This window comes from Ahaetulla prasina, chromosome 1 (assembly GCF_028640845.1).
Source record: "Ahaetulla prasina isolate Xishuangbanna chromosome 1, ASM2864084v1, whole genome shotgun sequence".
NCBI classification, from domain to species: Eukaryota; Metazoa; Chordata; class Lepidosauria; order Squamata; family Colubridae; genus Ahaetulla; species Ahaetulla prasina.
Genome location: NC_080539.1, coordinates 129,099,026 through 129,387,383, shown reverse-complemented (window position 1 = coordinate 129,387,383; position 288,358 = coordinate 129,099,026). Strand labels below are relative to the sequence as shown.

Genomic DNA, 288,358 nt, shown 5'->3' with positions numbered 1-288,358 from the left:
AGACAAGCAAGTATTTGCACTATAAAGGACAAAATAGTTATTCCTTTTTTCCTTGACATTTTTTTCCGTAGTATATTTATAATTAATGGATTAGTATTAATTAATTCCTATTCTTTTTCTGCTAAGAATGCATCCATTCATGTAATTGTTACTACCAGCAATAGCCTGATCCTCTGCTCTATGCTTGACTGTTGGATTTATATAGGATTGTCACTCCAGCATTAATTACTGAAGTTATTAATTATGGAATTAATAGAATTAATTACTGAAATAAATATAAACCTAACAAATATTGTTCAGTGGGCTTTTGAGGATATGGGAACAATAAGGACATGTCATCTACAGCAGGCCCAAGTTGAACTATATCATTAGAGGCATTGCTTGACCTCTGTCTCAAATATCAAAGTATAGCTAATAGATTGAAAGAAATTAGTAGAAATGACTGTGGCAGAATTAAACATTACGGTATGTAACTCTGAACATTTACTGTATATAATGTAGTTGAGATCGGGATACGTTTCTTATTTTTATTTGATCTTTGTCATGTACACCTAAAGTGATTTTAGACAAGCCATTCTCCCCAATCCTCCATCGGATCTGTAATACAAGTGATAATAGTGATTTATTTTACACTTTCTAGGAATGTTTGGAAGTTCTGTACAAACAATTTTGAAGATGTACTATAGCCCAGAGCAAAGTAGACTTCTTTCATAAAGAAGTATGTCTAGTTTAATGAAAAGAAGGACTAGGGGTGACATGATAGCTGTGTTCCAATATTGAAGGGACTTCCATAAAGAAAAGGGAGTCAACCTACTCGGCAAAGTATCTAAAGGCAGGACCAGAAACAATGGATGGAAACTAATCCAGGACAGAAACAAGGACTAATCAAGGATTAGAAATAAGAAATTTCCCGATAGAACAATTAATCAGTAGAACAAGGTGCCTCCAGAAGTTGTGGGTGTTACAACACTGGAGTTTTTAAAGAACAGCTTGGACAACCTTTTGTCTGAAATGGCATTGGGTCTCCTGCCTGAGCAAGGAGTTGGACTAGAAGACTTCCAAGGTCTCTTCCAACCCTGCTATTCCATTAATAAGTGAAAGTGAAATAAAGTGAAATGAAGTGCTAGTACCACTTTATAATGCCTTGGTAAGGCCACACTTGGAATATTGCATCCAGTTTTGGTCGCCACGATGTAAAAAAGATGTTGAGACTCTAGAAAGAGTGCAGAGAAGAGCAACAAAGATGATTAGGGGACTGGAGGCTAAAACATATGAAGAATGGTTGCAGGAACTGGGTATGTCTAGTTTAACAAAAAGAAGGACTAGGGGAGACATGATAGCTGTGTTCCAATATCTCAGGGGTTGCCACAGAGAAGAGGGAGTCGGGCTGTTCTCCAAAGCACCTGAGGGTAGAACAAGAAGCAATGGGTGGAAACTGATCAAAGAAAGAAGCAACTTAGAACTAAGGAGAAATTTCCTGACAGTTAGAACAATTAATCAGTGGAACGACTTGCCTGCAGAAGTTGTGAATGCTCCAACACTGGAAATTTTTAAGAAAATGTTGGATAACCATCTGACTGAGATGGTGTAGGGTTTCCTGCCTGGGCAGGGGGTTGGACTAGAAGGCCTCCAAGGTCCCTTCCAACTCTGATGTTATGTTATGTTAAATGGAATTTTGGATGATAAGTAGTCGGGGTGAAGTGATATAGAGTTCTTACGAATATACATGGAAAGAAAACACACTAAACTGGATATTTTATGAAGAAGGGAGCTTGCATGTACTGAACCCGTTTACATCAGATGATATCCTATTCAACGCATAACCTTATGAAATGGAATTGTAATGTTATTGATAAACATACTCAGCTGTAACCCAATAAATAATATAGCAGATATAAACCTAAACTTATAACAGTGGTTGCATTTACCACTGGTGTAATAACAGAACATACTAAGGAAATCTATAGCAAATTGAAAGCAATGCTAAATGTAACATCTTGAAAGAACATAGTATTGCTCATGGGGGATCTGAATGCAAAAGTTGGGAATGTGAGAAAAACTTCTGATAGTGATAAAAAGTCTAGAGCAGTTACTGATGCAATAAATGGATGCAGAGTGTCCTTCCTTCACAAATGAGACATGTTTTGTCCATTTTGCACTGAAAACGTGAGAGACTGGAGTAAACCTATAAATAGGTTTATTTGAAAGTAGAATATTTACTGGGATATTTATGCTGTAACTTATTACTAATATTATTAATTGGACAAATATCTTCCATGGATTGCTAGAAGGGAAATCTGACAAAGAAATTGGGAGACCTAGAATTTCAGGATTTGTTTGGATAAACCAGAACCAACTGGTCCAAGAAGAAATCCCTGGAGAAGCTGTTTGTGATGCTCGTGTTCGGCGGGGGGGCGGGGGGGGGGGGGCGGAGAGGGGGAGAATGGGAGGGAGAGGAGATTAAGCCAAGGAAAGATGCTTGGACTTCATTTCCCAGAATTCCCTAGGGCAGTGGTGGTTAACCTTTTTGGTGCCAAGTGCCCAAAGTGCATGCCCGAACCCCCAAAATGCAATGCAAGTGCCCCCCCATGCATGCGTCCTGCCTCGTGCATGTGCGCGCACCCACACACATGCGTACCCCCACGCATGTGCATCCTGTGCATGCACCCTGCCCCCCCGCACATGCACCCTGGGGCCCCAGCGCCCTGTTTTGGCTTCCAGGTTGGTGCAGGCGGCTTTCCAGGCCCAAAACGGACTCCGTGCATGCTCCTTGCCCTTCGCGAATGCACACACATGTCCCCCACATGTGCCCCACCCCCTGCTCGTGCCCGGCAAGGACCCGAAGACCAGCTGGCCAGTGGGAGGTGTGCACACATGCATGTAGTGCTGGGCAGGTGCGACGGCTGGCATGTCCTCAGAGAGGGCTCTGCGTGCCACCTGTGGCACGCATGCCATAGGTTCACCATCAGGAGGTGAACACAGGAGGTGACACGAGGCTGGCTCCAGGGGATTACTAATGCTTCTTTTTTGGAGGGGGTCTTCCCTGCTGCCTTGAAAGAGGCAGTGGTGAGACCTCTCCTCAAGAAGCCTTCCCTGGACCCAGCTGTTTTAGGTAACTATCATCTGGTCTCCAACCTTCGCTTTGTGGCGAAGGTTGTAGAGAGTGTGGTGGCACGTCAATTACCCCAGTACCTGGATGAAACTGTCTATCTAGACCCGTTCCAGTCCGGTTTTCAGCCCGGATACAGCACGGAGACGGCTTTGGTCGCGTTGGTTGATGATCTCTGGAGGGCCAGGGATAGGGGTTATTCCTCTGCCTTGGTCCTATTAGACCTCTCAGCAGCTTTTGATACCATTGACCATGGTATCTTGCTGCACCGGTTGGAGGGATTGGGAGTGGGAGGCACCGTTTATCGGTGGTTCTCCTCCTATCTCTCTGACCGGTCGCAGACGGTGCTGACGGGAGCGCAGAGGTCGACCCCGAGGCACCTCACTTGTGGGGTGCCGCAGGGGTCGATTCTCTCGCCCCTCCTGTTCAACATCTATATGAAGCTGCTGGGTGAGATCATCAGTGGTTTCGGTGTGAGGTACCAACTGTACGCTGATGATACTCAGCTGTACTTTTCCACACCGGGCCACCCCAACGAAGCTATCGAAGTGCTGTCCCGGTGTCTGGAGGCCGTATGGGTCTGGATGGGGAGAAACAGGCTCAAGCTCAATCCCTCCAAGACAGAGTGGCTGTGGATGCCGGCACCCCGGTATAGTCAGCTGCAGCTGCGGCTGACTGTTGGGGGCGAGTCATTGGCCCCAATGGAAAGGGTGCGCAACTTGGGCGTTCTCCTGGATGGACAGCTGTCTTTCGAAGACCATTTGACAGCCGTCTCCAGGAGAGCTTTTTACCGGGTTCGCCTGGTCCGCCAGTTGCGCCCCTTCCTAGACCGGAATGCCCTATGCACAGTCACTCATGCTCTCGTGACATCTCGCCTGGATTACTGCAATGCTCTCTACATGGGGCTTCCCTTGAGGAGCACCCGGAGGCTCCAGTTAGTCCAGAATGCGGCTGCGCGGGTGATAGAGGGAGCCCCTCGTGGCTCCCATGTGACACCACTCCTGTGCAGACTGCACTGGCTACCTGTGGCCTTCCGGGTGCGCTTCAAGGTTTTGGTAACCATCTTCAAAGCGCTCCATGGCTTAGGGCCGGGTTACCTACGGGACCGTCTGCTGCCACCAATTGCCTCCCACCGACCCATGCGCTCTCACAGGGAGAGACTCCTTAGGGTGCCGTCCGCCAGGCAGTGCCGACTGGCGACACCCAGCAGAAGGGCCTTCTCTGTGGGGGCTCCCACCCTCTGGAATGAACTTCCCCCAGGACTTTGTCAACTTTCCGACCTTCGAACCTTTCGCCGTGAGCTTAAGACACATCTATTTATTTGCGCAGGACTGGACTAGAATCTTAATTTTAAATTTAGTTTTTAACGGGGTTTTATTATTTTAATTATAATTTTAAAATTCGGCCTTATTCAATAATTTTTTTAATTAGTGTTTTATCTTGTATTTATATTTGTGTTTTTAATAGGCTGTAAACCGCCCTGAGTCCCTCGGGAGATAGGGCGGTATAAAAATGTGATTAAATAAATAAATAAAATAAATAAATAAATCATGGCCCTAGGGAGTTGAAATCCACCCATCTTAAAGGGGCTGAGACTGAGAAGCGCTGCTCTAGAAGCTAAACTTCTAGACATTAATGTAGACTATGATTTTCCTGAGGGCCTTTAGCAAGTGACCATGCACCATCAAACGGGATTGGATATAACTTTGTGGTTGATTTATGTAAATAAATTGTATCCCGTTCTTTTACCATGGATATTTTAACTGTGCATTATGTTGTAATAAGCCCCCATGAATCTTTTGGAAGCAGACAAACGTAATAAATATATTTATATAACAAATGCAGTAACTGTACAACTGGATATCATTGGAAGTAAATACATTGCAGAATGAGAAACATAATATGCACAATATCAACATCCTCCAGGTCTCTTCAAACTGCAGATTGGTGAACAGAATATGAATTATTTGTATCAAATAAGCATTTTAAGGTTAGAAAATTAAAAGAGCATAAATAAGTATGCCAGCAAGATTTGACCTGAAAGACAATCTAAGGAACAGATTTGTTATACATAATTTGTATGAGAAAAACCTAAGGAGGAGAATAGGACATAATATGAAAATGTGAAGAAAAATTTTACAACTTTAACCTTCTATGGCTTTTAAAACAAACTATTATTGCCAGCTAGGGAATGTTTTAAACAATAAAAAGTCTGCACAATGTCTGAATTAAGATTTTAAATACCAAACAAGAAAAGGATCTCAGTATGTTAACAGACAGTGGAAAAGACTAGAGAAGTTACAAAAAAATTATCACTTAAGGTGAAAGATTATATAAATATAACCCTGAAGTAATTTTTATGGAAACCAGTGAGGGGAAAGAAGATTTTAAAAACTATATCAAAATCTAAACAGAATTATAAAATGACAAAAATATTTGCAAAGAGAGACTATATGACAAACACAAAGATCTGCGAATTAGAAAGTACCAGATTCAGATGGTCAGTGATGTTTATAGCTTCAAGAGAGAAAGTGTTAACAGTTCTATGTCAACAAATAGAGAACAAGAGTGTCCTAGAAATTGGAAAAGATCAGTATAATGAGATGAGAAGTGCAAACAAAACATGTAAATTATTCTAGCTTAGCATTTTTTCCACATGCTAGCAGTTTTAAACTCTTACAAATAAGAATAGAGCCATATGTAAAAAGGAATGCCAAATGCCAGGCAGATTTCAGAAAAGATAATGGGACTTGAGATCTGAAAGCCAATAACAACAAAAACGGGCTAATCAAAAAAGCAAGAAAATTGGAAGGAAGTTTGGTTACCTTTGTTGATTATAGCAAGGCCTTTGCTTGTGTAAATCATGCCTAAGTATGTTCCACATTAAGACTAATGGGTACATGTCTGATTATTCTAATGAGAAACCTTTATTAGGAAGGAATCCATGGTGGTGCAGTGTAGTATTGCAGGCTGACTCTGCCCATAATCTGGAGTTTGATCCTGACCAGCTCAAAGTTGATTCAGCCTTCCAAGACCTAGATTGGTGGGGGCAATATGCTGACTCTGTAAACTGCTTAGAGAGGGCTGTGAAAAGCACTATGAAGCAGTATATAAGTCTATATAGCAGAAATAGAATAGAATAGAATTCTTTATTGGCCAAGTGTGATTGGACTAAGTCTAATGCTACTGCTATTATTATGAACAAAACATTGTAAGAATTTAATTGAAGAAATTGAGTGGTTCAGAGTATAAATGGGAGTAAAACAATGACACATATCATTTCTAATTTATACAGTAAATATTTTAAAAGACAATCTTGAAAGGGTGAAAGCTGTTGATATGTTGATCTCCATACTAGAGATCAACATATTTTAAAAAAGAGAGATCTGCAGACAATAATACTTTACTTGCTAAAAACGAAGAATAGAAAAGTTCATTATGAGAATAAAGTCATTATGAAAGTAAAATGAAATGTGCGTGTGACAAATGTCACAGCCCAGGGCTGTCTGACATCCTATCACATACTCATCCAGATATACATGCTGTTTTTTTAGTTAGTACATGTAGAGATAACACTTTTTTTTTCCACAGCCACTACTTTTCTCATAAGAAAGGAGGAGCTGTTACAGTGTAAGCAAGGAACAGGAAAAGTTGATGATGACACTTAAAGGACTTACATAAGAGGAAGGCAAAAATAAGGGTGGAAATCTTGAGATGCAGTAGGCAGTTTTGCAGTGCTACAGATTTGTGTGATCTGGGAGTGGGTCCAGAAAAAGACCACTGAAGTAGTCTAGAAGGGTCTCAAGATTCCTTCCACAGGTATTTCTTTCTCATGCAAATGGCTTTCATGGGAAATTGAAGACCAACAAGCTTGCGAGAAACTACCAGCCAAACACCCTTTACTTAGCCCTAAGTATAAAGGAATAGCAGTCCACATATTTCATTAACATTAGGGTTCTGTGTAAATCCTAAAGAGTGATATGTACCTTTAAAAAGCTTGGACGGATGCATATAAATAAAGCTTTTGTTTTTGAAAGAAAGGAATACAGTATGGCTTGTTTAGCTGTTGTAAGGAAGTGCTGCTTAATTTTTTGAAAAATGAAACATGAAACTGAAAAATGAAACAAGCAACTGAGTAGAGAAACCAATAACTTCCTTTATTTTACTAAAAAGAAGAGAAGAAAAAACAATTACAGGAACATATTGCGTACTGTCGATTGGATGGATTCCATGAATCAGTGAAGGCTTCATGACACTGGGTTAATGTTAAATATTAGAAAAACAAGATACTGTCAATCTGCATGCTTAGTGTACTTGTAATTGATAGTGAAGATATTAATTTTGTCGGGGAAAAAAATTAACTGTTTTTTTTTTTACCCAGAATGGATAGGCATTTTCTGCCATTTAAAATGAACCTATTGGTGCAGGCCACCATTCTTTTGGTGGAATAATGTTAAATTAATATAGTTCATTATTATTATAAGTAATGATTAATATTAATCATTAATATTTTGTGTATTTGTATCCAGGGGTGTGTGTGTGTGTTTGTGTGTGTGTATCTCTGTATGTATATCTCTCTGTGTGTACTGTATTGTGTAGGGAAGTGATATCAAAATCCTGATTTCAACTGCAACGTCTCTTTGATAAAATTTGGCTCATGCTTCAATGTTAAATTACAGATAAATATGTTAAAGTTCAGTGTATTCAACCATTTTGAGTTACAAGTGATACAAAGACAGCTTGAATTATTTACTTTCCCAGTTGAGTGGAAAGACAAGCAGTAACATCACTGCAATGTTCTAGCAAGCCCACCTGTCAGCTCAAAATACTTTCTCACTCATCTGTCATTTCTTTAAACAACCAGTTTTCATACTAGAACATACAATTATTAAACCACTAACCAGCAAGATAATACATTTCAGTCTTGTTATATATACTGAATGACAAATACTCTTTTATACTTTATTTGGGGGAAGGGCTTTTTCTCTTCTAAATCTAAATATGTTGCTTGCAGATCTTATAATGCTTGCTTGTGGAAAGGATGTTATGTTTCTTTAAATTTATGTTGATATTGATTATATCCCACCTGAGATTAGATATTAGCATTAGAAATATGAACCTAAACATCTAAGCAAAAAAAAAGCTTACATATCCATGGATTGGATTGTAAAATGAATGAAGCTATAGACTGAAAACAGAGCAGTTTGTTCAAAAAAAAAAAAAGGGGGGGGAGAAAAGTTCTGGTATGTTTTCTGTACACCAGACCTTTAATAAATGTGGTATAATAATTAACTTGCACATTGCTACAAATCAAACATTGCTTAAGAAATAGTTCAAAGCTCATATTTTTTTTAAATAATTGAGTTTTCATGATTTCTCAAATTGGAATGTAGCTTATATGTAAGGGAAAAAAATATTACCCAATTTCCAATGTAAGTGGGAACTATTTTGTTAAAGTTTGTAAAAATTGTTAAATTGCTCAGCTGAGGATTTGGTTTTGTCAGGGAAAAATATGAGTCTGGGGAAGGGAATCTAAGGGATTATCTGCACTATCCCTTTCAGCTCTGCTTGTCCTGTACTCATGCCAGCTGGACCGCAAGCAAACTTAAAGAGGGCCCCTTTGGAGTGAGATGCTCTGACCACAGCTTCCGAAGTATTCATTTAGGACTGTAGACTACTACATCCTCCCATTGCTCAACTCCCCTGCTGTTGCAGTCTCCCAACCAATTGCTTTCGATGGACAGACTTCTCTCTCTCTCTCTCTCTCTCTCTCTCTCTCTCTCTCTCTGTGTACATTTTTTCTTTTTTCATTCATGTTTACTTCTCATAGACTACCTGGACAATTCCTTGAAGTTTTTTTGACAATGTTTTTCAGAAGTGGTTTGCCACCTTCTTCCTAGGGCTGAGAGAAAGTGCCTGGTTCAAGGCTACCCAACTGGTTTTATGCCCAAGGATGTACTCATATTCATACACATAAAATGCATGTATATCTACAAAGCTACCTACCTTATATGTGGACTACCACAATATACTCTACATGGGCCTGATTTCAGAAGCGACAGCTGGTCGAGAACGTGCATTGCATGAGCAATTCAGAGTTGAACTCATTATGCCTATACTTAGCACTTCTGCCAAGCAAGCTACACTGGTTACTAGTGAGCTTCTGGCCACAATTCATGGCACTGGTTGCCACCTATAAAGCCCTTCAAGGCATAAAGCTTGGCATCCTGAAGCTCTCAGATAGACTGAGGGCTTACCCATTTGGCGTGTGGTCTGTTTTGCTTGCGGTCTACAGTTTCCCCAATTACGTTTAGTTTTATGTCATGCTATTGTGTCTTTTTTTAGGTATTGTGTTAGTTTTGTGCAGCTTCCACAGTCCATGCTGATCGATCAATTAAATAAATAAAAACAAACAAATAAGCAAATTAAAGAACCAAATGAACAACTACTACTTTTGAAATGAAAATTACGTTTTGTATTTTCCATGCTTTTCCTGAGTAACACCGGTTCAGCTTTTGCTACAGCAGGTGTCAAATTTGCGACCTGCAGGCCGAATGCATCACACACTAGCCACGCCCACCCCTGGTTTAGCGAAGGGGAAAAAGTAGCAATACATGAAGTGACAACAACATGATGCCACGAGTTTGACACCCCTGTGCTACAACAAGTCTTTCTCATGAATGTAATTACAACATCTGCATTGTTCTGACCATTCAGTAACCATTTGAATCTATAGTGGCACTGAACAAATGGTATTTATGATTGGTCCCAGAAATTATGGTTGTTGCAACACTCCTGTAGTCATCTGATCGAAAATTGGATGCTTGGCAGCTCACCTGCACTTTGACCACACGGGTGCATCAGATCAACTCCTGCCACACACCTTTCTTCCCTGTCCTCTCTGCTTTTTTGGTCACCCTGCACTTCTCTCATCATGCTGTCCTGCAGCCCTCCCATTCTGTTCTTGCTAAGCCTGCCACCCTGTCAGCCCTATTGGCTCCAAACTCAAACCTCTTTGTTCATTCCATTCAGAAAATAAAGACATAGTTTCCCCACCCACATCCATATTCTTCCTTCATTTGTTTTCTTTGTAAAAAAATAACAACAAATCCAATTATGGGAGCAAATTGTGCTAATCACTCTCAGGGAGTGGCTTCTCTATTGAAGCTGCTATTATTGATGGCCAATGCATGAATTCAGGTTATTACTGTTGCTCAGACTTCTAAACATTGTGAGACTCCATGGAATTCAAATCCAGCAGCTTCTCCCCAAAACTGATCAATGCCTTACGTGTTAACCTACTACAAATACAATTAAATCACGTTTCACTTTCTGGTTGTGAAAAATACAGTGATGGTGTGAGAGGATGCCAACGGAAACATATTATTGTTTCTGAATAATAACCATTAATGTTGTTGTTGTTTAAACCATTTAGTTGTGTGTCCAACTCTTGGCAACTTTATAGGCATATGTTCTCCATGCTACCCTGTCAAGCACGGCGTCTTTCAATTGTTGGATGTTCAGCTTTGTACCAGATTTGAAGTTATCAAGCCAGCGTGTTCTTTGCTTGCCCCTTCTTCTTGTTCCACTAACCATTCCTAGCATCGCCTTCTCTAATGAATTTGCCTGCATGACATGGCCAAAGTAAATCAGACATAATTTAAGCAAAGTAAACCAGACATGATTTTAGCTTCTAGTGCTGTGTCTAGTTTTATCTATTAATGTAGCATAGTTACATAATTATCATGCAAAGGAAGAGATTTATCATGATGATTATTTCTGAAGTCAGAACCATTCTGCCATTCTACCATATCGGAACACATTTTTGTAGCCTTTCTCATTACAATGCATTTGTAATAAGTAACTTTGCGTCCAATATACAGTCACTGCCAGCTTTATAAATCTGCTGATGCAAAATAAATCCAACACTATACCCTTCCGTTACAGAAAAAGAGGGGAAACTAACATAAAGAATTGCATCGTTTATTATTTGATTTAGAAGATGCTTGACAGCCAGTGTGGGAATGCTAAAGGAGAATATCATTAACAGTGAAGGCAAAGAAGACTAATACACTAGGTAACTTGACGGTGATGCATCTTTGCCAGGGGAAAGGGCAGATTCTCCTGTTTCAGCAAAGTTGCCTATCGCTTTAAATTCAAATATTGGCATACTTATACAGCTGCATTTGGATGCTTTCCCAGCAGAAAAGTTGCTGCTATGGATGAGTTTCAAGTTCAAACACTATAGAATTGTAAATATATGTCTGGGGTTTTTTTTTGAATTAAAAAATTTAGATTTCACAAAAGCATTTTTAAGTAACTTCTAGAGGCTTGAGCGTTTTGTCACTGAAAGTCACAATGCATACTTATAAAATATACACATACTGAATGACAATCCATACAAAGCAGTTATTGAAAAGATATTTATTTATTTATATAGTTTATATCCTGTTTGATCCCACAAATTCTGGGTGTCTTTATTAAGTTAAGAATACCAAAGTGTTCCCAAGATTTCAATTTCTTCATACAATAATTATTTTTCAATCAGAACAGTGTTCATAATTTATGCTAACATGGTTAGTCCTAATAAAAGTATCCTATTATTATTCTGTAGCTATTGCTATTACTGTAGCCACATACATAGCAGCCTAGATGTCTTCAATGGATATTGTATGCAGACCAATAATTGACTTTACTCATTGGCTTACCTACCTCCTTTCTCACCATATCAGTTCCCATCTGGCTGCCCAGTTCATCCCAGAGTACATTCCGTGAACTACTTGCAATTTAATTTTATTAAATGTTCCCACTGAGAAGTCAGTTTCCTTCTGCCAATGTTGCCTTTAAAGTGATTTTAAACTGTGGATTGTGACCATCTGGATTGACCCAAGCAATTTAGAAAGGAGGTCACAGTATTTTTAAGATAATCAACTTTGGTAGGCAAAATGCGAGTAAGTTTTTTCAGTGTTCCCACTTTGCCTCAGTTTTAGTCATAATTTTTATTCACTGGAGAATTGCAGAAATTCATATATGGATACTCTGCCCTAAAATAACTATTCACTGATTTAGTAGTTGTATTGTACCTTGCTTGCATTATATAGTGTTTATGGAGTTTCTAAGTGGTCTATTATGGAGATACTGTCCAGTTCCAAATATTTTTAAATTCAAGGTGCCCTTCCTTCATAAATTTCACTCCTACCTTTTTCTGTAACTCATTTGCCTCTTGATCCTCTTCCCTATACTTTGAAAAGCTCTAATCTTGTAGATATAGGAGATAGTTTTATTTAGTCAATAGATGGCGCTAAATATCCATCTAGGAAACCAGTAGAATTGAATAGTTTAAAATAAAAACATATGTTTTGATCAAATGTTACCATCATTTACAAATACAGCACAATAGTTTTCTCCTGTTGGAATGCAGTTGGAATGGTCCAGTCTGGAATAAGTTATTTACTTTAGGTTATTATTTTAATGTCTTCATATTTATTAGACTCTATTATGCATTTGGCATGCAGTAGCTCAGTGGCTAAGACACTGAACTTGTCAATTGAAAGGTCAGCAGTTTGGCGGTTCGAATCCCTAGTGCCATGTAACGGGGTGAGCTCCGTTACTTGTCCCAGCTACTGCCAACCAAGCAGTTCGAAAGCACGTAAAAAATGCAAGTTGAAAAATAGGGACCACCTTTGGTGGGAAGGTAACAGTGTTCCGTGCGCCTTTGGCATTTAGTCATGCCGGCCACATGACCACGGAGACGTCTTCGGACAGTGCTGGCTCTTTGGCTTTGAAACAGAGATGCGTGTTTCAAGAAGTTTAATTGAAAAGCCCTGATAAGCCATCATTACAAGTAAATATGACAGGAACCAGAAATATTTCACAGGAGTAGCTGACGGCAACTCCTGAAGAGGCAGGAAATGCATCTCAGACTAATCCTGCCAACAAAGCAGACATAACCACTGTAACATCTTCCCTTTTCATATTAACCCAACTAACACATATTAAGACATTATAAAACATTATGCATTGTAAAAGTTCAGATGAAAACAACTGTAACATCTTCCCCTTTTCATATTAACACAACTACCACATACTGTATTAAAACATTATAAACCTTATAAAACCTTATAAAACATTGTAAAAGTTCAGATTATAAAAGAGAACAATATCAACACTTTCTACAGATTAAGTTTGTCAGGTGGTCGTGAACATCTGCTGCTAAGGGTGATGAGTGGCCCACTTGCGCCGACTGGCTCTCTTTGGACTTCAGGGTTTTCTGACCTCACTGAGACTGCTCAGCTCTTGTTGTGACTCCAGCCCCCGAACCTGGCTCCATGCCCAAAAGTGACTCTGAAAGTGAGAGGGAAGGGCCGGTAAGGCTTACCTTGGGAGCACTGATTCATAACATAACATAACATAACATAAAAATAACATAACATCAGAGTTGGAAGGGACCTTGGAGGCCTTCTAGTCCAACCCCCTGCCCAGGCAGGAAACCCTACACCATCTCAGTCAGATGGTTATCCAACATTTTCTTAAAAATTTCCAGTGTTGGAGCATTCACAACTTCTGAAGGCAAGTCGTTCCACTTATTAATTGTTCTAACTGTCAGGAAATTTCTCCTTAGTTCTAAGTTGCTTCTTTCTTTGACCAGTTTCCACCCATTGCTTCTTGTTCTACCCTCAGGTGCTTTGGTGAACAGCCTGACTCCCTCTTCTTTGTGGCAGCCCCTAAGATATTGGAACACAGCTATCATGTCTCCCTAGTCCTTCTTTTGTTAAACTAGACATACCCAGTTCCTGCAACCGTTCTTCATATGTTTTATCCTCCAGTCCCTAATCATCTTTGTTGCTCTTCTCTGCACTCTTTCTAGAGTCTCAACATCTTTTTACATCGTGGCAACCAAAACTGGATGCAATATTCCAAGTGTGGCCTTACCAAGGCATTATAAAGTGGTACTAACACTTCACGTGATCTTGATTCTATCCTCTGTTTATGCAGCCCAGAACTGTGTTGGCTTTTTAACAGCTGCTGCACACTGCTGGCTCATATCTAAATGGTTATCCACTAGGACTCCAAGATCCCTCTCACAGGTACTACTATTGAGCAAGGTACCACATATACGGTACTGGTGCATTTTGTTTTTGGCCTAAATGTAGAACCTTACTTTTTCACTGTTGAATTTCATTTTGTTAGATAGCGCCCAATGTTCAAGTCTGTCAAGATCTTTCTGTAACTTGAGCCTATCTTCTGGAGTGTTGGCTATTCCTGCCAGCTTGGTGTCATCTGCAAATTTGATGAGTTCCCCATCTATCCCCTCGTCCAAGTCATTGATGAAGATGTTGAAGAGTACTGGGCCTAAAACAGAGCCTTGGGGTACTCCACTGCATACTTCCCTCCATGTGGATGTAGTTCCGTTGAGGACTACACGTTGAGTGCGGTTGGTCAGCCAGTTACGAATCCATCTGGTGGTGGTGCTGTCTAACCCACATTTTTCTACTTTATCTAGTAGTAGGTTATGGTCTACTTTATCAAATGCTTTACTGAAGTCCAAGTAAATTATATCGACAGCATTCCTCTGGTCTACTAATTTTGTCATTTTGTCAAAGAATGCGATAAGATTAGTCTGGCATGATCTGTTTTTGACAAACCCATGTTGGCTTTTGGTTATTACTTTGCTTGCTTCTAGGTGTTCGGTGATTCGTTGCTTGATTATCTATTGATTCCTTTGGCTCAGCTCCAGGAGCCAGAACCAGACCAGTCAGAGGACGTAATGAGGCCGTCATCCCCTGATTCCTCCCTTCCCCAGGCTATGCCTTCAGACCCAGCTGATAATAATAAGCAAGCTTGGCTTGACCCGTGCTTCAGAAGATTAGAGGCAGCTCCTGCCCCACCCCACAGGATATATAAGGAGCTTTGGGACTGCTCTCACTCCACGGGAAGCAAAAGTTTAGCTGAACCGTTTCAAAAAGAGCTGAAAGTCTTGCTACGTAAGTCATTTGTTTGAACTTTGGCAGGCAGCTGCGATTTCTCTGCCAGGACTGATAAGAGCCGTGAATCCACTGGCTGAAGGCCAGCTCGTGGGTCTGAAGTGGGGAAGGAGACAGAACAGCTCTTTTCGCCACTTACTAGGGTGTTCAACTGTTATTGGATATGCCCGCTTGCTCCAAGCTCTCATCAACATTAATTATTATTATTTATTTTTGTCACAACAATATACATAAGCATCACACAAAATGGTTATATAGTATATAAACATATATATGAGGAAATATGAGGAAGTATAAGCACATATATCTCAAGTAATTGTGTTCTCTTTGCTGACAATGTCAAACTATTTAACACCACTGATAATACATCTATCATTCAAAAAGACCTTGATCATCTAACCGCTTGGTCTAAAACTTGGCAACTCCAAATCTCAACCAGCAAATGCTCAGTCTTACATATAGGAAAAAAGAACCCTAAAACTAAGTACATACTAGATGGACATTACCTTACAGACGACCCCCATCCCGTTAAAGACCTTGGAGTTTTCATGTCAAATGATCTAAGTGCCAAAGCCCACTGCAAATACATAGCAAAAAAGGCTCTAAGAGTTGTAAACCTAATCTTGTGTAGCTTCTTTTCCAAAAACACTATACTACTAACCAGAGCATATAAAACATTTGCTAGACCAATTCTAGAATACAGCTCACCTGTTTGGAACCCTCACCATATCTCTGACATCAATACAATTGAACGTGTCCAGAAATATTTTACAAGAAGAGTTCTCCATTCCTCTGTAAACAACAAAATACCTTATCCCACTAGACTTGAAATCCTGGGCTTGGAAAACTTGGAACTCCGTCGCCTTCGACAAGACCTAAGCTTAACTCACAGAATCATCTATTGTAATGTCCTTCCTGTCAAAGACTACTTCAGCTTTAATTGCAATAATACAAGAGCAACCAATAGATTTAAACTTAATGTCAACCGCTTTAATCTAGATTGCAGAAAATATGACTTCTGTAACAGAATCATCAGTGCTTGGAATACTTTACCTGACTCTGTGGTCTCTTCTCATAATCCTAAAAGCTTTAACCAAAAACTTTTTACTATTGACCTCACCCCATTCCTAAGAGGACCATAAGGGGCGTGCATATGCGCACAAACGTGCCTACCGTTCCTATCCTATTGTTTTTCTTTTCTTCTTTCTATATATATGCTTATACCTCCTTATATTTACCCATATATGTTTATATACTATATAATCTTTTGTATGATTCCTACATATATTGTTGTGACAAAATAAATAAATAAAATAAAATAAATAAAATAAAAACTTTCTACTATTGACCTCACCCCATTCCTAAGAGGACCATAAGGGGCGTGCATAAGCGCACAAACGTGCCTACCGTTCCTGTCCTATTGTTTTTCTTTTCTTCTATACCTTTATATACTATATAACCTTTCTGTATGATAGTTACATATATTGTTGTGACAAAATAAATAAATAAAAACTAAATAAATATGTATAAGAATAAAAAACAATAGGACAGGAACGGTAGGCATGCTTGTGTTCTTATGCACGCCCCTTATAGTCCTCTTAGGAATGAGGTGAGGTCAATAGTAGAAAGTTTTTGTTAAAGCTTTTGGGATTATGAGAAGAGACCACAGAGTCAGGTAATGTATCCACAGTCAGTTAATCTGAGGCCCCATCCCTGTGCATTCCTTATTGTCAATGGGTAAGTGCGGCATGGTGCCGCAATGGGTAAGATGCATCTGGCCTGTCCACAGGATATGTAAAATCTGGCTGCTCAGCTACATGCAAAACTACCCGATTGCGACGATATAGAGTTCCTTCAACATCCACTAAATAGGAGCGTAGAGCCATTTGTTGTAAGCAACTACCCATTTTCCAGCGGCCTGTTCAGTCTCCAGGCAGCGGTCTCATCCGAATCCGTTCCCCAATCTTCAATTCTGGCAGATCTCTAGCTGATTTGTCATATCTTGCCTTGACCGCTTGTCTCTTCAGCCGTAACTTTTCTGGAACCCCTTGTATCACAAAGGGCTCAAGCAGCTTATCTGCCACTGGTAAGGATGTCTTTAGTCTCCTTGATATCAGTCTCTGTGCCGGACTTCTGTCCATGCCCCCAGTTGGGGTATTTCTCCAATGTAGGATGGCTTTCCATGGGTCTTTACCTTCACTGTGAGCTTTCCTACATAGATTCTTAGCGATCCTCACAGCTGATTCAGCTTTGCTGTAAACTTGTGGATGATGCAGTGAAGAGGTCACATGCTCGAACTCCCACTCAGCGACAAATATCCTAAATTGTAAGCTCATAAACTAAGGACCATTATCCGAGATCACTTTGTCTGGTGGCCATAACGTGCAAACTGAGTCTTGCACCTCTTAATGGTAGTTTCAGCAGAACAGTCTGGAAGGGGTTCAATTTCCCAAAAGTCAGAGTAATTACCAACTAATATTAGATACTCTTTTCCTGCATAGTTGAACAAGTCCATACTAACAATCTGCCAAGGAGGTTTCTCATGTGACATCATGGTTTCTTTTTGTCGCGAATATGCATATTCATTGCAGGTGGAACAACTGCTAACAAAGTCCTTGATTTTGTCTTGCATGTTGGGTCAGTAAAACGTGTCATGGGCTTGTCTATAGCATGCCTCTCTGCCAATATGGCTCGACTGTATGCACAATAGCATCTCTGCTCTCAGTGACCTTGGCACGATGACTCTTGGGCCCTTGTTCAAGATCCCATTTTGTACGGCGATCTCGTCTCTAAAAGGCCAATATTCCCTCACTATTGCAGGAACTGCCTCCTTCTCATCTGGCCATCCACTCAGAACAATAGCCTTCAGTGCCTGTAAAACTACATCAGTACCTGTGTGCTGCCTAAGCTGACATAGCCACTGATTTGTGACATTAAGATAGTCTGCTTGATTAATTTCAGCGAAGAAAGTTTGTTCCTGTTGCAACCAGCAGACTGTCTGATGCTCATGTTCTCCTCCAAGTGTCACCTGATCTAACGTAGCCCTACTCAGGGCATCACTGATATACCATGTCCCATGTACCATTTCATGTCCTGGCTTGTAGACAACATTGAGGTTGTAATTCTGTAAGCTAAGCCTCATGCTCTGCAGCCGTTCGGGAGCGCACAAAAGGGGCTTCTTGAATATGGCTATTAGTGGCTTGTGATCAGTTTCAGTTGTGATTGTATCCCGGCCATAAAGATAATGATGGAAACGCTGGCAGGCAAATACAATACTTAAGCATTCCTTTTCAATTTGAGCATAATTCAACTTGGCAGAAGAGAGCGCTCTGGATGCATATGCAATCGGCTGACCTTCTTGCAATAGGCAACATCCTAGGCCATTTTTGCTTGAGTCACTTTGAATAGTAATGGTCTTTGTAACATCATAATATTTTAACACTGGAGCGATGGTAACCAAGCGTTTTATCTCTTGTACTGCCTGGTCATGTTTGGGAAGCCAGTGCCAAACTGCATCTTTGTCCAGAAGGTGTCTCAATGGCTGACACACCTCCGACAGGTACGGCAGAAATTTTGCTAAATAGGTAACAAAACTGATAAATCTCTGCACTGATTTAGCATCAGCAGGCAGTGGCATCTCCACAATGGCTCTAATCTTATCTGGATCAGCTTTTAAACCTCGTGAAGACAAGATATGCCCATGGAAGCAGTCTTCGTGCACCTTAAACTGCAACTTCTTCACACTAAGCCTTAACCTCACCTGCCTATACCGATCTAGTAGTGCTATTAGCTTCTCATCATGGTCATGCTCAGCTTCGTCATCTGTTTCACCACAGCCAACTATAAGAATGTCATCAGCTATTGGCTCAATTCCACTGAGCCCATTTAGTAGTTTGTGCTGCTTTCGTTGATACACCTCTGGTGCTACAGAAACTCCAAAGGGTAATTTAAGCCATCTCTTTCTACCCCATGGAGTCCAGAACGTAGTCATGTAGCTACTCGTTTCATCCAGTTTACACTGTAAGAAGGCATCTCTGGCGTCAACAAGCGTGAAAACCCATGCTTTGGGTAGCTTGTGCAAAACGTCATCAACTGTTGGCATTCAATAGTGTGACCGTTTCAGGGCCATATTCAGAAACTTAGGATCAATACAGATTCTAATCTTCTCCGGCCTCCTAATAACAACCATGTTGCTTATCCAATCAGTGGGCTCAGATACTGACATAATATGTCCTTCCACCTCGTACTTATCCAGTTGTGCTTTAACCTGCAGCTTAATAGCTAGAGGCACATTATGTGGAGCACTTTGTACTGGAGAAATGGTAGGGTCAAGTTCAGAATGAACCTTTCCTGGAACAGATACTATGGGGCCCTCAAACATCTCCTTGTAAACTTGGAGGATTTGCTCTTTTGTCAATGGCCCCACCAGAGATTTGGGGAGTAACTCACATCATTGTGTAACTCGGCTGGAATGGTGAACTGCATCGACCCCAAGCACTCACATGTTGATCCTGACAATAGTGGTTTCTGATCAGCTTTCACAATCTCAAACTTAAGTTTATAAATATCCCCACATATGCTGCATTTTGTTTGAAATAGGCCCAGTGAGTCCATTAGTTCCCTGAATTATTATCCAGGGCAATAATGTTTATGTAATGGCTGTTTCATATTTAGTCACTTTCAAATAAAACCTAATTCTACTTCTTCTTTACTACTTCTCTGTGTTACAAATTCCTAGTTTTAGTAAGGTGCAATACTAATGAATCTGAAGCTTTTACGCACCTCTCGCAAATCCTCCCCCTCGCATAATGTCATTTAGAAAAGGCAAAACTTGAGAAACCAGACTGTGCCTTAATTATTCCAAGGACTTTAGAAAAGTGAGCTGACTCTGAGATAATGTCTGATTTGCTGGCTGGACCCCAAAATCCAGAAATGGAGCATTATCCTTGATTCAGCAAAGCAGCAGTCAGTATTCTGAAAACGGCTGCTTTTCACTTATATTGCACGTTCTGTAAAAAGAAAGGAAATTGTGATGGACAAAAATGCAAAGATTTCAAAAGAGAGTAATAAGTAACATGTGCATCTAGGTGACTGTACTAATTTTATTTGGAAACTTGAGCGTTTAATTGTTACTTCCCTTTCCCAAAATAGTCTTTTTTTAATCCAGAGATTTGGCTTCACTGGTTTTAGAAGGAAGTTTATTAAAAACCTTTTCCTGCATGGGTACAACACTATCTTCAATGTTTCAAGATTTAACAAGGTTTGTTAATACTTGTATTTTGGGGCTTTGGGGCAGATAGATTCAAAGCACCTTCCGTTCTAACTTTCCTAGAATTGGGCTGAAGGGAAGAGGTTCTGTCGGAAAGGCTGAAGCCTGGGAAGCTCTTGGAAGGAGAGGTTTCAAACAATCCTTCTGTTTTGTAACACTTTCCCTGTCTAAAACAACTGTTTGCTTAAGCCTAACCTTTCTCAGGACAATAAAATTCAAACTTTGATGGATTTATTTCCCTTCGAGACAGCACTGGGGTCTCTGCCATTTTTTATTCAGTGACATGACAAGGATCAATGTAAAGGTGATTTCATCTCAAGGTCAACTCCTGTAGGCTTCATTTACAAAATAAAAAATGATGGAAGTGAATTGCCACGCTATTCTTCTGGGATGATTTTGTTTACACCCCCCACCCCACCCCACCCCCACCCCGCATTTCCCTAATAATCTTTTATCCAGTTTACTAGCCAATCCTGAGCATGTGTGATTTTTGACATCAGTGAGGTCCTGTCAGTTGCTGAACTCTCCTCCTGGAAATTCTTATTTTCATCTAATATGTAATTAATATAATATCAAAAATAATTCAGTGTCCTTGCCCTGATCTTTTACCTCTTTCCTCCCTTCTCCTTCTCCCCAGTAATTGTAAAACTTGTACAGGAAAAAAAAAGATAAATTCTTTGAATCACATTCTGTATCACTGGAAAAAAAAGGCTTATGGAAAAATGTATTTGTTTATTTTTCAAGAGACACACAAGTCTTCATTTTTAAATTCTTTATCAGATTTTTTTTTAAAAAATGGCCAACATCAACTTGATGGCCTTCTCAGATTAATAAAAAGCTAGCTGGTTGTAGTTGCCCTAATCATTTTATAAAGAGATTATTTTTTTGAATGGGGGGAAGAAAAGAGAAAAGGGACATGTTTTCCCAATAATCTATGGGTCAATACTGAGCTACTTTAGAAGACAATCCCAAAGAGAGGTAATTGTGTTAATTTTTTATAGCAAACACATTAGAATCTCATGAATCTTAAATCCCAAGCAGTTTATTATTTCACAAATCAATGAAGACAGAAAAATATTGGAATCCAGATACAACCATGGTGGCTGCATGTTTTATCCTTGTACTTCTGATACATTTTCAGAAGTGTGAAATGTGGTCCATGTAAAATTTGCAACGGAACCTTATCAAGATGTGCTCAAAATAATCCCATCAGAGCCCGAGATGCTTCACTTTCACTTTCTCATCCTCCACCAGTGAGTAATTCATACCTTTCCTCCTTTGGCATCCTTTTTCTCCACCTTTGTTTCTTCTCCCTGGATTTGCCCTCCTTTTTCTGAGCTTTTCTTGGGTCTGCCTGTTTTGAAATCAGAGATCTCAGTAGCAGACAGCTGCTTTTCTATCTTTGTCACACACACACACACACACACACACACACACACACACACACACTGCATTAATATAGCTCAATTAAGCCACATTCATCAGCACAATTATAGTACAGATTGCACAGCTTTTCACCATGGTTCATATTCAGAAGTTGGTCAAAAATATCTACATAACTGTTACAGATGTGTGTTTTTGTGTATGCATACAATTAGATACATCCACACCACTTAATACTGCACACATAGACACATCCTTTAAGGTAAAGGTAAAGGTTCCCCCCGCACATATGTGCTAGTCATTCCCGACTCTAGGGGGCAGTGCTCATCTCCGTTTCAAAGCCGAAGAGCCAGTGCTGTCTGAAGACATCTCCGAGGTCATGTGGCCGGTATGACTAAATGCCAAAGGCGCATGGAACGCTGTTACCTTCCCACCAAAGGTGGTTCCTATTTCTCTACTTGCATTTTTTACGTGCTTTCGAACTGCTAGGTTGGCAGAAGCTGGGACAAGTAACGGGAGTTCACTCCGTTACCCGGCACTAGGGATTTGAACCGCTGAACTGCTGACCTTTTTGATCGACAAGCTCAGCATCTTAGCCTCTGAGCCACCGAATCCCTTAGACACATCCTTTAGTGTCCCGTTATTGCAAAATTATCTTTCTTCTTTTCTGCAGCACCAGTCTTCCTTCATTTGGTATGTACTTACAGTAGGGAACATTTAGGAATAAGAATATGTAACCTTAACTTTCCTGGATTATGGTCACATAATAATTAAACAAAGCAGAACTACTTTGTATGCTAATTTCTCTGTAGAAGCTTAGCTATCACTTATCAGAGTTACAAAATACAAGTCATTTTCCCCTGGAGATGAAGAGAGACACATTTATCTCATGCTATTGGCCATGGAGGTTCAGTAGACAGTCGCCATTAATTACCAGCCTTTCTCCCTTTTTATTTACAGGCCCTAAACTAGATTTATTGGGATGGACTCTCTGAAGATCTAAATGGCATAGTCAGCTACGATCAGGCAATGTCACTAATTTATTTTTCTGGAAGGAATAGCTCCTTGATGCTTATATCTACATATTAGTCATAAGAGATAATTTGATTCTCTGTCTTTCAGAATTTTCTAGGTTTTTTTGCCCTTGAGTTGTACCTTTTCCCTGTTTGTTTTCCCACAAACAAAGGCACAGTTTCTCTGTAACCCTTGAAGACTAAATGGAAGATAAGGGACGTGCTGAAAATCCTTCTTGCTCTGTAGGGCAACGGGGTGTTCAGAATAACTGAGGCGAGTCAGGGTCATAAGCTAACAAGCCTTTATTGGCTTAACAGGAGTCAAAAAGGAATAGAGCAACTCAAAACGGCAACAGAACAATTTGTTCGTCTGACAGCTTTTTATACTGTAGCTGTCAGACGTGCTTAACCAGTAACAGGGCTTCATTTTCCCGCCGCGAAGGCAGCGTGCCTTAGCCAATCAGAAGCTTCCTCAACGTCACATCGTAAGTCTGAGGACTTAACACCCGTTCCCTCCTGGATGGCATATGTGTAGTCATCCAGATATCCAGGGCACCAGTGCTTTCGCGCAGACCTACACACTTCGGGAGTGGCTTCTGATGGAGTAGGAGGTGTTTGCTCGGCCTGTGGAACTCCCTGCGACTCTTCTGGAACTTCAGCGTTGGAGACCATTTCGGGTGGAAAACCTGGTTTTCCAAGTAAGTTGGGCGCTGGCTGTACAACGATGTCAGGGGTGGAGGGCTCAATGCTTGGGCTTGGGTCAGTGTTTATCATCTCATTGTTGGGAGTTTCTCATTGTGTGATGGTAGGCCGGCCACGTATTTGGTTGATATGTCATCACCAGATTCTCTCGTTGAGTAGTTCAATCCTGTATGAATAGGAGCCCATAATTTGAATTATGAGTCAGGGAAGCCATCTTGGTTCACCCCCATAATTCTGGGCATAGACCTGATCCCTCACATTAAAGTTACGGTACAGCTGTTTGAGTCTGGGGGGGTTGTCCGGTGAACAATTGGGTTGCAGGCGGTCAAGGTCAGTCCAGAGGCATTGGCCCATTAACAGTTCAGCCGGGCTTCTGTTGGTGGAAGGGCATGGTGTTACGTGTTGTGCCAGGAGGTATCGTGCCACTTTCTCCTGCCAGTCTCCTGGGCCAAACCTTGCCAGGACTCTTTGGCTGACCTCACAGCCCATTCGGCCATCCCATTACAAGTTGGGCAAAACGGGGCTACCTGGGCATGGTATATTCTATGCCCAATCAGAAACATTTGGAATGGTGCCTATGTCAACACATCGGGCAATCCGTGTATAGCAAATAGTCTCTGTAAGGCTTGAATGACCTCACTGGAGGTGGTGGATGCCATTAACACTATCTCTACCAACTTCGAATATGCATCCACCATCACCATGAAGGTATGCCCATGGAAGGTCCTGCAAAATCCACATGGATCCTGAACCATGGGGTCTTGGGGCTTTCCCACTCCCTGATAGGAGCAATTGGGGCAGCTGAATGGGACAGTTGGCATGACTGGCACCCAGCAACCCATTCTGCGATGGCCTGGTCAAACTTTGGCCACCATACATAGATGCGCCCTAAAGCCATCATCCTGACAATGCCAGCATGTCCCTCATGCAGGCTTTCCACGACCTGCTGCTGCAGCTTAGGGGGAGCCACCACCCACAGCAGGCATCCTTGTAGGACAGACAGCTAGTGCTGTCTTGTGCGGCAGGGCTTGAATTCAGGGAGTATTTGCACTAATGGCCAGCCCCTTTGTACCCAGTCTAAAACCTGGAGGAGAATGTGGTCCTTGGCAGAGTAAGCTGCAATTTTGGCTGCCGTGATGGGCAGATTAAGAAATTCCACAAAAAGGACTGAAGGGGCGCGGGAGGGATCAACTGTGCCTGGGAGTGGGCATCGACTAAGGGCATCAGCGTTAGATAGAAGTTTACCAGGGTGGTAAATGAGTTGGTAGGAATAGGCTGCTAGGAATTCAATCCACCTAGACATGCGAGGGGACAAGACCTGGGGTGTTTGTTTGCCGCCGGCCAGAAACCCCAAGAGAGGCTTATGGTCAGTGATGAGGTTAAAGGAATGGCAATATAGGTAATCGGGGAAGTGTTAATGGCTGCCAGCGCCTCCTTATCAATTTGGCTATAATTGCATTCAGTGGAAGAGAGAGTTCTGGAGTAGAAGGCTATAGGGGCTTCAGTCCCGTTAGGCAGCTTATGGCTGAGGATTGCCCCATGCCAAAAGGTGAGGCGTCAGCCACTAGCATGAGGGAGAGGCTGTCATTGTATTGCACTAAGACAGCCTCAGATGTTAATAGGTTTTTTTCAGTTGCGAATGCCATGGCTTCATGTTTGCCCCAAAACCAAGGGGTCTTCTTGTCCAAAAGCCTATGGAGTGGCTTTGCCACTGAGGCTTTCTGCAGCAAGAAGACGCTGTAGAAGTTCAATAGACCTAGGAAAGCCTGTAGCTTGGTCTTATTGGTTGGCATTGGCACCTTTTTTTATGGCAGCCACTTTGGATGGTGTTGGGTGGATGCCTGAGGAGTCAATGTGGTATCCCAGAAACTCTACTCTAGGCACCCCTATTTTACATTTTCGTTGTTTCAATTTGAGGTCAGTCTGTTTAAATCGAAGTAAAACGTCCCTCAATCTCTGTGTTAGTTCAGACTGGCAGGTGGCTGAAATTAACACATCGTCAAAGTATGGAATGACGCCAGGCAAACTGTGCAGCAGTCGTTCCATTAGCCCCTGGAAAATGCCGGGGTGCGACACTTATACCAAATTGAAGGCACCGGCATTTAAAAGCTCCCCGGTGGGTGACAATGGTTTGCGCCTCAGCTGTGGCATCGTCCACCGGGAGCTGTTGGTAAGCTTGCACCATGTCAAGCTTGGCAAATATTTTGCCATGGCCAAGGGAGTGCAGCAGATGCTGCACAACTGGCACTGGGTATAGATTTGCTTGAAAGGCCCGATTCAGTGTAAACATTTGTAATCCGTGCAGATGCAAATTGACCCACCTGGCTTTATTGGGATCACAATAGGGGTTTCCCACCTAGCATGATCGATGGGCTCTAAGATGCCCTGAGCGATCAGCTTGTCTAGTTCTTTGTCAACTTTAGGGCTCAGGGCAAAGGGGATGCGCCTTGGTTTTGATCAAATTGGGGCAATTTTGGGGTGTAAACTAAGGGAGATATGGGAACCATTATAATTACCTAGGGCATCATCGAAGACCTCAGCGAATTCAGCTAACATGTCCCTGTAGTTGTTAGAAGTGGTGGAGTGGATGCCAGTGATGCCAAGCCCTAACGAATCAAACCAGTCCAGGCCAAGCAAACTGGGAAGGTGGCCCTGGATAATGATTAAGGGAAGCCGTCCTGTGAAGCTCTTGAACTCCACCAAGAGCTGGCTGCGACCTAATATAGGGGCGGAATTCGCCTGGTAGTCATGGAGCTGTACGTGACAGGGTTTTAAAACCTTTTTTGTGATCGTGGGGACTAGCTTTTTTAGGGTATCCCAGGAGATCAGAGATTTCAAGGACCCTATGTCCACCTCCATTCTGCAAGAGGCACCTTCTGTTAGGATTGTGAGGTAAATGTTGCAGCTGGCCAGGGAGGAAGAGTGACGGATGGCAACTTCAGGGAATCTCTGGTCACGTGAGATGGTGAAACAATCTCCACTGGGCTTCGTTGGTTTGCCAACCTGTCGTCTTGTGGAAGGATATTGGTTATTTGGGATGTTGGCTCGACAAATGCGCGCCAAATGTCCTTTCTTCCCACATCTGTAGCAGATGGCATTTTTAAACGGCATGTCAACCTGAGGTGATTTTCGCCACAAGTAAGGCAAAGTGGGCATAGGGCATTCTTGTAGGAGGGGCTTTTCTTTGCCTGTAGTGTTCTGAGGTGGCTGACCTCGTCATCCTCTTCGGTAGCTTCTTTTGGTTCCATGTCTTCATAATGGACAGCTGCTGGCCGGCTGGCAGGCATTGTAACTTGTGATTTCCTAATCTCTGCTGTTGACTTGTTTGACAGCTCACATGCTTATGCTTCTTTGATTGCGGACTGAAGCGTGATCTCTTTCCTTTCTAGCAGGTGTCTTTGCACCTTCAGGTCCCTCACTCTGTAAACGAATTTTTCCAGGAATGATTCCTTGAGTCTCTGAACTCGCAATTTAAAGCGGTGGTTCGGAGGGAGGCCATGTAATGATTGATGGTCTCCCCTTCCTCCTGGACTCGTTGGCAGAAATTGAAGCTTTGGGCTATGCGGGACAGTGTTGGAGCATCATGATTCTTGAGCTTGTCCCTCAGAATGTCCTACGGCACCGTGTGGACTGCTTGTGGTGCCATTAGTGCTAGGGCAGTCACAAACATCTCGGGACCGCAGGAATTTAGAAAAAGCACACATTTCCTACTGCTTATCAGGTCCATGTAGTCGATGGCTATGAGGAAGCATTCAAATCTTACCTCATACTAATTCTAGGTTTTGGTTGCCGGGTTAAATGGCGCAAAAGTTGGAGGTGCCATTCTTACAAAGATGGTAATGTGATATCATGAGGAAAATTGCTCTTAACGCGACGTATCGTCGCTCGTGACTTAGGAGGCACTTGGCTTTGTGCGCCCAGCTCTCAGTGACTTCTCTGACCTGTCACCTCAACCCCGAATCCCACCCTCATCGCCAGTGCTCTGTAGGGCAATGGGGTGTTCAGAATAACTGAGGTGAATCAGGGTCATAAACTAACAAGTCTTTATTGGCTTAACAGGACTCAAACAGGAACAGAGCAACTCAGAATTGCAACAGAACAATTTGTCTGAAGCTTTTTATACTGTAGCTGTCAGATGTGTTTAACCAATAATAGGGCTTCATTCTCCCACCGCGAGGGCTGTGCGCCTTAGCTAATCAGAAGCTTCCTCGATGTTGCATTGTAAATCTGAGGACTTAGCACTTCTTGTTCGACAAAACTATACTGTGCTTTCTAAAGAGAGAATTTTAAAGGCCAGATTCTCTAATTATTGAAAAGAATGACAAGAAACAGAAACAGCGTATGTTATTTACTTGGTTCTGTATGTTTTTTAGAACTTCTATTAATTCCACATGTGAGATGCTTAAATACTGTAGTTAAGCTTTCCATTTATAGTCTATAAGGATTGGAGACATGCGCCAGAAAATTTTGTGTGGGGTTAGCATTGCATATGGGGGGAAGAAACTGCATACTGTGGTATAGACATCATATGTGGCTGCAAAAAATAAAAGGGAAGTATTTCCTGCCATATGTAGGAAGTAGATATTTAAAGATTTTAATGCCTGCATTTATAAAAAGTAACTGAGAACGATACCCAAAAATAGAAAAAGTAGAAGAAATATTAATTCGAGAAAGCTAGTTTTTGGAAGACGGAATCATAGTGATTCTGCATATTCGCCAGTCCAGTTTTTGTCATAATATAGCCTTCCAATAGCAATTAGAGTTTAGCCAATTTCTCTATTTATGAATGTCATAAATAGCACAGAATTCACCAGATATATTGAACCAATTGGGCAATTTGTTCTATATCATGATCCAAGGGTCAAAATCAGTGTGGGACTAAGGACATTGAGATTAGATATGACTATACACACAGAAATTAGTTCCAGAAGCATTGATCCTGCTATATTGCGGTCCAAATGAACACTTATACCTGAACAGGTCATGGCCTAAAATAATAATCTGGTTTCTATCCAATAATCTTAGAACCTTTAAAAGTTCAGGAGGACCCCACTCTTCACCCACACTAATAGAACAAGAGAGAGCCCTATTTTCTTGGAACCAGTGTACTACAACACTAAAAGAGAAATCAGGGGATACAAAGCTAAACATACTTTATTTGTGCACATAAATCACAAGAGTTGGGTTGCCACACAGTCCCTAATCGATTGACGATGGTTTGCAAAACACTTGCTCAGATTTACACATCATATTAAGCCACAAACAAATCGTATTGTGACTTGAGTGTGTTGTGAAAATCCAAAACTTATTGTCATGTCCCACTCCTCCGCTGATGGCCGGGTCAGGGAAATCCGAATCAGGCATGCCTCTGCAGCTCTACCAAAGTCCTAGCAAAGTCCTCAGGGCAGGCAGGAGACCAGCAAGATATGTTTAGACTTTGCCTAACTCAGAGAATGCCAGAAAGCAGGTCCTTTATATAGGCCATGGGGTGTGGCTCTATGACTCAGCACTTATCCAGGCCTGCCCCTCCCTTCCTTCTGTTGCCTCCGTCTATCAAGTCTTCTGACGCGAGGGTCACACCAGTTTGCAGCTGTTGGCAATTGACCTCCCTCAGGCTCACATGCTGTGGAGGAGGGGGAGGGGTCTAGTTGCTCTGTTTGCCTGGGCATGGAGCCAGAGCTGGGGGCTGGAGATACTTCCTCCTCTTCAGCCTGTCTGGGCATGGAGCCAGGGCTGGGGCCGGGAGGCATACTAGGACATTCCTCCGTGTTCGGAAGCAGGTAAGAAGGCCCCGGCTGTGGTGAGATCGGACGAGACACAACACTTATACTGTAATTCTGCAAAAGTTTGTTTTGAGTTTCATGGCTTTATTAGTGATTCCACCCTCAAATAAGAATGAGGGTACAAGTCAAGGAAGATTGTAATAGTGCAGGGCTGTCAAACTCCCGACCCACGGGCCAGATGCATCACATGCTGGCCACGCCAATGCCTGGTTTAGTGAAGGGGACGTCACATGACGCCACCATGATGATGTGAGTTTGACACCTCTGTTATAATGGTTTTGTTTGTATTGTTTAAATTATAGGACATAATCCAACTCAATTATTCTTGTTTGTTTTATTCAGGGCAGAAAATATAGCAAGTGGTTAAGTCCAAAACCTTGAAATCTATTCCCATAATAAAGAATGAATTATTTGATTCAGAAAATAATAATGTTTGAATCTTATAAACAAAACAAGAACATAACTTTTCTATGGCAGATCCTTCTTGAAGGCCCAGAAACAGAAGATAGGTTATCATTTGTCAGGCTAAGCCTTCTGACACCCATGTTTTCTAGCTTGTGTTCCCTTCCCTATTAGATTGATCATTCTGCATAGCACTTCATTTATATTTGAAGTTTAGCATTTGTAGAAAAAAACTACAGCAACTGTCCTACTGTGTCTAACACAACGGACATACTTAAATAGCACTATGAGTGTTATTTGATAAGCATGAACACACCATTTTAGACATTTTAAATCCTATTACACGAGTATCTTTAGGTTGTCTGAACTATCCAGCAATTCTCGTCCTGTGCCAGAATCACATAAGAACTGTTTGCTTTTTATATATAAGGGCAATATTGCTAAGGGCAGTATATTGTACATTGAATAAATAAAGAATAGAATTAAGACACTTCCATTGAAGGGCTGTACCAATTTAGAAGAACCTCTTTACTCCCTGTATTCAAAAGCTGGGCTGATTTATTTTTGGTGAAACAAGGGTAAAACTATTTTCATTAAAGTTCTGCAGTCTAGAACAGGGGTCTCCAACCTTGGCAACTTTAAGACTTGTGGACTTCAACTCCCAGAGTTCCTCAGCCAGCTTTGCTGACTCAGGAACTCTGGGAGTTGAAGTCCACAAGTCTTGAAGTTGCCACGGTTGGAGACCCCTGGCCAAGAACCTGTGGACCACCCACCTGTCCATTTGCATAAATTCATACCTCCACAATGGCAATCTCCTAGGTTTTAGATTTTCATAAGGAAAGGTGGTCAGATGCATTTTGGTGCCCCAGTCCCAGTTAAATTCCACCCACTAACCCACTGGTTTACACAAAACCAAACAAATGCACACAATGTAAAATAAGAACATGGATAGTGCTTGTAAGTATTTGTCTCACACACCTTTTTTTTTTTTGCAGGCTCTACCACCATTTCAGGAAATTTCTGTTCGTTGTTCCTTTGGAGAACTGTGTGTGAAAGACCTTTATCTTGTGGGGATGTTCATTCTCATTTGGTTATTCAGAGGTTCACAGAATTCACAGAATCCAGTTCCCACTTTGCTAATTATGCAGTAATGGTAAGGTACCGAGCATCAGGAACATGCTTGTTTTTCCCAGATTAACACTTTATTAATCTGCATTATTTAGCATGAAACAGAACTGATTGGCAATCACAGCTCTCCTTCAATATGTCTTGCTGACTTCCAAACCTATCTACAGGTCTATATAGGCCCATCTAGTTTAGTTTAGTTTAGTTTAGTTTAGTTTAGTTTAGTTTATTGTCACTGCACCTTGTACAACGAAATTAAATGCCATCTTCAGTGTACATTAGAACTATAAAAATAAAAACAAACACACATCCTTCATATTCTATACAATTGATTGACAACCCCTGATATTGCATTAATATTGCAGTATACAGTAGAATTCAATATAGTTACTGCCACTTTGCATCTAAGTATATCATATCTAAGCATAAAGTAGGCTTTTATGCTAAGTAGCAGTTATGGACAGCTAGATGTTGCTGCATACACCCCTTTGCTCATTTTCCTGCAATTATATTTTCTAAAGTAATGCCAATGTATAAGTGCCATCGGGGTATCCAAGGATTTAAACAGAAGAGAACACTGTTTCATATGAATGTAAATAGGTAAGAGTTGTTTAGGTGAGATGGGCGGTATATATATTTGATAAATAAAATAGCTCATCACATTCTGATTCTGCTTATTTATCTATCATTTTACTTATGAATAATATTATTTGGCAAAAGTGTGGTCATTCCTGGAATTAACACCTGTCAACTGATCTTAAAAATATTATTTAATTTGTACCATTATTAAAAAAAACATTTTCTACTAATGTCAGACTTATTTTGATAAGAATTAGCAAACTAAAATCTCTAGAATATTCTGCCAATGTCACTAATTTCTGTCAAATTTTGCTCAAAAAAGATATTTTGCAGGTTTATTAAAATTCAGACATCATTAGAAATATCTCCCGTGGCCTCTTCTAGCTAGCAGGTTTCCTGACCAAGAACGTGTATTTAAGCTCAGTATATGCAGTGAGAGACAAATCAATGCCAGACTTATACCCTAATTAACAAACTGGTAAATCCCGGATATTTTATTTGAAAGTAACACAAAATTCAGTCTTAACACAGAATTAAGGCTGCGATTACTAAACTCATCTGAAACTAAGGTCTGTAATTATCTAATGTGTTGACACTTGTGGATCAAACTGAATCCACATAATCCAACTTTACAGTATGTAGATCAGATTCTCCATTTAGGTGACTAGCACTTAATAATAATGTCCTGCTTTGTAGTTGTGAGTCATCAAAAGTTAAGCCATTGCATGAGAAATCAAGCAAGATTTGTAGGTGGGAAAGTGTGAAGGAATGTGAATCATCATTGTTTCTGACTGAAACTAGATGTTTCAAGCCTTAGTTTTAAAAATATACCCAATGTAGACAAATATGCTGAAAATATCTATATTAGCTTTGCAAAATATTGTGCGTTTCCGGGCTCAATATAAAGACCATTAAATAAGGAACTTCGAGGTGTAGAAAATCAGATTAGAGTCATAGCTGATTGATTCTGTAGCATTGTTTGGCTTTCAAATGAATAAATTGAGCTTTCAGTTTAGCAACTTCCTTGGGCATGGTAGGAGAACAATTAGAGGAAATAATGATTACTTTCCATATGATCATATTTTTCATCATACTGCTCATTAAACATTGTTCTCAGTTACAACAGGAAATTAATTGGAGTTGCTGGACTCTGTCCTTAGCACTGTCTATTAAAATATCATTGCAACTAGATCCCTTGTGACAGAAGTTGGCCATGATTTCCCCATATACTGTACTACATCTATAGCCAGATTAAGGTTAATCAAGAAGATTAAGCCACACCCACAGAACCAGTAGGAAAATTTTTAGATTTCAGCCCTGCATATTTTGCTGGTTGCCCATTCAGAGAATGAATTTGCTCAATGTCCACATGATTCATGTAACTTTTTTAATGACCAATGTAAAAACAGTTGTAAAATCACACAGGATCACATATTTATACATTTAACAACAGCAATGATTTCTGATCAAAATTCTGAACTCATTTGTGGTCGTTAGCCCATTTGTGGGCTACCTGTAATTAAGCATTATTACCACAATTAATTTAATTTTTTTTTAAAAAGAGGTTAGCCTAGGATAGGAAAATTGAAAATCTAAAAGGTCTGTAGTCCATTAAAAAAGTTAACTTTTTAAATTTTTAATCATTCAGTATTAATAAATGGCATCATTTGTTTTTGTTCATTTAACATTTAGTAGAGCACCAGGCCAGAAACTAGGAAATTTTGAGTTCTTCTAGTCCTGCCTTAGGCACGAAGCCATTGAGGTGACTTTGGATCACTCAATCTCTCTCAGCCCTAGGAAGCAGGCAAGAGAAAACCACTTCCAAAAAGGGGCTGCCAAGAAAACTACACAGGTCAATTGCCAGGAGTCAAAGCTAACCTGGAAGTACTCTGAACTATTCAGGCTGACAAGTAACACTCTTCAGGGGTGAAATGCTCCCGGTTCGGAACGGATCGGCTGATTTGGTAGCAATGGTGGTGGGTGGTTCGGAGAACCCGTACCAAAAATCCCTGCCTCCCCCCATGCCCAGCTGAGCCACACGATCATCAGAGCCTTTTTTAACTTTTAAAAGCATTTTTTAAAAGCTAAAAAAGCTGAAGCCTGCTAAGCAAAAAATAAGGGTATAGGCAAAAAATGGGGGTGGGGGGTTTGTTTGAGAGGGAGGGAGGGAGGGAGGGAGGGAGGGAGGGAGGGAAAAGGAGAGGAAGGAAGAACTAGCTTCAGAGGATAATCCAGGGCTGGAAGGAACCTGGAAATCATCTAGTCCAACCCTGCTCCAGCAGGACATTGTTAGTGAGTTTCTGTCTTTTGATCCCCTAGTCACCTAGCCACGCCTACCCAGTCACATTACCCTCCACCAAACCACACCCACCAAGCCACGCGCACAGAACCGGTAGGAAAGCCATTTAGATTTCACCACTGCTACTCTTGGACTTAACTCATTTAATACCCAAACAATACTCATTTCCTTTACTGTGATACTTACTTTTACTTACGTTTACTTTTCTGGCCATTTGTATGTGAGTGAGGAAAGAAATTTTACTTTTGTAATGGCAAGGTTGTTTTGATTAACATTATTAAGCTTTTATCTGGAATGAAGTTAGAACTGTATTTATTCAGCATTAAATGAAACATGTTTGTTTGGTGTATTGGGTTGCTTCCTCAGGCGGTTGGTTTTTGCTTTTTTTGCCTCACACCACCTCATACTGAGGCTGCAGTCCTAAGCAGGTACATTTACCAGAATTGTGCCCCACTGTACTCATTGGTTAATCTAGTTAGCCAACCAGCCAGCCAGCCATTATAAATATACTGCACTTATTCATTAAAATACAGCCCAAGATAGTTTAACATCTGACCAAATTTTTTTTAATGATCAAATAATAATAGAGAAAAAAATAGCAAATAAAACACTTCAAATAACAAGATCAAATGACTGCTGAGAAATACAAATACTGCGTTTTCCCGAAAATATGACATGTCCTGAAAATAAGGCCAAGCCTGATTTTTTGGGGTGGGCATAAATATACACCCTTCCTCGAAAATAAGCCCTAGTGAAGGGTTGGGAGTGGGCAGCAGAGAAGGCAGCCCTTCCCTTCCCTGGCCAGCTAATGGCAGCTGGTCTCCCTAATGGCAACCCGCAGATCAGCTGAGCTGATCAGAAGCTGCCTCTCGTTCTCTCTCTCCCCAGTGTTCTTGGTGCTCGTCTGCCTCCCATTCATCCATTCATCCCCCTTGCCTGAAAACTCCTGCCTCGCTCGCAAGAGAGCAGCCGCCCAGCACCTCTTGCCACTTGGTGCCCATCCAGCGAACACCCCGCCTCCAACCAGGCAGAGCGCCACTCACCGACCGAGCGGTATCTCAGGATCACGATATGGGCAAAGCCAGTGAGCACCGGGTCCTTGAGGAGTCTGCGCCGCCGCCATCCCAGCACTGAGGATGGCTTCCTCTGTGGCTTCCAAACCCCGGCTGGAAGCGGAGAAGAGGCCGATTGGGCCAGCCGCCTGCTGCCAAGTCTTCTGGGAGCCGGGGCAGCCGCATGGACCTGGAACCATAGAGCGGGAAGTGCCGCAGCAGCGCAACACAGCAGCAACCATGAGCACCCCCAAAATAATAAGATCTCCCAATAATAAGGCCAAGCCTTTATTTCAGGGTTCAAAAGAAAATAAGACCCTGTCTTATTTTTAACATAACATAACATCAGAGTTGGAAGGGACCTTGGAGGCCTTCTAGTCCAACCCCCTGCCCAGGCAGGAAACCCTACACCATCTCAGTCAGATGGTTATCCAACATTTTCTTAAAAATTTCCAGTGTTGGAGGGAATTGTTGGAGTTATTTTCAGGGAAACACGGTATTTAGGAAGTAAGTGCTGTCCAAGAAAGAATGAAGGATATAGCAAAGGTTACTCCACAACTACAGTTGTAGGTTCCAAAATCTGGCCACTAACACAGGAAATGTTTGCCCCGCATTCCACCAAGTTTAACTCACTTGCACAAAATATACTACCTACGTAAATTTTAAGGATATTTTAAGTAGACACTCATTTTCAATTCAGCATTTCCTTCTAGCAATTGGATGCATGATAATTGAAGTATAGACCTGATATATTAGCAATTGAATGATGCATAGAAAATAATTGTATTAAATTATTTTGAGATCATTACTAAATTGAGGATTCTTGAATTGTTTTTCAAAATATCTTCAAGGTAAGGAACATAAACTGCAATGTTATTATTTTATTATTTGCAGCAAGATTTCAATGACAGGGCCAGAATTCCATATGTAGAGAACAGGCAGACTGTAACTGCATCTGTGTTTTTCAGGCCGCTTGTGATAAGTCATTTCACAGATGCAACTGATCAGCATATAATTAGAGACCTATAATTCCTAATGCTATGGCAAAATGGATCTCTGATCATAGTTATTTCTGCAGCAATCCCCATAATTTTAGCAGCATTTTTGCTTCCAACGAATTGGCTTTATACAATCACACTTACATGTTAAATTCACACACTGATGTAATTTTTTTTTAACAAAGAAAAGGTTTAATATTAGGGTTTTTTTTGCCACCCTTGTAAGTGGTCTGAATAAATATCCTGATCTTAACTCATCAATACACTATCAATACACTAATGCATATACTGTAGATTCAAACTGACTTCCATCTGAACAGTGTTAATGAGTGAGAGAAGACGGTTCTGAGTTAAAAATCACCAGTCATACAGACCGTGGAACCTTTGGTAGTAAAAGGTTCTCAACCGCGCAGTGTCAGCTGTGATAAAGAGGCGACAAACTAATTACCTTGAATGTTTTTCTCCCATCCCTGGTGAAGCAAAGCAGAGGTCTGGCTGAACAAGTAGAAGTGTTCACACATCCAGCCTTACATTACATATATATAAAACAGATACAGAATTCTATTTGTTATACACAACTGAAACAGACAATGCTTTCCAGCAAGAATAATGCTTAAATCACCTTCACCCAGAAGTAGATATTAAAAGAGTATGGAATGTTTTCCATCTAGATATTCCCATGTAAAAGTGCCATTAGCACCATCATGTTAAATCTCACCCTGAGCCATCTGTGAGCACACTCCTTGTTTAGAATAACACACTCCAATCTACCAGGATCTCACTGTATACTCTCGTGTGTTTTTATTAAATGGCATGGCATATTAAATGTTGACATGTAAAACATTTATCTAAACAAACTCAGTTCCAATTCAGGGTGACTTGAATTATAATGTTTCCTAGAGTAGATAACTCAAAGAAGATAAATCCCTCTTCTGAATGTTGGAAATATTAGAGCTATACTAATGAGCACTAAAAGCAAAGGTTCAAAAAGTGAAGAAGTACTGGTTATTTCTTTGGCACCAGGCATTACCGCTGTTCCTTTCCTGCTCTTCCTCCTTCTGTCTTCTAGCCATTTTTATAATTTCTGAGTTTTTAAAAAGTAGTTCATATTAAAGTAAACAATGTCTATTAAATATTTTACTATAATTTAGTTTTTCTTTTGGTATTCATTAATCCATTTTAAAAACTATTCATATTGATTTTATTTAAGAACTGGTTATTTAGTAGATAAAAGTATGTTTTGTTGAAGGGAAGGCAGGATATAAATCCAACAAATAATAATAACAACAACAAAGCAAACACATAATAAACTTATATTTGAGAATGAGATGTATCTTTTGATATTTTACACAATGTATTTCAAATTAATAGCATTGATATAATAGAACTCCAGAGCACATTGAAGTTTGGGCAAGCATATACATAAAATATGGAAATATTAGCTCTCCCACTATTCTTCAAAATTCTCATTTTTTACAATGCATGCCTCTATAGTTCCCTTATTTATCTATATTCTCTTATTTATCTATATACTATTAAAACTCTCATCATGACCTTTAACTGAGTGAAATGGTGCGTCATAGGGCAACAGTTTTTTAACCCAAGATATCTCAAATGGACTAACTTATAGAATGTATCCAAAATATTGGACCCAGGACTCCCAAGGGAATAAAATTTGGGAAAGTTGTGCCTGCTTCAGCGCTACTGGCTACTGTTGGGCTACTGACCTGCTGCTGTGGTGATCTTCACTTTCAAGTTCCATGACAGTTTCCCAGTCAGTCTCGCAATCCCCCACTTTCTCCCCCCCAGCAGTCGCCATTTACCTGTCAGCTGGAAGGAAAGGAGAGGGGGGAGGATGGGAGGGTTGGAGAAAGAGAAGAAGGAACTCCTTGTACATCACCTTTTGTGCACTCCTAAGCACTCCCAGGCATCCTTCTCAAACCATGCCACCACCATCCCCACATGTCCTGCCTGCCTGGCACAGCAGAAAGCTAAGCTGTTGAAGGAAGTAAGTGGGGGAGGGAGATTTTTGATCCTCTCTGCCCAATTCCTACAAGAAAGCTCAATCAGGAAATCAGCAAGTCTTTATTGCTCCTACTGCTTTCTGTTTCTCTGTTCAGGTAAAGAAATGTGTCTGAAACGATGACCCCAATGAGGCACAAGTTATCTTGTAGCATTTAAAATATTATATTTATTCTTCTAATCTGTTTAAAAACTGCTTGACAATCAGCATGTCTGATACAAATACAGGAAGGCAGAGCTTCTGCAGGAATCATATACTACGTTTTACATAATCCGTCCACTAGTAATGCCTGAATCAGAAAAAAAGAACATATAGTTTATTGGTAAGAAATTGTGCATTGCAATCTCCTGCATGCTTACTGAAGAGATAAATCCTTCACTGTTCGTTGGACTTATTCCCAGATGATAGTAGATGGGAGTCTGAATATGATTCTGAATCTAATTAAGAATTTAAGTTGTTAATTAGAACTCCACAGTATTCTTGGGAGGTCTTTCCAAAATTTCTTATTCTATCTGGATTTTATCTTTTCATCTGTACAATATAGACGCAGAATACTAATGTTTCTATTAGGTTGGCAAGTTACCATTTATTTCAGCGGAAACCCATCCATAACTAAAAATGCTGCTCCTTGTCTCTCTCCATAAAAATAACCATGATATTTAGTTAAATTATATAAAGTTGAAATAAAAATGTATTATTAAAAGGTTTTTCCACAATAACCCATTGGAATTTACGTTCACTCAAATGTATCCATGCTATTACTTCTAATTAATTAAAAACAGTAGCTATTAGAGTAAAATGAATAATATTGTTAAATTTAAATTTATTAGACATTTTAACATGGTAATTTCTATATGACATTGCTGTGCGGATATTGATTGTACAATACATCATCATATACATTACAACATTTCTTTTAAATAACAGATTTTGTCATATAGTATGGGTAGTCCTCGACTTACGGCCACAATTGAGCCTAAAATTTCTGTTTTTAAGTGAGATATTTGTTAAGTGAGTTTTGTCCCCTTGCCACAGTTATTAAGTGAATCACTGCAGCTGATAAGTTAGTAACCCGGTTGTTAAGTGAATCTGGCTTTCCCATTACTTTACTTGTCAGAAGGTCACAAAAGGGGATCACATAACCAGCAACGGTCATAAATATGAATCAGTTGGCAAGCATCTGAATTTTGATCACATGATCATGGGAATGCTGCAAAGGTTGTAACTGTGAAAAACCATCATAAGTCACATTCTTCACTGCTGTTATAATTTTGAATGGCCACTGTTGTAAGTGGAGGACTACCTATAATACCACTAAGATTGATAATTCAGAGTAAGATAGGTAAAACCAGGGTTGGCAAAGCAAGGAGAAACTTTTTCTCCATTAGCTGATTTTTTTTCCTATCTCTTTATGTAATTTGTTTATTTAAGAGACTTAGCTATCTACCTACCATATGTGATATAACTCTGGGCAGTTCACTGTCCAGTGGTGAAATCTATTTTTTTTTTTTTTACTACAGGTTCTGTGGGCATGGCGTGGCAGCCGTGGCTTGGTGGGCATGGCAGGGGAAGTATACTGCAAAATCCCCATTCCCACCTCACTCCAGGGAAAGGATACTGAAAAATCTCCATTCCCACCCCACTCTGGGGCCAGCCAGAGGTGGTATTTGCCGGTTCTCTGAACTGCTCAAAATTTCCGCTACTGGTTCTCCAGAACCTGTCAGAACCTGCTGGATTTCACCCCTAGTTCACACCAACAATAAGTAGATAAAAGAAACAATAAAAACTAATTCCAAATCCAACTCCCAGCATCTTACAGTAATAATTCCTGATATTTACTTATGTAATCTATTTGTATTGCTGCCCACATCAGACTGAGAGCTTGATGACTATCAGGGGGAGGGTATTCCACAGAACAGATGTCCTATGTCCTTCAAGATGGCAACATTTCAGAATAGGAACTTGAAATTTGGCCCATCCTATCTGACCTAGTAGATTGGGCAGATACTTAGAGAGGCAGCTCCATAGAGCTTAGTTTTTTGTGATGTGAGACTTTAAAGATAATAACCTTTAGGTGAGATGGGAGGCATCTAAGATAGATAGATAGATAGATAGATAGATAGATAGATAGATAGATAGATAGATAGATAGATAGATAGATAGATAGATAGATAGATAGATTCTACCAGGTTTGATTATACCTGGAAAGAAACTGGAAACTATATGCACTGCTGTATTTCAGACCAAGAAAATGACCAAGGCATGAGTGATGGTCCCCCTGGTCCAGTTACATGTCAGATTAGCTCACAAGATGAATTTGTACAAAGTTTACCTTTGTCCACAGCTGCCACTTGCTCCTCAAGTGACCCACCTGTGAGTCCAGCAGGCCCACCAAACTGCTCATCATTTCTTTCTGCTGGAGTGCTACTCCGTTGAGAGCCAAAGATAATTCCTCTTTGGATCCAGGAGGGTCAAAATCCCACGATTATCACCTACTCCCTATAAATAGCAAAGTTATCATGTTGTATCTCCCCTTTGGTGAAATGTGTATGTGTGTGGGGTGGGGGGGGGGGAGGAAAACATTCTATTAGAGAATGCTACAACAGGGATCTTAGAATTTTTAACCGGTCTAATTTTAGATGCTCACACACATTTAGTATGCAATATGCAGACAAGGCTCATAGGCCTGCCCTAATAGCTTTCATTTGGCCCTTTTGCTAATGGATAGTAGCTAGCTAACTATGGCTCTTCATATTTTTTGATTGAACTGCATCTTTAAAAAAAAATAAAGCAAGCTTCAATCAGTGAATATCATAGGAAAAAAATATTCTTTCTTCTCTGATGAATTATTTCTTCTCTGATGGTTTTTCCATCCATATAATTTGGGTCTCCCTGATTTACCAGTTTGGTCTTGCAAATACTGATGGTGATAACAAAGGACATTTATTGGGAGGTAGGAAATCATCAGGAATGGAAGTTAAGTTACCTTTTGCCTTGGAAACTGTAACTTGGATAGCTGCTTTGCTTTTGACAAAGCAAGCACATGAGGCTGCTAATATGCATAGAGTGATAGTCTTAACCGCTCCTCTTCCTTTGTCCCCTCTAGCAGCAAAGTAATTAGATTCAGACTGCAGTCTACTATCATCTGGATGGGGCTGGCCTCGAAACCAGAAAGTTGCTGTGGGTGTTGAGAATAAGAATACTGTAGAATAGAGCTGGAAGGGACCTTAAAGGTCTTCTAGTCCAACCTTCTGCTCAAGCAGGAGACCATTTCAGACAAGTGGCTTTCCAGTTTTTTCTTAAAAGCCTCCAGTGATGAAGCACCCACAACTTCTGGAGGCAAGTTCAACTTCACTGTTAGGAAGTTTCTCCTTAATTCTAGGTTGCTTCTCTCCTTGATTAGTTTCCATTCATTGTTTCTTGTCCTGCCCTCTGGTGCTTTGGAAAATAGGTTGACCACCTCTTCTTTGTGGCAGTCCCTCAAATACTGGAATACAGCTATCATGTGTGACTCCCTAGTCCTTTTTTTCCCTCTAGACTAGCCAAACCCAAATCCTGCAACCGTTCTTTTTAGTCTCCAGGGCTTTAAACATCTTAGTTGGTCATCTCTGTACTTTTCCAAAATCTGAACATCTTTTTTGTAATGTGGTGACCAAAAGTGGATGCAGTATTCCAGGTATGGTCTTACTAAGGATTTATAAAGTGGTACTGATACTTCACGTGATTTTGATTCTATGCCTCTGTTTATAACAACCAAGGATTGTATTAGCTTTTTTGTTGTTGGACTCTAGATTGATAAAACTTTTATATACTTTTTTTCTTTTGGGGGCTGCTTGTTATCACATCATTCAAATTGAGCCTTAGGCTTTAAAGATCATCTCCAGTCTTTTTCACCTATATTTTCCTTGCTGCTATTCACTGGATTTCCCACTGTGCAGGTCATTTTCTCCACAGCAGTCAGTAAGAAAGCCGATGTTCTATCAGTCCTGCATCCAGGTACAAACCTTCTTAGTTTGCCCTTTTGTATTTGGTCAACTGTAGGTGGACACTGCATCTCAATCTGATGGTATCATTGAGATGGACATGCCGGGATATTCTCCAGATAGATCCTATGTTTTTAAAAAGCATCGAAGTTTAATTAGGTTTGCTTTTAATAGTGTCCACATCTCAGACTCATATAGCAAGAGTGGCAGAGCAGAAGATTTAATTTTTTTTTTCATGAAAAGGTTTTGTTTTTTCCCCGGGTACCAGTTTAACTATCCAAATAGCAGTGCTGGCAAATTCTGGATTATATTTCTGCTTTTGATGTTTTCTTCTACCAGTGATTTGAGATATTTAAACTGGTTAACCTGCTCTATCTAGACTAGATTATCTTGAGGAAGACAGCAGACTGTAAAACTGTTGTTGGGTTGGCATTAACTTTTATTGTGTCATAGGATCAGAGGTGGGTTTCAGCAGGTTCTGATCAGTTCTGGAGAACCAGTAGTAGAAATTTTGAGTAGTTCGGAAAACCAGTAGTAAAAATTCTGACTGGCCCTGCCCCATCTATTCTCCGCCTCCCAAGTCCCAGCTGATTGGGAGAAAATGGCAATTTTGCAATAACCGTCCACTGGATTGGGGAGGGAATGGAGATTTTACAGTATCCTTCCCCTGCCACTCCCACCAAGCCATGCCCACTAAGCCATGCCCACCGAGCCACACCACGCCCATCAAGCCACATCCACAGAACCGGTAGTAAAAAATATTTGAAACCCACCACAGCATAGGATATATGTGTGGGCAGTATTCGTGGTATCGTACAAGATGTCTGTGACTCCTAGGTCACTGTCTGCAACTATGGCATTGTCACTGGTGAACATGAAGTCAGTTAAGTAAGTGGGTCTCATTGTGTGGCCCTTTGCCTGCCTTTCCTTTCCTCCTTATAACACCAGCTATGACTCTGAACAACAGGAAATGATTTACATAGGTCTGACTAACACCAACTGGGCTCAGGAATCCCTCTGAAAAAGGTTTCTTACATCACACCAAATAAATAATCTATTTTATAAAAGGAAGAAATCATGTCTTTCAAGAAATTGCATTTACACAGACCCTCTCATTTACTATGCCTGAAAATCACCAGCCTAGCTTTCATCAATAAGCATCTCATTAGGGTAGTGTGCTTACACATTATGGACATTTGTACAATTGACACGGTGGCTCAGTGGCTAAGACACTGAGCTTGTCAATCGAAAGGTCAGCAGTTCAGCGGTTCAAATCCCTAGTACCGCTTAATGGGGTGAGCTCCCATTACTTGTCCCAGCTTCTGCCAACCTAACAGTTTGAAAGGACGTAAAAAATGCAAGGAGAAAAATAGGGACCACCTTTGGTGGGAAGGTAACAGCGTTCCGTGCGCCTTTGGCATTTAGTCATGCCGGCCACATGACCACGGAGACGTCTTCAGACAGTGCTGGCTCTTCAGCTTTGAAACAGAGATGAGCACTGCCCTCTAGAGTCGGGAACGAGTAGCCCATATGTGCGAGGGGAACCTTTACCTTTAAATTTTGGCATCAGTTTGGGCCAAGACATTAAGAAAAACTGGAACTGATTACTACTTTGAATGGGAAATTACCAGGGCTGTATGCTCAATTGGGAAGTCAAAAACACCCCACCTACTGCAAAAAAACCCCAATGTCAAATCACTTTCGTACTGTTGCATGGCTGTTAGTTAACAAGGAGATTTTGTCTTTCATTTACAGTATTTTTATTTATTTAAATCAATTTAGGTATTGCCAAGTTCTGAATAACACTGGGAAGCTCACAATGTAATGCCATTAAAAAAAAACCTAATACAAACCAAACCAAGATGGGATCTGGTCATTGTAAACAGACAAAAACAACAAACATCCACTCAGTAAGGGGTCCCATCCATCTCAGCCCAAGGCCTGGGAGAGCAACCAAGTCTTCCAGGCTTAACTATTTACAGAATGTCATTGATATTTATTACCATGAAGCTTCTGCTGGTGAAGGCTTAACCGGTGGACATACTAACAAGATTCATTGCTCCGACTCCTATGTAAAAATGGGGAGGGTGCTCTTTACTTAGATTATGCAAAGATACACAACTTTTCATTGTATACAGGCAGTCCTAAACTTACAACAGTTCATTTAGTGACCATTCAAAGTTACAATGGAATTGAAAAAAGTGAATGACCGTTTTCAGTTATGACCTCATGGTCACATGATCAAAATTCATATGGTTGGCAACCGACTCATACCCTTGCAATATCCTGGGGTTATGTGATTACCTTCTGTGACCTTTTGATATGCAAAGTTAATGGGGAAGCCAGATTCACTGAACCGCCGTGTTACTAACTTAACAACTGCAGTGATTCACTTAACAACTGTGGCAAGAAAGGTCATAAAATGGGGCAAAATCACTTAACAAATGTCTCACTTAAAAACAGAATTTTTAGGCTTAACTGTGGTCGTAAGTGGAGGACTATCTGTACTATGTGACAAATCTGTTATATTTTTTAAAATATTGTAGTTTTATAATAGTACAATCAAAATCTGTATAGCACTGTCATACAGAAATTACCATATTGAAATATCTAGTAAGCATTAATTTGTTCTATTATATTACATTTACCAATATTATTCATTTTTCTCTAATAGCTACTGTTTTTAATTAATTAGAAATAATAGCATAGATACATTTGAGTGAAAGTAAATTCCAATGGATTATTGTGAAAAAAAAACTTTTAATAATACATTTTTATTTCAACTTTATATATTTTAACTAGATATCAGGGAGAACTTAACACTTAACCACAGAAATGTTGGGCTCAGTTGTGATGGTAAGTCAAGGACTATCTGCATTCTTAGTTTTTCATGCAATTCAAAGAGGTTTCAGCAGGTTCTTTTTTTGGTCACAACATTAAATACAAGCACATATAATGAAAGAGAAACAATAGGACAGGAACGGCAGGCACTTTTGTGCACTTATGCACGCCCCTTATAGTCCTCTTAGGAATGGGGTGAGGTCAATGGTAGACAGTTTTTGGTTAAACATTTTGGGAGTTTGAGAAGAGACCACAGAGTCAGGTAGTGTGTTCCAAGCGTTAACAACTCTTACAGAAGTCATATTTTCTGCAGTCAAGTTTGAAGCGGTTAACATTGTTTGAATCTATTGTTTGCTCTTGTGTTATTGCGATTGAAGCTGAAGTAGTCTTTAACAGGAAGGACTTTGCAATAGATGATTTTGTGTGTTAAACACAGGTCATGTCGGAGTCGGTGGAGTTCTAAGTTTTCTAATCCCAAGATTTCAAGTCTGGTGATATAAGGTATTTTGTTGTTTATAAAGGAGCGGAGAACTCTTCTTGTAAAATATTTCTGGACTCGTTCAATTGTATTAATGTCAGAGATGTGGTATGGGTTCCAGACAGGTGAGCTGTATTTAAGAATGGAGTTCTGGAGAACCGGTAGCGGAAATTTTGAGTAGTTCAGAGAACCAGTAGTAAAAATTCTGACTGGCCCCGCCCCCATATATTCTCTGCCTCCCGAGTCCCAGCTGATCGGGAGGAAATGGGGATTTTGCAGTAACTTTCCCCTGGAGTGGGGTGGGAATGGAGATTTTACAGTATCCTTCTCTGCCACACCCACCAATCCATGCCATGCCCACCAAGCCACAGAACCGGTAAAAAATTTTTTGAAACCCACCACTGATGCAATTCCTTTATTAGCTCACTCCTTGATACCAACTACAGTGATAACTATCATTCCAATATCATTACTTTTTAATGGAGTATTCTTATTAAAATGGTGATTTTTGTACATTATTTGTACAAAATATTTACCTAGTTGTAAATAGGTAAATAGATTTAAAGATCCTTAGTATTTTATTCATGTGGATCCTCCTCCTTGTGTAGAGTATTATGTTGTTTTAAGCAGGGGTGGGCTTCTGGGGGTTCGGGAGAACCTTTAGCTAAGATTCTGTGCAGTTCGGAGAATCCCCAAATCCCACTCCCAGCTGGCCCTGCCCATCCTGCCCTGCCCTCCCAGGAGTCCCCACGTGGCCCATTTTGGATGCTGATAATTGCATGGAGTGCGCAGAGGGTGACAAATGGGCCTACCAGAAGTTCGGGAAGGCTGGAAATGGGCCTGTTTCTGGCCTCCAGATGGCCTCCGGAGCCTGAAGAGGCCGTTTTTGCCTGCCCAGAGGCTCAAGGAAAGCCTCTGGAGCCCGGGGAAGGCAAAAACACCCACACCCACACCCGCTGTGGTGCAGGAGGCTAACTAGGCCACGCCCATCATAGCCACACCAACCCAGCAACCGGCCAGAGAACCCCTTGCTAAAATTTTTGAAGCCCACCCTTGGTTTTAAGGTGTCCTTAACTCATAAAATCTTCAAAGTAAATCCGCACTTCACATCAAAAACCAGCATGAAAAACCTTCCTAAACAATAGCATATTTCTAGTCATTTCTCTGCAATTATTTATTCCTTTGAAATTATTCCTCTGCAGATATGTAAGCTCTTGACTACAGCCATGTGTTTTAATTCAACAAATATGTTCCAGGAGCCATGCATGGTAAATCCGATACAGAAACAGTCTTGTTCAGACTGAACAATGGTCTGTATGGAAGAGGGGCAGGAAGCCCTGTTAGTTAGGATCCTTAGGGGCAGGGGTGAAATTCAGCAGGTTCTGACAGATTCTGGAGAACCAGTAGCGGAAATTTTGAGTAGTTCGGAGAACCGGCAAATACCACCTCTGGCTGGCCCCAGAGTGGGGTGGGAATGGAGATTTTGCAATATCCTTCTCCCAGGAGTGGGAAGGGAATGGAGATTTTGCAGTATCCTTCCCCTGCCACACCCACCAAGCCACACCATGCCCACCAAGACACGCCCACAGAACTTTTTTGGATTTCACGACCGCTTAGGGGTTTGCACAAAAGGGGAAATGCTGGTGTGAATCCCATAATAACCCATCATATTATGGAAGTTCTGCTGATTTGGGGGGAATCAGCTCTGTTTCAGTAGAACCCAAAGTTGGAAAGCTTTGGCTCTTCCAAGTTTCATACAAAACAAAATCTTACCAGGCAAATAGTGTAATATTGGTGTGTGTTATGCCATATACCTCTCCCTGTTCCTAGAATAGCACACCTAGCTGTCCTCCAATCCTCCTGGTATTTTCTATCACCTTTCTTTATTCTATTATTCTGCCCTGATTTTCCAAGGACCTTCCTCCCCTCTCTCCCTTTCAGCCACCAATGCTGATGATCCAGCTTTTCCATATCTTCCTAGCACTTTCTTTTCCTTGCTTTCCTTCCTGTCTCTCCTCAGCCATCAATGTCCTTAGCTTTTCCTTAGTTCCTGCCAACTACTTTTCCCGTAACCAAACAATTCTTTTAATTCCAGAGCAAAATAAATCTGTTTTGATTCATGCATGAACCAAAGTATCCAAAACAGGTGTGTTTGGGTTTGGAAACAGATCGTCTGAAACCAGCTGTTCCATGCATGGAACTGTTTGTGCATGGAATGTTTTTCACATTCCTACTTTCAGTCACAGATGGTATCTAGGTAGGGCACTTTTCTGGGTTGGCAGGACAAAGCTTTGGTGATTCATAAGCCCAAAGTTGCTTCACAGAGTGATGGATAGCATGTAAATTAAACAAACAAACAAACATTGTAATATTTAGCTCTGCTCCTTGGAATTTATGCATCGTTTTTTAAACCTATATAAAACCATTAATTAAAGTAATTCAGGGAATTGGAATTAAGTATTATCAGAGTGGGTTCTATAACAATTTGCCATGGCCAACTCGCTGTGGAATAACTCGCCACAGCCATCCCACCTCAGGACAACTCACTGCAGGACAAGAGTTATACTAATATCAAAGAAATAGTGGAACAGAATAATTAAAGAAAGGATGCAAAGGGAGGGACAGAGTGAAATGTGAATGGCCAAAATTCACATTTCACATTCATCATAAAAAACAAATATTTTTTATTTATTTTAAATAAATAAGTAGAATTGTTAAACTGTCCCACGGCAAGTTGGCCATGGTGAGTTGGCTGCAGCAATTTGGCCATGGCGACAGTGGTGGGATTCAAATAATTTAACAACCGGTTCTCTGCCCTAATGACCAGCTGGATAGGCAGGGCTCAGTGGTCATGTGACTGTGTGGACGTGGCCAACTCAATGGGCGCTTCACCTTACCTGTTACAATGTAATAAGGGTTAACCAGAGAGGCAGTTTCTATAAGCAGGGCAATAAAAATTAGGCTAGAAACAACAGAATGTTTCCTTCCTGCCTTCCTTACAAGATTAGCCCTGTAAAGTGAAAAAAAACAAAATAAGATTTCTTCCAGCAACTGGTTCTCCGAACTGCTTAGAAAGTTAACAACCGGTTCTCCCGAATAGGTGTGAACTGGGTGAATCCTACCACTGCATGGTGAATTGGCTATGGCGAGCTGTCCCATTCTGTATTAGTTATTTGTCCTTGCTACTGTATATTAGCCAGACAGTTTAGTGTATATATTGAATCAGTGTCTAGAACCTGCAGTATTGTAGTACAGCTGTCCCCAACCTTTCTGGCTGCATGGACGGGTGGTGGTGGTGGAGGCAGAGGGGATGTTTTCGCACATACAACCAGGGTTGAAATCTAAATTTTTTTTGCTACCTATTCTGTGGGTGTGGCTTGGTGAGTGGGTGTGTCCTGTGACTGAGTGGGCGTGGCCAACTCAATGTCACTCACAGCCATGCCCACTCAGTCACAACCCCCCCCAAGCCACGCCCACAGAACCAGTAGGGAAAAAAATTCTTTTCCCTTTCCCTCGCCACCTGTTCTCCCTTCACCTAGGCCCCGGAGCCGCCATCTGCCTCAACGGGGTCGGGGAATGTACCATTCCCCAACTCCGGCTTTTCTCCAGAGCTGCCGCCCACTCACCGCCCGCTCACCACCTGCTCGCCCTTCACCTTTGGTCAGGGGCCGGGGTCCAGGGACGCCCCATTCCCTCAGGCCCCGGAGTCGCCCCCTGCTCGCCGCTTCCTCAACCGGGTCGGGGAATGCACCATTCCCCGACACCAGCCTTGTCCCGGAGCCGCCGCCCGCTCTTCCTTTGCCACACGGCATATACTTACTTTCTTCCAGCGGCTGGCTGCCGGGAAAGGCAAGCATCCAAAAGTTACCGGAGTTCCTCTCCTTGAATATGCTACCTTGTTCTATGCGCTGGCTGTGCAAGCGCACACCTAACCTGCCGCTGATAAATAAATGAAATAAACAGGTGTGCGCTTGCGCAGTTGGTGCATGAAAAACGCAGCATTGGCGGCGGCAGATTCAAGGAGAGGGACTCTAACTTTTGGACTCTTGCCTTTCCCGGCAGCCAGCCACTGGAAGAAAGTAAGTATATGCCGCGTGGCGAAGGAAGAGCGGGCGGCGGCTCCGGGACAAGGCTGGTGTCGGGGAATGCACCATTCCCCGACCCGGTTGAGGAAGCGGCGAGCAGGGGGCGACTCCGGGGCCTGAGGGAATGGGGCGTCCCGACCCGGTTGAGGCAGGCGGCAAGCAGGGGGTGGTTCCGGGGCCTCAGGGGAATGAGGTATCCCTGGGCCCTGACCAAAGGCGAAGGGGAAACAGGTGGCGAGCGGCCAGCAAGTGGGCGAAGGAAGAGCGGGCGGCGGCTCCGAGGAAAGGCCAGAGTTGGGGAATGGTGCATTCCCTGACCCGGTTGGGGAAGGTGGTGGCTCCGGGGCCTCGGGGAATGGGCCCCGTCCCCTGACCCGAGTGCGAGCAGGTGTCGAGCTGCCTTCCCAGTGTTCCAGTGTTGCGAAGGCTGGACTGCGGGCCGTAGACTGGTTCGGGGGCATGGCCAGCCAGTGATTGCTACCGGATCGGCGAACCAGAACCAAACTCCGCTACCTACTCGCCCGATCCGGTCCGATCCGGTAGCATTTCACCCCTGCATACAACCTAATCCTGCACATGTGCAAATGAAACTTTGCACATTCTGCTGCTTGCATGGCCCAGTTCCCAAAAGGCTGTGGTACAGATCCATAGACTGGGGATTGGGGACCCTGCTGAAGAATAATTAATAAAATGTAATTATCTAAATCTTTATCTTAATTAATCTACATCAGACAGAAGTAGTATTCACTCCGTTCTGTTTCAAGACTCTTCCTTTTGCAGGATTATTTCTGTAAAGTCAAAGCTCTTTTTTTCAGAGATCTCCACAGTCTTAGTCTGACATGAATAATTTTATTATACTTTTCTCTGAAAAGACAGATTTGAAGTTTCAAAAGTAATTTTAAAACCAGCACCAAGTGGATTCTATGACTTAATGTACTTTTTATCAAATTTGATAGGAGGACTGCAATTTTTCTTCAACAGGAATGACCTTACAGAATGCACAAGTTCTAGTTACACAAAAATTAAATTACTACAACAGAGAAAAAGTCATGTTTGTTCATTAGAAACATTTCAGAATCTAATAAGTAAGGTATTTTTTTTTACTGAGCTCTTATCAAAAGAATTACAAAATGGAATTCCGATATATGAAATGGAATGGCCTCTGTATGATACTGCTTAAAGACATTCTGAAAATTTCCATTGTTTCAAAGAAGTTGCAAATTTGTTGATCGAGCCACTTCCAAAGTAAAAGATTCTATATTACTATATTTTTATTGGCTGCAGATACACATTATTCTTAAAAATTATTCATGGTGATATCAATCTTTTAAAAAAGTAAGAGCCTTGGGCCTAGGAAGTTTCAAAAATCAGATTCCTAATGTCAAATATTACTTATTCTTACAAAGGTCTAACACAAACCTTTTTCTGTGGACTATACCAAATGCCAGACAAGTGAATTGCCCTATAGATCTTTGACCCATCTTTTCTAGCTGGCATGGCCAATGGCAAGGGATTAAAGGAGTAGTTGTCCAAAATATTTTATTAGATTTTTATCTCACCTTTGTTACTTTATAGATAACTCAGGGCAGAGAACAAACATAACATTTCTTCCTCCTCCTATTTTTCTCAGTAACAACCCTGTACAGTAGGTTGGGCAGAGAAAAAATGACTGGCTCAGTCATCCAGCTGGTTTTTATGCCAAGGCAGAACTAGAACTCACAGTCTTCTGGTTTATAGGCCAGTTACCTTAGCCACTTCACTAAATATCTGGCAGGGACTACTTATTTATAATGTATAATAATATATTACATAACGATATCCTAATATAAGTTATGTAAGGAATTTATGTTATTTTTGGATGCCAGCATAGATTTCATTTTTAGCTGTTCTGTCTTGCCTCCTTTCTCTTCTTGCTGGCACAATTTAAATTATTAAGTACCATTTCTGTTGTTTAATTCTATTGTGTGGATTGCTGGGACTATTTGGATTTCCACATGTGGAAGACCAAAATACACCCATAAATGAATGGATAGCAATATTGCAACAGCGTGTGGAACAGAAAGGGTGGAAGCGCCAACTCTGGGTATTCTCTGGCTTTCTCACCCAGGACCCTGCGGACGAGAGCCCAAGCGTGAGCATCCCCTCTTCAGGACAACAGCCATGTGTCTGCTCAAGTGTGATTAACACTCACTTGCCAAATCTCTCCCTGGGCCATTTGGAGCTTGCACGCGTCCACGCTCCTTGTTTACCCCGCTGCGGCTTTCACGCGCAGCCTTTTTGTTTACCTCTCCGGCAAATGAGATAAGGTGGCTGGGACTGGGAGGCTGCTCAGCGATCGTTATAAAAACCCCTCGGGCGGCAGCCGATCCACACAGCCCAGCGCGGGGGAGGAGAGGAAACGAGAGGCTGCTCGCGTTTTACCGGTGGGTTGGCTGGGGCTGAGAGCGGCCACAATCAGAGCATGGAGACTTCGCCGCTCTGCCTCCACAATTCTCCGCCGCTTGGAACCGCGAACTCCCGGATCTGCGGCTCCAAAGACACTTCAGGGTAGCCGAGCTCAATCACCACGAGAGCCCGTCACGGGCAACCTGCGCTTAAGAGCAAGCCTTGGAGCGGGGCGGTGGGTGGGTGGAAATCCCCATCTTGTCCAGCTGCTTCTTGATCGCGCGGGAAAAATGGAGCCAGCCCCGCCCGTGGTCCCGGGAGTTTGCAGAAACTGATATTCCGCGCACACACACACTCCACCACTTTATTGCGTCTTATTGCCACATCGCGGCTAACGCAGGGTGTCTAATATATTTGCAGGTCCGAAGGATTCTGGAGACCTTGGATCCCGACCCCAAAAGATGCGGAAAGACAGCGTGTGAAAAACGTTGAGGTGAGTGTCTCCCGTAGCCACAATTATGACAGCCCCTTCCACGTGGGATTAGGTTGCAAGGAGCCGGTCTTTCTTTAGTTGACTAATTCATGATTATTATTATTTTTTTACTTATGACAATGTTTGTGTATACTGTTGTGACAAAATAAAATAAAATAAAAATAATAATTCAGTGTTCTTTCACTTCGGAGTAGAATAGAATAGAATAGAATAGAATAGAATTTTTATTGGCCAAGTGTGATTGGACACACAAGGAATTTGTCTTGGTGCATATGCTCTCAGAGTACATAAAAGAAAAGATACGTTCATCAAGGTACAACATTTACAACACAATTGATGGTCAATATATCAATATATAGTACGGTGTATTATATTGGTATTAACGATTGCTACTACTTCTAGGCTAGAGATATTGGCCCATTAACAGTAATACAGATCTCACTGCATTCCACGAAGGGCCTTTTTTAAAAACAACTAAAAGGATGGTTTTCATTACTAAATTAAGTTTGCATGTGTGACTGAAATGTAATTCCGAAATTGGTTTTGCCTTTTGCAATTTAATATAGCAGTTTGTGCTAGGCACTATGGAAGGCAGCAATGTATTAATTCGAATTTTAAGATTTATGATGATTGCACAATCAGGAGAGGGGAAAATAATCATGCATTTGTGTTAAATCCGGTGCACTGACTAAAATGAAATCCAATATTTACTTTGATAATCACTGGATGACTCTGGGTCAGTCATGCTCTTTCAGCCCAGCCCACCTCACAGGGTTGCTGTTGAAGAAAAAAATGGAAAAGGGAGTGCCTCATATACTTCCTGAACAAAAGGCAGGAAACAAACATAATATTTAATAATAACATTATGTATTCTTTTATTACATGCCACCCAGAATCATTTTCCTGAAATGGATAGCTTTGATTTGATAAAAAATGTATGAATATTAAATAATCAATTTCATATTTCTTCTTTCTCAAAGTATCATAAGTTTCAACCATTCTGTTGATCTTTATTTCCTGTTCCAGTTGCACAGCCCATCTGAGACTACAGAAGACTCTGTAAAACTTGCACAATATACCCATCCAGTGAGGTAAAATAAAACAATTTCATTTTTTCCTAAAACATAGTATTACTGAGACTCTCAGGATTAATTTTTTCTATTTTTCCCAGCAGGGCTCCTGTGCCCTAAAAAGTTATCTATTTGTGGGGGGGGGGGGGGGAGAATCCAATAGGTAAAGCCCTTAATTGGATATATTTTCAGGTAGTAGTTAATCATACAGAAAGGTGTCGAGAAAAATGATAGGATTGTATGTAAGGTTTATTTCAAATAGCATCTGAAATCACACAAAATGTATCAGGACTTAAACTAGTAGCTACTGGTAGAAGTTCTCTGAATGGCTTTGGGTCTCTCTCTCTCACTCTCTCTCTCTCTTTCTCTCTCTCTCTCCCTCCCCCCCTCGTTCCCTCTCTCTCTCTCTCATTTTCTCGCTCATTCTCTCTCTTGTTCTCTCATTCTCTCTTGTTTTCTCTCTCATGTTCTCTTTCTTGTTTTATCTTTTTTCTCATTCTCTTTTCTCGTTCTCTTGTTTTCTCTCACTTTCTCATTCTCTCTTTCATTTTCTCTCATTCTCATTCTCGTTTTCTCTCTCGCTTTCTCATTCTCTTTTATTTTCTCTCATTCTCATTTCTTGCTTTCATTCTCTCATTTTCTCTCTTTCCCTTGTTCTCTCTCTCTCTTCTCTTTCTCTCATGTTCTCTCTCTCTCTTTTGTTCCCTTTCTCTCTCATTCTCTCTCTCTCAGCCCAATCTATTTTACAGCGTTGTGTGTGTAAAAATAGGAGTACTGCTTCTGTATGAAAGGCAGACTATAAATAGAACAAAACATAACATCAGTAAATAATTAATACAGCTTTTTACAACATGCTTTCTCAATATTTCAGCTTCTCTAATTATTAGCCTAGCGGTTAAGACACTGGGCTTGTTGATCGGAAGGTTGGCAGGTTAAGACCTAAGCACAGCAACACAGAGTGAGCTCCCATTCTTGCCCTAGGGTCCTGTCAATTTAGCTGTTTGAAAGCATGCAAATGCAAGTACATAAATAGGTACTACTTTTGTGGGAAGATAACAGCATTCTGTGTGCAATGTATAGTTATGCTGGCCACATGCCCACAGAAATGTCATTGGACAATGCTGGCTCCCTCAGCTAGAAAACGGAGATCAGTACCACTTGTAGAGTTGGACACAAGTGGTCAGAGAAAACCTTTACCTTTTTTAAAAAGCTATAGTTAGCCCTCGATTTAAAATCATTTGTTTAGTGACCATTTGAAGTTACAACTGAATGATTTATGACCACTTTTCACACTTATGACCATTGCAGCATCCCTATGGTCATGTGATCAGAATATGGGTGCTTGGCTATTGGCACGTACTTACGACAGTTCCAATGTCCCTGGGTCATGGATCACCTTTTGTGACCTGACAAGCAAAGTCAATGTGGAAGTCAGACTTGCTTAACAGCCATGTTACTAATTTAACAACTATAATGATACACTTAGCAATTGTGGCAAGAAAAGTCATAAAAGAGGGCAAAACTCAATTAACAATATCTTGCTTAACAAATAAATTTTGGGCTCAGTTGCAGTCATTAGTCAAGGACCATCTGTATTCCGAAGCCTTAAGAAGATTTTCTTTCAGTGTCTTCCACATTTACAGTATATATTGTTTTAATTTTGTGGTTTTAGTGATGTTCTTTTATGTCTTTATTCTTTTTAGCATGTACAATACAATAGATGACTTTTTATATGATCTGGAGCTGACCATGTTAATTAGCAGAGTATCTTTTGAACTAATCAGAAGACAGAAAAATACTATTTTCTTGTTATTTTTATACATTTATTGCCTGTGAAAAGAGCCAATTCAAATACATTTATTTTTGAAATAATGTTTTTAATTTAGTATTAATCAGATATTAAATTTATGTGCCTCCCTTCTTGCTATCCCAAGCACTCTTCTTATTTCAGAACAGATTTGAAGGATTTGTCTCAAGTGCCAGAAAATGTTAACCTTCTGTTGGGATTTTGAATATTGAGTGGGAGAGTTGTTGTTTTCTGCACACCTAAATATCTTAGGTCGTTGTTCTACCAAAACTGCCCTGATAATATCTTTTTCTGCCATGTTCCTTGGATGTTCCTTGCCATGTTCCTTCATCTTCACCCCAGCCTCTGAGTGAGACAGCCCAACTTCTTCCATAGCTTGGCTTGTATTAAGATAGCATTTAGTCTGGCTCTCTCCAAGGACCATCTCATTTTCAGTGTGACTCCATCATGCCACCGACTCTGCCTCCTTTTGCGCATATCCGAAAGGGGAGAGCTGGAGATGTGACAATGTCATATGGCTTTCACTATTTCAATGGAAATGTTGGCTCCTACAAAGGCTTCTGACTGAAGTGGCATAAAATCTGTTGTTTTATCATCATGACCTTGGAGGAAAATGAAGGGACATGAGTGACTGGCAAGCGAAGCAGCCGAGTATGTAGGGTTTGCCAGCAGTTTTTGTGAACTCAAAATTGTTGCATGTTAAGCACTTCGACTCAATAATGGGGAAAGACCTTAAGAATGACTCTAACGTGGTCACCCGTTTTGTACTATTTTATTTATTTATTAAATTTATATTATTTATTTATTTATTTGTTTGTTTATATTTCTATACCACCCTTCTCCCGAAGGACTCAGGGCGGTTTACAGCCATGTTAAAACAATTTTTACAAACACTAAAATAATTTAAAATAAAAAATTTAAATTTAGGCTGACTCCTTAAAACTCATTTAAAATTCCCAATTAAAACTATCAGGCCAGTCCTGCATAATGAAACAGCCATGTTTTCAGCTCGCGTCGGAAAGTCCGGAAATCAGGGAGTTGGCGAATACCTGGTGGTAATTCGTTCCAGAGGGTTGGGGCCCCCACAGAGAAGACCCTCCCCCTGGGGGTCGCCAGCCGACATTGTCTAGCTGAGGAGGCCCACTCTTATATGCTATTTATCATGCTGAAAGGCTTACAACTTTATTGTTTTCCTGGTCTTTCTCTTGCCATGTTGTAGCATTTATATCAATTTTTTAATTTATATGAAATCTATATTCTGCGCTTCTCATGTTTATGTACCACAGTCAAGAATAAGATCCCTAGAGCTGTTATTGGGTTGAATTTCGCTGACTGATCCAAGGCCACATATTTCAGCAAAGTTTTCTTTGGAACTGATCACTACTTTCCAATCATGGGACGTGATTTTCAAAGCAGTTGATAAGGAAGTTGGCATGGATCCCTGCAGCAGATGTGTCCAAATGCAGTCAATATTTTTGTGATAGCTACAGCTGCATATTGGTTACACTGTGGATCCTTACTAGATGCAGGCTGAGGACCTCAAGATCCAAAGCCACTCATATCATTTCTGTATGGTTTCTCTCCTCCTTTATAGACTCAGTCACCCTCTGTGAAAACAGCATAGGATGAATTAGAAAGCTGCCATGGTATATTTACTCAAAAAATGGTTTTTTCCCCTCAATAATGGAATATTATCGTATATGTCACTTGCAGTAAGTGACAAAACTGAATTTTTGTGCAGTGCTAAACTTTCTTCATTGAATATAAATAATAACTTCTATGGAATTATTAAGTGCCCCAAATTATTAAAAACTGCAGCCATAAAAGTCTATACCAGATATCTTTGAATTCAATTTAATTTATGAATAAGACACAGTTTGAATTGTGAAGTTGCATTTGACTGGTTACCAATTTTTTCAATATTTGCTTATTTGATTATACAGGGTGATTATAAATGTGAAATGATTTAAGTCTAATAAAATCTGAACTTCTCATTAAACATTTATTGTATGCTTTAATACGATTGGTGTAATCAAGCAAAATTTCAATGTCTTAAATCATTGCTTTTTATTGTAAGAATATAAACTGGGATATTGATTGGGAAAATTAAAGATTCCCTTTCAATCTGTGATTTTTCCCATAAGCATTCCTGGTTATTGTACTACTTCTGCAGATGTGTGTTGAAGAGGTCATACTTGTTGTAATTAATTGTAGTGTGACCTTAAATGAACTTACCATGTTTTCTTGCCTATGTGCACTTACGGTTATTTTAAAATCCTTCCACTTTTAAAAAGCATTTTCTGTTCTTAAGCTCCTCTTGAGAAACGTTAGAATAGTCCTGTTGAATGTTCTTGAATATGCTCAATAAAGTGGCAGTCAAAAATGAATAGTGTAAATCTCAGAAGATACTTTTGAGTGTCCAGTGCTACTTATTCTGCCTAGATATTGACTTTACCATTTGTTGGAAAGGTATAGATGTAAAAATCTCAGCATTAGCAAATTGATCTGCACAGAAGAATAGCAGATATGTGTTTAAAGATAAATTTAGAAAATAAATTTCTCCATCTTATCACAGTATATTTTATGAAAGATTTATGACAGATTTTGAGGTAGAATGTTAATGCAAATTTGACTTTCATGCTTTTACAAATTAAACTGCATTTAGCCCTCCTGAGAGCATAAAGGCAATCTTTGAACAAACTTATGCATTAATTAATTCAGCAGCAAGTACTTGACCTAAAAAGAAACGGATATATCTAATTGTGTATAATTCCATTTTGTTATCAACTACTGCTAATATTAAAGAAATGATTATTTATTTTAAGCTACTAAGCTATTTTAAGCTACCATATTTTTCGGTGTATAAGACGCACCTTTTTACCCCCAAAAAGAGGGTGAAAATCTGGGTGCATCTTATACACTGAATGTAGCCCCACCCACCTGCTGCCCCCCACCCTTCGGAGGTTGTCGGCCTCTGTGCGTTGCACAGCTGCATGTCCTTATGAAAACGGTCTTGCATCTGCCGCAGTGCTTCAAAGGGCTGTGCTACAGCTAATCAGTGCTGTAGGCGGCTAGTAGACCAGTGCCTCTATTTTTAAAGAAGGTAGACCGGTGCACTCCAAAAAAAGGCAAGTGGACTGATATGGCTCTGCTAAACAGAATTCTTATTTTCTTGTTTTCCTCTCCCAAAAGTAAGGTGCATCTTATACTCCGGTGTGTCTTATACACCGAAAAATATGGTAGGTAGGTTAGTAGAATGAGATGAAGTGATTTTAATTATTCTTTACATATTAAATTACAAACTTGTCTGTTTGTTTTAGGCTATTCTGGCCCAAATCCAAGTGTTTTGACTACATGTATCATGAAGCTGAAGCACTTCTGAGGAACTTTCCTGTCCAAGCCACAATTTTCTTTTATGACGAATCAGAGAATGAGGAAGATAGCGATAGCACAGACCATGAGTCTGGAGCAGAAATGGATAATTAACTGCACTGTTTCCAAATGACCCTGTTTATATTCCTGTATTTAATATTAATATCAAAATGCAATCATAATATTTTATGCTAATTTATATGTAAGTTATTGTGAAATTAAAATTATTTTTATAGTACTGGTATGTATGGGTTTTATGTCTTCTGCATAATCTTTCCTCCCTTCTCCTTCTGAAATCAATAATTTAGTTATGCCAAGAATTAAACCGTTGTTGTTAGTTGCGAAGTCGTGTCCAACCCATCGCGACCCCATGGACAACGTTCCTCCAGGCCTTCCTGTCCTCTACCATCCTCTGGAGTCCATTTAAACTCATAACTACTGCTTCAGTGACTCCATCCAGCCACCACAGTCTCTGTCGACACTGAGCTTGTTGATCGAAAGGTCGGAAGTTCAGTGGTTCGAATCCCTAGTGCCACATAACGGGGTGAGCTCCTGTTACTTGTCCCAGCTTCTGCCAAACTAGCAGTTCAAAAACACATAAAAAAACGCAAGAAGAAAAATAGGGAACACCTTTGGTGGGAAGGTAACAGCGTTCCGTGCACCTTTGGTGTTTAGTCATGCTGGCCACATGACCACAGAGACGTCTTCAGACAGCGCTGGCTCTTCGGCTTTGAAATGCAGATGAGCACCGCCCCCTAGAGTTGGGAACGACTAGCACATATGTGCAAGGGGAACCTTTACCTTTACCTAATATATTAATTCATAAAATGAAAAGATATAAAACTACAGGAGTGGCTAGATTGAGTGAGATGGTAGAAAAGATTGGTTGAGAGGTTCTATATTGGGATTCAATAGTGTGTTTTTTTTAGAAAAAACAGTGATTTTTTAAAATGTATTTTTAATTATTTTTTTTATTATGCAAAGCTCAGAACCCTCAGCCTTGTGGTTTTTAGTTATAGTTGTAACATATGAAAAGAAGAAACACAAATTTCCATGTTTTACAACCAATATAGGTAGTCCTTGACTTACTTTTGAGCCGAAAAGTTTTGTTGCTAAGCAACAAAATACTTAGCAATAGATGTAAAATCTCAGCATTAGAAAATTCATATGCACGAAAGAATAGCAGACACACATTTAAAGATGAATTTAGAAAATACATTTCTTCTATCATAGCACAGCATATTTTATGAAAGATTTGCAACAGATTTTGAGGTAGAATGTTAACTCATTGTGAAATGAGTTTTGTCCCATTTTATGAGATGTCTTGCCACATCTCATAAAATGTCACATTGTCCAGTGAATCACTGCAGTTGTTAAATTAGTAACATGGTTGTTCAGTGAATCTGGCTTCCCTGTTGACTGCTTGTCGGAAGGTTGCAAAAGAGGATCATATGACCCTGTGAAACCAACCATCAAAAGTACATGCCAGTTGCCAAGTATCCGGGTTTTCATCACATGGCCACAGGAATGCTGCCACAGTCTTAACTGAAAAACCACCATAAATCACCTTTTTTCCACTGCCGTTGTAACTTTGAACAGTCACCAAATGGTTGTAAGTTGAGGACTATCTGTATACTCACTCTACAAACTACCCTTTAAGTCGTCTGATTTTTAATCTATTAAACTTAATGTTGCAATCCTGCAAGTTCCTAAATCCACTTCAACTCAAACATGGGCATAGGACATTATACCAAATTAGTAACTTTTAAATTCAATGAGGCCTAATTTTCTTCAGTGCTGTGGAAATTTTTTAATGATGTCATCTTTATTAATTTGGGTACAATATTAGTTCCACATGATGACATTTCGGAGAGAGCACATTGGATTGTGTGGGTATTTCCCTTGCATAGACATGCATAAATATATAGTTCTATCCAATATAAGAGCTGGGAGTGTTTCTGATAGGAAGGGAAAATAGTGTTTGAGGAGTGTGTGAGGTCATGAACTTAACACCTGCCTGCAGTTCCTTAGAGCAGATGCAGCTTTTCCCACGATCATGTGGCTGCCCTCCACAGGTGAAACATGATCCTGGAAGAGATATACTGTGTTAAATTTAAAGACTTGCAGGCAAATGCTATAGAGACACTGACACTTTCCAGAACTTCTATTCTGCCTTCAAATCTGAAGTGCTGCAAAGTACAGTATTGTTTCCTTCCTTTAGCAGTGAGATTAATAGGACAATTGAATGCATTCTACCTGGAAGTAAATGTCAGTATTCCAAGATATCAATTATTTTTATTTTTATACTTTAACATACAGAAAAAAGAAAATAAAGAATACACCACACGTAAGAGAAACCAGTCAGGTCAGTTTTAACATATCAGGCTGTGATCATGCAGAGTAATATTCATCAGTCTTTCTGCTATACTTATAGGCAGTCCCTTAAAAGACAGCAGTGGATATTGTACATATAATTGATCCAGGAATAACAAATAGGTAGTCCTCAACTTACAATAGTTCATTTAGTGACCGAAGTTACAACAGCACTGAAAAATGTGATTTATGACCATTTTTCAACAGGACCATTGCAGCATTCCCAGGTCATGTGATCAAAATTCAGACACTTAGCAATTGACTCATATTTATGTTGGTTGCAATGTCCCAGGGTCATATAATCACCTTTTGCAATCTGACAAGCAAAGCCAATCAGGAAGCCAGATTCACTTAAATGTGTTATTAACTAGTATTGTGTTATTCATTAAACAATTGTGGCAAGAAAACTCATTAAATGGGGCAAAACTCACTCAACAAATGTCTCGCTTAGCAACAGAAATTTTGGACTCAATTGTGGTCGTCAGTTGAAGACTACGTATACTGGTCTCACCTTGTATTTCCAATATTGAAAAATTAATCTTTTTTGCTTGATAACTGTCCGTTATAAAAGGATACATTTAACTTTTGTTCAAATGAATATGCACATTCTTTAAATGTTATTGATCTATACATCATCATGTATTGTCTGCTGCCCTGCTCCTGTCACGTTTTGCTAACACTAAAGACTGAAACTCAGTGTAAAAAGACTTTATTTTAGCCATTGATCCTTTGCAGCAAAAATAAAGAGACCATTCTTGGTTTATGTCATCCTGAAATGACAAATTAATGGATCAAATATATTTGAAAGGGTTCTTTCAATTCTCATGTAGGAAGAAAAATCAGGTTCGGTTCCAAGCAGGGAGAAAGGTACTGGAAATAAAATGGAGGCTGATTGGAAAGAAGGACTCTTGTTTATTGATGAGCAGAACCAACAACAACATGTTCTTCTGGGACAGCTGACAAAATGGGGTTGGGATAGGTGGGCTTTTGGGCTTTTGTGTTTGAAATACACAATAAGGGAGTTGTGCAACAAAGTGAGTTTCCTGTCTTTTGCTGTTCTAATGGTGGTGGGTTAATCCTGTTATGTCCTAAAAGTCATGTCCTGTTCTTAATCCCATCAGCTGGAGTTGAAGATGTTTTGTATGTGAATATTGGCCCAGTCTTAATGGGCACAAAATATTCATCTCTAAAGACTTCAGGCATCTACTGGAGACTGCTGGGGCTGATTTCTGCCTTTGTTAAGATTTTTTCCTCCATTTCTCCTTTGGGGAAAGATAATATTCTGCCTCTTTTAATATTTCCTAAAATATTTCATTCTCTTGGGGACGGGGGGCGGCTTCCTACACTCGTAGTTGTTGCTGCTCGGAAAACAATATGGAACATTTATACGGTGTCACTGCTTTGATAATAATATGTAACATTTATACAGTAGCCCAAATTCTGGTTTTTTTAATATTTCTCTCAGTTTATTTATTAAATTTAAATCTATAACTAGACACAAAGACAGTTTTCCCCCATGCCATCACTCTGCTAAACAAATAATTGCTTATTGATTGCTTATTTGTACCTTATGATTCTTGACAAATGTATCTTTTGTGACACGACACAACAGTGATTGGTCTCATTTGAGACTGATGAATCCGCATATAGACAAGAGGTCGAATGACTAGCCTTGTGGTGCAACCAGAACAATCTGGAACTGAATACATTCAAAACCGTAGAAATGGTGGTAGACTTTAGGAGAAACCCTTCCATACTTCCACCTCTTACAATACTAGACAACACAGTATCAACAATAGAGACCTTCAAATTTCTAGGTCCTACCATATCGCAAGATCTAAAATGGACAGCTAACATCAAAACCGTCATCAAAAAAGCACAACAAAAAATGTTCTTTCTGCGCCAACTCAGAAAGCTCCAACTGCCCAAGGAGCTGCTGATCCAGTTCTACAGAGGAATTATTATCTGCACCTCTATAACTGTCTGGTTTGGTTCTGCTATCCAACAAGACAGACACAGACTTCAGAGGGTCATTAGAACTGCAGAAAAAATAATTGCTACCAACCTGCCTTCCATTGAGGACCTGTATACTGCACAAGTGAAAAAGAGAGCTGTGAAAATATTTACAGATCTCTCACATCCTGGACATAAACTGTTTCAACTCCCACCCTCAAAACAATGCTACAGAGAACTGCACACCAGAACAACTAGACACAAGAACAGTTTATTCCTGAATGCCATCACTCTGCTAAACAAAGAATACCCTCCACACTATCAAACTATTTATCTGGACTACAAACTGCCCAAGGAGCTGCTGATTCAGTTCTACAGAGGAATTATTGAGTCTGTCATTTGCACCTCTATAACTGTCTGGTTCAGTTCTGCAACCCAACAAGAAAAACACAGACTTCAGAGGATAATTAGAACTGCAGAAAAAATAATTGCTACCAACCTGCCTTCCATTGAGGACCTGTATACTGCACGAATCAAGAAGAGGGCCGTGAAAATATTTACAGACCCCGCACATCCTGGACATAAACTGTTTCAACTCCTACCCTCAAAACGACGCTATAGAGCACTGCACACCAGAACAACTAGACACAAGAACAGTTTTTTCCCGAAGGCCATCACTCTGCTAAACAAATAATTCCATCAACACTGTCAAACTATTTACTGAATCTGCACTACTATTAATCTTCTCATAGTTCCCATCACCAATCTCTTTCCATTTATGACTGTATGACTATAACTTGTTGCTGGCAATCCTTATGATTTATATTGATATATTGACCATCAATTGTGTTGTAAATGTTGTACCTTGATGAACGTATCTTTTCTTTTATGTACACTGAGAGCATATGCACCAAGACAAATTCCTTGTGTGTCCAATCACACTTGGCCAATAAAAATTCTATTCTATTCTATTCTATTCTATTCTATTCTATTCTATTCTATTCTATTCTATTCTATTCTATTCTATTAATCTTCTCATGGTTCTCATCACCCATCTCCTCCCACTCATGACTGTATGACTAACTCTGTTGCTGGTCTGCTTACGATTTATATTGATATTGTTTCCTGATTGCTTATTTGTTCCCAATGACTATCATTAAGTGTTGTACCTTAGAATTTTTGATGAACATATCTTTTGTGTACACCAAGAGCGTATGCACCAAGACAAATTCCTTTTGTGTCCAATCACACTTGGCCAATAAAAAATTCTATTCTATTCTATTCTATTCTATTCTATTCTATTCTATTCTATTCTTTATAACTCAATAAAAAATGTTAATGACAAAAAGCAGAAGCGCTTAGGGCGCGCGGCCGCGCAGCAAGTACGCAACAGAGTGGGGCGAGAAGGTGAACTAAACGGAGGTGCGGGGGGGGGGGGACTTTCCTCCGTAACAGCGAACGCCGCCGACACTTCTTCTCCGCGTCAATCAAAACGACCAAACTTAAGCGCGAGCGGCTGCCACCAGTAATAGCTCGCTCGCGCGTGCTCTCCCGGCCCGCGCCTGCGCACTCTCCCACCCCCGCCTCTCCACCCAGGGCTGCTTTCACAGCAGGCCGAACCCGGAAGCGGTTTAAAACTCTCTCCGGCTCCGTTGTGGTCCTCCCCCCTCCACACTTTCTATTCAGGGAAGCGGAGGATTTTGTGGACCTCCCGTCTGATTGCAGCGGGAAGATGCTGAACGTGCCTTCTCAGTCTTTTCCTGCCCCCGACTCACAGCAGCGGGTGGCCCTCGCGGGACGCAGCAAGGTGCGGGGCTGGGTAGCTGCTTTGGACTTCCCCCCTACCTGGTGGGGCTGCTCTGTTTCACGCCCCACGAGAGACTCGAGGGTGGGTGGGTGGGTGAGTGGGTGTCGGGTGGATTTGCGGAGCAAGTGACGTGGGGAAGGAGGGCTGTTTGGATAGTAAATCGCCAGATGGCGCGATTTGTAGCGGGAGACGTCGCACCTGTTTAATTTCTGCCTGTCTTGGAGAAATGGTCCAACGGGAAAATCGCTTTGGCCAATTAAACAGAAAAGTTTTATATAGTCATATAAATGGCTTCTTAATGGTGTGTGCTTTTTGTGGGTCAGAGAGATCTCAAATATTCACTCTTGCTAATCCGTCATTTGCAAAACAGAAGAAAGTTCTTGTATTTAGGCTTGTTTTGGAACACAATTTATACTGTGTAGGGCAGGGATCTCCAACCTTGGCAACTTTAAGACTTGTGGACTTCAACTCCCAGAGTTTTACAGTTAGTTTTGCTGGCTGAGGAACTCTGGGAGTTGAAGTTCACAAGTCTTAAAGTTGCCAAGGTTGGAGACCCCTGGTGTAGGGTGTTCTGCCAATCCCGATTTACAAGAACAATATCTGGTGGTCTTTCTTAGATGCTTGTAATTAATCCCCCCCCCACGTGTCTGGATTTGATATTCTTGGATCAAATTAAAAGTGAGATGGGGAAGAGGAAAAGCAGAGTTTGGAAGTGGTGGAGAAGCAATATGATTATGCGCCATCAAATTTTTTTTTGTATGTGAGAAGATGAGCTTTAAAGATGCTGTTTATTAATATGGACTATGGACTTTGTGATTGTGAAACTGGGAAGTCAAGTCGTTGATCTGATTTGCCTGTAAAAGTCTGGCAAGTGGAATACTAGAGAACAGAAGGTTTCTTTAAGTAGTTTGATAACTGTATCAATTTGTCAGCTGCTTCCGTTCCTCAGAAACCATGGAGGTGCTCATGGCACATCTAGTTAGGATGCAGTTGTGACAGAGAAGGCCACATTGCAGAAAGTTCATGAAATGTGTGAAGCTTCTTTCTGGGAAAATTGAGTCAAATAACAATTTCCTTTTTTTTAACATTGTGCTTTAACATTATGCTCTGGCCTACTCTTTCTTACACAATTTCTGCTCCTTGTGTAATATATTTACCTTGAAAAATTGAATTGATGTAGCAATTTCCTTTGCGTGTCAGTTACTAGATGAATATCTGTGATGTGGGCTTTGGAAGATTGCAATAATTTCACAGTTGCTTCATATAAGAACTGAAATTTATATGCTGAGAACAAATAGAATAGATAGAATAGAATAGAATTATTTTTATTGGCCAAGTGTGATTGGACACACAAGGAATTTGTCTTTGGTGCATTTGCTCTCAGTGTACCTAAAAAGAAAAGATACATTCATCAAGAATCATAAGGTACAACACTTAATGATAGTCATAGGGTACAAATAAACAATTGAATCATACTAGGAAACAATCAATATAAATCTTAAAGATAGAGCAACAAGTTATAAGTGGGCGGAGATGGGTGATAGGAACGATGGGAAGATTAATAGTATCATAATAGTAATGCAGACTTAGTGAATAGTTTGACAGTGTTGAGGGAATTGTTTGTTTAGCAGAGTGATGGCGTTCCGGAAAAAAACTGTTCTTGTGTCTAGTTGTTCTGGTACGCAGTGCTCTATAGCGTGGTTTTGAGGGTAGGAATTTATGTTCAGGATGCGAGGGATCTGTAAATATTTTCACAGTCTTCTTTTTGACTGGTGCAGTATACAGGTCCTCAATGGAAGGAAGATTGGTAGTAATTGTTTTTTCTGCAAAAAAACCAGACCAAAAGTATCTTTTAAGGCAATTATGCAGTGACCCTTGTATATTCTGAAAAGAGCACTTTTAGACGATCCCTCAATTTACCTAAATTTTACCTCATTTACTATTTCACTGTCTTTCCAGTGTTGGAAGGCTATTGAGTTTCTATATGTAGCAGAGCAGTAGCTCTACCTGTCATGGCTAGTTGTGTTAGATGCTATAGTTCAGCTTTATGGAAAGCCCTAAGTATGTTGATTGATGTGTTGATTGATTAGAGTTTTATTGCAGTCTTTGTATAGGAACTCAAGGTAGTGTATGGAGTGCTTAGATTCAATAACTTCCAATTTTGTTAGAAAAAACTAGATTGTCATATGTAAATAAATGATATGGAATATATACTTTATAAATAACTACTTCATCTTTTCACCATAGCTTAGATGTCATTCTGAAATCTACTCTGTGCTATTGTGTATAGCTTTGGATTCATTCTTTGGATTAATTAGAAATTTGTATTTTCTGTATAAATAGAATAGAATAGAATAGAATTTTTATTGGCCAAGTGTGATTGGACACACAAGGAATTTGTCTTGGTGCATATGCTCTCAGTGTACATAAAAGAAAAGTAATGTAAAGAAAATGTAGAGTGGAAAGGGCTGTACTGATATTTAATAAATAATGGTGAATCACAAAGGAATACCTGATATGCTAATCAGCAATGGAGTAGCGACATTGGTGAGGCAATAGAGGGCATGGCACCATGTTCTTCAGGATGGAAGTAGCTGTGAAAATCTGGCAGCAAATCTTTACTTGTGGTGACATTTAGTGGCAGTGGATTTAAAAAACAACAACAAGCTGTACAAGGCTGCCTGATCTGCCATATGTTGCCCAAGTATGCTATGTCTGTTTCATTTATTCTGTTAATGTTCTTTATTTCGGTCTTTTCTCTTTTTAGGTACCTTTGAAATCAGGTCGAAGTCTTATGGACTGGATACGGTTAACCAAAAGTGGAAAAGATCTAACTGGTCTAAAAGGAAGATTGTTAGAAGTTACTGAAGAAGAGCTTATGAAACATAATAAAAGGGATGACTGTTGGATATGTATTAGAGGTGGGTTGTTCTGTTGCCAATTCTTATACTGTTTGTTTTTCACTATATCTTATAGGAAACTGTTATAGGATAATAAATCTTAGGGGCAGGTAATTTGAAAAAAATATGAGGAATAGAAGCTTTTAAAGCAGGTACAATATCCTGTGTTTTATGCATAGCTAATAAAATATCCTAGCAGTTGCTGCTCAATCCTCTTAGATACCTTTGCAAGACTTATTTCTGTGTTTAGAAGTATTCACACGATCTATTTTGTAGGGTTGTGCATACTTTTCAAATGATTTCCGAAATGATTCAATCCTTTATGAATGTGGAGCCCTAAACAGCCTCAATTTGGGACAGATCTGCAGTAGCCTGCCAACACAGATAATGTTGCTTTAAGAACTGTCTTTTTAATAAATTGATTCTTTAAAGAAACTTTTTTCCAAGCTCTTGCAGAAGCTTTAAAAAAAGGGGAACCGTTTTGATGAAAACATTGTGGTCTGCTCAATTCATGGACATCCTGTTTTTTTTTTGTTTTTTTAACTAACCATAGTTTTTTCTGTTCCTTGTCTGAGAATTCCCGGTCTGAAAAACTGAATTTAGTATATGTATTGTTGGTTTTGGTGCTTGAATGAAGAGAAGATCTTTTTTTATTATTAGATTGAGACCTTACCTTTCATTCGGAAACAATAGATGACACACATAATGTTTCCTTTTGTATTTTCCCCATAATAACTGTGAGATAGGACGGTTTCAAAGTACCCAGGGAGCTTTTGTGCAGAATATGCAATCAAAATAATCTCTGAATTACAGGCTCAATTGCAGTACTGATAACAATATAATTAAGATCACAGAGAAGGCTACACCTAGTGTATTGTCATGATGAAAAAGCTGTTGATGAAGCTGTATGATTGTGAAGTATTGTATCCTAGATAAATATCAACATATATTGAACATTTCTTGGCTTTTCATGAATTCTTCAAACATTTATTTAAATAGTTAGAATATTCTCTATGAAATCCTTGGTGGTCTCTAAGTTTGGTTGTTTGGTGGCAGATATTTCATTACCTGGATAGGTAACATCATCGCTGCTAGTAAGTGTGGAGTTTGCTCACAGCTCCATTCAGGCATTTGCCAGAATCTGTTAAGTTCAAAATAGGAAGAAAACAGGAGTGTACATAGCTGTCAGCTGCCTTTACTGCTTGTGGATCATGTGGAGAATTGTGCTGGTGATCTAATTGTCACAAAATCTTTTCAGCCCTCTGATTTACATTATATTCCATATACAGATTGCAGCCTTCAGGCAAAAACATGAAAAGGCTTGCAATGGATATTGTTCGGATGAGGTCAGCTGAAATGAGTTTCAGCTTTTAAAACTTTTAAAGTGTGGAAATTCCTTGATTTTTGTTTGCCAGAAAAGAAGCCAAGCTGAAGAAGAAAGGACATAGGACACTATTTGTACAAATAAGCAGCCAATACTATTCACCTTTATTTTCTTTTATTATCTATCAGTAATCTATATTTTGATCTTTAACCAACATAAAATAAAAATGTACTAAAACTATTATTTATTATAATAAATAACATTATTTATTATTTATTAAACTTGTATGCTGCCCATCTCTCCAAAGGCGAATCTACAGTATTAGCTGTACGGTTAATGACTATTATTTAAGAATGACCTCTATTTGTAAATTAATTATATATATATATATATATATATATATATATACACACCAGCTATGAGGTTGTGCAATAGTTTTTATATTCTCTGTCATTATGAAATTATTATTGAACTGAAATCTGTAAAGATATAAAACTTTATAAGATTAAAATTATGAAATTCAAATTAAGCCTATGTCAGGTATATTTATCATAATATAGGCAGTCTTGTATATTAGGAATTATTAGTATTATTACTAATTAGTATTAGTATATTAGTATTATTTCTCTTTGGTAGAGAAATGTCTGCATAGGATTATCTAGTGAAGATGCTTTGCCTGTCCTCATATATGTATGTGACAATTTGTTTTTTTCTTGAACAGGCAGGGACATAAGGTACATTAATATGTTCTGATGCTTTATGATGATAAAATTCATTTGTCATCATAGAAAGTAAATGAAGCTGACCTTAGAGATAATGTCTAATATAAGCCGTTTTATATGCAATATAAATATTTTACACTAGATGGCATTCCTAGAACAAATAACAAAAATGCAAATAATTTATCACCATAATCTATAATATTTATGTCAGCCTAGGAAACAGGAATATTTTGCCTATTTATCTTCCACTGTTGGTTTTCAACTCAGTTCATTAGAAGGTCATTCTAATTTTTTTTTCTTTCGTGTCTTGTATTACATTGTTCCATTTTCTGTGTGCTTTACACAGAGCCCAGAGATCACTTGGAAATGAAGCGTGGCTTAACATGTTAAAAAATAAATAAATACTAATTTATACAGGATTATGGTTATGTACTTGCTTGAGGTCCATTGTCATAGATGAAATGTTTTGACAACTATTTTTAGAATAAGTGTTTTTTATGCCACTTAATTCAGCTAACACAACCAGCAAAGCATAGCCAGCTTTATTGTTTCAGTCTATATTCAAAATAAACTTGACATTTTATACCATCTTTACTTTATACTTCCTCCTTTAACTGATATTTTTAATCATTGTTCTTTGCTTTCTAGGGCTTGTATATAATGTAACACCATATATGGAATATCACCCGGGTGGAGAAGATGAGTTAATGAAAGCTGCAGGAACTGATGGGACAGATTTATTTGATCAGGTAGCAACAGAGTGTAGTTGGTGTTCAATTTCTAAAAATGTTGTTGTCACGTTCCTTAGTTCAGCATCAAAAAACCTCAGAAAACACAGTTCAGCTTGAAGCGTTTATCCTTGAAAGTGTGAAACCTGGCACGAAGTGACGAACAAGCAAAGAAGCAAAACAAAATCAGCGTTAACTGTAGTTTAACCCTTCATCCTTAAGTATGTGTGTTTATCCCACGCCCTGGCATCCCTACCCCTGGTGTCTGCCCACCATTAGCCCAGCAGAAGCTTCATGTGCGTACCCGCCCCACCTCACAGCTTCTAGATGCCGACATTCAGTTGTTTTGGCCAGTCTCCGCTTCCCAGTTGATTGTAGGTCTGGAGGCATTCCTGGCAACTCATAGCCGAATGGAGCAGCCGTTCCGCCTCTTAGCTGACGGCTTACTTGGCAGTGGTGGATCCTCCCTTCCCCGAATGGCAGCCCCGGGACGGCTCACCCCACAGCTAGTAGTTTTGGGGGTGACAATTGTGCTGCACACTAAGGGGTCTTGTTCCCGGAAGAAAAAGCCGCTGCTTTGTAATGTATCTCATTAAAACATTACATTTTAAGGGATAAACTTAAACCTAGACTAACTTTATTATCAATTTATATGTACACTAATAGGCATACATTAAAATGAAATTTCCTTGCATACAGCTCTCAAAGGGTCACCACCTCCAATATGCTAATATAATTATTATAATAATAACTAGTTATTAATAACTAGTTTACAGTATTAACTCAAAGCATTCCAAAGGAAGTGAACCAATGAGGTTCACTATTTTTCTTTCTCTAACTCCACATATACAGACACACAGATACAAAGATAAACTTATCTACCTTACCTAGGAGAAATTCATCTCAGATGAATGTTGTGAACTGAAGTTCTCGTAAAAAAAAACAATAAAATGCACATCATAGTTACGGTTAGTTTTGAAAGAATGGATTACATATTTAGAGTTCATCTGTAGAGGAAAGGCGTAATTCCTTTCCTCACCTATTCCTGCTATGAATTAATGAGTAGAATAGGAAATGTTATATATAGCTCAGTAGTTTCGGCTAATTCTTGACTTACATTGATTGCTTGGTGATTGTTCAAAATTACAGCGGACCCTTCAAAAGCTATCTATGATTCAGTTTCAAAGTTATGACGGCCATAAGCCATCTTGCCCATTCTCAGTCACATGATCACATTTTGGGTGCTTGGCAATTGGCTCAATTGGCTTTTACATCCATTTGTAGCATCCTGCACTCATGTATCTGCAATTTTTGATGGGTTTGGGGTTTTTTTGCCAGTTTCTGGAAAAACACAATCAATGGGTATAATGGATTTGCTTAACAACCATAGTGTCACTTAACCACTTTGGGGAAAAAAAAGTTATAAATTTATGTCTGGTCCTGCGGTAACCCGCTTAAATAACCACAATGAGTTATGACCATAATCTTTGGTTCAGTTACAATTGTAAGTTGAAGACTGTCTGTATGTTTTTGTTCACTTAGCAACTTGGTTATTGGTGTTGCTTAATTTATGAGATTTGGAATATTTTCATGATTATTTAGAAGAAATGTTATCAAGAATGTTAGATGAACAGATGTCAAATATAAGCTTACATTTTTCCTTGCAGGTTCATCGCTGGGTCAATTATGAATCGATGCTGAAAGAATGCTTGGTTGGAAGAATAGCCCTGAAACCTGCAGCTTTTCTAAAAGGTATACGCTCTTTATTCCATAAAGTGTGCTCAATTTCAGTGACCTGAGTCAAGAATTATTGGAGTGGTCTTGTACAACATGTCTTAACAGCAGTAGCACCTGGCTGACTTTACCTGGGCTTAGAAACTTAAGTTTGCTATTAGGGAGTTTCAAATATATAGAATAGATGGTAAGTGGAAACAATATTCTGAAAATAGACAATGGTAAGCCGCCTTCTCTGCTGTTGCCAGGAAAATAGTATAGATTTGTTTACGCAGTTATTAAGAGGTGAACCTGAAGGTAATTTTATCCTTAGAATATATAAAGGGTATCTCTATGACAAAGATTAAACATGTTAACTTTAAATACAAGACTCAACATCAAAAACTCTCCAATATGTTATTTAGTAGGTATGTAGTTTTCTACTTTATAGTGGATTTAAAAAAAAAAATGCTGGCCAGGAATATATGGTGATTTGTGTTCAAAGTATTGCTGCTACTACTCACAAGGTAATCAAGTAATTGGCAGAAATTTGCCAATGCTTCATTGAGAGAAATACTGCGACTAAAAAACTAGGTGTACGTTAACCTCAATTCTGCAGCGTATTACTATTTTGCTGTATTTCATATTTTAATATTCCCAAGAAAGCTATTCAGAATATTTCATGTTTATAATCTGATTTGTTTCTGATAATCGATTAGTGTATGCTAATTATGCATTCCACCAGGATTTACATTTTTTATATGAGAAAACACTAAATAATAATGGATAATCTAACATGTATTTTAAAATAGAAAAACAACAGTAAAAGTGCAATTAAACATGTCAAAGATTTTGAAAGGTTTTTTTTTTCTGTTTAGAATAGACAAAGGTGGTGGACATTGCTAGGGATAAAATACTGCGGTATGACCATAATTTTTGGAAAAGTATCCGTTTCTTCAATCATAATTTATCTTTACACAATATATATACATGGGTTCATTATATGTATGTATGTATATATGTATGTATGTATATTGGGAAATACGACTTAATGATTCCTAGGGAGAATGTGGAAAGCCAATAAATCTCCATGTTTGTGACTTTTTTGTGCAGTAGCTATGAAATGACCTTTGCAGAAATACATCATACTTACTAATGGTATTCAGCTGGTTTGGACCAGTTCTGGTGAACTGGTAGTAGCAGCCTGCCCGCCCCCCTGCCCCAGCACTATACCGTTCTATTTAGCCATGTTTTCTAAGATGGTTGCTATAGGTTAGCAAAGAGAAACAAAAGACAGATTCCACAATCTGTTGCATACCTCCACATACGTATGGGTACTTGCTTCCAAGGTGCCTTGTGCAACAAAATCAAATTTCTGAGCAATCCTGTACAGTTTCATAGAGCTTAAGCGTAAATTCATGTGTGTTGCTGCCAATTCAATGTTTCACTAACAATTGACTTCAAATTAATTCCTTAACCCCTGATTTTGTTGAAGAGTGGATGGTTCTGTAATACTTCTTCCTGCAGATGTGTATGAACACCTGTTTAATCTGCAGCATTTGAACATCATGGAAGAGGGGTTTGCTGGCTTAGAGATATTTAATGTTTCATAATTATGTAGCATCTTGAAATTTCATGATGTGAAATTATGAACATTTCCCCCCCTCCCAGGCTCAGTAATCAGAAAAAACACGTGTTTGAAGTTGATGCTTCTTATCCTGTGATCATACTGTTGACATCTTTGTCCTCTTCTTTAAAACTGATTATCTAATTAATTTAGAGAAATCTCTCAAACACAGAATTTTGCTGTTGCTGCGTAGCTTACGCTCTCTGGATAATGTAGAATCGATATTTGACCTAGCAGAATAGTGACTTAATTGCATCAGAATCATAATTGTGTGTTGGTAAACATTAACAACAGCACAAACAGCTTAAGAAACAAGCCAATTTAGCCCACCTTTACACGATTAAAATAAGATTCAGGGACTAGGTTTCCTAGACAATTCTTAGAGTTGTGAGTGATTATGGTTTGTTTTCCCTTCAGCTGTTGGCTGCTTTTCCCTTCCATTGTTTTGCTCTGCATCTGGTCCTTGTTCCAAAGCAGTTCTGTGCAATCTTGCCCTTGTGCCTTCTCGCCTGTGTTTGGAATGGTGCAGTAGCTTTAAGAATAAATAAATTAAATTACATAAATCTGTCTTTGGATGCTAATACTATCATTACGTGGAATTATAGTGCATTTGCATTCCACACTAGTCAGCTGCACACTAGTGTTATCAAAACACTAGTGTGTTTTAAAAGGGGTTGAGGGTAGATAGCTTCTGACTCTCATGGGTTCTACTGGAAAGGGCCGCGGTGTGGCTCAGGCTGTAAGAAGCCTGTTATTAAAACACAGCTGCCTGCAATTACTGCAGGTTCTAGTCCCACCAGGTCCAAGGTTGACTCAGCCTTCCATCCTTTATAAGGTAGGTAAAATGAGGACCCAGATTGTTGGAGGGGCAATAAGTTGACTTTGTAAATATACAAATAGAATGAGACTATTGCCTTACACACTGTAAGCCGCCCTGAGTCTTCGGAGAAGGGCGGGATATAAATGTAAACAAAAAAAATAAAATAAAGTTGTAGAGCGTGTATTCAACCCAGTTTAACAGACTACTTTTTAATTTTTCTTAGTTTTTTAATAATATTTTTCTTTATTTACTTATTGGTAATAGAAAGTATAAAAAGCTGCAATTTTAAAAAATATCACAGGATTCTGGTGACACAGGACACTTTTTTCATGTTACAGCTCCCTCTGTTGATATAAAAGACTGCATTCCATTTTATTCAAGAGATGGAAGATCTCTATGAAAAATAACATCATCAGAGTCGATACGGTTGAACATTTTTATTCTAATTTTGCATTTTTGGGGAGGAGATATTAAAGAATTAAATTGGTGTCATTAGCCTTGAGGAGTTTTGATTTTGTTTGAGGATAATTCAAGTAACAAGGCTTTGTAAGGCCCCCTCAGAGCCACCAATCCCCCATATGTTGAAAAGTCCATGTATTTTGACTTCATCTTCTTTGATGATGATGATGATGATGATGTAGGGTTTTCTGCCTGGGCAGGGGGTTGGACTAGAAGGCCTCCAAGGTCCCTTCCAACTCTGTTGTTGTTACTTTGTAACTTTGAAAGGGTCTCATTCCATGGCTCATTTTTGTACCTCTGTCCTATTGATGCTTTTTGTGATATTGTCACAATGCGACAAACTGTCTATGTGCTATCATCTTAGCCACTACTAGACAGTGTTTCTGTACCTTCATAGATACCATCTAAGGGCATAGAGCAAATCATTTTCCATTACTGAAACATAAAATGTTTGTGCAGTTTGGCTATCATGATTTTGTATCCTCCAGTAGATGCCAAGTGTGTTATCATTCACTATATGACATCCTACACATTAGAGCATAATGCTAGTATACCTTTTATGGACACAAACACTACTTACATTTCATGCACTTAAAATAATTGCATTTGTGAAGGAAATATCTTCATGTAGTTGGAAGTAGCTTTCTCTTCTGTTTAGTGCTCACATTTCTTAGAACTGATATTTTGCGTGGTTAATATTAAACTCTTGCTTATTTTTTCTTGAAAAAAGCTTTTGACGCTTTTTTTTTTGCCCAGAATGTTTGCACATAGTATCATAATGGGAGAGGTTTTCTCTATTGCGATCACTACAGTATTTTTTTGCATACTTTACAGAAATTTGTCTCCCTGTAACTGAAGAAAACAGAACCTTGAATGGTAAGTATGACAACATCCACCATTTTTTTTTCATACAATAGAGAAAAGGAAAATATGTATTCATCCATGGAGCAGCAACATCTTGTACTGTGCTGGATTTCCTACTGAAATATCGTATCATCTGTCTCCAGTTCACTATTATAATCCTTTCTACCAACTGAGACACAATGTTTCATAGGTATGGCAATGAATAACAAAAAGGGACTTGAAGTACATTTAAAAGCATCAGACAACTGAAAGGAAGGAAGGAAGCCTCATGCTTCATAGGAAGTAAATGCTTTGCATTGGTAGTCAGGTTGTAATTATATTTTAACCCCCTGTCTAAAAATAATAGTGTTATTAAAAAGAGAGAGAATGAGAATATACTGTTCTGAATTCTTTTTTGGCCTTTTTACAGAAAGTCTGTTCCAATGGCTCTACTCTTGATTTTCTCCCTTGTTTTTACTTCCAACTCTTATACTATCTTGTTTGAATATCGTATAGCAGAGTTTATATAAAGCTCAGCTTTCTTCTTCTCCACCTCTCCTAAAAATGGGGGGAAACTAATACATAGAAACATGCTTATTTACAAATGTGAGAGTGTGGTGGATTCTGTTTGACAAAGTTTTGCATCATTGTGCAGGTAGTCCTTGACTTACAACAATTGAGCCCAAAATTTCTGTTGTTAAGTAAGACATTGTTAAGTGAGTTTTGCACCGTTTTAGGGGTGTTCTTGCCATAGCTGTTAGGTGAATCACTGCAATAGATAAGTTAGTAACCCAGTTGTTAAGTGAATGTGGATTGTCAGAAAGTCGCAAAAGGGGATCACATGACCCCAGGACACGGCAATGGTCATAAATATGGACCAGTTGCCAAGCATCTGAATTTTGATCACATGATCACAGCGATTCTGTAAAGGTCATAATTGAAAAGCGGTCATAAGTCACATTTGTCAGTGCTGTTGTAACTTTGAACAGTCACTAAATGAACTGTTGTAAGTTGAGGACTACCTGTAGAAGAATCTTCAAGTGTGGGCTTTCTTTGGAATTCTGGTTGGCTTGGTGATAAATTGGTACTAGTTCTTTCCCAGGTAAGAGTTTATCTGGTAAGCAGAAAACCATTTTTGTCTCTCTTCTTTTATAATGCTGCTTTGTGGTGATAAATTGTGGGTCTGAGGTCGAGAAGATAAAACAAGGATCACTTCCCTCCTGAGGGAAAACCCATTTCTTGAGCAAACTGAGCTTTAGCTTTGAAAGTATTCCTGACTAGAAAAGACAACTGAGAAAACTTGGTGGGACTGCTTCACTTCTGAAACACTTTCCCATCAATTACAGCCTTCTGGAAAAAAACTGATTTTTTTAAAAAAATCACTGCATTATGTGAAACACTGCTTTTTAGAGATGTAGTATTAGGTTTTTAGGTCAGAAAATGGTAGCACTAAATCCCTTAATTATTGATTCACACAAAACAAGGATGACTCAGCTTGAAATATATAAAGGAACGAGAAACAATTTTTAAAAAGATAGACATTCAGGAGGCTGTTACAGGGCCCAGGTTATGGAAATTTATGATTTTTAAACATTCCTTATAATGCTGAGCAAAATTAGTTTGTAACTGCAAGAAACATGTCGATTTTTAAAACTGAAGCAGGAACAAATATAAGCCAGAAATTGAAAGTGAGGGTGAGATTTATCTAAATAAATCAAGAAAATAAAAAGTGCTTATTGTACAGACATCTGCTTCTATTCAGTATTAAACTCCCAATCCTATTTTGTGAGATTTCTGAGAGCTATAATATGGGTTTATATATATTTATCTTCCTAAGTGGGGTCTTAGCAAGTGGAACTTTGTTAAGAGATATTAAAAAAAGATGATTTTTTTCAAAACTGCCTACACAGATGGTTTAGAAGCAGAAGTTATTCAGTAAAATTCATTTAGCAACAAAACAAAAATAGAGTGATTTATTTTCTTTTTCCAAAGATTCCTATGGCTTATTAAGTTGGACAGAAGCTTATTGTTTTAAAATCATCTGAAGAAAATAAATGGTAGTGTTGAAATATTTAGTATTTTTCTAGAGGGAGATGGGCTACTTTGGCTTGGGATAAGTGAGGAGTAAATCCCCACAGTACAGTTTTTTGAATTTTTTTTGGTTTGTTTTTTTCAGTTTCCTTTTTTCATTGTATTTTCCTTTGGTTTTAAAAATCTTTTAGTTTTTAGTTTTTTTGTTTTTTCCCTTTCTGATTGTTTATGCTTCATTTTCAGTTATTTTAAACATTTATCACGAGTAACAAGTAATTATTTTTGCCCTTGACCTATGACTATAATAACTGCTTAATGTGCATTTTTGACATATTTTAATCATTTTCTGGAATGTAAAAGGTCTTAGATGTCCTTCTAAGAGGAAACAGATGTTCTCTAAATTAGGCAATTTAATACCTAACATTGTATTTCTTTTACAAGAAACTCATTCTTTCCCAAGAGAAAGATCTTTTATCTAAGATATATATTCATATTTATAGAAATTCAAAATTTGGTTAAGGCATCAGCATTTCTAAAGAAACAAGGAATAAGTGATCTCAAAGATTTTTTTAAAAAAATGTTTATTAAATAGGTTATAATTATATTTATTTGTTTATACTGGTCTATCATAGACCATCCAGTTGTTTTACACAGGTATTTTAAATATCTTTTACATTAACCCGGGGGTTAGATAATTAGTGGCTGGAAATTCAAAGCATGTTTTCGATCCTTTGCTAGACCATACTGCTGTTCTAGCTAAATTATATTCCTGAGCATAGAAAGGGCTGCAGACATGCATATCAAAGTTTAATTTGATGATTCTGTGAGCAGAAAAGAACTGCAGTGAATCAGAGAAACGAAGCTCAGATCCCAAGTTTCATTTCTCTGGTCTACTGCTCTTTCTTCCATGTACAGAAGAGAACAGCATTGGGCCCGAGAAGGGAAACTTTGGATCTCCCCCCACCCCAGGAGTTTCTCTCTGTATACTAGTCTTTCTACCATTCAGAAACATTTCTGGCTAGAAGCCTAGCAAACATGATATTTTTGAACTGGTAGAAAGGCTGGAAAGAAACTTAGATAATATGGGAGGCGAGCTTCTCTTCTCCAAGCCAGTGTTTTTTGTTTTTTGTTTGAAAAAAGTTGTTTATTTTTCCCCCCTCATAAACATATCTTAAATGTACAGTTTCTTATCTAACATATGTATTTTCTTTTAACTTTTGTACTAATACAATCTTCATCCTAAACAATTTAAGTATATTTGGGGTTGCTCTTCTACCATTTTATCTCCCTTGTTTTACAACAATCCTTCTTTTGCCTCTCCTCTCTTTCCTTTCTCTCCCTTCTTCAATCCACTCTTCTACTTTCTTCTTTCCTCCTCTTTCTCCTTCTCTCCTTCCCCTTCCTTTTTGCCACACCTCCCTTCTAACTTCTCCCCTACTCTTGTTTCCGCTTTTTCTTCCTCTCCTTTTCCCTTCTTTCCCTCTCTCTCCTTCCTCTCCTCTATCCCTCTCCATTCTCTCTCTATTGTTGTATTCATTTTCAATTTAGTATTTTCCAAAGTGGTATTCAAGCAATCCTGATTTTTACTTTCTTTTCAATTACTTTTTCATTTTACTAAATTCACATATTTCATCATAAATGTACATTTATATAATAACATTTTATTTCTTCCTGCCCCTTTCCCCTTTTCCATTTACACTGGTGTCTTCTGGGTTTCTATTTCCTTCTCTACAATCTTTTATTCATATTTCTTTTCTAACCATGCATGAAATCATCCCCATGTCTTGAAATACAGCGATTCCTCTTTATCTTTTATTCTCAAGGTTAACCTATTCATTTCTGCCCATTGTAAAATCTTCTTTATTACCTCTCCTTCTGATGGGATAAACTGTATGGTTTTCATTTGGTAAAATTAGAATTGGATGAAATATTGATTGGGACAAATGAAAAAATGATTAAGAAATTGTATAATTACTTATTGCAAATCAGATTAGAAGAGGTAGAAGTAAAAGAGACAATGATAGCATTGGGCAAAAAAACTTTGCTTATATGATAGAACTAGAGAAATGGCAACAACTATGGGAAAGGAATTATAAATTAACAATGGCAACTGCATATAAAGAAAATTTATGTAAAATGTTTTATAGATGGCATATGTCACCAGAAAGATTAGCCAAAATGTTTAAGGATAAATCAGCTAAATGTTGGGAATGTTTTCAACTGCCGGGATCATATTATCGTATGTGATGGACATGTACGGAAGCAAAAAATTATTGGGTTAATAATATAGGCATGGTTAGAGGAAATGTTGCACCAATGTATAGAGTTAAAACCAGAGGCATTTTTATTGGGTATATTACCGGAGAAATACAGCAAAGAAGATACATATTTGATTATTCATATAATAACAGCAGCAAGAATTGTATTTGCACAAAAATGGAAGACAGAAAAAATTATCTGGGCCAGTGTTGGAGTTCCCTTCTGTGCATGGAGGAGAGGAGTGAAGAAACGGCAGTGTTGGGCTGAAGAAAAAAGTTTGCATCCTGAAAATCAAGGCTACTTTTCTGTAGCCCAGTGCTATAGTTTCGTTCTGTGCATGGAGGGTGGGTGGAAACTCTCATGCTGGACTGGTGAAAAGAAATTCTCGGATCTGCATAATCCAGGTTTTGTTTCTCTAAACCACTGCATGAATCCCCTCCCCCAATCCACAGAGTGGAGGCAAATCTTTTACCAGGCAACAGCAGTTTGAAAACTTCCCTGCCAGCTTCCCCATTGACTTTCTGGGGAAGCCAGCAGAGAAATTGCATATGAGGATCACAAGGATGCTTGGCAACTGGTTGTAAGTGTGAACAGGTGCCAGTGGTCCAAAATGCCATCACGTGAGGAGTAGTGCGGCAGTCCTGAGGATGGGTTGGAAGTAACTTTTCCTGCGTTTGTCATACTTTTGAATGGTTGTTAAGCACCTGGTTGTAAGTCGAGGATTATGTGTAATGAAAAGGGACGCCATGTATCATCTGATTTTGCATCTCAATAGTCAGAGGGGCTGTCTTGTTAATAGAGTAGCTCTGAAACACATTGGTTTGTTTAGTGTAGCAGTGAATTGATAATTCAGCATAAGCATCCATTGAAGTATCCTATATTTTTAGTATTACAGTAATTCATACAGAGAGAGTCAGAAATACAAATTTTTAATCTGATACAATAATATTGTAAATATCTGGTTAGTTTCCAGAGATAGCCAGGTAATTGAATTTATTTCTAAACCTATTTTAGTGTGGCTAAATCACCAGATGACCTTTTGGTCTCTTCTATTTTTCTATGACCATTTTCCTATTCTTTTGCAAAATTTCAAAAAACAACAATAAAGTAGAATCCCAAAATTAATCAAATCCGATGCTAAATTTTGTAGAAACTTTTGTTCCTATACAGCTTTTTCTCCTTTCTTCCAATATAATATAGAAAATGCAACGCAACGCAACGCAATGCAATGCAACACAACACAACACAACAGTATTTATAGATTTCTGTTTCAGCTGAACTGGATAGTAGAAATTATTTAATAACTTCAGAAATCAACTTCAGATTTATTTTAGAATTCTGATATATTCCAAAGTTGGTGAACTTAGAGTTCACTAAACTTGATTTTAGTGAAATTAGAGAGTAATTAGAGATGTATGACTAAATTTTGACCCATAAGAGAGAACTATCATGGAGTGAAAGTATCGTTTATATTCAGCTAACTGAGCTAAAATTATTAAGATATCAAAGATATTTGAGATGTGATTTTCTAAAATAACACTGCAAAAGATAAAAGATGATAAAATTTTTTTCCAAAGTTCTAATAATTTAATATTTTTTCTGTATTACAGTAGGAAATTAACCTTTTCAATAAGCTTTGCATCATACTTTCTGAAGGGGCATGGTTTGACAAGATTCTGCTGGACTAGTTCCACTAATAAAAGTGGGATGTTTTTCAGAAATAAAAGAACACCAGTTTCCATAAATAATAAAGCAAGTCATACTAAACGGGGAAAAAACCTACAGTAGTTCATAAGTTCAAAAATCTAAATAATAATAATAATAATAATAAATAGGGTATCTTTTACTGTGAATGAGGATGTACAGTATTGTGACATATTTTGTTATTTTACTATGGTGGTGACTTTGTTTTCTTTCCTTCAGCAAGAATGAACAATTTTTATGTTGTTGTTACTTTTTTCTGCAACCAACATGGCAATTGTATTCCTTTATTCCTTTGACTATTTTCTAAATGCGTTTATTTTGGATTTGTACTTATGTTTGGATTTATTCTGGGCTAAATCACAGACTTAAATTATGGGCTGCACATTTTCTGGAGAGGAAGGAAGAAGTTTCCCTTTTAGCTTCCTTCTAGAAACAAAAGAAAAAGAAATGGTGTCAAGGATCAAGACCAGAAACTAGGTGTTCTTCAGTTGTTTTTTACTAACAATTGATAGCATCTTCCTGAGCCATTTAGACTTAAATATTATGCCAAAATAGCAATAACAAGGACAAGAACAGCAGCTGTATGATGATTTGAAGACATTGTAAGAAGCTGAGAAATGGCTTATGTTAGTATCAGAAGTTGTTTCATTTTTATGATGTACAATATTTGATTTAATTCATTAAAATTTGTTAATAATAACAATAATATTAATAACATGTCAAAATGAAGGTAAAAGGTTACCTTTATTATCTTTCATCTATATAATAATTAAAACTTATGTTTGTTTGTCTGTTGGTAATTTTCCATTGGATGAAATGGTGCATCATAGGGCATCAGTTTTTGAACCAAGGTACTTCAAACTGTTTTATAGAATATATTCAAAATCCCATTCTCCGATTACTTCTGTTGGATTGAAATTTGGAAAAGTTGTGGCCACTTCAGTGAGCTGGGCTGCTGTGGTCAGCCACAGTCACATGGTTGTTATTTCCAGTGCTCCCCTGACAGATTCCCACAAATCAGTGAGGAAGCTGTTATCAATCCCATTGATAACAATCATTTTTTATTGTAATAGTTTTTCTGCTTTGTTATTTCTTATCCAGGGTTGTTGCTTTAAACCAGCAGTTTCAACAACACGTTTTTGTTTATTAGAGCTTGATAATTTCTCTTTGCTGCCAGTTTATGGTTGTTTGGCTTTTTATAATCTAGATCTGATAGTCTTATTAAAAGAAAAATATGCAAATGTAATTTTTAAGATTCAGAGAAGCTTAAGAATGAATCTTTATTTGACACACACAACCCCAATACACCATGATAATGTCGGCTTTTTTTCTCACTCCTATTAGAGTCAAGCCAGACTGAATAGGTTTATGTAAGGAAATCCAAGATGTTGAAATAAGTTTTGAAAGTTATATTTAGCTAATTATCATAGAATCATTACCAAGTTTTGAGGGTTGTACTGTGTCCCTTTGTGTGTATTGGAGCTAGTGCTCTTTTTGCCCCTCCACTCAAGAAAGTTTGTGCAAGCACAAATAAGTGCTGTTATATAGTCAAAGCTACTTTTTATGTGTATACAGGTGCCTAAGTTCTTTTACGGGTTAGGGAGAGTTGCTTGGCAACCTTGTAAGTGATTCCTTCTGATGTTTCTGAATATGCACTTGCTGTACATATTGAAGGTTTTATTTACAAATTGAAATGATAGCATACGACATAGACTGGGTGAAACTAGGCTTAATAGCAGTAACTGTGAGAGGGATCTTGGAATCTTAATGGACAACCAGCTAAATATATTTTTTTATTTTTTATTTTTATTTGCATTTATATCCCGCCCTTCTCCGAAGACTCAGGGCGGCTTACACTATGTCAGGCAATAGTCTTCATCCATTTGTATACTATATACAAAGTCAACTTATTGCCCCCTAACAATTTGGGTCCTCATTTTACCTACCTTATAAAGGATGGAAGGCTGAGTCAACCTTGGGCCTGGTGGGACTTGAACCTGCAATATTGCAGGCAGTTGCTGTTAATAACAGGCTGCATTAGCCTGTTGAGCCACCAGAGGCCCAATATGAAATATGAGCCAGCAATGTGCAGTGGCAGCCAAAAAGTCAGTGCAATCTTAAATTGCATTAACAGAGGGATTCAATCAAGATCAAGTGAGGTACTAATACCACTCTATAAAGCCTTAGTAAGACCACACCTAGAATACTGCATCCAGTTTTGGTCACCACATCATAAAAAAGATGTTGAGACTCTAGAAAAAAGTGCAGAGGAGAGCAACAAAGTTGATTAGGGGACGGGAGACTAAAATATATGAAGAATGGTTACAGGAACTGGCATGGCTAGTCTAGTGAAGAGAAGGACCAGGGGAGACATGATAGCAGTGTTCCAATATCTGAGGGGCTGCCACAGAGGGGAAGGGGTCAAGCTACTTTCCAAAGCACCTGAAGGCCAGACAAGGAATAATGGATGGAAACTGATCAAGGAGAGACTCAACCTAGAAAGAAGGAGAAATTTTCGGACAATGAGAACAATCAACCAATGGAACAGAAGTTGCCTTCGGAAGTTGTGAGTGCTTCATCACCAGAGGCTTTCAAGAAGAGATTGGACTGCCATTTGTCAAAAATGGTGTAGGGTCTCCTGCTTGGGCGAGGGGTTGGACTAGATGGCCTACAAGGCCCCTTCCAACTCTGTAAATCTGTAAACATCTGTAAACATAATTGATATGCAAATACTCATGATTTATCTGATATAGAAATAAATTACATGCCAAGGTTTTTCCATTTCATGTGGCTTTTTAAAAAAGTGACCTGCAAGTCAATATTTTCCTCATTTCTGTAGTTCTGGATATTTCTGTGTCTGAAAAGGACAAGACATCTGAATAGGCAGTCATAATAAATTTAAATAATAATAGTTTAGTGTAAAATGGTCTGTCATGTTCCTCCTGCTTCTTATGCTAGGATTGTGTAACCAAATATTTATCTTAAACAAACAAATTTGAAACTGGAGGTTCTGAATTATTTCTAGTAGCCATCTCCATCAGCTTTTATGATTATTTGAAGGAAATGATAAGTAACAAAATTAATAGTATTTTTCATCTAAGCCTTTGTTCATGAAAATCAGGAACATATTCTCCCCATCAAGACCTTCTTTTTTCACCAAGCGGGGCTGGCCTGATTGATTTTAATACTGTGGGTTTTTAGTGGGCTTTTAAATAGGGTTTTTATTCTATTTTTGTAATTTTCTTACTTAATATTTTTAACATACAGCGATCGAATTAGATTTTTAAACTGGATATTGTATTTTAAAATTTTTGGATTATTGGTGTTTTATTTGCTGTACACCGCCCTGAGTCTTTGGAGAAGGGCGGTATAAAAATTTGAAAAATAAATAAATAAATAAATAAATTATTTTTACTGCTATCCTGAGGAGTAGATTAGGCTGATAAATCCTTAATGCTAGAATAATGTTAACCATTGTGCATTGCTGTACTTCTTATATTTTGTAGGTATACTTCCGAAAAAAAAAGTTTTGAATGACGGTTCCAAAGAAATAGTTCCCAGGTATTGTCATATTTTAGCATTAAGTGGAATTCTATTTAAGGAAGAACTAAATGAAAATATATTAGAAGTATTTTATGTAATGTATGGAATAATTGGAATAAATCAGCCATACTGTAGAGACTAATTTTTCCGCATTTTAACATAACTTTGTCCTGAAAGTCTGATCTGCTAGTGCTTGGGTGGGAGGTTGGTCAGGGCTATAGAATAGATTAAGAGGTCAAAGAAAACAAGGCATCAAGAAACTATTTTGCATTTTGCATGAGTATTTCTATGAAGTCTCTTGGAGCTGATTTCAACTGGAAAGATAATTATTATTATTTTTTTTTAGAAAAATAGAGTTGTGAATGTTCATATTGTTGTAGGTAGCTCAGGATGGCAAAAATCTATTATTATGTGCTAGAACACAGAAGCATTCTACTGCCTTGTGGTTATGTCTCAGAAAAAGGAATAGATAAATATTTGGTTCTTCTGACTAGAGCTATTTGGAAGAGTTCTTGTCAAAGCCAATGTGTCTGATAAATTAGTCTAAGGATAAGTACTGAGCAATAGTAGGTCATTGTTTCAGATGCTGGAGAATAATTCTGATATAGTAACATGTTCAAGGTTTGCTGGTCATATAGTTTTAATGACACCAGTATTGCTTTTAGCACTTAGCTAGAACAATTAAACTGAATATGGATAGTTTCAAGCCATTGTCCAGGTCTGGGGTTAAGTCTCACAATTTATAGATTGGCTCTAATGCAAGTAACATTTTTGAGTTTGGTTCTCTGACACAAAGTGTCAGAGTTCTACTGGCTCAGAGTCATCAAGATAGATCTACCAGTCAGGACAAGTCACATAATAAGGGTGAAGGTTCATTCTCTGAGCTTGAGAGTTGGTTTCTGAATTTTCATTACCAGGCTAAGTAGCATCTTCAGTGAAGTTTAGGGGGTGTGATGTTCTTTTTATAAGAGCTTTAGGTGTAGGTGTGTCAAGTGTGATGGATCAGCTGTGAGTCACCAGCAAGTCAGTGAGTCTTGTGATGGGTCTTGTGATAAGGAGATTACATCAGGTCAGGACCATTGGGAGGTAAACTGGTGGGAGTGGAGTTGTGTAAGTTGGTTGAGAGTCGGTGCTGTCTCTGGTTATTGGTTGTGTGATTGATTTGGATTCCGAGGGGGTTGTAGGTCAATGTGTCTGTTGATGAAATTGCTTGTGGAGTGTTAGGTTTTGATGAACTCATGAGTATGGAAGGTGGTAGCGTGGCCGATGATTTTTGTGTGGCTCCAACTGAACTGGTGTCGTTTGGTGTGGGTGTGGGTGTCGGTAGACATTAAGGATTTGGGAGCATGGTGTTTGACTGCTAGCTGGTGTTCGATGTTACCTAGCCTGGTAATGAAACATTCGGAAAAAAGAGGCACATCTTTTTTTAAAAAACAAAAATGTACAGTTTTATCAATTTATTTCAGTTATGACTGGTTCCAGACAGAAGATTCAGTCACTGTGGTAATATACACTAAACAAAAGGTAAATGAATTCATTTGCTAAAAAAGATTTGCAATCTTGTCTTTTTTCAGTATAGGCTTCGCCTTTGTTTCTTTTCTAGCTGTTATTTTAAAATGTTTAAATGTATCTTACTTCATTTCTTGAGAACTTTTTCTTTCTTTCTTTCTTTCTTTCTTTCTTTCTTTCTTTCTTTCTTTCTTTCTTTCTTTTTCTTTTATTCATTTAATTTATTAATCATATTTATTAACCACCCATCTCGCTCATACATCTTTTTTGCTGTCTCGCATGTTTAAAGTTTACTTCTAGACTATTAGTATAATCCTTCTCCCACTACTGTAAAAATCATCTTTCTGTGATTTTTAATCACCTTCTGAATCTAAACGTAAATAGTTAAATGAATCAGATGTGTATTCTTCACTTACTTCCCTCATCTTTACTTTCTTCTTGTTGTTTCTTGTTACTTGGTAAAATGCCATTGATTGTGCCTGGTGATCATAATGTAGAACAATGTTGTAACAGCTGTCTGTACCCCATCCCCGTTTTCCTTCCCTCTGAAAGGATATGAACTCTGAATTGGTGATAGCAGATATTCAAGAACGTACATTCAGAGGAGAAATAATTGTGAAAGATTTCTCGTACCTTATTCATGTTGGTAAGCTCATCATTGGCATATTAATTTAGTTCATTTTATCAATAAATAAATGGATTAGACTGCATTAACATAATACAAGTTCGGCTGATGCCAATATTATGTGCATTTGTCAGCTTTTGTATATGGTGAAGGCTGCATTTATATCATAAGACTAGGATCCAATGATGTAAAATGTGCTATACCGTGTGACAGAAGAAAAAGTGTTTATTCTTGGAGCTTTTTTCCTTTGCACTTGTTCCTGCTCTTGAGCAAGATGTTTAAAAAGCACCTAAACCTGTGATGGCAAACCTATGGCATGTGTGCCGGAAGTGGCACGCAGAGCCATCTCTCTGAGCATGCTCTTCCGGGTTACGGCGTGCCGGCCAGTTGATCTTCACGCACGCGCGGGAGTGCCGGAAACCGGAAGAGCAACCGTCCGGTACGTATGCGTGTGCCAGGAAGATGATCTTCTGGTTTCTGGCACGCACTGGTGCACTAGCCAGCTGGTCTTTGTGTGCCCATGCATTCCAGAAACCAGAAGACCAGCTGGCCAGTGCGCATGCGCACACCGGAAACCAGAAAAGCAGCCACCCGGCACGAACATGCTGTTCTTGTTTCCGGCACGCATGCGCATGTTGGAAAAGTTTGCCAACACTGACCTAAACCAAGTGAAAAGTGAGATTATTACAAAATTTCAGATTCTTCAATACTGAATTTCAATAACTGGGAGCAAATGGAAAATGCATGTCTGTGTTTTTTGCATTAGGCACATGTAATGAATAGAAATCTAGGAAGCATCAAAATACTAAGATGTATTGTTTGAAGTAGGTCAGAAATGTCTTCTGTAAGAAGCAGCAATTCTCTGAATTTTATGTTCAAGTGTTTCCAAGTCCATCTTAAAGAAACCATGGATTTAACTATGAATACAGCATATCTAATCTGCCACTAGGTTATCCGTTCCTTTTCCCAGGAAAATTAGAGTTCCAGATATGCTCACTTCTTGCTTGGTTCAGTGATTTGATGATACATGAAAACCTCTGGTTTGCATATATTTTATCAAAGCTCTTTATTACACATGAGTGGTTGGTCCAAATTTGTTTTTTCCAGGTTAGTGCAAGCCTGTTTTACATGCAAAAACAGTTTTGGAACTATTACATACCATGGAAAGAGAGGAAAACTCCACAAATCTAAGGCTCATTCATGTAGTAATGGAATTGTGCCAAATAGCTCGTTGTGTAAGTTTTCATTGTACAGACTTTCATAAACTGAATTACACCATGATCCATGTTTTAAACAGTTTCACATTTTCTTTTTATCTTAGTGCTTAACAGACTTTATAACTAATAATCTTATGTAAATTAAATACTTTATTTAACCAAATTATATGGATTGTTTCAGAACTGAGTTATGAAGTTTATGAAGATATGATAGGTAAGTAAGTCCATTATTTTGTGGTTCAAACTTGATTTTTTTTTGCTTTATCTTATTAATATAATCAGGAGCTGATAGAATAGGAATATTCCATTTTGATTTTTTTTCCTGGTATTTTTAATTTTTTAAAAAACAATCAGGGAGTGGAAAGAGGAAAAAAACAATAGAAGGAAAGCAGGAACAAAGAATTTATTAAAAGCTTTCAAAGCATAAAACTAAAGGAATTTGCAAAATGTTAAAGCAAAAAGAAATTTCATTATTCTTATAAGTTATATTATATTGGAATAAATATAATTGTACAACAATTCCACATTCCAAAACCAGTTGTTAGGGTTCCAAGTAACACCTCCAACGAAAGAAGACTCCGAGGCTAATAATTCCTCAAAGATCCATTTTATTAGAGATGTCATATTGGCACATCTGGGAAAACCCAAGTCTGAAAGTTCCCAGGTTTTCCCACCCAAAAGCAAGTCAAAGACCCATCCCCTGCGCCCACATGTCCAATCAATCAATCCACCATCCAAATTGGAGACAGCCCCCAGTCACTCCTATGCAGGTGCAGGCTGAACGTCCTTGACTCTCAGAGAAAAGAATGTTGTTATGGCTATATATCTTCACCAACTCCTTGCAAATCCCCCCTCCCATTTTCCCAGGCACTTAAATGTGGCAGCCCTGAAGATCCAAAGAAAAGATGGCCTCCGGGGCTGACACTAGTGCTAGAATCAGATCAGAAGGATTTTTTTCAATCTTTCTTCTTTAGTTCACAAAGATCACAAAAAGTAGTGCCAGAATACACAAGAATTACAACATGATCAGGCATTGATGATATTACCTAGTTTGGTAATGAAAGATCTGCAAGAAAACCGTCAAGCTCAAGAGAGCACCAAGGACCCCAAAATAACAAAATTTAACCTAAGCTAAACCAACTGGATGACCCTCAGTCAGTCATTCTAGGTTGTAAGAAGGAGACAAAGGCAAACCACTCTGAAAAACCTTGTAGGGATTAATCCAGGTAATCACCAGGAGTCAACACTGACTCAAAGGTGTGCACATCTCCCTGCCTCCAAGATTCTGGCTTTATATTAATATATATATACTTTTTGTATTCGTTCCCATGCAAGGGGATCTAATCCAAACACTGCTTAACTGTAAAAATGTGCTTTCCGACTGTGGCATACAAATATTTTGAAATTTTATGTAAGTATAAAAAAAGTTTCATTCAGTAATACAGATAGCCCTTGACTTACAACAGTTCACTTAGTGACCGTTCAAAGTTACAACATCACTGAAAAAAATAACTTTATGACCATGTTTCATTCTTATGACCGTTGCAGCATCCCCATGGTCAGGTGAACAGAGTTCAGACAGTTAGCAACTGACTCGCATTTGTGACCTTTGTAGTATCCTGGGATCATGTGATTGATCCCCTTTTGTGACCTTCTGACAAGCAAAGTCAATGGGGAAATCCAGGTTCACTTAACAACTGTGTTACTAATTTAACAACTGCAGTGATTCACTTAAAAACTGTAGCAAGAAAAGTTGTAAAATGGGGCAAAACTCACTTAACAAATGTCTCACTTAACAGAAATGTTGGATCCATTTGTGGTCATAATTTGAGGGCTACCTGTATGTTCTGTTTTAAGAAATTGAATGAAATTGCCCTCCAGCAGCATCTGATGGATAGGGATTTGTAAAATTATATTACCTGTGCAAAATATTGTAGGTGTATTGCTATAGAACAATACTATGTATATTTTTAGTACAGATTTCTGAAAAAGTGGGAAAAGTGGAATTTGTCTTGAAGAAGAAAGAAAATTTGTCCTGGAAAAAACTTGGGCAGCCTCTAAAGAGCCATAATTCTTTTGTCAAATGTACAGATAGAGGTAATACATTTTATTGTTCTACTCAAAGTTCATTTCTACCCATCTCCTCTTAATTTTAGGGTATAACAGAAATTCCTGTTCCCATTCTATACATCTGTGAAGGAATATAGAGCTGACCCAGTAGTGGCTTTCAGTTTAGTTTGCTACAGTTCGCTCGTGTGCGTGCATGTGTGAAGCTTCTGTGCATGTGCAGAAGCGTCTGGGTGGGTGGGCGGAGCCTCCCACCGCTGCCAACCCACCATTGAACTGACCTTCAGGAAAGCTGGGGCAAGCCTTTAAGGAGGGACACGCAGAAAAGATTACACAGTCCTGAGAAAGAGGAGGCCATGAGAAAAGAACTCAAAACAACCCCACCTTAAGTGTGTTTATTATTATTATTATTTATTATTATTTATTCAATTTTTATACCGCCCTTCTCCCGAAGGACTCAGGGCGGTGTACAGCCAAGATAAAAAACAAACAGTACAAAATATACAGTTTAAAATACTAATTAAAAAACTTATTATAAATGGCCACATATAACTAAAAACCCCATTAAAATTAATAATAAATTTAAAACCAATAAAAATAAAATTTTAACCCAATAAAATTTTAAGCCAGTCCCGCTTGAATAAATAAGTGCGTTTTCAGCTCACGGCGAAAGGTCCGAAGGTCAGGTATTTGGCGAAACCCGGGAAGTACGTTCCAGAGGGAGGGAGCCCCCCCAGAGAAAGATCTCCCCCGGGGGGCCGCCAGCCGACATTGCTTGGCGGACGGCACCCTGAGAAGTCCCTCTCTGTGAGAGCGCACGGGTCGGTGGGAGGCATAAGGTAACAGCAGGCGGTCCCATAAGTACCCAGGCCCTAAGCCATGGAGCGCTTTAAAGGTTGTAACCAAAACCTTAAAGTGCACCCGAAAGGCCACAGGCAGCCAGTGCAGTCTGCGCAGGAGCGGTGTTACACGGGAGCTACGCGGAGCTCCCTCTATCACCCGCGCAGCTGCATTCTGGACCAACTGCAGTCTCCGGGTGCACCTCAAGGGGAGCCCCATGTAGAGAGCATTACAATAATCCAAGCGAGAGGTAACGAGCACATGAGTGACTGTGCACAAGGCATCCTGATCAAGGAAGGGGTGCAACTGCCGAACCAGGCAAACCTGGTGGAAGGCCCTCCTGGAGACGGCCATCAAATGATCTTCAAATGACAGCCGTTCATCCAGGAGAACACCTAAGTTGCGCGCCCTATCCTTTGGGGCCAGTAACTCGCCTCCAACAGTCAGCCGTGGCTGCAGCTGACTGAATCGGGGTGCCGGCATCCACAGCCACTCCGTCTTGGAGGGATTAAGCTTGAGCCTGTTTCTCCCCATCCAGACCCGTACGGCTTCCAAACACCGGGACAGCACTTCAACAGCTTCGTTGGGGTGGCCCGGGGTGGAAAAGTACAGCTGAGTATCATCAGCGTACAGCTGGTATCTCACCCCAAAGCCACTGATGATCTCACCCAACGGCTTCATGTAGATGTTGAACAGAAGGGGCGAGAGAATCGACCCCTGCGGCACCCCACAAGTGAGGCACCTCGCGGCCGACCTCTACCCCCCCTCTAGTATTAGATGGGACAGAATAAGTCTTGGGCAGGCTTTTCAGGTTCTATTACTGCATCTTAATTACAATTTATTTATTTATTTATTTATTTTATTCAATTTCTATACCGCCCTTCTCCCGAAGGACTCAGGGCGGTGTACAGCCAAGTAAAAAATCACAATATCAATATTAAAAGAAATTAAAACAAGCATATTATAAAATGGCCAAATTTAAAACGAATTAAAATATTAAAATATAAATAACCCAATAAAATTTTAACCCAATAAAATTTTAAGCCAGTCCCGCTTGAATAAATAAGTGCGTTTTCAGCTCACGGCGAAAGGTCCGAAGATCAGGTACTTGACGTAAACCAGGGGGAAGCTCATTCCAGAGCGTGGGAGCTCCCACAGAGAAGGCCCTACTCCTGGGGGCCACCAGCCGACATTGTTTGGCGGACGGCACCCTGAGAAGGCCCTCTCTGTGAGAGCGTACGGGTCGGCGGGAGGCAAACGGTAACAGCAGGCGGTCCCGTAAGTACCCGGGTCCTAAGCCATGGAGCGCTTTAAAGGTGGTGACCAAAATCTTAAAGCGCACCCGGAAGACCACAGGAAGCCAGTGCAGACTGCGCAGGAGTGGTGTTACATGGGAGCAACGAGTTGCTCCCACTATTACCCGCGCAGCTGCATTAAGATCATCCCCTGATATCCTTCCATATTTGGCTTTGACCTAGCCTCTGTCTGCAGAATCTGAATCAATACATACGATATTGCAGTTTTGGAAGATGTTCTTTGGTGGAATTGTACAATTTGTGTACACTGTGTACAGAACCTCAGTGCCTTGTGTACACCGTGTAGCTGAGAACCTCAGTGCCTCCAAGCAACTGTAGGCCGTTTAGATAATAACAGGTCCATTAATAAAGCAGGATGTCTGTTGAACTTGTGGTTTTGCTTTGGCCAGAAGCAGAATGATAGAATTAGGAAAGAGAGAGTGTCTTTGATATTGACGAATAGTCTTAACTCTGAGGATATAAACAAGTGCTTCTAAAACAAAATGAATAGTGATAGTCCCCTGATTGTGCTTGAATTTCTGTTTATCTTCTGTTCATCCTTGCTTTTATTGAAGCATTGATTGATTATCAGTAGCTTGATACATATATTTCCGAATAAATTTTCAGGAGAGGCTGGATGAAAAAGCAACATAAATGAGGATTAGACCATTGTGTGTCTCATTGTGACAGTTTTGTTTGTCACTCGGAGAAAAAGTGGCTCTTATTTGCTATACTAGCATAACATCAGTTTGTAATGATGTATATTTGCATCATTGTGTCTGTAATTAATAATAATAACAATAATAATAATAGATTTGTTTTAACTATAAGACTTGAATATGTGGACCAGACTTTTTGGCTAGAAATGTACTTTGAATATATATTTCAAGAATTTGAATATATTTAAATATATTCAATATATATAATAAACATATACATACATACATACATACATACATACATACATACATACATACATACATACATACATATAGTAAATATAAATGTTAATATTTTGAAATTAACATTTGAATATTTTAATATTTGAAAGCTTGTAAAGAGTGTTCAGGTCACTGAGAAATTTCTTTCTGAAATTCCTGAACAGAACAAAGATTTTAAATGTATTTGAAGCATAAACATTAACAGTGTTAATACTTGAGCAAAGTGAATATAGTTAATTCTTTGGTTTCTGTGTTTCTAAGGTTTGTATTACAGGAAATGCAAGCTATTGTCAAAGACAAATGTTAGTCATGATACTAGACTGTTCTGTGTAGAGTTACCACCAGGAACTCATCTCCAAGTGCCAGTGGGACACCATCTTTACCTCAAACAAACAATTACAGGTAATGGGGGTGAAAATCTTACCTTGCTTCTAGAATTTATTGGTCTTAATTCTGATTTTCAAGGAAAAAGGGCCTCTGGTGGTGCAACAGGCTAATGCAGCCTATTATTAACAGCAACTGCTTGCAATATTGCAGGTTCAAGTCCCACCAGGCCCAAGGTTGACTCAGCCTTCCATCCTTTATAAGGTAGGTAAAATGAGGACCCAGATTGTTGGGGGGCAATAAGTTGACTTTGTATATAGTATACAAATGGATGAAGACTATTGCTTGACATAGTGTAAGCCGCCCTGAGTCTTCGGAGAAGGGCAGGATATAAATGCAAAAAAAAAAAAAAAAAGGAATGCAGTTCATTCTTTTACTAAGGGAAAAACATATATCTATACATTATATCATACAACAGGGGTTATTTTCTCTTCTATTTGATAATAATGCAGTATTTATAAGGTATGTTCTGCAATCTGATGATTTGGACACATTTAATATATATATTTTAGATACTTGGTGTTGATCTTCGGCATGGTATAAATGGGTCTCCTATGGGACCCCACTACTGACACTCCTTGGCCAAAAGTAATAACATGGATTGGATAGGAAGAGTAGAGACAAATGATATCCAAACAGATTGACAGTAAATGTGATAGAAGAAATATTCTAATGAAACAAAACAATATAACATTTAGGAGATAATTTGTAGCATGATCATGCATTGATGTTTGGCTTATTTAGAAATAAATTATTCATGAGTGCCATACTTAGTATATGTTTTTCATTATTCACCCAGATATTAATATATTTGTTCCAGTGGCGGAATTCAAATTTTTAAACTACCGGTTCTGTGGGGGTGGCTTGGTGGGCGTGGTGTGGCTTGGTGGGAATCCCCATTCCCTCCCCACTCCTAGGGGAAGGATATTGCAAAATCTCCATTCCGACCCCACTCTGGGGCCAGCCAGAGGTGGTATTTGCTGTTTCTCTAAACTACTCAAAATTTCTGCTACCGGTTCTCCAGAAACTGTCAGGACCTGCTGAATAGCACCTCTGGTTTGTTCTTAATATTTATACCTTCTTGCCCTAAAGCTGTTTGTAATATTTAATGCTTATTATTATGGATTTTTTTTTTGCACTGTTTTTCTTTAGGTACAGAGATAGTCAAGCCTTACACACCAGTATTATCTTGCTTGGTATCACCATTCAAAATCCCCTCTTCCAATTACAAGGCACAAATATTTTTTATGATTAAAATTTATCCTGGAGGACTTTTTACACCGGTGCTTGACACTTTGCAAATAGGTAAGACACACGTTTTTCTTCCTCTTTCGGAGCATCTTAAAAATCTATTATTGTTTTCTTTTTAAAATATTTTCAAAATATATTATGCGTTTTTTAAAAGAATGGTATTGTGCAGACTGCAAATTGCCCAATTTCATTTGTTCCATTATTTTCTGTAGAATTACCTGCAATGATGCTAACTTGTATCTATCACAGATACAACTATCATGATTTTCTAATCCTTTAACATTTTATTGTACTATATTTGTCCTATTGCATTTTTTAACAGGAGACTATATTTCTTTGAGTAATCCTGAAGGTATTTTTAAAAAATCACAACTGGAAGATGTAGAAGATTTGATTTTATTGGCAGGAGGCACCGGATTCACACCAATGGTTAAAGTGCTCAATTATGCTTTGAGTAATAGTGCTACCCTCAGGTATCTTTCTGTTCTAAGACCTACCATAAAAGTTTCCTCTTCATTTGGGGCATTCAATGCTTTTTCTTTTTATTGCTTCAAATAAACGACACTGTTCAGATAACTGCTGAGTGACCAACTTCATAATAATAATTGCCAGCATATACTTTTACCGTGTTTCCCCCAAAATAAGCCCTCCCCAAAAAATAAGCCCTCCCCCGAAAATAAGCCCTCCACGAAAATATTAAACTGCATGCGCAGCCGGTCCCCATCATTTCCTGTGGACAGGGTTAGGGAAACAGAGCTGGAAATCAGGTAAGATAGCAAGAGGAGCCCTGTCTTGCTCCAGGTGTCCCAAAATAATAAGACCTCCCCGAAAATAAGGCCAAGCGCTTATTTCAGGGTTCAAAAAAATATAAGACAGGGTATTATTTTCGGGGAAACATGGTACATGCCAATTGTTTGATCTGTAGCTAGTCCTCCTGTTTCCCAAGGTCATTGCCACATATCATTACAACAGCATTACAACAGCATTAGCTGCCTCTCCAACAAGATCTTTTAAATTCCTTGTAAAGACAAAATCCTTTACACGGAATGCAAAGTGTAACTTCAGCCTATTACAACCTATTGTGTTTTTATTTTACTATTTGTGTGCCTGAACCACCATGTTTAGCCATTGCATGCAATAAATAGCGAGTGGCACAGCATGACACAGACTGTATCTGGGAATGCACATACGGATAATGCCAGATGCTGAGCCACTGAAAAGCTAATAGGCAAGGCATTTTGCTAATAAAGTGTCAACTTATCACTCAACTTGTTTTATGGTTATAAAACTCCACAAACCAGTGCCTTGGCAGGGCTGTGCCTTGGCAGAAGTCAACATACTTTCCTGTTGTTTGTCATAGGGAACATTGCCTATATGGCCTGACTAGGTGGCTCAGTGGCTAAGACACTGAGCTTGTCTATCAGAAAGGTTAGCAGTTTGAATCCCTAGTACAGGTCTCCTTCATGAGCAGGGGGTTGGATTAGATGACCTCCAAGGTGTTGTGGTCCGCCAACAGCCTGTGGAGCTGGTAACAGAGTCGGACAATGAAGGTGAGGTGGGGCCAGGGCCATCAGGGAATGTGGTGCGGACTCCAGAGCCTCCAGAGACTGACAGTAGTGAGGCAGAGGAACAGGAGGAGCCTGTTCCTAATGCACGCATGAGAAGAGCTGCCAGAAGGCAAGAGCAGCTCAAGAGGACGACTCGGGAGTAGGGCCAAGAGATGATTGGGCCCTCTCATAAGGCTTAAAACAGCCAGCAGCGGGGTTTGGGCTTTTCCGGAAAACAACATTGGTAGCTTCGTCTTCTTGTACTTATGACTTCTGAACATTTGCCAAGAAAGGCCTTTGCCAGTTTGTCTAATTGGACCGAGGTTTGCTATAGGGCTGAGGAATTTGTGTTGGGAGGAATTTGCTTTAATTTAGTTGAACTACACTGGGAATAAAGTAATTATTAGTTGTTCGAATAAAGTTCGTTTGTTTTTTCACTGACTGAGTTTCCTACTACCTACTTGGGCCTGGGTCACAAAACAAGATCCCTTCCAACTCTGTTACTATTACTATTGCTAAATGCTTCCCTTTAATAAATCTTGTGCTGATCACATTGACTTTCACATACTTTTTCTTGGGAATCTAATACTTTATCTAGCAGTGCCCCCTTGAGGGCATCTGGGAAAAATGCCCTTCCTTCCTTCCTTCCTTCCTTCCTTCCTTCCTTCCTTCCTTCCTTCCTTCCTTCCTTCCTTCCTTCCTTCCTTCCTTCCTTCCTTCCTTCCTCCCTCCCTCCCTTCCTTCCTTCCTTCCTTCCTTCCTTCCTTCCTTCCTTCCTTCCCTCTTAGTGACACAATGATTGTAGTCTAAAGAAATTATTTTTGTATCTATGCCATCTCTAATGTTGTTTGGCTAGAATAGCAACTTTCCTGGCATAGCTGAAAATCACATCAAAAACGTCATAAAAGCATATTAGCCCTTGGCCTAGAGGCCATGAGATTCCTGTTCTTTAAGGCAATAAAATTGCTGAAATAAAAACATGAAATGACTTTCACCTAATTTCATTGCCTTTGTTGACTCCTTATAACTCTGGACTAAATCTGGCCCCTACTTTCTTAAATATGGGCTTCCCATATTTAACAATATTGGATGAATAATGAAAAATGATAGTTACTTCTATTTTTAAAAGGCTATATAATATGTAGTTACAAACCCCATGAAATAAGAAAACAGTTGAGAAGGATTAATATGTTCTCTCTCCCTTCAAGAAAGAGTGGGATGGGAAGGATTATCCCAATGGATAGATGGGGGGTCCCTTTTTCTCAGTAAGTTTATAAGGGACTCAGTTGTTCTCCCAAAGTACCATTTATACAGGGTGTTGTATTGTTCAAATGGGCATAAGGGCTAAGAAGAGGCAAGCAGAAAGCTGGAACCATCACACCTTGCTATTTTTGTGTGTTTCAGACCTCCTTCTAGAGTTGAATAAGTAGATTAGCTAAAGGCATGTTGGGAATTCTTACTAAGGTTTTCAGGCTTGTGTTTTTCAAAGAATACTGTTTGTTTTTAAAAACGGAATGTTAAATATTGAAATATCCTCTTAAGGGCAGTAAAAATGATGTTCTTCAACAAAACAGAAGATGATATACTTTGGAAAAGTCAGCTGGAGCAGTTAGCCCTTAAGGACACGAGGTAATTTATAGTTTCCAGAAACTGATGTATACATTGATTTTGTATTTTTTTTAAAAAATCCTGATACATTGAAGCTCTATCTGCTGTTCACAATATAAGAATGTGCCCAACATTTAAGCAGGGACTTCTTTTGGGGAAGAATCAGTGGAGTTGGAAGGGGACCACTTAGATTTCCAAATCTGAGCTCCTGCCCCATTCAGAAATCCAATTAAAGCATTCATGTTAAATGGCCATCCACCTTGGACAATGATGGGAGGATTCTGCCTCTCTTGGTATTTTGTTCTACTATCAAAATTTATTGTTCCATGCCCTGCGCTCTAGATATGGAGGCACAATCGTAATTGTTTTTATTGTTCCTGAACTTTGTGACCACATTCTATGTCTTTTTGATATCTCTTAACATACAATATTTTTATTCATTTATTAAATTTGTTTGCCACCCATCTCACCACAAGGTTATTTTATATATGCTGATATGTATATAAGCCTAGATACAATATAACACATATGCTAGCTAATAGCTATGGTATTCTGGGATTGTCTATATATACACTGAGCTAAATAAGTGAATTGCCAATGTTGGGTGAGGGTAAGGCTAATAAGAGCGGATGATTACCCTCTCAGGTATGCAAAAGTACCAGGTTCTACTTTATGCTCCTAAGAACTGAATGTCTATATAAAACTTAACAGTAGAACCTGTTACTTGAGAGCAAAGTTCATTACTTCCATAGTATATTCTAAAAGTAGACTGCTAGAATATTTGAAAATGGTTAATACTTCAAATAAATGGCTGTCCTAGCCATTATTTTAATAATCAACTTTTCAATGGGCATCCTGACCTTTTGTGACAAGTCAGTCACTCTGATTAGCTCAAGGAAGAGAATAAATGTCTATGGAGATTCTCAGTCATCCAGGTCATGGTTGTCCCAAAGGTGCTTTTTCAAGAGGCAACTGGACTTTCTTGTTTTTCTTTGAAGATGTTTTGCTTCTCATCCAAGAAGCTTCTTTTCCTCTTGAAAAAACACTTTTGGGACAAGGAAGAGAATAGGATGTAATTTCCTCCTGTTCATTAGTCTTTTTGATGTCCCTAAAAATCTCCTTCAAATTACAGACTCTGTAGAACAATGTAGCAGTGTGAGAAGAAAAACTATTTGCCTTTTAGTAGTGATCTCAGCCCCTTAGGCCGATGGAAGGTCAACTCTGGATCCAACTTGTTGCATTATTGTGCCAGTAGTGTAGAATATAAAGCAGAACTTTATATTAAGGATATAAAGGATAAGTATGCTGATTCACTCTCTTACTGGAAGTAGAGCTAATCCTCATTTAGCAACCACAATTGGTACTGGCAACTTGGTCATTAAAGTTGCTCTAAGTGCTTATGGTCTTACTTCAGCATTTATTTGGCTTTATGGACCTGTGAAAGTCCTAAATATGAGGATTGGTAGTACTTTTTCATCGCCATCTTAATTGCTGATGGTCACTGTGCAAGGCAATTGCTAATGGAGAACTACCTGTTTGTTCTGCATGAATTGGCATAGGGATTTCTAAGCATTTGAAATGTGAATTTTAAGCATTGGTGTCTTTAATTACTGTTTCTCAGGTTTGACATTCAGTTTGTTCTCTCGGAGCCAAAGAAAGAATGGCCAGGCAAACAAGGAAAAATCTCCCTCTCTCTACTTTCTGAATTTGTGAAAAGAAGTAAACATGAGTCTAAAATACTTATATGCATTTGTGGCCCATTGCCATTTATGGAACAAGGAATACAGTAAGTGAAATGGGAACAGGATATAAATAAATGCTGTTCAACTGCATATTTTGTACATTGCATATTTTAAACACTTGAAACATTCACTCTCATGCTTTATGTGAAATGTTTTGAGCATAAGTAGGGAAGAGTACATTAAATAAATGGACAAATTTATGCCACCATTTGCTTAAGCTCCTGTTTGACTCATTGTGGGTTCAATTGTATTTTATGGGTATTTTAACTCGGGTTTTGTAAGTATGTAACATCCATACCAGAGTACTTTTGTTAATTGCTGTTGCTTAAGCCATGGTTCATTGGACAAGCCATCTTTTGCCACATAAAACCCTTGCTTTGATTGGCCAGATTGATTTATATTTACATTTATCAGTATGAATCAGTAATTAAGGCTAATATTCAAGGGATCTATTTTGAACCAATTTTCAATAATACTTGGCACCACTAAATTAATATATGACTCAGAATAGAGTTCTAGTCAAAGACTGTGTTTTTAAAAGAACTACATTTATAGTTCCTATTGAATTTTGATTTAGTTTTCAATTGTGAAACAGGTCAAATAAAAACTTTAAACAAAATTATTATAGTAAATGTGACAAATGAATTTTCTCTTCCTCATTCCATACCTTAAGAATTGGCATGGCTGCCAGAGTATACTTTTAATAATCTTACAGCTTGTAAAGAAATAAAAACAGACTTTTACATTACTTTTTTCACACAAACTAGATTGGGGTTAATTTTCCATTTAATACATTTCGTTTCAGGTTTTTGCAAACTCTTGGACATTCGGGTAACGACATACATTGTTTTACCACATAACAAAAAGAGAATATTGGAACTCCTGTACATGTATTTCATCATCCTATTTATTACTTTCATTCGAAGTTCAGCAAGAAGATATTATGCATGAATAATATTCATTTTAATATAAGTACTTGAATTCTGTATTCTTGGTCAAGAAATAATTTTATATTCTGCTTATTTGTAATTATATTTATCTTTGCTACAATGTGAACTGAAATATTTTAGATAAATTAGCTCATTTTATATGCAAGGAGCAGAATGAACTCTAACCTCCATCGAGGAAGGTTTAGTAGCATTCCTTTGCACTGATAAGCACCAGATACCTTTTCTTAAGTTATAATTTTGTTACTGTAAAACTCCTTACTGGCAATATATTAGAAAAGTACATATAAAGTGGTTAACTCAGGAAAAAGATTGATTACAATATAATCCTATTAATATGAAGCTCTAGCGTTACAAATGTTAGCTTTGTGTTCTTATTCACAATACATAAATTTTATATAATGAATTACTTTTTGTATAAGACTAATAAAGCGAGGAAATGTTACATTAAAAAGAAATATTTGTATTATTTCAGTCTTCTGTATTGACTTTAGGAGATTAAGAATTGTTTGACATCCCATATTCTGGAAGGATGACTTTCTGACACTAGGTAGTCTTCAATCTTCTAGAGAAAAATTGAAGAACTTATTTTAAAATAGTTCGCTCTGGAAATCATGATCAGGAAACTCTATTATTGTTTGTTTGTTAGATTTATATCCTCCTTTTCTCTAGGAGCTTAAGGCAATGTGTACAATATTTCCCTCTTCGATTTTTCCACAACCACCACTCTGCAAATGACTGAAATTGGACACGAACCTACAATATCTTGCTTCTAATTTAACATCTGGATGACATTGGCCTTCTTTTCTGAAATATATTTAAGATTGCTTTGTATCAAAGTATGGAAAAATGTATAACAGGGTCAATAAAATATCGATTCTAATGCTATAATTAAAAAATTGAAAATATCTAGTAATAAAACTTAGCAACAGTAAGATTGGCAAATGTATGCCTGTACCACAATGAATCTGTAGCTATATTTCTCAGAGGGAACCAGTTTTTACTGAATTCCATATCAAGGTTCTTCTTTCCCCTTGAGATCCCACTTCCTCCAAATTGTTCCCTTCCTCTCTGGTGGGAGAAACCTGGAATATGTTTCAAGTCGCTGTAGCTTCCTTGACTGAAAAAGGAAGAAAATTCAAAGTTTTTTCAGATTATACTAAAATATTTGGTGTCTTTTCTATTGTCAGAGAAAATATATTAATATGAAAAGGCTCTTACAAGATTAAGAGTGCTGAACAAATTACAAAATAAAGAATTAGCTTCATATAAGGTAAAGGTTCCCCTTGCAGATAGGTGCTTTCAGACTTAGGGGGCGGTGCTCATATCCATTTCAAAGCCGAAGAGCCAGTGCTGTCCGAAGACGTCTCAGTGGTCATGTGGCTGGCATGACTAAACGCCAAAGGCGCAAGGAACGCTGTTACCTTCCCACCAAAGGTGGTCTCTATTTTTCTACTTGCATTTTTTTACGTGCTTTCGAACTGCTAGGTTGGCAGAAGCTGGGACAAGTAACAGGAGCTCACCCTGTTACGCGGCACTAGGGATTCAAACCACTGAACTGCCGACCTTCCGATCGACAAGCTCAGAGTCTTAGCCACTGAGCCACCGCGTCCCTCTAGCTTCATATATAGGTTATCAAAGTCCAATCGTATTTTCTAACCATTGTTGCAGTTCAGTATGAGGTTAACCCCAGCTATAATGTCCAAGGTTTCCCAAACTTTGAGGTGAACCTCGCTTGGGGAGGTGCAAACAGAATCCAGAGAAAGTGTGAAGCACCTTTTAGCTGCATTGTTATAATAAATTCAGCTTTCTCAAAGGTTCAGTGTATCGTGCTCATTTTTCATTTGTATTCATTTGGGAGTTTGGATTTCTAGAGAAGTTGTGGCCCTTTGGATACCCGTCTGGACCACATGAGGTCAATTGGAAGTAAGATAAAATGTAAATAAGCATGCCACGGGAGGCAGGAGAAGCAGCTGAGTGCGCTGTTCAGTCAGCTGGTGAGAGACATTTTTTTCTTCATCTGCGACAGAAGAGCAGCAGCTGGGTTAAAATGAGGCCACGATCCCTCGTCCCTCAGTACATGGGCATTGACAGCAGAATTAATTTCAGGCTATTTGTTCGGCCCTCCACAACTGCCCCAGTTTCTCAGGTGTCTCTTTGGGAAAATTAATTGCCCAGCCCTGCACTAAAGGGTGGTGTGATGGCAAAAAGTTTAGGAACCTCTCTCCTCAACTAGCAATGAGTGTAACAAAATGGTCCCCACAATATCATTTTTTAAAAATTATATACAATACAAAGAAGAAAAGAAAATAGGAAATTAAGGGAGGGAAAAAGGAAAGGGAGTGTGAGATACAAGGGGGAAAAGAAAAAGAAAGAAAAGGGGGCAAAAATGGTCCCCACAATATCTCACCCTTATCACTGATAGAAAATGGTAATAGTTAAACACATTAATACTCTTTGACTTGAGAGAAACAAAGACACGTTTTAAGAAACTTAACGGTTTGCTCCAGATGGGAAAAAACATTACAGTCAAACAGGATGTATACACAAAAATGTAATAGAAAATTAAGGGAAAAAATTGCTATGTATTTTCAAGTTAGGAGAGGTTGAGTGCAAAAAAGATTAGCAATATCTTTAAAACGTGTGTGGCCCCATTAACTTAAAATGGAGCTCTCCTTATCTAAAAGGGGAATTCTTAGACCTTATTTTTGAGAAAACTGTAATTGGATACAAAGGTTTGGGATACAAAAAACGGGACATCCAGGGATAGTTGTAGAATTTTACTCATTCACAGTAATACTTACATTAAAGCAAATGCAAAAAAAAAGGTTTGTGTTATTACTTGACAATTTAAAATAGCAATGCGGTGGGCATCAATGACTAGGACATTTTTTATTGTAATATTATAAACAGTTTAGAGAATATAGCTAAATTTAATACAGAAGGTATTTAATGAAGATATACTTTTTATACATCTTAACTGTTGAATTTAACTGCCACACAATATTGTGATAACACACAAAAGCTGTAGAAAGGCATTAGATAAGTTCATGAACATGAGTGTGGTTGCCTGAAATAATAACCAAAATAACCCTTTACATTCAGGAACAACCTGTCTTAGGTTGATTCTGAGAATTAGGAACAAGATGAGAATAATAACTTTGTGTTTGTGCCTTGCTGACAGTATTTCCAAATAGCTGGAATCTTGCATTTCATCCCCAGCATCAACTTATATTATCACTGTATCATTCCCAACATAAACCTTTTTTCTCCTTTGAAGAGTATAAGCGCAAACTTGCTCTGGAGTCTCCTGTTGTCATAGTAACATAGACAAGTGAAGCAAACCACTGGAAAATTACTTGCTTATTCCAGAATTATAAAGAATGCGGATACAATTTCTCCTTCAGTGGAATAGAAAAGTCAACGTGATAGCATTACTTAAGAAAAAAGAAAAAGATGTCCACAGTGCTGTGCAGCAAAGGGGGAACATACACTTTTTTAGTAATATAGTTTCCAAGATTGCATTTCCTTTTTCCTCCATCTTAAATAGTTGAGGAAGTATGTCTTGCAGCTGCACAAGGGTGTTGAAATCTGCAAAATTCCACGAGACATTCAAAAGACAAGAAAATTGAATTTGGATCAGTTCTGGTTGTCTCATATGCTAACCATGTTAGCCAAAGCAACAATACTGGAGCTATCACTATCACTTAATGTTTCTGTAACTCTCCCCTTATTTATTCAGTTTATATGCTGAATATATATTGAGGGAAGCGTGGCTGGAATAAGTTGAGTGTGGTTTTAAAACTGGAGGAAGAAAGATCAGTAACCTGTACTATGTTGATGTCACTACTTGATAGCTGAGAATGCAAATGGCCTACAAGCACTAATAATGAAAATCAAACATTGGAGAAAAAAAAGATTTAAGCTTAAAAAGAAAGAAGCCCAAAATAATGACAATAAATATGACGACCAGCCTTTGAAATGAGACCGCGGGTTACTGAAGTGACAGATAGCTTTGGCCTGTTAGAATTGGCAGGCAAGAAATAAGTCATAGACTGGCACCGAGGCTGTGATATATCTACACCTAGGAAGATTAGAATTGTGTGGACAATGTTTATTTCTGTGACACCACAGTAGCAAAAATGGGACTTTGAAAAAGCATGATAGAGAACGAGGCTTTCTTCCTGGTGTTGGAAAAAACTCCAGAAACCGACAAGAAAACAAATGGATCACAGAATAAAGCAATCCAGAATTTTCCCTTGAGGCAAAAAAACCGACAAGGCTCAAAGTATTATCTTTTGGGCGCATTATGAGAAGACAAGGCTGCTTTGAGAAGTCCATAACTCCGGGAAAGGTGGAAGGGGGAAAAAAAAAAAGCAAAGTGAATGGACTCTATCTACCATTTCATTATCTTAAGTGCCAAGTCTAAGGCCGATTGCTGGACTTCTTGTCCACACTTGGGTTACAACTTCTACAGCTTCTTCTGTTGTTTGGCCGCTGCAATATCCGGACCTCCGCTAGAGGGCAACTGAGAAATGCCGCAGGAAACTCTACCCGGCTCGGAGGCGCCGGCGTTGCTGCGCGGCGGAAGGCGCCAAGGCTGCAGCCGCCTCCCTCCAGCAAGTTAGGCTCTGCGGCGCGGCGTGTCTTATGAATGAAAGCCGTCTGGAGAGTGGGCGGCAGACGGTGGAGAAGATCGCGGGAGCGCGCCTGGCGAGTGGAGGGAAAGGAGGGAAAAACGTGGGAGGGTAAGTGCAATCTTCTCTTACGCGTAAAAGAGCAGGAGAACGCGCAGCCTTCGTGCCAAATTGCAAGGGACAAACTGTGATTGCAATAGTAGTTCGCTGGGAGACGTGAGAAGAAGGCGAGATGCTCAGGTCATGTCATCTCAGCGAACTTGGGATCTCTTTAAGAGTCGCCAGAGGTGATCTTTGAAGGGGTGGCAGCATGATTTGGATACTTCCACCTTCCTTCCTCCCCACCCGCCCTCGTCTGATCGCTGGTTGATTGCCAAATAATTTTGTTTATACCTTTATTAGGGGGAGGCGGCTCTGTTTTGAAAAGGCTCCCGAGAGGTTACACAGATGTCGCCCTGGGTGGAAGGCGGCGGTAGGGCAGCGTACTAGTCTCTTAGAGGGAGGTTTTGTGTGTGGACAGTTCTGCGGGGTGGCTTTATGCTTATTGTTCCGGTGTTACAGTAGATGCTCGTTTGGGAATTCCGAGATGTGAAGAGGAAGGAAGAAATATCTCCTCATCCCTCCTGTGGTTGATCTTATCCACTCGGGCGGTGTGTTAGGGAAGGGGTGACGTCTCTGTGCCACTTGGTTTATAAGCTGAAGCTGCTGCTGATTGAATTATGACACATTTATTTAGAATATCTTCCCGTTCTTCTGATTCTTCAAACAGATTGTCATAGATTCATACAAAAAAAAGTATTAAAATGATGGCAGACAGTTTTGAAAAGTACATAATGTGTAAGATTAAACAACCAGATAAAATGGGAATAATAGCAAAAAGCGAACCTAGGAAGTGTTGGAGATAAAAAGCAACGGGCCATAGTTTTAAAAGACTCAAGGCAACCGAAAAGGTCTTACTTAGCTTTGCAGCAGGAGTCTTTTCTGGGAACTGCCACATCTTGTCCTCCCTTTAGAGTGAAGTGGACTTTGAGAAGAACTCTGAAGATCCTAACAGGTAGGCTGGTATGTGGAGAACAACAACAACAACAGAAAAACAACACCACCACCACAACATTTCAAGGATTTAAAGCTGTTGAGGGGATTGAACTGTGTGGTATTCAGGAGCAGGTTGGTAGACAGGGTTCTTGTTTTTGTTTTTTTTATTGGTTTATAATAGAAAAATAGAAAATTCAAACACAGATAGTAGGAAAAATAAGGGAGGAAAAAAGGAAGAGAGAAGTGTGGAGAAGAAGGGAAAAAAGGAAAAAAAGCATTGACTTCCAACTCCCTCTGGTGCAGTAGAATAAGACAATAAGATTAAGCCTGAACTTTTTACTTTTACAAAATAGTGTAAACTAACCATTTCTATAAATGGTTATTCTATACAAACTTATCTAATCAGTAAAACCTAAAATCAAAGTTTCATTTTTCTCACATCAAGCACAAAGTCCAGAAACAGTTTCCAAGTAGAAACAAACATACTAATTCCTAAAAATTGGTAATAGTAGATGCATAAAGGAAGAGGGAAATATCCAAGATCTGGTAAAAGATATGCTGTTGCAGTAATTATTATAATGTATTTTGTGTTGCACAGCTCTTTGTCCATCCTTTCTTTTTGGACAGCATTTTCCTTGTTTCCTTTCATGTTTTGCCCTAAACCAAGACTGAACAATCCCAAGGGTCTTGCTTCATGTGCTTTGCTAAAGCATAAATCATAATGGCCAGACAAACTATATTACAGGATGAAGTGGGAACTCGGCAAGAGTTCAAAAAGCCACATCACTTTTCAAGAAGTTAAAAGACAAAATGATTTAGATCCATTTTCAGAAAATTCAACCAGTTCTAGTTATCGTCAAACAATTTTCTTGGCATAATACTATTTGTATTTAGTCCCTTCAAAAGAAGATAGAACAGATCAAGTGAAAACATTGAATATATCTTCAAAATGATTCTGGAAAATATACAACAATATATAGTAGTGGCCAAAATTGTGGAAACCTTTTGGGAAAAGTGTATTTTTGAGGTTTGATGGCTAATAACACCACTTTTTTTTTAGAGTTTCAAGATAATCATATTCCACTGCTGGAATGGCCCAGACCTTAATCTAATTGAAAATCTTTGGATCCAACTAAAGCCGACTAAAGAAACTTGTTAGTCAGAAGCAACCCAGCAATAAAACCCAGTTAATAGAAGCAATCATTCAATCTTGGTTTCCCATTATAACAGCTGCAGAACTAAAAGACTTGATTCACTCCATGGGAAGACATTGTAAGGCTGTAATTCATACTCTAAAAGTTACCCAACTAAGTATTAACTGACGTGATAATTTTTGTATATCTCGTTTTTTCTATCTGTTTCACTTTTCTTCTTTATAATGTAACTGCTATTCTAATAGCAAATCCTTCATAAAAGTTATTGCATTACATTCTTGATTAAATTATCTTTCTATTGATATATAATTTTATGGTACTACTCAAAAAAAGTGGTGTTATTAGCTAGTTTTAGAAAATACACTTTTCCCAAAAGGTTTCTACAATTTTGACCACTACTGTAGTTGTACGCTATGCAATCACTTATTAAAATGGGCAGCTGTATAAATGGGACTAATAAATAAAGAGTTTTCCTCCTCTTTTCTGGTTTATCTGAACTCAGATGGCCAGAGTGCAAAATCTGGGATGCAGTGAAATTTCAAGAAATTTTAAAATCCATCTAGAGATTGTAACACATTAATTTAGTGTCAAATTATGTTGGTTTCTTAGAGAAAAAAATTAGAAAGCCACAAAACAGGTAATACTAGGAGCAAACCAAAATGTCAAAGAAAAGTATTGGAGAGAAGGAGAAAACAGTAGGCCTGTAAAATATTTATCAGATGTGTCTAGACGACAAATCTGATGATCCTAGGGAGTAACACATCATATCTAGAGATCACACAATCTGAGGAAGGCTGATGAACAAGATAGTGCTCCATCTGCAAAATGCAATTTAGATAGCGTTTGAACAGCTTTATTGAATTATTTGTTGCTAGGCTCTAAACAAATTTCTTATGCCTTCAAGCCGTGTTAAAATTTATGTCCTGTTCTTTTCAGCCTCTTAAATATGGAAAAAAATTGAGGAACAATGCTTTTAAAACCTTGATTTTCTTTTTTTCCTCTCCTGGATACTTCCCTATAATGAGTTTATTCTGCAATGTTTGTTCCTTGACTATTTGATTGCTATGCTTTAGGTTTAGAAAGCTTCTTCCTCAGGGCTTAATTAACTCGTATTGCCAGAATATTTTTTTTTTCTACAGTGGCCTTTCAGATAACACAGAGAACTTCACGTTAATGTATCAATTTATTGCTCCTGTAACCAATATTTTCAGTTCAGTTTCACTTTCTTTCTTCTTGCTCGGTATTTGTGATGCCATTCTCAGCGATGTAACACAGTATGGGTTCCTAGTTTAATTCCTCCTTAGATAGGTGGCATAGCCTAATTCAGCCATGTCATTTGGGAATGTGTGAATCATAAAAAATTAAACTAGAGGAGACTAGTGGAAATGAATTTGAGAGGCGCCTTCCTCTCTTCCAGAAAGAGCTAAGCCTGAGTATTTTATGTCAGCCAAATCTTACATAAAAAGCAACCCCAGGAGGGCAAATGATTTCTTTGCAGAATAAAGTGAAAACCTGAAATCAGCGTGGTTTGATGCTGACCTTTGATATAGAGCATCTCTAGTTTTATACTTTCTTCTGACATTGTTGCGACAGTGTAGCAGAAGGAATTGGGTATACAGAATTGGAAAAAAAATAATGCTAGATATATACCATAGACAAGGCAAAAAACAGCTCAACGAAAGTCCCCAAGAAACATCTTTGTACCGACAGCCCTCTCAATTTAAGTGGATGGCAAAGTTTCCAGATGTTGGGGATTATAGCACAACTTAAACCCAACTTCATAAATACTTTAATGGTCTGAAACCTGAGAGATTTGGTAACCTCATTTCTTGTGCAAAACAATTCATTTAAACGACAGGTTCTGAGCAGAGCAAAGGGAAGTGGTACCATGTGAACAACTTGTACAATAAGCACTAGGAGAACATCGAGTTGCATAAGAGAACAGGAAGCTGGTTTTAATTTTGTTTAGGAGATGTTTCTGGTTCTGGTCATTATCCTATAGTGCCAACAACCCAGCATCCCACAGTATGTGAATCTGATTGCGCATTTAGAGTTGTATATGAAAAGGAGTAAAAAACAGAACTGGATGCTATAGGAGTTTTTAATATGGTTTTAAATTAATTGAAGGGGAAGATGAAAATATTAGGTCTGATCTAAATAAAATATCCCATCATCTTTACAGAATGGATTGGAGAAGCTTTCTTCTTACTTAGGAGATTTCTACTATCTTCGGTAGTGCTTGTATTTTTTTATTTTTGAAGGTTTGCTGCTTTGGATCTTACACCATGGATACAGAACAATACTGAATACAAAAATGGAAATGTGTTTTTTTTTGGGGGGGAAGGGGAAGCATAGAACCTTAGATAAAAAATAATACTGGTAGATATAAATTTAGGAAATAAAATCAGAAAGATTGGGTGAGGCAAGACGACAGAGAACTTTGAAGGCAAGCTTAGCAATATTGACAATAATGACATGATGCTAATTCATTTCATTTAGTTGTTTTTAAACATTTATATCTCACCTGTCCTTCCATACCAGTTTCCAAGGCAACTTGTACTTAGGCAATAATTGGATTGAGTCTTTCTACTCACTGTAGGTTTATCAAAAGAATGATTGCGGGTCAGAATGTTCCAAGCGTGGGCAGGAATAAATCATATATTAATGTTCATGTTGTCATCAAAAACTCAACAAATGTATTTTTAATCAGATCGGATGTAATAGCTTTATATTCTCTGGCAGAACCAACTGTGGATGAAAAACACTGGGGGAGGAAGCACTGGTTGTTGAATTGATTCAGCAAGGGTCAGCATGAGGTCAAGAACCGACTTTCTGTATTGCTTCAGTTGGCTGAAACATTAAGAATCTGAGATTATTACCTAGTTGCGTCAGTGAAACTTTCTACAGAAGATCAAATATGTTTGTGGCCAACAATCCCAGTTTGCAGGCAAAGCAGTTTTCCTTGAGCTGCTGCCCTGCAGAATTTCCAAACTGGATTGTTTTGAGAGTCAAAGTCTAATATATCTGTATTGTGACCCAGGCCCAAATAGGTAGTAATAAACGTAGTCTGTGGAAAAACAAATTTTATTCGAACAGCTGGGAATGAAGTAATTTGAGTTGTTCAACTCAAAGTAAAACAAATGCCTCTCAACATAAATTCCTCAATTATCTCACAAACCTTAGTCCAATTAGGCAAACTGCCAAAGGCCCTTCCTGGCAAACGTCCAGAAGCCACGAAAACAAAGACATATACGAAGCAGAAGATGAAGCAGAAGATGCAGCTACAACGTTGCTTTCCGGCAAAGCTGAAACACCGGTGCTGGTCTGTTTTAAGCCTTATGGAGGGGCCAATCATCTCTTGGCCCTACTCCCAAGTTGTCCTCTCTGCTTGAGCTGCTCTTGCCTTCTGGTAGCTTTTCTCATGTGTGCAATTAGGCTCCTCCTGTTCCTCTGCCTCACTATTATCAGTCTCTGGAGGCTCTGGAGTCTGCACCTCACTTCCCAATGGCCCTGGCCTCACCTCAGCCTCATTGCTGTCTGATTCCGTTGCCAGTTCCGTAGGCTGCTCCGTAGGCTGCTGACGGACCACAACAATCTGGAGTAAATCAAGTTGAGGAAGGCTGCCCTGTAACTTCAGTGGATAGGTGCTGAATCAGCAAATCTGTGGAGAAGAAACTTTTTATTTTATTTTATTTTGTCACAACAGTATATACAATCATCAACATAAACAATAACCCATCATGAGAGAAAAAAGTATATATAAGTAAAAGTATGCATATAATACTATAATGAAGGGAACAATAGGACAGGAACGGTAGGCACTTTTGTGCTCTCGAGATGATACCTCCCGCCTACCAGCCATTTGGAAACCTGCCCTTATTGACAAACGAGTCCCTAACACGAGGAATGACACCAGACCCACACGCATGAGGTCCACACAGGATGTCACCACCACACATCCACCCAGAAAGCAGAGCCAAACCCACACTGATCAGGAAGCACGACCAAGGACCAGAAGCCAGACCGCAGCTGCAACATTAGCCATTTCAAACCCCTCCAATCCATACATACAGCAGACAGACACCCACTATGAAGATGTAGCACGACCACAAACACGAAGCCAAACAACAGCAATGCAGCTCACCAGATCAAATCCCCCTGCAACTCAGACCAATCTGAGCACAACCAAACTCCCACCCAAACAGGACACCCCCAGCCAATCAGAGCACAAAAAAACCTCCAGCCAATCAGAGCACAGCCAAGCTCCCACCCAATCAGTTCAAACCCCCACTAGCAGTTAAAAAGGAAGAAACAGCTGCAATCACACATTGCTCCCAGAAGCACAAAGCTGAAGCCTGAAGATGACGAATGAGACTTCGTCGAAACGTCGCCAAGACACTTCTAATTTTACACGGGAGAAAACCCGAACAACCAAAGACCTACATACAAACACCCGTGAAAACCTCAGAAAACAAATATATATATATATTCTATATATTATTCTATATAAGTTATATAACTTCTTCTATGCTTCAGCAGCTTTTCTGTCACCCTGGAAAGAAACTGAACTTTTCATAAGTCCTTAAGTGTCAAAGAAAGAAGCTGATACTCACACATTTCAAAAATAACAGGCAGTAGCCTCTGCCAAGTGGAAGCTGTGAAGCAAGGTTCAGATCTCAGCGAAGCAATCCTAAAGGGAAATCAAGATTAGCACCTTGGAGAGCTCCATGTGAAGCTCGGTTTGCTAAATCATAAAATGTATTTTAAAACGTGGACAGATTAAAGAAGCCATTACAACACAAGTACACCCCCCAAATCAGAATATTAAAAACTGAGAACAAAATACAGTTCAAGGGAAAAAAGGTTCTAAATACAAAACAAATACCTGTTGTAAATACAAAACAAATACCTGAAGATCAATGTATTTTATGATAGAGGAAAGAAAATCTGTGGCTAAAGTCTGCATTTTAATAAACATATTCATCTATGATCTGATATTTGCAGCTTTCTACTTTTTTAAGTACAGTATGAGATAAAATTCCATTCTCTCCCATGCCACTCATTAATTGATGAAGCAGTTGCCTTCTTTCAATAAGCTGTTGTATTTTATTTCGTCAGCTGCAAGTTAATAATTGTGACTGTTGAGAGGGATCTTGGAGTCTTAGTGGACAATCAGCTAAATATGAGTCAGCAGTGTGCAGCGGCAGCTAAAAAAGCCAACACAATCCTAAATTGAATTAATAGAGGGATACAATCAAGTATATAATAATAATAACAGAGTTGGAAGGGACCTTGGAGGTCTTCTAGTCCAACCCCCTGCCCAGGCAGGGAACCCTACACCATTTCAGACAAATGTTTATCCAACATTTTCTTAAAAATTTCCAGTGTTGGAGCATTTACAACTTCTGCAGGCAAATTGTTCCACTGATTAATTGTTCTAACTGTCAGGAAATTTCTCCTTAGTTCTAAGTTGCTTCTCTCCTTGATTAATTTCCTCCCATTGCTTCTTGTTCTACCCTCAGGTGCTTTGGAGAACAGCCCGACTTCCTCTTCTTTGTGGCAACCCCTGAGATATTGGAACACTGCTATCATGTCTCCCCTAGTCCTTCTTTTCATTAAACTAGACATACCGAGTTCCTGCAACCGTTCTTCATATGTTTTAGCCTCCAGTCCCCTAATCATTTTTGTTGCTCTTCTCTGCACTCTTTCTAGAGTCTCAACATCTTTTTTACATCGTGGTACTAATACCACTCTATAAAGCCCTAGTAAGACCACACCTAGAATACTGCATCCAGTTTTGGTCACCACACTATAAAAAAGATGTTGAGACTCTAGAAAAAGTGCAGAGGAGAGCAACCAGGATGAGTAGGAGACTGGAGAACAAAACATATGAAGAATGGTTACATGAACTGGGCAAGGCTAGCCTAGTGAAAAGAAGGACCAGGGGAGACATGATAGCCATCTTCCAATACTTGAGGGGCTGCCACAGAGAGGAGGGGGTCAAGATGTTTTCCAAAGCACCTGAATGCCAGACAAGGAATAATGGATGGAAACTGACCAAGGAGAGATTCAACCTAGAAATGAGGAGGAACTTTCTGACAGTGAGAACAATCAACCAATGGAACAGAAGTTGCCTTCAGAAGTTGTGGGAGCTTCATCACTTGAGAGTTTCAAGAAAAGATTAGACTGCCATTTGTCAGAAATGGTATAGGGTCTCCTGCTTGAGCAGGGGGTTGGACTAGATGACCTATAAGGTCCCTTCCAACTCTGTTAATCTGTTAATAATGAGTAGAAATACTATAGGAATTATATAGTATTATAGTACTATATAATTAGAATTATAGTACTATATAATTAGCCATATTATTGAACAGTTAATCCAAATTAGCTACATTTCTAGACAGTTCCTTAAATCTGCAAGGCAAACTTTAAGCAATTACCATATATGGATTTATACATTTAACTTAATTACATATCACTTAGGGTCTGAGATTTTTGTTCCTGAGAAATCTGTCTAGATCTCTTTCTGAACTTGGTTTCTATTTAGATACCTAAAATGTTTTCATTATGTTGCATTTCTAGAGACTAGATACCTACTTGATGTGTAAATTCAGAGAGGATAGAATAAAACAGGTGGGAGCACTAAATAACTTTCTGATTGGAAGACTAGTCCAGTATTGTCAAAAGTAGAATTATCTTTACGAAGAATCTACTCAAGATTCAATTTTTTTAAAATATGTAAGACTTGTCTAATGCAAATATTATTCAACAAGTCTTGCATTTTTAAGAAAAAACACTTGCATTAGACAAGTGGATATAGAATTTTAACTGTTTATTTGTATAATGGCATATCATATTTGATTTTTTGGTCATATTTTCACTTTCTTGTTATACCACTTTTTATGTGTATTTTTTATTCTCTGACACTATTACTATGACTCTTTATCAGTATCACTATTATGTTTGTTTTTATTTGTTATTAATTAAAAAGCAAAATAAATAAACGATTTTGTTTTCCGTCTTTGTCTGTTGGTGTGTGTAATTGCAAGCAATTTTCTCTTTCATTTCTTCTTTTCCTCAATGAACTCTGCATATGCACTGAATCCCCCAAATGGCTTCATTGAGCTGTATCTTTAATGTATCTATCTGTATCTGTATCTTTAAATGGGCTTGAATCCCATTTGTAACCTCTCTTTTGTACCCCCTTCCCCAAATAAATGGGCTCTTTTTTATACCTGGAGATTTGACTATGGAGTTTTGAAAGATACTTTTTCATTAAAAGCTTTTTTTATACAGAGGGCTGCATCATAGCTGAGCTACTACAAATGTTTCATTATGATCTGTGTTATCTGGATGTTCTTTTTTTATATCTTGATCACTGAAACTTAGCAAATTCAGCAGAAATGCTTTAGTAATTTTATGATTCATAGCAAAGGAAAAAGGAAAATGCCTCTGTAGCATTTTGGATAGCTATTTTAGGAAGAATTATTTATTCTATCCTCTCTGGTATTGTTATTGCAATGTCTACATTCAAATTAAGCAATAACTTTCTGTCTCTCTCTCTCTGTATATGTGTATATATATATACTTGATACAATGGCATATGGAGAAGTTGTTTTTGTTCATCATCATCCCCATTGGAGGGCGATGTATATGCCTAATTTGAATCCTTTCCTTCCTTTTAATAATCTCTATAAATAAAATTTAATAAAAGCACCAGTGTAGAAACAGGAAGGATTGCACTGCCAGTTGAGTGAAGAAATGAAATTTCAAATATTTGAGCCTGTGAGTTGACCTTTCAAAGTAATCAGATGTTTTTGATCATGCTAATACTTGTGAAAGATTTCATCCTGATATTGTTATGTTTGGCTTCCAGTTGAAGTTATATGAACAAACCAGAGTCAGCCTTTAATATCACCAAATCAATTCCTCACTCCACTTACAAGTTATGAGCCACTTGTCCTGTTCTTTGATCTTTTAGAGCAGGGGTCTCCAACCTTGGCAACTTTAAGATTTGGGGACAGCAAAGCTGGCTGAGGAATTCTGGGAGTTGAAGTCCTCAAGTCTTAAAGTTGCCAAGGTTGGAGACCCCTGTTTTAGATAATCCAATAGAAGGTGAAGGCGGAGAGAGTGCACACTGTAGACACAGCAATTAGATTGATTAGAAAAAGCACCGACAATATTATACTCATTAATCTTATGCTGCTTAAGAACTCTGAAATAGATGTTAATTAGGTTGTTTTTACAGGCCACTGTTCTTGCTCAGTCTTGAGGCAGTTATTACACACCCACCCACTGGAATTTAAAAAGTGAAACGTGGTCCATAAGAAACTGTGGCTATAAATTTCAAAACAGGAAATTGCTTTGTGATTTAAGAAGGGTTTCATGAAAACAGTTGTAGAAGGGGGTATTTCTTATCGAACATTTTCTGGTCTTAATGCCTAGAGCAGTGGTAGTCACCCTGGTCCCTACCGCCCACTAGTGGGCATTCCAGCTTTCATGGTGGGCGGTAGGGGTTTTGTCCAATACTGAAGCACTTTCCTTTTTTTTTAATTTAATTGACTTTTAAAAAAAATTTCACAGCATTATTTAAAAACATTTTCATTAGGTTTTCATAAAATTCCCTGTGACAATTTAAATTTCTGAAAATATACTATTTGTATCGCCCGCACATAAGTTTAGTTCACGTTACGTAAGTGAAACTAAATGGCGCTATAGTGCGACCGCAAACAAAAGAGCCTCGTCCCAGAATAGCTCACGCATCTCCCCCCAGCTGTAACAGACAAGCAGAGCTGGTAGCCGCCCCCCCCAAAACCCAATCCACAATGTGCGAGAGGCATGCGCAGATGATGATACACGGCACATTACTGTGGAACCGGTGGGCGGTTAGAAAATTTTACTACTAACAGAGATACAAAAGTGGGCGGTAAGTATAAAAAGATTGACTACCCCTGGCCTAGAGCAATAGGTCTCATTTTAAGAATGGCGGAGGGGTCCTTCTGAATCAGCAAAAGCCAGCTCAGTATTCTATTTCCCATTGATAAATTTGTTTGTGAGAATCCCACCGCAAGGACATGATGATAATAGTATTTGACCCCTAACAACTGGCCAGGGGCATCCAGAGAAAGCTGAAATTTCCTCAAAATGACCAGATGTGCACTGTGATATTACACTGCAAGTTCAGTCCCTTATGTAGTTACATGCAATGAACAGTCCGTCGCCTTCTCCCCTTTTTCACTCTGCCATGGTCACTCATGCAACTGTCATTGACAGATACAGTTAGTCCTCAATCTACAAGAGTTCATTTAGTGACTGTTTAAAGTTACAACAGCATTGAAAAAAAGTGACTTCTGACTGTTTTTCACACGACCTTTGAACCATCCTCATGATCATGTGATCAAAATTCAGAGGCTTGGCAACTGGTTCATACTTATGACCGCTGCTGTGTCCCGGGGTCATGTGATCCCCTTTTGTGGTCTTCTGACAAACTCAATGGGGAAGCCAGATTCACTTAACAACCATGTTACTAAGTTATTCACTTAACAACCGCGGTAAGAAAGGTTGTAAAATGGGGTCAAACTCACCTGACAAATGTCTCACTTAACAATATAAATGTCGGGCTCAATTGTGGTCATAAGTGGAGGAGTACCTGTAAATTTCTGACCTTGTTTTTTTTTTAAAATAAAACCTTCTGGCTTGTTTTGGTGACTGTTATCAGTTATTTATTGCTTTTCTTTTGGCTGCCTTGGGCTTCTAATTCTCTAAGGTAGTATGAAGAGAGAAAATAATGCAGATTTCATTCAGGTGTGCCAGGATGGGCAAACAAAGACATTGCTGAGCTTGCTGAATTATTCCTTCCTCAGCCTTGCCCCCTGTTTCTTCGGAGGCTGACAGTGATTAAAGAGAAACAACAGAGAGGGAGAAAAAAGATGGGCAGAAAAAGATCTAGAGTGGTAGCTTTATTTGTTATACAGACCAGGACTAGCCTATATAATAGGCCACAGTACTTAAATGGAAAACCCAAATAGTAGAAAAATAACATTTGCTAGGTTGTTTCGTCATCAAAGTGTTTCTCCTTGAATTTGCCTTCTATTGATCACTCTCAATATACATATTTCTTTTACATACATTTCACTGCTTTAGATCAGGTGTGTCAAACTTACATCATCACGGTGTCGTCATGGGATGACTTTTTCCCCCTTTGCTAAACCGGTCGTGGGCGTGGCCAGCACGTGAGGCATCTGGGCCACGGGCTGCGAGTTTGATACCCCTGCTTTAGATATTTAGGCATTTGTGAATTTCTGAGACTTAAAAAACAACAACCCTTTGACATGCTTTGCTGGCTTGGTTCATATGTAAGAGGTGTATCATTGTGGCCTCATCTCCCCTGAGAAGGAATCTTATTTCCTTTAAATTGACATTCTAGCTCTGCTGCCATCCCATACGGCAGTGTCGCTTAAGCTCAGGTGCCAATTTTTGTACTGGTAGCTGCTGGTAATAAAGAATTTATTGTTTGCTGTCTGGATAATATATTAGCTGTCTTACAGCCTCTGATTGTGGATGAGGAATTGCCATGATTGTTAATTATTTGGTTTTGGGTATTGCTATTTTTAATCTCCTGATTATTATTTTTTGGCAAGAATCCACAAATTCTTCATGAGTGTAAATTTCTGACTCATTCCTACAACCTTCTTTTCATGCCATATTGTTCATAATGCTAATGCTAATTAATGAGGATCCTGTTTTGTATATGCAGACAAGCACAGATGTACAAGGAGCCTCAAATAAAATTCAGGTAGCAGAAAAAGAAGTGGACAGGTTGAGTTAATAGACCACAATCCTTAAGCAAATCCTCTTGACAGAATCTTATTAAAATGGATGGGCATTGCAGAAGTAGCTATAGGAACAGTGTAAGGCCACATGACGGCACACCTTTTATTTATTTTGATATGTGTAGCATATTTTCCAAAATAGTTGTGCCATAGAGACACAGATATATTTAGCATGATGGCTAGCAAGCTGTCATTTAGATTTCCTTCATCGGATGGCATGAGTGACCCTGTATAAGGGCAGGAGATGATTAGGTGACTTTCTTTGGGGGGCATATGCTTCCAATATATACAGTTAAAGAAGCTGTGTCAGAAGCATTGAGTGAGATGGGTGGTTCAAAAATGTGAAAAATAAATAAAATAAATGGATTCTTACTTTGCTTGGGTATAATTTTATTTTGCAAAAATGCATTTTGTTAGAATGTAAGGACTCTCTCTTTGATCCAATCTTCTCTTCCTCTTCATGTATTTTTCTCAGATGTAGTTGAGTTGATATATAGTATCAAAGAAGATAACTAGTAACTATTCCCAAACTGCAAATTGCTATAAGATGCTAAAACAAGGTTGGCAGAAGAGGGCAAGATGATCTTGTATATATAGAGAAGTGGGATAAGGAATCAGTGAAAGGGAAAGGTTGAGATACAGGAAGTGGCAATGCTGTATTAAAGAGGAAAGATGCCTACAGAGAGGAAAACAATTCTAGATTTTTTTCCAGCACTTCTCTTTCATTGGAATGGATTCCACTTGAACCTGTCTCTGATGAAAACTGTGGAATAGATAATGAGACTGCATGAATGTGTTGAGAAGATCGTATGAGATCTGTTCCTTTTCTGCTTTCCTTTTCCTTCCACCTATGTTCTTTTCTTCCTCCCCTGCTGAGCATTATAATCGCTTATCAAATTTCAGAAGCTCAACTTTGTAACTAGAAGATTTGATGATCTTCTAGTAGAGGGGGAAAAAACCACCAATTATCTGACTTTGCATAGTCCTTCATTCAGCTGCAAGTGAAAAAACAGCAAAACGGAAGAGGAAAGAACTGCTGTCAGGTTTTCAAGATTCTATTATTTTATCTTCTGATTGTAGAATTCCAACAATTCTTGCGATGGTCTCTTTTCTGATCTGGTCTAGTTTGAAGGGCTGATGTAAATTCTTCACAACTCAGAACGAATATGGCATTTAGTTTTATATGTTGAGTGCTGGTCTGCGTCTCACATTGGACATGAAATTGACCTTTGGAATCACCTGTTGTGTAGCTACGACATTGCTAATTTTAGCCGTGTTAGCCATAAACTGGAAAGAGTAGGTAAATCCTAATCTTTGCAATGGGATAGGATTACTTTCAGTCATTGGAAGTGGTAGGTAGAAAGATGAGCTACCATAGGATAAAGCAGGTTGACATTGAGATTGCTTTATTCTGCAAAAGCTTATCTCATTTATGTATTGTCAGGCTGGAGATGACGGAACCTCGCGATATTTCCAACAAAACATTGCAACATGCCTTATTATCTCATTCTGATTATACCTGGGAATATGAATATTATGAATATGGCCCAGTTTCCTTTGAAGACCTCAAGGCTCACAAATGTAAGTCTTACCTGGCTGCTTTCTGTGTCCAAATCCTCTTTTGCCTCTTCTCAATGATACATTTTAAGATGTATATTTTGAATTCAGTTTCTCTCACCCTGTCCTCTCCATTACAGATTCCATTGTGATTGGATTTTGGGTTGGCCTTGCTGTCTTTGTCATTTTTATGTTCTTCGTGCTGACCTTGCTGACCAAAACCGGAGTACCACACCAAGAGTAAGTCCTGCTGCTGGCACTGAAAAACCATCATCTCTTTTAGCTGAGTGCTTTTGAGCAAATGACTCAGGGATTTACATTGCCATGGGCCAAACAGCCAACGTGTACTGCTATTTAAGGGGAGTTCCAAAAAGTATACTGCTAATGCCGGAAACGCTATCTATGTGTTCACAATTAAATCTAAGTATTTCTTTACTAATGTATGTTCTTTGTTCCACATGAAAATGTAAATGCTGCCCTCGGTAATTAGGATTTATTGAAACACATTACTGATGTTGGAACAGCTGAGCAAGAGAGATATTTTTCAGTCAGAACACTAAGAATTTCAAATTGATAATATTTGAGAAATACTATCTATTTTCAGTACCCAGGTACTCCTTACTTACCAATTGTAATTGGGACTGGGAACCCGGTCACTAAGCAGTGCAATTGTAAGGCATGTCATGTTGACGATGCTGACTCACAGTAGTAGTTCTAGCAGGCAAATCCTGAGCAGTCAACAGCGTTCCACAGATTTGATCGCCATCTGCAATTTCTTGCTGGCTTCCCCATTCAGAAGCTCCATCAGAAGCCAATGGGGAAAGTCACAAACGGTGATTGTGTGATTGCAGGGGCCCTGCAACAGTCACAACTATGAAGACCTGTGATAAGGATTTCTCGTTCAGCATCATTGGAACTTTGAATGGTCCCTGAATGAGCATATGTTAAGTGAGAACTACTATTTAAAATAGGACATGTTTAAGTTCATCCTCAATCATGGAAGTTCAGCGAGTGACATTTTGGGTCAATCCCTTCATCTTAGCAGATCTTACATCACAGGATTATTAGAGGAAAAAATGAAGGGAATGTGACATGGTCGCCATGAGTTCCTGGAAGAATGGCAGTGAATAATTTCGATTACATAATAAACACTAATAAATATGTCTTGGCACTTCCTGTTTCACACTGTGCACATAAATGACACTGTACTAAATTTCTTATCCATTGTTCCTCTCTCTTGGTTTCATAGGCGTATAAATTCTTCTGAGAAAAAACTCTGCACAAACAACTTTGTAGCTGATTTTGGACAGCCACTGGATTCTGAGCGAATTTTTTCTCAGCAACTGTTTCTCCATTACTACATCAATGAACTTGAGGACACCGATAGAACCAAGCAGTGTCACAAGGTGCCAGTTATGGACACTAACATCCACTTCCAAGAAGTAATTGAGAACAGTGGACGACTGGAAGAGGGGCTGAACTGCCATACAAAATTCAACATTCCTAATTTTGTGAATTATGATTCTCTGGGTGAAGATGACTTGTTAATTTCTGAGCCATCTATCATTTTGGAGAACAAACCAGTGAGTCAAGTCTCTTGCCAGATTCTTGCCTAAAGAAACTTGAGCAAAATGTCAATTCTTGCAGCTGATAGCGTCACTCTCTTTGGATGTCCATTAAAAGAGAATACCGTTTTTTCTTGCATTCCCATCCCATCTTACCTCTATGAGTTTCAGGGCTTTAGCTAATGAAACATGCTTTAGTTTAGTGCATGACATGGGATGGGTTTGGAATGCATTTCCTTCTTAAGGTCTCACGTTTTTAAATTTACATATTTTGTTCTTTAGAACAGAGGTCCCCAAACCCTGGGCAGCGGCACACTACCGAGCCTGTTTGGAATTGGGCTGCAGAAGTGGTGGGCAAGCACGTGCACACAGCTCTAGTGTGCTCAAGCGTCCCACCCATGGCCCTCAAAGCTGGAAAGTTTGGGGACCGCTGCTTTAGAAAAACAAGTTTGAAGTTGCAGTGAGATTCTGTTAAACTCTATACAAAGAGAAGCGTACTATCAACTTCTGTGGAGTCTTTAAATTCCACAATTCTCTTAGAACATATGTGCTGAATTTAAACAGGCCAATGCCAAGGTAGAAAAAAAAAACCTGAAATCGAAGAAATCGGGTGCAGTCATATTCTGAAATAAATCACCTCACCATTACCTATTTAAACCCTGTGTTAAATGCTTGCATTCACTCTTCTGCACTGATGCAGGTGTAATGTTGCAGCAAAGTAGCATTTATAAAGCACTGTGATGTGATGCGGTCAAATGTCTTTTTGAAACTCGGTTTTCAATGTCTTAATAACTTTATAGGAATAGATGGATGTCTGTTACTGTGCTTATCACCCATTATACTGTATCAGATATTCCCAACAAGAGTGAAACTAAGAGCAATAAAACAAAGATTGTACTTATTCCGGAATACAGCTTTTGCCTTTTCATTAAAAAAAGAATAAACCTTCTAGATGCATAATTATAACTTATAGTATATATATATGTTTCTCTTAAATCTGATGGCTTCAAAAGTACTTGATTCTTAATTATTTTTGCAAGACTGCTCAAGCCAAACAGTAACTTAAACTGGGATTTGAGTTGCCTTGCATTTAGCAGTTTCTAAAACACCAAGGATACCTCTATTCACTTCTATTAACTACATTATGTCAACGGTTTAGCTACAACGCTGGGAGGGTTGAACAGACCTCCCCCCCCATCCACAACAGCTGGGTTCCATTCTAGGCAATGTCTCTCCTCCAACTGATCACGCTATGGGGTTGTCAGTCAACTCCTTCCAATATGTTGGTGGTCACTATTCTGGGGATTCTGCATTGGAAAAGAAAGTTCCATACAAGCCTGAGCCCCATTGTGTTTTGTGAGGCAGTTCTTAGACATTACATGGATTTCTTCAACAACGTTGATAAATAGTACTATGAAAAATGGATTCTTTCTTTAACCCTACTGGCAGGCTGGTGATATGTTGTCTTTTAAACCATTCACTGGTAGACAAGTGAAACAGCGATTATTTCCTTACATGTTTACTTGTTCATCCCATCCGTTTGGAGCTGGAGTGGCTTATAGCTTGAAGTGGCTGGCATTCAATTACCTAAATCATCTGCAGCGAAACCTTTGAAGTATGTCTATTATTAACTCCATTAGTGAAAATAAGTGGTAGAGGCATATCATGATCTAAAAGCAAGGAAATGGAGGGACAGAAGGGAGGGGGAGATTGGTGATAGTGGGAGTGCAGGGTCCTCTGTGGGTGTTTGATGTCAGGTGTGAAAAACCAGGTCCATACATGAAGGCTCAAATGAACAGATTTATTGCTAAAAGGCAATACATGGGTAACTTCTCAAGCAAAGGTCAGCAGGCTTGTGGCTATGTAATGATTTTTAACTGATGCATCTTTTAACTCCTCCCCCTGGCTCTGCTAGCCCTTCTCCCATGGTACAATCTCTTGTGGAAAAAGTATAGCAAGGAACAAAAAAACCCCAAACCTTTTCCTAACAAAAAATAAGAAGAAAAAAAAAGAACATTGAAATTCTTTTGTCAATTTTTCAGGTTTTTATTGTAAGTTCCAAAGAAAACCAACAAAAAACAAAACAAAAAAAACCCCCAAAACAAAATAAGAAAAAAAAGAACACTGAAATTCTTTGTCAATTTTTCAAGTTTTTATTGTATTGTAAGCTGCCAAAATGGATAGCATATTAAATGAACAAACAAATAAGAGGGATAATCCCCCCTCCCCTCCTTTCTCTCAATATCACAAATGGATACTGGACTTCCAGGTTAGAATCCTATTATGTTTTTGGCTTGTTGACATTCTCTTAGTGGGTCTTGCTAACTAAATGCTGGTAGAAAGTATCTCTTTGGATGGTAAAATATGGGTAGCCCACTCTTCTCATTAGTATTTTAAAGGGCAGCAAAGGGGTTATTGTGAGCAAACAATTTCTGCACTGAGCAGGAAGTTGGACTAGATGACCTTGAAGATCCCTCCCAAATGTATGATTCTGTAACTGCTGGGTATTGTTTACTCATGCAAATATAAACCATCAAAGACCCACCCATGAAAAGTGATGCTTGCTCTCTGAGTGTTGGAGCTAAAGAATCCCAAAGGTGCTTTTTCAAGAGGCAACTGGACTTCCTTCGTGCAAGAAAGTCCAGTTGCCTCTTGAAAAAGCACCTTTGGTACAACCATGACCCAGATGGCTGAGAATCTCCATAGACAATGAGCTAAAGAATCAAGATTGGGACCAAACAGGTAGACAGAAGATCTGGCTGGCATTGTTGCCATAGCTTGACATCCAGGCAGTGGTTAGTCTGGCTTCATATCCAACTGGCATCACCCAGTAGACAAGGAGCAAAATGCTACAATGTGGAATTGCCCTAAGTCTACAAACTGGTGGAAGTCAATGACACACTGACTTGGAAATGTGGTACTTATGTTGAATAACATGCCAAGAACTGAACAATAATGAAATACGTCACATTTAGTCATTACAAAAAAGAAATGTAGTTAGACCAGAAAGATGGTGGTAATATTTGGCTCTTAACATCAAACAGATCTGAATGACAGAACTTTTTGGGACATTATAATTCAACACACATTAGAAGGACTGGAGCTCCACTGTAGATTACTTGACATTTGCTCTTCAATGATGTTCCATTAAGTCTTTTTGATCACCAGTGACCAGATAAGATTTTCTCCAAGACTTATCCTTAACCAGTTCTTTCAGGTCTGTTAATGGTATCACCACTGTAACTGAGTCCACTGACAAAATTTCAGCCACTGGAAGTGCTTGCTGAACTGAACCCCTTGTCACTGAGGCAGCTTCTAAACACTGAAAAGCCTACTTACTTCCCTTACAGTTGTGATGGCTGTTGCCACTTCTATGCAACAACTGGGTGAGTTTTGTTTATCAACACCGTCTGGCCATATTTCAGTCCTAATAGAATTCCTTTCTCATTTAATGAGAATGCTGCTTGCAGTTAGCATTACCCAGAATCGTTCCATGAATCTCTCCCCTTATGTTACTCCAGCTCTCTTGCCAATGGATCAAAAGGATGGGAGCTGAATTCTTCTTTTTCAAAGAGACAGTGCCCATGTCCTCCCTGAAGGCTTCTGTCTCTCTCTTGTCCTCTACCATTGGAGGCAACGGAGAGAGTTGCTTTTATTTAAGAGGGAGATCCCTGATTGTGGGATGGGGCGGGGATGGGGCTCAACCCTGCTTTGTCGCTTGAAGAAAAACCACCCGGCAGCCAAGACTGACAATGCTGTCATTAAAATAAAGAGAGAACTATGAAACATCAGCCTAATCAGTGTGGGAATGAATGGTAAATGGAAAATTTGTCTCTCAGAATAGGTATAAACAAAGATGATGTTTTGTTATTGAAAAGCATAGCCGACACAACAGTTTTCAAATATTTTATAAAAGCCAAATAAGATTCTAAATATTTTATGAATTACTCTTATGTTAACTATTCTTTACTGAGTGCAATACCCAGTATTTTTATATGACATTTTGATATTAATCTTAAAACTGCTCAGCCCTATTCAGTAGACTTGGACTGCAATAACTGTTTCTAACTTGAATGAGCTATATTACCCAATTTTACATAATTGGCCTTTGACCATAAAGGTCGAAGGTCATGCAATTAATAAGGGAAGATATTCTATTCTTCCTCCAAATCCACTCAGAATACCACATTAAGTGCTCTAATTGGGCAGTAGATTAGGCCACAATCAGCTAAACCAGCTGATACCAGGCATTTAGCAATACTTAATGGGACAAGAATCTAATTAGAGATTACAAAACTGAGTAGGTTTTTTTTTTTTACTAAATATTTTCACAAATAAAAATGATGCCTCAGAGATTTTACTGCAGTTGTTGGAAACAACTATCATTTTTGCTGACTAAAATAAAAAAGCAAGACTTGTGAAAACAACCATTATGTTCTGTCCCTATGGTTACAGTGCCTCATCATCTTCAATTGCTGTGTCATCCAAGCTTCTCAGAACTCTTGTAAGGTAAAAAACAAAACAAAACTGGTAATGTTTACAAAAATCTAATCATGTCTACTACAACGTTTAGTAAAATATATTTATTTTAAAATATGAAAAATTTTAAAGGATAAAAAAAAAGTCATTTAAATTCTAGATTTAACTCCATTTTTAGTAGAAATCTGGACTGAGTCAAAACACTAACCAAAGACCTTTACAGAATTTTAGCTTATTTCTATTTTTATTAGAGCTCTCAGTATCTGATTAACTCAGATGTTCAAATTTTCCAATAATTTTCTGGCATATTTGAGCTACCTGGTGTTATAACAACACCTTGTTTCTGCAACTGCCGTAAAACATCTAACATTGAATCTAGTTCAATGCGAAATTTTTCCAGTTCTTGATTCTTCAACAGAGCAAGTCTCTTCCATTTCTCGGTTTCCCGAAACAGTTCGACTTCTGCATTGTATCGTGCTTGTTGTATTACCTGTACAGTATGAGAATAGTTATTGCAAAACACATGCTCATCAATATCTCCAAGTCTGTTTTATTCTTTGAGCATTTACAGCAACAACTACGGTAAAATTTAATTGAAAAAAACCCTTGCACTAAGAGCTATGCCTCACAATACCAGCCCACAGGGTTTAAGGTAAACTCTTTTAAAGTGTAAGCTATTCAGATGTTTCTCTGAAAGAAACTCCCATGGCTTGTAATAAATTCAGTTCATGCGTACCGAAGGATATTGTCCACAAGTATCTTTGCAAAATGAAAAAAGATGGGAGGGCCCACTGATTCTAGAAGAATGATGACTTGGCAACATGTGAAATGGCCTTGAAAAGTAATTCCGAGAACAAATTCTTCAGGTAAAAATTCTATGAAACACAGTCTTTGAATTGATTAAAAGGCCTTAATTGTAGACTCTTCATTAGGAAGAGAACTTACAAAAATTCGATGGGGGAAGAAGTGTAGTGACAAATTTGTAACAGTTGACAAAAATGACTTGTTTTCTTGCCTTTTTTTTAAAAAATATAGCTTCAGAAGCTAGAACTGAGAAAAGACTGTGGTGACGTTGGCAGAGCCAACACTAGCAAGGAGTGGGAAGGGAGGCTTTCTTTCCTGGCTTCTGACCTCTCACCTGGAAAGGCCTTAATCCCCTTGTGTCCAAATCCTCATTCTAGTGTCTAAAGAGGAGGTAGGGGAGAATTAAAAAAACACCTTTCTGAATTCACCCTACTGCAAGGGAAGATGCTGAATCACAGGAGCTTGGCAACAATTCAGTCATTTCGTCCCTTTTAAGAATCCAGTGCTGCAGGCTATCTATAACTGAATATTTTAACCTTTATATTAAATCAAAGAATCAGAAGGGACTTGCAGTATTCTCCATCCAAGCTGCCTTTTTAAATAACTATTTGACTGCTTCTTACTGTCTGGAAGTAGATTACATAGACACCAAAGAAGATTGTAATGAAACCAGTCTTTTTTCTTGCTGCATGAGACTATTCAAATGTGATACTGATAACCTTCAATTTTTCCTTGACTTTTCTCCAAAAGCTACCCTGGGAGTTTGCCAAACTCTCCAAAGCAAATTTACAGGCTACCTGGGAGAAAAAGAATGGAAGAGGGAACATATCTTTCCACTACATTGATGAAAGGAATTCTACTAGTAAGAACAGTTTATTGCATATTGCTGTAAACCAGTAATGTTTGTAATGATTTTTCAATGTATAAATTAATGATACCTGCATGTTTTCACAATAGATTAGAATCCCAAAGCCAGAAAATATTTACTGTGATTCTCAAAGGCTTATAAACTATTTACGTTTTAAGATCAATAATTCCTTGTTTTCTTACCTGCTGAAGTTCTTGCTCCCTCTGTTCATAACTGGTTTCTAATTGTTTTATTTTTTGTTCCAGATATGAAAAGTGTTTTAACTCAGGACTCTGATTCTCTCTAGCTACTTTGAGCTCTTCCAATAACTTTGCCATCTGGAAGGCAATTTATGTAATGATCCAGCATTTAATTAAGCTGATTAATCAGTATTAATTCAATTATTTAATCTATACAAACATGCATCAACCCTATAAAAGCATGATTCTATTTGTGGGAAAATAAAGGATGCAACATTTATAGGGCTTTTTTTTGGTGCTCAGTATAATTGGATGTTAGTAAACTTATCCTAGATATATACAGGTAGGTCTCATTTAAGGATGGTCCTTTGGAACCAGCAACTCAATCACTAAGCATTGTGGTCATACAGTGAGACATAATATGACAGTGACATTTTAAAATGGCAGATGCGGCAATCACAGTTGTCACTGTTAGCCAAATCTTGCATGGTTGTAGCAACCTGCAGTCACATGATTGCCATTTGTGACTTCCTGCTGGCTTCCCCACTGACTTTCCTTATTGGAAACTGGCAATAGAAGTCAGAACTGGTGAACACATGACTGTGGCAAGGGGTGAAATGCTCCCAGTTCGGACTAGTTCGGGCGATCCGGTAGCAATGGGGCAGATAGTTCGGAGAACTGGCAGCAAAAATCCCGGTCCCCCCGCCCATGCCCGCCCAATCGCCAGTCTCCACTTGCCTACTTGGCAGCTTCCTGCTTCTTTCGGGCTCGCCTTGCTGCTGCAATCAATTGCATCAGCTAGCAACTCAATCTGCCTGCCTGCAATCCATCTCATAGGTGAGCAACTCAATCTGCCTGCCTTTTCCCTTGAATTGGGTAAGTAACTGGGTTTTTTTTAAGGGGGAGAGCTTTAAAAAATAGTTAATTGGGGTTTTTTTTAGACATAGCAATTTAAAGTTTTAAATTTAGCTGCTTTTATCTAAAAATATAAATAAAATAAAATAATAAAATAAAATATTTGTGCAGCTTTCTGAGATTTGGTGTGTTTCTGTAGTGTTTCACTCTAAGTACACAAACACATAAAATCTCACAAAGCTGTATGTGGCATTTTGTGTGTGTGTGTGTGTGAGTCAGTTGTGTTGTGTTGTGTTGTGTGTGTGTGTAAAGTGTGAAAGTTGGTTTTTGAACTTTTTGTGGCTGTGTGAGGTTCCTGCTTGTTGCAGAGGCAATTTTGGGTGAATTGCAGCTGCTTTTACATTGTGTGTGAGTCAGTTGTGTTGTGTTGTGTTGTGTGTGTGTGTAAAGTGTGAAAGTTGATTTTTGAGCTTTTTGTGGCTGTGTGAAGTTCCTGCTTGTTGCAGGGGCCATTTTGGGTGCAGTTGCAGCTGCTTTTACATTGTGTGTGAGTCAGTTGTATTGTGTTGTGTTGTTTCACCCCTGCTGTGGCACACTGCAACACTGTAACTGAGACCTGACTGCCAAGTGCCTGAATCATGATCATGTGACCATGCACCAATTCACAAATCACTGTAGTAATTTTAGAACACTTTAGATTTCAATTTACCTCCTTCTGAAGAATGGCCTCCCTCCTTTGTGAAACCACAAGGGCTCCCTTCTCCTTTTGCAGCTCATGAACCTGCTGCTGAAGGTACTTAATAAGGCTCTATGGGAAGAAATAAATATTCTCAGTGATTAGATTATTCTAAGTTTTCAACATGACATATTTTAATCTTATCATAAAAATGTGGTGGTGAGTAGCCTTTCCACTTTTGTAATAAGAATCCGCATTGATTACGACTGGAAAAAGAGCATTGTGTTACCTTAGCTGTTCTACTTAAAAAGCAGATAGCATGCAAAGAACAGTTTCAATTCCATATTTTTAATATAATTTTTTGTTGAATAAATGTGTAACAAGATTAAAATGATACAAATATTAGAAAAGAAACAAAATAAAGAGTACTAAATAAAAATAAAAGAAAAAGAAAAGATTACAAAGAAATGACTTCTAATCTTTTTGATAATAGTTATATACATTTATATATTTTATTTCCTCTAAGGCTACATCATAACTTCCTTTTTTCATAAATTATCTTTTCTAATCCTCAAACCCCAGGCAATGTTCAATCTCAGATCAATTTTTCTGAAATGGGAAGAAGATGACATAGAGACAGAAACTGACAAACTCTATAGAACCAATACACAAACCATAGGTTCATTTTTCTCCTTTCTCAAAAAAATAAATAAATCCCTAAGCGGTTTCCAGTCACTGATAAATGTTATTTCTGTAATCAAACAAATTAATTTTACCATCTCTGCTAGTTCCGTTATCCTCGCAAACCATTCCCCATTGTGGGTGTTTCAGTCTATTGGTGAAATGCTGCTATAAAACATGATGTATGCTGTTCTTTCTGGCAAAGTGGGTAAGAATATCTCTTGGTGTATTTCGTAGCTTTGCAAATTGTGTAAACACGCAATTTACATAAACATATATAAATATAAAATTTATATAAACATATAAAATATATAATACAGTGGTTTCTATACCAGATCATGGAATGAAAAAAGTACTTGCTATAATGGCAAGCATGTCTGCAAGATACAATATACCATGGGCTGATGTTGATGCCTATGTGCGCCTGTTTGTATCTGAAGGGGTGTGATGGGGCATGTATGTCTCTCTGTCTCTCTCTCTGGTCAATTTTACCTCTTGAGACGAAATCTTGCTGTTCAGTTCTGCTGCTTTGGAAGTAGAATATTCTATTGCTTGCTGGCAAAGAATTCTCTCCAGCTCCTTCTGGTGCGATACTTTAAGAGTAGCAATATGACCTTGTAACTCTTCTTTTGCCCTATAAACACAGTGAAAAAGTTAACACTCCCTGTTGTACTAGTAGTAAGCTACATATATCCAATTCTTCCCAAATAATACGAATATCATATCTGGCTTGTATCTACTATTTTTCAAAAGTTTCTGCAGCTGTAAACTCAATCATAATTGTACTTCCCATTGTTCTATTTTTTTACACCACTTTTCTACATGAGGAATAGGGGACAGAAAGGAGAAAAAGATATCCAAACCTTAAGATGACCACATTTAAATCTTTTTAAATCTTTTAAATCTTAAAAAAACAAGCACAAGATTCATCATCAATGTCAGCGGAAAAAGGACCATGACACAGCCAAAAACAGAAACAAACCGAGCCATTTCTATCAATTACAATTTAAATAAGCATATTTTACAAAATGAAATAGTTTGTGCACTAAACAAATATCTTAGGGAAACTATGCATCGTATAGAAAAACAATACATGTATGATTTCTATTCTAACTAAGCAGACCTCCTTAAAAGATTCTATGTAACATTAGCTGACCAAAAAATGGTTGTCTAATTTTTAAAAAACGTTTTAAAATTTTTTTGTGTGTTTATCCTAGTGATCCAAATGGCTGCAAGTACTACGTGTTAACCTCCATACATTTATTTAAGACTAGAATGCAAATAATACTATAGAATTGTAATTTAGAGTGTATTTCTAATCCACACCACTGCATGAAAATTAATGGGGAAAAAATCAGCTGATGCCAGTGGAAGCTGACTTCAACAGCAAAGGAAAGCTTTGATTTAGTCTGGCCCTGCTGAGGGGAGTTGCTTCTAATGAACAGAGACTGCATGAGGGTGGGGTGGGGGAGGGAATTTCAGATCAGCAAACATTACTACTGTACAGGAATGAGTGACCCTAAGTAATAGTGTGTTAAAAAATGTAGCTAATAAAAATACTACGGTACCTTCTCATAAGCTCTTCAGCATTTGCCAGAGCTGCTTGAGATGATATCCTTTCCTCGCTTAGTTCTAGTTTCAACTTTTCCAGTTCTTCTTTCAGGGTGGCGTTTTCTTGTTGAACTTCTGAAATGTGAGCGTCAGCAAAGACATTGGGCTGGTATATTTTATCTTTGAGATTATCAGGGGAAAAACCTGGACTCCTGGGGACCTTTTTCTCAGGGCTCAGAGTGTCTTTTTCCAGCGTTCCTTTTTTATCGAGTCTTCTTCCAGAATTTGTACCGGAGAGCATCCTCCTCCTCTCTTTTTGAAGCCTTTCCACAGTTTTCGTGAGGTCTTTTATCTCCCGGTTTTTGGCAATCATTTCCTGATTGAGCCGAACCAACTGGGCTTTCGCACGAGCCTGCTCCACCTGAAATTCTAGTGACTGCAGATCTGCGTCGTCATCCCGTGGCTTCTTCTGACTTTCCAGCTGAGTTATGTGGCTTCGAAGGGAATCGATTTCAGCCTGAAGATTCTGAATGGTCTTCTGGTGGGCTTCATTGACCTGACGCAGTTCCTGATCAAAGCTGGATGACTTGTCTTGAAGCTTCTGAGGCTCGTTCAGCAGTTTATATGCCAGCAGTTGTTCAAGTTCCTCAATTCTTTTCTCATATTGAAGCTGTAAAGACAGATTGCAGGAAGTAAAGATTCACCTCTGTTAGGTTTTATTTGCTTTGAATCTCAAAGGAGAGTGAGGGCGCCATAGTTAATGGTTCCATAATGCTTTCTCAGGGAACACATGGTTGTTTCCTAAGCAATCGCCAGGGTGGATCCAGACTGAAATATCCAACTATTGCACTTTGCATATCAACCTGAGAAGTGTATTATCTGCCACGGGTGAAATCTAAAAATTTCCCCTACCAGTTCTGTGGGCGTGGCTTAATTGGTGGGTGTGGCTTGGTGATCAGGTGACCCGCTGGGCATGGCTTGGTGGTCAGGTGACTGAATGGGCATGGCCAATAATAAAAAATAATAAAAATAATAAAGTATACAAAACTTGGGAGCGCAACGGTCTACCTTCTTTAAAAATAGAGGTACTGGTCTACTAGCTGTCTACAGCGCTGATCAGCTATAGTGCGGCCTTTTGAAGCACCGCGACAGTCATTTAAGGCTGTTTGCAGCTATATCACCACCGAGAGCTTCAAGGACAGAGAAGAGGAACAGCGAAGAGTGGGTGGTGGTAGGGGGCAGGGATTTTTGCTACCGGTTCTCTGAACTACCGGCCCCCATCGCTACCGGAATTGTGCGATCCGGTCCGAACCGGAGCATTTCACCCCTGATCTGGCAGCTTTCCTAGATGTAAGCAACCAAGCTATGTTCCTATAGGTGAACCAATGGTATGAACTGAAGTTCAGTGAAGTATGGTAGACCACATTATTTTTGTCATTCTTTTTGATCACACTCCTTTAAAAAAAGACTCTGACAACAATAAATAATAAGTGAAAATATGTTTAAAAATGCAGCTTGTTGAACAGCATAAATAACCCAGGTAGAAACTCTTGAACAATTATGGCTTCCTTTCTAGGAAAGTTAAAGTGGATGCTAAAGTGACAAAGCAGGCATTACATTACTTACACGCATGCTTTAGCTTACATAAAGGTAAAATAAAATACAAATATTGGATTTTGTGAAATTACACCAGGGAACTTAAAGAAAAATGTGATAATGTTGATCAGCATGATGTAGGGATTTTGGAAAGGAATAACCTAGGTGTCAACCAGTAGTTTCCCAGCCTTATCTTCTGGACATGGCCTAATAAGGAGAATTGGAATCACTGGAAAAAGAGGCCCAATCCTGTTGGACGATTCAAAAACATACTATGATTTATTTGTCTAATGCTGTCTATCTTTAATTGACTCTGGCTCACAGCATAAAACAATGAAGTAAAATTAAAAAAATACTTAAAAATAAACAACAATGTTGAGCCCTCTCAGCAACAACGTATCATGCATGCAAGAAGGGGTTCCAACCAGCTATGCCCAAAGCCTGGGAGAAGAGAGAAGTTTAAAAGTCCATCCAAGATGCATCAGAGTATTAAAACCTGCTCATATAGAAAAGCAACCAGAACCACGGCCCTGCAAGCCAGTTTTCAGCATAACTCATGGTTACCAAATTAATCAAACAATTTTAGTATATCTTGCCAGAAAGACCAACTGAAATGGGCCTAGATAATTAGTGCTCAGAGTTCTAAATCAACTTTCTCAGAATATAATGTTTGAGTCAGGTTTATAATTGCCAAGTTCTTTTGAATCAAAGGTTTCTGCTGAAGCCCTGGCTTATCTCCACCAGTGTTTTTATAAAAAAGTAATAATCACTCTGTTCTGTACAGATAAAATGGAGGCAACTAATGCATTCCTTATTATTTCTACTAGTGCAGAGTAGATTGCAACTTGCAACGGTCTCATCCAGATCAAGAGGCCTTTCACTTGCAGTCAAATTGGCATCTTAACAGCTTTGTTCTTCTCAGCTGTCAGCTAATAGATTTTAAAAGAAGCATTTAAAACATTAGTGAAGTATGTTACCTTTATTTTTTGAAACTGCTGTTCCATGGCACGGAGACTTTTTTTGGCTTCATCATCTTTACCCTCCAGTTCAGTTTCTAACTTTTTAACTCTTCTTTCAAGAAATTCCACTGTATTATTTTTTGGTGAAGCATCACCATCTCCCTCAGAAGCTGCTGTAGCAGCAGCATAAATCAAAGCTGGCAAAGAATTAGGATATCTTCTCTTCAGAATCCCTTCCATTTCCTTAACCTTTCAAAAGATACATTAAATTCAATTAAAATAAAAAACCAGTTAGGAGATCAAAAGGTAAAGGAAAGGCATTTTAATTTTACATTTTCAGTGAAAGAGAAAAGTGTCTGATAATATTTACACAGAAATATTAAACATACCTAAGGATGCTTGTTTCATACTTGAACAGTACAAATATGCAGATGATACCCTTAATAAGCTAAAGGTAGAATCCTAGGAATATATTGAATAGAACTAGTGGGATTTATAATTGACAATTCAAATTATAATTTAGAATTAACAATATAACTATAATTAACATTTGACACATGCTTTCTCACAAGCCTCAGCTGTAAAGACGATTTACTAAATGAGAAGAGAGAAAAAATTCAGTGACAAAAAATATTTTGCATACTAAAAATACCAGAATCAATGTTTAACAGTTCCATCTAAATTTGGAGTAGACAGACATGCATACACAAAGTTTGTTTTCCAAAACCTGTATGTTAAAAAATATACATTTCAGGCGTCTAGGCAAAGATCAATGAAAAGACATAGATATATAATGTTTTTTATTGATTCTCTATCTCAGATGGGGACTGAAATATCTCTGTTACTGTACATGAACTAAACATCTTTCCTTGGACATTATTTTAGTATGAAGATTATTTGGCCTTAATTCCCTATTCCCACTCTGGAAACCTATTTAATAATTTTCTCCCAGAAAAGAGCTTTAAAGCAAACACACTTAAACCACCATTCTAATTATTAATGAAAGTAGATACTAAGATAATACAGGAAAAACAACTGTATTACAAACCTGCCGCTCAAGGTCTTGAATCCGTTTGGCATCTGCTGCTCTATTTTTTAGCCGTGTTCTTTGCTGGGCAGAATGATGTCCAGCTTCACTTCTAAGCTTTTCCACCTGTGCAATACAAGTAAAAGTAGATACTAAAGAGTGGCCTAAACGATCCATTTATCATTATTGTAACACAAAGTGTTTTGATTTTTTTCCAATGGAAAAAACAGGAGGACTGGAACCTTGACATTGAACTTCCTCAGTAATAGCTTGTCCCTCTGGAACAGCTTGCTTCCCCCTGATGTATGTGTGCCTTGCTCTAATGATGTATCAGGAGATGATGATGATGATGATTTGCATTTATATCCCGCCCTTCTCCGAAGACTCAGGGTGGCTTACACTATGTCAAGCAATAGTCTTCATCCATTTGTATATTATATACAAAGTCAACTTATTACCCTGTTTCCCCCAAAATTAGACAACCCTGATAATAAGCCTAATTGGCAATGGCAATAAGGCCAAGCACTTATTTCAGGGTTCAAAAAAATATAAGTCAGGGTCTTATTTTTGGGGAAACACGGTAGCAAGTCATCCACTCTACGATAGCATTCACATTACTGAATAATTTCTCTCTCGTCACTAGATCTTTATTGTTTTTTTGTTTTAAAAAACTCTTAGTATTTGACCTTTACGACAATAATTTTAAAGCCTGATAGTCAACATATAAATTGCTTTTCATTCTGTCAATTCCATAGGGGCCGGAATAGCTCTGGCTGGTAAAGCCTGTTATTAAGAACACAAAGCCTGCAATTACTGCAGGTTCGAGCCCGGCCCAAGGTTGACTCAGCCTTCCATCCTTTATAAGGTAGGTAAAATGAGGACCCAGATTGTTGGGGGGGCAATAAGTTGACTTTGTAAAAAATATACAAAATAGAATGAGACTATTGCCTTACACACTGTAAGCCGCCCTGAGTCTTTGGAGAAGGGCGGGGTATAAATGTAAACAAACAAAAAAAAAATATGGGACTCTATAGATTTGATTGTTGATATTGAACCATATCACATTCCATCAACATTTTTAAGGAGACTAAAGGTTGGATTGTAAGTACAATATCACTAATAAATAATTTCAATTTATATACTTGTGCAACTAATTTGACTTCTAAAATTCTATTTTTTAATGTATTTGGATTATCAATGGTTCTAATGCTAGCTCTATTGGCTAATAGTACTAATAAAAATAAAGAAGAGGATACCTTTGTCTTGTGTCTCTCTTGTTTTACACATACAAAATATTTAATATTGCATACTGCAATATTTAATTTATATTTAATTTTGTATATTGCAAATTACAATTGGAAGAAAAGGAAGGAAGGAAGGAAGGAAGTTGATATAAATAATGTATCTGAAATTCTACCTTCCTTTTTATTGAAAATGAAAATGTTATACATGAAGAAAAATCATCACAAAAATGATAGATGAAAGAACTATCATTCTTTATAGAAGTTTATAGAAGTTGATCTCACTCATTCACATTTCTGTGTGAATGAATGTTGTAACCTGACATTCTCGAACTATAGAAATTTCAACATATTTAGAGCACATTGATTGTGCAATAGCCATAGTACTGGCCAGCTAACCAGTAAAAGAGAGCCTTCTAGATGGAGTCTATTTGCATTCCAAGCCTCCAACTATACATTTTCTGGGCTACTTCTGAACAGAGAAATATAAAACTCTAAAATACGGAGGGTGTCTCTTGACCTTAAGACCTTGGGATATCAAACAGAAATCCAGGCTGATTCCATCACCTAGTTCTGGTTAAAAGAGAAACTGCAGCAAGAGTAGCCACCTCTGTTCATATGCTAACAGGCTGGAATAGTTCCACAAAAATTCCCCGACTGCTTATCTAGGGCCCATCTCCCCACCCCTTACTTGTTTTGGCAGTTAGTGGCCAGACTATATACTTATAATGAGAAGCAATATGTGACCATTCCTGCTGCCCAGCAATTCAGATTATATGATACTCTGCTTAGGGGGCAATTAGGAGATGTGGCACCTGATGCCTTTTGCTTTGAATGGGTTTAGTTCTAGTGATGTTTGATACTACAATCACCTCCACTTTCAGCTTATCGATTTCTTCTTTTGCTCCCCTGAGGCGAGCTGCATCCTTATCCAAGAGTTCCTGATTTTCTGCATACCACTGGAGTCTTTTTTGCAAGCGATTAATTTCACCTTTGTAGGACTCTTCCATAATCTTCATTTCATACGATTTCTCACCTAGGAGATAAAATGACTCATGCTTAATCATTTTAGAAGCATCATTGTTATTTTTCTTTACTTTTGTTTTAAACCGTGAGCTAATTTTGTATATAAAAACTTACTTATTTACTTACTTACTTATTTACATCCCATCTTTATTATTTTTACAAATAGCTCAAGGCGGCAAATATATCCAAGACACCATCTTCCCCCTATTTTCCCTACAACAACAACTCTGTGTGGTGGATTGGGCTGAGAGTGAGTGACTGGCTCAAAATCGTCCTGCTGGCTTTCATGGCTAAGATGGGACTTCCAAATGCAAATGCAATATTCTTTGGGTTTCTTTTTCATAATGAAAAGAAAGCAATAGAGGTGTTTTGCAATGAACGGGATCTTAAAAGAGTGTATTCTCCTCCAATCTTTAAAGCAGCTGCATTTCTTGCAAAGCCATTTCTGAGGTGCCTTACTAAAGAAGTGGCTGCTTTAATGTTTTGTGAACAAAACAGAATAACAGAGTTGGATGGAACCTTGGAGGTCTTCTAGACCAACCCCCTGCTCAGGCAGGAAACCTTATACCATTTTACTTAAATGGTTGTCCAATCTCTTCTTAAAAACCTCCAGTGTGGGAGCATCCATAATTTCTGGAGGCAAGTTATTCCACTGATTAATTGTTCTCACTGTCAGGAAAGTTCTCCTTAGTTCTAGGTTGGTTCTCTTCTTGATTAGTTTACATCCAATGCTTCTTGTCCTGCCTTCAGATGCTTTGGAGAATAGGTTGACTCCCTCTTCTTTCTGGCAGCCCCTTAGATATTGGAACAGTGCTATCATCTCATCCTGTGTGCTTTAAATGGAGCATTCTGGCTAGCAAAATGCCTCATATCAAAATGCTGAAATCACTGCATCCTCTTGAAGACTTAGTGTAATTGTCCTCTACGTATGAGTACATATATGTATGGAAGACACTTAGGCTGGAACTGCACTATTTCTCAAAGGCATCCCTTGCACAAACGCATTGAATATTACACAGATATATTTTCCATTTTTAAGTACACAACAAAACAGCAATCTTATTCAGTGGGGAACGGTCTTCTTAAAACAGGATGTTACCTGAGGCAGAAACAAACTGGGCTCTTGCCAGATCTCGCTCTTTCTTCATTTGTGCCAAATCAACTTCAAGGGCTTGTTTATCTTGCTTTAGATGCTTTCTCTCTTCAAGCAAATTGGCTTCTGTAGCCTTTGTTCCCCACCCCAACACAGGAATATCAGACAAAAGAGACAGACAAAAGATGTTATTAACCATTGAACTGAGCCTTGCGTATGGTGTGGAATAATGACAGCTCTATCCAGAGATCTATGCCAGCGACATACTCCATATTCTCTTTATCAAGAAATCAGTCTGTCCAAGTGCCCAGATGGAATTGCCACTTAATCATTTACAGCTGCTACTCCCACAAAATTAAGATAGTGTAGATCACACTACACCTTATGGTAGGAAAGCAAACGAAAAGTTAATTTGCACTTTCAGTTCATGATTGGGCAATCATAGTGGCTCTACTTTATAAGAATTATATGGAGAAATAAAGGGAAACTCCTCAACAATAAACTCTGTTGAAAATTGCCCAACTGTTAGGGGCATCAATAAGAAAAAACTGATCCCCTGCCATAAATTGAAGTTTTATTTGAGTAAAGAAGGCTCCTGAAATTTGGGGGATTATTAGAAAGATGATGCACACTTTAAATGGAAAAGGATGATCATCTGGTCACAAAAGAACAGGAACGCATTTGAAGAGAAACTTTTCTGTGTTGATCTCTTAAATCAGAGTGATATATTTTATCAGTTCAATCTAGTGTTTATTTAGAAGCAATATTAAAATAGAGATATTATAAAAATTAATCACATAGCTACATATTGATGATATGAACGTTGGCAACATTTTAAATATTAAAGGAAAGACATTGCAAAAAGACCTACCTTGGCTGCTCGAAGTTCTGAAATCAAGTCTGTAAAATTCTGATTCTCAGATGGTTTATTATTCTGTACCCCATGTGGTAAAACATTGTTTTTTTCCACCTTCTCCCTATTTTAAATTTAAAAATTATCACTTTTGTAGTTTTATAATTAAGCTAGAAAGTGTCTCTATTTTGGATATGTCCTGCAAATGAATCTAGCTTTTATATATATACCCATACTCCGTTGCTGACTTCTTTGTTTATTGCAAATGACAAGAATATCTCAGAATAATTTAGATGGTACTACTTTTGAGCAGAATAAGTTTTTTTAATTTCTATATTGGGATTTTTTGAATAACTTCCTTTTTGAAGCTATTCAATTTGAATAGCAAGAAGATGATGAGATTCAGAACTTTATATTAGATGGCTAATTTACAAACTTAATAAGAAATCTGTCCTGACCCAAGCTACTTCTCTAAAATGGCTTCTCTTCTGCAAAACCTTTTCAAACATACTAAGTTAAAAGAAGGCACATCTATCAATATAATTCTCCCCACTTTGTACAGTTTAGAAATGAGGCAGTACTTGAAAGGAAATTCTTACCTAACTACTACCCGATATTAGAATGCCTGATTAAAGCCACTGATTTTGGTGGGAATGGCTACAACTGATTTGCTAGCTAAAAATCAATTAGACACAACATAATTATAATCATGCTTATTTGGAAGTAAGTCCTACTTACGTTCAAAAGAAATTACCTATACAGATAAATGACACATTCCTCTATTTACTTTATCTCAGAAATAATAATTTATGTAAATGCATCATAGATTTTGCCATACATTTGAATAAACTCACTGTAAAGCTGCTAATTGAGTCATCAAACGTTGATTCTCTTTAAACATAATTTCCTCATTTGTCTTGTTATTTAGCTGAAGCTCCTTAACTTGTTTATATAATTTTTCATTCTCCTTAATTAAAAAAGAACAATTAACTTAGTTATTACGGGTTCGTGTGAAAAGATGTGCATCGGTATCTGTAGTTTCTAATTCCCAAACCAGTAGTAGTTTGTTACATAAAATCAAAGTATTGTTGACAGATCTCATCCAACATTTTCGCTAGCTCAGAAAATTTATATCACAATAGACAGATTAAGTTTGCTGCACAGTGCTCAATTTTGTGAATCAATAAACAAACCCCAGGAACCTTATCTCTGAATAATTGTGCAAATAAAAAAATATCTGTCTTTAAAACAATTCAGAACGAACAATACCTTGTTAATTTATGGGACACAAGTGAAATATTTCAGGATTTGAATGGGAACCTATTAAATGAATAATGTTGTATGGATAGCAGCACAGAAGCTATGGACTTCTGCATTTAATAAAATACAGCTAGATTAAAGTGCTACACTGCATTGACATTTTGGTGTATGTGTCATTTGTAGTTTTAAAGTGGCTATATGTTAAATTATATTACATAAGATGATAAAATTTGGGAGGAGGACGGGGCAAAACTAGTCCTTAAGTCTCGTTCCAAATGTTGCTTCAATAAAAGAACATGTGCTGATTGAGCCAGAAGCTTAATCTCTGCTCAACAAGAGGATTATCAATAGAGTAGGATGACCAGAACCAGTTACAGTCAAAAATTGGCAGCAGGATATATTTATTTATTTCCTGATACAAATTATGTAAATATTGTCTTCACCTATGAGATTATGAGATGAAGAAATTTACTAATAATTTGCAGGGAGAAAAAGCTGATTATAAATCTAACAAATGACAAACAAACAAATACTGGTAGGGCTTCAAACTGAATTTTCCAAAAATAAGTTATTTTGCTTCCAATTTCTTCTGCTTCTTGTTTTGCCAAGAAAACTACTGCTGCAATTGGAACTGCTGTCTAACACATTTGGTAGGCAGGACAAAAAGCCCAGAGTCACAATATTGCATGATCTTTACCTGGTGGTATCCTTGGAGAAGAATCTCTTGACTCTGGATTTCTTTTTGGATTTCTTTTAACATTTCTTCATCGTTCAGATTTTTCTCACGAATACTTGACCACATTGTTCCTTTTTTTAGATCTTTTATATTATTTAGCTATGAAAAAAATGCCTAAGCATTAAGCGCATCGTATAAAAATGCTAAGAAAAAAAATAATTTTACGTGTAAGCGGAATACATATATAATTGAGAAAATATAGGTATCATTATTCAAGTAAATAACATTCATTTATTGAAATGTTATATTACCTGAAAATCATATCTATAGTCTACTTTTTCACCAAGTAGTTGATGTGTTGGATATGGGCTTATCCGGTTTTATAAAAGTGTCCCTTATTTCTGTAATTATTAGGAATTAAATAGTAGGTTTTTTTCTTGTTTAGTAATATACATTTCAATACATAAACCTGGATAAGAGTTGAAAGACAATCGTGCATGGTTGAGGTGCATCTCCAAAAATATGATGAGTAAAGTGGGTAGTTTCATGGACATTTTTATCAAATGTTAAGATAAATGTTGTTTTAGTGGAATATACCAAACAAGATGCTATTTATTAAGCAGAATATAAAGAATATAAGAGGGTACCTGTGTTTGAAGAACGTAATTTTCTTGGCTTAACTGAGACAGCTCTTTATCTTGCTGCATTTTCCTTTCCAGAAACTTTGCCTCCATTTCCTTCTCTCTTTCAAGGGAGGTGGTTTTCAGATGTTCAATCAAAGTATTGGCTACAGTCAATTTTTCCTCTGCTTCCTGTGCTCTTTTTAGTAAATAAAGCTCTCTTTCACTATGAAAGGAGGAAATTGGGGCTACCTGATGACACACAGGGAATACATACAATATGGAACGCAGAATCAAATTCAATTGCTAATTTTCTTTTCAGTTTTTTTTCCATATAAAAATGAAATATTTAATGTTTTCCAAGCCTGTTCTAGTATGCAAAACATTTCAATACTGTAGAGAGGAATTAAAACACTGCTGTTCCATTAGGAAAATGCATCATTTTAGCACAGAAGCAAATTAGTTCACGTACATACAATAGAGAGAAATAAGTGCTATGCTTGAGGAAGCATTTGAATGCATCCACATTTATTTTAATTAAAATGAGTAAATACAAAGATGGGAAAACACAAGAGCTGGCCTAAATTCCCTGAAGCAAAGATGGGGAATCTATTATTCTTCCAGCTATTTGCGCAACCCCCAGAATTTTCAGCAATAATTATAATGGTTTAGGCTGCTGGGAATTGTAATTCAACATTTCCCAAGCTGTTTTTATAAAAATAAGGATATAAATGAGACAAACAATATTACTATACTGTATCTCTTTTTCAGACAAAGCCTCCTATGTTGGAATTCCAATCTATCCCGTTGTTAGGAGGAGGGGAGACTTCCCCTCCTCCTCCTGCCTTCTGTATCATCTCACATCCTGTCTCTGCACCCAAAATAAGGTACTGAATAAACTGAGGGACTGCAGATTGAGGAAAGTCAAAATTACCTTTTTGCCTTTCCTTGAATTTATGAGTTCTATTAATGGAATCCAATTCACATATTATAAATCCAATGATAAGTAGTTGTCTATGGCAGCACAAGAACTATTTAAAACAAAAAATATATATGTATTTTTTGTGCTACGGTTTGGGCTCACTGTATATGTCAAACTGCCAAAATGCCAAACCGGGTGTTCATTTTCCTTTCACACATCTGAAGAGAGTATACAGGTAGTCCTCATTTAGCGACTACAATTGGAACCAGCAACTCAGTCAGTAAGCCAAGTGGTCGCTGAGTGAAACGGCAAAGATGCTTACTATCTTTCTTTCGCTTTACAAAAAGGAAACTCTAGCTTTACAGAGAAGGTTGTAAAAACGAAGCTTGGTAGTAAAGCTACTTCTTCATCACCGTGGTAACTGCAAACAGTTGCTCAACGAGGACAAGCTGTATGTGAGTGACATTAAGAATACTTTCGAACCAAGAATCTTCCTCATATTCTGCATTTTCATTTCTCGAACATTCTCCTTTTTTAAAAAATACCCGTTGAAGAACAGTGGTTATATCACTAACCTTGTAACCCTGGCTGTCATTTTCTTTAGGCTCTGGTGGAAATCCACCTGGAGATGATTGTCTAGGATCAGTAGAATCATTTCTTTTGGGGAAGAGTGAATGGGGTTTTGTCTGAGTTACTTTAGTCACTGATGTGCCTTTGAAAGGAAAACAATCAATTACAGGTAGTCCTCGACTTAAAACAGTCCATTTAGTGACCAAAGTTACAACGGCACTGAAAAGTGACTTATGACCATTTTTCACTTATCACCTTTGTAGCATCCCCATGATCCTGTGATCAAAATTCAGATACATGGCAACTAGTTCATACTTGTGACCCAGAGTCATCTGATCCCTTTTTGTGACCTTCTGACAAGCAAAGTCCATGGGAAAGCCAGGTTCACTTAACAACTGTGTTACTAACTTATCAACTTCAGTGATTCACTTCACAACTGTGGCAGAAAGGTCACAAAATGGGGGCAAAACTCACTTAACATATATTTTAATTAACAGAAATTTTGGGTTCAATTGTGGTCATAAGTTGAGGACTACCTGTGTCTTTTTTAAAGAAAATTCAATAAGGACTGTATAATTTTTTATTTAGATATCCTATATTTCTTGGAATAACTATTTTATGCCAAAAAGGTCAGCTATTTATTTATCGTTCTTAAATTTTATCGATTTTAAATTTTAGTATTAATTTTAATGGGGTTTTAGTTTTATATATTTTAAAGTTTTTTAGGCCAATTATAAAATAAGTTTTTTAATTTGTATTTTAAATTGTATATTGTATTGTTTGTTTTTACTTTTGGCTGTACACCGCCCTGAGTCCTTCGGGAGAAGGGCGGTATAAAAATCGAATAAATAAATAAATAAATAAAATAAATAAATTATTAAATTTATATTGCCACCTATTCGCCCATTAAAAGTTATCATGACTTTTAATGGTTTCTTTATATATATATTATCATATTATATCTTGTCATATCATATTATATTATATCAATTTTAAATGTTTTATAAATATACCTTTCTGCTTTGGAGGAGATTTGACTTTCAGAAGTGGATTTTTGTTGTTTTCCTTCAATGTCTTCTCGTTAACTGTAGGAAAGTGCTTTAACGAAGAATTAGGTTTTCCATATCCAGAGCTTCTAACAGAACTATGTGATCCAGCCAAATGTTTCTTTCTGTGAATAGTCATTGTGTTTTTACTACTTTTATACATTACTTGTTTATCTGGTACTAAATTTGGATTCTCTTTATTCCAAGTGTTGGGTTGATGCACCTGTAAACAACACATACAATGTATGTTATTGACTAGTTTGGTTTCAGAATGTAAAATAGAGGTTCAATATTTAAAATAAAGTTATGCAATCACTGAATTATACTTCTATAGAATAGCAAGATAAACTTTAAACTCTAATTCTACCAAATAAATTCTACCAAATTATATTAAGTTTGATTATATCCCAAATAAACAACTCAAACATCATATATAAAATTAACCAGTGGAACAACTTGTCTCCAGAAGTTGTGAATTCTTCAACACTGGAACTTTTTAAGAAGAGATTGGACAACCATTTGTCGGAAATGGCATAGGTTTCCTGCCTGAGGAGGGGTTGGACTTGAAGACCTCCGAGGTTCCTTCCAACTGTTCTGTTCTGTTCTGTTCTGTTCTGTTCTGCTCTGCTCTGCTCTGCTCTGCTCTGCTCTGCTCTGCTCTGCTCTGCTCTATTCTATTCTATTCTATTCTATTCTATTCTATTCTATTCTATTCTATTCTATTCTATTCTATTCTATTCTATTCTCATGGAAACAAGCAGTAACCTAATCATAGTGGTCAACATCTTGAAAGTCATATTTCACATTCCTAGAAATCAGCTGTTTCAAGAAAAATGAGGAAAGTGGGAGATAAGTAGGAGATAGGGAGTATAGGTTGGAAGAATAGGATCAGAGTTTCAACCAGCAAAATTCTCAGTGGCTGTACTCAAGTATTAATCTGTTAGCAAGCCAGATCTTCTTGAGTCCTCACTGATGGCTTCTTATTGACAGGCAAAGACTTATTTTTTAATTTTGGGATAAAGAAATAGATCTGTCCTGCTGACAATTGGTTTCTTTTTTTGAAAGGTACCTTTTGTTTAATGGCTTATTTTGGGCTGGCTATAGCTGTAGAAGAATAAAACTCTTTGACTTTCCTGCTTCTTTGTGCCTTAAGTATAACAAGGAAAAGCTGCTCACCTGTCCAGATTTCCTCTCCTGATAGAGTGTTGAACAATTTGAGAGAGTGCTTAATTTCATAACATTATGTTTAATTTTATCAGCTAATTTCTGCTTGATAACTTTCAGATGAGGACTATCTTTGCTACTTTCATTTGCAACTTCTAAAACGGAAGTATTTTCTTGTTCACCAGGATGGTTTAAAAGACAGCCAATGTTTTGGGATTCCACGGCTTCATCAGGCGGCTTCATTAATCCATCTGTGTGATCTTGTGTGACTTTCACAGGACTATGAGATGGAAGGGAAAGAAAGCCATATATGAATAGGTCTGTTGTTTCTATTAATAATAGCTTAATAAAAAAATATGGACATTTGATACTGAATTGCACACTAGTTCTATATAATTGTTCATGAACTGCAGTAAAATAATTACCTGATCCTGCAGGACAGGACTAAGCAATAATAGCACTAACAACAGATCACTTTGTAGCAGTTATAAAGAAATATCTCATATTTGGCCAGGTAAAGCAAAAATGTTGTTCCCCATGCACTCAAAAATTCCTTGATCATAAAAAAACCCACTATACCCAATACAGTAAAAATGAACCCTACTTATTTATTTTAGTTTTATATATTAGCATACAACAAACTAGAAAAATAAAAAACACTCATAAAAATATTCTGTCTTTTGCAGCAGACACAAAAAATAGTAAACTAAGTTGGCTGACCACTTTATGAAGGCGGAAGGGATGAAGTCTAATCAGATGTGGCTTTATGATTTCATGATATCACAGGCATGCACTATTAAGATATTTTTTTAGATAGGTTATTGTAGGGTCCAAAAGCACCCCTTTGAAACTCAGTCAAGGTTTGCCTTCTGAATATGAGGATCTTGCTTGGGGGGATTCTTTCCTGTGTGCATACCTTAAGTCTTCTATTTTACAGGTAGTCCTTGACTTACAACCATTTGTTTAATGTCCATCTGAAGTTATAATGGCACTGAAAAAAGTGGCTTAGGACTGTTTTTTACACTTATGACCACTGCAGTATCCCATGGTCACGTGATCAAAATTCAGACCTGTTATAACTTTCCCGGATGACTCCCCAAATGCTAGTTCAGAGGAAGATGAGCTGGCAGCTGAGGGCTATGAGCCAGGAGTGGAGGGAGAGCAACCAGATGAGCAGCCGGCTGAGCTAGAGAAAGAAGAGACTCAGTTGCAGCTGGGAAGCCCAGAGGCCTTGAGTGGAGAGGGCACACAGCTGCAGCTGGTCAGTGGAAATAAAGAACTACCTCCTCCTCCAGATCTGAGAGCATGTAGGGCTGAGAGGAGGCAGGCACAAAGGTCAGCCAGGCTACTCACGAGGAGGTAGCCTCGCCCCTCTTGATGAGCTGCACTAGGAAGCATTTAGCTCAACAAGGGGAGTGAAATGATGCTGGGAACAATGTTTTCCTTTTCTTGCTGTATGTTCTTCCCCTGAACTTTGGATCACGTCTCTTCAGCTGTGGCTTGCCTTTGTCTTGCCTTGCCTTTTCCTATCGACTTGTCTTGTGGATTTGCCTTTGCCTTTTGGACTTACCTTTGTCTTGAAATTGCCTTTGCCTTGGGCACTTGCTTTTTCCTAGTGGATTGGATTTGCTTTTGCCTTGAGGTCTAGTGTTGGCTTCATTTGAGTAGCTTGTGGAACTCACTGGGGTTGAGCTGGTGCCAGCACAGGGAATTGCTGGGGAATACCAATTCAGGCTCAGAAGCCTTAATAAAGATTCCTTACACCTGTGGTGCGTGTGTGTGTCCGTGTATGAGCAGGACAGCAACTGGCCTGTATTTATGATGGTTGCAGTGTCCTGGGGTCATGCAACCTTTTGCAACTTCGGATAAGCAAAGTCAATGGAGAAACCAAATTCAAGCCAAACCATGCTACTAAACAACTGCAATTATTCACCACTCAATTCTGGCAAGAAAGGTTGCGGTAAATGGAGCAAAACTCACTTAATTGTCTTGCTTAGCAATGGAAATTTGGGGCTCATTTGTGATAATAAATCAAGGACTACCTATACTTAGTTCTGCGAGCTACAGGACTGAGCAAACAGACACCATTTTAAGGTTGAAAGTTTTCAGCTTAAATTCTTCACTCCAATTATTGATTAAATAGATGTTAGCAGCAAAAATATATTTAAATCTTATGAATAATATACTCAAGGAGCAAATGATATTCTAATAACACTACAGTAGTAATATCTTCATTTTAAAAAGGGTTAAAGAAAAAAAACCATGAAAAAATTCATTGGTTATGTCATGCATTTTCCAGAATCAATACCTAATAGGCTCCAGTTCAAATCCCCTGACAAAAGATGAATCTGCTCTGATAGGTTTCATCAGTTCTTCTATAGTCGGCAAATCTAGATAGAAGGAAAACAACACACTTGTTATTACTTCTGTAGCAAGTGTTTTCAAATAAAATTTGAATGAAATTTCATTTTTTTGTCAAAAATTACAAAAAAATTGGCATAAGCAATACCTGGTTATATTGGGACTGGCTTGTTTTGTCCATCTTATTACATTCTACAGTGATTAATGCAGTGTGTTAACCACTGATTATAAACTTTTGAATAGCTTTGGTTTTACTGAGAGTTTCCCTCTCAGCTGCTGCGTTTGCTTTGGGGTTGACTTTTTTTAAAAAAGGGGGAATGACTGTTTTAAGTTTTCTGCATTGTTTTAGTGGTTCCTGGCACTGTCCTTTTGGGGTCTACTTCCCTCACTCTTTTTGAAAGCCTCTAGTGATGGAGCGTCCACAACTTCTGAAAGCAAGCTATTCCATTGGTTAATTGGTCTCACTGTTAGGAAATTTCTCTTAGTCCTAGGTTGCTTCTCTTTGGTTAGTTTCCATTCATTTTTTCTTGTTATGCGTTTTGGTACTTTGAAAAATAGATTTAACTCTCTCACTTTTGTAGGAGCCCCTCAAATTTCCTGACAGAACAATTAATCATTGGAATAACTTGCCTGCAGAAGTTGTAAAAGCTCCAACACTGGAAGTTTTTAAGAAGAGATTAGATAACATTTGTCTGAAATGGTATAGGGATTCCTGCCCAAGCAGGGGGTTGGACTAGAAGACCTCCGAGGTCCTTTCCAACTCTGTTATTCTATTCTATTCTAAATATTGGAACAATGCTATTTTATTGTGAGTTGGACTAAGGAGAAATTTCCTAAGGGGGAGACCAATCAAATTGGCCACGCCCACCCAGTCACATGACCCATTTCCCAGGGAGCCACAAAACCTGAGTATTTATTTATTTATTTATTTATTTATTCAAATTTATATACCGCCCTATCTCCCGAAGGACTCAGGGCGGTGTACAGGCATTTAAAAGACATATAAATACAATATAAAACAATTAAAAAACTGATTCTAACAAGCCCGTAAATTTAGAATTAAAATATCAAATAAAACCCAATTTAAAACCAATAATTTAAAATCTAGCTCAGCCCTGCACAATTAAATAAATACGTTTTAAGCCCGCGGCGGAAGGTCCGGAGGTCCGAAAGCTGACGAAGTCCGGGGGGTAGTTCATTCCAGAGGGTGGGGCCCCACAGAGAAGGCCCTTCCCCTGGGTGTCGCCAGACGACATTGCCGCGTCGACGGCACCCTGAGGAGACCCTCTCTGTGAGAGCGCACGGGTCGGTGAGAGATATTCGGTAGCAGTAGGCGGTCCCGTAAGTAGCCCGGCCCAATGCCATGGGCGCTTTAAAGGTGGTCACCAAAACCTTGAAGCGCACCCGAAAGCCACAGGTAGCCAGTGCAGCCTGCGCAGGATGGTGTTATACGGGAGCCACGAGGGCTCCATCTATCACCAGCGCAGCCGCATTCTGGACTAACTGCAGCCTCGGATGCCCTTCAAGGGGAGCCCCATGTAGAGAGCATTGCAGTAATCCAGGCGAGGCGTCACGAGTGCGTGGTGACCGTGCATAGGGCATCCCGGTCCAGAAAGGCGCAACTGGCGTACCAGGCGAACCTGGTAGAACGCTCTCCTGGAGACGGCCGTCAAATGGTCTTCTAGAGACAGCCGTTCATCCAGGAGGGCGCCTAAGTTGCGGACCCTTTCCATCGGGGCCAATGACTCGCCACCGATGGTCAGCCGCGGATTTAGCTGACTGTATCGGGATGCCGCATCCACAGCCACTCTGTCTTGGAGGATTGAGCTTGAGCCTATTTCTCCCCATCCAGACCCGTCGGCCTCCAGGCACCGGGACAGCACTTGATAACCGTTGGGGTGGTCCGGTGTAGAAAAGTACAGCTGGGTGTCATCCGCATACAGCTGGTACTTCACACCGAAACCACTGATGATCTCACCCAGCGGCTTCATGTAGATGTTAAACAGAAGGGGCGAGAGGATCGACCCCTGCGGCACCCCACAAGTGAGGCGCCTCGGGGCCGACCTCTGCCCCCCCGTCAACACCGACTGCGGCCGGTCGGAGAGATAGGGGGGGAACCACCGATAAACGGTGCCTCCCACTCCCAATCCCTCCAACCCGCGCAGCAGGGTACCATGGTCGGTGGTATCGGAAGCCGCTGAGAGGTCTAATAGGACCAGGGCAGAGGAGCAACCCCTGTCCCTGGCCCCCCAGAGATCATCCACCAACGCGACCAAAGCCGTCTCCGTGCTGTAACCGGGCCGAAAACCGGACTGGAACGGGTCTAGATAGACAGTTTCATCCAGGTGCAAGGGAAATTGATATGCCACCATACTCTCTACAACCTTCGCCGCGAAGCGAAGGTTGGAGACCGGACGATAATTACCTAAAACAGCCGGGTCCAAGGATGGCTTCTTAAGGAGGGGCCTCACCACCGCCTCTTTCAAGGCGGCCGGGAAGACACCCTCCACCAAAGAAGCGGTCGTAATCGCCTGGAGCCAGCCTCGTGTCACCTCTCGAGTGGCCAGCACCAGCCAAGAGGGGCACGGGTCCAGTAAACACGTAGTGGCATTCAACCTACCCAACAACCTGTCCATGTCCTCGGAGCCACAGGGTCAAACTCATCCCACACAATGTCACCAAGACCGCCTCACGCATCTCGCCCAGATCACTGCAATCTTGGTCCAGACCATCCCGGTTGAACGATTTTATCATATAGATAACCGTTAAACTCTCAGCACGCCCCTGCACGGGTCATCCCGCTCCCCTGGTGTAAGAGGGAGCGAGTCACCCAAACAGGGCGGCTGGGCGGTTATCTGCCGATGCAATGAGGGAGGAGGCGAGCTACGCCGCTTCTCAATGCCACTAGGTAAGTCCTAGTATAGGACTTCACTAGTGTCCGATCAGCTCGAACGGCTAGACCTCCAAAGACTCTCCAGGCGCCTTCTCCGCGCTCATCCTCTCAGCTCCTCGGAGAACCAAGGAGCCGGTTGGGACCCGCGCCGGGTCAGAGGCCGCAAAGGCACGACACGGTCCAAGGCCCCGCCGCGCCTGTTCCCAGGCCGCAACAAGTTCCTCAGTCGAGCCGTGAGCCAGACCTCAGGAAATGGCCCAAGCTCCGTCCGAACCCATCCGGTCCATCAGGCGCCTGGGACGGAACCAACGTATCGGCTCCGTCTCCCTGCGGTGGTGAATGGCGGTCAGAAAGTCCAGGCGAAGAAGAGAGTGATCTGACCATGACAAAGGTTCAATGACTAATTCCTTTAAGTCCAGATCTCTCAACCACTGACCAGAGAGAAAAATCAGGTCCAGGGTGCCACCCCCAATGTGAGTAGGGCCATCAACTACTTGGGTCATGTCCAAGGCCGTCATGGAAGCCATGAACTCCCGAGCTGCCGTCGATGACGAGCCGGACGATGGCAAGTTAAAGTCCCCCATGACTAAAAGTCTGGGGGTCTCAACTGCCACCCCGGCCAGCACCTCCAGGAGCTCGGGCAGGGCAGCTGTCACGCAGCAAGGAGCCAGGTAGGTATGGCTTGGGGGGATGGGGGTCATGTGACTGGGTGGGAGTGACATTGAGTTGGCCATGCCCAGCCACTCACATGACTAAGCCATACCCACCAAGCCATGCCCACAGAACCGTAATATATATTTTTTAATTTCACCACTGCCACCACGCCACGCCCACCAAGACAAGCCCACAGAACCGGTAGGGAAAATTTTTGGATTTCACCACTGAAATGATTGAGAACACAGTCCAGCGATCAGAATATGTTTTATTTCAGTGCAAACCATCTTGGGAAGTACCAGAATTTACCAGAATTAGTAATGGAAGTATTCTGGGGGCAGCTTTCTTTATTTTGTGAAGTGTCATTGACTAAACTCTCTTCCACTTCCATTTTTTCATCATTCTGTTCATCTGTAGTTCCTAAAGACTGTTCAACGTGATGGTAAGCTTGCTGCAAGGCTTCAATGTCGCTGTTTGTTTGCCCACTGGAAATACCTGAAAGGAGAAAAATTAAATGTTTCCAGATGGGGCAGGCTGAAAATAAAATATTCATGAGGAACAAATCAGTAAAATAACAGCACTGGTAACCTAATGTGACATAAGCAAAATTCCAATGTCACACAGGGCCAAAGCTTGATCAGGCAACAACAGGACTTTTAACCCCTTGCAGGCACTCAATTCAGCTCAGGATTTTTCAGGCTCAGAGCAGTTTTTATGAGTGAGCAAAGGGAAAGGGAAATACCTCAGATTCTTTCCATTGTTAGGAACTTCTGACAAAGGGAGTTTTGTCCATGGCAACAGGCCATTGGACCCTTTCATTGCAATCTCATATATGTTTTTATTATAAAACAACTTTCACTGAGATTCAAATACAAAAGTATCTGGAGATGAGTTTCATCAAGTTCAACAGGATATTTCCAATAATCTTTTTTTGGCCATGCCCCACGTAAGCATCTCTAAAATCCTGATGCCCCCCTTCTCCCCCGTGACATATAATTCTTACTATTCAAAAAGTGACTCCTACTCATGCGAAGGAAGACTAAAAGGCCATTAACTTGGTTTAAACAAGGTTCCAATTGCCCCATTAAAAATCAAATTCCCCCCTTGTGGGGCGTGGGCCCCACTTTGGGAACCACTGCAATAAATACACTTAGGATTGAAATGTAATTGCGTCAGATTGTAGCAGCAGATTCTAACCAACCAGTAAGCAGTAATGTAAAAAAATGTAGATTATATCTACAGACCGTACCATAACTTAAATTCAGTAGCTAGTAAGACCAAAGAACAGAAAAATAGCATTCCGTGTTTTTTCTTGCATTTTCCTTCATCTCAAAACTCGATTCAGCATAGAGCTAGAGGCAGTCTATTTGATCATGTGGAAAAAAACAACACAGTATCTAAGCTACAGTTGCATACTTTAAGGCCCTTTGATTTTAAATATTGGATTTTCTGCCACTGAAATCAAATAGTAATTTTAATAAATCCAAATGGAATGAGACAGACTGCTCCTGCCTCACATCAGTTTAGAGCAGGGATGTCAAACTGGATTTCTTCGAGGGCTGGATCAGCATTATAGTTCTCCGCAGGCCGGCAATCCTGTGGGGGGGAGGGAGAGACGGGACGGATGCCTCCTGCAGCACCCTGCTAGCCAAAATGGGGTGCAGGGAGGCACATGTGTGCCCCGTTTTGCCCAGCAGAGTGTTGCAGGAGGTTGCCCAGGCCGAAAACAGGATGCGGGAGGCCGCACATACCCCTGTATGCCATTTTGGCTGTCAGAGGCACCCCGAGCTGGTCCTTTGCTGTTTCCAGGCCAGCCCTGTGGGCCAGATTTAAGCACCCCGTGGGCAGGATCTGGCCCGCAGGCCTTCAGTTTGACACCCCTGGTTTAGAGCATGATCAATAGAAAGAATAATTAACAAACAAAAAGTAGCCTTACCTGTTCCAGTCATTTCTTCTGCAGTAATTTCTTGAGCTGTATATTGTTCTACCCCAGCTGCATCTTGCTCTTCATTGGCTTTTGGAGTTTCTAAAACTGACTCCTGGGAATCCAGAAGAACTACAAAGGAAGAAGAATTGTATCTTCTCTACATTAGTGTAGATGAAGAAAAGGTAATGCCAATCTTATGCTTAACCTGTAACACTGGAGTGGGCAACATGCAGTAAAATTTAATATGCAGACATTCTAAAAATTATTTAGATAAGAAACTTTAAAATAACACAGTAAATATTTAATAAATATATTAAAATATAAAAGGCTTTAAATAAGAAAATGAAAAAGATGTAAAATTATGTATAAAATGTTAAATCATTCACAATCATAAATTATTTGCAACAAAATGTTAAAGTACAAATCACGGTTCTTAGTTATGTAACAACTGGATTTAATCATGTCTTATGCTTGCAGGAGATGGTTGGGGAAAAGACTGCAATATTAAGTATTCTCATTAGGCAGAAAGCTGTGTCACTCAGTGGGACTTCTTTTAAGAAAGCATATATACAAAGGGACAGCACTTTTCCCCAGTTAGTCGTATGCTTTTCTTTGTAGAGAGACTAATGGGTGCTATCCTGAAGCTTACCTCTAATTTTAAAGTATGCAGTTCCAATATATACTCATACATTTTTATTATTTTAAACTTTATATTATTTCCAAAATGGAAAAATAAATGTTGATGTCAATTGTTCACTGACATTGCCATTTTTATTTTTGATCAGTCTTTGAAAATGACTTCTAGACAAAGTTAGTTGCAGAACACAAATCTGTAAAATCTTTCTTTTTGCAGTTACAGTGACTGATACAAGTACTGTTGACATCAAAGTATTCCTGTAATCTTTTCTAATACAATTCAGGGATGATGATGATGATGATGATGATAATAATCCTTTTATTTCATGGGGAAGCCAGCACTATGATAAGTAGAATTAAAGGAAATGGGCCCATTATGTTTGAATATTTATCTCCCAAATTCAGAAAGATCAAACTCATTTTAAAATATATAATTTCATATTATATGAATTTGATACCTTTGGCCAGCATGCCTGTCCTTTCCTCCTAGAAAATAATATATGTATATATATAAAAATCTCATTTATATATTATTACTAAAAATTATTTTGAATATGAAATAGGAAACTTTCTTGAAATAATTTACCATTTTACAACTTAAAATGTTGATATTTTAATGTTTTTCACTTACATAAAGTATTTCACTTAAATAAAATTTAAGTAGCATCAAGTCGAAAGATACACACTACTGAAAATCATAGTTAAAAAAAGTAAATCAAAATCTGAATAATACTTTAAGGAAATAATAATTGGAAGCATTTAATACATGTGCAAATAATTCCAATCATTGTGCCTTTCTCCTCAAAATTCTGTTCTGGGCATAAGAATTCTAATGTATGATTGATTTCCAGTAGCCAAACGATTAAGAGCCATGGTGGCACAGTGGTTAGAACGCAGTATTGGTTCAAGGTTGACTCAGCCTTCCATCCTTCTGAGGTTGGTAAAATGAGGAGCCAGATTGTTTGGGGCAGTGTGCTGACATTTGAAAGCCACTCAGAGAATGCTGCAAAGCACAATGGAGTAATATATAAGTTTAAATGCTATTGCTATTCCTTGAATGATTTTGATGAAGAAAACTGATTGATATATTCAGTGCTTTTAAACTGGCCCTTTTACTGAACAGAATGTGCTGGAAATACATCAGAGCACACATGAAAATACAAATCAGAGAAGATGACTAAGAATACAAGAAAATTTAAGATGTAATATTTTATACTATTGTATTAGAACGTATTATTTATTTGCAATCCTATACACACCAGTTCATTCATTTTAAAGAAGTTTCATACATAAAGTTTAATGGTGTACAGATTGATAATATCATTATTGTATCATTTAAATATCACAATCCTAATTCAGCTTTTATTAAAGCAAGAACATATGCCTTTGGAAATAATATTCCTTGCTCTACCATTATAGGATCCTGTGATTCCCAAATCTGTTTTAAAAATATATTAAAAACAGTATGTATGTCTCAAGAGAGTTATGTTTGACATCAAGAGCTTTAATCATATCATTGTTATGTGATTTTGGCACTGATGCTGAGCCTTTATTGTTCTTTTATCTTTCCAATAGTTTTGCTTTATAGTGGTAATCTATCTTTTTATGATTCCAGAAGTATAAATTGCCCAAAGAGCTCTGAACATAATTAGATGCTAGCTATGAAATGTTACAAGCTATATGTATCTTCAGGAACAAAACCCATAAATGTATTAAAAGTCAACTATATGGCACATTTCTATCTTTGAACATCTGGGGTTTCAGTGCATGACACCCCATGCTGCTCACCTGGAAACATATTCCACTGAGCTCAGTGGTCCTTACATCTCAAAAGACAAGTTTCAGACAGCACTGTAAATAACTAGGTAAGCCCGTCGGATAAAACATTGAAACCACAAAATTTAGAACGCTTAAAATAGGAAGTGATTGTACTTATCACAAACGCTCACAGTAGCTTCAGACGTGACCACCTGTTCAGCTTTATTGTCTTCATTACACTCTGAATTTTCCTCAAAATCCTCACTATAATCACCTGAATGTTTGGAGGAAAGTCTGTGTTTAGTTCTTCAAAAGAAATAAGAGAAACAATGCTATTTTCCTTTCATTCTTTTATTGGATCAGATCAAACAGTTGGGAAAATTTTCAGTTATAGTTTAATGTTTTTCTTCCATCACAGGGGTGTCAAACTCCCAGCCTGCGGGTGGGATGCGTCACGCATTGGCCACGCCCATGCCTGGTTTAGCGAAGGGGAAAAAAGTCTGGATAAGTTATGTGATGCTGCTGTGATGGTGAGAATTTGACACCCCTGTTCCAGCAGAATAGCCAGCTGTGTAACTGTGCTTATAAACTGAATAATGTTACAGGAGTAACAGAAATGTGCTGTTTCTCACTGGATTGTAATGGTGGAAGCAAGCATTAAGATATGGTTTAAATTCTTTCTATTTAAACTGTGTCCAGTTCTGACTTAAATGTCTGACTTAAATGCAGATACTAAAAAAAACCCCAAACCCAAACCCAAACCTATTCTACAATCACTGGTTGCATAAAGCCTTCAAATTCTGTTGCAATATAATAGAATCTCTGGATCAGACTCAATGGCCTAATGGCAACAATATTTTCTAATTTGTCTCAAGTAACTCTGGACTTATAAGGAACTGCCCTTTAAATTAATGTAACATCTTATGAATGCCTTTCATGATTCTGTATGATGAAATAATAAATCCACAACATCCTTTGGAAAGGCATACCATGTAAGTAAATAGTCATTAAACGTAGGTTACTAAGCAAATTATTTGAAATTACCAGATTTTTCATGACTCATACATTCGCTGTCATTTTCTTCTTTTGTCTGTTTCACTTGAGGCTGGTTGCTGCAAAATATTAGGAATGACAAAATATTTTTCTCTTTACACTTGACTGAGGATATTCATTCTAATGCTATGCTGTTCTAACAGCAAAAATATTCCTTTCAACCACCCCCAAATTTTTCCTAAGCAACTAAAGCCAGGCAGGATGGGTGGAAGTAGTCTGTGAATATCCATATCGAAAGGTTTTAGAATACAGAATCTGTATTTTTTTTTAAAAAAAGAAGCAGCTATAATCACCAATTTTGCTTTACTTATATACAATTGAAACGTATTTTAGCCCATTAAGGCTTTAATAGTGAAAATTTCTTTACTAATAAAGACTTCAGTCTAGTCCAGTATTGAATTACTGTTGTATTACTCCTAGGTTGTATCTGCATTAATCCTAGTTTGGACCTAAGAAAAATACTGTAAAAATATGGATGGCCACTGGATATTTATTTATTTATTTATTTAGTCACCCATCTTACCACAGGATAACTCTGGGTGGCTTATAATCATAAAAGCTAAATATACAAGCCAAATGTTACGCTTCAATTAAATAAAGGGAGGAGGCAGGATGGGGGGGGGGAGGAGGGAGGTGTTCATTGTTCATTGATCGACAACCTACATTATGATGTTCCCTTATTGCAGCCCCAAGCTAGCTGGCAGAGCTAGGCCTTTAGGCTCTTACGAAAGCTCAGGAGGGTTGGATATTTTTCAATTTATTTATGTCTTATTTGTGTTAACATTAAGAGGTGAACATTTTCATAAATGAACAGAATCACAAACGGTAAGCCATTTTTCTAGCCTATCCATAAATATCTGCTTGCTTCCCATTTCCAGTCTCACTTTCCTGTTCGGCTTCTTTTTGTTATCCATAAGGTGTCATTTTCTACTCTACAGCTTCCACCCTACTTTTAAATGCTACAATACAGTATGAATATTTATTTAGCACAATTTGTTTTCACAATGTTTCATTGTTAAATTTCCAAACTACTCCAATTCAACATATAACTACCATTGTTATTTTTGTTTACTTTACCATAAAAACGGGTGCAGGATGTCAGAATTATTAGAATCTAGTTCCTTATTTAATTTTGAGTAGTCTATGGTAGAGGATGCTCCTTTCTCAAGGTCAGCAAAAAACTTCTCCTTTTCTTCTTCTTCTTCCAAAGTATCTAATCCATCTCCCAAAATATTCTCACTGGGTCCCAAAGCAACAACTGAATCTAAATGATAAAAGTATCAAAATATAGATAACCATATGAGTTCATACCTTAGTACTGTAACTGCCAAATTCAGACATTTTAAATAAGAAAACAAGAATATTAGCATATGGTTCTAAATTCCCATTTGTTTAAACATAGGAAGTACATTCAAGACTACAAAGAAATGTGTGGGCAGACTGGTTCCCAGTGGGGAAAAAAAGAAAAAAAGAGGAAAAAAGAAACATGCTTTGTCTTTGTATAGCAGGATAGTTTTGTGAGCTCATATGGTTTGAATGAACTATTGGAGTGGGGCAATTATACAACTAGTGCAGAAACCTAAAGCCCATGTATTTTCTAGAGCCGAGTTGTAAAACACTCCTTGAATCAATCACAGTGCATTTTAAATTGTGGCACCAGGGTAAAAATAAATATATAATATTATTTTGAAGTGACCATTTCATTTCTTCAGAACTATGTAACATAAAAACCACTTTAAAAAATAACGTCTATGCTTGCAATATATTTGTTAGCAAATTTTTAAAATATAGTATAATAAAAGAGATGTTTAATGTCAGAAGCACTTTTACCATTTGATTCCAAACTATCTTTGCTTAAAGAGACAGAAACACCATGAAGCTGCGGGAGCTGGAGGTCTTCTCCAAAAGCTTCATCTACTTCCTCAATAGAAGGAGAAAGCTTCCGCGATTTCAGAAAGGTATTGCTGGTGTCACGTATACCTTAAAACATAGCCGGGGAGAGGGGAATGAATATCGATAAATCTATACTCAAACACAGAAATATATTGAATGATGAGTTCAAGTACTTTGCCTACTTAAAATCTCCATTTTCAAGACAGTTTACATATTGCATTTGGTCTAAAAAGCTACCCAAGAATCGTGATGTGAAAAGTCATATTCCCAATGTATGCTTTCCACTTTGGATTTTTATGGCAATTAAATTCATTAACACAACAAAATGACAACCATATTTTCTAGATTACTCTTATCAAACAAACATCCAGTTCTCATTCGTTTCATTGATAATTTAAAAAACAAAAAACTGGATTCACACTACAGAACCTAGGATCTACTTATCTTATAAATGTAATTGTATTTAAGGATAAATTATGTTACCGAAAAATATTTCATATTTAAATAGTTCTATACAACAGATTTAACTACAAAACAGAATTTTTTTAAAGGTTGGATTATATATATTGTTTTGAACTGAATGCAAATTTAACTGTATTACAGAAAGAATAATTATTTAGCTGCTCGATGAATCCTAAATATACAAATAAATAAATCACTTTTATAAATATAATTGGAATATAATTTTGCTAAAGATTACACAGAATATTCACCAAAACATTTCAACAGAACTCAATAAATTTTGCAACAAAAGTTCAATCATTTAGATGAAGAACCAACATCACCTTTATATAATAAACACAGCTTCTTTATAGGACTAATTTTTAAAATGTAGCCTTCACAACGTGGGCTGTCACTTGACTGATTGGCCATCAAAGAAATCAGATTTCTCATATGCTTGTCAGTAGCTTAATTTGAATCACAGCAGGATTCTTGTAATTTTTTAAAATGGTGCATTTAAACATTAACTTAAATCATATTGGAAAGTCTTTTAACAATGGCTTATTACATGGCTTTTGATTCAAACCAATTTATAGAATTAAATATTTCATAAAAACACAGGAACTGTCCACCTAGCTCTTTACTGACTGGTGCTTAAGGTTTAGAAAAGACTCACTTAAGAGGCAGTCCAGGAGTAAATATGATTGAATACCGTGATTCATAGTCATTCAATAGATTTTCAGATTAAAAATATTTTCAATTCTGTTTCTAGATGACATAGATTAGCTAATCTTATATATATGCAAATTAGCACCATCATTTTAAGAAGTTCACTCTCCTTGAGATTATAATTGACAACAACTCACATTTACATGATCAGAAAAATTAGTAACAAAGTAAAAGCATAGTTACTAGAAATAAATTAATTTTGAGTCACAACACATCACAGCTAACATCAAACATTGGCATTTATAAATAGGAAATTTAATCCAGTACCAGGCTCATTATCTGAAAATGATACCCTCTTTTCACAATCTTCAGCCACTGCATCTTGTCTCCCAATAAGTTTCTTCTCATTCCCTTTTGATAAACTTTTGATAAACTTGCTTTTTTTTGGAACTTTGGAAATTCAAGAAAATAACAGAAAAGATTGCAACAGTGAGTGAAAAGTAAAATCAAACCACCAAGAATTAAAAAAAAGCAGAGTACAGAGTGTCAATTTCTAGACATGCCACGTATGAAAGTTTGGAATTATTATTAAAAATAATAGCATCCAAGAGTACTATTTGCTTTAATCATTTGCTCTAACTAATAATATATGAGAGAGTTTTCTCAAACTATAGAAAACACTGCTAAATGGAAGGAGAGAAATTGCAAGCACTAGCAAGCATGTATGTAGGTGGTTTTGTTTGTTTGTTTTTAGTTGCATTTTCAGTTAAATGTTGCAAAGCTAACTTTTTTCAAGTAACAATAAAATAACAAAAATAATAATTTCTACTTCTAAGCATTATTTCATTTGACCGCATTTCTGGATGGTTTATTTTCTCTTTCTTATAACTGAGTAACGCCTTAACAGACATTGCAAGATAAACAATCTATTTTGAATTATACACAGCTGATATATTGCCTTTCTATTTTTGAAATTGCTGAAAGAAAAGTGTCATGTTTCTCTAATACTAATACTAATAATAATTTCTTCAGCAAAAAAATCCCAGAAGCATTAATATTAAACAAGCATTTTGATTCTCTGTGTATTCCAAAAACCCTAATAGCTATAATTGAATCAACATAACATTGAAAATGTCAAATTTACAAATCATATAATAATCTAAAATTGTATAAACTTACATAATGGGATTCCAAAAACTGATGAGGTAAATCCTGCTGCCACTGGCATAAGTGTAATAATTTATCCTTTCCACTCTAGTCCCTTGTTCTCCCAAGATGTCTGGACTTATATGGGAAAGGACATTTGGTAAAAAAATAATCTCTCTGTTTTTTGTGGATCAGACAGTCCTTCTATTTGCAGAATTGCAAATCTAGATCCCGCTTACTAAAAATAAGGCTAAACAATTGAATTTGCTTTTATCGTCTCATCGCTAAATATTTTTTTCTCGTACTTTTCATCAAAAAGAATACTTCTAAGTATCTGTTTTGAAATGGTAGCTTAAGAGCTATAAATATTATAATGGATTTTTTCCCCTTTACAAATGTTTTATATTAAAAGCAGGGCACTGAATTAGGAATTTTCACTGCAAACTTAACTCTTCACAAAACTGAAATACTTTACAGTTCATTAAGCTTTACTACTATCTACCAAATTTTATCCAACAGTGATCATATTATTTGATTTTCACCCATTTCAGAAAGCATATTGATCTTCACGTTGCTTCTTTCAACGAAGTTTCATTAGAGGGCAGACAACAGAACAAATGATTTATGATTAAAGTACAATGTTATATAAAAATCCCAAACTACATTATTATAAGACAGTGCAATATGACAGATGAGGAAATTTGCCAGATCCACTATTTGGGTATTTAGTTAGAAAGACTACTCTAAGTGTTCCTGTACAATGTGCTTTACAGTTTAATAGTTAATTTCTTCACCGCAGATGGGGACTGCAGCCAAGAAATTAAAAGACGCTTGCTCCTGGGGAGGAAAGCTATGGCAAATCTAGACAGCGTATTAAAAAGCAGAGACATCACCCTGCCAACAAAAGTGCGTATAGTCAAGGCTATGGTTTTCCCAGTTGCAATGGCTGTGAAGGTTGGACCATAAGAAAGGCTGAGCACCAAAGAATTGAGGCCTTTGAACTCTGGTGCTGGAGAAGACTCCTGCGAGTCCCTTGGATTGCAAGGCGAACAAACAAGTCAGTTCTAGAGGAGATCAACCCTGACTGCTCTTTAGAAGGCCAGATCCTGAAGATGAAACTGAAATTCTTTGGCCACCTAATGAGAAAGAAGGACTCACTGGAGAAGAGCCTAATGCTGGGAAAGATTGAGGGCAAAAGGAGAACGGGACGACAGAGAACGAGGTGGCTGGCTGGAGTCACTGAAGCAGTAGGCATGAGTTTAAATGGACTCCAGAGGATGGTAGAGGACAGGAAGGCCTGGAGGAACATTGTCCATGGGGTCGGACACGACTTTGCAACTAACAACAACAACAAGTTAATTTCTCAATGAACATATGAAACACCTTAACAATACGATCCCTTGAATATTTATTTGGAATGGTACTTGATCTCTAATATATATGATTAAGAATATAAGTTTGCCATCCAATATCTACTTCTCCTGAATCTTATTTGTTTATGTAAATAGGGAGACAATCACAAAGTGCCTTGAAGTGTTATAAAAAGAAGAATGAACTTATTTATAGTTACTCATATAATCATACAGTTTTTTAAATGATTAGCAAAAGATATAGGTAGAATATAGCACAATATAGCTTCAAACAACTCCTGAAACAGCTGCCCAAACTCAGAAAAAGACATTATGCTTAACACTGTTAAGCACCTCTTTAAAAAAAATTAGTCCTACAATTTCTATTTCATTTTCTCTCCTTCTCTGTCTCTCACTCACACACACATATAAACACCCCCATCTCTATACATGTGAATAAAATTCAGCTTGAATCAATCCACTTCAAATTGAAATCATATTCGCTTTAGGTAATTTACATGCAGGTCTAGTATGAGTTGTTATGTATCCTACTTCCTAGGCTAGGCCCGAGAGACAATTACTGACCCAAAATTTACATACGCATAGTCATGTATATATAGACACAAGTGATTCACTGACACCTTGTGGCAGAGATGTTACATAGAATAAATATCAGTACAATACCATCATCTGAATCATCTTCTGTTATCCACCATGGCACAAGATGCTTTTTATTTTTAGAGTGCTCAACCGATTCAGGAATAACATTTTGATTTTGTTCATTTCCAAGTGAATCATCTGAAAGAGACTGAATAAAAAGAGAGCCAATTTGCTGTTAATATTTATTACTGCTTCATTTTTATGAGCCAACCATGTTAAAGCATGTTTAGTGATTTATACAGTGGTTCTTAAAATAAAATTTTGCACTGAACATTCCATAATAAGTTGTCGGAGGAGCAGGTCATATTTTTATGATAGTGTAGTATTTATACGATGCTACTAGCTATTCCTCCAACAGTATTTAGCTTACAGATTCATCTCTGATCGTTTTCCAGATTCTATTTTCAATCATTTTCATTTCCAGCAATGGAGAACATGTATGGTTCTACTTCAAGCCACACTTTTTTTTTGAAATCTTTTTTTAAAATTGAAAAAAAAAAAGATGCAAGAAAACATCTTTACAGATTTTCTAGAATACAGATCATGCATTGCCTGAGAGCACAGGAGATAAAATTTGCAGGGTAGAAGGGGTATCATAACTGAAAATTATTGGACTATATCTGTGGAAAGTCAACATTTTGGGGCAACGTATTTTTATTTCTCCCTAGATTTTGTCATTTTCATCAAATTAACAGTTATGTATATCAATTATCAGACTTCCCAATCACCAGAGTTCCTGAAGAGCACATAATATCCTTATAGAATCTGTAAAGATCTCTGTTTACATCATGAGGATTAATGTCCCCAGAACAACAAAAGTGTATTTGTAGATCCTTTTACTTTAAATTTTATGTAAATGAATTCACTCATAGGAATTATAAAAATAATTATTCTGATAAGCCATGCAGTTTATTTAATATGATCTTCTTTCCCAACACTGGAAGAACCAAAGTAGCAGCCACTCTCATTTGAAATACACTTTGATATTAAAACTTGTACTCTGATCTGTTTTGGTTTAGTGCTTGTAGCAGAACTACCCCTGGAAGATTTTTTTTCAAAGTGAAAAGACAAATGGCCAGGACAAATTAATCCTTAATGTAAATTTTTATTACTAATCAAAATAAGCCATTTCAAATAGAGTACAAGCTTGAACATATAATAACATAACATAACATAACATAATAGAATATATAATAGTATATTACTCTTATACCGTTATATAATAGATAATAAAATAGATAATAAAACAATGGAGATTATATGGCACAATGGTTGAACTTTTATAATAATTTTTGGTTCACATGTACTGTATGAATATATAGGAGCAAGGTGTTGTGTCTCGCCCAATCTCACCACAGCCGGGGCCTGCTTATCTGCTTCCGAACACGGAGGAATGTTCTAGTATGCCTCCCGGCCCCAGCCCTGGCTCCATGCCCAGACAGGCTGAAGAGGAGGAAATATCTCCAGCCCCCAGCTCTGGCTCCATGCCCAGGCAAACGGAGCAACTAGACCCCTCCCCCTCCTCCACAGCATGTGAGCCTGAGGGAGGTCTATTGCCAACAGCTGCCGACTGGAGTGACCCTCGCGTCAGAAGACTTGATAGGCGGAGGCAACAGAAGGAAGGGTGGGGCAGGCCTGGATAAGTGCTGAGTCATGGAGCCACACCCCATGGCCTATATAAAGGATCTGCTTTCTGGCATTCTCTGAGTCAGGCAAAGTCTAAACACATCTTGCTGAAGTCACTTTCTGATCTCCTGCCTGCCCTGAGGACTTTGCTAGGACTTTAGCAGAGCTGCAGAGGCACGTCTGATTCGGATTTCCCTGACCCGGCCGTCAGCGGAGGAGTGGGACACGACACAAGGGTTTATCTAATGGAGACCTTCAGCTTATCCCACAAGATTTGTCTGGAGATTGAATCAAAGGAATACTTGAAATTTACAAATACCTAATGTAGCACTGCTTGGGGTTCTCTAGAACAGCGGCCCGCAACCTTTTGAGGACCAGGGACCGGGGGGGGGGCATGGTTTTGCATGCTACCTATATCCCATGCTTGCGCAGATGAAACTTTGCTCACTTGCGCAGCCCAGTTCCAGATAGGTCGTAACCCGGGGGCCCCTGCTTTAATATTAATTAATATAAATATGAGTTGATGTCAGGATAAGACATTTAACAATATTATAGAAAAGGGCACAATATTCTACTGTTACGCTGAAAACAGACAAATAAAAATATATCTGTACCTCTTTTAAAAATTGCTCAAACTTTTCATCTATATCTTTAATTGAAAACCGGTGAGCCATAGTTAGCAAGAGTTCAACTTCCCAAGTCACTGGAGCGATCAACAGATCCTGAAATGAAAAAGGAAGCATGTAATTATTGTGGCCAGAATTTTAAATTTATTACTTTCTATGCTTACATTATAAAACTTCAATTGGCCTATAATGAGGGTGGACTATACATTTTTCCAAATGCATCACCAAATTTAAGCTCCTGTTGCATTGGGGCAAGGAATGCAAAATCCATATAAGCTTACAACACTCTTATATTAAACTATAACTGCTTCAACAACCTCCAAAGAAACATCCTAATTTAAATTGGTACTTTGTTCACATGCATGATGTGGCATTTTGCACTGATGGTGCTTCCACTATAGTTCTCAATTCATCTATTAAGAATGTTTACTATTCATCTTTCTCTCTTCTTCTTCCACACAGATAACCACATATGGTAGATAGTTAGCAATTGTTTTTGTATTCTGTATAGATATAGCTAGCTATTTTGTATATTGTTATACAACAATATACAGGTAGACCTCGACTTACGACTACAATTGAGCCTAAAATTTTTGTTGTTAAGTGAGTTTTGCCCCATTTTACAACCTTTCTTGCCCCAGTTGTTAAGTGAATCACTGCAGTTGATAAGTTAGTAATCTGGTTAAGTGAATCTGGCATGTCAGAAGGTTGCAAAAGACGATCACAAGACCCAGGGACACAGCAACGGTTATAAGTATGAACCAGTTGCTAAGCATCTGAATTTTGATCACATGATCATGGGGATGTTTCAAAGACCGTGTGAAAAATGTTCATAAGCAGTGGTGGGATTCAGCCAGTTCGCACCAGTTCGGGAGAACCGGTTAACTTTCGGAACAGTTTGGCAAACTGGTTGTTGGAAGAAATCATTAGGGCACTGTTCATAAGTCACTTTTTTCAGGGCTGATATAACTTTGAAGGGTCATTCAATGAACTGTTGTAAGTCAAGGAATATCTGTACAGGCTTGTAAGGCTGTTGGGTTTCCGGCTGATAAGCCCAGCATCTTAACCGCCAAGCCATGTGCCACCCTATAAATATAGATAGCCATTTTGTATATTATGTTATATATTCAGTGTTAATTGAAAACAGCCTTCAAATCAGTTTTCGGGGAGTTATGAATAGAATGATTCCTACATTCTAATTCTGTAGTAACAGAATAGACTTTCTTTTGCGGCAGCCCCTCCCCATTTCTCTTCCAAACTGTTCTATATTTTGAGACACCTTCAAAATGGTGGTGGGAATATGGCTGTAGGGTGAAGTGATATCTGTATCCTTTCTACCATCACCAGATGAAGAAAAGAATTGGATTCCATCTGTTTACTTACAAGCATTTATGCAAGAAACACAACCATTAAATTAATACCAGTTCACATGGGCCTTAGTTTTGAGATGGACTATACGGTCCTTGTGATGTGGACATGTGTTTTATTAATATTACTCACTAAAGCATACTAGTGGACGAAAAAAAACTGTCAAAACTAGTTATAACCAGAAAACGATTGGCTTCAATACATATTTTAAAAACATTTGTTGTGCTGATTTCTAAATACCATTATTTCAAAATATTATGCTATTTGTCTCTCCTTATTTTAAAAACCAAAAATCTTAAAAGACAATGGAGTAAAAGTACTACACTCAATTTGTCAGCAAATTTGGAAAACTCAGCAGTGGCCACAGGATTGGAAAAGGTCAGTTTACATTCTAATTCCAAAGAAAGGCAGTGCCAAAGAATGTTCAAACTATCGTACCATTGCATTCATTTCACATGCTAGTAAGGTTATATTTAAAATCTTACAAGCTAGGGTCCAGCAGTATGTGGATCGAGAACTACCAGAAGTACAGGCAGAATTTCGAAGAGGCAGAGGAACTAGAGATCAAATTGCCAACATACGCTGGATCATGGAGAAAGCTAGGGAGTTCCAGAAAAACATCTACTTCTGCTTCACTGAATATACTAAAGCCTTTGATTGTGTGGATCACAACAAATTGTGGCAAGTTCTTAAAGAGATGGGTGTACCAGACCATCTTATTTGTCTCCTGAGAAATCTGTATGCGGGTCAAGAAGCAACAGTGAGAACTGACACGGAACCACTGATTGGTTCAAAATTGGGAAAGGAGTCCGACAAGGATGTATACTATCACCCTGCCTATTTAACTTATATGCAGAGCACATCATGAGAAAGGCGGGGCTGGATGAATCAAAAGTTGGAATTAAGATTGCTAGGAGAAATATCAACAACCTCAGATATGCAGATGATACCACTCTAATGGCAGAAAGCGAAGAACTAAAAAGCCTTTTGATGCGGGTGAAGGAGGAGAGTGCAAATGTTGGCTTGAAACTCAACATTAAGAAAACTAAGATCCTGGCATCCGGCCCTCTCAATTCCTGGTAGATAGATGGGGAAGAAATGGAGGTAGTGACAGATTTTATTTTCCTGGGCTCCAAGATCACCACAGATCGGGACTGTAGCCAAGAAATTAAAAGACGCTTGCTCCTGGGGAGGAAAGCTATGGCAAATCTAAACAGCGTACTAAAAAGCAGAGACATTACTCTGCCAACAAAAGTGCGTATAGTCAAGGCTATGGTTTTCCCAGTTGCAATGTATGGCTGTGAAAATTGGACCATAAGAAAGGCTGAGCGCCAAAGAATTGAGGCCTTTGAATTCTGGTGCTGGAGAAGACTCCTGCGAGTCCCTTGGACTGCAAGGCGAACAAACAAGTCAGTCTTAGAGGAGATCAACCCTGACTATTCTTTAGAAGGCCAGATCCTGAAGATGAAATTGAAATACTTTGGCCACCTAATGAGAAGGAAGGACTCACTGGAGAAGAGCCTAATGCTGAGAAAGAGTGAGGGCAAAAGAAGAAGAGGACGACAGAGAATAGGTGGCTGGATGGAGTCACTGAAGCAGTAGGCGTGAGCTTAAATGGACTCCAGAAGATAGTAGAGGATAGGAAGGCATGGAGGAACATTATCCATGGGGTCGCGATGAATCAGACACAACTTCACAACTAACAACAACAAAATTTTAAAAATTTTGTTAAGAAAAACATATATTTTTGTACAGAATCAATAATAATATATTTTTACACCAAATTTAAATAAAAAATATTATTGACTCATGCTAACCAGACAATGATCCAATTCTATATTTCAACACCAGTGGATAGCCATATTACAAAAGACTTCGTTGAAATAATTCAAAATCCATCAATGCATACTCTATTAATGAAAAAGAAAATGTTTGTAGAATAATTTCTAATATAAATAAATGTTTTAAAATCTTTAGGTATAGCAACAAACTGCACAAAATGGCTTTTTACCAGGTTCGCCTGGTTCGCCAGCTGCGCCCCTTCCTTGACCGGGATGCCTTATGCACGGTCACTCATGCTCTGGTTACCTCTCGCTTGGACTACTGCAATGCTCTCTACATGGGGCTCCCCTTGAAGAGTACCCGGAGGCTCCAGTTGGTTCAGAATGCGGCTGCGCGGGTGATAGTGGGAGACACATGTTGATCCCATGTAACACCACTCCTGCGCAGTTTGCACTGGCTACCTATGGTCTTTCAGGTACACTTCAAGGTTTTGGTGACTACCTTTAAAGCGCTCCATGGCTTAGGGCCAGGGTACTTACGGGACTGCCTGCTGTTACTGAATGCCTCCCACCGACCTGTACGCTCGCACAGAGAGGGAATCCTTAGGGTGCCGTCCGCCAAGCAATGTCGGCTGGCGGCCCCCAGGGGAGGGCCTTCTCTGTGGGGGCTCCCACCCTTTGGAACGAATTTCCCCCTGGACTTCGGCAACTGCCAGACCTTCGGACTTTCCGCCGCGAGCTGAAAACCTATTTGTTTGTTCGCGCAGGACTGGCATAGGATTTTAATTAGTTTTAATGTTTTAATATTTTATAATTTATGGGGTTTTATTCTAAATGTTTTAATTCGGCCATTTGTGTAATAAGTTTTTTAATTATGGTTTTATGTGTATATTGCTGTTGTTTTTACTATGGCTGTAAACCGCCCTGAGTCCTTCGGGAGAAGGGCGGTATAAAAATTTAATAAATAAATAAATAAATAAATAATAAATATATTCCATTATTTTCTTAGTAATTCCTAACACCCGATTAACCCATATTCTGATACACCAACTCTGTGATCTTTATGTCATAATGTACCTAATTTAATCTTCTGCATGGAACAGTTAAGCAAGATCATGTACAGCACTTGGATGGAAGACCATCAGGAAACACTAGGCTATATTAGGAAAATGGTATGGTTTCATATTGTTGCAAAGAAAACATGGCTGAATGCCAGGAGTCAAACTCAAATGGAGTAAGACTGTATTTTAATCAATTTCATTAGTTTTGCATCCTGCCTTTTATACTGTAAAGAAGCTCAAAGCAGCATATATTCCTCCTAATATTTTGCCCCACTATCACCCCCTTATGAGTTAGATTGAATTTAAGAGGGAATAACTGGCTCAAAATCACCCATGAAGCTTATGGCTGAGTGTGATATAGAGCCTGGGTCTCCCAAGGTCTCCAGTACTTTAATCACTACATCTATCAGCCTCATTACATTTACAAACTTCACATTTATCTATGTCTGATTGCAATTTAAATACAACAAGGAGCAAGACCCATAAAACCCAGCGGTATTAAATAAGCACAGTTTGGATCACATTATCTGTCTTTCCTATTTTCTACCAGTTTAGACAGATTATTTCAGAACTCTTCAATATGTCTTTCTTGCATTTTAGCATTTTCAGTGAAAATCACTACCATGAGATTTAGATGCTTGGTCCATTGTCTTCAGGTCATTAGCAACATACTCTGCTAGCCACCAAGCTCGATAGATAATATAGGTGGTCCTGAACTTAGGATCCCAATTGAGCCCCAAATTTATGTTGCTAAGTGAGAAATTTGTTAAATGGGTTTTTTGCCTCATTTTGCCTGACTATCTTTGCGATATTTGTTAAGTGAATCACTGCAGTTGTTAAATTAGTCACATGGCTGTTAAGTGAATCTGGCTTTCCCATTGACTTTGGTTGTCAGAAGGTTGCAAAAGGGGATCACCTGACCCCGGGATGTTGCAACCCGTCCATAAATATGAGTCGGTTGTCAAGCTTCCAAATATCAATCACAGGACGATGGGGACGCTTTTAAGGGTGAAAAATGGTCGCAAGCCTCTCTTTTTAATGCCGTTGAACGGTCACTAAACAAACTGTTGTGAGTCAAAGACTACCTGTACTGAACCATTCACTGTCTTTCAGCCTTATAAACTCCAAAAGCTTTTAAGGACCCTTTCAGACTTTTTAATTAACCCTTTTGCTCAAGGCAACCTCCACGCAGGAAATGCAGGAGCATCGCCTTTCAACGGGACGCTTAAAACGCGAGGCAAGAGATGCAAGGTAGTGTGACAAAATAAATAAATAAATAAATAAATAAATAAAAACAATTTCAGGTCGCTTTTCGGTGGATTTCAAGGCAGCCCGGATAAACGGCTCTCTGCTCAGATAGGGCGGCAAAAATATGGACGATCTTTATGGGATAGTAAAGAATTGGAGGGTCTTCTCTCTCTCGCTGCTATCCCCCACCCCCGGCCGTATGCTACGCAGGTCCGCTCAACCCCTGCGCGCCCATTTCTTCTGGGAGCATCTAAGGCGAGCATCCATGAGGTGGGGGGGGGGCAGTCCGGATTTGGAAGCCAAGCCGAATCTCTTTCGCGAAAGCGGGGATCGCAACTAGAAGGGAATTAATTACCCCTCGATCAGCCCCTCTGTAGGCCTTCCTACCGAGGGCTGAGGGGACGTAGAGCCAGGCCGCTCCGGCCTCTCACGCAGTTGCTGCGCCAGCCGCCCCTTCAGGAGGCTGTGAGGCGAAGGAGGTCAGGGCGCCGACTAAATTCACCTGCGGAGGAGGAAGAAGAATCGGCGAAGGGAGAAGCCGTTAGACTGAGGAAAGTTCCGGGCATCGGCGGAGGGTGGAGGTAACCTAGGCAACCAACTGAACCCGTGCGGCCGCCGTAGCACAAAAAAAGCCGGGGCTCAGTGCCGTCACAGGTTACGTGCCGGTGACGTAGACACGGAACGCCGAGAAAAGATTATGGAAAAAGGCTACTTAGCCGTCTCCCCGTGGTCACGTGACGCAAACAGAACTCCCGTGTACCTAAAAAGGCGGGAGGGGGTTTGATTGGGCGGCGGCCAAGGAGGGCGTTGAAGCGGCTTTTGCTCCAGCCCTGGAATTCTGCGCCTCGATACTTTTCCGTTGAAGGGAGCAATGGCTCGGAGCTTCGCCGGCTTTTCGGCGGCAGAACCATGATTACCTTCTCTGGGATGCAAAGCAGCGGTGCGTCCCAGAAAACGCCCCGGTACACCCTCCCAAAGGCAGAGCAAGTTGCTAGTCCTCTGGGAGGCGCGTTATCGAGAGGCTGGCCCTAAGGACGGAGAAAGCCACCCTATTTGGATCCAAAACCGGACTGCAGAAATCCGAATGATCTTAAAAAATCGTGGATGGCCAAGAGGAACTTTCCCCGCATCTTTTTTTTTTACGATCATCCGAATTTTTGCAGCCCGGTTTTGGGGACAAGTTCAGGATCCAGACACGGCGGCTTTCCTGTTCTTAGGGTCAGCCTCTTGATGCCGTTCAGGTGACTGAATTTATTTTACGCTTCTGAGATTGCTTGGTGATAAAAAGAGCTACCTGTGAAGTTATGTCTTGCCTTGAATATGTCGGCTCTGTAGTATTTTGGAAAAGGTGATGATACCAAAGTTGGAGGGGATCATATTGTAGACCTTTAACTGATTCCCTTTCAGGCCAGAATCCAATTTCTGGATCCCTGACAGGTGGTTTGGGAAGAAGCAGTAACTAGTGTTATCCATAGGAAAGTAAACATTCAGTTCACAGAAGCTTTCAATAATGCAAGTGATCTGCATAAGAGGAAAGCTTGCAAACCACTGGTTTGGGGCATTGTATGAATCCTGCCGTTGTAAATAATTTATGGTTCAGTGTGTAATAGCACACTGAACCATAAATTATTTACAACAGCACGATTCATACAATGCCCCAAACCAGTGGTTTCCAAGCTTACCTCTTATGCAGGTCCACTTGAAACTCAAAGCTAAGGATGCCCCCTTTTTCCCCCTAGCCAAATTCAGAAGCATATTATGCTACTGATGTTTTGCAATTTTGGCAGACAGGTCCTGGAGCCTAGAATAAAGTGGCTCAGGATTGTCTGCAAGATTTGTATTGGTTACTTCTCAAGTAAAGTGAAAGAAGTTGCCTGTATCTACTTTGCTAGATGATGTAACGTACAGTTGGTCAGAAATGTTCTTTAAAAGGTCAATGGGCAGTAGCACTGAGTCACTGAGTGTTCCAGAGATTGATATTTGGATAATTGTTTATTAAATGTCTTTACTACTTCCTAAACTGTAAAACCATTCAGAGGCACGGATGTGTAAATACAGGAATGAGATACTTTTGGCTGCATTGCATATTAAGCAGATAGACAGCTGTGTGGATGTTCTACCTATAGCACAGTGGGTTCAGAGAATAGTTCTTTTTTTCCTAATCTTTTAAAGAGCAGGGAAAAAGAGACCAACTTATAATGAATGGGTAGGTTGATTTTTCTTGAAAAAGTAATCTAAAAGAAAACTCTCTGCAAATCCTGAAAGGATATATGGAAATAAGGAAACCTGTTCTCTAAATGTTTAACAACATGCACTTAAGCCCCCAGACTGTATAAATAGGAACAAATGACACAAAGGCAATGGAGTTGCATACTATTTCTCTCTACCCTTAGCTTAAAACAAAAGTTTGTCTTAATTGTGTCATTCTGACCTCATGTATTTGGAGCTAGAAAGTTCCTAGGGATTTGAGCAATTTCTTAAAACATTCCAGGACAGTACTGTTTATAGGTTAGGCTATTTACCTGGTTATCTTTGCTAAAATTAACATTATTACATCCTAAATGGCTCAGGAGAGACAGAACAAAATGGGAGGATGAAAGGCGCAACTTGTGCCATCTTTCTGTACATACACTTAATCACAGTACAAACTTACTCTGGAAACATCTTTTTTCCCCCTCCCATGTTCCTGTGACATTGCTTTCATCTCAACCTAGTCCATGAGTAAGGATTGAGTCATCCTTAGTTTTACCAGTGTTAAAAGTATTATTTAATAGACCATATGGAGTGGTCAGTTGTAGGTAAAATCAGAAAGCTACTTATAAGACTTTCAGGCTGATGTTTCAGACTCCCTTCTGAGTGTTCTTATCTGTTGCAATTTTCCTATTGTTTCCTTAAGGAGCTGGCTTACCTGCCAAAGTTTGAAATAGTAGAACTCTCCCCTCTTACTTCTTGAACAGAGCATACGCATCTAGAAGTGTTCACGCCTCTATAAAGGAAGAAAAAGAAAAGGGAAGGACATCATAATCAGAATTGTTGCTTGTGATTCAGCTCCCTTTGTAACTCCAATCTGTTGAATTTTTGTTTTTGTTTTTGTTTTACTTACTGTACTCCATTTGGGCACCTACAGAATGGGATACAGGAAGAAAAGGACAGGAAGGAAGCTAGAGAAGATAGGCAAAGTCCTATAGCCAAATCAGCAACCATTCCTCCTGCAGTGTCATGTTTGATGTTCAGAACAAGGAGGTCAGCAATACTGGAGGAAATCAACCAGCTGCTGTTTATCATTCACTGCACAAGCAAAATCAGGACAGCACCACTGGCAGTGAGTCAAAATAGACCATAAAGGCAAGATAGGGATCAGCGGTGGAGAAGCATTTTTCATACTGGTATCATTTTCTGCTGATGGATGGTTAAAACTTTAGCTTCGCCACAGGCAAAGGCTCTTAGTATGTACATTAGGGATTTGTTTCTTGCAAGGAACGGGAGGATACATTTAAGCAGCAAGCGAGAAGAAAAGATTAAAGCTAATGTATGGATATCTTGTTTGTTTCCAAGCCTGATGCAGATGGTGTGGGTTTTTTAGTAGGGGAGAATGTAGAACTCTGCATACAGGCTACTACAAAAAATTCCTATTAATGCATCTGCCATTTCTGTGTAAATATTCCCCCCCTCCCTTTGGTTATATTCTGGAGCTTCAGAAATGCCTTCTAAAATGGACTTCTTAAGAGATATTTTGCCTGTGGAACTGTTTAGCACAGTAACTACTGGGGGTGCCAAAATGTCAAAAATATTCTGAATAGATTATGGGAACTAAATATATAGAAAATAACTGAATTTTCTTGTCTATGGCTACCCTGTACTGTCCTGGCTTATAGTGGATAATAAAATGAAAGTGCGTGTGCCTGTGAGAGAGAGATAGGTTCTACAAATCCCAAGGAGGATAACCATCTGTTGCTATTACACTAAACCTCTTGATCTTTTGATGTTTTATTGAGCAGAACAAGTGGCGGCAGCACCTAATCAAATATGACTAATCCTGAAAAAAGTTAAGAAGGGTTAGATTTGGCTAATATTTGGATGGAAGATCAGTAGACACCCTCAGGGTTCAAGGCTAGTTTGGGAAGTCAGCAAAACATCCCGCAATAAGAGAATGAAAAACTATTTCCATATTGTTGCCAATACGCCCATATACTCACTAGGAGTTAAGCTTAAGGGGTCTCCACTTTTTTATGAATATGTTTTAACATTTTTGCAGAATTTCAGTGCAAAGAAAATAAAGGTCCTAGCTTCCTTGGTCACATCAGCTTTCAACTATTCAGAACAAAAGCAGGGTATGCATGTTACCTGGCAAAGTACTCATTATATGAGAATCATTTGGCTTTAGGAATTCTGTACCACTCACTGTTCAGTAAAACTATTTTTTTATTTTTTTTTGTTTACATTTATATCCCGCCCTTCTCCGAAGACTCAGGGCGGCTTACAATGTATAGGGCAATAGTCCTATATTTAGCTTATTAGTCCTTATTTTGCTGAAGAAAACAAGTTATTTATGTTTCTGCATTCTTGATTTTTCTCATATGAAAATATCAAGACATTTATAAGCTACTCAAACTACGCCTGGTTTTGAAGATTTTTTTTTCATTTTCTCTGTCTTAATTGTTAAGGTTTACATTGGTTCCCAGCTTTACTTATTAAAGTATACAGATTAGGGTTTTTTAAAAAAAAAATAAGAGGAACATATGTAGAATCAAAGGGCAAAATATGATTTTTATATAATCATATAAAAGTCACGGTGCAAGTTTGAGCCATATTCAAAGAGGCATTAGCCAAACTGCCAGATGTGAATCTGCACTTCCATGAGACTTTGATTTAATTAGATTACACTGAAAGAAACTCATATACTTTTAATATATGCTACAGATTGACTATATTAAAAAAAATGATGGATCCAGGGCAAATAAATAACATAAAACTGAAAAGGGATCTGCCTATATGACCTTATTGTCTTCTGCCTATACAGTATGCTGAATAAATAAAGAGTAGAAAGTTCAGGAGCAGCCTATTATCCTATTCATTCATACTCAATACAAGAAATATGGAGCAACTATTAAATTGTGTTTTTTTAAAATCTTATAGTAAAGCTTTTGAATGCAAGAGCTCACTATAAATTGTTTCGTCCAGACAACAATTCTTATCATCCTTTTCCAGAATGTTATACAAATGCCTCTTATTCTTTTAGCTGATCAACATATTTGGATTTTTTTAAAAAAACAATGATTTTGATAGATTGAGTGATAGATTATTTAAATTTATATAACCTCCCATCTCATGATAAATGATTTTGGGAAGCATACAGTATAAAAACTAATACAAACTAAACTTAAAGCAAACAGTGTTGTAAGAAATTATAAAAATTGCAAGAAAAAAGAAAGAGAAAGAAAAAAAAAATTAATATGATAAAAAGAAAATAAGTATAAAAAGAAGTGATTTCTAACCATCCTTACAAGAAGAATAGCCAAATTTAGTACTTCTTCATCCCCTATAAGATTACAAACCTTCCCTTATCTATAAGAAAATCCATAAAACATCAACTTTTTGTAAAGCCAATAAAACATTTTTCAGGTTGTTCTCTTGGTTTCTCATTTGTATTTTTCCTTTAATTGATAAAACGCCATCCAGTTTCTTTCGTATACCCAATAAAGCATCTTTTTCCGGATCATTCTCCTGGTCTGTCCTTTATAGTTCCACTTTTTCTGTCTTGTTAGCAAAATTTGCTCCTGTCAGTCCTTCATTGACATCTTTTGGATGTAATCTATCCATGGAATCAGACACATTATTGACACTGTTGATATTGTAGCTATTAATTTATGGCTCAGTTTTTCAACGATCCCCTTTAATAGTTCCAATGTTGTTGTTTTTTCTTACTATTTAGAATTGTTAGTCCCCTCTAGTGTCAATTTCTAAAGTCCTAACGTTGCTTATTTTTGTTATGAGCCAAGACAGCCAGAGACAGCTATTTCTATTTTATAGTTCATTCCAAAATTTCACAGTAAAAGTCAATATTCCTAATTTAACTAGACCCTTAATTTGTTTGTAACTTCCTTAAATCAAAATCTTATTTAGCTTTCTGCTGTTTATTTGAAATTCTTTAAGTTATTAAGCTTGTAATTAGTTTTCCTTTTTTTCAGTGTGGAAGCTGAACTTGCCCAGTGATTTTTCAAATTTGTGATTCCAAAGAGCTCTTATAGCTTTAAGATGATTAACAGGCAATTTCCAAACGTGATTAGAAAGCAAAGCTTGCAAACTTAGTGTCTTTTAAAAGGTTCGGCCACAATTTTAAGCAAGGTGGCTAATTCTTTTGTCTCCTGGTGCTCAAACCTGTAGAAGACTGCTGGGACTTGGGAGGCAGAGAATAGATGGGGACGGGGCCAGTCAGAATTTTTACTACCGGTTCTCCGAACTACTCAACATTTCTGCTACTGGTTCTCCAGAACTGGTCAGAACCTACTGAAACCCACCTCTGGTAAGGAACTTACCCAAAATGGCTGTGTTAGTAGAGAAACCATAAGCATCAACTACAAGAAGGCTACCAACAAAATGTCATAATAAAGTATGTCATAATAAAAGATTTAGTCTTCAATATTCAATAGGTTTATGATAGCTATAACAAATTAAAAGCAACTGTTAAACTGATCTAATGTGGCTACTAATGTGACAAAGAAATACTCTGAACTGATGTTTCAAATATTCGTAGATCTTCCATATTTTCTTTTAGTTTTATTAAGCAATATATTTTATTTTTGAATATGGTAGTAATGAAGGATGGTACTTCGTTAAAAAAAACTCATGCTTTTTAAAAAATATCAGAATTGCATTCAGCCCAAATGAGGATACATTATAACTGTGGGAGATTATGTGTTTGACTAAGGCATCTGATTAGATTTCAGTATTTCAGGACTGGATTTGCCAATATGGGAAACAAGAGATTATGATAATAAATTGTTGGCCATTTTCAAAGTGACTTTTTTTTTTAAACATTAGAAACTATATACAAAGCGAAAAGTAAACAAACAGCAGTAAATGGAGATTTTTCCCTTAAACGACAATCTCTATTCATAGCCAATGCTAGAATTTCGTTACATGACTGTGCAGTAAAAATAACACACAGCAGCTGCACACTCACACACAGCAAAAAGGAGGAGGAGGAGGAGAAGAATGGATTAGCACACATGGTCAAGTTGTACAGAGTTCAGAATTTCCAGTTTTCTGGAAGACATATTTTTACACAAACTGAAGAATATGGACATTCTATCAATTTTATTGATGCAGCTTAACTGACTTTCATAGTTGAAGGTGATAATATAAGGTGAAAAGAGCTTTTATCCTGAACAGAAACACACCATGTAGGACCTGTTGGAACAAACGAACATCACATCTCTTCCCTACTATATAAGAAGATAGTAAATTCTCAAACTATTCCAGGACAGCTGGCAATTCAATCACTGACCCATCTGCACTGAGGTCAGCCTGGTATAAAGATTTTGCTCCTGGATTTAGTCAAAATTTCAGACTTTTATGCATGTATTTTGAATACATACAGAGAAAGGTATTAATATTTGTAAATACAAATCTCTATGTCCAAGCAGTATTATTGGCATATTCAGAATATTCAAAAATTAAGAGATGAACAATTACAGACATTTTTTTGAAAACTAGTTACTTAAAAAAAGAAAAGCACTACAAGGAGCAAAGACTGTTTATTAATTTTCATGGGGTGAGTTACCAACTATATGCTGTACGCTGATGACACGCAGCTGTACTTTGCCACCCCAGGCCACCCCAGCGAAGCTGTTGAAGTGCTGTTCCGGTGTCTGGAAATTGTATGGGTCTGGATGGGGAGAAACAAACTCAAACTCAACCCCTCCAAGACGGAGTGGCTGTGGATGCCGGCATCCCGGTACAGTCAGCTGCAACCACTGCTGATTGTCGGGGGTGAGTCATTGGCCCCGATGGAGAAGGTACGCAACTTGGGCGTGCTCCTGGATGGTCGGTTGTCCTTTGAAGATCATTTGGCGACCGTCTCCAGGAGAGCTTTTTACCAGGTACGCCTGGTTCACCAGTTGCGCCCCTTTCTAGACTGGGATTCCATATGCACGGTCACTCATGCCCTTGTCACTTCTCGCCTGGACTACTGCAATGCTCTCTACATGGGGCTCCCCTTGAAGAGGACCCGGAGGCTCCAGTTGGTCCAGAATGGAGCTGCGTGGGTGATAGAGGGAGCCACTCGTGGCTCTCATATAACACCTCTCCTGCGCAAGCTGCACTGGCTGCCTGTGGTCTTCCGGGTGCACTTCAAGGTGTTGGTTACCACCTTTAAAGTGCTCCATGGCATATCTCCGGGACCGCCTTCTGTTACCATATGCCTCCCACCGACCAGTGCGCTTCCATAGAGAGGGTCTCCTCAGGGTGCCATCAGCCAAACAATGTCGGCTGGCGATTCCCAGGGGGAGAGCCTTCTCTGTGGGGGCGCCTACCCTCTGGAATGAGCTTCCTCTTGGACTTCGTCAACTTCTGGACCTCCGGACCTTTCGCCGCGAGCTGAAGACGTATTTATTCTTCCGAGCAGGACTGGCGTAAAACGGGTTTTTAAATTGGATTTTAAATGGGGTTTTATATTATGTATTTTATAATTTAAATTATTGGCCATATAGAATAAGTTTTTTTAATTGGTTTTTATTGTATTGTATTGTATTGTATTTTATCTGGCTGTTAACTGCCCTGAGTCCTTCGGGAGAAGGGCGGTATAAAAATTAAATATTAATAATAATAATAATAATAATAATAATAATAATATTATTATTATTATTATTATTATTATTATTATTATTATTATTATTATTAGTCCGTGCAGGGCTGGCATAGAATTTTTAGATGTTTTATGGGTTTTAATTTTTAATTAGTTTTTTGGGTTTTAAATGTATTTTAAATTTTAAATAAAATTTAATAAGTTTTTAGCTATTGTTTTATTTGTATTGTGTGTTTTGATTGTTGTTTTTATATGGCTGTTCACCGCCCTGAGTCCTTCGGGAGAAGGGCGGTATACAAATTAAATTATTATTATTATTATTATTATTATTATTATTATTATTATTATTATTATTATTATTATTATTATTATTTAAATGATAATTGTTATATTGTTGGGGGCAATATGCTGACTAAAACGCTTAGGGCTGTAAAGCACTGTGAAGGGATATATAAGTCTAAGTGCTATTGCTATTTCAGCCTAATAATCCTCTAATGCAGCGGCTCCCAACCTTTTGGGCTCCAACTTTGGGACTGGCTTTGTGGAGGGCAGGTTTTCCATGGGAGAGAGTAATTTTGCACACTGCATGGATCCTGTGCATGCACAGATGAGGCTTTGCTTCCTTGTGCAGCCCGATTCCTGGCAGTCTGTGAACCAGTGATGCTCCATGGCCCAGGGGTTGGGAATCCCTGCTCTAATAGGCTGAAATTCATTCCTCTCATCATCCAAATAGAAAGCGATTCGGCAGTTTCTAGTAGAGGGAGGTAACATTTTTTCCTGGCAATAGTTCCTCAACATCAGGGAGGCCTGACCATTTGGTGTGGAGATGTCAGCAATGTAGGAAGGATATTATCTGTCGGGATTCAAATAGGGTGCACAATTCTCCTTCCTACTTTCCTTGTAGCCTCCTCAGATACAACAGGAAAGAAGTTAAATGCCTGAAGTGTTCAGTTGAGGAATAACTTTAATCCACATCACTCCTAGATGAAAGCACATGTGGAGCAGGATATTTTCTTGGATCCCCAACTTGTGCATTCTGGAGATGTTAGCTTCTTGCTTTAGTTCATCAAAGCCTGGTGAGGTTCTTTGAGGTTTCTTTGTGTTGCACTGCCTAGCAAATGCCATGTTAAACCAGCCCATTGTGAACGAGAGTCAGCCTTCAAATGCTCAAAAGTGAAATTCATGGGCCATTACACAGAATTTTTTGAGGGATGACTAGGTTATGACTGAGAAGGAATTCCATTGAATATAACATGAATATATATAATTTACCATATTTTTCAAAGTATAAGATGCACTGGAGTATAAGACACGCCTTAGTTTTTGGGGAGGAAAATAAGAAAAAAACTGATTGGCAGGTGGATTGGCCTCTCCGAATATCCCCAATCAGTTGTTTCCAGAGGTGAATTTTAGCAACAGGTTCCTTGGTTGTGAGCTCTGTGCTTTGTTTTTATTTTTTTTACTTTTTTTTTCTGCCTCTGAAACTTCTGAAACTCTGTTTCAGAAAAAACTTTTTTCTGCCTCTGAAAGCCTCTGAAACAGCTTCAGAAAAAAAGCTTCTGAAGCGCTGTCTGGGGCTTTTTTTCTGAAGCTCCGTTTCTGATGCTTTTTTCAGCCCCTGAAACCTTCGTTTGAGAAGCTGGGCGGGGCTACATTCGGAGTATAAGACGCACCCAGATTTTCACCCTCTTTTTTGGGGGAAAAAGAGTCTTATACTCCAAAAAATATGATATTATTACAGTCTTAGACCAGAACAAAATAAAAGCACTTGATATATATACACTTAAAAATTCTAATATAAAATAATAAATAACAACTGAAATCTTTTATAAAATCCAGTGTCAATTATACATTGTCTTGACTATACGATAGTTTCAATCCCTAAACTGTGCGGCCCGTTGTAGGTCCAACGTTAAAAGGAAAATGACTAAGCAGTGCAAAGAGTTAGCCACAATTGTTATATAACATAACTATTATTATTATTATTATTATTTATTTGATTTTTATACCGCCCTTCTCCCGAAGGACTCAGGGCGGTGTACAGCCAAAGGTAAAACAAACAGTGCAATATACAATTAAAATACGAATTAAAAAACTTATTACATAATTGGCCTAAAAACTTTAAAACATATAAAACTAAAAACCCATTAAAAATTAATAATAAAAATTTAAAACCAATAAAATTTAAGCCAGCCCCGCGCGAATAAATAAATATGCTTTCAATTCGCGGTGAAAGGTCCGAAGGTCAGGTATTTGGCGTAAACCCAGGGGAAGTTTGTTCCAGAGGGTAGGAGCCCCCAGAGAGAAGGATCTTCCCCTGGGGGCCGCCAGCCGACATTGCTTGGCGGACGGCACCCTGAGAAGTCCCTCTCTGTGTGAGCGTACGGGTCGGTGGGAGGCATGAGGTAACAGCAGGCGGTCCCGTAAGTACCCAGGCCCTAAGCCATGGAGCGCTTTAAAGGTAGTAACCAAAACCTTGAAGTGCACCCGAAAGACCACAGGTAGCCAGTGCAGTCTGCGCAGGAGTGGTGTTACACGGGAGCTACGTGAAGCTCCCTCTATCACCTGCGCAGCTGCATTCTGGACTAACTGAAGCCTCCGGGTGCACCTCAAGGGGAGCCCCATGTAGAGAGCATTACAATAATCCAAGCGGGAGGTAACGAGAGCATGAGTGACTGTGCACAAGGCATCCCGATCAAGGAAGGGGCGCAACTGCCGAACCAGGCGAACCTGGTGGAAGGCCGTCCTGGAGACGGCCGTCAAATGATCTTCAAACGACAGCCGTTCATCCAGGAGGACACCTATGGTGGGGAAGATACGTATTTGCGACAATCCCCAGTGCTGCTGTGCAGAATCTGGCTGCCTGCGCTGTAGTTATGGACTGTTCATCCATAAGCAGCCCCTGAAGATAGGTAGTGTCGGAACGGCCAGGATACCTAGCAGTTATTGGCAGAATATGTTTTTTCCTAATCTCCCTATAAAAGGAACATCTAAGGAGCATGTGACCCGCAGTCTCCACCTCTCCTGAGCCGCAGGGACAGAGTCTTCCCGTGAATGGTATCCTTTTATACTTGCCCTATAGGACTGAATATAACATAGTGCTTTAAAGAAAATTGTTTAATGTCTCTCAATAAAAAACTGCTTGCTGGAAAAAAAAAGAATAATCTCCATTCTTGCCATCTTCTCAGGCTCATTTCCTCACCATGCCAGCATCAAAGCTTGTCCTCTCCCATCTTTTATTTCTTCTAATAAACTTGCTTCAAAATGCTGGCAGAGGATTCAGCCATCCCTTGCAGAGTCTTGCTTGGTTATTTTTAGTCCTTCTGAAGCCTGGGAAATCAGAAATATAGCTACTTTGAACAGACAAAAGAGCCAACTATAGCACAGCCTCTGAATTTGATTAGATAAAAAAACAAAGAGGTTCTGTTAGGGCAGAGGCAGGAAGAACTGAGGTGGGTGGCAATATCTGTAATAACTCAAGGGAAATGTAGCCTCAAAGCATTCAAAAGTGGGTGTAAAAATAACATAAGCAATAGGCAACTTTCCCACATCTTGAGGTCTCTTTTTAGCCTAAAAAAAAAATCCTTTGCTCTACTCATTCACTCACTTTTGTTTGGGTACCTTTAAAGTATAATAAACAGCAGATGAATGAAAGTTTCTTCTGGGGATCTTTAGGAAGAGATTCTCACCAGTCTCCTGAAATCCATGTTTTAGGAAATAAGAAATCCTTTACAACAACCCTTTTGGAACTGATGTTCCAGAATCAGAATTATGTACAAGTTGTCATCTGATGTATATTGAACCAACTATTCAAAGTATAATATTTTCTTAAATACATAGGACACATATCAGGTTTTCAAGACTATCGTAACTGAAGAAGTTTTGGTCAATGAAACAAATTTAAGAGAAGATTAATTAACCAATTCTAGAATACAGCTCGCCTGTTTGGAACCCTCACCACATCTCTGACATCAATACAATTGAACGTGTGCAGAAATATTTTACAAGAAGAGTTCTCCATTCCTCTGAAAACAATAAAATACCTTATCCCACCAGACTTGAAATCCTAGGCTTAGAAAACTTGGAACTCCGTCGCCTTCGACAAGACCTAAGTTTAACTCACAGAATCATCTATTGTAATGTCCTTCCTGTCAAAGACTACTTCAGCTTTAATTGCAATAATACTAGAGCAACTAATAGATTTAAACTTAATGTCAACCGCTTTAATCTAGATTGCAGAAAATATGACTTCTGTAACAGAATCATCAGTGCTTGGAATACTTTACCTGACTCTGTGGTCTCTTCTCATAATCCTAAAAGCTTTAACCAAAAACTTTCCACTATTGACCTCACCCCATTCCTAAGAGGACCATAAGAGGCGTGCATAAGCACACAAACGTGCCTACTGTTCCTGTCCTATTGTTTTTCTTTTCTTCTTCCTATATATATATATATGCTTATACCTCCTTATATTTACTCATATATGTGTTTATATACTATATAATCTTTTTGTATGATACCTACATATATTGTTGTGACAAAATAAATAAATAAATAAATAAGATTGTATCCTTTTCAGAACAACAGAGCATCATGACCATCAGTAATGGGTTCCTCGTACCTTCGCTACCAGTTCGGAACTGGGAGCATGCGGCTGTTCTGCGCATGCACAGAACCTTCTGTGCATACACAGAACATCTGTGATGACATTCGGGCAGGTGGGCAGAGCCTTCCATCGTCACCACAGATGACCATAGTGGAATTCTTAGAGCTAACTTGTACTCTTCAGTGCAGGACTGGCAATCTTACTCTAATGCCAACTGATTAATCTGAAGAGGACTTTAGAGTCCTACATAAATAGTTCCTTAATATTGGAGAAGTTATTTAATGGTGGGGAAGGTACTGCTGCTACTGAATTGCCACTTCCAGAAGCCTCAGTCAGCATGTGGAATGGTGAAGAATGCTGCAAAGTTCATTAACATCTAGAAGACAAAATTGTAGACATTTTTCTTTCCCACTGGTTGATAGTTTAATTCAGTTTTTCAAATCTGAAAGTACACATCTCCCCCTATCACATTTACAGTTGCATAAAGTCTGTGGTGGGATTCAGCCAGTTCGCACCACTTCGGGAGAATCGCCTTGTGAACTTTCTGAGCAGTTTGGTGAACTGGTGTTTGGAAGAAATCATTAAGGCAGAGAACCGGTTGTTAAATTATTTGAATCCCACCGTTGCATAAAGTGTGTACCTAAACAGTGTGTTAGTTGCTTGTTGTGTCTTGTCCGCTCTCACTGCAGCGGGGGTCTGCTTATCTGCTCCCGAACATGGAGGAATGTATGCCTCCCGGCCCCAGTCCTGGCTCCATGCCCAGACAAGCTGCAGAGGAGGGGGCACCTCCCGGTCCCAGCCCTGGCTCCATGCCCAAGCAGGCTGCAGAGGAGGGAGCATCCCCCGGCCCCAGCCCTGGCTCCATGCCCAGGCAAACGGAGCAGCTAGACCCTCCCTCCTCCCCAGCATGTGAGCCTGAGGAAAGTTTACTTCCAACAGCTGATTGGAGTGACCCTCGCATCAGAAGATTGGATAGGCGGAGGCAACAGAAGGAAGGGAGGGGCAGGCCTTAATGAGTGCTGAGTCATGGAGCCACACCCCATGGCCTATATAAAGGATCTGCTTTCTGGCAGTCTCTGAGTCAGGCAAAGTCGAACTTATCTTGCTGAAGTCACTTACTGGTCTCCTGCCTGCTCTGAGGACTTTGCTAGGACTTTGGGCAGAGCTGCAGAGGCAAGCCTGATTCGGATTTCCCTGACCCGGGCGTCAGCGGAGGAGTGGGACACAACATTGCTCTTCAAAATGGAAGCTTATATAACACTTTGTTCCATGTTCTATTTGATTATCTCCACACATCTTCAGTGCAAAAGAGTAATGTATTTGTCAGGAAAATATATTCCTGGAAACTTGCTTATAGTTTTCCTAATCTCTGGTTTGTTTTAAATAGTACTAAAGTTATTTTCTATTAATATTCTTTGGTATTTTAAAAAATATGAACAAGGTTTATGAACAAATGTTGACCTAGCTGATTCCAATTCTCTCTCTTAACTAGTTTTATCTGAACTACTCTGGGTTCCATTATTGTCTTGAAATAGAGACAAAATGCTATATTTTTAGGAAGAAATCAAAATTAACAATCAAAATGCAATAGCAGGCATATAGCATCTGGGGTACAAAACTCTGTGTGTCAGTGAATTGGCAGGAAATATCATATTCATTATCATTTATGTCCTTATTTTTGCAGCAGATTATGCTGGTATAGTACCATTCAAGCATTTTACACCAAGATAATTTATTTCCTGCTTTGATTGCAGCAGGTAAGTTTAACTTGCAGCATTGAATTGAATAAAGGATTGAGCACTGTAATCTAATTTATTTCTGGAATGGGTGGAGATTCCATATGTCCCAAAGTAGAGTATTATGGAGCTTACATATTTGTAAGTACTATAACTCACTGAAAATGGGAGGTAGTTTTCAATAGTCCCAGAAAAAAGCATAAAACATGGTGAATTATTTGGGCTATTTAATTTACTTCCTTCTTCCCTCCCTTTCATTTTTTCATGCTTTTTAAAGATCTGTCCCAATACATATGATCAACATTAATTCAGATTGCTTAGAACATATGTCAGGCTTCATTGATTATATGTTGCTTTATTGAAATTCCTTCAGATATATCCCCAAATGGCTCTGCAATTTACCCCAAAGCATTAAAAAAAAACACCCATATGCTTTTAAAAGTTGGGTTCTCTGGTCTTTGATATTTGATCTGACTCAGATATAGATTTCCTAGGACAAGCCTTTGAAAAATTATTCATTCTTCACTATTAAAGACCCTTCAGCTTTGAAGATTTCTGGGGCACTGCTTTTTGCTGAGCTGGTGGCTAATGATAAATATTCTGTGCTTTTGTATGAAAATGTGCACAGTAATTATCGTGACCCTGATTGATTGCCTGACTCATCTTTGGTGGTTTGGATGACATGTGTGGAATTGTGTTTCGGACAGAGTACTTCAGAATGCTAACACTCCATCAGAAAAAATGCAGCACCCCACCTGTATTGCAAATGGTTGCATAAGAGAAAACACATGTTAACCTGCAGACCAAGTGCAGGAGAAAAGGCAACAGCCATTATGTTGGCATGTGTGAGGATTTGTTTCTCTCCCCAGCTTCCTGGGATGATTTATACATTACTAAATCATGTTTGATTTTATTTGATGCCAACCAAATCACTGCAACCAGATCTTGTGGAAATAACACCAGAGGATGTTTGATCTGAATAGATAAATTATAATAGCAGGCATAATTTACAGTGAAAAGTTAATGTTGCTTCTTGTTCTAATGTATGATGTCGTTCAGAGTTTTAGACCTGGAGTTTTATTAACAAAATTTCATCTCTCTGCATAATACTACTCAAATAAGAAAGGGTAGAAACCAGGGGTGGGTTCCAATTTTTTTTACTGCCAGTTCTGTGGGTGTGGCTTATTTGGTGGGCATGGCTTGGTGGTCATGTGACTGAGTGGGCGTGGCCAACTTGAAGTCACTCAGGGCAAGGTGGGGCGGCACCTTGCTGTGAGTGACATCAAGTTGGTCACATGTCAATGCTGCAGAGACAGGGCGATTTCTCCCGAGGGACAGCCAGAGCTTCGCCGCCTCCTCTTCCTCAGAGGAGCTGCCTCCAAGTCCTTACGAAGGGACACACACACACAACAACACAACACAACACAACTGACTCACACACAATGTAAAAGCAGCTGCACTTCACCCAAAATGGCCTCTGCAACAAGCAGGAACCTCACACAGCCACAAAAAGCTCAAAAATCAACTTTCACACTTTACACACACACAACACAACACAACACAACTGACTCTCTCTCACACACACACAAAATGCCACATACAGCTTTGTGAGATTTTATGTGTTTGTGTAGTTGGAGTGAAACACTACAGAAACACACCAAATCTCAGAAAGCTGCACAAATATTATATTTTATTATTTTATTTTATTTATATTTTTTTACATCAGGAGTCTCCAACCTTAGTAACTTTAACGTTTGTGGACTTCAATTCCCAGAGTTCCTCAGCCAGCAAAGCAGTTGCTGACTGAGGAGATGGATTCCAGGCAGGCAGATTCAGTTGCTAGCTGATGCAACTTATGTAAAGCATGGCTTTGCCAGCCCGAAAGAAGCTGTAATCAGGTAAGTGAGGAGGGGGGATTAGGTGGGCCAGAGGAAATTTTTTAAAAAAAGGCTCCTCTGACGATCCAGCTGAAGTTGCCTAATAGCAGCCCAGAAGCTCTTAACTCAGCTGGGATCGCCAGAGGAGCCTTTTAAAACCTTTTGTTTTAACAACCTCTTCGGCTGAAGAGGTTGTTAAAAAAAAAATTAAAGGGTTCTGATGATCCCTGCTCAGCCACGCGATCATCAGAGAGGTTTTTTTTACTTTTAAAAGCTTTTTTTGGCTGAACAAAAGATGCTTTTAAAAGTAAAAAAACCTCTAAACCTCTGATGACCGGGGAACTGGTTTGGGGGCATGGCCAGCCAGCCATTACTACCGGTTCTCTGAATGCCAGCAGATTTTTACTACCGGCTCTACAGAACCGGAGCGAACCGGGAGCCACCCACCACTGGTAGAAATGTTTCACTTTTTGAATTACTACCTTTTCTCACAGTGATACACAAGGTATCCCAGTTTTGCCCTGTCATACCTGATTTTTCTTTGAAGACGTTTCACTTTTCATCCAGGAAGCTTCAGAGCTGAAGAAACTTCTTGGATGAGACACAAAAAGTCTTCAAAGAAAAACCAGAAAGCCTCTTGAAAAAAGCACCTTTGGGACAACTATGACTTGGATGACTGAAAATCTGATACACACCTGATTGAAGGTTTGAATTTGGTAGCTTCAGTTTAAATCAAATTTTCTAATACTTTACACCGGTTTTCATATATACATTGCAATATACTGTAAGGTGTGTGCGGGTGCATGTGCGTTGCAAACAAAATAATAATAACTTAAGAACAAGGGCAAACAAAGCCAGAAATGAGAAGATAGCAACCAAAAACAAATGCCACCTTTGCAAAGAAATTAAAGAAGGAATAGACCATCTAGTTAGCTGCCCAGATTGACTACAAGCAATGGCATGATAAATTAGCAACAGTGTTACATTGGAATATCTGCTAGATATATCTTTTGTCTGCAAGCAAGAACTGGTGGGACTACAAAATAGACAAAGTAGTAGAAAATTAAGAAGCTAAAGGACTTTAGAATTCAAATAGATAAGCACCTGGCACATATCACTCCAGGCTTAACAGACTTAAGAAAGATGAAAAAGTCTGGACAGTGGACATTGTAATACCTGGAGAGAGCAGAACAGAAGAGAAAGAACTGGAAAAAATAATAAAATAAAAAGACTTGCAAATAGAATGACTGGCAAAAGAAAGTAAAAATAATTCCAATAGTAATAGGCACCTTGGGTGCAATCCCAAAACGTATGGAGCCCATTTGAACAGCGTCGACATTGACAAAATCACTATTAGTCAACTGTAAAAGGCAGCTCTACTTGGCACAGCTTACATCCTGTGATGATGCCTTTAACACCATCAAAGAACAACATCTGCCTATCCCAGTCCTTGGGAAGGACTCGATAGGTGGATAAAAATGCCAAACCCAGTCTAAACATCTGGCTGGCAGTGTAACCAATGACAATTATAATAAAACAACCTTTAATCTTCCCATCCTAAACTACTAACAGAAAAGAAAATGTATAAAGTAAGAAGAAGAGTATCTATTCAGACTTCCAAAATTTTAGTGGCTGCATCTTTCTGGAAAGGAAATGTAGCATCATATTTCTGGAAAAACTACTCTCAGTAGGCAAACTCTTAGAACTCTTTTAAAAAAAAACCTACATTCTCCAGAATGAATGGATTATAATTCAGTTTAAAGCATAATCCAACTAGCCTATAATTATCCTGTGAAAGAACATTGGCTACCATGGAGCTTAGTAGTGTTTCATTATGGTATTAGCGTGATCAGTCAATTAACCCTGGGTTTTACAAGCAGCTTTGTACCTCTTCTTGTAACTGGCTGGGCCACATGGATTAGTGGTTAGAATTTTATTAAAGGTCTCTGCTGAAGCACTTGCTGACCCAGAGGACAATTGTGTTGCATAAATGCCAATGTATGTTGCAGTATCACTGTGGTATCGGGATATACTGAATATCCCTGATCTAATTCCAAATGTCTTCAGATAAAGGACCCCATGTAGCAGAGCTACAAAGGATCTCAGCTGGGTCTCATCCTGTTTTAACATAAGACAATTTCACATATGTTCACATATTTACATTACCATTTTATTTGTTTGTAAGGTTATATAGACAATGTTTGATCAGGGACAACATCACAAAGTCTATATACACATCTAATCCATTTTTTCCCTTCTAAATTACAGCCAGGAATATACATTACCTGCAAGTTCATAAGCCACGCATAATGCAAAGCGCACCTTGTATCATCAGAATGGATTCAAACTGAATCCCTTGCTGGGGATGAAAAAAAATGGATAAGAATTTAGGTTTTTCGGGAATAAGTGAGAGAGTTAATGGGACCAATTAAACTACTAAATGAAAAATCAGGAAGGACATTGATGCATAAAAAGCAGTGGCTGATATAATAATGCTTACGTGCAAAGGAAGCAAGCAAGAGAAGCTTGATTGCTTACTACAGGGCAGGAAGGCAACTTGGTTTTAATAGACATATCTGAGACCTAATAATAAGATTGTTATGAGTTAAATGCAACCGCTGAAGGACACAATTTGTTCTGAAGGAAGAGAGTGAAAGAGAGTAAAAGACGATGGTGGGGAGAGGGGATGGTGGGAAATAAATATAGAACTGCACCAGAAGGCCATTGATGTACATGAGAAGAAAGGGATCTGTTTTCTGGCAATTATCGAACAGGCAAACTATTTGGCTACCTACATAGGGAGGATATGCCAGAATTTTACACAGCACTTCTACTTCCTCCCCCATCCCAATTTTTGTGTGGCTTGCTTTGAACATCTATGGAGATTCTCAATTATCCAGGTCATGGTTGTCTGAAAGGTGCTTTTTTTCAAGAGGCAACTGGACCTTCTTATTTTCTTTGAAGATGTTTTGCTTCTCATCCAACAGGCTTCTTCAGCTTAGAACACCTTTTGGACTTGCTTTGAACCTTCTCTGCTTTACTGGATACTCTCCCATACCTCATACATAGATTATCTGCAAGCTCAGTGCTTGATCTGGGGGCTAGGTGATGATGATGATGATATCCAGTCAAGTCTAAGTCATGTAAAAGTGGTTCTTTCCACATTTATTTATTTATTTATTTATTTATTTATTTATTTATTTATTTATTTATTTATTTATTTATTTATTTATTTAATCATATTTTTATACCGCCCTATCTCCCAAGGGACTCAGGGCTGTTTACAGCCAAGTAAAAAAAGATAAACATAAATACAAGTTAAAACCCCAATTTAAAAAACTTATTAAATACGGCCGAATATTAAAACCACAATAAAATAGTAAAACCCCATTAAAACCAAATTTAAAATTTAAAATTCTAGTCCAGTCCTGCGCAGATAAAAAGATGTGTCTTAAGCTCGCGGCGAAAGGTTCGAAGGTCAGGAAGTTGGTGAAGTCCTGGGGGAAGTTCGTTCCAGAGGGTGGGAGCCCCCACAGAAAAGGCCCTTCCCCTGGGCGTCGCCAGCCAGCACTGCCTGGCTGACGGCACCCTGAGGAGTCCCTCCCTGTGAGAGCGTACGGGTCGGTGGGAGGCAATCGGTGGCAGTAGACGGTCCCGTAAGTATCCCGGCCCAATGCCATGGAGCGCTTTAAAGATAGTTACCAAAACCTTGAAGCGCACCCGAAAGGCCACAGGTAGCCAGTGCAGTCTGCGCAGGAGAGGTGTCACATGGGAGCCACGAGGGGCTCCCTCTATCACCCGCGCAGCCGCATTCTGGACTTTTAAGGATCTTCCAGTACTTCTTTGAATAGTTCTATGCTATAGGGTTAGGATAAGAGCTTCCTAGTAAAGCAGGAGAGGGTGCTTTTTCATGCAGCATCCCTATCCCAAAGCTCAGCCTTTCGGCAGTTGGGGGAGAGTTAATAGTTTTTGACAAATGGTTAAAATCATGGGCTCACCAATCTATCAAAGCCATCTGCTAATTGTGATTGGCAGATGGTTTCTTGGCAGATGGTAATTTTAGGAAAAAAAGGGAGGGCAGGAAAGCCAGAGAGTTTAATCAGTGGCTTCGCTTAACATTTCCTGCAGTCCTAAACAAAAACTTTGATTGTTCACTGACAGTCCTTTAATTGAACTGTTTAAGTTTAACTCCTCCGGTTTATGAACAGAAGCTAAGTACTGTATATACATGTTTAGGCATGAGAAAAGATGACAGAGAAGATATTATGGTACTTTTTAATTGTCTGAAGTTGCATTCTTCATCATCCCAGAAACAAGACACAGAATTATATCTTTAAGTTACAGGCAAGTGGTTTCTAAGTGACTTTGAGGAAAAACTTCTAATAGTTAGAAAAGTTTGACAGTGGAGGGACACAGTCAATGCTGTATTGCCGGATTAGTTCAAGTAGAGGCTATTGTACCAATCTGTCGTGAATTTCTTAGTTTGGATTCCTGCACTGAAGAGAGGTTGGACTCCATGACTTGAGTAATCCCTTCCAACTCTTATTCTGATAAATTCTTGATGAAATTTCTGTAGTGCTTAGGAACAAGAATGCATTTTTGTGTGTCTGTCTTTGAGTCTGTGTTGATTTCTGAAGACTTCCTGGATAGTCCCTGCAGTTTTCTTTGGAAAGATTTCATAAGTGGTCTGCCATTGCCTCCTTCCTAGGGCTGAGAGAGAATAACTGGCCCAGCTGGCTTCATCCCTAAGGTGGAACTAGAATTCACTATCTCCTGGTATATAGCCTGATGCCTTAACCATAACATCAAACCTGCTGTCCAGTAATACGAATACATTGCTCTAAAATACGCAGCTCTATAGCATTAACATTGTAAGACATGAAATTGCTTTTGAATGGTTCCTGCCCATTTAGCTGACATTAAGCTAATCATTTCCCAGTTTTAGTATTATTCCTATTGATCCACGTATCTTAAAATTCTTATAGTTATTGTTCTTGTCTCACACCGTCCTTGAGCAGAAAAGCTGCGTTGGTGAGAACTATCCTAACACAAATTTCCTTCTAACATTGTGACACGGAAAAAATATATGTTAGAAAACTGAAAACCATCTCTTCCTTTGAATGCTCATATACCTTGACTAAAACTGACACATATTTAAATGTTTTATCAGAGAACAATGCAATCAATGTTGGTCTGTTTTCTCAGCCCCTTCCATCAGTTTGAATATTTCCAGTTTCACTGCTAAGCTCATCTACCTCTATGCTGAATGGAAATACGGTCCTACAGGACTATGTCACTTTGTTGAGCCAAGAAGCCAGCAGTACGAATCCACATATGGTACTGGTTGTGCTCCAAAGTACGAAAGAACGAAACAAGTTCACAAATACAGATGGTTAAAATCAGTAAGGGTGTTTAACAAAAACAAACAAAAATAGTTGTACGTAAACCAAACCCATTTGCCGCTTGCTCCTTTTGACCAGCAGAAAAGTCCTGTTTTCTGAAGCTACAGCAGCTGCATTCTTATGACAAATGTCCTGTGTGGGAGTTCTTCTAGGGACTTCAAGTCTCCACAGATCCTGACCGTTGTTCATTTTTTTCATTCTTACTTGCCTAATGATTTCAGTTTTTAAAAAGGGCTTGAAGCAACTTGGACCTGCGATTACTGATTTGTAATCAAGAGAACTAGATTAGACAGGTTTTAAAAAAATCCAATTGCTTAAAAATATAAAGGCAGGAAAAAAAAACAGTTTCATCAGGCACTATAGTTTACAAATTCATTTTTCAGTGAATCACAACATATAATTTTTTATTACCCTTTATAATCCACTGTGCAGTCCAAAGAGCTCTAAGCAGTTTTCACAGAGGATATCTCCATTATGTATAATATCCCTTCATTTTGTTTATTTTGTTTATTTATGAGTAGCACACATGGATGTTATTTAGTTTGAGTAGTGAAACTTCTGCAAGAAGACAACCAACGTCAGAGAACACCAAGGACTTACCACCTTAATTTTAACAGGTTGAAAATGGTGGTTGTAAGAGACTTTCCACCTGCAAAGCAAGTATGGAATGTGAGGGTTCATATTGGATTTTGTAACTTCGCCAAGCAATTTTGGAGAATACATGATTCTGGTTATTAAAAAAAAAACACCCAATGGAATGGAGGGCTATAGTGGATCAGACTAAAGATCTATTTAGATCATCCTTGTGTTTTCTGCACTGAGTAACAAAACAGCTAGAGGGAATTCATTAGGAAGTTGCTAGTGGAAAAGGCCTCTCTTTAGGTAGTGATAGACAGTCGAACAGATGTTCTTGATCTTTATAATAATTTGCCACAAACAAAAATTAATTCCAGCTGGTGGCTATGCAAGTGATTTCTTCTATTAAAAGAAATTGACTTATCGGCCCATCTGCGCACTGAAGATTATTAATAGCTATTTTTATATCAAAAGGTAAAGAAAAAAAAAAGAAATGCTACTGATTTCCGAAAGGAAATACTTCTCCTTTTTTAAACATGACCATTGCGTGGTACTCCACAGCCAAGATCTGGTTAAAGTTCTGTCTTGTCACTTACATGTATCATATCAAAATAACATTCATCCAGATTGTAAAATGCTGGCATGCTAATGCTTTATGTTAAAGGAACAATAGCCCGATTTAAGACTGAGCCTTGGGAAATTCCACTGAGATAAGATTGAAGAAACAGTGTAGGGCCATGATAGCGGTCTATGATGATATATTTACTTTCATAGCCCACTGTAAAAAGAAAATTTAGAATAAATTGTCAATCTTGTGTTGTCTATCTTAAGCAAAGATTGAGTTTCTAAAATGCATATAAACTTAATGTTCTGTTTGGTCTTAAGCCTGGGAAATCTGTAAATCAATATCTGGTAGCAATGTCATACTGTTCCAGAAGGCTTAAAAGAAAAATGTAGAAATAAATATCAGGGGATTCTTTTTAATGAGACATTAATCATATCACTTTGGGGTTAATCTCTTGAGCTGCACTGGAGTGGATGAGGTAATATTTGCACATGTTGAGGATAAGATAGAATAGAAATGGATGAGTGGGAGAATGGGATGGTAACATACCGTGAAGATTATGAGCCTGTTGGCTGAAGTCAGTATGAGCTGTGACTGACTAGTAATGTGTGAAAATGCCAGATTAGAACGGTTTTAATAGAGAATGCGATGCCCTTGGCGACTCCAGTTTTGTGTAGACTGTGCTGTAAAGAGGATTGCTTGCAGAAATAGTAAGATAAGTAATTGAAGGTTTGATATAGTGCTGAAAAACACTTAGGGAGCCAGCATTTATAGGGGATCAACTTTCAGCTTTGTCTCTATTGATTTACTTAGGAGTGTCAGCGAATGTCCATGGAAGTGAGATGAAGATAAAACGCTGTTTATCTAGTTTGTATGCATCTGGTACTATGTTCTACCATTATAGCGTCATCTGTTATTGGAATTATGGAAGCTGTGTATTTGCTTCAATGCACAGTTTAGGTCTATTAAACTCGCATATCCTAAAATGCCAATTTAACTGACGAGCATTTAGCAAATTGCAGTTCAACTGGATACGTATCTATAATTTGCTTTGGGCTGAGGTCAATATTCAGTGGGTGTGCAAAAATAACTGGCAAAAAGGAAGCTTGACTTTGAGATACGTAGGAGCGAATTCTGTTTTCTTTTTAATGACATGGCCTTGAAACTGCTAATTCATTGGGATGACAGCTACTGCTACTACTGTGGCTACTCATTGGTGTGTATACCCATTAAGAAGTGTCAAATTTGCTTCACGGACAAAATTTAAAATTTCATGACAGTGGTTATTGGAAGCAGGGACGTGAATGATAATATTTCAGAATGTAAGCTGACATTTCCTTAGAGTTATAAAGAAATAACTGGGGGGAAAATTGGCAGGTCCTTTTGGGTTAGTGGCGTCATTGCTTTGGAGAAAAAGGATTTCAAAAAATACTTTGAGATACATCTGTCTAGTTTAGTTGCAAGAGTGAAAGGCAGACACATAACCACTGGCATGAACGAGCAGATACTAGGCCAGCGCACCCAAATGCTTACCAACTGTGTAAATAACGCTCAGGGTCAACTGCTCTCCCATATCATAAATATGATACTTGAAGCAACATTCCTACTAGACTATATCATATTGGAAGCTGTATCTGATATTTTGTAGAGGACTGAATGAGAGGTAGCTCATTATCTGCTGAGATTTTTCTCTTCTCTGGGGACAGAGGACTTGATTCAATAGATGGATGGATTCCAGAGAGCTCTTTGAAGTTCTTGTGGAATTATTCCGCAGCATTTGCCAACTGTCCTGCTGAGGCTCAAGTCTCTGGCTGGAACAAAAAGATGACTCAGACGACCAAACTGCAAAATTGTATCAGGCCCTTGGTGTTCCATCCCAGCTGTGGAATTTCCTTCAAGAGCCTTTAGACCTGCCCTATCACTGCTTGCATTGAGTTAGTCACTGAATACATTTCCTCAATGTAGTCTTTAATTGAAACCAAGGGAGAATCTACATTGGAGCCTCTATGTGTTTAAAAGTGCCACAGTGCATGTGCGTATGCATACAGGTAGTCCAGTGGTGAAATTCAAATTTTTGTACTACCAGTTCTGAGGGCGTGGCTTGGTGGGCATGGCAGGGGAAGGATACTGTAAAATCCCCATTCCCTCCCCACTCCTGGGGGAAGGATATTGCAAAATCTCCATTCACACCTCACTCCAGGGGAAGAATACTGCAAAATCTCCATTCACACCTCACTCCTGGGAGAAGGATACTGCAAAATCCCCATTCCCACCCCACTCTGGGACCAGCCAGAGGTGGTATTTGTCAGTTCTCTGAACTGCTTAAAATTTCAACTACCGGTTCTCCAGAACCTGTCAGAACCTGCTGGATTTTACCCCTGAGGTCGTCCTTGACTTACAGCCATTCATTTAGTGACCGAAGTTACAACAGCACTGAAAAAAGTGACAAATGACCAGTCCTCACCCTTATAACTAATGCAGTGTCACATGATCAGAATTTGAGTGCTTAGCAACCAGCATATATTTGTAATAGTTGCAGTGTCTTAGGGTCATGCGATCGCTGTTTGTCCAACAAAGAAGTCAATGGGGGAAGCAGTTTTGCTTAACATCCATGTGAATCGGTTCACAGCTGCAGTGATTTGCATAACAACCATGGCAAAAAAAAAAGTTTATAAAATTTGGCATAACTCATTTAACAACTGTCTTGTTTAGCAATGGAAATTTTTTTCTTACTGTACGTGTGGTTGTACGTCAAGGGCAACTTGTATTCCTTTTCTCATATCTATTTAGTGTTTTATGGTTGTACAATGGCGCAGAACTTATTGTCTCTACTGTCGTGTGTCACAGAACAGTGCACACTTTTCTGAATGTGGGAATGACAGGCAGAGTTTGAAAGATCAGGTATGCCTTATAATTGATTTTTACAGTTGGTTCACATGCCAGAAGATGTAAATATACTGCTACCATAATATCGGTGTCCTTCAATCCTTCTGGCACAATTTCATGTGCCAGTCTCTAAGGCCTTAATACATAGCAACATTAGCAATCATGAAATATTATGTTGATCTTAGTTAGGTTCTTATGTTTAGTTACAGCTCCAGTAGAACTACAAAATTTACCCAATTATTGCTTCGCTTAATATCTAGGAGAGCTAGCAAATGCTCTTTGTGAACAAAAAGCCTATAAAGGATAAAAAAGACTGCTTAATTATTGTCCTAAGGAATCAGATCTGCCAACAAAAAGTTTCCACAATAAACTTCTGAAGTTATGAATGCAATGATAAGTAGTTTCAGAGTCCTTCATTTGGTTTGTCTTGTAGAAGAGAAGATGCATATGCAGATTATCTAATTCAATGACATATATAGGGATTTTCTTAGAAGACAAATGCTGGCACAGATAAAGGACAAGACTTGTAGCTCAAATAATGGATTAAAAATCCAATTAGAGTAATGGAATCACATCATTGCATGGATTGGGATTATCAACCAATTTTAAGATCAAATTAAAAGGGATAACGCAGATCAGTATAATCAAAATGGTATACCTGAAGGTTTTTTTTTCTTTTTTCTTTAAAACAAAGCTTATTCAAGGTATGTTTAAGGAATGCATTTTCATCTGCATTCCCCTGACTGATGGGAAGTTTCAGGAGTGCCAGAATTTATTTAAAATGTAGTTTACTTGAAGGGAGATTACTGAAGACTGGTGGCATTTCTTAAATATATGAGTTATTTATATATACATACAGGATCCCTATTCAGTTTCATGTTCTACAGGTACTCTAAGGACAGGTAGTCCTCGAAATGCAACAGTTCGTTTAGTGACCATTCAAAGTTACCACGGCACTGAAAAAAGTGATTTATGACCGTTTTTCACAGTTGCGACCTTTCCAGCATCCCCATGAGCATGTGATCAAAATTCAGATGCTTAGCAACTGGTTCATACTTATGACCGTTGGTCCAACTCAAGTCATGTGATCACCTTTTGTGACCTTCTGGCAAGCAAAGTCAATGGGGAAGCCAGATTCACTTAACAACCCGGGTTATCAACTGCAGTGATTCACTTGGGCAAGAAAAGTCGTAAAATGGGGCAAAATTCACTTAACAACTATCTCACTTAAAACAGAAATTTGGGGCTCAATGGTAGTCGTAAGTCGAGGACTACCTGCAGTCAAAGAGGTTAGCTCCTGCCTCTTATGAGTTTGGGGAAAAAGGCACATTTTCTCTGATCATCAGAGCCAGTGGTGGGATTCAGCCAGTTCGCACCACTTCGGGAGAACCGGTTGTTAACTTTCTGAGCAGTTTGGTGAACTGGTTGTTGGAAGAAAACATTAGGGCAGAGAACCGGTTGTTAAATTATTTGAATCCCACCACTGATCAGAGCCTAACTGACAACCCTCTCTTCAGCTTTTGCAAATCTATTAACTGTCTTTTCATTCTTTTGCCGCGGGTTTTTGATTCTTCTTTATCAGGCACGATCTCAGGATATAGAAGTTAATGCCCTACTCTGAGAAATCTGATTCAAGGATGACAGAATTGTGGTATTTTTTTAGCAACCTTCCAACACTTTTTAAAGTCTGCAGTACTAAGCAGGGTTACCAAGGAATAAACCTCACTGCAGTCAATTTAACACACGAGTAAACAAGGCCGAATCAATGGGATTTAAAAAAGCCTCCCATATGGCAATAAATCATTCCCATTCCTGCCTATACTGCAGGATCAGAAAGAAATGCAAGAGTTACATGGGATATCTATTATCACCTAATAAATTCAAACTTCTGAATTCAAACTGTTGAATTCAAAATTCAAAACAATAGCTAGGATTGATTGACTGGTTTGATTAATAGATGATGGTGTGTCTAATTCTCCCCCAGAGAAATAAGAACACACCATTGTTTAGGACAAGATCTGATTCTTAACAGGAGAACCACTAGATATGAGCAAATTATATGTTATTTTCCTTTCTACAAGCAACTAATTAAAAAAAAAACCTAGAACACAATATACTCAAAAGTAAAGCCAATCAGAATCTGACTTTGTTTCTAATATGTGTGCATGAAATTGCAGTCTGAACGCCAATCTACATTTAGTAATAACAGAGGAATTGCTTATTTGTAGTGGGTATGAAATGGCATAATCTTATATAATGACTCTTTTCTGGGCTACATGATCCCGTATTTTAATGTACTGTTAATGACCTATGGTAAACAAATTTTTAGGCTGATGGAGTCATTTCCCAAAATGTGTTGGCTGCAATTAAGCTCGTCTGCTTTAATGAAAAATGCTCACTTGTTCCTGACAGAGTATGTTCACAGACTGGAATAGACATGGCAACAGGTCAGCCAAAGGGCACTGTTTGGATAGACATGATTACAGGTCAGCCAATGGGGACTGTTTGGAAACTGAAAGGTATTATTTATTTGTATGGGACCATAAGAGACATTTTGGAGTCTGGGCATGGCTTAGACTTGCTGAACTGTATATAAGAGTTGGTTTGGCTTCTGTAACTTTGCAGCCTCTGTACAATATATTAGCCTCTGTATCTCTCTACTCTGTAATGATTTGCTTTTCTGAATATTGCTTCGGTGTTCCTGATATTGTATGCTGAATTCTCCTGTATGATACTATATTTAAAGAAGTTTTTTATGTAATTTGAATCCTGCTGAAGTTCATTTAATTGTGTCTGATTGTGTGTGCTGCAACAGACTCAAACAATTCCACAGATCAAAAGGACGTGAGATTTGGTTTAGAAATAGTTCTGTTTGTTTCTTCACATAGTTCGTCCCTCTGTGTAGCAAATTGGGATCTCCTATTACTTCACTGTGCTATGCTACCACCTCTTACCTGTTTTTGCATATGGCAGGAGATTAGGGAACATGCTGCATGTACAGCTCTACCACAAGAACACGAAACCTGTGTTTCCAAATAGTTTGAAAAAGAGATGGATAGACCATGTGATGAAACAGGAACTCTTCCCACCTGCAGTAGGAGTGGGAAGTGTCAGGTCTTTTGCAGGCTAAAGCAGGGTGCCAATCCAGGGGTGAAATCCAGCAGGTTCTGACAGGTTCTGGAGAACTGGTAGCAGAAATTTTGAGCAGTTCAGAGAACCAGTAGCAGAAATTTTGAGTAGTTCGGAGAACCGGCAAATACCACCTCTGGTTGGCCCCAGAGTGGGGTGGGAATGGGGATTTTGCAATATCCTTCCCCTGGAGTGGGAATGAAGATTCTGCAGTATCCTTCCCCTGCCACGCCCACCAAGCCACGCCCCACAGAACTGGTAGTAAAAAAAATTGGATTTTACCACTTTGCCAATCTTTCCTCCACTGGCTCTCCAATCACATAGGTTAACTCCAGTAGTGGGTTTCAATTTAGTTTGCTAAATTGGACACTTCTGTGCATGACGCTTCTGCGCATGCACAGAAGTGTCCAGGCGGGTGGGCAGAGTCTCCCGCCGTCGCTGCTACCAGTTTGTCCGACCTGGGGTGAACCGATAGCAACCCACCATTGATTAGCTCCATGTCATTGGAGACTTGGCTGTGTGTATGGGGGAAATAACCCTTTCTCCTTATTTCTCCTGTTATCAGGAATCGAGTCCCATGGATACCCCAAGGTAGTGTTCTTGGTCCAACGTTCTTCATACTATACATAAATGATCTCTGTGACCTCATCTCAAGTTATTGTGTTCTCTTTGCTGATGATGTCAAACTATTTAATACCACTAACAATACTTCTACCCTTCAAGAAGACCTCGACTTAGTTTCCGATTGGTCTAAAACTTGGCAAATCCAAATCTCTACCAGCAAATGCTCAGTCTTACATACTGGAAAAAAGAATCCTATCAACAAGTACAAACTTGATGGTCATTACCTTACTGACGACCCTCACCCTGTTAAAGATCTTGGAGTTCTCATATCAAATGACCTAAATGCCAAAGCCCACTGCAACTACATAGCAAAAAAGGCTCTAAAAGTAGTTAACCTAATTTTACACAGCTTCTTTTCCAAAAACTCTACACTACTAACTAGAGCATACAAAACATGTGCCAGACCTATTCTTGAATACAGCTCATCAGTCTGGAACCCACACCACATCTCTGACATAAATACAATAGAACGCGTCCAGAAATATTTTACTAGAAGAGTTCTTCACTCCTCCGAAAACAACAAAATACCTTATGCCACCAGGCTTGAAATCCTGGGATTAGAAAACTTACAATTACGTCGACTTCGACATGACCTGTGTTTAACACACAAAATCATCTATTGCAATATCCTTCCTGTAAATGACTACTTCAGCTTCAATTGCAATATTACAAGAGCAAAAAATAAATTCAAGCTTAATGTCAACCGCTTCAAACTTGATTGCAGAAAATATGACTTCTGCAACAGAGTTGTTAATGCTTGAAACTCATTACCTCATTACCATAGTCTCTACTAAAAATCCCAAAATCTTCAACCAAAAACTGTCTACTATTGACCTCACCCCATTCCTAAGAGGACTATAAGGGGCGTGCATAAGAGTACAAAAGTGCCTACCGTTCCTGTCCTATTGTTCCCTTTATTATATCTAATTAATATAGCTATGCATATCCTTTACACACACACACACACACATATATCCATTCATGCAGCAGACTGACACCCACTATGAAGATGTAGCACGACCACAAAGCCAAACAACAGCTATGCAGCTCACCAGCTCAAATCCCCCTGCAGCACAGACTAGACTGAGCACAACCAAGCCCCCACCAACACAGGACACACCCCCAGCCAATCAGAGCACAGAAAAATCCCCATCCAATCAGAGCACAGCCAAGCTCCCACCCAATCAGTTCAAACCCCCACTAGCAGTTAAAAGGAAGAAACAGCTGCGATCACACATTGCTCCCAGAAGCACGAAGCTGAAGCCTGAAGATGACGAATGAGACTTCGAAACGTCGCCAAGACACTTCCAATTTTACACGGGTGAAAACCCGAACAACCAAAGACCTATATATATATAGGTCATATATATATATATATATATATATATATATATATATATATATATATATATATATAGGTATATATATATACCTATAAATATATATATATATATATATTTCATGATACGTTTTTCTTTTTTTACTATGACAATGATTATGTATACTGTTGTGACAAAATTAAATAAATAAATAAAAAATTGGAGCATTGATGAGGAAAGAGCCTGTTTTTATACCATTTGCTCTTCTGAGTCCTTGCAGAAAGGTGGGAGCAGTTCTTTGGTTACCCATGTCTCATCCATGTTTTATAGGTTTGGAAACCCAGTATGTCCAGGGGAAGAACCAAGCTTGCTGCTAAAAGCAGAACGATCTTCTGTTTAGCACAAGTGTTGAACAGGGTTTATAAATCATTTCTAAGTCAAGATTTGCATCAGACAAAGGAAGCAAACATTACTTCTAAACTGAAACAAACTACAGACGAATGTAGGATGTTTCCGCAATGGGATGAGGATGAGACAAAATGACATCATGAAAATCATTAATGAGACATCTTCATGCCCCAGATGGTGGGCCATGAGGATGAGTCCAGTCTCACATTGCAAATATTATAAAAAAGTGTAAAATATAAACTGCGATTAATATTATTTTTTTGATTTTGCTGTTAGCATTTTTATATATGAGAGAACGGTGAAAAGGAAAATGAGGAGGAAGAATAAACCAAATTACATGTAATCATTCAGCTAGGGAAATGACATCATTTGTGTAGGTATCTATTCGGCTGGAGATCGAGAGAAGTTACATGTCCATAGCTGTCTTAAATTCCTTGCCAGTCTTTTTAAAAGAAGTTCCCCACCCCCCTAAACTGCAAAAAAACATTATAATTCCAGGGAAAGCTTTAATAATCTTCTACCCTACTTTTAACCAACAATTAGTTTTAGAAAATAGCCCAGGCTATTGCCTGAAATCACATGTGATTTCTATTCAAGGAAGACAAAAATCTTATTCAAACCAGATCTTTAAAGCTCAACACAAAACTTAAAAGAATGACTCTGAAGTAGTCTCTATCCTTCATTTTCTAAAAATGAAACAAACATGCTCATATTTATTTGAAAAAAAAAGTTCCCCTTCTTTTTTTGTCTGCCATCTGGAAATGGAAAGTTGAGCCTGGGTATGCCTTCATTCTAAAAAATCATAATTCATTTCATCTTTACGAATCTACTGTCTCTCCACCAGTAATCCACTGCCATTTTGTAGTTCTACTTTGGTGCTTGCTGATTTTTATTATAACTTATTAACAAAACTATGTACCCAGAAGAGTGCAACGTACACTGATTTTAGATATTCATATTCATTCTCCAAAATCATTATGAGAGAAAGAGATCATTATGTAAAAAAAAAACCCATGGGCTGTATTTATGGAGTATCAAAAATCTGTTTTGATTTCTTCTGCACAGCAAGCCTAAAAACATAGTTTCGTCCTTTACTACATATTTTACAATCAAAGAAAGGGGAAATATATAAGGTATAGACCTGAGGGGGGGAAATTACACTGGGAAAAAAAGTGACATTAGATTTTTCTTATGAAAGAGAAAGAGAATGAACAGATTATTTGGCTGGCTGAAGCATTTCAAGTGTTTTCTCTGCAAATGCAGCCATTAGGCTGCACATGTCCAGGCTGGTGCTATAAATGGCAGCAAAGGGGCTTTTCAGCATTAGTTTTCTGCCATGTTCTGGTAACCAGCTTCTCAGTCCACCTGTTACAGCCCTGCAGATTAGGAGGTACAAGTACTTTTAGGCAACCTATTGTAATATACTTCCTAAACTTCTTTCCAAAGACTGGCAAGATTCAGGTAAGGAGTAAACTAGAGCACCCATAAAAGAGTCACTCACAACTGAACAAGCTCTTAATGCCACAAAAATCCAGGGGTGAAATGCTACTGGTTTCGCACCTGTTCAGGTGAAACTCTGCCCACCCGCCTGGATGTCATTACTTCTGGTTTTAACCAGGAAGTACCTGTTTTTGACCTTTCTTTCTTTTCCTTTTATTTATTTATTTATTTATTTATTTATTTATTTATTTATTTATTTATTTATTTATTTATTTATTTATTTATTTAGATTTTTATACTGCCCTTCTCCCGAAGGACTCGGGGCGGTGTACAGCCAAGTAAAAATTCACTATATACACATTAAAAGAGATTAAAAAGGAACATATTATAATGTGGCCGAAAATTTAAAACAATTTAAAATCTTAAAATATAAATAACCCCAATAAAATTTTAATCCAGTCCCGCTTGAATAAATAGGTGCGTTTTCAGCTCACGGCGAAAAGTCCAAAGATCAGGCACTTGACGTAAACCAGGGGGAAGTTCATTCCAAAGCGTAGGAGCTCCAACAGAGAAGGCCCTTCCCCTGGGGGCCGCCAACCGACATTTCTTGGCGGACGGCACCCTGAGAAGGCCCTCTCTGTGTGAGCGTACGGGTCGGTGGGAGGCAAAAGGTAACAGCAGGCAGTCCCGTAAGTACCCGGGTCCTAAGCCATTATTTGTCTTTTATTCTTTTGTTCTATAAAAATTCTCAATAAATATAAATTAAAAAAAGAAAATTGCAACTTAGAATGGCAAAAAAACAATAAAGACATTAATTAACAATTGAAATGACATGAAATACAAATAGCTATATTGTATGCCTATGAAATTAAGAGGAAGGGAAGACTGTGAGAGATCGGAATAAAAGTGGTCTGATTATGGAATGGACTTGCTAAATACAGGCAGGAAAGTGAAGGTATAGGCTTAATTATGAACAAAAGGGAAAAGTATGTCAGAAATGTGAACTGGAGCCATTTAGGTCAATATGAATATATATTAAAGTAGGAATCCAGAAGCTGGTTGTTTGTTAGACATCAATGAAAGGTGAAAGAATCAGGAATGAGTTTGGAGAAAATAATTAAGCAACATTCTGAGCTATGCAATCCAGGAGAAAACATATTCCATTCGGTGACATCAATTGATGAGAAGCAATAAAACAAGCCTACAGAAAAAGTAATTCAGGTATTTGGGGCTCCCAAAGGAAGTAATAATAGTGACTGCTCAGTATCAGCTTAGAAATGTATGCTTCAAGCATCAGTAAATGTGCTGAGTCACAGTGGCTCAGTGGCTTAATGAAAACTGGAGATGGTTCAGTTCCAGCGATTCAAGTTCTAGCACTAGAACTTGGGGTGATCTCTTATCACTCATCTTAGCTTCTGTCCATCTAACAGCATGTTAGATGAAAGCATGTTCTATGCGAGTAGATAAACAGGTACCACTTTTATGGGGAGAACAGCTGACAGCTCTGATCCTTCCTGGTTGCGGCATCTGCTTGCAAGGCAGCTCCAGGAAGTGGGGGGGGGGGCTTGGATGCTGCTACAGGAAGAGCCGTTTGTCTTTTTCTCTGGTGCGAAGGAAGCTCACCCTCCTGTGATGCACCTTGGGAAGCGTGCCAGTGTATCCTATAACAGGCCTGGTATCTTGGAAACCAAACTACTACTTTGCAATAGCATTGTGGTCTCCTGGCTACTGTAGCAATTCCATACAACAACAACAATAATAATAATAATAATAAATGTGTTAATTGATATACCTGGAAAAGGAATGAATAAAAAGTGTGATGTTGCTATTTAAAAATTGAATTGCTAAATGGGACAAAGATGATCTAAGGCAGGGGTCTCCAACCTTGGCAACTTGAAGATTTGTGGACTTCAACTCCCAGAATTCCTCAGCATTGCTGGCTGAGGAATTCTGGAAGTTGAAGTCCACAAGTCTTCAAGTTGCCAAGGTTGGAGATCCCTGACCTAAGGTATTGAATGGGACAGACATTTTTTATAGTCTCAAGAGAAAACAAAAGGGAATAAAAGAGAATTAAACTGAACAAATTGGAGGAAGAGAAAATATGTAAGAAAAGTTCTGTAAGAAAAAAATAACAGGGACTAGATTAGCCCAGCAACAAAATGAATGGAAAGTAGACATAAGAAGAGAGCACTCAGAAGCCATTTGGAACAGAGTAAAAATAATTATTCTGTGCATTTATACTAATAGGAAGAATGAGAAAGGATGTTTGAGGCATCATGAGGTAAAGAGATGGTGGATGAGAATAAATATATATATGAATGGGAATAACTGCTGAAAAAAATGAGGATGAGAGAAAGGTGCTGTATATTGTGTGCAGAAAGGATAACTGCTTCCAAGGAATGTAATCAAAGGATTAATATTAAACAAGGCAGAGAAAATGTTGAGTGATTGATTTGATGGAAACAAAGTATTGTTTTGGAAGCGGATATAGAGAGCTAAAGAAATAGCATTCAGAGCGAATTAAATTAAAAATAAAAATGAGGAAATGATTTGGATTGAAAATGAAGTGACAATATGCTAGAAAGTGTATTTTAAAGATTTGAATGGGAATGATAGTGGCATGTCACAGAGTGGAATTGAAACGAATGGGACAAATATATGGTAAGTGTGCAAGAAAAAATGATGAAAAAGGAGGTATAAATGTCAAAAAGTGCTAAGGCGGCTGGAAGAGATGGTGCAACTGAATAAATGTTAAAATACGGGTGTGGTTTGTTTATGGAGTGGATGTGCAGCTTAATTAATGAACACTGAAGACTTTATCCATGCCTGATGTTGGGAAAAATGCTGTCATAGTTCTCCATTGTAAAGCTAACGTAACAAAAGTGAAGGCACAAACTACAGGGGGATTTGTTTTGTTAAGCTTGTCTTGGAAGCTGGCACAATTCTGATCAAAAAAGCATGGAAGATAAGCAGGAAGCAGTAAGTAGAAAGAAAGTTTATTTTTATTTGTTAATGTAGAGAAAGCATATAATGCAGTGACTAGTTTTGATTTATGGATTTTGAACTATTCTTTTTGCTAAACTTGGTAGAATCAAAGTTCTTCAAAAAATGCCAAATTCCATATATTGGGACTATGTCTCTTTAACTTCTATTCTTTCCCCTCGGGGCTATATTATAACTTGAAATCAAAAGAGCTATGAGTGAACATAACCAAATTGTGTGAATGAAATATCCTTCACATTTTTTTAACAATGCCAGCACAGAGTAATCTGTATATATCTATTTATAGTTTTCCAGCAAGGTTTGCATATTTTTGTGGACTAAGAGGAACTATTGACTGCGTAGATTTAATTTGTAATCATTTGCTATAGAACTCTGGTACAGAGAAACATTTTATTCAGTTTCAAATTTTGCTTTATGCAAATCAAGCCCCATTAGACTCACATATGTTGGTTATATAATCTCTGACACAATTGCCTTGGAGAAAAAGGTAAATCTTATACCTGTAGAGGCAGTTTTATGGGCAGCATCAGTTCTGTAGTGTTCCTAGTGCATAATTGCATTTTTAATACCCAACCTACCTGAACTCTGGTAGTAGCAAACACACTAGGTCTACCAGGATCCTTTTTTTTTTATTTCTTTTTGTCACAACAGTATACACAAACAATTGTCATAGATAAAACAACATATTTTGAAGAAGATATATACATATATGTATAAAAATATGCATCAACTATATCAATTTGATATGATGAAGGGAACAATAGGACAGGAACGGTAGGCACTTTTGTGCTCTTATGCACGCCCCTTATAGCCCTCTTAGGAATGGGGTGAGGTCAATAGTAGACAGTTTTTGGTTGAAGATTTTGGGATTTTGAGTAGAGATTATGGAGTCAGGTAATGAGTTCCAAGCATTAACAACTCTGTTACAGAAGTCATATTTTCTGCAATCAAGTTTGAAGCGGTCTTTTCTCTCAGACTGACTTTCTCATTACCTTGGAGAGTTATGTGCATGTGGCTGTATTGATTCTTGAAATATTCCAAACAAATCTCCAAAAACAGTAGTTCCAGATATTTTAATGAGATCAGCACTCCATTTTGTTGGGAATACATACCATTCAGCAAGAGATATATGAGATTTAAATGGAGGAATAGCCATTTACAGTATTCCTTAAAATCCTGAAATGAATACTCATTCATTTCAAATGAGTACTCATGGGTACTCATTCTACCCATTCCATATCATGGGAAACCGTGCTTTGATAGAATCACTTTCCATTTTGTTACAAAAAAAAAGTTTTACATTTCATTAAAAATTAGTTTTCCCTAGCTTTTGGCTCACAAGAAATTAGACAGACAGACAGACAGACAGACAGATAGAGATAGAAATAGAGAAATAGATAGATAGATAGATAGATAGAGTACATCAGTGGTAGGTTGCTCCTGGTTCTGTCCGGTTCTTGAGAACTGGTAGTAAAAACAGTGGGAGGCTCCGCCCACCCACCCAGATATCATATTTTGTGATCTGCGCATGCGCAGAAACTTCTGTGCATGTGCGCGCTCCCATTGTGAACCGGTAGTAAAGGTAAGTAGAACCCACCACTGGTGTATATGTATATGTGATGTATATGTTTATATGACCATATTATGAACACTGATCATCTGAACAATCATCGGTGGGGTGTTCCTGCAGCAAGATTGCCTGCCTTGTTCCAGTGCTCCCACATGTTCATCTCAAGGCATGGAACTGGTTGGAAGCACTAGTTCATAAAAGTTTAACTGCAGGGCTCTGAAGGCAAGCCGGCTCTCATCTGTGGGATAATATAGGTGAAAGACAAGTAGTGGGAGGAGGTGAGACCTTCAAAGGGTCTTGTAACTCGAGTAGGGCTGTATTTCAAAATCCCAGAAGGCAGCAAATGATTATGACAAGCTGTGTTTGGACTACAAGACTGTTCTTGAGGCTTTTCTTTGGTGGAAAGCCTTTGGTGAACATTTCATTTTCAGGCCTAAGTACGCAACAAGACTCTGCTGGGAATTCATCCTCTTTTACAACTGTGGGAGGGAAAAACCAAGTCAGTGAATTATATCTTGACTTTCTCAAGCCACCTGCAGCATAGAGGCAGATCTACAAAAGGGTGCATATCTAGCAGACTTTCAGGGATAGAATAGTGTGGGGAAATACAGTGAAATAAATTAGATTTAGTTAGATTTCTTTTTCTTTTCTCTTATTTCCTACCTTTAGTTGGTTTGGCTTGTTCACATTCCTTTTCTGTGCTTTGTAGAATGCTGCTTACCCTGAAACGGAATAGTATGATCGGTATATACTGTGTACCAGAGGTGGGTTTTAGCAGGTTCTGACCAGTTCTGGAGAACTGGTAGCGGAAATTTTGAGTAGTTCGGAGAACCGGTAAATACCACCTCTGATTGGCCCTGCCCCCATCTATTCTCTGCCTCCTGAGTCCCAGCTGATCAGGAGGAAATGGGGATTTTGCAGTAACCTTCCCCTGGAGTGGGGAGGGAATGGAGATTTTACAATATCTTTCCCCTGCCACGCCCACCAAGCCATGCCACTCCCACCAAGCCATGCCCACAGAACCGGTAGTAAAAATGTTTGAATCCCACCACTGCTGTGTACAGTATGTAAGTTTGTATCTTTATATATAACTCAAGAGTCAAACACATTTAGCTATGAATATATACAGATATGTGTTTGCTGTTGCTCTGATATTCCCTTTTGGAGCATTTGCATATTCTACACATGACATGCTTAAAGGATTTTCATGGTGCAAAATATACTCCTTAGGAATTTGATGGTTATTGTTTCTCAGACTTTTGGAAGTGCAATGTTAAGAGAAGAAAGTTACACTTCTTCATGCAGGACTGATGTTATATTAACTAAAATGTTTGCAAAATTTGCTTGGAGTTGTGAAGGTTTTCACTAACACTAGTGAATAATAACAATGAACTGAATATTAACGCAAAATAGAGCCAAGGCATTTTATTAGTATTCAAAGGAAGGTAATAAGCAAGGAACACAACAAGGCAGAACTGAAATCTGAACCCCAACGCATAAAAGATTATCAGAGTTATATTCTGGCAAAATTCCAATCAATAAAGAAAATGGAAATACAGTTTAAAAATTTTAAAAACCACAGAAGGCAAACTTTTTCTCTCCCTTTCCTTGAGGATCTACACAAATCTTTCTCTTTTATCAAATCATGTTCTCTCCATGCCAGCTAATTCAAACAGTGAACTGTGTATCCTCTTTCTCTCTAATCCTTTCCTAATTTATTTATTTATTTATTAAATGTACTGGTATATGCTGATCCCTAAAATCAATCCGGTACCTTTTGATTACATTTGTCTTACAGTTACATTGTGCTTTGGGCAGTGATAGAATCTTCTTATCTCAATTCAAGCTTTTTTCTTATACTGCCAGGTCTGTGAGCTAATCCCCATTTTAGAGACCTGGATTAACCAGCTAACTCATACTTGTTGTTAGAGTACACAATTAAAAGGGAGGCAGAGAACCAGCTGTCTTTTTGCAAACTTGTGTTTACACTTGTAGCCAATATCTGGACTGCTTTTCAACATAGGTCTACTGTTCTTTTAGAAAACTGCTAAACCATGTTCAATAAACCACAGAATTGAATTTTTCCAGAAAACCATTCCATCCGTGTTCAGAAGCAGTTCAGACAATATCCGACAGTGGGAATTGGCTCGAAAATTTACAAAATGAAAAAACCTCTTGCCATCTCTATCAGCTAATCTTTAGGTTAGGAGAAGTAGCAAGCAAAGGAGGTTGGTGTGTCGTAGCAGATGGCTAATCCCTGAGGCGTAGCCACCAAGCAATCCAAGGTTATAATCTTTATAGGTTAAAAATCTAAACTTAATTAGACCTATCAAAGAACATTGGAATAATATTTGGCTTAAGAATTGATAGGAATATCAGTGTGATAAAGTGTTTTCTACTGCAGGAAGTTCGTGTCTGAAAATTATGCTAACCCAAGGCATTTTGTTGGTTGAGATGGGCAATTGTATGGCATACAAAAACAACTTTTAAAAAGTGTCATAACATTTTAGATGATGGGAAAAGGTATGGCTTTTTCACTGCATTAAGTTAATTTATGACGCAGGTCACAGGCCATCATTCTTGTGTAATAGGCACCATTGGCACAATAAGCTAGTTAACATCCAGTTGATAACGGCTGGAAAATATTCTCCCTGCATGCAGATGTGTGCACAGAATATTCTGTTCACAATTTCTTCTCTAATCCCTCTCTTCAATCATACATCTGTAACTCAAGATAGCACAACGTGCATCTAATAACGCAAAGTGATACCATCATAAATTGGTTCTTTACTAAACTACTGTGATACTGCATAATCTGGTTGACACATAACAATAAACTATTGTGCGGTTGGTTGGTTTTGGCCTAGCATAATGAAAAAAGCCCATCCTGAATAAGAAAGATTAGGGAACAAGTTGGCTCAGACTCTGGAAGTTGTGAGCCTGCAAAGCTCCAAGTATTCTCTAATAAATAAATATAAAGCATTGGTAGTGAGGCATATTCCCTGAATCAAGGATTGTATCTACTACCATAAGCCATAAACCTTGCAGAATACTTACAATCACACACATGCACTCACCCACACCGAGAAACACATTCTCAGGGATACCAGGAAAAACAACAACCCCATCTTGTTTTCTTGCTTGATATTTTAGTAAAATATGCTTCTTACATAGCTCATGTTACTTGCTTTAGTACATCTAAAGTTACAGTATAATTTAATACAATCACAGTTACAATTTGACTCTGCAGCTTCAAGACATATTTTACTAATTCAACTAGTTGATTTATTTCTTTACTGATCGATTAGGTTCTAAGATTTGAGGTTGGATTATACAGGAAATACTCCACAAAAACGTATCAACATGCCCATAGATCTTTTATATTATGGGAAATTTGATTTTGGTTTGGATTAAGATACAAATGCAGACCCTGGGTGTCATTTTTCTATCAGTTGCTCTGTAATTTCCTCCATGAATTTTTTCATATGTCTCTCAGCAATATACAGTAGCACTGTATTTCCATTAAACGTTAGGCATGTATGAATAAACAGATAATTCCAATAAAATGCATTTAAATCCTAAAAGCAAATACTCCTTGACCACAATTGAACCCAAAATTTTTGTTGCTAAGTGAGAGATTTGTTAAATGAATTTTGCCTTATTTTATGACCTTTATTGCCACAGTTGTTAAGTGAATCTGGCTTCTCCATTGACTTGTTTTGCAAAAGGTTTCATAGAAAAGAGGCCAGAAAATAGCACTAGCAATAGCACTTAGACTTATATGCCACTTCACAATGCTTTACAGCCCTCTCTAAGCAGTTTATAGAGTCATCATATTGCCCCCAACAATCTGGGTCCTCATTTTACCAATTCTGGAAGGATGGAAGGCTGAGTCAACGTTGAGCCTGTCAGGATCAAACTGCCAAACTGCTGGTAGCCAGCAGTCAGCAGAAATAGCCTGCAGTACTGCATTCTAACCACTGCACCAAAAGACTAGACTTTAGTTTCCTTGCAGAAAAAGCAAAGGCGTGAAGCTTATTATTGCTCCATATTAAGATTTTGTTACATGTCATCAAATCCATAGCTAAAGAAATAGACACTGCATCAAATCTACCAAATTTTCTCCTTGCAAGGAATCCCTTCCAAACCGGAGCCTTCTGCCTTCAACATCATATTAAATACACCATGCTTGCTGCGTAGACTTCGATAAGGCAGGAAAATCATCAATACTGTGATACAATTTGCATTAACCTTTGCCAAAATTTGAGGGCAATTTAAAATATTCTTGGTCATATATTGGGGTCAATATATGATCAGCTTGTTCAAAAACTGTTAGGCTCTCCACCAAGTCTTCTCTGGAGGTTTGAAGCAATGCAGCAAAGGGTTTTCCAGTCCACAGTTGCTTCTAAGTGCGCATAGGACACATGGTGAGGAATAGTGTGCTCTTGGTTTCAAAGCACGAGTGCAAGACACCCACAACCTAAGTGCAAAAGTGGAAGATGTTAGAAAGATCACGTTTTTTCACTTCCCATAGCACTGTAGATCTCAGCTTTAGTGATTGATTCAGTTTGTTCGGCTTTAGCCCAAGACTGAGTCTGAACTGTCATTTTTTTCTTTCTGAGTAGTACAGTAATTTCTTTTTTAAAAAAAGAAGCAATCATTTTGCAATTCTCAGAGGTGTGGTGGGTGGTGGTGGAATAGATATCAAAACATTCCAAGCCCGTTGTCTCTTTAGTCCTTTCCGCATCTTTTAATTAATTATACATGTCTAGATTCATCAAAAGCCCCAAGCTGGTCAATTTCATCATCCTATCATCATTTTATTAATGCTATTAAATCTTCCCAGTTTATTTTGCCCTAGTGGTATAAGCAGCTTGCATTTTCTTCTAGCTGCAGAAAAGGATGATAAAATTACTTTTATATGTTGCGTTCAGCAGCCCTTGGAAGTGATAATTGCTCTAAGTCACATTATAAAAAAGTATTTTTTTTAAAAAAAATACTGTAAATAGATTTAGGAGAATGAGTTGGTGAGTAGAATGCACCATATGCTCCTTAAATGAGGAAACTATTGTGCTGTAGGATATACTGTCTTTGTGGATCCATTCTGTGGATACTAAGGAATCGCTGGCATTTTGCATGAAACTGGTTTGAAATTTGTCACAGTTGTAGGGGATGTCAAAAAGATCAAGGATGTCAAATTATACGTTATTTCAAGATCTAGCATTTAAAGCAACAACAACCAGTAGAATGCTGTTGTTTGTAATGATGCTTTGCCCCTTTAATTGCTCTTTTCTTTTGTTGTGGAATTAACAATGTTAAAAAGGACTATTGGCATGCCTTTTAAGCCAAATATTCTAACCTAGCTTGACTAACTCTAAAATTTTCCTGCCATGTGACAAGGTGGAGCTTTTTTGCTGCAAATAGAGCCACTTTGTCTGCTGTTTCTGGGAGATGGAGACGGTTGGGAGATGGCTGCCTAATGTAAGACCCAAGATGGTAATAATGATTCGCGGACCGCTTTCACTTTCCTTACATAATATTTGATCCAGTTTTGAAACTGCAGACAACTTGAGGAACTCTGTTATCATCTCCTTCCATTATGAACATCTAGCTTCTTACACAATGACATCCATGAAATATCTCTCCTGCATTATTGCTTGGCCAGAAAATTGGACCAGATGGATTCTCCTCATCATACTGGTAGTGTCAAACCTCTGGATATTGAACACTGCAAAGTCTGTACAGCTAGTCCTTGACTTACAACAATTTGTTTAATGACATCCGAAGTTACAACGGCACTGAAAAAAGTGACTTATGACTGGTTTTCACACTTACGACTGTGGCAGTATCCCCATGGTCATGTGTTCAAAATTCAGATGCTTGGCAACTGTTTCATATTTATGATAGTTAGACTGTCCCAGGGTCATATAATCGACTTTTGCAATCTTCTTACAAGCAAAGTCAATGGGAAAGCCCGATTCAGTTAACAACCATATTACTAATTTAACAACTACAGTAATTCATGTAATAACTGTGGCAAGAGAAAAATGGGGCAAAACTCAAAAACTACCTTGCTTTGCAACAGAAATGAACGTGAGAAATGTGAAAGCTCAGGACGAAGTAGATCAGAGATTTCCTGTGGCTGCTTCATAATATGAATGGTAATGGGTGACCTTTCATTAAGCAATAAGCATTTCTTCAATGCAAATTTCAGGCTGTTTTGGATTTAGTTAACACGAAGGCTAGCACAATGGTACTGCTTAATGTTCTTTTTTTCAATTGGTTTTTAGATTCATGAAGCTGGAGGTATTAAGAGAGGGGATTTAGAAGGGTGCCTTAATTGCCCGCTTTAAATGATTATCCACATACTATGCATAATACATAAGGGCTCAGTTGCTAAGACGCTGAGCTTGTTGATCAGAAGGTCGTCAGTTCAGCGGTTCGAATCCCTAGTGCCGCATAAAGGGGTGAGCTCCTGTTACTTGTCCTAGCTTCTGCCAACCTAGCAGTTCGAAAGCACATAAAAAATGCAAGTAGAAAAATAGGGACCACTTTGCTGGGAAGGTAACAGCGCTCTGTGTGCCTTCGGCATTTAGTCATGCTGGCCACATGACCATGGAGATGTCTTTGGACAGCGCTGGCTGTTCGGCTTTGAAACGGAGATGAGCACCGCCCCCTAGAACAGGAAACGCCTAGCACGCATGTGCGGGCGAACCTTTACCTATGCATAATACTAGCAAACCAATGCAATAGCTAGTTGAACTAAAAATGTTGGTATCCAGCCAGATCTACTATTAAAAGAAACCCAAATTATAATCTTATGAATTAATGCAGCAACAATAATGCATTTAAACTGGAATCAGTCATACTTTTATTTTATTTTTTTCATTTTCAGTTAAGTGGGGTTTTCAAGTATATTACTACAATAAACTTGTACAAGTATGTGGAGTTTATTGTAGTAATCCGAGGTCTTAAAAAATATTTAACATATTCTAAAATACGCTCTAAATTAACAGATTAAGACAGAATTTCACAGCAAAGGTGTTGTGTCTTGCCCGCTCTCACCGCAGCCGGGGTCTGCTTATCTGCTTCCGAACGCTGAAGAATGTCCTCCCGGCCCCAGCCCTGGCTCCATGCCCAGACAGGCTGAGGAGGAGGCATCTCCCGGCCCCAGCCCTGGCTCCATGCCCAAGCAGGCTGCAAGGAGGGAGCATCCCCCGGCCCCAGCCCTGGCTCTATGCCCAGGCAAACGGAGCAGCTAGACCCCTCCCCCTCCTCCACAGCATGTGAGCCTGAGGAAAGTTTACTTCCAACAGCTGCTGATTGGAGTGACCCTCGCATCAGAAGACTGGATAGGCGGAGGCAACAGAAGGAAGGGAGGGGCAGGCCTTAATGAGTGCTGAGTCATGGAGCCACACCCCATGGCCTATATAAAGGATCTGCTTTCTGGCAGTCTCTGAGTCAGGCAAAGTCTAAACACATCTTGCTGAAGTCACTTACTGGTCTCCTGCCTGCTCTGAGGACTTTGCTAGGACTTTGGGCAGAGCTGCAGAGGCAAGCCTGATTCGGATTTCCCTGACCCGGCCGTCAGCGGAGGAGTGGGACACGACAAAAGGTCTCCTACCAATGTAAAGTCCTCACCTGTCCCCTCTGTTTTTTTTCATTTAGCATCAAATCTTCCAAGTGCTTTTTGTATTTAAGGGGAAATTTTTTTTTTTGGCCAAGATAATTTTGTTGCAGAATAAAACAGCAAATGGGCCAAGACTGAGACCCATCTTCCAGAAGAGAAGGATGGGGATAATGAGGTGCAGATGGAACATGGATGTCTGCATTGCACATGTCCTCATCCTCATCCAGCTGTTTTGACTTTACTGACAAAACAATTCCACAGAAACTGTACATGATTCTTAGGGATTGGAAAGTTGATAGAGGAGCAGTGAAGTCAGAAAGACTATTTGCTTCTTAAGAACATAAAATATTAATACAAACAGGAAACCCACAATACCTTGGTGTGGAATAGGAGAATCTATGCCCAAATGTAGGAGGGGAAGGGAGGGAGGGCGGATTTATATTGAAGTCATTGAGTTTTTACAGATAGACTAGGAATTGCCATCCTTCGTTTTTAAGGCCACACGTAAGTTTGCAGACCTTTGCATTCCTTTATGTCTGTGAAAGATTAAAAGTTTACAAAGGTAAACTGTACAGATTAGCACTTTCCAAGACTGCTAGCAGTAACTCATTGTGTAGTTCCATGCTTTCTTTCCGAAGGATTTACCACATTTTTTTCAGAATACAATAAAGGTGGGAATAAAATACAATTTTTCCATAGGAGCAGGTGCATGATCTTGGTGGGCTTCATTACGAAGTACAAATAGTCCTGGACTTATGACCACAATTGAGTCAAAAATTTCTGTTCCTAAGTGAGACAGTTGTTAAGTGAGTTTTGTCCATTTATGATCTTTCTCACCACAGTTGTTAAGTGAATCTGGTTTCTCCATTGATTGTGCAGTTAGTAACATGGTTGTTAAGTGAATCTGGCTTCCCTTTTATTTTGTTGGTTAGAAGGTCACAAAAGGTAATCATAGCCCCCCCCCCGACACGGCAACTGTCATAAATCAGTTGCCAAGCATCTGTTGATCACGTGGCCATGGGGATGCTGCAATGGTTGTGAGTGTCATATGGTAAGTTGCCTTTTTCAGTGCCATTATAACGTTGAATGGTCCCTAAATTAACCATTGTAAATTGAGGAATATCTGGAGATACGTTAGGGTTGGATTATAAATCTTTCAGAATATTTGCAGATCTGCAATAAGTCATGAAAAACAATTATACTTGTAGTTGTATGGATGGAGAGTGCTTATGTTGCTATCAGTAGAAAATAAAAAGGACAAGATAAAAAAACCCTCAAAACAACTCTGCCTTGATTGAGGCAGCTATAAAGTGAAGTAGAAAAGAACTCGGACAGGTTTTCAGAATTCTGTCACAATCCCCTAACATCATTAAAATATATTCCAAGCCTGTTATAGTCTTTGTTTTTTTAACATTGCTACCTTGAAGCACTGACAAACCGGATTGAAACTGTTATACGTCAGTCCCTCCAAAAAGTTAATTAAAATGTTCATTATTGGAATTGCCTTTTTGAAGACTTCCTAATCAAGAAGAAGAAGCCAACACTCACATTAAGATTGGCAGGGCAAACTACTATATATACTTCCCCCACCAACCTCCTCTCCCTTGAACCAATGATACTTAGCCTACAACAGCTGCAAGAAAACAGTAAAACTCAGAGATTGCCAAAAACCCAGTGATACATAGTTTTTGCTGAATTATTTGTTGCTCATTTTATACTTCAGGGAGTATAGGGTATAAAAAAAAATAAAGCAGATATATAATTAAATTATGTAAAACATGTATGCATAAACTCCAATTCAGATTAACACAGGTTCTGTTTTAATGGCCATCTGTATTTTCAACTGGTTTGTTGAGTCATAGGTCAAATTTTGCTATATGGTTGCCCACTGAAAAAGCCTTTTAATGCTTAAAATGGATTTTCCCCCCTTTTATGATTCTGTAATCTCTTCTATTGGGGTGGAGTCGAGGCAACTGAATGGAATTGGGCATTTACTGGCCGGATGCCCTTCCTGATGTCTATGTGGAGTTTGCAGCAGATATTTTTTCTTTGTGCCCTGATAGGAAACATCTGTCACTGCCTAGGATTGGCCTTTTAGCCTTCTGAGTTGAGGCAGCATCTCTAGGCCACCACATCACTCTCATGATTAAAATGGAATAATAGCAATAGCACTTAGACTTATATACTGCTTCATAATGCTTTACAGCCCTCTCTAAGTGGTTTACAGAGTCAGCATATTGCCCCCCGCTCAACAATCTGGATCCTCATTTTACCAACCTCAAAGGATGGAAGGTTGAGTCAATCTTGAGCCGGTCAGAATTGAACTTCTGGCGCGAGTAGTGAGTTAGCCTGAAGTACTGCATTCTAACCACTCCGCCACCATGGCTCATAATGAATAGATAAATAAAATTGCTGCGATTGAAACATGGCTTTGGAACAATGGACATATTTGCTCATAAACAATATGGTTATTGATCCTTTTTTAAAAAAAATTGCAGCATATTTTTATAGATCTTTTAATAATAATAACAACAACAACAACAGAGTTGGAAGGGACCTTGCAGGCCTTCTAGTCCAACCCCCTGCCCAGGCAGGAAACCCTACACCATCTCAGACAGATGGTTATCCAACATTTTCTTAAAAATTTCCAGTGTTCTGCAGGCAAGTCGTTCCACTTATTAATTGTTCTAACTGTCAGGAAATTTCTCCTTAGTTCTAAGTTGCTTCTCTCCTTGATTAGTTTCCACCCATAGCTTCTTGTTCTACCCTCAGGTGCTTTGGAGAATAGTTTGACTCCTTCTTTGTGGCAACCCCTGAGATATTGGAACACTGCTATCATGTCTCCCCTAGTCCTTCTTTTTATTAAACTAGACATACCGAGTTCCTGCAACTGTTCTTCATATGTTTTAGCCTCCAGTCCCCTAATCATCTTTGTTGCTCTTCTCTGCACTCTTTCTAGAGTCTCAGCATCTTTTTTACATCGCTTTTTGAAAGTTTGGAACATTGGACATCTCTAAAAATATGCTCCAGGTTTTTCTGTCTATTCTGTCTGAGCCAGTCTGCTGTGCCTGAAATTTAAAAACAATATTGCAACCCCACCTCCACTTACCACTAAATAGCTCGTGGCATGGCCATGTGTGAGATCTTGATTCCATCCTTTGCAAATTCCTGTTGAAATCTAATATACATGCAAAACATGTGCAATTCCAGCTACTGCCACTAGAGGCAATAGCAACACTGAATTTGATTTCTGTATGGAGAACTGTTCCATTCTTTCTAAGTGTTAAATTGAGTATAAAGTCTCTGCCTCACACAACTGACAACTCTAGCCAGGATTTTTTCTAAATTATTTTTGCCAGATGTTGGGGGAAGGGAGAAGAAGAAACCACAACTCATCCTTCCTGGAAAATCACACGTTTTTATTGCAGAAACATGTCTACTTCATCTTAAATGTGTGAGACCGACTTTATTTTGTGGTGATGGAAAAAGCAATCTGCACATGCTTGAAGACACTGTAGTTTTATTATAATTCTTACGTATGCAGCAGAGCTGAGATTAGGCTTTGAAAAGACTTTGGGGCTGATCCTTGGGGGGTGGGAGGACCAACAGCAAGTGAAGCATCGGAGGCTGCACAGAAGTTTTTCATTACAAATAGAGAACAAGCTGAAGGCAAATGATGCATTTCAGCTGCAGAACAGAAAGCGATCAGGCTGTGAAAAATTCCTGGAGTGATCAGAAAGGCATATTTCAGCTTCTGTGCTTTGAGAGAAAAAGAAGTCAATTTGCTTCTTAAAAAACAATGATAGATAGTCATAGAATAGCAGAGTTGGAAGGGACCTTGGAGGTCATTGAGTCCAACCCCCTGCTTGAGAAGGAGAATCTATACCATTTCAGACAAATGGTTGCCCAATGTCTTTTTGAAAGCCTCCAGTGACGTGGCACCCTAGCTTCTGAAGGCAAGCCATTCCACTGTTTGTTCTCTCCGGTAGGAAAATTATCCTTAGTTCTAGGTTGCTTCTCTCCTTGATTGGTTTCCATCCATCGGTTCTTGTCTTGCCTCCTGTGGCTTTGGAGATTAGTTTGCCCCCCTCATCTCTGTGGCAGCCCCTCAAATATTGGAACACTGCTATTGTATCTCCCCATGTCCTTCTTTTCACTAGACTAGACATATCCAATTCCTGAAACTGTTCTTTATATATACATCCCCCCAGTTCTGTAAAGAAATACATGGCCCAAAGTTACAATGAATGGTTTTCAAAGCAATGCCACCAATTTTCTGAGAAAACCTTTCCAGGAAAAAGTCATCACCATCTAGTTCTATATCCTTTATTTTGTTATGGGTTATGTTCATCTTTATATTTTTTTTAGAGACGGGGGTTTAGATTTAAAGGGGAACTGTATATTCCATCCTGTGTCCTTTGGAGGAACTGTGTGATAAAATACCATTATTTAAAAATAATTTATTATCACATTGCATACTGCGGTGGTTGACAAACTAGTCTTCTGGATTTGGTAGTTAAGCAGTTTGGGTCCGCCTACGTGGAATATTGCCAAATTGACGAACAGTAGAAATGAAGAACGGGTGAAAAGTTTACCAACTATCATATTTTTCAGAGTATAAGACACACTCTCCCCCCCCCCCAAAAGAGGGTGAAAATTTGGGTGCATCTTATACACCAAATGTAGCCAAAAATGTGAGGCATGGAGGAGGTGATACGTCTGTGCCAATCCCTGCAGTATGGAACAACTGATTGGGGGTATTCCGGGAGGCTGATCCACCCGCCAATCAGCTGCTCGTGCTAAATCAGGCTGCAATAATGTGCTGAAGCTGACCTGGCAGTTCACTATTTGCTGCAAGGATATGTCAGAATTTGCAGCAGCAATCACATCCAGAAAGCACACACAAGTAACTGATTCAGCAGGATTCAATAACTTCTCTTTATATATAATATAAAACATGAAGTAAATATACAATACAAAAACACGTTTTCCAATGTGATAGTAAATACAAGTAAAACACAAGCAGAGGAGAGGAGTTTCAGTTTCAGTTTTGAGCAGCGGACTAGTTTAGAGCTCAGCACAGACTCAGAGCTGCAGAGCTAAGCCACGCCCAGGCTCCAAACTGTCTCCTTGTTGCTCACACAGCAAATACTGTTTCAGTTTCCAAACACCCTCAACTCTTTCACACACTGACAGGACACTAATCAGATGAAAACCGATGGATGATGATAGGCAGAGGCAGATTTTTTTTTCTTATTTTCCTCCCCAAAAACTAAGGTGTGTCTTATACTCCAGAGCATCTTATACTCTGAAAAATATGGTATTTTTGTGCACATTTCTTCCTAGTAATGAATACAACATCCATTAATGACAAAACTCTTCTCAAAAATTCAAGCCCTAATTTTCTACTCAGAACTAGTTATGCTCCAATATGGTGTGACATAAAATTAGCAAACAAATTGAAAACAAAATATTTTTTTAAAAAGGCATGACTATAAGATAATAATTTCACTTTAATTTGGGGACAAGGCCATATATTCACCTGTCTCTTATTTCTAACAATTCTCAGCAGCATTTCTATTTGCTTTGTTTGTTCCAACAACCAGACATTTAGAGCTGATATTAGTTGGTCAAGAAACCTTTATTAGACCCTCAATGAAGGTTATTTGCATTTGTTGCTGTATATCAGGCTGGTCTGTCTTACTTTAACACATTTGTTTTTCCTTTTTTTTTCAATCGTGTCTGATTCTTGGAGACTCCCTGGACAAGTTCTTGCAGGTTTTCTTCACAAGGTTTTTGGAAATACTTTGCCATTGGCTCCTTTCTAAGGCTGAGAGAAAGTTGTTGGCCCAATAACTTGGGCTTTGTGCCTAAGGCAAGACTTGAACTCATGTTTTCCCTGTTTCTAACCCGGTGTCTTAACCATTACACCAAACTGGCTCTCTGGCACATGGGTGTCAAACTTGCTGTGTCATGTTGCCTTCATGTGACATTTCACACCATTTTTCTCCTTCGTGGAGCTGGGGTGGGCAAGAGCCTATGCCCGATGCATCTGGCCCACCAGCTGCCAATTTGACACCCCTGCTCTAGCATATTATAAACTACCTAATAATAGTTCAATCATTCAATCATTCAGCCCAATTTTCACCCCCACCAATTGACCCTACACTGCAAATTCACGTAACAGAAGAATAGCTTCCTGTGTTTTTGAAGGACTGTGTTTTAGAGGACTGGGAAGCTGATTTTGTGAGAGGCTACGCTGGGGTGTATGTGTATCTCAGTAGACATTAATGAAGCTCCTGATTTATAATCTCATGTGGATTTATGAAAGCACAAGAAAGCAATTAAAGGAGAGAACTCACCAGAAAACCTTTCTTCCCCCACAAAGCAAATCAAAGGATGCTAACATCACAGGAGGGGGCGCTTTTGAATTTCACACTATTAAGCATTGCAGTTGAATCAAATTAATGGATTATCCCTCTCTCTTGTGGAGGAAACTGTTCTCTTATTCTAAAGCAGTCTGAAAATTTTAAGGGCTCTAACAAAGACAAAAGCAACGATAGATGCTGTATTTGCCTTCTGCTCTCAACACGTTGAAAGAATTCCTGAGGCTGTGCTAGAAACAATCACGTTTTAACCAAACTAAAGTACAGTATTATTGTAAAGTATTAAATACTATGGTATAAGTATTTCCATGAAAGCGTAGAAAGCGCGCACGCAGAAGAGCGTGCGCGTGGGGATGATGCGAATCAGTAGTACAGGTAAGTAGAACCCACCCTTGTACTGGTTGCATTTTCTATACTGATTTTGCCTAAATAAAATCCAGTCGAGAATAATGATGTTATGATAAGTATTTAAAATGCATTGTGGCACTTCAACCTTCTCACAACATGTACTCCCCTCCCCATCCCCGACATGTCTGAACGATGGTCTTTCAGCCAGCAATCTTTGGCTCCACAACCTGGGAATTCTAGAAGATGCAGTATAAGCATGGCTGAGCAAAACAGATTAAACAGGAATCTCTGAGTTCAGAAATAAAGCTAAATTTCCTTCAGATCAGACTCAACTTCTGATGACTTCACAAACACATTCATGTAATTTTCTCAGCAGCGATATAAACCAGCTTGTCATTGCCTTCTTCCAGGCTGTTTTTCAACTTTCCAGGCTATATCACAATCTAGGTATTTCCTAGCATTTCCCATCCAAATGCTAGTTGGGTTCAATCCTGCTTAGCTTTCCAGGATTAGCTGAGGCCAAATAGCTACTGTCACCTAGCTGAGCTTGGGCCAAAACCTGAATGCACAATTGGGGAGATGCAAACTTTGAAAAATTAACCATTTTTCATCAGGCTATTCATTTGCATCCAAATTCACAAGATGTAGACTTACAGCATATCTAACCCAGAGAATTTTTCTCACTTTGTAGATTTTGTCTGGTTGATGTTAAAAGATTAATTCTTTGACAGTGGTAACGGATTTAGAAACCTAGCAGAATATTCTGATCTCGGCAGCATGTGACTTTTTCTGTGGAATGGTGATGATATGTCTAAGTTATTATCATTCTCTAAACTGAAGGTAATTTGAGTACCTTCCTCCACATGGTCTCCACATGTGGTTCAGTGCATGCTTCTTTCATATGAGCTGAGAGACGGAATACATTCTAGAGGTTATTAAAAAGTTGGCAGAATTCGGACTGATCATGCTGCAATCTAAATGTAACACATTTGCATGACCTGGTTCAAGAAGGGGCGTTACAACAAACCCATCAGAGGGCTTCCTGACAAATCCCTTTTGGGGTGACCATACGTTGCCTTCAACTGCAAATAGTTGTCGACACAACCCTTCATTTAGTGACCATTCGAAGTTACAACAACGTTGGAAAAAGGGACTTATTACCATTTTTTCACACTTACAACCTTTGCAGCATCTATATAGTCACATGATCAAAATTCAGACGCTTGGTATTAACTCATATTTATGACCATGGCAGTGTCCTGAGGTCATGTGATCTGTCGTGTCCCACTCCTCCGCTGACGGCCGGGTCAGGGAAATCCGAATCAGGCTTGCCTCTGCAGCTCTGCCCAAAGTCCTAGCAAAGTCCTCAGAGCAGGCAGGAGACCAGTAAGTGACTTCAGCAAGATAAGTTCGACTTTGCCTGACTAAGAGACTGCCAGAAAGCAGATCCTTTATATAGGCCATGGGGTGTGGCTCCATGACTCAGCACTCATTAAGGCCTGCCCCTCCCTTCCTTCTGTTGCCTCCGCCTATCCAATCTTCTGATGCGAGGGTCACTCCAATCAGCTGTTGGAAGTAAACTTTCCTCAGGCTCACATGCTGTGGAGGAGGGGGAGGGGTCTAGCTGCTCCGTTTGCCTGGGCATGGAGCCAGGGCTGGGGCCGGGAGGTGCTCCTTCTTCTGCAGTTTGTCTGGGCATGGAGCCAGGACTGGGGCCGGGAGGCATACATTCCTCCGTGTTCGGGAGCAGATAAGAAGGCCCCAGCTGCTCTGAGGGCGGGCAAGACACAACATGATCACTTTTTGTGACCTTCTGAAAACAAAGTCAGTGGAGAAGCGAGATTTACTTAATAACCATGTTACTAACTTAACACCTGCGGTGATTCACTTAGCATCTATGGCACAAAAAGTCAGAAATAAAGTAAACAAATATAGGAAAGTGCAGTTCTGATTGTATAAAGAAAATACAAGGAGTATGAAGGAAGAAGCTAAACCAGGTTTCATTTCCTATTATTATATTATTCAGTAGTAACAGCAATAGCGTTCAGACTTATATATCATCCCTTAGAACTTTACTGTCTGGGCAGTTTACAATGTAAGCCTTATTTGCTTATTTCCCCCAACAATCTGGCTCCTCATTTTACTGACCTTGAAAGGATGGAAGGCTGAATTAACCTTGACCCCTCAGGATCAAACTCCAGACTGTGGGCAGATTTTGCCTGCAGTACTGCATTCTAATCGCTGCATCACTAGAGTAGAAGTGACCTTGAAGCTTTCCTGAATCATAGTAAAAGACATCACCTGTGAGGAGTAAAAGAATGACTTGGGAAGGACAAATTTGACACTCAGCTGCCAGATAAATTTTACCTAGCAAAGCAAAACACCAACAATGAGCTAGTAGGGAAGAGGAAATAAAGGTGGGAAAAGGGGATAAAGCTGAAGAACAGCAGTTCACTTGCCATGAACAATTAACCTTATACGGTATATGTCTATGGAGATTCTCAGTCATCTAGATCGTGGTTATCCCAAAGGTTCTTTTTCAAAAGGCAACTAGACTTTCTCTGTTTTCCGTGAAGATGTTTCGCTTCTCTTCTGAGAAGTTTCTTCAATTCATTCATCAATTAACCTGATAGCCATACTTTAAGATTTTGGGAAAAAGAAATATCTTCTGAGGTATGCAATTTGACCATGCCTCTCTTAGAATGACAGAAGCAGGAAATCCTTCTTCCTCCTTCTATTAAGAAAAGATCCGGTGGTGTTGTGACCAAGGCCCAAGTAGTGATTACTAAACACAGTTCAGTCCTCAACAAACTTATTTTATTAAAACAACTGAGAATTAATTCATTCTCAGCTTTGTCGAAAACAAAATTCTTAATAACCAGTCCATCGGCCTTATCACCAACCGTCGATGTCTTTGGCAACCTGCCAAAGACTTTTCTTGGCAAAACTCTCACAAAGTTCAAGAGACACTGACAAGAAGCACGGAAATCAGTGTTGCTTTTCTACAAAGAACCCAACAGCTTGTTGCTGCTCTTTTAAGCCTTATGGGAGTGGCCAATCATCTTCTGGACTTACTCCCGAGTTGTCCTTTTTTCTTCAGCTGCTCTTGCCTTCTGGCAGCTCTTCGCATGCGTGCACTATGCCTCTCTGCCTCTCTTCTGTCCACCTCTGGAGGCTCCAGAGTCCGTGCATCGCTCCCAGATGGCCCTGGCCCCATCTCTGCCTCCAATGCAGAGTCCTCGTCCAGGCCTTCCCCTGACTCCAGGACTGACCCATTGTCCTCCCCAGCCTCCTCAATGTTTGACTCCGTTACCAGGTCTGCAGGCTGCTGGCGGACCACAACAGGTGGCAGAATGAATGTGCTACTCTTACCTTGCCATCAAGAAGCCAGCTATGAAGTAGCTTTCCTCTTCCCATCTCAGTTGAGGACAGGAAAGAGTGGACATAATCTGCTAATATAAACGACCAGCTCTGGAGGGCTGTAACTGAGAAAGTCACACTTGTGAGCTGTACCACTGCTGCTGACCCTTTGCAGGTCTCTCTGCAAAGAAACATGAATAAATATATCCTAGTTTCATCCCTTCAGCTCCCTTCAGTCCTGTTCTGAATTTCTTGTTCTTCTGTCCTTTTATCATCGGTTTACTGTTATCTGGATAGGTGCCCTGACCCAGTTCTGAGTTATAGTAGACCTAGCTAGCAACTTGAAAAGAACAATCAGATGCCCAAGTGCATCTTTACTGATGGCAGCAGTTCCATCCATTCCATTCAGGAGGGACAGCTACAGAGGCGAGATTAACTTACCTTCCCTACTGGTTTGGAAATGTAAGCGTGTGCGCGCTCTTTCGCTTCGCTCACACAGGCCACCGCTGCGCATGTGCTCAGCCTTCTGCACATGCGCAGTCATTGCACATTACATCCGGGCAGGTGGGCGGAGCCTCCCACAGTCGCTGCTACTGGTTCCCACGATCCAGATAAAACCAGCAGAATCCCACCACTGGACAGCTACTTGTTTTCCTTCTAGCTGCCAACTCTGCCATCTGGCACAAAGACACCTAAAGAAGTTACTTTAGACTGGCAGCTTTTTTCATTCTCTGGTCCAGGCCTAATCTGAACTGCTCTGCTCTGCCTAAACCCTTGCGCTAATAAACCTCAAAACAATAGTATCAAGTGCAACTCTTGGCTCTGTTTAATAGGAAAGAAATTAAATTTGCTCTGTTGCTATAAAACTTTATGCAACCTTTAAAAACTAATCTATCTTTATGAGGAAACAATATTTAGATTATTAGCTGGCAAGGCAATACTATCTGTGTTGTTATCTTTGCAACTGCACAATGCAAGCTTAAGCACTTTTACGCAAAAGTCTCAAGTTGCTTGGGCTTTCTTCCCCTTTGTGGTTCTTCTGTTGACTTTACAGTTTTGTGGTTAAGTTATTTAAATTCGATTTTTCTTCTTTGGGGATTACGATCATTATAATATAAGATGGGTAATAGACTATATAAAAATGAAGAGCAAAGGGACAATCTGCATAAAACACTGGCATATGTTTAGCAGGGGAATTCCTTATCATGTCTTTCAGAAAATGAAGGCTTATTGCTGCTTTGTTTGGGACTTTTTTTTAAAATTTATTTTTGTCACACAGTATATATAAGCATAAGCATGAAATAACTATACAATATATAAGCATATATATAAGTATGACTATGTAATAACTATATTAATTGGATATAACAAAAGGAAACAATAGGACAGGAACGGTAGGCATGCTTGTGCTCTTATGCATGCCCCTTACAGACCTCTTAGGAATGAGGTGAAGTCAATAGTAGACAGTTTTTGGTTGAAGCTTTGGGGATTTTGGGAAGAGACCATATAGTCCGGTAGTTTATTCCAAGCATTAACAACTCTGTTACTAAAGTCATATTTTCTGCAATCAAGATTGGAGCGGTTAACATTAAGCTTAAATCTATTGTTTGCTCGTGTATTGTTGCAATCAAAGCTGAAGTAGTCTTTGACAGGAAGGACATTGTAATAGATGATTCTATGAGTTAAACTCAGGTCATGTCGAAGGCAGCGTAGTTCTAAATTTTCTAAACCCAGGATTTCAAGTCTGGTGGCATAAGGTATTTTGTTGTATTCAGAGGAGTGGGAACTGTTCTTATAAAATATTTCTGGACACGTTCAATTGTATTGATGTCAGAAATGTGGTATGGGTTCCAAATAGTCGAGCTGTATTCAAGAATTGGTCTAGCAAATGTTTTATATGCTCTGGTTAGTAGTGTAGTGTTTTTGGAGAAGAAGCTACGCAAGATTAGGTTTACAACTCTTAAGGCCTTTTTTGCGATGTAGTTACAGTGGGCTTTGGCACTTAGATCATTTGATATGAAAACTCCAAGGTCTTTTACAGGGTGGGGGTCATCTGTAAGGTAATGTCCATCAAGCTTGTACTTAGTGTTTAGGTTCTTTTTTCCAATATGTAAGACTGAGCATTTGCTGGTTGAGATTTGGAGTTGCCAAGTTTTAGACCATTCAGATACAAAGTCAAGGTCTTTTTGAAGGGTAGCTGTATTGTCAGTGGTGTTAAATAGTTTGACATCATCAGCAAAGAGAACACAATTACTTGTAATATGGTCACAGAGATCATTAATGTATAATATGAAGAGTGTTGGTCCAAGAACGCTGCCTTGGGGAACTTCTGCAGCAGGGCTCTCCAACCTTGGCAATTTAAAGACTTGTGGACTTCAACTCCCACAGTCAACTCCTTTAACTCTCTGGGAGTTAAAGTCCACAAGTCTTAGAGTTGTCAAGGTTAGAGACCCCTGTTCTGGAGCATTAGTACTACATTCCGTAATCACATGAGAATAATACTTTAGCAGACTGAGAAAGGAGTCTAGGTACCTTTTGTGGCGAAATGAATTTTGTTTAACAAGTTTTGCTTCTTAGAAAAAAATCATTTAATTATATAATTTAATTATGTAAAATTACAAGTTCATGTCAGCATCTCAGACTCCATTTGGACTCTTTGCTTTGGATGAAAGACTCCATATCATATTCTCACTGAGCCAAGAGGAAATGGGAAATCACAGCACTCAGAACACTGCTGCATTCTTGCGAACTCTACCAAAGCCCATCAGTCATAGCTAATGATGATAGAGGCTCGCTTTTAGCATACCTCTGTACAGAATTTCAACATGCACACAGATGTCTGGAGTTCTAGAGGAATTTCAGGTGGGTCGATCAAGGTACATTTATAGATACGCAAATTCAGAACAAAGAAGTAGTGCAAAATCAAAACCTGTGGAGCTGGCCCATAGAATGGACTGAACGGATATCATCGTTGTCATCTCCTTCTCCTTCTCCTTCTCCTTCTCCTTCTCCTTCTCCTTCTCCTTCTCCTTCTCCTTCTCCTTCTTCTTCTCCTTCTTCTTCTTCTTCTTCTTCTTCTTCTTCTTCCAGGATTGAAAAAGGAGAGAGTATCGCTCACACAATCTTAGTTGACGTAATCAATAAATGTGCTGCACTAATCAATAGCCTTTTACATAAAGGCAGCCAGGTCCTTTTTGTCTTCCATCCAGATGACCTATCCCTATTTTTTTTTTAAGCCTTGATCATTTACCTCAATGGAGATGCATGACCTATGGGAAGAAGAGGTTCTTTTATATGTCTAAACCAGAGATCTTCAAACTTGGCAGCTTTAAGACTTGTGGACTTCAATTCCCAGAATTCTCCAGCCAGCATAGCTGAATTCTCTAGCCATCATTCTGGGAGTTGAAGTCCACAAGTCTTAAAGCTGCCAAGTTTGAAGACCTCTGGTCTAAAGAATAACTCTTCATTTTCAGAATGGCAAATTATTATTATTATTATTATTTAGATTTTTATACCGCCCTTCTCCCGAAGGACTCAGGGCGGTGTACAGCCGGATTTAAAACAATACAATATACAGAATTAAAACAACAATTAAAATAACATATTATATTAGTGGCCGAGAAATTTAAAACCGTCAAATTTGACCCATAATTAAAATACCCCAATTAAAATTATTAAAATTCAAAGAATTTAAAAATTTAAAAAATTAAGCCAGTCCCGCTTGGATAAACAAATGCGTTTTCAATTCACGGCGAAAGGTCCGAAGGTCAGGTAATTGACGCAAACCAGGGGGAAGTTCGTTCCAGAGGGTAGGTGCTCCAACAGAGAAGGCCCTTCCCCTGGGGGCCGCCAGCCAACATTGCTTGGCGGACGGCACCCTGAGAAGACCCTCTCTGTGTGAGCGTACGGGTCGGTGGGAGGCATAAGGTAACAGCAGGCGGTCCCGTAAGTACCCGGGCCCTAAGCCATGGAGCGCTTTAAAGGTGGTAACCAACACCTTGAAGCGCACCCGAAAGACCACAGGTAGCCAGTGCAGACTGCGCAGGAGCGGTGTTACACGGGAGCCACGTGTGGCTCCCTCAATCACCCGCGCAGCTGCATTCTGGACTAACTGAAGCCTCCGAGTGCACTTCAGGGGTAGCCCCATGTAGAGAGCATTGCAATAATCCAGACGGGAAATTAACTGTGTACATCAAAATGTAGTTCAGCTTCTAAATTGGGGCTCAAAGCATAATGGTTTCATTTAGACTTTGAGCGCCTTAGAATCAGTTCCTGATACGATTGCTCTCACACACTCATCTGGTTTGGGGAGCTGAGTTGATTTATTCATGACTATGCTCAGGCTTATTAGAAGCTGCAGCAAATCTGGTATTTTCCTTTGAATTGTTATGTCTTTGCACATCTTGCTGGCAATCTGTTTTCTTACTGGCAAGAAGTATGCTTCACTCTGCTTTCTAGCTCCTGGGCTCAAGCCATCTACTATTTCCTCTTTACCCCTCCTGGAACTCCAGGGTATGTTTCTGGAAGTTGTCTCCTCCAGTTTGCGTTGCTCAGAATCTACTGCCTTGTGCTTCCAGTTCAACCACTGTAGCAACATACAATCATGGTCATCGCAGATTGGAATCTTGCTGGCTTGTAAAATGGCTGCCATTCTATCATTAGAGCTTCAGAATTCAGGGTGGCTTTAAAATGCAACAGAGGAACAGAGAAACAGAGGAACAGCAGGGAGCTGAGAAGTCTTGGGACGATTGCAGTATTTTTGTTTACACTTTGTTTCACTAACCTTCCCCATAGAGCTTCCCATCGTAGCATCCTCTGACTTACTGTTCCAAACCACAGGCAAATGCACACAAATACATGTACTGAGAAACATCTGTGTGTGTGCTAGCAATTTACTTGGTTTCCTTTTGGTGTGGTGCAAAGGGAAGATATTTCCCTTGTTACTCCACTGTAGCCCATAGGGCTGGACATTGATTGGATGGTATCCTCTGCTGTCTTCTATATTTCGGTGGGAGAGAGAGAAAGTGACTTGTGATTGGCTGAACCATCTTCTTTCCATGATCTCTGATGTTTGAAGGACAACCAAAGTGAAGACAATTGTGGGTTAGTTTTTATTTGACTTGGAAGAGACTGGGGAACAGTGATGCTGGTGTTGTGGAAGCATTTTTGCAGGGACACATAGTTTATTTTTCTTTTGTAATATTACTGTTTTTATCGACTCTATTCCTCTTCCTTACAGAGTCTGACAAGAAAATGTCTGATTCACTCAATAGGTTGTTTTTTAAAAGCTTTTAAATCATAGGTGGGGAGACAAATTTTCCTTTATACTAAATTGTTAATGGATCTTTTGTGCCTTAAAATGAAAACATTAAAATGATTGGTTTTTAACGGCTTTTTGACTCCAAGTTAATTATTTCCTGTTAATGTGAAGAGAAACAAACATATTAAATCTGGACTGTTGAAACATATAATCCTCCCACAAAAAAACAAATCCCTTATTCATCTTTTGGAAGTGAACAAGGATTGCAAAGTAGCTTTTATTTCATAATTCCAGAAGTGCCCAAGTATTTACAGGCTCTTTCAGTCAAATTCCTCTTCAACCTCACTCCTGGTGAACACAGCTCTCATCTTCCCCAGATGATTTTCATTGAATAAAACATTCACATCCAATAAACTACACAAAATAATATCATGAGAAAGAAAAAGGGACAGGAAATGACTCTCTTGCATGGTTTTTACATCATATTGCCTTGGGTTGCTATGTTATAAATTCCAAATACGTAAATATACTATATAGTATCACAATTCAATCCAAGACAATTAGGTGGGACATAAACCGTGACTTTCTGTTTACAGCTCAGAGTTGCTGGTTGTTGACAGCTCTCCAAAGTCACCCATTTTAAGTTTTTAAAAAAGGAAATGTTCAGACTAATATGCTGTTTTTGACTGACAACTTCAAGCACAATTGCAAATATTGAAAACAGTTGGGCAAATGGGAGAAGAGAAGGAAGTGAGATTTTATTAGGAACTATACTGGGAAATATAGAAGATACCAATAAAGGAGAATATTTATAGTCCATGGTTGAAATGAGGGATCCTTGGTGCTCTCTAAGCTTGGTTGTTTTCTTGCAGACATTTCAGTGCTAGTAAGGTAGTCATCAGTGCTAGTAAGCTAGTAGCTAGTAAGCTAGTAAGGAGTGCTGCTTGCTGTCAGTTGCTGTCAGGGGCCGTGGTAGCTCAGGCTGGTAAGAAGCCTGTTATTAGAACACAGCAGCCTGCAATTACTGCAGGTTCAAGCCCGGCCCGAGGTTGACTCAGCCTTCCATCCTTTATAAGGTAGGTAAAATGAGGACCCAGATTGTTGGGGGGGCAATAAGTTGACTTTGTAAATATACAAATAGAATGAGACTATTGCCTTATACACTGTAAGCCGCCCTGAGTCTTCGGAGAAGGGCGGGATATAAATGTAAATAAATAAATAAATAAAAAAGTTTATATTCTGGTGACTTGCCTGTATACTGGGAAATATAGAAGGATTTATAGATTGATACAGCTTCCACATTAAAAACAGGGATAGTTTAGAACATTCTGAAGAATAGAAAACAACATGGGTCATGGTGATTTCTCTCATTATAGTGATATTAGCCAGGTAGAAGCTTCCATAGGAAAAATAATAATGAAATTGCTACAGCTGGAATTGGTATTTATTTATTTTTATTTATTTTTATTTTATTTATTTGTCGTAACAATATATACAAGCATTGCATAAAGGGTTATATAATATATGAACGTATATATGAGGAGAAACGAGGTACTATAAACATATATATACATAGGGGAAGAAACAATAGGACAGGAACGGTAGGCACGTTTGTGCTCTTATGCATTATTAGGTGTAATGTTCTACAGATTGTAGATCATCACCTTTAAAGCTTCCCTAATTCCCGTCTTCTCCAAAATGAAAGCCTAGAAAAGAAAAACAAGTGGACAAACTGGAAAGATATTGCAAGAAGGAGTACAGCGATAAATGCAACCCAAGAGGGGAAACAATCTATGGCTGTTCACTTGGTTCTGCAATCAGTTTAGCTTCTGGCATCATTAAAGACAAATCTACTATGAGACAATGAAAGAAATTTAGTGAAAACTAACAATTGTAGATGGGTTGGGGTGTTATCATAGCCTCACACGTTATATCTGCTCAAATATTACCCCATGTGAAAATATTCAATTTAGTGTGTGCCATAATCAGACCTTATGCATCATACCTTTTATGGTATGCCACAAATGACTAGGTTTTTTTAAACCTCCCTGGTTAGATGAGAAACATATTCTAAAGTGTAAAAAAATAATAATCAAATACTGGAGGGCTGCATCAAAATGGTACGGTTTATCTATTGAATAAGGGAGAGAGGGAAACACCTGCATAATTTATGAATAGACTATTCATCAGTGGTGAAATTCAAATTTTTTTACTAGTGGTTCTGTGGGCGTGGCTTAGTGGGTGTGGCTTGGTGGGTTGGCAGGGGAAGGATACTGCAAAATCTCTATTCTCACCCCACTCCAGGGGAAAGATATTGCAAAATCTCCATTCCCACCCCACTCTGGTCCAGCCAGAGGTGGTATTTGCCAATTCTCTGAACTACTCAAAATTTCCGCTACCGGTTCTCCAGAACCTGTCAGAACTTGCTGAATTTCATTCCTGCTATACATCACTTGAAGTGGACATGGTCAAAATCTCATACAATATTTAAATCTGATCGGTTGTCTTTTCCTAGCTTCCTCAGCTCTGTGTGGGACCGACCACTGCTAAAGCTACATCTGAGAAGAATATGTTCTGATAAGCCTTTTATGAAACTGTCTCTACTCAGGCTATCATTTTATATTCTTAATATGGAGGTGAAGATTGCCAAACTGCCTGTTAACATCTCAGTCATCCTAACTATTAATTAGCAATTGGACAGTAAACCAATTCCATTTCTACAGAACACACCATCATAGCTTAAATTGCCATAACAATGTGGTTGTGTGTGTATGTGTTTCTGCTGTGTTTGCCTGTCATATAACTGGCATTTTTTGGGGAAGTAATAATATTTACAGACATTTTAGTATAGAAATGATGTGATAATAGGAATTTAAAGTATTCCATAAAACTTCATAGAAGAAAGTAGTTCTGGAAAAGAACTACAAAAAACTATAACCATATCCTGAGTATGATTGCACTAAAATTTAAGCTGATTTTTTGGTTAACTTTAGTACTGTAGTCAACAGCATAATATTATAGAGATTCAAATAACAATGTTAGTTTAATTATTAAACTTTGGAATGACATGGATTTTTCTTTGCAAATATATATTTTTCAACATTGCAGCCACATGTCAGGGACCAATTTAAAATATTTAAATTAAAGCTCCGTGTCTTGTTAGCAAATAAGGATTGTGTATGTATTGCTTACTTCTATTTGTTTGTTGTCAGACAAATATTTGAGATTTCTTCCAAATTTTAAAGAATTTAATTGCTTAATCACCTAATTTTCCCACTTAGTTGTAAGCTATCAATGTTGCTGAATTCACTGGTTGGAACAGTAAAGGGACAAGTTAAAAAATGTGAATTTAGACAACTGATCCCTTTAACTGTAGCCTTGGCTACAGTTCCTCCAAGCCAAAAATTGGGAGGTAATTTTTTCATTGGTTTTCCAAGGTTGGTGATGTCATGAAACATAAATCTTTCATCTACGATGCTTTCATTCCTGTACTGAGAAAACTCCCATCTATAACAATAAACAATAACAATTCATATTACATCTGTTGCTTAGGCTTTTTTTTAAAAAAACATTTCTTGATCCAACCAATACTTCTGGAATTCCCTGGTGATCCCCTCACCCTGTCTTAATCAAGGCAAACTATGCTTAGTTTCTGACATCAGCCACAGTCACCTAGGAATTGCCACTTGCTGAGGTATTGAGTTAAGGTCGCTAATGATAGAAGTATTGGAATGTGTAAAATCAGTATATTATATAACTTTGTTTTATTTTTTTTATTACTAAAGCTCAGGGGTATCAAACTCGATTTCATTCGGGGGCGCATCAGGGTTGTGTCTGACCTGGGGGGCTGGGGTGGGGTGCATGGCCAGGGTGGGTGTGGTCAGCTCGATGTTACTCGTGTTGGGGGCACCTGTGGTAGCCTGAGTGCTCTGCCAGTGAAAATGGACTCCTGATCTCTCTTTTTGGCTGCAACGGCTTCCTGCAACCCTCTGCTAGCATAAACGGATTTTGGGAGGACAGCTTGTGGCCCTTGTGTGCTCCATTTTAGGCTGCGACAGCCTCCTGCAACCCTCCGGCAGTGAAAATGGAGCCCAGGAGGCCTGGTGAGCTCCGTTTTCACCGGCAGAGGCACCGCGGGCCAGTCCTTTGCTGTTTCCAGGGTGGGCCCACGGGCCAGATCTAAGCACCCTGCGGGCCGGATCTGGCCCCTAGGCTTTGAGTTTGACATCCCTGCTATAGCTCATTGGCTCTAGTGGTTACATTCCATGTACAAATATAGTGATTGTTTCAAATACTGGATTATTATAGTTTTTGGTCAGTTCTAGGATAACTCATCTCACTCCAGATTTTGTCAGTGATTTATAGGAAGGGCAGATCCTGTGGTTCTCCAGACAGTGTTGAATTACAGCTGCCAGCATCTTTGCCAAGGGACAAAACCACATCTGGAGGGCCACAGATGCTCAATCTCTTTTATCTTGACCAGAATTTTTAAGGAAAACTATATCATTCTTTGTAGCTTGTTTGGTAGTGAAATGTAAGATTTGTAGTAGCCTGGACCTGTGGATATAACAAATGACTAGATCCTAAATATTTCCCCTTAATCAATCGCTTATAGACCTTCTGTGGATCCTCCTTTATTCTTGTAGTTTGGATTAGTGACTATTCCTCGAATCACAGTACTTTAAAAAGAGCCACATGGTTTGTATATGCCAAAGCTGTCACAATGACTTGTTGCCTTTGGCTAACCAGCTTGGTTGCAGTAACAGATGTGTAAAAAAAGATCTGTGATACATATTTGAAAGTTTAAATCTTATTCTTTTTATAACCACCTTCTTCAAAATAACATCTAGAATTCCAACTGAATGCTTTATGCTATGATTAAAAAAAAAGACAATATATTTGTAACAAGAATAGGTCAATGTTTTCCTATTATGGGAAGGATAAAATAACTAAAATCAATAAATCTACACATCATAAATGTAACTTCAGTCTGCAACATTGGGAAAATTATTAGCAGAACCTCATGATGTCTGGATGTTATAGCTTGTAAATTTCTCCATACATGTGTGTGTAGTTATGTACATACTTGCTATTCGCCCCCCTGCTAGAATTCTGTGAACACACTCCATAGAATGTGCATTTGATTCTCCTTTCATTTTACAGACAGACAGACAGACAACAGGGATCTTCTGAATACATGGCTTTCTGGTATTATTATGCCTCTCTTCCCAAATAGCTATTAGCAGAGAAGAACAATTTACCAATTTCCAAATTCTTCATATGTTCCTGGATGGATTTTGGGGTTGATTAAAATCAAGACAGGGGACGAATGCCTGTTTGCGTGCCATGTTTCTGGCACCCCAATTGTGGATGGTGGTGGTCCTCTGATGATTTTCCACAACTGACCACAGTCGTATTATAATGTTCTTCCTCTCCTAAATGAGTATGAGCCACCCAGAAGCTTGCAGGAAAGGATCAAAAGCAGCTCTCTGGCGTTCTTTCTGTTTCTGTATCAGAACTTTCTTGTGACTGCTGGAAATAAAGGTAAAGGTAAAGGTTTCTCCTGTCCAGGTGTGTCTTACATTGGGGGGCGGTGCTCATCTCCATTTCCTAGCTGAGGGAGCCAGCGTCTGAAGACGCTTCCCTTGGCATGTGGCCAGGATGACTATATGAGATGCACAGAACTCTGTTAACTTCCCACCAAAGTGGTATCTATTTATCTACTCACATTTGCATGCTTTTGTACTGCTCGGTTGGCACGACCTGGGACAAGTAACAGGAGCCCATCCCATTACACGATGCTTGGCTCAGCATTTTTAATTCCTGACTGCTGGAAATGGCCTTTGTCTAAATTGCTGCATGACACTAGACTGGTCAAGCAGTTGCCTAGGAGCTTAACAACAAAACATTGAACACAAAATGGGTACTTATCAGGGGTGAAATTCACTTACCTTCCCTACCGGTTCTCAGACATGTATGTACTGGGTGTATGCTCACTTCACTCGTGCGTGCCATTGTCTGTGCATGCAAAAAGCCTTCTGCGCATGTGCAGAGGCTTACAATCGTCGCAAAAAAGTGACATCATGACATCCGTGCGGGTGGGCGGAGCCTCCCGCAGCCGCCACTACTTTTTCGCCCAAGCCAGATAGAACTGTCTGAATTTCACCCCTGGTGCTTATGAATCCTCTTATGCTGATATATCTATAAATGGCTATGGGAAAATATTGGAAAGTGAATATTCAATTTTTCGGAGTTCGATAGAAAATTAGCTAGCATTTTCAAGTATAGTTCATTTTGCTATTTTAGTTTTTAGAGAGGCTAAGTTTATATATAAAAAATTGAAGTTACCTGCTCTGAAATGGAAGGAAAAAAAAATAAGAATGACAATCACACCAAAGAAAAGAAGGGATAGTAGAAGAGAAAATTGGGTAAAAATGACATAAAATAATGTTCATGCTCTGAGGCCAGCACATTGTTTTTAATAGTTACTAAAAAGAATGATTAGCCCTTTATATTTTTTGTTAAGCAATAGCAATAGCACTTAGACTTTATATACCGCTTCACAGTGCTTTATAGCTCTCTCTAAGCAGTTTACAGAGTCAGCATATTGTCCCCAACAATCTGGGTCCTCATTTTACCGACCTTGGAAGGATGAAAGGTTTTTTTTAAAAAATTTTTATTTTTTTTATTTACATTTATATCCCGCCCTTCTCCGAAGACTCAGGGCGGCTTACAATGTATAAGGCAATAGTCTCATTCTATTTGTATATTTACAAAGTCAACTTATTGCCCCCCCAACAATCTGGGTCCTCATTTTACCTACCTTATAAAGGATGGAAGGCTGAGTCAACCTCGGGCCGGGCTTGAACCTGCAGTAATTGCAGGCTACTGTGTTCTAATAACAGGCTTCTTAACAGCCTGAGCTATTACGGCTCTAAGGTTGAGTCAGCCTTGAGCCTGGTGACATTCGAACTGCCAAATTGCAGTCACCTAGCAGTCAGCAAAAGTATCCTGCAGTACTGCATTCTAACCACTGCACCACCACGGCTCTTAAGCAAATTAAATTAGCACTTAAACAATATATTAAATTAGTTACTCTTAGGGACATAAGCTTTTATCAGACTCTTAAAGTGATTATTTGGTGATGCAATCAGTTCCCCAAAGTAGAACAAGTTGGACAAAATTGGGATGCATGATGTTTTGAAAGTTAAACAGGACTGATAAATCTAAAGAATACTGAATAGTATGCTTTCTTTCACTTACAGTACTATTTTTCAAGACTTTTAATATGTTTAAAAGTATAATTTATTTTACCTGGGGAGGTTTAAACAGCCTTTGAGACATCGTTTTTAAATATAACTTTTAAAAATGATGTCTCAAAGTCTAATTATAGTCACTGTATTTATTTTTATACTTAAACCACCTGATGATGCAAGAGGAAATTCTCGCCTCAGACTAAGTATTCTATAACTGTTAGATTTAGTAAGGAAATGGCAGTTTGCATATAAAGTAAATGTAAATTTGGGGAACAGTAGTTTAATCATTTTATATTTCTTTAACATTAACATAGCATAGGAATTGATGTCCTGTATGCTTTGAAGAAAGAAAATACTGTCCATTAAAAGTAGGAATAAAATAATTACATTAGTTACAATTGAATCAGTTGTCATCCACTGCATTTAGAATAGCCCCTTTTTGGGTGGATTAGATTGTTAGCAATTTTCTCTCTGAGGGTCTTTAATTGCTTTTGAATTATACTCAGACTGTAGAGACATAGTTGATGACTCTTGAAAGTTTTGAATGCTTTGCTCATAAACTGGACAGACATGACCTTGCATTGACCAGTTCTTCAGGGCTGAAAATCTTTACATTTTTATATTTGCAAATCCTTATTCTTTTGTAAAGTTAACAGTTTATTTACTTGTTGAATTTGTTTCCCACCAGAATCTCATGATTCTTGGAGGCATACAATATATTCAAGGAAAGGAATTAAGATATGTGTGGTAAAAATAAAATAATAAAAAGCTAAATAAGGAAATACATTTATTTATTTATTCAATTTGTATAGCCATAATCATAATCATAATATAGCCAAAACATTAGTCTACATATATCTTAATAGTTTTAAAAAAAGTGAAACAGCATCATTGGAATGCTCTCTGTAAAAATTCAGATTTTTTTAACTTCAATTGTTATTTTTACTTGTAGGTTATAAATTATTTTTCATTCTGATTTTAATGTACACTTTTTTCATGTATTTATATGGTTTTATTGTGATGTTGTAAACCCCCCAGAGTCACTTAAATAAGATGGGCGGTGTGAAAACTAAATACATAGTAAATAAATAAATTTTCAGATATACAGTAATATAAAAAATCAGTCACCTCAAAATTATGTGAAAAAGGTCAACAATTTAGATCAGAATCATGATCTAGGAAGTGAATAGCATTCTCAGGACTTTGATTCATTGGTTCTTCTCTCAAATATAGAGTGCTGTATAGGAAACATTTTTAAAAATAAATTGCAGACATAATATCCTTGTGTTACTTCCAAAGAAGCATGCATACGATTTCAGATGCATTGATGCATTTTGAAGTTTGCTCCATAATCTTAAACTTATTGTATCTTATTGTTGTGTTTGACAAAATAAATAAAAAATAATCTTAAGCACTTTCTTACTCTTACAGTTCTGTAGCTATTACTTTGAAACTGATTGACACATCGTGCACTTTATCCTTTTAAAACAAAGTCATTCAGGATGTCAAATTATCCAATCATTCAGTCAGTAAACGGAACTTTTCCTATGAGATCATTAGGATGAGAATCTTAGAAGCTATCTTTTGCTAAGTGTTATTTTGTCTTTGTTTTTGCACTGTGAAGGCAGACTGACTCTTGAGATTAAAAAAAAACATTCAAGTTAGTAGCTGAGATCCAATCTAAGCTCAGACACCAGTTTTTTTGATAATGTGGGGCATCTCTGTTTTTCAGTTCTGTCTTTGTAAAGGAAAAATCCCTCATATGGTCTTCATTGTGGCTGAAATCTTATGCATGCATAGAAAATAAGAAGGACATAACTTGGAGACCAGCTCCTGAATTAAATATAGTATAATCATGGTATGTAAGAATGACCTTGGGAAAGAGAATAGACAGCAACAGTAGTGGGTTCCAGTTACCTTTGCTACCAGTTCGGAACTGTGAGCGTGTGCGCACACTCGCTTCGCTCGTGCATGACGCTTCTGAGCATGCTCAGAGCGTCCGTGATGTTTGGGCGGGTGGGTGGAGCCTCCCATCACTGCCACACTACCGGTTCATCTGAACTGGGGCAAACCGGTAGAAACCCACCTCTGGAGAGCAAGCCACAGACTGGACAACCAGCATATAAAAGAAGTCTCAACACAAAGGAGAGGGGATAGGTGTGGGTGTAAGAAGCATTTCAATAGGCCCCTCCCTAGTTTTCCAGGGAGTAAAAGGAAAGGAGGGAGAAATACTTTCAGCCTTGCAAGATTCTGTTAATACAGGTACAAGAACTTCTGATTGTGCTTCTTGTCTGGACCACTTCACGAGGCCAATATATGCATAAAAACTGGTTGTAAACATACAATAATTTTTTTAATTGCTCCTATTTTCTTTAACTTTTATGCTGCAATCTGTCAGGTCCCAAGAACCAGGAAGGATACCTGGAATTGCTTCTTCGCTGTTTTTCTTTTATTATTCTTCACCTATAAACAGAAATCTTGCCAGACTATTTGCATCACTGTGGATAGAACTCTGGGAATGGCTAGGGAAGAGCTCTTTTAACTTTCTTTTTCCCAATCAGACCATCCAAGCTTCACTGCCTCTTTGCCTTCTGGAATGCATCTTTCTCTCTCCTGGAAATTCAGACTATCTTCCAACACATAATCCTATGCAACAGCTGATAATAAGATACATTGAACTCTTCTAAGATAGGGTTGCAATATTTATTTATTTATTTTAATCATATTTTTTAAAAAATAAATAACTTCAGGCAGTGAGTCACAACTCCATAAAGTAAATTGAGTTGAGAGAGAATAACTCTCAATGGCCTAAAGTCATTCAGCTTGCTTTCATGTCTAAGGTGGGATTTGAACTCTTGGTCACACAGTTTCTAACTTGGTGCCTTAACCACTAGACCAAACTGGATCTCTCTCTCTATGCAGGCTTACTCACTAGTGCAAATATCCTAGAAGTATTGAAATCCTAGGTTCCAGTCCTTGACAGTCTAAAATAGAAGGAGGAAGCCAAGTTGAAAGAAGCATTAATTCAACAATATGGTTGTACAAACAAGATTTGAGGGCAAATAAAATCTGACTGCAAAATTATGTACAGTTGTTAAGGTCCAGGTACAGAAAGAGTCAGAAAGGCAGAAGGAAAGGTGGCTTGATGAATGTTAAAGAGTATGCTGCATCAGAAAAAAAGAAGAAAAATTAAATGCAGAGACATAGGAGTTGGAGAAACATGTAAAAAAGAAGAATTTGGGTTAAACACTGTAAGATGAAAAGGAGACAAAAAGAACACTGCATTCTACCCACGGAATCACCTTGAAACTATCTCTGTTTGATGTGTATTTCACATTACATCTTTGAGGCCTGGAGCAATTTGCCACTATCATGTTATTAAAAGTTTCCATGAAGCCTTTCAACATTCCAGCAGGGAGCTGAAGATCCTTAAAGAGATGATTATAATGTACCCTTTTCAGGAAACAAAGTGAATGTTCTAGGAAGAAGAACTGATACTGCCAGGGATTGATACTGATATTCATAAAGAAAACATTCCTTGACTCGTGATGGGCCAAACTGTTTGAATGTTCTTTCCTAAGAATACCAGACAATATGGTGCAACTGCTTTTATGTCCTATTTATGGGATTCTTTCAGGCAGATGTTGGACACTGAAGAGAGCAGAATGCCGGGATTATATAAGGCTTTGATCTGATTTGGCAGGACTGCTCTTCAGTTCATGATTTGTTGTTGTTAATCTTTAGATCCACTTGGTTTCCCTAGAGTATGGTGACTTCTTTCCCATAATCCTTTCAGAGCTGAGATAAGGCCCTCTTGGACATTTATGGTGAAACAGATGGCAGATAGAGTCCACTCCATGGTCATGATCTCCACTCATTCTTTTCTTTCTTGTGAGGTAATCTTTTCTTCATCTCATTACCAACATCTGACCTGATTAAGCTTGATAGTTTATCAGCCCCCAGGCTCACACTGTTAACACAGCTGATCTCTACAGAGACCTTGAGAACGATAGTAGCATATTCAGGAGGAAACTGCCAACAGAAACAGTTCCTGAATTTGTTCCCAAACAGGATGATTAAAAGAAAAAAGAAAAAAAAAAGAATTTCATTCAGACCACACACAAATCTTCTGGCTTGCATGTGGAGCCTCTAAGCATATACTTGCTTTACCCTTGCTGTATAAACAGCAGGCTCAGAGATCTTCACATGGGTATATGTATTATTTTTGCTTAAAGCCTTTTAACTCAGCAGCATAGCAGTGATGTTAAAAAAAAAATCTTGACAAAATATTTGATCCTGGAGAAAATTAAGATAGCACAAATTAGAGATCGTCCTTAAAATTCATAAATAATGTTCTTGAGTAAGATACCTGAGTATTTAAAAAAAATATGTATTATTGTATCTTGTTAAAATGAATGTACAAACATAGGATCTTAAATATTTTTATATGTATACAGTATGTGTTTTTTAGCACATGAAAATTTAATTAACCCAAAATAATGTAGCTGTAATCCTATGCACACGCTTGAGTTTTCCACTTAATTAATTGGTACTGATTTACTTCTCAGTAAGCAGATTTAAGATCATACTTCACAGCTATGTCACCCATGGAAATTTCAAGGTACAATACCTAGTAAAAGATTAATATTAATGAAGTGATTAAATTGTAAAAATGCCCCAAATGACAAGAGAGGCTGCTGTTCTCTGAAAACAAATGGCTTCTATACATTCCAGAGACAATGTAAAGACTTTATGGGAGTTTTGGAAGAGCTGCTTAATAGTCAAACCCAATACCTTTAATAAAATCAAGATGGCAGCCCACAAAAATATTTACAGTACAATAAATCTGATACTGTTGCTGAAAGACACCCTTAAGCCTCTCGACCAGCCTTCAACAGAAGTGACCATGGCGCTCGTTCCTTCCGCAGGGGCCTTAGACAAGAGCTGAATTTTTTTTAAAAAAAATAGTTTTTATTAAGCTTTTTACTTAAAAAACAGGGGGGAAAAAGAACAAGGACAAAAACAGAGTAACAAACATGATAGACATAACAATACATTTATGCTATTTTTACAGTCGGCATACATATTCTCTATTTTTGTTCAATTTTTCTACTAAGTACATACATTAACATTGTATTTATTTACACACTCAATACTGTAAGGTTAACAATAGTTAGTAATATTTAGTTAGTTCTTTATTTCAGCAATATTAACTTAAATTTCCCAATTCTTATTTTGATTTCTTTTTTCTAGCCATTTGTACAATTTGTTCCAAACTCTATAATAGTCCGAATCTTCTCTTTCCTTAATTTCGATTGTCATTTTATTCATTTCTGCACATTGTAAAATTTTCCTAATCAGTATTTCCTCTGGTGGTATGTTATTTTGTTTACACCCTTGTGCAATGGTAATCCTTGCTGCTGTTAATATGTATAGTATTAGATGTTGCGAAGATTTCTCTATTTTTGGGTCTATTATTCCTAAAAGAAAGAGCTGTGGTTTGAATTCTATCTTTTGTAATGTGATTTCCTCCAACCATTTTAGGACACATCCACCACATGTGGTAGTAGGTTCCTAGTTTATGGCCACATCGCCAACATTTGGGTGATAAATTTGGAAACATTTTAGCCAATCTCGCTGGTGCCAAATGCCATCTATAGAACATTTTGTACAAATTTTCTTTATAAGCTACCACCATTGTAAATTTATAATTTCTATCCCATAATTTGTCCCACTTTTCTAATTCTATATTATGCCTGAATTTTTTTGCCAGACTGATCATCGTTTCTTTTACCATTTCTTCTTCCATTCTATATCTTAATAAAAGATTGTAAATTTTTGTAATCATTTTTTTCCAGGTCCTAATAGTACTTTGCCTGTGTCCAATCGTTCCTTGTATATGCCATATTGTTCCTGATATTTTTTAAATCTAGTTTTAATTTGTAAGTAAGGTCACCATTCCAAATTTAATCCTTGCTTTTTCAAATCTTGAACTGATTTTAGTTCTCTTTTTTTTGTTTTTTGTGGTGTTTGAGTGTAACATTGCTTCCATTGTAGATAACCAAAGTGGGAGTTTTGTGTAGTAGTACTTTTTAATTTTTTCCCAGACTTGTAAGAGAGCATTTCTTAATATATGTCTTTGAAAATATGTGTGGCATTTATTTTTCCCGTCCCAGAGGAAGTGGTGCCAGCCTATTTGAAGATCATGGCCTTCTATCATTTGACAAGGGCTGACAACTCCTATAGACTACTGGCATAACTTTGATATTTTAAACCAGTTATCAACTTAAAAGGAAACAGAAAGTTGAATTCAACCATTTGCACAAGTCACATAACAGAAAATTCTATTTAAAAAAAAATGTGCTTTTCTTGTAGGAAGAAAAATGTGTTTGTTGCCCATAATATTCCAAAGTGTCCTGTTCCATGAATTAGCATTGGGGCAACATGAAGAAAACAAGCATGATTTTACTTTATGCTACATATCATCCAGGGGTGGGCTTCAAAAATTTTAGCAAGGAGTTCTCTGCCTGGTTGCTGGGTGGGCATGGCTATGGTGGGCATGGCCTAGTCAGCCTCCTGCCCACGGGGGGGTGGGCTTTTGGCCTCCCTGGGCTCTGGAAGTTTTTCTCAAGCCCAGGCGCCGGAGGTCCTCTGGAGGCCAGAAATGGGCCCATTTCCAGCCTTCCTGAACTTCTGGTAGGCCTGTTTTTTGCCCTCCCTGAGCCTCTGCGCATGCCCTGCACTTACCTGCATCCAAAACGGGCTGTGTGGGGACTCCTGGGAGGGGCGGAGTGGGGTGGGCAGGGCCAGCCAGGAGTAGGATTTGGGGGATCTCCAAACTGCACAGAATCATAGCTAGAGGTTCTCCCAAACCCCTGCGAACCCCTAGCAGCCCAGCTCTGATATCATCCCTTCCTCTTCAGAAAACAGAACTGTGGAATGGGGAAGGAGAACTGAATTTCATAGACAAATTGCAAATAGATCTGAAGATAGTTCTGAATATTTGATACATTTCAGAGTTAAATTACATGAAAGAATGTTTTTTAATTATCCCATTGAGAGAATAACACGACAATGCTTTCAAATAAGTTATTTTTGTAGAAGGAATACAATAATAAGGAATCATCATATATGATCTGATACAAGGCAGAAATAGTAAATTGCTTGAGAGAAAATTCTGGACTATGGAATCAGTTCACTAAAGTGGAAAGGAACGGAGAAGATAGAATATAGACCCGGGACTCAAAACAAGGGACTGGCCTGAATGGCTATTCAAAGCAAAATAACCACAATATTACACTGCCATATTGAAGACTGTCAAATTTCATTATCTTGAATGTGGTATTCCCAAATTCCTGAGAAGTCTATTCTAAATAAAATTAGACAAAATCCAATTTTCTAACTGTACCCCTTTCCCTTTCCCTTTCCCTTTCCCTATCTTTACTCTTCCTTCTGCTGCTTAAAAATGGAGAGCAAAATATGGATTTGGGGTGGCAGGTCCTGACTTTGGAGAGCCTTTGGCTATTTTTCAGCCACTGTGATTCAGAGTTGTGCCCTGGACATTGGAAAAAAACAGTGGCCAGATATGAAAGGAAGAATCTAATCACATGACTGGAGGATTTGAAAAAAAAAATTAATAAGACAAGTTGTATTCTGGCTATGCTGAGAGGCAGATGGAAGTAGGTGGGTGGGTGGAATTGGTAAGGAAGTTACGTTTTCTTTCTTTATCCATGTGGAACGGGAGTTCTGTACAAACTGTCCACCTCAATTGTGGGGGATACAGAATTCAGATTCAAAATTCAGGAATGCAAGTTCTTTCTTGTGTCCCACCTGATTCCTTAACCACTATGCTGCACTTGCACCCCAGTCATCATGTTGTGTTATCTCTTGGTCACCTGATTTGACCCAGGTGGCCTATTTGATCTCTCCTGGATCTTCCCCCTCCAGTTTGGTTGGCTGCTGCATTCTCATGCTTGACTTTTTTTTTAAAAAAAATTATTTGTCACAACAGTATATATAAGCATAAGCATGAAAATAACTATATAATATATAAGCATATATATGAGCATAAGTATGTAATAACTATATTAATTGGATATAATGAAAGGAAACAATAGGACAGGAACAGTAGGCATTTTTATGCTCTTATGCACGCCCCTTATAGACCTCTTAGGAATGGGGTGAGGTCAATAGTAGACAGTTTTTGGTTAAAGCTTTGGGGATTTTGAGAAGAGACCACAGAGTCAGGTAGTACTTGCCTAACAGAAAACTGGCCTAGTCTCTTCTGTTTGTTTATATGTGTCTATACCAGGGTGGAATATGCTGGTGACCATCTCCTTGACATTCTGTCTGAGCTTGCTGGATTTCTGTTTCTTTCTCAGAGGAAAAGGGAGGTTTAGCAAATGGCTTGCAAGAACTGGATCAAATTGGTTAGATAACACCCTCGATTAAACTATAACATTCATCTCAAGGCCTTGGAAAGATAGATAGGACAGAATTTCACACAAGAACCTCCTTCATTGTTACAACTCTCATCCTAAACCCAACCCAACTTGATCTAACCCAAATTAAATACATTAAATTAACCAGTTTGTTGCCTTTTATTATTTATTTTTTAAGATTTGTTTGTCTTGCCTGTATTATTTTTATAAACAATAAAGACAGGAAGCAGCAGGTGAAGCTAAGCAGAATCACATCAGATACCTGTACAATTAACACAGTCCCCCCCCCACAAGGCTGTGTGCTTTCTCTACTTCTCTCTATATACCAATGACTGCATCTCAAACAATCCATCTGTTAAACTACTGAAGTTTGCAGATGACACAACAGTGATCGGTTTCATTCGAGACAATGATGAATCCGCATACAGATGGGAAGTTGAACAACTAGCCTCGTGGTGCGATCAGAACAATCTGGAACTGAACACACTCAAAACCGTAGAAATGGTGGTAGACTTTAGGAGAAATCTTCCCATACTACCATGTCTTAGAATACTAGACAATCTGAGTATCAACAGTAGAGACCTTCAAATTTCTACATTCTACCATATCTCAAGATCTAAAATGGACACCTAACATCAAAAACGTCATCAAAAAAGCACAACAAAGAATGTTCTTACTGCGCCAACTCAGAAATCTCAAACTGTCCAAGGAGCTGCTGATACAGTTCTACAGAGGAATTATTGAGTCTGTCATCTGCACCTCTATAACTGTCTGGTTTGGTTCTACAACCCAACAAGACAGACACAGACTTCAGAGGATAATTAGAACTGCAGAAAAAACGATTACTACCAACCTGCCTTCCAGTGAGGACCTATATACTGCACAAGTCAAAAAGAGAGCTGTGAAAATATTTACAGAACCCTCACATCCTGGACATCCCTACTGCCACCATTAGCCTCTAACCGACCAGTGCGCTCTCACAGAGAGGGCCTCCTCCGGATACCGTCAGCTAAACAATGTCGGCTGGCGACCTCTAGGGGGAGGGCCCTCTCTGTGGGGCTACCTCTGGAACGAGCTTCCTCTGGGGCTTCGTCAACTCCCCGATCTCAAGTCCTTCCGCCGTGAGCTGAAGACGCTGCTGTTTCGAAGAGCAGGACTAGCTTGAACGTAGTTTTAAACTTGGGATTTTAAAAAAAGGGTTTAAATGAGGTTTTAAATTTGTATTTAAAAGTTAGAGCATCAATTGAATTTAACTGTCTATTCTTTTAGCTTTTTATGTATTATATGTTTTTCTGTTGTTTTTGACTGTGAACCGCCCTGAGTCCTTCGGGAGATGGGCGGTATACAAATATAATAAATAATAATAATAATAATAATAATAATAATAAACTGTTTCAACTCCTACCCTCAAAATGACGCTATAGAGCACTGCACACCAGAACAACTAGAGACAAGAACAGTTTTTTCCTGAATGCCATCACCCTGCTAAACAAATAATTCCCTCAACACCATCAAACTATTTACTAAGTCTGCACTACTATTAATCTTGTCATCATTCCTATCACCCATCTCCTCCCATTTATGACTGTATGACTGTAACCTTGTTGCTGGTATCAAGATTTATATTGACTGTTTCCCTATGACTATCATTAAGTGTTGTACCTTATGATTCTTGATGAATGTATCTTTCTTTTATGTACACTGAGAGCGTATGCACCATGACAAATTTCTTGTGTGTCCAATCACACTTGGCCAATAAAGAATTCTATTCTATTCTATTCTATTCTATTCTATTCTATTCTATTCTATTCTATTCTATTCTATTCTATTCTATTCTATTCTATTCTATTCCCAATACACCTTCCCCCTGCTGTTTCCCTACAACAATAACCATGTGAAATGGGTTGGGTTGAGAGTGAATGACTGGCCCCAAATCATCTAGCCAATCAGACAGTTGGTTTGAGATACCTTTTCAGGTGTCTCCAATCAGCTGCCTGAGGTGTCTAATGACAGCTCAACCCTATTGACTAAGGGAAATATGTACTTCTTGGGGATTATTATACCAAGCATCAGTGACTCTATAGACTTTCTCTATTGATGTGAAGATAAATTCTGGTTTAATCAGCATCTATACGTGCAGAATCGCTGGATGTGCAAAGATCTGAACAAATCCGTTCCATGATTTTGAGCATCTGTATTTATTTTATTTATTATAGTTTATCCCACCTCTCCAATAAAAATAGTATTAATGGCAGCTAAGAATAGAACATATATCAAGAGATAAAGTTATATTTAAAATGTTGCAGCTAAAATGAAAAACAGAAATCCAGCTGATAGAAATCCTTCCAGTAAAATATTGTTCAGAAAGATGACGTTTAAACAATTTTAAATGTACTGCATTACAAATTGGCTTGGACAATAGCTGGTCTGAATAAAAATATTTTTGTCTCCTGAAGGAAATACTGTAGGGCTTTCCATATTATACAATAAAGTCCTTATCTTTCTTAGGAAGATGGTAAATGGTATGCCAAGACATGACACAAGGTCATTATGAATGCCCTTCAGAATTGATTTGGACCCCAAAGATTTATTCAGTCATAGATGTTGGAGCCCTGGTTGCACAATGGTTAGAATCAGGGTGAAATGCTCCCGGTTGATGGTTGATGGTCCGGCGATCCGGTAGTGATGGCGGAGCAAAGCTCCGCCCACCAGCCCAGGTGTCATTACTTCCTGGTTTTAACCAGAAAGTCATGTGTTTTTTACCTTCTGCACATGTGCAGAAGGTTTTGTGCATGTGCAGAAGGTCTGTGCGCGCACACGTCCACACTGGTAAGGAAGGTAAGTAGATTTTGCCCCTGGTTACAATGTAATATTGTAGGCAAACTGCCTATAGCCAGGAGTTCAGTCTTGACTAGCTCAAGGTTGATTCAGCCTCCCATCCTTCTGAGATTGATAAAATGAGGACCCAGATTGTTGGAGGCAATATGCTGACATTCAGAGAGTGCTGTAAAGCACTATGGAATGATACATAAGTCTAAGTGCTATTGCTATTGTTCTGTGAAAATGTAAATAAATTAACAGGCTACATTTGGTGAACATGAGGAGGACTACATAGGAGTCTCTCTTACTGCATGATTAATGAATTGGCATGAGTCAAGGATATAAAAATACCCTCTTTGATGGATTTCTCTAAGAATGCTATGCTATGCTCTTCCCTCATGTATTCTTCCATTCCATTGGCTGGTATTACCTGTTAATTATCAGAGGGAGAACAATCTTTGCTTGGAATATTTGTCCAAACTTTTAATGGCTAAAATATGAAAGTTCTTTCTGCTTATTTTGAGGGTTGGTGCTTCAGGAGAATCATATTTCCCAATAAATTTTAACATTTGAAAACATATCTTAAAGTCTTTCTCCTCTGCCTCTGAATATGTCTCTGCCTTTCTTGTTCATTTTTGGATTTGCTATTGACAGTTCAGTAGTAGAATTGTAGTTGTAATACAGTATTAATATTAACAGTAAAGCACTTTAAATCCTAGGCATGGTAGACAGTATTGTTTAATACTATTATAATGGCTTGCATGTATGAGTCAGCCTATTCAAATCAGTAGTTTTTTGTATGACTGGATCTCAATTAAAGCACATGAGTTTTTAGATGCAAATTTCACATATGCTACTTATGCATGGGTCGTGAGGGAGAGAACATACATGATGATTTGCTTTTCATAGTTCGATTTGAGTCATTGCAATAGTATTCTCAGAAAGTACATGACATTTTTTTTTAAAAAAACAACTGAACTTATTTGAGAAGATATAAATTAAACGGGATGGAAGGTCTTGAATTGTTGGCATCTGTATAATAAGATATATTATGATCCTTAACAACCATACCGGTTATTGGAATATTTGATAAACATTAAGCAATAAATATTATTTTCCTAAAACATAAAAATGTAGTCCACCATAAACTTTCATTAAAGCAATATATAAACAACAACAAAAAGTTATGGCACCCTTAAGAGCAATGTTGAGACAAATAGAAACGTTTAATATCTAAAATGTTTTTTGAAGACGGCAACATTGATCTTGTTGAACCTTTTAAGTTCTCAAAGATGTGTGTGGTTGCAGAGTTGTAAACTGGGAATGTCAAGATATTTAGTGCTTGATTCTAATCTTCTTTAAACCAGGTTTACTGAGTTCTATGGCTATTATCTATTATTATACCAATATAAATGATACCAGGGTCAGGTCATTCCATGAGACAGTATCATAAAAATTCCAGGCCAAGTTCAAGTTGCATTAAAGTTACGACTGAGAAAAGAAAGCAGCTGGAAGAAAGTATCTGTAGTATGTCTCTAAGGGAACATGAGTACCGGTATATAGAACTGAAATAAATATCAAGGTTAAAAGAATGGTTAGCAGGAGCAAGTCATTCTGATGTGGTCAAAACCCTTTAGCTGTGTTCTTTAGGAAAATGACTTAGTTGCTAGTTAGCAATAGCAATAGCTCTTAGACTTACATACTTTACAGCACTCTCCAAGGAGTTTACAAATGCCAGCATATTGCTGCCAGCAATCTGGGTCCTCATTTTATCGACCTCAGAAAGATGCAAGGCTGAGTCAACCTTGAACTCCGTCAGGATTGAACTCCAGGCTGTGGGCAGAGTTAGCCTGCACTACTGCATTCTAACCCTATGCCACTACAACTTAGTTGCCAGTTCAGTCACCATGGCCCTTTAATTTTTATATCATGGAAAAACTCCAATCATATTTTGATCCTTATAGTATGTCTTAATATTCTAATTCAATGGTTTGAAGCAACCACATCTTTGGAAGGCTTTTGCAGATGTTAGATTGTCCCCGAACCTCATACATACATGCTGTTGCAGATGTTTTGCTATTGCCTCTGCATTCATGCCCATACACAGACCACTGGGGAAAGTCTTCAGAACCAACTTCTAAATTTTTCAGAGGACAATGACTTCTTTAACATGTTCAAGAAGACATCTTCCATTATGCTAACAATCTTTGGTTTTCTCAAAATGCTTTGCACAGGCCTACTATTTTCATACATTCCTTCTCTTTAGAAACCTGTACTTCAGATTTCAAGCATATTTTAAATGTCAGTTCTGCTCACTATCGTCAAGGATTCCATTCAATTAATTCTAGATTAGTATTGTCATTATACATAATAGTATTTAAGTTATACATTGCAGCAAGGGTGCCCAACCTGTGATATTAAACGATAGAGTGAATGGAGGGAGATCTCAATCCTCTTCTCATAAATTCTCTGGGGCTTTATGCTCTGGCCTCTCCTTCCTGCCTTGGTGAAATTGTCTGGTGGTGACTGCTATTTTCCAGCGTACCATCTAGCCTTACAGTCATGCTTTCTCGATATAAATGTTACAATGACTCTTTATCACTTGTCTCTATTTAGTTTTCAGGCTTGTTGCTGGGAAGAAATACATTGAGAATTCATTACTTTTATGTTTTTAGAATTATCAGTGTGCAGATCTATGTATAAAGCATGTTTTTATTTAGTCCTAAATGCTTGGTGTAATTTGACATGAGAATGATTACACTCATCTAGCGGTGGCTGAAATCTCCAGTTGATATTTGGACTTCCTTGTTTCTGTTTTACTTCATTCTCATAATCCACAATATACGTGGACATTCCAACAGGTCAGCCAGCCTTTTAAAATGTGAACTCTTTCTCCCGCTCCCACTCCCTCTTCCTCCCCTTCCCCCTCTCTCCCTTTCAGCTGCTAGTTCATAAAATTTAAACATTAAGTCTAAACCCAATCAGCTTACTCCCTCCAAGTTATATGTGGAACACATAATAATGGCTTCTAGCCAAAATGTGTTTATTACACAAACCATATAAAAATCTTTCTATGTTCAAAGCAGTGCAGTGCACGTAGTACTAAATATAACTATTCCAGATGAAATGTAACAAATGTGCTAATAAATGATGCCTAATACATGAAAAAAGAAAAAGCATAAAAAGTGACATATACAGAAAGTAACATACGCTTCTTGGAACTTGTAATCTAAATTTTGCAGTAGAAGGAACCAAAAGAACAAAAGAGAGGAGCAAGAAGGTGAAAAATTATAAGAATGAATAGAATTTATTGGCCAAGTGTGATTGGACACACAAGGAATTTGTCTTGGTGCATATGCTCTCAGTGTACATAAAAGAAAAGATACCTTCATCAAGGTACAACATTTACAACACAATTGATGATCAATATAGCAATATAAATCATAAGGATTGCCAGCAACAAGTTATAGTCATACAGTCATATATGGAAAGAGATTGGTGATGGGAACTATGAAACGATTAATAGTAGTGCAGATTCAGTAAATAGTCTGAAGGGAGATATACATGGAATGGAAGGCTATCTTAGCTAATGTAATAACATATTTAGGTTCAGTTTATTAAGAAAAGGATATAGTTTAGGAAGCTGAAAATTTCAGCCTTTTTCGCTAAGATGTCACTGCATCTCCATCCGTGACTCTGTAGCCTTCAATAATCTAAAATCATACTATCACCACCATTAGTAAATGCTCTCTCTGGCTACAAAAGTTATTTTAAAGCCACATTAATTAGCATCTCCCACAATATTAGCAACAGTCGATTTTCACACCCAGATTAGTATTTATAGAAAGATATATACCTGAGTTATTGTGGATTTTGCACACATGATCACAGTTTTTACTATTATTATAACTGCAAATAATATAGTGATTCCTCTTGTTACTATGTACCTTTGTGCCTGTGATATTATCTCCTTTCTGGTATTTCTGTCTTTTTCTAAAGTTTGGTGGGGTTCTTTAACATACATTGTATGTTACAAAGGTACGTTGATTTTTGTAAATGAAAAATCGACTACACTTAAATTTCAAAGCAGTTGGAACGCTTCTCTAGGAGAGGAATTAGTACTTTTAAATTCCTATGTGAAAAGAAATGGAAACATTCAAACGAGGAGATGGAGGAGCTACTTGTCTAGTTGTCCTGAAAAAGAAATAATTAATAGTGGGTCTTTCCCTGGAATCGCCAGGGGATGGCAGCCTAAGGCATTCTTCGTTGTATCCTCTTTTCATTCTATGAAAGAATCTAACTGTCTTTTAATGTCTTCCTTTTCCTTTGTTCGCTACTAAACTTTCATGAGAATTTTTTATTAAACTTACCAGAATATGAAATAAAATTACAAATGAAAATAAAAGGAAACTAGGGAGAAAGAAAAGTATAGGATAGGAGAAGAAAAAAAATTGACTTCTAATTATTTTCATTGCAGTAGACTAAAATAATATTATTATGGCTTTTTACTTTTACATATTGAATATAAACTTGCCACTTCTATAACAACAAATTTATCTAATCAGCAAAACCCAAGATCAAAGTTTTATTTTTTTTCCTACACAAGCACGTTTTCAAGCACGAAATTCAGAAGCGGTTTCCAAACAGAAACAAAATTGGATGAACTGTTTTTTGAACTGTTACCTCTTCTAATTAAACATTCAACGCTTTAATCACTGAATTCTGCTGCTATAGTTTTTTTTTCTCAATGGCATTTCTATATTTTTAAACGTGAATCTTTTACATGGGATCCATATGTCAACTGTCACTCTTACATTTGGCTGAATATACACATATAGAGAACTATGTATTTGATGGTGGCTTTGAAAAGTGCACTTGAAATTGATGAATGTTTCATAACTTGTTCTGACATACATGTCTCGCATCGTACTCATCAGATGTCATACTACATATTTCATATAGGCAGAATATGGGCTATAAATCCTTTTCTCACTATTCATATGTATATGCCTGTTATTTTGATAAAACAAGTGACCATATTGGTCTAACTCAATATGAACTGGGGTGCTGAAAGGATCACTCCAAAGAATGTGGATTTTATAGGCTGATCCTAAAGCCTTCAGCTCGGTGGTGGGTTTCAAAATTTTTTACTACTGGTTCTGTGGGCATGGCTTGGTGGGCATGGCGTGGCTGGGGTGTGGCTTGGTGGGCATGGCAGGGGAAGGATACTGTAAAATCTCCATTCCCACTCCACTCCAGGGGAAGGTTACTGCAAAATCCCCATTTCCTCCTGATCAGCTGGGACTTGGGAGGCAGAGAATAGATGGGGGCAGGGCCAGTCAGAATTTTTACTACTGGTTCTCCAAAATACTCAAACTTTCCGCTACCGGTTCTCCAGAATGGTCAGAATCTGCGGAAACCCACCTCTGCTTCAGCTCCTTTTAGACTAATGGAAGAAAATATTTATAGGTCTGAGTTAAAACTGTGGGTCCTTGGTGCTCAGAGAACTTAATAATAATAATATAATAATAATAATATTTGGTCATCTTCTTGCAGATGTTTCATTACCCAACTATTGAAGATGTTACTTAGTTGGTTAATGAAATGTCTTCAGGAAAAGAACCAAACTCAGAGCATCAAGGACTCTACTCTTAGCACACTTTACTGATAGTAAATCTTATTTCATTTCCGTTTTCCAGGAGCCCTTGGATTTCAGTTTTTAATCTCCTGAAATTCTAAGGTCTCCATGAGAAGTATTATATAGCAGGGTTCCCCAACTTTGGTGATTTTAAGGCTTGTGGATTTCAACTCCCAGAATTCCTCAGCCATGTATGTAAATTTCCTTTGAACCTTTCCTTTTTTGGGAGCAAAAATGTGAAGGAACATTTGTTCTTTAATCACCTTAAGTCACCGAGGACAAAAACCAAAGAAAGCACAGTGCTGACAGAAACAGGATCAATTATTCAATTATTCTTCACTGGCATGCAGTACACATTTTTTGGGACTGACCATTGGCATTTAAAGACCTTTTCTTGTACCAGGACACAGTGGTCTTAGAAATGGGAAAAAGCAAACAATCACAATTTAATATGTAAAGAAAAAAATACTCATACTGTATATTCTTAAGACAGCTGCTTTGGTGTTTGAGACTAAAAGACTTCAAGAGGCAGCTGTATTTTTTTATTTAAAGGAGAAACGGTCTCCTCTCTAAAATGGCATTTTGATCATAACTCACTCTTCCTTGGGAGACCTGATTGTGTGCTCTACTTCAGTGCTAGGAATAAATAACTCAAAGCAAAACCAAAACTATTTCTACGTGCCCCATCTGATGCTGAGCCAGCCTGGGGCTGGGAGAGAGGAGGACTGGCGGTGGGCACGGGTTATCTGGGTTCAAATTCCTCAAAGTACCAAACCTTCGTTACTGCTTTGGTAAACTGCTACATTTTTCCATCATAGAACTACATAAGCAGAACAAGTAATGCAATATAATATTTGTCGCTCTGCTTGTTCCAGTTAATAGAGTGGTTAATGTTGGCTTTCTTTTGATATCAAGATTTCCTTTTTCTTTGGTTGTCTGCTGCACTAGAAATGTATCATTCAATTAGGAAGGAATCTTCTCACTTGTGCCTCCCGGATTACAGCATTCTCTTCCTAAATAGCCTTACCTGGCACAGACATTGCAATCTATATTTTTGGGCATCATGCGGAAGTAAAATAAATACCCCCGCATCTGAACCTGATGCCACTTGAACCTTAATTTATCAGTTAAAGGGAGTTTGCTTTTTATGAGTAATTGAAGATTTAGCATTGTTTCTGTGTGTAAGAATTTCAAATTCTGTGCCACTCAAAAATGCAAACTGAAAGGATCGTATATAAATATTTAAAGCTATGTTTTATGTCTGTGTCACCAGAAAGATAAATTTCCCTAATGAACTAGCTAGTGATACAAAGCATGTAAGTTTATTTGAGTAGGGATAAAAAAGACAGGAACTTGTCTAATTTCATCAAAGTGTAATTTTACTGCTGTTTTCACCACGGCTGTCAGTAGGGTACTTAAGTGCTCTAATTGTCATAAGATTATATTCCACCACACTTTTCTAAATTGTTTAGCTCTTTTAATCTATGTTTCATCATCTCTGAGAGAGATAAAACAGGCAACTTTGATCCCGAAGTGTACAGGAATTAATTACTGGCAAATAATTTTTTAAAAAATTGCATAGCCAAAATTATCTATTATGTAACCCTGTGAAATTTCTGTATAGGTAAAAAATGTCAGGCAGCATATAAGTTTAATAAATTCATATTATTACTTTAGGCAGTACTGAATATGCATTTGTGTTAGGGTGGATAAATATACTATTGTGATTTCCTTATCTTGTATCAATTTTTCATTTATGAGTTTAATTCAACTCTACTCATTTCATTTCATTCATTTCATTTCATTTATTAGATTTTTATACCGCCCTTCTCCCGAAGGACTCAGGGCGGTGTACAGGCAAATAAAAACAGACTAGACAATAACCTATAAAATGCAGAATTAAAAAACTTATTATACTTGCCTAAAATTTTAAAATATATAAAAATTAAAACCCCGTTTAAAATTAATAATAAAACTATACAATCCGTAAAATTTAAGCCAGCCCCGCGCGAATAAAAAGATGCGTCTTCAGTTCAATGAAAGGTCGAAGGTCAGGTATTTGGCGTAAACCGGGGAAGTTCGTTCCAGAGTGTGGAGCCCCACAGAAGGACCTTCCCCTGGGGGCCGCCAGCCGACATTGCTTGGCGGACGGCACCCTGAGAAGTCCCTCTCTGTGAGAGCGTACGGGTCGGTGGGAGGCATATGGTAACAGTAGGCGGTCCCTAACACACTCATGTGTTAGAGTTTTATTTGTTTATTTAAAAAGATATTTATAATATAATTTGTACATTTTCCAAAAATATGCATTTTTTCCAGTTTTATTCAGTATACATGACATAATAATATATGTTAAATTATTTTCACTATTTTTCTATGCACTATTTTTTTTTACTTTTTCTTAGAAGATGGACTGCATTCTAAAATTGAAGTGCAAAATATTACTGACTTTCAATCTATCATTAAAAATGAAAACTTTCATTTCCATTTCTGCTTTGACATATGTATGTGATGCATATAATTTTGCACACATGTCCAGTCAGAATTCTGTGAGCTAGCAGTATGAGACCAAGCTACTCAAAGTCATCTACATGATTAAGGAGTATCATGATTTACAAATATTTTCCACTGGAACAAATAAAATGGTCACAACAAATGTAGATGACTACTCCAAGCTAGGTAAGCAGTGCATGGGATGCATAATCTGTGTGCCTCAATCACTCGCAAAAATAATAAAGATGTTGGTGACTTGAAAAACAGCAGTGAAAAATAAGGGTCTGTGTGTGTGTTACATGAAGCAATATTCATAGACTGAAAAACAGCTACATTTGACTGTGAATCATAACGATACCACAGAATAGAGAGAACAAGAAATATTTTAGACTTATATAGTACTTTAAAGTACTCTCTGAGCAATTTGTAAATGTCAGCATATTACCCCCAACAATCTGGGTCCTCATTTTACCAGCTTCAGAAGGATGGAAGGCTGAGTCAACCCTGAGCCTGTCATGTCTGAACTCCCAGCTATGGGCAGAGTTATCCTGCAATATTACATTCTAACCACTGCACCACATGAAGGAAAAGCCAAAAATGTTAAATATTTTTATTCTTTTGAATTTTGATGTGGCTAAATGTTGAGATGTTGAGCCAGAATAAATCATCGTATATCCCAAAACTATAAAAAAAATGCTTCCTTTCATTGTGACTTCTGAACAGACTAGCTCATTCTCCCAGACTGAAAACAATTATCATTCAAGATAGCATCTGGATGACATCTATTTGTGAGCAATGGATTGAGATAGGATCTCCTATGTGTTCCTTTATGTGATTTTTTTGGGGGGATACACAGGGCTTTCTTCTTTGCTTGACTGGTACTTAGTCCATGCATATCCACTTGTAGCAAAGCTGAGAAATGTACATTGCCTCCTTCCTCATTTGCCACTAATTTAGCAATGAACTCTGGGTGAATGGTTTGCTGTCAACTTTCTGAGACAACTAACTTGATAAGGCTTCTGGATGTCTCTTAGGAATAGCAGAATGAAACTGACAAATGATAAGCATTCATGTTCAGGTTGAAAGAACCATATTATAAATCACTCAAGGCAGTGAACATACTTAATACTCTTTCTTCCTATTTTCCCCACAACAACAACTGCAAAGTGGGTTGGGCTAAGAGACAGTGATTGGCCCAGGGTCCCAGATGTTTAATTTTTAATCAAATTATTTATGAAGCGCATGACATAATGATATCCTGTTTATTTTTGCTCTGATGTTTCCATTTTCTCCTGTTTACTTACTTGTCCTGGCCATACATTCCCATTTAACTAAGTACGGTTCTTGATTTTTATTTTTTTTTGAAAAAGGTACCTCCCTAAGTTTCTGCTGCAAGTTGCTGTCATGAACATGGTGTCTACTATACTTCCTGTGGGGTATAACAAAATAGGTAGTGGCTAGGATTCTCAATATGTATTTGCTTAAAAAAATGGTTTGCAGAGAAGATAGACCCAGATATAATATACTGGTAAATCTCTGACCAATTTTGGAAGTTCGGAATGGGTTTTGGAATAAAATGAGCCTTCAATAAATTAAACTGTTAAAAAATATATGAAAGCTTGGGTTGATCCCTCAATATTCTGCAAGCTTATTTCGTTTTTATCAGGTTCTGAATGGGGACTCTACAGCAGTGATGGCAAACCTTTTCGCGACTGAGTTCTCAAACCAGAACACGCGTGCATGCGTGTGCATGTTTGCGTGCCAGAGCACCGGAAAACCGAAGACCAGCTGGGTGGCATGCACATGCCTGTTTTTTGGCTGTTTTTCGGGCCGTTTTCAGGCTGTTTTCTGGTGCTGTGACGTCCGCAAAGACCAGCTGGCTCTTATGTGTGTGCTGGAAACCAGAAGAGCAGTTAGTGATGGCGCGACGGCGCGCATGCCCACAGAAGAGCTCTGCATGCCAACTCTGGCACGCATGCCATAGATTCACCATCACGAATCTAGAGGGTCTAACAAAAACACATACACATTCGCACACATACAAAATCCCAAACCAAACCAAATAGATCCTATAAACCTGATGATAATTATTTAGAAATTAACAGATTAGCAGGGCTATAATTAGTAATCCCATTCTTGGGAACAGAACTCTAGAAATTGAGGGATGAAGGGAGAAATTATACATGGTTCCAGTATGGACAATTGCAATCTAGATGGAAAATAGATCAGAAAATTGGTATAAGGCAAAGTGATGATAATTTGGTAAAACAAATAAAAGATCAAGGTCAACAGCATATAGAGATTATATAATGTATTGGTTGAAATTGATTCAGAAATGGAGTTGGTTAAAGATTGTATGGTAAAATGGGCACAAAATTTTCAACAACCTATAATGTTAGAAACATGGAAAAAATTTGGGTGAGGAATGTTAAATGTACGCAAGCACAAAATTTAAGAGAAAATTTTTATAAAATGTTTTATAGATGGCATTTAGATCCTAAAAAACTTTCATGTATGTATCCAAAAGTGAAAGCAAAATGTTGGAGATGTGATTGTGAGGATGCTAGCTATTATCATATATGGTGGACTTGCAAAAAAGTTAAAGCCTTTTGGATTAAAATATGGTGGATTATGCAGAACATTTTGAAAAAGAAGATCAAGTTTGTTCCACAGTTCTTTTTATTAGGAATAATTCCAGATTGCACTGTTATAGAGACAAAACTGATTTTGAATTTAATAACTGCTGCAAGACAATTGATTGCACAATATTGGAAGAAAGAAGACTTACCTACAATTGGAGAATGGATTAGTAAAGTATCAAATTTAGCAAAAATGGCAAAAATTTCTGCTTACTTGAAAAACTGTACACAAGAAAAATATATTTTGGAATGGAGAAAGTGGATTGATTATATTCAAAATAAGTATCAGATTAAAAAATATCAATTAGTTTTTGATTGAAGTTAGGAATTGCTATGTATTAGAGTTTAAGAAAGAAGGGAATTGATAGTGTGATGGTGTGATGGTGTGAAATGGAATATGTTTTATGTTATATTTTAGATTGTTTGTTAGTTACAATACCCTGTATTCTGTTCTGGGAAGTCTCGGGGAGGGGAAATGGGGGAAGGGAAGATTATAAATTGATTGATTGCCATTGTACAGGAATAATGGTAGAATTAAACAAGTTGGAATGGTGTAAAGTCGGGGCTGCTCGGTAACCACTCCCGAAGGGAAAGGGTAAGGAAAGAGGAGTAAAGAAGGAAGAAAGTAGGTAGGCAGGTAGGTAGGTAGGAAAGAAGGGAGGGAGAAGAAAGGATAGGAGGAGAAGAAGGAGAAGAAGATAGAGGGTTAGAAAATATGGTAGTGAGAAGTGGGAAAGAGGCGGGGAAGTAGGAAAGCGAGGAGAAGGATGGTGGGGAAAGTCAAAGAAGGATGAGAAGGGTAGAAAGGATTAAGGGAGGGAGTGGCGGTCGAGCAGCCCTGATTGAGTATAATTTGAGTATAGGATCGATTGTTGGATAAGTGATTGTTTTGTACACTGGTCAAATTGTGGGAATTATTATGGAAAATAAAAAATTTTGCCCTGGAAGAACTCTAGGAACTCATAGAAATCTGGAGAAAAGCAGATTTTTTTAGTCTGGAGCAAAGCAATTTAAAGAGCTATCCCACAACTCCGCTATGACATATATAAGGAATATCTTTAATTTTCTTTTTGATTAGATAAGCTCAGTTTGTCCCCTTAGCTCACAGAGTACCATTTTATGTTTTCTGGGTGATTTACCTACATGTTCTTTAATCCTTGTTTCCCCCTTCTTCCTCCCCAGTGTAAATATTTTGTCTCTGTGTCTTATCTTCCAAATCACATTTCAGAGACTTAATAATTAGAGACACTCGGGTTTGCCTAGTTATTTATTTGGAGAGTTTGCATTTTGTAGCATCTCAGCCTGTCAGAAAAGCCCATTAAATACTTTGAGAACTTGAGTGTTTGGCTACTCTGCTCTAAATCAAATAAATTAGTCCAGTTATATTTTGAGTTGAAAGAAACCTTGGGGATTTAGTTATTAGACAAGAAACTCTATATTTTAGAAATAAGGATATAGGGGAATAATGAACCTAAATAAAATGCAGGTCAAAGCCCACAAAAAAATAACCATCAACTCATTACAATTCTACATTCTTACTCCACAAACCACTAAGATGGTTAAGCCCTACAGTCTCATTAAGTTTCATAAGATTAAATTGATTTACATGAAAGCATTTAACTTTCATTCATCTGTAGCTACAGCAGAAATTTAATTAGGCTGTAGGCAATTAAATAATACAAGTCTTGATTGGCTGCAGCACCTGGCAGATGTAGTCTGAGTTAAGATGCTAAGCAGTGTTGGGGAGGGTTACTATCTGGACGGAAGAGTATTGAGAAGCACCAGGGCGATAGGCTAGAATGGAAAAATAAAACACGCTGCAAAAACAGATAATAGTAATATAGTTTCAGACTGAGGTCAGCAGAAAGAGCTAGACTAGATTTGAATAATGCTAAATACATACCTAATTTCTACTTGAAAAAAGGACATGAATATATGTATATGTGGGTATGCATACATTATTTATTTACTATACTTGTTAAGTGCCCAGTTTTTTGTCTGACTGGTATATTAAGGTGTCTTTATCTGCCAGTTTAACACTTACAATCAATGTGATGTTATTCAGACTACAACTATGAACTCTTCCACCCAGAGAAATCAGACCTATTTTGGATCTAGTGGCATGTTTACGTCACAATTGGGGAAGTGGATTATTGAAATACTGGCTGTTTGAATTCTGAGTCAGTACTTTTGTTACCTGAATTAGAGAATTTTCTTCATTGTAACAGGCTTTGCTTTTACTCTGGTAAAATAAGAGCTAGAAAGACACCATGCTTTGTTATACAATGGAATGTATAATAGATTGAAAACAATAACAAACTGGTTAGAAAGGCCGCATTCTTTTTGAGATTAGGTTCCAGTGAATTCAGTGATTGATTTGACTTGACAGAGCTCAGAAATATATAACAGATCCCAAATAGTTTATTTACTTAAATCATATGAAATTGATCAAAGTGAAAGATTCTCTTTGTTACTATCCGTTCATATCTCTAGGCAGCTCCAGAAAATCTATTCTACAGTAGATAGACATCAGATTAAAGTTGGAAAGACTATTTCCTAATCCATTTTTTTCTACTTTATGATAGTAAATAATTCCACAATCCAGTGGTGGAATTCAATTTTTTTTACTACCGGTTCTGTGGGTTGGTGGGCATGGCAGCGAATCTCCATTCCCACGCCACTCCAGGGGAGGTAAAGGTAAAGGTTCCCCTCGCACATACGTGCTAGTCGTTGCCGACTCTAGGGGGCAGTGCTCATCTCCGTTTCAAAGCCGAAGAGCCAGCGCTGTCCGAAGACGCCTCCGTGGTCATGTGGCCGGCATGACTCAACACCAAAGGTGCACGGAATGCTGTTACTTTCCCACCAAAGGTGGTCCCTATTTTTTCTACTTGCATTTTTAGGTGCTTTCGAAACTGCTAGGTTGGCAGAAGCTGGGACAAGTAACAGGAGCTCACCCCGTTACACGGCAGCACTAGGGATTGACAAGCTCAACATCCCACCCCACTCTGGGGCCAGTCAGAGGTGGTATTTTATTATTATTATTATTATTATTATTTAAATTTGTATACCGCCCTTCTCCCGAAGGACTCAGGGCGGTTCACAGCCAAGTAAAAATACATAATACACTATAAATACAATTAAAATACAATTAGAAAACTTATTAAATTGGCCAGAATTAAAATTTAGAAATAAAACCCATTAAAAACCCATAAACTTAAAAAACTAACCCAGTCCAGCGCAGGTGAATAAGTGAGTTTTAAGCTCACGGCGAAAGGTTGAGGTCCGGAAGTTGACAAGTCCTGGGGAGTTCGTTCCAGAGGGAGCCCCCACAGAGAAGGCCCTTCCTCTGGCGCCGCCAGACGACACTGTCGCCGACGGCACCCTGAGGAGTCCTCTCTGTGAGAGCGCACGGGTCGGTGAGAGGTATTCGGTAGCAGCAGGCGGTCCCGTAAGTAACCCGGCCCTATGCCATGGAGCGCTTTAAAGACGCTCACCAACACCTTGAAGCGCACCGGAAGGCCACAGGTAGCCAGTGCAGCCTGCGCAGGATAGGTGTCACTGGGAGCCACGAGGGGCTCCCTCTATCACCCGCAGCTGCATTCTGGACTAACTGTAGCCTCCGGATGCCCCTCAAGGGGAGCCCCATGTAGAGAGCATTGCAGTAGTCCAGACGAGACGTCACAAGGGCGTGAGTGACTGTGCACAAGGCATCCCGGTCTAGAAAGGGGCGCAACTGGCGCACCAGGCGAACCTGGTGGAAAGCTCTCCTGGAGACGGCCAGGTGGTCTTCAAAGACAGCCGTTCATCCAGGAGAACGCCCAAATTGCGCACCCTCTCCATCGGGGCCAATGACTCGCTCCCGACAGTCAGCCGCGGACTCAGCTGACTGTACCGGGATGCCGGCATCCACAGCCACTCCGTCTTGGAGGGATTGAGCTTGTGCCTGTTTCTCCCCATCCCGACCCCTACGCCTTCCCAACACCGGGACAGCACTTGATAGCTTCATTGGGGTGGCCCGTGTGGAAAAGTACAGCTGGGTGTCATCAGCGACAGCTGGTACCTCACACGAAGCCACTGATGATCTCACCCAGCGGCTTCATATAGATGTTGAACAGAAGGCGAGAATCGACCCTGCGGCACCCCACAAGTGAGGCGCCGGGTGACCTCTGCCCCCCTGTCAACACCGTCTGTGACCGGTCGGAGAGATAGGAGGAGAACCACCGATAAACGGTGCCTCTCACTCCCAATCCCTCCAACCGGCGCAGCAGGATACCATGATCGATGGTATCGAAAGCCGCTGAGAGGTCTAATAGGACCAGGGCAGAGGAACAACCTCATCCCTGGCCCTCCAGAGATCATCCACCAATGCGACCAAAGCCGTCTCAGTGCTGTAACGGGGCCGGAAGCCGGACTGGAACGGGTCCAGATAGACAGTTTCCTCCAGGTGCAGGGGGAACTGATATGCCACCATACTCTCTACAACCTTCGCCGCGATAAGATAATTACCTAAAACAGCCGGGTCCAGGGAAGGCTTCTTGAGGAGGGGCCTCACCACCGCCTCTTTCAAGGCGGCCGGAAAGACTCCCTCCAACAAGGAAGCGCTCGTAATCCCCTGCCAGCCTCGTGTCACCTCCTGAGTGGCCAGCACCAGCCAGGAGGGGCACGGGTCCAGTAAACACGTGGTGGCATTCAATCTACCCAGCAACCTGTCCATGTCCTCGGGAGTCACAGGGTCAAACTCATCCCAAACAACATCACCAAGACCGCCCTCAGATGCCCCGTCCGAATCGCCACAATTTTGGTCCAGACCGTCCCTAAGCTGAACGATTTTATCGTATAGATAACCGTTAAACTCCTCAGCACGTCCCTGCAACGGGTCATCCCGCTCCCCCTGGTGAAGGAGGGAGCGGGTCACCCGAAACAGGGCAGCTGGGCGGTTATCTGCCGGCGGAATGAGGAGGGCGTGTAGCGCCTCGCTTCCCTCAGTGCCACTAGGTAGGTCCTAGTATAGGATCTAACTAGTGTCCGATCAGCCTCTGAACGGCTGGACCTCCAGGAACTCTCTAGGCGTCTTCTCCGGCGTTTCATCCCCCTCAGCTCCTCGGAGAACCAAGGAGCCGGTTGGGATCTGCGCCGGGTCAGAGGCACGACACGGTCTAAAGCCCCAGCCGCAGCCCGTTCCCAGGCTGCGGCTAGTTCCTCTGCCGTGCCGTGAGCCAGACCTCAGGGAATGGCCCAAGCTCCGTCCGAAACCTCTCTGGGTCCATCAGGCGCCTGGGACGGTACCAACGTAGTGGTTCCGTCTCCCTGCGGTGTTGGGTAGCGGTCAGAAAGTCCAGGCAAAGGAGAGAGTGATCTGACCATGACAAAGGTTCTGTGACTATATCTCTCAAGTCCAGATCCTTCAACCACTGACCAGAGATGAAAATCAGGTCCAGTGTGCCTCCCCCGATGTGAGTGGGGCCATCCACTACTTGAGTCAGGTCCAAGGCCGTCATGGAGGCCATGAACTCCCGAGCTACTGTCGATGGCGGGCGGCAGATGGCAAGTTAAAGTCCCCATGACTAAAAGTCTGGGGTCTCCACTGCCACCCGGCAAGCACCTCCAGAAGCTCGGGCAGGGCGGCTGTCACGCAGCAAGGAGCCAGGTACGACCAGCAAGCCCATCTGACATCTATGACCCCACCTCACAAGAGGATTCACACCCGGCAATCTGAGGTACAGTGGTCTCCTTCGACTCTAGACTCTCTTTAATAACAACCGCCACCCCACCACCCCTACCCTGGGCCCTCGGCTGATGGAATGCACGGAAACCCGGTGGGCACATCTCAACCAGGGGCACGCCCCCTTCAGTGCCCAACCAGGTCTCCGTTACGCCTATAATATCCGCGGCACCCCCCTGAATCAGATCATGTATTAGGGGGGCCTTATTGGCCACGGACCGTGCGTTGCATAACATCAGACGAAGGCCCAGGCTCTGAGGGTCTTGACCATCCGGGGAACGGGAGAAGTCAGGGGCCTGTATACATCGAACATGTGACCCCCTAAACCGATGCGATCCCCCCCTTCCACCATATCTGCCCCTCCCACTTACCGTGCAGATGGACTCACCCTCACACAAAGGAACACACTCCCCCCCCATAACCTCCGAACCCATTTGATAGTCGCCGCGAGCATGCGCTGGAACTGGTTTCTCTCCCGACGGGCTACCCCCATCACCCGCCCTAACCCTCCCACCCACCCCCCACCCAGACCCCTCGGGTTCCCTCCCCCCCTTAAAATTTCCATTAAAACTCCCACTTAAAAAACGGTTAAAACAATTAACTAAAAATCCCCTAAGCCTCCTAGATTTAGCATGCCAGCTCTCGGGGTTCCAAAACCCGTCCTCAAGGTGGGCCCTCGATAGTGAGGAGGGCCAGACCTGCGAGAGAGGGGAATCTCGCAGGGCAAGAAGGTCCGCAGTAGAAAATCTTCGCATAATAAAGTTGTGGTGCGATTAGCAGCCCATCCAGCCGGTCCAGATGTCATTTCAGCAGGAGTTCCACGCCCAACAGTATAGGCCATGGCTCCAAATAAGCTAGCCACTCTCCTCCAGTCCGAGCCAGTCCATTCAGCCTAGATGTTAAAAAGTTAATATAGGCCTTGATGACCAAAGAGGATATGGACCAGAAACTCCATACCGGGCCACTCTGGTTCTCCAGGATTTGATCTTAATCTTAATCTCAGTCTTAATGAGGGCCACCACTACCACCATCTCGGAACAAACGGTAGAGGGTCTAAAAGAGGCCAGCCACATCTCCAACTCCCTCCTCAACGGGCTGGACCCTCCAGATAACCCATTAGACCCTCTACCTCTGCTTCTCCCACGTCCGATACTCTCCTCTCTGGCGTTGATGGAATAACCCTCCGGCGCTGATGAAGACACCTACAGCCCCTGAAATGGGGGGGACGTCCACGGCCGCCGCTGCCCCCGAACCCGGAAGCCATGCCGCGACCGCTGCGACCACTGCCCAAACAGAGGGCCAAGGGACACACCGGGGGAGCACCATGGGAGAGTATCCAGCCATCTCCTATCCGGCGACGCTAGAAAGGCCCGCAGCTCCTGGAGGTGGGCCCGCAGCTCTTGGGAGGGCCTCTGCCGCTGCCGCCGCCGCCGCCAGACCCAAAGGCCATGCCATGCCGCGGCGGCCGCCCCAACAAGAGCCGAGGGCAGCACCGAAGGAAACAGCATGGGGGGAGCAACTATCCATCCATTCTCTGGCGCCGTTGAAAACCTTCAGGCTCTGGGGGAGGCCTCTGCTGCAGCCGCCGCCGCCGCCAGGCCCAAGGGCCATGCCGTGGCCGCTGTGGCCGCAACCGCCGCCCTCAGAATGCCGAGGAAAACGCCGAGCCCACCACACGTCCTGGACCCTCAAATCCGGCCAGCATCATCCCAGACGCTGCCTAAGGTGTTCTCCCGGCAGGGTCCGGGACCAGAAGGTTTGAAAAAAACCACCTCCCGGTCCCGGCCCTAGGAAAGGCCGCCAACCGCTCCCCCGAAGATTTCTACCGCGCCATCTTGCCGCATGCTCAGATTGTCCTAGTTGGTATTTGCCGATTCTCCAAACTAGTTAAATCTTCCACTATTGGTTCTCTGAACTACTCAAAATTTCTGCTACCGGTTCTCTGAACTACTCAAAATTTCCGCTATCAGTTCTCCAGAACCTGTCAGAACCTGCTGAATAGCACCCCTGCCACAATCACAATCACAATCACAACCACAATCTATATTTAAAACAGTTAGTGCCCTTTAATAATTTAAACATTAATTAAACAATGCTTAACTGAACAACATTTTGTATTGGCTCGTCAGTACCAATCTGACACTATCTATATGTTATAATGAGAAATATCATCTTCAATAACAGTCTCACTACCTCAGATAGAGATGGTTCTTAATGTTTGAGCTGAGAATCATCACAACAGATGGATAAATGAATGCTAATTGTTCAGTAGGAGAGTGACTGGGTGAGGAAGGAAGGAGGAAATTGAGAGAAGTTATAACACCTGCATTCCACTGTACGTTATTACTTAGGTTAGAGAATTGCACTAGCAGAACTATACTTGTTGGCCCCTTCCAAATATGAGCCAAGAAATTCTCAGCTTTATCCAGCTCATCAACTGAAGGCATTTTCATTTCTGCTTTTATTATTATTATTTCATTATTTCATTTTGGAAGCCAAGTTGCCTAGGAAAAAGAACAGATTGTATTTAGGGACAGCTAAACACATATTCATCCCAATTTAGTGCTTTTCAGAGGTGTTACGTTATGTTTTCCAGGATTATCAGGCCAGATTTATATTACATAAAAAAGATGAATTTGTGAAAGTCTGAGGCAGAAATTAAATGAAATAATGGACAACAGCATCAGATTTATTGCACTTATAATAATTACCAGTTCTTTCAGATGCAAATTATGGACTCATCCACTCATTCGATTAGCTAACTCATTAGACCAACAGGACCGATTTTCAGGATTCTCTTTTTTTTTTTACTTCTTTCTCATTACATTCATACTTAAGTCTGTGCAAATAAGCAAAGCCTGAATTTCTTGGGGAAAACGATGCTTATATAGCACTTACAATTCTCAAAGAGCCACTGTTCAACATCCACACAAATGTGGTTTCACAAGAAGACAGAGATTATTTTATTACCCCAGGATGCCAGGAAATTTTCATTTGACTTCCTCTGATCTCTGGGATAAAAGTGGGACAGTGAGGAAAGAATTCCCTTTGCTGTCTTAGATTTCTGTTTTCAAGAAAATGTGTTATGTTTTCTAAGATCTGATACTTTGCAGTTTATTTTTAGCTTACCAGCAGTATTACTTTACATTTTTAAAAAAAGAAAAAAAATCCTGTGAAGGAATAATTTGTCTTCTTTAACTTTCCCTTTCTGATTTTCTAATAGGGCTGCAAGTCTGGCTGTAAACCTGATTATGCCTTTCACGTTTCATAGCATTATTTCATGTATATTCCCACACCTGTGAAAATGAGGCTCGCCATTCTAGACCACTGTCGCTGTCCTTTTCTATTAAGTTCTGCTAGGGAAATTACTTACCAAATTATTTGAGTTCAGTTTCTCTCTTTCTGTTTTTCTCCTGATAATTTAGTCAGTTTTATTTTCTTAAACTGCATAATCTTTGGAAGCAGTCCCTAAAAGTCAAACTCACTGAAAACAATGGAAGCTCATTCAAAGGAAATATAGTTAGGAAAACTGGACTCTTTTTATATGACTGCCTCTAGATTTCTAGTCTCTTCTTTCCTGCTTAGATTTCAGATGCCAGATAAAATATAGGAGATGCCAAAATGGTTCTCGATAAAATAATGCAATGATAAATTATGGTTCAGTTGGTCTGAGAAATATTTCATAGTGTTTTCTGAGCACACATGGGACTCAATATGGCTGCATTATTATGCTTCTTACATTAACTCCAAACTACCTAGGAAATATTAATATTTAATATTAGCATCCCTTTAAGCACACAGCTTTCCTTTGATTTATTGCAAGTATTAACAGAAAGAGGTTCTATTTGGTCCACCTCAGGATCAGGCTGTTCAGTGAGTCAGCAAATGAGATTATCTGGACTGAAGGATGCATCTGCTTCTCCTGTCACAAATACAACTACAAAACTACACAACCAATTTCAAGAAATTGGTTGTGAAAATAATTTAAACAGCTATGCTGGCTTCCTCTACTGCCGAGTCCCCTGGTTTGCCCCTACAGTCTGAGTTATTTCTGGCAAGGCTTTGATTTCTTTGCTCTGAGTAGGCCTTTGTAATTCTTCCAATTCTGCTTCTTTATTTAGTACTTTATTTCGTATGATAAATCATACCTCATAGCCTGTGTTGTGTTATTTTTGATTCTGGATGTTGTTCTTTCCAGAATTGGTGCATTAATTTCAAATATCCTCTTCTTATTGAGCTTGATCTATAACAACAGATCATTATTTCTTTGTCTTCTATCTCTGTATATTTGCAATGGATAGACAAAGGGATGAAATGCTACCACCCAGTGCTCGGTCGCCTGCTTCTCCGCTTGCCGCTTCTTTTAAAAAATGCTTTTAAAAGGTAAAAAAAGAGGCTCTGATGATCACAGCTGAGCCGCGTGATCGTCAGAGCCTTTTTTTCTTTTAAAAGCATTTTGTTTACAACCTATTCGGCCGAATAGGTTGTAAAAAAAGTGCTTTTAAAAGGTAAAAAAAGGCTCTGACGATCCCAGCTGAGCTGCCTGATCGTTTGAGCCTTTTTTTTACCTTTTAAAAGCATTTTTATACAACCTATTCGGCCGAATAGGTTGTAAACAAAATGCTTTTAAAAGTAAAAAAAAAAAAGATTGCATGCCACAGCTGATCACCCCCCCTCCCCACGTGGGCTGTTCTACTTACCCCATGCCTCCTTTTGGCATGCACTGCGTGCACACACCTTGCATTTGGTGCATGGTGCGTACTGCGCATGTGCAGCCAGAGAACCAGTAGTAAACCAGTTCAAATTTCACCACTGGGTAGACACCTTTCCTCCCAGTACTTCTGCAACTGGTAGCCCTGGTTGCTCAGTCAACATTCTGTAATCCTGTAGGCCATTTTTCACCAGAGTTTCAGGAGCTCCAATACTTAGCACATCTTTTTTGACCCAGGTGATGACCTAGCTGGGATGTGATTCTGTAATTTACATCTCACCATATCTTTTTTTATGGGAGAGACACTCTTCATCTGGCTCCTCTGGTGAGATGTTCAGTATGATTGCATCTCTGGCATATCTCTCAATTTCTTCAGCGCTCATAATCCCTATAACCACATCAAGGTAGTGGCACATTGGGGAATTGCTATTGTTGTTGTTAGATAATCTACAATTAGATTCAGTGTAATACTGGTGGAAATTTAATAGTTGAAGTCCTAATGATGGATGTAAGAATTATTAAGGTAACATCTGAGAATATAGGTAGTTCCTAGCAGCCTGGTTTTTTTTTTAGGGTGTTCAGATCCTATAAATTCAAATTTTCCAGTTATTAAGGGAATCCTTTAGGTATTGTTCCAATCATGATTGGTACAACAGCAGATTTCTTCTTCCATAAGTGCTCAACTTTGATCTGCAAGTTCCCATTATTTCATATTTTTTTCCAATTGCTTTTCCTCATTCGTAGCATAATTCAGCATAACAACATCAATGAATCAGACTTTCTTCTTTTCAGTAATCGTTATATCAGCTGTGTATGTGCAAGATGGTTTGCATATAACAACAAAAACAACCCCAAACCACCAAGAAATAATGTAGACAATAATATCCAACGCCAAACAATGCCCATGGCAGCAATTACATCAAAAACGATCTGGGGCAACAACAGGCTTCCTAAATAACTAAATAAAAATAAGTCAGTGCCAACCTAACCTAGTGGAGAGGCTATTCCCAAGTGAAAGAGTGGCAGTGAGGACATGTTGCCTCTGATCCACCAACCTCTTGAATGGAGTAGGAGACCATCAACATCTCTTCTCTAGAAAAGAAAGATGGCAGGAAACTTCTACTGAAGGAGACTGTTCTCCTTCAGGCACTTGGGACCAAAGCACCTGGGACCAACTTATAAAGGGCTTTGTAGGTTAAAATCAGCATTTTGAATGATTCCCAAAATGCTATTGGAAACCAGTGCAGAGCCTGTAGTACTGAATCTTTCCTGTTTAGCAGGCATGCTGCACATGGGCAGTCCCGTGAAAAGAGGATTGCAATAATTTAACATTCAGGTGAGAAGGGCATGCATTACTATAATCAAGGCCTTTCTTTTGAGAAGGAACATCCCCACGACTATAGCAACAGAAGCTGGACAAAGGCTCTCCTGCTCTCAATCTGTAAATCTAACAGCGGTGATGAGTTCAGAAAAAAACTCCAAGTTTCATGCTTCCTCCTTCAGTGCCACCGTTTCCAGAGTCAAAGAGGAAGCAGACAGAAAGCCAGTTAGTTTTTGGACAAGCAGTACAAGATGTCTCTCCTGTCTTAGAAGAGTTTGATTTCAGCTTGTTTTATCCCAACCAGTCCCCTGCAAACTTGAGACACCAGGTCAAGACTTCCATCACATTTCCAGCTTGGCCCAGCATGAAGATATATTGATAATACCTCACCCCGAACTGATAGATGGCCTTTCCCAGCAGTTTCATGTAGGCATTGCAAAACAAGGGAGCTACCATCTGGCTGACCTCTCTTCACCTCTGCTGACTGGAACTCCCGCAGAGGAAAAAGCAGAACCACTGGTCAAAAGAATTCCCAAACTCCGCCCCTTTTTGGCAGCCTAGCAAGGTGCCATGATTGATGGTCCTGAATGCAAGAAAAGTCTGAAAGGACTAGGAGAGTGGTATTTCTTCTATTCAGGTCCTGATGAAGGTAATTCGCCAGAACAACTAAAACAGTTTTTACCCCAATACTGATTTTGGACATCCAAGAGTCCAGAGAATACTTTTCACCTAGACAATTTGTTGCTGACATCCCTCCTACCTACTCTAATCTTCCTAAGAAAGTAAAAGTTGGAGATGGTAGTGGTTGTCCATTATGGTTGGATTCAGGAAAGTCTCAGGGAGAGACATGCATTTGCCTTTTTAAGGAAGAAAGTTCCTAAAAGTTTTAAATAAGTGCTGGAAGCTCCTTGATTCAAATCATCAAATATATCTCAGCTCTTTGGAGAAGTTATTTGGCCCGTGGACCCAGTCTTCAAATGATGGTACTCATGCCACATAGTTCCCCATGACATACCTGTTGTGTGATCATCATGAGGAACTGGGTTCATTCTCCTGGACATTTCAGTGGATTTCATACTTTTACAGTAGTTATCTTTCTAGATAAAGAGGATACTGTTACATCTTTATTTTCAGACTCTTGTATATTCTATTCTATTCTATTCTATTATAATATTTTTTAAAAATAATTTTTATTAATCAGTTTTTTAAAAAACAAAAAGAAATATTAACACTCTCTTCAACAGTTTTGCATCAGTAATCAATACTTATACATTTTCTCTCTCTTATCCTAGGGTATCTTTTATACATATATTTCTAATATATTATATATATATATATATCACTATAACATATTCTATTATTCTGATTATTTTATTTACATATATACTTAGACATAAACATGTCCACAATTTTTGTTTCTTCCTATTTGGTCCTATATTTCTACTCCTAATTTAACCCTTATTTAATCTTTATAATATTATATGTATACATTATATTATATTATATTATATTATATTATATTATATTATATTATATTATATTATATTATATTATATTATATTATATTATATTATATTATATTATATTATATTATATTATATTATTATACTATTCTATTCTATTCTATTCTATTCTATACTATACTATACTATACTATACTATACTATACTATACTATACTATACTATACTATACTATACTATACTATGACATGACATACAGATACAAGAATGCATCTATAGTGTAGTGTATTGTATTGGAGATTTCTAATGGATGAAGTTGATGATGAAGATCTAGAGCAGGGGTCCCCAACCTTAGCAATTTTAAGACTTGTGGACTTCAACTCCCAGAATTCCTCAGCCAGTTGAAGTCCACAAGTCTTAAAGTTGCCAAGGTTGGAGACCCTTGATCTAGAGGATAGGGTAATGGAAATTCATAAAAGAAACAGAGAGGCCTAAACCATTCTGGAATAGAATAGAATAGAATAGAATAGAATAGAATAGAATAGAACAGAACAGAACAGAACAGAACAGAACAGAACAGAATAGAATAGAATAGAATAGAATAGAATAGAATAGAATAGAATTTTTTATTGGCCAAGTGTGATTGAACACATAAGGAATATATCTTTGGTGCATACACTCTCAGTATACATAAAAGAAAAGATACGTTCATCAAGAATCATAAGGTACCATACTTAATGATAGTCATAGGGTACAAATAAGCAATCAGGAAACAATATCAATACAAAGAGGAATATATTTTGCAGTGTTCTATGTTTTTTAAGCCCAAATAAATGAGAAAAGTTCTTATCCACCTCATTTCAAACTATTTAAAAATTGCAATGGAGCATTTAAAGACTGACCACCTTCTCCGTCACCTCTATGCTGAAATTCAGCCTTAATCTAAAGCAAATTTCACTGATTGTTTTCATATGTGTCCTTTTTTTAAATGGATGATTTAGGGCTAGGAAGAAATGCTGTTAAATGGAGCTGATGACATATAGATCAACTGCTTTAATTTGACAAAGCATAGCATTCTATATTGGAGAAATATTCTATATTGGAGAAATCTCCAATATTTCATTTCTGCTTTACATTTTTACTAAGCTATTTCTTCACTTACCATAGCAGCAAGTCTCATTCTTGATGACTGTAGTTTCCACAGTTATATTAAGAATCAGCTGATGTTTTTCTCTCAAATATGTACCATAATTCTTTCTTTCACATACACACACACAAACACCACCACCACTTTTCCTATTGTATAATTAAATGCTATTTAACTAAGATGCTGGCTATTGAAAGGGAATATGCCTTCTCAAAGCCTTGTGCAGAATGATCCAAACTGTAGCTTTCATCCTGGTATCCAAACAGCGCAATACCTTTGAAATGCAAATAACCTGGTAATGTTTCTTATTCCCAAGACTACAGATGGTAAGACATAAAATATTATTCCTTAATTTATGAGCATTATACATTTAAACGCATAATTGGACTGTGCTGCAATCATGCATTGATGATAAAGTACTGTATAATGAAAAAGGTCAGTTTTTGTTATTCCTTTAATGCTTATATCAGTGGTGAAATCCATTTTTTTTACTATCGGTTCTGTGGGTGTGGCTTGGTGAGTGTGGCTTGGTGAGCGTGGCAGGGGAAGGATACTGCAAAAAACTCCATTCCCACCCCACTCCAGGGAAAGGATACTGCAAAATCCACATTCCCTCCCCACTCCTGGGGGAGGGTACTGCAAAATCCCCATTCCCTCACCACTCCTGGCGGAAGGATATTGCAAAATCCCTACTCCCTTCCCACTCCTGGGGGAAGGATATTGCAAAATCTCCATTCCCACCCCACTCTGGGGCCAGCCAGAGGTGGTATTTGCAGTTCTCCGAACTGCTCAAAATTTCCGCTACAGGTTCTCCAGAACCCCTTCAGAACTTGATGGATTTCACCCCTGGCTTGTATATACATAGGTATCAAGATAATGGCCTTTTGTTCAATTGGTAAAGCATTAAATATCCTATAAATTGTGGTTTGTGAAGCTGTGTCTTTAATATGTTCATAATCTATTTCATAACATGAAAAACTCTTTCTCAAACCAGATGTCGAGAAAGAATCCTGTTCTAATAGTCAGTGCAGCATTGTTCCTTTGTCATTATCAAAGTTTGTTCAGACATCCTTAATGCACGTCCATCAAAAGAATTTATGAACATCTTTTCCATTTTTTTTTTAAATACACAAATCTTGCCTCAGCTCAAAACCATATCCCTAACATAATGTTACAGGCACATTGTAAACCTTTACACATGCGCTTATCCAGATAATTACACAATTAATTTTCACTTAGTACAACTGAAACAGGATAATGAAATTTCCACTGGTGTTCAGTTACATCCGGAGGTCAGGGGTCAGCTTCCTGTTTGGATAAGGGTGAGTTTAAAGAGGATTTCTGATGGTCTCCTTGCTTCAACTGAATCCGAAAACACTGCAATGGAATTTCAATTTGCAGCCCACTTCAATGCAAAGAGCAGATGGTGGGAGTGTGCAGCCCCTGCTCTTTCTTTGAGATGCCTGCAGGACAGGTGTAGTCCAAAAGGCAACTTTTGCTGCTCCTCTCCCCCCCTCCTCCCTCTCTCCATCCCTTCCTATAATTTTCTTGGCAAGGTTTTTTGGAAGTGGTTTTTCATTGCCTCCTTCTTAGGGCTGAGGGAGACTGATTGGCTCAAGGTCACCCAGTTGGCTCCATGCCTCCAGTGGGACTAGAACTCCCAGTTTCTAGTCTGGTGCCTTAACCATTATACCAGACTGGCATTCCTTTCTCCTATTCTCCTTTGTTATTCCTAGGGGAATTTTTTTTTTGTTTTGTTTGTTTTTGGTAGTGAGGAAAATTGTTGGGGCACAGTCTGAAGTCCATTTTCTGCTTAAATGTTAAGTTCTGGTGATTTATCGACATGACAAATCCTCCTGTATAAATCTAACCTTTATTAAATAGCTTTCCCCCATTTGGCACTGCCTTCTACGGTATCAGAATAAGGTATGAATTAAACAGGATATAAGACATGGTTAGGCTGATAAGGGATGATTAGTGTTAGACTATCTGAAAAACATAAACATCAAAAATGCATCTGTAGGAGCCAATCAAGTGTGGGTAGCATCTATGAACTTCTTACTGCATAGCAGAAATGAAAATATATTTATACAAAGAAGAAGTGGCAAAAGTGATATGGACTGTTTCATTGACTTACCTCTAAAGAACTATGATTTCTGCCTAGCCTTCCTCAACAGGATCCATTAGACTACTTTAACACAATTTATGGTGGTGAAATATCACAATCAGAGTTGTTTCTGTAGGACACCAACTATTTCAAAAGTGAATATAATGAAGAGAACTTCAGAAGGCTCCACCGTATATAAACTGGCTAGAGTTCTCCAAGATCAGGAAAATCTCACAACCATTGATTTATTGTCCTAATACTACCTACACAAGTGAGGTCCAACTCAAGGTAGCCGGCAACACAAGATAAGTAATTAAATGTGCATTTGATGAAACATAAAATGAGTTGAGTAACACATTACTAAATAAGATATCAATATGTGAGTAACAGATATAAAATGCCAACCAAGAAAAAAAGGCTAATTTACAATGTGGGTTTTTGCTTTAAATGCAGCCAAGAGGACAAGGACTGTACCTCAAGGGGAAGAGAATTTCACAGCATGGTGCCATCTCTAAGAAGACCCTGGGCTAATTATTTCTTGTTCTTTTCTGGGTGGCATCACATCCTAAGTGACTCTTAATTAAGGAGCTGCTCTTCTAGTTAGTGACATATTGGGATAGGCAGGTCACAAGCCACAAAGCGTTTGTAAATCAAATGTGACTTGGAAAACAACAGTGAGTTAATGCAGCTGAACCAGAATTACATGTCAGGCTTGCACTTCAAAGATTGGTGGGTTAAGAGGCCATTTTGGGGTGGGCTTCAGGAGTTTTAAGAGAACAGCACCAATGCTTTGACTAACTACCTGAGTTAAAGTAACCTCAAAATTACAAAAAAGGGATGACACTTTGCCCATATTTTTCCTCACGTTGGGAGTTCTGGGGCCCACAAAAGGGATGATGGTGGGGTACTCTTTGATTTAGCATAATGTATGGATGACCAGTTTTCTATTCCATTTGTTTTAAGATTCAACTATTTTATTCTATCATTTCACAATCTGAACTAAATAACATATGTAAAAGACGGCGTGATATATTTTTTGGGAAGTTTCACTACTTCTGCAACCTTCAGCCATGGAAACTCAGCATCTACTTTTGGACTCAATCTACCAAAGGGTCACCATTGTAGTTTAAATATTGGAATGGAGGAGTGCTCTGTGTGCTACTTTGAGTGCCAAATAAATAAACGAATTGCACAATACTTGATGTTAAACCGATTGCAAGGGGAAAAATAAGCTACATTATAACAATGTAGTATTTTTTAAGAAACACTGTTCCATTTTGTCAGTTTTCTAAGAATTTGGAATATGCAGTAATAACTCAGGAAAAGATACGTAGTAAAATTAGATCATTTTTATTCAACATTGTTCTCTCTCTCTTTTTATTCATATCTTTTAACAAAAAGATCTCATACATAAACTTAAAATTGGTTTATGCCTTCTTCATATCATTTTTCCATACTTACAGATTAAAAAATGATAAAATACAGTTCATCAAGAAGTGAGAGATGATGTAATCAATATCAAGTCTCTTGCAGTAGACCACACCTGATGTTAGTGGTACCCAGAGACCAATTTCAGACACTCTGAAGTTACAGATGGATGAACCATAAAATTCTGACCATCCCATATGCCGATATGTTCCCTGCAAATTAAATGGCTGTTCTCCAGCAGAGAGATTTCAAAGGGAACATAGTGTGGTCTTTATTAGTCCAGTGGGTGGGGAGTAAGACATCTGAATTCATTTTACCAGAGGTCCTTGGACAACTTTCATGGCAGAACTGAAGGCTGCTTTGATAACAAAAATGTCATATCTTTTACAAAACTAAAATGGTAAGATACTAGAGATATCGGATAACTAAAGTTATCGTGGCTTTTTAGAAGTCTTGTTTAATGACAATATATCAAATTGGGGTGGGTGTGGGTGGGGGTTGTAGTAAATAAGCTGCTATCCAAATTCCAGAATGAAGTTTGTGTATGTGAAAAGACTGTCTTAAATGTTATCCATGTTAAAATTATATAGTGTTCACAGATCATTTAAAATGGATTTACTATCAATCCCAAAACACCAGATGGAGACCTAGGAAACCACATTTTTTCAATAATTATTATAATTATAAATGACAAATCATTAGCTCATCCTCCCAACTTCCCAGGCCCATTCCTACTATTTCTGAACCTTAAATAAATAGCAACGCTGAAGTTCTCACTAAAAAAAAAAAAAAAAAATAAGAGGGGAGGAAACTCAGAATTTTCTATTCTATTCTTCAAGGAGCGATGGCCTTTTGGAACTATAGATGCTGATTTATTCATCTTGTACGTGTGGGAAATCAGTGCAGCTTTAACATAAGCAAGAATGCTTTGAATTTAAATTAACACCTTCAAGGAAGAACAGGTCATTACCTCAAATGATTTGATTATAATTTTATTCTGTGAATTAAATGAAAGATGACATTTATGATTTCCACATGAGATTAACTGGTAGGGCAAGAAAACAAAAATATTAAGGGTCTTTTCTCTACAGAAGATAGGTCCTCCCTGAAACTAACACACATGCAACTGATATTAAATTCAAGTCAAAGGACCTACTCATTTTCATTACATATAATTTATACTCCTTGAATGTTGTTTAATAAGGTCATAAAAATGCCAGGTGGAGTATTTCATAATATTTTATATAAACTGCTTTTACAATCTAGCCTTTGTTCCAAAATTCAAAGTGACAACTGGAATGCATGGGTTTTAGAAGCTCCAGTTTTCTCTAATACCAAATGGCATATCTTAATTTTTAATATATATTTTCAAGTTTTGGCAATTGGGAGCGGGACGTTACTTTCTTATTGATGTGTCAAAGCTGATGTTTTCCAACATTTTTTAAAACTAAGAAATCTCACAAAGATTTTAATTACTTTTAATTTTTTTGATTATCAAATGTAAATTTTACATGTTATTTTATTATGCAGTAAGTCAAAGTCACAATAATATCTAATATGCTACCGCAACCGTGGTATTGTCTCTTTTCAGTTTCTGATCACAAATTTCCAATAGCCTTCAAATGCTAAAGTTCATACCCAGAGTTTTATTAAATTCTTCAGCTGTGTTTCGCATTTATGATTTCGGTTACAGAACAAAGCTTCACATATTAAATAATGCAAATCAAGAAACGCTGATACTTGCGCATACATTTGTATTTCATTGGCAGCACATGGCTGTCAATAATGGCTAGCCACACATTAAAACAATGAAAACGATGTCAGTAAAACAAAAAGCCAACAGTGGTCAGTCAGGATTTATTTATTTATTTATTTATTATTTTAGAAAATTTATATTGCTGCCACCCGCTCACAGTGACCCAAAGTGGACCTAACAAGGCAATACAGGTAGTCCTTGACTTATGACCATTATTTAAATGACCAAAGTTACAACCATGCTGGAAAATTAACTTACAATATGTACCTAAAGTTAAGGTCCTTGCAGCACTCCCATGATCACATGATCAAAATTTGGGTGCTTGGTAGCCTGCCCACACTTACAACCACAGTGGCGCTTCAACTCCTTCCCTCTATCTCCTCCCTCCCTCCCTCTTCTGGCCACTCTGCACCCTTCCGTTGTACGGCCCTGTTCCCCCCACCCACACACAGGTGTACTAGGGTGCAAGACTTCTACAGGTGTTCATTCAACCCATCCCAAAAGACGTCCTTGAAAAACACCCCTTTGCGCAGGTCCGGATTCTACCTGGATGTGCCCAACCTGGCCCCTGAGGTCAAACACAACCCTGATGTGGCCCTCAATGAAATCGAGTTTGACACCCTTGGCCTTAACCAACCATGTGTAAGAAACGTTTGTTGGAAAAACTGGGTCTAAAAAATAGAGAGCAAAGGCAGTGAGGCCTCAAAAGGCACAAGGTTGGTGGGGGAACTGGGAGAGAAGGCAGCTGGGTGAATGAATACTTGCCGAGCCTTCCCAGGAGATGGAGAGCAGCCACGGAGCTGTGTGGTTGTGGGGCTGTTTGCTGCCTTGCAAAGCAGGGTGCAGGGAGTCAAAAGAGCAGAGATGGGGTGGGTGGGGGTGAAACACCCCTGCATTCATAAATGGAGGCGGGCTGCCAAGTGCCCAAATTTGGATCACGTGACCATAGCAGCACTGCAACAGCCATAACTTTGGGCACAGGATGGTAGTGCCTTTTTTTTTAGCACAGTCATAATTTTGAACAGTTACTGAATGAATGGTTGTAAATCAAGGACTACCTACCTGTATTTTGACATTATAAACTATAGGTGATCTTTGACTTACAACAGTTTGTTTAGTGACTGTTTGAAGTTAAAACGGCACTGAAAAAAGTGACTTATGACCATTTTTCACACTTATGACCATTGGAGCATCTCCATGGTCATGTGATCAAAATTCAGATGCTTGACAATTGACTCACATTTATGACAGTTGCAATGCCCCGGGGTCTTGTGATCTCATCTTGCGACCTTCTGACAAGCAAAGTCAATAGTGAAGCCAGATCACTTAACAACCATGTTACTAACTTAACATCTGCAGTGGTTCATTTAACAACTGCAGCATGAAAGGTCATAAAGTGTAACAAAACTCACTTAACAATTGTCTTGCTTAGCAACAGAAATTTTGGGAGCAATTCTTGGTCGTAAGTCGAGAACTGCCTGTACTGACTTGACAAAAAATAAAAGCAGCAAATATCTTCTATTGTAAACTGTTTTTACCTTGAAACTATAAAATATATTAAACCAATGAGAAATTCTACCTATGGAGAAAGACAAAGAATGGAAGAAATATGGTGGGGAACATTTCTGGGAACCATATAATCAACTTTGAGTCAATCTGATCACATAAACCTGTTTTCTCCCTCCAACTTTCCTACAGGAAATTTTGACTTTGTGTTTATTTTCCCTTACTTAAGATACTTAGCTATTGAAAATAGATTCCCAGCTACAATCAAGCTCATTTTACCCACATGTACACAAGGACTCACGAACTTGCCCAAGAATACAAAGTGCAAATGAATCCTGTAATTTTTAAGACATAAATGCTGGCAGTTCTTGCATTAAAAATTGTAAATCATATCATAATAAATTTATTGAGTTGGAAGTGGTCATTTAGGCAAGCAAATCCAATCCTGTAAATTAAATCATTCCCCAAATCATAATGACATGGCATAACATAGGAGAACAAACCCATCAGGACAAGATTCAGCATTCTGCATTTATAAGTCAAAGGTCATTCTTTTCAACCCAGCAAAGTCCACATTTTGGATAGAGAGGACCACTGGTTTAAAAGAAGGGTCAAAGAGGCCGTCCATGTCAAAATTGAACAGCCCTCTCTCAACAGAGGGGGAGGGATACTACATCCTCTATCTCCAGTCTACAACACAGTCCTTTCAACAGTTCCAATAATAATAATAATAATAATAATAATAATAATAATAATAATAATAATAATAATAATAATAATAATAATAATAATTATTATTATTATTATTATTATTTAATTTTTATACCACCCTTCTCCCGAAGGATTCAGGGCGGTTCACAGCCAAGTAAAAACAACAATGAGTAAATACAATACAAATAAAATCAATAATTAAAAAACTTATTCAATATGGCCCCAATTTAAAATACATTTAAAACGATAAAACCCTTTAAAATTTAAAACCCAATAATAAAAATTCTAAAAATTCTATGCCAGTCCTGTGTGAAAGAATAGATACGTCTTCAGCTCGCGGTGGAAGGTCTGAAGGTTAGGAAGTTGTCGAAGTCCTGGGGGAAGTTCGTTCCAGAGGTTGGGAGCCCCCACAGAGAAGGCCCTTCCCCTGGGGGCCGCCAGCCGACATTGCTTGGCTGATGGTACCCTGAGGAGTCCCACTCTGTGAGAGCTCACGGGTTGGTGGGAGGCAAACGGTGGCAGTAGGCGGTCCCGTAAGTAACCCGGTCCTAAGCCATGGAGCGCTTTAAAGGTAGTAACCAGCACCTTGAAGTGCACCTGGAAGACCACAGGCAGCCAGTGCAGCTTGTGCAGGAGTGGTGTTATATGGGAGCAAGTGGCTCCCTCTATCACCCGCGCAGCTGCATTCTGGACCAACGGGAGCCTTCAGGTGCTCTTCAAGGGGAGCCCCATGTAGAGAGCAAGAAGCCACCACACCCATTTGCACCACATCAGGTGACCCTGATGACACAGATAAACCTCCGAGTGGCCTCAATGACTCTAAAATAATGCAAATGACCAGCTGTCTGCAAGGAGTATAAATCCTTCCATTCCACACCGTCCAGTCATACCTGAAGAAGCTTCTTGGATGAGAAGCGAAACGTCTTCAAAGAAAAACCAGAAAGTCCAGTTGTCTCTTGAAAAAGCACCTTTGGGACAACCATGACCTGGATGACTGAGAAACTCCACAGACATTCTCCAAAGATGTCCAGCCTCTGTTCACCTTTTTTCTGGGTTGCTTCATTATTTTTATAGTATTCATGGTATTGTATTTATATTATAAATTATAGAGTTTTATTTTTTAATATTATAAGCTGCCCAGAGTTATCCTCTGGCAAGATGGGCAGCTAATAAATTTTACAAATAAATAAATTAAATCATTGCAGGGTTTTTTTTTTTAAAAAATCATATCATTCAGCCAGAATCTGCTTTCTTATAACTTCAATATATTATGCTGTGTCACTCATTTTGGAATAAAATAAAACAGGCCTGGTCCTTTTTCTGTATGGTATCTTTTCAAGACCACTGTTCCTCTTACCTTTTAGTCTCTTGATCATCATTTTTCTTTTCCAAAACTGTTTCACCTGGTTTGAAACCTTCTTCATGTGTCAGTCCAGTCTGGACATAACACTCGCGATAGTATCTGACCAACTCAGAATAAATATTTAAAAATGCCAACTACTGAATGCTTCCTAATAGTGTATTGTGAAAGTACACTACAAAGAGTGTAAAATTTTATTTGCCTTTCTTTCAGCCATTGCTGACAGGTTTATAGTTAGCTACTATTCAAATCCTGCCCACAAGTATTATGAAAAATCAGGTGTAGCGGGTGGAGGCCTGGAGCCTTGGGGATTCGGCTAAGGGAGGACACGGCAAAGGCAAGCTGACCCAGATGAGTGGGTGAATGAGTGGCCGGAGGGGGCACCAGATGTAATGGAGGCAAACTGACCAAGGTGAGTGGGCAAGCCAGGGACCACAGGGGGTGCCAGATGTATCAGGAGACAGCAGAGGCAAGCTGACTCAGATGAGACATATCAGCAGATGGCAGAGGTCCAGAATGATGGACAATGAAATACCCGGTGAATGACTGTGTAGTGGGAAAAAGCCTGGGTATCTGAAGAAAGGGGATAGACCAGTGGTGGGTTTCAATTCTTTTTACTACTGGTTCCATGGGCATGGCTTGGTGAGTTTGGCATGGCTTGGTGGGCATGGCAGGGGAAGGAGGCAGAGAATAGATGGCGGCAGGGCCAGTCAAAATTTTTACTACCGGTTCTCCGAATTACTCAAAATTTCTGCTACAGGTTCTCCAGAACTGGTCAGAACCTGCTGAAACCCACCTCTGAGGTAGAGGAATTTGGACTCGAGGGCCTCTTTTGAGGATGCTGCTACACAGGTATACTGCATTCTCTACTGCCATTTTGTCTGTTTTGATCATCCCTGCAGATGCCATTCGGTGTTGTTTTGTTACATAGGTTTTTTTAAAAACAACAACCTGAAAGGGTATTTTTATTCTGTAGAGGTCAGAGAACAAAAGGTGACACAACAAAAATGATTCTTTGAATTGATTAACCACAACTCTGAATGGCTGTTTTGGTGTTGCTTTATCATTCTTAGTTCAGATGGCAACTTTGTGTATCCTTGCCCTGAACTGAATGGAGCTTAATCCTTCATGATTTGGCATAGGATTGAAGGGTAGCCCGTTCTCTTCCCCAGCTACCTAATAAGCCACATAAACAAACAAAGCTTAGACTTTTTTCTGCATGCTTGGCTTCTCCAGATTATGTAATGTAACATTGCAATGTGCAAGTGTTCAGGGAAATTTAAAATGCCACCTTGCTATGAGTTACATACTACGTTCTTTGTGACTCAGAGTGTGGGAAACAGTCATTTGAGTTCATTTTCATGACAGAAGCACTGAACCACATTAACACAAGGGAAGATGTAGGAAACACTTTTACTGGCTGTGTTTATTCTTAACCAGCAAATGTGGCTACCATCCGCATTGTGACTACATAAGGTTAACTGCTGGGTACAATAACCAAAGTGTGACTCTCTCCCTTGGCTTATGTTAGTCATCATCTCTGAACATTTGTCAGGCTTAATGTGCTACAGCAGACTGTAGGTCAGGATGTGTCATTTCCAAATGAACTTTGACATTTCCCCTCCTGGGGCCAAGAGCCAGTCACGTTAACCTAAGAATCTGTGCCTTAAGAGGAGGAGCTGGAATTTCAAGGGAATCTTTGGTAGCTAAAAGGGAACCGGTGGAAACCAAAACCTGTGGCCATGGTTTAGAAAAGGAAGTAGGGGCTTCATTTTGAAAAGCAAAAAAAAAAAAAGGGCCTATCCCCAGAGGAAGTGCATACTGAAAGTTATAAACAATACTTGAAAAGAAACATTGCCTGATGCGTTTTGAAAAGAGTCATTTAGGCCAATCAATTATGCACAACCATGCTAGACTGAAAGGCTCTTGTTCCAGACTGTGACATCAATCCCAGGTTCTTAGGTTAGCATGTATCTCTTGTATTTATTCATGTCTTCCCTAATATTTGGTCTCAGCTACTGTTTCTGACTGTAGGGTAACAGTAACAGAGCTGGAAGGGACCTTGGAGGTCATCTAGTCCAACCCCCTGCTCACGCAGGGATTCGAACCGCCGACTGCCGACCTTTCTGATTGACAAGTTCAGTATTTTACCCACTGAGCAGCAGAAGGAAGGAACTGGGACTTATTGATTTGCCCAAGTAATAAGCAGATGCTGGAAAGGAATATGGAATGGAATATAAATGCAAGGTTATATTCTCATGACTTTTTTTTTTTTTTTTGAGAACAGAGTAGAATTATTAGGCATGGAGCCAACTGGGTGACTTTGGGTTAATCTCTCTCAGCCCAACCCATTTCACAAAAATAGGAGGAAAGAGGAGTATTAAGTATATTTGCCGCTTTGAGTTATTATAAAATAGAATAAAGTCAGGATATAAATAAATAATAAGTTTAAAAAATTATCAATAAAGCATGCTGAGTGCTAATGGAGAAATAGCAACCATAATATAAAATTGCCTAAATTTTGGCTTGCTTATTACTAAGCAATTCTCACGACATAAATGTGCCTAGGAGTATAGACCCATGAAAATCAAGTGTGCATCCAGCTGTTTATGGAATGTGGCTAAGATATTTATATGCTCTTTAACAACGGATATAAAATCTTCCGTAATCTTTATGATCCCCATCTTCTCAAAAACACACAGTGAAATGTATATATTGTCAATAGCACTTGATACAGTTGGTGACTGAACTAAAACTTTAATTGAATCATTGGGAAAAGCCCATTTTAATCTATAGTGCTGAAAGTCAAAGGCATTTGTTTGGGATTCTTTTGAACTTCTTTCAATTCTGACATATTTAATAGGGAGTGAAAAAGAAAACATTAAAATGTTTTTTTCCTCTTTTTGATGCATACTTGTTATGTCATAAGTTATGAGTGTTCATTTTAAATAATAACATTATTACAGAAGAGTGAATGCAAATTTAAACAACTAGTTCAGCAATTACTTGACATGAAGGGAATTAATCTGTTGAGACAGATGTTGTTTGAAATGTAATCCCCTTGTGTTCAGTAAAATTTACTCTCAGAAACCATGGGTATTGGATTGCCATGTTAATATTCTCAAGGGCTGCCAACTCCAGAAGGAATCATTAATGGCTAATTTATATGTAGTCCTTGTTTTACGACCACAATTGAGACAAGAATTTCCGTGGTTAATCAAGGCTTTTGTTAATTAAGTGGTGTCTAATTCTACAATCTTTTTTTTTGCCATGGTTATTAAGTGAATCACTGGAGTTGTTAAGCGAATCATATGCTCGTTAAGCAAATCCAGCTTTCCCCACCGGGTGCTTATCAGAAGCTGTCTGGGAAGGTTGCAAATAGCTGTCATGTGATTCCAGGATGCTGCAACCCTCATAAATACTTGCTGGTTTCCAAGGGCTTATAGGAAACACCCCCCCCCAGATTAAAATATTCTTTATTCTTAATATTAAAAAGAGGCAAGATAGAATATTTCCCCTAAAGGAGAAATGGAGGGAAATCTTAACAAAGGCAAAAAGCAGCCCCTATCTTCCTGCCACAGGAAAACAGCCTCAAGCAGAAGCTTGAAAAGGTTAGTCTTTAGGAACAGAGATTTTGAATCCATTCAGAAAGACTGGAACAATCTATTCATAACGAAAGAGACTCCAAATAAGCAACACAATAGGCAAGCCAAAGCTGACAAGATTAGCTCAGACAAACACATAGGACTGCATTTCCCCTTTTTGCCTGTAAAGCCAGCCATGACCCCTACACGACCCCATAGGAATCTGGCAACAGCCATT

The 288,358-nt window shown here is 38.9% G+C and overlaps 4 protein-coding genes and 1 long non-coding RNA gene across 14 annotated transcripts; 3 read left to right on the top strand and 2 right to left on the bottom strand.

Annotated features, from left to right (window-relative positions):
- Positions 1 to 19,757: 19,757 nt before the first annotated feature.
- Positions 19,758 to 37,499, bottom strand: LOC131194582 (uncharacterized). The gene is made up of 3 exons (XR_009154234.1): positions 37,426 to 37,499; positions 21,631 to 21,716; positions 19,758 to 20,102 (listed from the first exon to the last, which is right to left on the bottom strand). It is a non-coding gene; the product is annotated as an uncharacterized LOC131194582 (long non-coding RNA).
- Positions 37,500 to 50,604: 13,105 nt separating this feature from the next.
- Positions 50,605 to 63,751, top strand: RIPPLY2 (ripply transcriptional repressor 2). 2 transcript variants are annotated; one of them, XM_058175716.1, is made up of 4 exons: positions 50,605 to 51,239; positions 51,914 to 51,986; positions 53,013 to 53,077; positions 62,221 to 63,751. In XM_058175716.1, the coding sequence occupies exon 4, from the start codon at positions 62,332 to 62,334 to the stop codon at positions 63,253 to 63,255; it is 924 nt and encodes a 307-aa protein (XP_058031699.1). In that variant the 5' UTR covers positions 50,605 to 51,239; positions 51,914 to 51,986; positions 53,013 to 53,077; positions 62,221 to 62,331; the 3' UTR covers positions 63,256 to 63,751. The 2 variants fall into 2 exon arrangements, with proteins under 2 accessions (XP_058031699.1, XP_058031709.1); XM_058175726.1 differs by lacking the exons at positions 50,605 to 51,239; positions 62,221 to 63,751 and adding exons at positions 51,419 to 51,655; positions 58,184 to 59,407.
- Positions 63,752 to 64,155: 404 nt separating this feature from the next.
- LOC131194558 (cytochrome b5 reductase 4) lies at positions 64,156 to 101,993 on the top strand. 3 transcript variants are annotated; one of them, XM_058175689.1, is made up of 16 exons: positions 64,157 to 64,368; positions 67,136 to 67,289; positions 69,963 to 70,063; positions 71,710 to 71,794; positions 75,496 to 75,537; positions 85,005 to 85,059; positions 86,508 to 86,565; positions 87,103 to 87,196; positions 88,574 to 88,606; positions 90,367 to 90,489; positions 93,797 to 93,937; positions 95,072 to 95,224; positions 95,493 to 95,643; positions 98,260 to 98,346; positions 99,947 to 100,111; positions 100,873 to 101,832. In XM_058175689.1, the coding sequence occupies exons 1-16, from the start codon at positions 64,294 to 64,296 to the stop codon at positions 100,925 to 100,927; spliced, it is 1,572 nt and encodes a 523-aa protein (XP_058031672.1). In that variant the 5' UTR covers positions 64,157 to 64,293; the 3' UTR covers positions 100,928 to 101,832. The 3 variants fall into 3 exon arrangements, with proteins under 3 accessions (XP_058031686.1, XP_058031682.1, XP_058031672.1); XM_058175703.1 differs by lacking the exon at positions 90,367 to 90,489 and having other exon boundaries at positions 64,156 to 64,368; positions 100,873 to 101,993; XM_058175699.1 differs by lacking the exon at positions 75,496 to 75,537 and having other exon boundaries at positions 64,156 to 64,368; positions 100,873 to 101,978.
- Positions 101,994 to 105,663: 3,670 nt separating this feature from the next.
- MRAP2 (melanocortin 2 receptor accessory protein 2) lies at positions 105,664 to 122,686 on the top strand. Of its 2 annotated transcripts, XM_058164095.1 has the most exons (5): positions 105,664 to 105,762; positions 106,665 to 106,818; positions 120,117 to 120,253; positions 120,370 to 120,469; positions 121,479 to 122,686. In XM_058164095.1, the coding sequence occupies exons 3-5, from the start codon at positions 120,124 to 120,126 to the stop codon at positions 121,843 to 121,845; spliced, it is 597 nt and encodes a 198-aa protein (XP_058020078.1). In that variant the 5' UTR covers positions 105,664 to 105,762; positions 106,665 to 106,818; positions 120,117 to 120,123; the 3' UTR covers positions 121,846 to 122,686. The 2 variants fall into 2 exon arrangements, with proteins under 2 accessions (XP_058020078.1, XP_058020079.1); XM_058164096.1 differs by lacking the exon at positions 106,665 to 106,818 and having other exon boundaries at positions 105,743 to 105,762.
- Positions 122,687 to 123,711: 1,025 nt separating this feature from the next.
- On the bottom strand, positions 123,712 to 171,705 carry CEP162 (centrosomal protein 162). Of its 6 annotated transcripts, none has more exons than XM_058175639.1 (28): positions 171,593 to 171,705; positions 165,621 to 165,728; positions 163,405 to 163,528; positions 160,553 to 160,675; positions 159,053 to 159,202; positions 158,300 to 158,486; positions 157,214 to 157,281; positions 156,361 to 156,443; positions 154,870 to 154,897; positions 153,785 to 153,904; positions 152,158 to 152,343; positions 148,249 to 148,330; positions 145,953 to 146,220; positions 144,744 to 144,999; positions 143,736 to 143,872; positions 142,266 to 142,490; positions 141,640 to 141,777; positions 140,537 to 140,649; positions 139,701 to 139,806; positions 138,836 to 138,962; positions 137,583 to 137,746; positions 135,491 to 135,595; positions 134,461 to 134,691; positions 131,905 to 132,557; positions 130,829 to 130,970; positions 129,689 to 129,787; positions 128,128 to 128,262; positions 123,713 to 126,763 (listed from the first exon to the last, which is right to left on the bottom strand). In XM_058175639.1, exons 2-28 carry the CDS (start codon positions 165,678 to 165,680, stop codon positions 126,554 to 126,556), a joined length of 4,320 nt encoding a protein of 1,439 aa, XP_058031622.1. In that variant the 5' UTR covers positions 165,681 to 165,728; positions 171,593 to 171,705; the 3' UTR covers positions 123,713 to 126,553. The 6 variants fall into 6 exon arrangements, with proteins under 6 accessions (XP_058031660.1, XP_058031622.1, XP_058031631.1 ...); XM_058175648.1 differs by having other exon boundaries at positions 171,446 to 171,680; XM_058175631.1 differs by having other exon boundaries at positions 171,478 to 171,680.
- Between the last annotated feature and the right edge of the window lie 116,653 nt (positions 171,706 to 288,358).

Excerpts from the sequence above, each read along its gene's own strand:
- RIPPLY2 (XM_058175716.1), top strand. The coding sequence starts at position 62,332 with ATGGTGGTAGACTTTAGGAGAAACCCTTCCATACTTCCACCTCTTACA.
- LOC131194558 (XM_058175689.1), top strand. The coding sequence starts at position 64,294 with ATGCTGAACGTGCCTTCTCAGTCTTTTCCTGCCCCCGACTCACAGCAG. Across the intron at positions 71,795-75,495 it reads ACCTGCAGCTTTTCTAAAAG|AAATTTGTCTCCCTGTAACT; the intron begins GTATACGCTCTT and ends CATACTTTACAG. Across the intron at positions 100,112-100,872 it reads TTTATGGAACAAGGAATACA|GTTTTTGCAAACTCTTGGAC; the intron begins GTAAGTGAAATG and ends ATTTCGTTTCAG.
- MRAP2 (XM_058164095.1), top strand. The coding sequence starts at position 120,124 with ATGACGGAACCTCGCGATATTTCCAACAAAACATTGCAACATGCCTTA. Across the intron at positions 120,254-120,369 it reads AGACCTCAAGGCTCACAAAT|ATTCCATTGTGATTGGATTT; the intron begins GTAAGTCTTACC and ends TCTCCATTACAG. Across the intron at positions 120,470-121,478 it reads ACCGGAGTACCACACCAAGA|GCGTATAAATTCTTCTGAGA; the intron begins GTAAGTCCTGCT and ends TTGGTTTCATAG.
- CEP162 (XM_058175639.1), bottom strand. The coding sequence starts at position 165,680 with ATGGCTCACCGGTTTTCAATTAAAGATATAGATGAAAAGTTTGAGCAA. Across the intron at positions 154,898-156,360 it reads TGGTCACGTCTGAAGCTACT|GAGGAAAGGACAGGCATGCT; the intron begins GTGAGCGTTTGT and ends ATTATTTTCTAG. Across the intron at positions 137,747-138,835 it reads CCAGTTTGTTTCTGCCTCAG|GTGAGAAATCGTATGAAATG; the intron begins GTAACATCCTGT and ends TTTATCTCCTAG.